This window comes from Callionymus lyra, chromosome 13, assembly GCF_982586985.1.
Source record: "Callionymus lyra chromosome 13, fCalLyr1.hap1.1, whole genome shotgun sequence".
Lineage (NCBI taxonomy): Eukaryota > Metazoa > Chordata > Actinopteri > Syngnathiformes > Callionymidae > Callionymus > Callionymus lyra.
Window position 1 is genome coordinate 10472224 of NC_141830.1, and position 287557 is coordinate 10759780.

The 287557-nt window shown below is 39.0% G+C and overlaps 17 protein-coding genes and 1 pseudogene across 28 annotated transcripts; 8 read left to right on the forward strand and 10 right to left on the reverse strand.

Moving 5' to 3' along the window:
- The first annotated feature begins 6507 nt into the window (after positions 1-6507).
- gphnb (gephyrin b) lies at positions 6508-91547 on the forward strand. 8 transcript variants are annotated; one of them, XM_087805073.1, is made up of 25 exons: positions 6508-6660; positions 42139-42217; positions 48638-48695; positions 48756-48848; positions 52064-52158; positions 52227-52293; positions 54828-55100; positions 55688-55822; positions 71071-71112; positions 72557-72631; positions 76035-76091; positions 77993-78035; positions 79544-79681; positions 82214-82306; positions 83775-83830; positions 83953-84072; positions 84203-84261; positions 85369-85522; positions 85610-85731; positions 85797-85884; positions 86881-86954; positions 87034-87101; positions 87209-87312; positions 87414-87510; positions 90284-91547. In XM_087805073.1, exons 1-25 carry the CDS (start codon positions 6597-6599, stop codon positions 90415-90417), a joined length of 2388 nt encoding a protein of 795 aa, XP_087661199.1. In that variant the 5' UTR covers positions 6508-6596; the 3' UTR covers positions 90418-91547. The 8 variants fall into 8 exon arrangements, with proteins under 8 accessions (XP_087661199.1, XP_087661200.1, XP_087661203.1 ...); XM_087805074.1 differs by having other exon boundaries at positions 87034-87098; XM_087805077.1 differs by lacking the exon at positions 76035-76091.
- A 3176-nt stretch (positions 91548-94723) lies between these two features.
- Positions 94724-109699, forward strand: pals1b (protein associated with LIN7 1, MAGUK p55 family member b). Its single transcript, XM_087805830.1, has 14 exons — positions 94724-94941; positions 96672-97093; positions 97769-97971; positions 100402-100479; positions 103118-103237; positions 104803-104964; positions 105846-105923; positions 105996-106179; positions 107370-107438; positions 107503-107565; positions 107729-107890; positions 107965-108167; positions 108888-108998; positions 109139-109699. The coding sequence occupies exons 2-14, from the start codon at positions 96808-96810 to the stop codon at positions 109313-109315; spliced, it is 1896 nt and encodes a 631-aa protein (XP_087661956.1). The 5' UTR covers positions 94724-94941; positions 96672-96807; the 3' UTR covers positions 109316-109699.
- Positions 109700-110773: 1074 nt separating this feature from the next.
- Positions 110774-113667, reverse strand: atp6v1d (ATPase H+ transporting V1 subunit D). The gene is made up of 9 exons (XM_087805426.1): positions 113467-113667; positions 112411-112528; positions 112066-112145; positions 111936-112003; positions 111835-111879; positions 111655-111758; positions 111369-111435; positions 111227-111305; positions 110774-111169 (listed from the first exon to the last, which is right to left on the reverse strand). Exons 1-9 carry the CDS (start codon positions 113505-113507, stop codon positions 111025-111027), a joined length of 747 nt encoding a protein of 248 aa, XP_087661552.1. The 5' UTR covers positions 113508-113667; the 3' UTR covers positions 110774-111024.
- A 585-nt stretch (positions 113668-114252) lies between these two features.
- eif2s1b (eukaryotic translation initiation factor 2, subunit 1 alpha b) lies at positions 114253-118695 on the forward strand. Its single transcript, XM_087805207.1, has 8 exons — positions 114253-114395; positions 115458-115700; positions 115765-115844; positions 117030-117181; positions 117264-117370; positions 117433-117530; positions 118273-118416; positions 118473-118695. Exons 2-8 carry the CDS (start codon positions 115460-115462, stop codon positions 118596-118598), a joined length of 948 nt encoding a protein of 315 aa, XP_087661333.1. The 5' UTR covers positions 114253-114395; positions 115458-115459; the 3' UTR covers positions 118599-118695.
- A 64-nt stretch (positions 118696-118759) lies between these two features.
- rbm25b (RNA binding motif protein 25b) lies at positions 118760-129771 on the reverse strand. Its single transcript, XM_087805205.1, has 17 exons — positions 129618-129771; positions 129091-129186; positions 127312-127526; positions 126849-126906; positions 126457-126617; positions 126149-126334; positions 125986-126069; positions 123396-123625; positions 122244-122355; positions 122085-122174; positions 121305-121378; positions 121013-121163; positions 120489-120888; positions 119575-119858; positions 119285-119383; positions 119163-119210; positions 118760-119020 (listed from the first exon to the last, which is right to left on the reverse strand). Exons 2-17 carry the CDS (start codon positions 129164-129166, stop codon positions 118928-118930), a joined length of 2361 nt encoding a protein of 786 aa, XP_087661331.1. The 5' UTR covers positions 129167-129186; positions 129618-129771; the 3' UTR covers positions 118760-118927.
- Positions 129772-131232: 1461 nt separating this feature from the next.
- On the forward strand, positions 131233-136624 carry hsp90ab1 (heat shock protein 90, alpha (cytosolic), class B member 1). The gene is made up of 12 exons (XM_087805206.1): positions 131233-131395; positions 132483-132626; positions 132707-132913; positions 133094-133256; positions 133862-133995; positions 134061-134366; positions 134437-134602; positions 134672-134862; positions 134935-135082; positions 135160-135428; positions 135731-136064; positions 136124-136624. Exons 2-12 carry the CDS (start codon positions 132483-132485, stop codon positions 136231-136233), a joined length of 2172 nt encoding a protein of 723 aa, XP_087661332.1. The 5' UTR covers positions 131233-131395; the 3' UTR covers positions 136234-136624.
- Positions 136625-137914: 1290 nt separating this feature from the next.
- Positions 137915-140369, reverse strand: LOC148067312 (radial spoke head protein 3 homolog B-like). The gene is made up of 2 exons (XM_087805801.1): positions 140326-140369; positions 137915-139034 (listed from the first exon to the last, which is right to left on the reverse strand). Exons 1-2 carry the CDS (start codon positions 140326-140328, stop codon positions 138087-138089), a joined length of 951 nt encoding a protein of 316 aa, XP_087661927.1. The 5' UTR covers positions 140329-140369; the 3' UTR covers positions 137915-138086.
- A 1299-nt stretch (positions 140370-141668) lies between these two features.
- slc35b2 (solute carrier family 35 member B2) lies at positions 141669-150323 on the reverse strand. Its single transcript, XM_087806227.1, has 4 exons — positions 150098-150323; positions 146250-146440; positions 145148-145308; positions 141669-143654 (listed from the first exon to the last, which is right to left on the reverse strand). Exons 1-4 carry the CDS (start codon positions 150115-150117, stop codon positions 142722-142724), a joined length of 1305 nt encoding a protein of 434 aa, XP_087662353.1. The 5' UTR covers positions 150118-150323; the 3' UTR covers positions 141669-142721.
- Positions 150324-151394: 1071 nt separating this feature from the next.
- nfkbie (nuclear factor of kappa light polypeptide gene enhancer in B-cells inhibitor, epsilon) lies at positions 151395-162088 on the reverse strand. Its single transcript, XM_087806190.1, has 6 exons — positions 161546-162088; positions 155696-155798; positions 154718-154928; positions 153531-153619; positions 152113-152361; positions 151395-152001 (listed from the first exon to the last, which is right to left on the reverse strand). Exons 1-6 carry the CDS (start codon positions 161848-161850, stop codon positions 151933-151935), a joined length of 1026 nt encoding a protein of 341 aa, XP_087662316.1. The 5' UTR covers positions 161851-162088; the 3' UTR covers positions 151395-151932.
- A 3499-nt stretch (positions 162089-165587) lies between these two features.
- On the forward strand, positions 165588-174046 carry tmem151ba (transmembrane protein 151Ba). The gene is made up of 2 exons (XM_087805576.1): positions 165588-165992; positions 172426-174046. The coding sequence occupies exons 1-2, from the start codon at positions 165858-165860 to the stop codon at positions 173845-173847; spliced, it is 1557 nt and encodes a 518-aa protein (XP_087661702.1). The 5' UTR covers positions 165588-165857; the 3' UTR covers positions 173848-174046.
- A 4343-nt stretch (positions 174047-178389) lies between these two features.
- On the reverse strand, positions 178390-184197 carry drc5 (dynein regulatory complex subunit 5). The gene is made up of 5 exons (XM_087805835.1): positions 184175-184197; positions 182506-182661; positions 181904-182439; positions 180315-180764; positions 178390-178573 (listed from the first exon to the last, which is right to left on the reverse strand). The coding sequence occupies exons 2-5, from the start codon at positions 182633-182635 to the stop codon at positions 178415-178417; spliced, it is 1275 nt and encodes a 424-aa protein (XP_087661961.1). The 5' UTR covers positions 182636-182661; positions 184175-184197; the 3' UTR covers positions 178390-178414.
- Positions 184198-185047: 850 nt separating this feature from the next.
- Positions 185048-191831, reverse strand: LOC148067317 (E3 ubiquitin-protein ligase rnf8-like). 2 transcript variants are annotated; one of them, XM_087805563.1, is made up of 9 exons: positions 191361-191831; positions 191101-191229; positions 187735-188168; positions 187392-187590; positions 186846-186908; positions 186691-186780; positions 186530-186628; positions 186265-186469; positions 185048-185604 (listed from the first exon to the last, which is right to left on the reverse strand). In XM_087805563.1, exons 1-9 carry the CDS (start codon positions 191457-191459, stop codon positions 185423-185425), a joined length of 1500 nt encoding a protein of 499 aa, XP_087661689.1. In that variant the 5' UTR covers positions 191460-191831; the 3' UTR covers positions 185048-185422. The 2 variants fall into 2 exon arrangements, with proteins under 2 accessions (XP_087661689.1, XP_087661688.1); XM_087805562.1 differs by having other exon boundaries at positions 185048-185607.
- Positions 191832-193024: 1193 nt separating this feature from the next.
- LOC148067318 (uncharacterized) lies at positions 193025-194260 on the reverse strand. The gene is made up of 4 exons (XM_087805941.1): positions 193757-194260; positions 193567-193663; positions 193339-193497; positions 193025-193272 (listed from the first exon to the last, which is right to left on the reverse strand). The coding sequence occupies exons 1-4, from the start codon at positions 194137-194139 to the stop codon at positions 193111-193113; spliced, it is 801 nt and encodes a 266-aa protein (XP_087662067.1). The 5' UTR covers positions 194140-194260; the 3' UTR covers positions 193025-193110.
- Positions 194261-196067: 1807 nt separating this feature from the next.
- aida (axin interactor, dorsalization associated) lies at positions 196068-201961 on the forward strand. Its single transcript, XM_087805475.1, has 10 exons — positions 196068-196337; positions 197557-197623; positions 197741-197794; positions 198731-198785; positions 199458-199521; positions 199581-199675; positions 199734-199856; positions 199924-200046; positions 200725-200842; positions 201558-201961. Exons 1-10 carry the CDS (start codon positions 196231-196233, stop codon positions 201655-201657), a joined length of 906 nt encoding a protein of 301 aa, XP_087661601.1. The 5' UTR covers positions 196068-196230; the 3' UTR covers positions 201658-201961.
- Positions 201962-206556: 4595 nt separating this feature from the next.
- On the reverse strand, positions 206557-221885 carry mia3 (MIA SH3 domain ER export factor 3). 3 transcript variants are annotated; one of them, XM_087805437.1, is made up of 28 exons: positions 221742-221885; positions 219299-219432; positions 218594-218680; positions 216664-218521; positions 216172-216321; positions 215612-215902; positions 215411-215541; positions 213347-213478; positions 213227-213248; positions 213071-213159; positions 212924-213001; positions 212595-212705; positions 212418-212489; positions 212241-212345; positions 212046-212168; positions 211888-211972; positions 210964-211016; positions 210804-210894; positions 210605-210743; positions 210334-210496; positions 210171-210274; positions 209395-209480; positions 209112-209225; positions 208854-208916; positions 208744-208790; positions 207720-207782; positions 207223-207556; positions 206557-207148 (listed from the first exon to the last, which is right to left on the reverse strand). In XM_087805437.1, the coding sequence occupies exons 1-28, from the start codon at positions 221860-221862 to the stop codon at positions 206934-206936; spliced, it is 5061 nt and encodes a 1686-aa protein (XP_087661563.1). In that variant the 5' UTR covers positions 221863-221885; the 3' UTR covers positions 206557-206933. The 3 variants fall into 3 exon arrangements, with proteins under 3 accessions (XP_087661563.1, XP_087661565.1, XP_087661564.1); XM_087805439.1 differs by lacking the exon at positions 207720-207782; XM_087805438.1 differs by lacking the exon at positions 207720-207782 and having other exon boundaries at positions 208744-208916.
- Positions 221886-224417: 2532 nt separating this feature from the next.
- taf1a (TATA box binding protein (TBP)-associated factor, RNA polymerase I, A) lies at positions 224418-235048 on the forward strand. 2 transcript variants are annotated; one of them, XM_087806225.1, is made up of 11 exons: positions 224418-224479; positions 224819-224945; positions 225021-225184; positions 232414-232527; positions 232603-232801; positions 232935-233059; positions 233204-233365; positions 233433-233499; positions 233561-233684; positions 233778-233932; positions 234745-235048. In XM_087806225.1, the coding sequence occupies exons 2-11, from the start codon at positions 224858-224860 to the stop codon at positions 234789-234791; spliced, it is 1245 nt and encodes a 414-aa protein (XP_087662351.1). In that variant the 5' UTR covers positions 224418-224479; positions 224819-224857; the 3' UTR covers positions 234792-235048. The 2 variants fall into 2 exon arrangements, with proteins under 2 accessions (XP_087662351.1, XP_087662352.1); XM_087806226.1 differs by having other exon boundaries at positions 232603-232795.
- LOC148067322 (uncharacterized) lies at positions 229485-231125 on the reverse strand (annotated as a pseudogene).
- Positions 235049-255062: 20014 nt separating the features above from the next.
- On the forward strand, positions 255063-267836 carry dusp10 (dual specificity phosphatase 10). Its single transcript, XM_087806170.1, has 4 exons — positions 255063-255211; positions 257514-258349; positions 265409-265768; positions 266912-267836. The coding sequence occupies exons 2-4, from the start codon at positions 257560-257562 to the stop codon at positions 267175-267177; spliced, it is 1416 nt and encodes a 471-aa protein (XP_087662296.1). The 5' UTR covers positions 255063-255211; positions 257514-257559; the 3' UTR covers positions 267178-267836.
- Positions 267837-287557: the final 19721 nt, after the last annotated feature.

Sequence of the window (287557 nt, forward strand, 5' to 3'; positions counted from 1 at the left end):
ACAAACATACATTTGCCTGATTTGCTCTGGAATCTTTATTTAAATCCATGATAAAGTGATAATTCTCCCAAAAGTCTTCTTTGTCTTTAACTCCAAAAAGTAGCGGATTACTCATAAAATAATCCCAACGTGTAATCGACAAGAGCTATCACTTGGTTTATATTATTTGTTCCAGTGCGCCCTCTGGTGGACAGAGATTTTAACACATATTGAAAGGTTTATAACACGATATTTGACTTGGTTACTCCTGAAAGTATTGAACACATCAGTTTCTTTGATCATAAAAGTCATCACAGGTTATTAGTTTCTTTGAAAAAAGACATGCGTTTGACAAGCACGTGCTGAAGCCACACGGAGCTGAGTTTACACCAGTGTTGCATCAGCGACTAAAAATAAAAAAAGCGACGATCTCGGCTCCCGTTGAATCATCGCACCGTCGTGTCAATCAAAAGTCGACTCCCCGGTCCGTCGCTGATGACCAGAGGTGCCGCTCCGTCTCCTCCCACCGCATTGTCGTCTAATTAGTGTCTCTAAACAAGCGTCCCCGCCAGCTCTGAACCGAGTGTCTGCTGCTCATTCACAGATGGATAATTGTCTTTTTCTTTTCTGCCCGCCGACTCCACTGACACTGATTTAGTCAGGTGTTCCGCTGAAGCATCATGGGATAATGTGGAGCGGGGCCTCGGGGCGACTTCCACTCTTTTTTATCTCTTCGCTCCGGTTTTAATTAAAGAGCATCTTGCGATCAGGTCATTGGTTTGATTCCCACTGACTTGCACGTAACGAGAGCCTCGACTATAAATGAAGTGTAAAAGTTAAATATTTCTGAAGTCGGTGGGAGTAAAGCCAGTGTGTTCGTCCGTCGACGACCTCTCTCTGTCACGTCCGTCACTCCTTATAAACCCATGAAGTGAAAAAGTCACAACAGTAAAACGCTGTTAACGTCCAGATGCAGAGTTTATTACGCATTTAACAACCGTGTCGGCCATGTTTATGAACGGCTGCTCATCCGCACGGAGGTAAATCTTTACGGGCCCCTGGAGACTCTGACCGGCTTCATCTACCCGCGGGCCATTTGTGGCCCGTGACATGATAATATGCGGTCCTCCATTTATTGATTGCCCCTTTTTTTGTTTACGGAATAAAGATCATCAGTTATCATTTATACAACTTTTATTATATAATATAACATATAAAAATGGCCCAAAAATACTGAAAAAAATCCATAAAACATTCAAACAACAAAAGCAAATTTGGATCAAACAGAAAAAGACTGAAAGACCCCCCAGTCTGTATTGATCTCAGGTGGCCCCCAGCTGGTTGATTTTAGGACCCACCCCCCCTGTCTTCTGTACTACACATATTAATGAATGTTCCAAAAATACACTCTAGAGAACGAGAGTTTATAATTGGAAAGAGATTTTGTAAACATTTTCCAGTTCAAATAAAGCATCTTTATTTGAGCTAAAAAAGATAAAAGGTCCCATTTTTTAAAACCAAGATCTTGTTTTATTTGTCGTGTATGAGTGTCACCTTCCTATTGTCCTAGATAGCTGGGATGAATGCATGAATAAATGGAAAAAGACAAGAGTTCCAGCTGTAACATACAGTACATTTTGTAATTTGAAAAGATAACAATGCTCTATTAGAAGAACTCACATTTCTCCGATCCTTAAAACTCTTCACTGGCTGCCAGTTTCTTTCAGGATCAACTTTAAAATTCTGGTTCTTACTTACAGATCTATTCATGGTCAGACTCCTCCTTAAATCACTGATCTGATCCAGCCTTACACCCCAGCTCGGGCTCTGAGGTCTGTGGATCAGAATCTACTGACTCCTTCCAGAAACAAAGACATTTTTGTATGAATAGTTATATTAGACAACAACATACAATTGTTTTAAATTCATATTTGTATTAATAAGGGATTCAAAACTGAAAAATGCATTTTTCACTAAACCTCACTAAATAACTGGTTGCGATAACTTGCAATGATTCTCTCACGGCTCCGTGGAGGAATTTTCGGTTCATTAATCTTTGCAGAAACATTGTTATTAAGGCATAATGCAGTGTTTTTGGGCATGAACTAATTTTCGTAGGTTATGCCTCAGCATGTCAATAAACACAAACATGTCATTAGAATCATAACATGGTTCTAGTCGCAACATGGAATCCTGACAAAGCACTAAAATTCAGCACTTTGTGTTACAAATAACAACGAATATTCATGGTTTTATGCCATAGTCTAAGTACGAACTGTGACCACTTTAATGAAACCTTACGTTACATTGTATATAGAGATACCATGGACCATAACCATACATGGCCTACTTCTATATGGACACCATATTATTGTGACGGATTGCGAGGAAGATGAAGGAAAGCGATTGCTCTTCATCATCCGTCCTCTGAGCTTCGGGCGTTGTAATTACACTGTCGTTATTACACAGACTCGTGCACAAGCATTCACTCCCCGACACAACATAAACACTCCCAGCACCAGATGGAATCCCACAAAAAACTCTCCAGCCGGATGATTCCCTGCCTCACTGGTTTCATACGTCTCCACACTGCCAACACCCCCCCTCCACCCACCAACACCCCCGCCCAACCGACTTCCCCGCTCAAAACCTACAAGGGAATTCCAGGAAAGCTTGCCAAGCCCAAGCAGCGTGGGGTGTGACGGTGTGTGTGGCTCATTTGTGAATCAGTAGGAAAATGACACTGATAGTAGAATTAAATAAAAATCTCTTTTTCATCCGAAAAAAGCCTGTTAATATTAATTTTTACCTAAAAGTTGTTTCTTTTTACATGACAGGTGGTCAGAAGGAGGTCATCTTGTAAACAATCAATAAAGTTATATCTATCTATCTTAACCACATTGGCAACAGGGCCGGGTCTAGACAGGCATGTATGAGGGGGCAGCCACAAATCTTGAGGGGGCATTGTGCTGTTACTTACTTACTTACATATAAGTTTGAGGGGGCACAACATTTATTTGAGGGGGCCAGGCCCCCTCTTGCCCCTGCCTAGACCCGGCCCTGATTGGCAACAGTTCAATTTGACCTTGAAATCCTGAATAAGATCCACTTCCTCCCCGTAGTTTAACTCACTTCCTGTTTCCCCCCTGAGTCTTGTGAGAAAGCTGAGGTACTTAAATAAATAAATCAATAACATCAAAGGTTCGAAGGGGAGTGATTCAGGACACACAAGCCTCCCCCCTGGTGGACACATGAGTCATAACATGCATGAAACCTTATCACAATGTTTGATCTCTCGTTGTATTGATTAGACGATAGAAAGTCAAATTAATGATGATTAATGAAAATGTTAAAGCAAAGATAATAAAAAATGTATTTTTGTATAGAATAAAAATGATATTTTATTGTAGAATAATAAGAAAAATAATAATTAAAATAAACAAAACCAAAAAAAAATCATTTGAACTCTCCCCTAATATAAACAACATCAGAAAAAGCAACAATCACGTCACAAATTAAGTCATTATTAGTTTAGATTTTTTCTTCAACAACAATGTTTCAGGAATTCATGATTTCAAACAACTGCATCATATGTTTTTAACTGGATACTCTTCCTCCGATTCTACTGTCACGATTCATTCTTATCTGAGGTTTAATTCTACTCGACCTGGCCTGAAGGTCCCGCGATTGACCCTGTGACCTTTGCTGATTAGTAAATGGGAGTGCGCGGAACAAGAGGGTGACATGACAGCGGGACGGCGGCCAGTCACCCCACTCCACATCCACCGCGACCACGTGTGCAATGATGAATTATGTACATCAATAGATTCCCAGCAGAAGCTGGAGGATGGGCATTTTATTCCGAGAGAATAAACAAGAGAAATTATACTCCGCAGGAGCAGCCGGACTATAAATAGCCACTCTGCTTTTTCTCTTTCGCCCGAGGATGGAGTTGCGTTTTTACAGGTCAGACTGATCTCGTTTAAAGCCGCTGCATTGAGACGGAGCAGATCTCTGGGGTGCTTCAGAGGAGACCCTTTAATATTGAAGAGCAGGGGGTGCAGCACATGGAGGGAGGCGGAATTCGATGTTGGCATGACACACGGTTTAATTTCCAACATATTTCCCATTGGAAAATAAACAGTGTAAAATATTGTATCTATGTATATAATAAGTAAAGCTCGACTCAGTCCTTCATTGTCAAAGAAATTTTGTCGTAACATTAAGTAGCGCCAGAACTGAGAAAATAAAGATACCGAACTTGACAAAAAACAAAAAACAAATTTAAGTAAGTAAGTAAGTAAGTAATATTTATTTATATAGCGCTTTTCCAGACCAGGGTCCTTCACATACACTTCAGGAATCACATATTGACCTCGTCACACTTCAAAAATAAAGTTAGTTTATGACTGAAAACTTCCCTGTGTTGTCTCTGGGTCAAGGTGACCCAAAGGCCTGCAAATAAATGTGTTGTGGTATCCCTTGGGTTGTCTCTGGGTCAAGGTGACCCAAAGGCCTGCAAATAAATGTGTTGTGGTATCCCTTGGGTTGTCTCTGGGTCAAGGTGACCCAAAGGCCTGCATATAAATGTGTTGTGGTATCCCTTGGGTTGTCTCTGGGTCAAGGTGACCCAAAGGCCTGCAAATAAATGTGTTGTGGTATCCCTTGGGTTGTCTCTGGGTCAAGGTGACCCAAAGGCCTGCAAATAAATGTGTTGTGGTATCCCTTGGGTTGTCTCTGGGTCAAGGTGACCCAAAGGCCTGCATATAAATGTGTTGTGGTATCCCTTGGGTTGTCTCTGGGTCAAGGTGACCCAAAGGCCTGCAAATAAATGTGTTGTGGTATCCCTTGGGTTGTCTCTGGGTCAAGGTGAACGACCTCCCTGGCTTCCAGAAATACATATGCAATCGTAGAGGTCGTTCACATTGACACAGAGGGAACACAAGGGATACCTCAAACACCTTTTTTCGGGCCTTTGGGTCACATTGACCCTGAGATAACTCAAGGGTTAAAATATCTTGTTATGATCCAACATTTGTACGAAACATGAACTTGCTTTTTTCAATTAAACTAGATTTTATTGAACTTATCGTTGAGTATTTCAGAGAACATATGATTCACAAAACAACTCATTATATCTTGATATTTGTATCCTTTAATACAAAAATAAAGGATACGTTTTGATGATTATGATGTTGTATTTTAAGATAATTGATGTACAACATGTTCACACCTCATACTAAAATACAAACTGTAGCGACAATACAGGAACTTTTTTATTTGATTTAGAAAGAAATTCCTCTGGTTCAGTGGTTACTAGTTCATTGGATAGCATCACACAATCTCGTCTCTGCAACACAGAAGAAGCAGGAAAAGAAAGATTTCCCAGCATGACCTGCATCAAACACAGCACACAGGAGTGACGTCTGCACATTCCTGAAAGCCTTCAGAGGAAATCAATACAGGCCTCCATAAGAATTAATCTGGATGCTTACTAGACCGACAGCGATGGGGGTCGAGCTATGAACACTCGCTCTTGTGGTCATGTTTCAACAAGGGAGTCTGTCTGTGTGAAGATCGGCCCGAAAATATGGCAGTGGGGGTTGAAGTTGCTGAGAGAAGTTGAAGGAATTGTTCACAATAAATATGTTAAGAATCTTATGTTTAACTGCAAATATACCTCCACCCTCATGTGCGGGGTCCAGATGTCACAGACGTCCACTGGGCTCTGTTTTATATATATATATATATATATATATATATATATATATATATATATATATATATATATATATTTATATATATATATATATAGAGGTGTTAAGTATTTGCAGTTAAAGACAAATATCTGTGTTAAATATATATTTATATCTATGTTTTATATATTTATATGTAAAATATATAAAATATATATATATATATATATATATATATATATATATATATATATATATATATATATATATACACATATATGTGTGTGTATGTACAAGATGGATGGATGGATGGATGAATAGATGGATAGATGGATAGATGGATAGATATTCTGCATGTATGTGTGTATATGTATATAAACGTGTGTGTGTTATCTAATAATTTTTACTTCTTATCATTATACTTTTCACGTTTAAGATTAAAAGAAAAATAAACCTATAAGGTGAATTAAATGAAAATATATATAAGTATAATATAAATAGGTATAATGTATGTATAAATATAATATAAGTATAATTATAATATAAGTATAATATAAATAGGTATCATATATGTATACATATAATATAAGTATAATTATAATATAAGTATAATATAAATAGGTATATTATACGTATACATATAGTATACGTATAATATAATATAAGTATAATATAAATATACATCTTTACAGCTTGAAGCGAGTTTTTTTCCCTCATCGACGGTGTCCCGATCCTCCGCTCGACGCTCGACTCATCTGGTCTGCCTGTTTTTTCCGAGCCTTTCTTTCTTTTCTTTTTTTTTTTTCCTCCTCCAGCGGAGCCCAGCCCTCCTCCATCTCCTCCCTCCTCTCTCCCAGTAAGTTGGATGTGATCGGCTCCGGGCCCTGCTGCCGTGAGTTGTCGGTGCGGGCGCTGCTGAACATGGCGTCGGACGGGATGATTTTAACGAACCACGACCACCAAATCCGAGTCGGCGTCCTGACAGGTAACGTGGCACGATCTTCCTCTTTATTTTATAAAAAAAAAAGGGGGGGGTGCTAGGGGGGAACGGGATGAGATTGAAAGAGGGTTTAAAGGGGGGGTAGAACAGCATCTCTCGTCAACGTGGATGCTGGAAAAGATGACGTCTGCTCGATGGATGAAGGTCCCCCCCCCCCCCCCTCTTCGGTTCTTCTTCTCGGCCCGGCGCGCTACATCAGATCCGTATGCGGTTCTGGCTAAAAATGTAGGGGTTCAGTTTATGTGCGCTGAATAATTCATGCGCGTCTGTCAGAGACGGGATTTACAGCTGAGGGTTGCGTGCGTGAGGATGCTCGGCAGGTATGGATCACACCAGCATCAGCATCAGCACCAGCAGCAGCAGCTGACCGCAGCGCTTTCCTCCAACTCTCGACGGCCTCATGCTCTCTCGCAAGATTCCTTTATGTCTGACACTTTCTTCTATATATATATATATGTGTGTGTGTGTGTGTGTGCGTGCGCTCACGACGGCGCGCGTGCGCGGACATACTGCTTTGTCATGTTTCTCTGCTGTGATCGGAATATTCGTGGAGGGTATGTGGAGGATCTAGCGAGGAGTTGTTGGTGCATGATGATAAAAAAAAAAAAAAGAAAAGCAGGAATACCCTCTTTCTCTCCTTCTCTCTCTCGCTCCCTCCATCCATCAATATTTCAGGAGCGGACTTTTCTCCGCATGTGAAAACCCAGGCAACATAGTATGTGCAGAGATTCTCTCCTAAAAATCTGCCAGGGAAACCCCCACCAACAGCAGCACTATGTCCTCCTCCTCCTCCTCCTTCTCCTCCTTCCCTGCTCCTCCTCCTCCTCTTCAGATCTCTGTCCGTGGTGCTGAGATCCAGCATCAGTCACAAATCAGTGCGGTACTGACCTGAGCACAGTAAACACTGCATCAAATAGATGGACGCGGCGAGGGAACAGGCGTCAGGTGGGGATGGATTGGGCTGAAGTTTGGTTTCCGAACCTGACGGAGAAACATGTTTCAAAGGTTCTTTAAGCTCCAGATGTAGACTCCAGATATTGTCGTTCTCTCCACGAATGCTCTTGATAATAACTCTCTCTTTATAGCTCGGAATAAATGAGTGCTTTTGTTGTGGTTAGCTTAAGTAGTTTTAAGTTGTGGACTATTTTTTTTGGGGGGGGGGGGCTTTTGGACAGAATTTTTAGGTTGTAAAGTGAGGGTGTGGTCCAGAGCTGCCTCACGAAAAAAAGTGCAGCGGCTCAAAGTTAGACACGACTGAGCATCCTTATGCTTTAAAAAACAAAAAACATCTGAAATATTGCAGTTATATTTTACAACTATTTGAAAGTCAAGTGAAAGTTAATTCTCCTCCAAAAATGTTTATATTTTTAAGTTAAAAATGGACTCTATTAAGAACTCATGTTTGATGTATGTTGCAGCAGTTTCAACCTGATTTTTAATCAGAATAAGTCATAAATGTATCAATAATGTGTAAAAAAAAAAAAATCTTGTGGGAAATTTAATTTGATTAAAACAAAAACTGGAGGCGCTAAGTAGGTTTCCCCTCAGTGGTCATAATGTTATGGTAAATTGTGGTGAAGATTGTACCTTCATATTCCTAATAAATATAATTAAGGTTCATCTTATTAAATCTTCAAATATTTGGGTTCAAGTTCGATGAAAGCCTCATTGCCAAGAGAGTCGCGGGATCCAAAAAGGTTCCGACCTTCGTCCTGTCACTCCTGGAGCCGATGATGTCAAAACTACACCGACCGTCAAAGTCAATATTGTGACAGCTTTATCTTCATGATCTCTCGCAGCTCCGCCCCTCCTTCTCCCCTAACTACGCCCGGGCCGCCGGTCACACTCTCACGCCCGCTTCATTTTGAAGTGCCGTCTAAAAAAACCCGCTACTGTATCCTTGTGGTGTTGACAGACAGTCAGTCAGTGTCATCTCCCGGAGCAGAGTTGACAATCCCTGCATATATATGTGGCTGTTGAGATGCAGAGTCACACACCGACAGGCTTATTTGTCTTCTCTGTCGTGTGCAGTAGGACGACGACGCTGTCGGTGAAAACAAAAGCTCTGCAGAAGTCAGGACGTGGCAATAAGCCGCCATGTTTTACATGACCCTCTACCTTTTTTTTTTTTTTTTTTTTTTTAAATAGTGCCGGGATTAATCCTGTTTACTGTCACTGAGAAGTTGTGGGTAGGTTGACTGGATCCACAATGTTCTTGCTGTAGCGGCGGCGTGAGCGGAATGCTAAAAGGCTCCGGAGCAGTGCTCAATCTCCTTTTCCTCGCGAGGGTTAAAGGCCAGTTGTCCACTCCTGTAGCCCTTCACGGGGGAGGAGATGAGACCTTGGCGCGCTCTCCTCCATCATTTAGCCTCCTCATCCCTTCAGACAGGTGACGGAGCCCAGGGGACATTCTCTGACATCTCGGGCCCCCGCGCGGGAGGAGGGTGGAGGTGTTGTGTATTTTGCGGTGAGGCTGCATAACGTGCTCGAGAGAAGTAACATGTTTTTTTGTGTTGATGATTCATCTTTAGTCATCTCCAGTCGGTTAAACATCACAAGACTTGAAACATCGCTTTTCAATTTTTAACCATTTACGGCCGGGTTGGTAGAGAGTCAAAGTTTATTGGTTCTAATGGCTGGAGTTTCTTCTCTATCTTGATGTTTTGGTGTCTGAGAGTCTTGAAGAATTTCTTTCACAACTCTGACAGAAGAGAACTCACAGTATGTAAGTAGTGACAAAACTTAGCCAAAAATTAAAGTAACAGAAGTAAACTTGCGTATGTTAGTATTGCTGCTCGTATTGCCAAAATTTTGCCCTAAAATTTTACTAACAGAAATAAACTCACAGTATGTAATTATTTACAAAACTTAGCCCTAAAATTATACTAACAGAAGTAAACTCACAGTAAGTATTGACAAAACTTAGCCCTGAAATTAAACTAACATAAGTAAACTTGCGTATGTTAGTATTGAAAAAATGTAGCCCTAAAATTAAACTGACAGAGGTAAACTCTCAGTATGTAAGAATTGAAAAAACTTAGCCCTAAAATTATACTAACAGAAGTAAACTCACAGTATGTTAGAAATGACCAAACTTAGCCCTAAAAGAATACTAACAGAATTAAACTCACAGTATGTTAGAAATGACAAAACTTAGCCCTAAAATTTTACTAACAGAAGTAAACTCACAGTATGTTAGTAATGACAAAACTTAGCCCTAAAATTAAACTGATAGAAGGAAACTCACATTACGTTTGTACTGTGCACATCTGCACGTAGATTTACTCATGTTTCATTAGTGAAACTCTTTCAATAATATGTTCTCTAGCGTTGCTACTGTGCGCACGATTCTCATGATAACACAACAACAGAGAATCAATCCGCTGCCTTAATCTGTGTAAAGCCTGCGCACACATGTGTGAGGCCATGTGGCACTTTTCACCACACGCTATTGTAACATGAAGTTAAATGAATTACTTTCCGTAGATGACATGTTATTCTGCAGATTAGGACTCGACCAGCGATGAGGACGTTGAGTTTTCATCTCTCACTTGTAACAGGGATTAGTGTGTAGCTCTCCAAACTTGTGTGTCAATCTGGTGAAAACATGACTCGGCATCCCAGCGACATTCACAGGGAAGTTGTTCTAGAGTAGAATTAATCCCGATTTTCATTCTGTTTTCATGTCAGCACTTGTTTCCTGAAAAGATTATTTTGTGTATTCTGAGTTTAGTTCATAGGTTCAGCTGATATGTCTCACTTACTGATCTTAGGCAAGTTCTAGTTTTAGTCTTAAATAAGTCAAGTTCTAGTCTTAGATCCAGTCAAGTTCTAGTTTTGGATCTATTCGAGTTCTAGTCTTAAATAAGTCAAGTTCTAGTCTTAAATAAGTCAAGTTCTAGTCTTAGATCTAGTCAAGTTCTAGTCTTAGATATTGTCAAGTTCTAGCTTTAGATCAAGTGAAGTTCAAGTCTAAGATCTAGTATTAGATCTAGTCAAGTTTTAGTCATAGATTCAGTCAAGTTCTATTCTTACATCAACTCAAGTTCTAGTCTTGGATCTAGTCAAGTTCTAGTCTTGGATCTAGTCAAGTTCTAGTCTTAGATCTAGTCAAGTTCTAGTCTTGGATTCAGTCAACTTCTAGTCTTATATCAACTCAAGTTCTAGCTTTAGATCTAGTCAAGTTCTGGTCTTAAATAAATCAAGTTCTGTGGTGTGTCCCAAATCGCGCACTTCTGCACTTGAGCAGTGAGCAGTGTGCGACAATATAGTGCGCTATACACACTTTATTGTCGCACTCAAACGGCCAGAAAATTGAGTGTGGATCGATGGACACTTTTCACCCTCAACAGCCGCCATCTTAGTGACGTAGATGATGCTAAACCGAAGCTACGTCACTGACTTAGGCGTCTTCGGAGCAGATAACTACGTAAATGTCTCGATAAAAAACACAAATTTTACCACGAAAAGTGATGTTAAGTGTCGACGCTAGAGTTCCAACTTCTGGTTGCAGTCAGCGTTAAAAAGTAGTAGAAGAAGAAGCTGTCGAGTCATTTCTGAGTTGTGTAGCGGCAGTGTTTGGTTTGAGACAGTACTACACTGTCGACATAAGTGCTCTTCATTACAGTGTACTGTAAAGCGGTGCACTTAGAGAAGTGCGTGATTTGATGTTTCGTTGTGAGTCAGATCAATACTTGTTGTCACCACTGGTGTACAGACATTGATGCTGATTTTTTAGCATTAAAAATCCGATAGAGTAACGAATCAGGCAGCAGGTGGCAGCAGCGTTACAAAACTTGCCAGAAAACGACATAAAAATGCACTTAACGTTCTTTCAGACATCGGAGGCGATGGGTTGAAAATCGTGGCTCTTTGCTGTGGAACATCTGAAACGTTTCCCTTGAATGTGTCTCATCGTCGGTGAGCGTCACTTCTCCTGCCTGGACTTGTCTGGCTGCAGATGGGATAATAACTATTTAATCTGCTTTTCCACATAATTTAATCTGGAACTTGTCCCGAGCTCACCTTAACAGCTCAGTCGCTAAAGAGGCTCGCCTCGGAGAAGTCGAGTCAGCGGCAGGCAGGCTTTCGTGTGCCAGAGCACCTTGACCGACAAAAAAAAAAGAAAAAAGAAAAGAGGCGCCGCTGTCATCTGTCACACGGATCCGTGGGCAGCGTCCAGGTTCCACACACGGCTCCTCTCAAAGCCTGCATGACTCAATCCCAGTCAATCACTGATTCCTTTCTCTCGCCACCAACATGCATCCAGAATTAAACATCCCAGAATAGCTGAAGGTTTTTCTGGTAACGTGTGAGACTTGTCGGCAAGATGTTGTGCCGTGACTGGATACTGTGAGGTTCATGATGACACGTTTGCTAAATTTGAACTACCGTTGAGTCATTTATAAATTATATTTCAATCTTTTTAATTTAGATTAGATTTAGATTTTCTTTTTTTGTTTGTTCATTTTGGTGTTGCAATTAAACCTCCGGTCACAAGATGGCAGCAGTTATTCGGTTCCGAGGAATAACATAGTCCTGCAAGATCCTGGCAATGACTGAGGACCAGAGGATACAGTCGACTCCAGCTGCGTTTAACTATAAATTAATCCAAAAGAGAACAATCACAAGATGTCACAAAATTTGGTGGCCACCAAAATCTTTCAGAAAATTATGTATCATGAAATACATTTGTGATATTTATTTATACTCACAGCCTTAATTATTGGTTTGACTCTAAAATTGTCATTATTACAATTTATATGAAATATTACAGTTCTTTGTTCAGACCTTTACTAATTTATTACTTATTACTTTTTCCCCCTTTTTTATTAACACTTTTCATCCATTTTTTGAACGATTTACATTTAAATAAACTATGTATTTAAATAAAGATTAAACAGTAAAATACAAATTATATTTTTTATTTGATTATTGGCTCTTTTAATCTTTCTTTTTTTTTATTATCTCTGTTTTCCTCTTTTTCTTCGGATTGGGTCAAAGTAAAAACACACACAGGAGAATATGTCAATACATAAGACCCACAACTGTTGGGATTACATGTATGTGTGTTTACAAACAAAGGTGACATACACAAAAGTGTGTAATTGTGAATCAATGTGTTACTTTTCCAGCTTGTCCTTCATCGACTGTTAGAGCGGACATGTCATTATACATTCTATACATCAATGCTGTTGAACATTAATCTAGAGAAGTGGGAGTGCTGCTTATGGAAGCGGCTGTATGTATGAAAGGGGGCGCTAGAGAGCTGTTTTACTCACTCAGTGAGATTTGATGTTCATTGTTGAGCATTAGAAGCTCTACTCCGAGTATCTAATGACTGAGCTCCTCGAAGTTTGAATGTACCTGCAATGACACACAATTGTGCTTCTTCAAAACATACTAACAAATACACAAATTAAATAATGTCTACAACACACAAGAGATTCACACAAAGTATCAAACTTGAACTTAAACAAATTCATTTTAATTTATATCATACAAGAGATACACAAAACATGATAATCATATACTCTACACACACTCTTGTTGATACACACCATTCACATAAATTGACATGTTTACGAGTGATACACAATCTCTTACAGACTCACTAACAGCATTTACACAACATAAACACAGTGACATACATGTGTGACACAAACCTTTCAATGCTTACAGGAATAGACTCTCAAAAGTGAACTTTCAACCTCCAACAGATGCAAACACACAAAAGTGTCTCACAAATACACAATGATAAACACACAATAAATGGATTGCGTGCAGCCTTTGCGAAAACAATTTACACTCTAATACACAATTTGTGACAGGAACAGATATAAATACATTCATGCATCACACACTACACACCTACACACACACACACAAACAGCACGAGAAGTGAATGGTCAGTCGCCCCTAAACCCTAACGATATTTTCTTTTTACACATATGGTTTGATATTATAATTCCAATAATTCATAAATAATTGTTTTTAATGTAAAAGAAAAATATTTGTAGCCTTATAAATTCAATATAAAAATGTTGGTATAATATTGCCTCCATGATTGACAGTTCGATCATGCAGCTCGGTGCTCTTTTGGTAATGTCTGGCGGCACTTTATTTTATATTGAATTAAATAAGGCTACGAATAAAACAAATATAAATTTAGAAAATGTATTTTTGAAATTTTGAAATTAGGATATCAAAATCTATGTGTAAAAAAATATTAATTCATTTTGATTATATTTAAATGTGTAAATGGGATGTTTTAAAAGCTGCGACAAATTATACAAAGTTATTTTTTAAATAATTCTACCTCCAACATCGTGTCACGGATTCATTAAGTCTTCACTGCAAAAGGTCTTTTTACATTCAGTGCTGAGTGGAAAGAAGTATACGTTGCTGTTTGTGAGGCTGGTACACACACACACACAAGCACACACACACACACGCACACACACACGCACACACACTCTCTCCATCTTCCTGAGCCCATTACGGAATAATCCTTCCGTACTGTAAATCGTCTTTAATTGGGATGAGAGTTGGACGAGGAAGCAGACGGACTTTGGCAGCCGAGCTGCCGAGTCTCCTGTGCTCTCATCAGCTCCGGTCGACTCACGAGACCGGCGTCTCTCAGACCCGCTGTGTAGGTGTCGGCGACGGAGACGCACTACCTGCTGGCTCGGCTTAATGGTCTGTCACTCACCGGAGGTGATAATCACACGCCAGTTAAAAAAAAAAATGGTAACACATGATATTTTCGGAGGCTACAGGCCGCCATCTTTGCTAGTAACACCTCGGCGCAGTCGTAGTGTAAGATATAAGTCAACATAATTTTATATTAAACTATGATGATATTAATTACATGTGGAAATCAACACTTTGACAGCGAATTATCAATAATAAATGTTTATTATGCTCCTTAGAGACAACATTTTAGTTATACTATAACATACATCATAGAGAATTAACCAAAATTATTTAAAAATTAAAGGAAAACTATTAACAACCTGACCTCTGTGCCAGGAAATAAGAGTAACATCTACACACGCATCTCAAATAGACACTGCAAATAACAATGAATATTCAAAAATATATATATTTAAATTAGAATGTCGAGAGCAGGGATCAAAACGGCGAAACCCGGCGACCTCGAAAAAAAACCAGAGTGTGCGTTACCATATGAGCTAGTGCCAAAGTTACCCTTATGTACTTCAACTACCAGGGTCAGAACGTGAATCAATGCAAATATAGTTTATCATTTAATTAAGTATAAAAAGATAAAGAAATATTTAAAACAAAAGGTGGGAGTGTGGCGCCCCAGCGCCCTCTATGGGCTGCCACTGTTGATTAGATTGTATGCAATTTTCAGTGAATTAAAATGTTGAGTGTCTAAAATTGAAACCTCTTTTCAACATCCCCTCTGGGGGTTTTCGACAAGACACTGTGGCTAATTTCCGATCTGTCCTTGAAGATTGAAGGGTTTTTTTTGTATCAAAGTCAAATATTTTTGTGAATGAGGTTAAAATTTTGAATTTCAAGGCTCTTCCTCTTTGCTTATTTCCCATCGAAGGTTGCTAAGACAAGTCTTCACAAGACTTTTCCACCATGCCTGCACTCTGTTCATCACCTCTGTCTATTATATCGGTTGTCTCCGATCCTCAGTCCCTGGGTCAAGACCGGTTCCTGAGGCACTAGTTTCGGCATCGGACAGAAAGCAAAAATAGTTGATATACTTTCTGTTCTAGTGATTATAACTGTCCAAAGGTTTTTTTAAATTAAAAAAAAAGATCGTAATTTCTCACTCACTTCAGTCCAGTTTACTTGACAAGTAAAGTAGTGAAACAGAAGCTCTATTTAAATGTATTTCCCATGGTACTTAAAAAAGGTCTGTGAATATAAAGACTACATTGCAAAAAAAATGTAGGGGAACCTTCTATTGTATACACCTCCAATGTAACAAACACAAATTAGAAATCAGAAAGAAGGCACATACTGCTGCCAAACTCATTTGTACTCATCAATACTTGTCTGTGTGTACAAAACTCTCTTTTCATTTAAATACTTACGTTAGAAAACTGGATTAAGCCCCGCCCACTGAAAACATCTGAACTCTTGTTTACCATAACCACACCCACTCTGCTGTGATTGGTCAAGCATCGAGGTTTGCCCACCTCCAAGGAACTCGTTGTATAAACAAAGCAGGCCGTGATTACAGCTGACTGGAGGAGGAGTGAAGCCATTATTACGTCATAATGTAATCCGCTCTCGTAACCTCTCGTTCGCCGACATTTAAAAAAGGGGGGAGAGCTTTGTAAAGTAGTAACTGTATGAAGTAATAATGAAACATTGTCATTTTAAGGGACTTACTTTAAAAGGTTAGTTGCCCTTCAAGAAAATCTCTTCACAACCTGAAAACACCTTCACACACGCAGTGACACACTTTAAATCACACAAATCTTAACGATACTGAAAAGTTAGCAGCGAGAAGCCATACATGAAAATAACAAAGATTCAAATGTTCTGTTCCATTTTAAAATCATTTGAATCTATATTTAAAAAATGCATTCTTTGCCTTAAATAAACCAAAAACATCCTGCAACCATTTTTAATTTTTTTTTGCAAAGAAGACCCACGACCCCGATGTTTTTCTTGGCTTCACAGACGATCACTCCCTCTCGTCCCCCGGTGATAACCTGTGCAGCGACAGCATGTCTGAGTGATGGCGATAGAGACGGAGATAAAAGATCCGGCAGCGGATCTGGATCTCGTGTCCCGGCTTGAGGTGTTAATTAGGGGCCGGTGTGGGTGTGTGTGTAGGGGGGTGAAGGAAGTATAGGGTTACGCATTGATTCATCGCTAGCCTTTGTGTTTACACGTCGTCATCAGGGGACAACTCATCCTGAAGTGACAACCCTGTACCACACTTTTTTAGATAGAAAATAAACTAAAAGTTTCCATTTTAGCTCTCAATGCTAGCATTAGCTTATAGCATCTGTGAGGCGAGTTAAACGTTCATAACACAGGACTCTTTAAGGCAAATATATCTACTTTCCAATCTTTCATCCAATTCCTCTTTCATTCTTAATTTCAAAACTTAAACACAGTAGTGTTCCCTGGTTATCAATATGCATTAGGATGAAATGGTTTTGGTTTAACTTTAAGTCAAAACTGAATTTGATTTGCAAACTCTTGCCTTAACTTAAAATTATTGATTTTTTTCCCCCAAGATATGTTTATTGGCTTGATGGATCTACTGACTCCTTATGACATCTTAAGACGTTTCTATTTGTTCAGGCTTTTCCTTGATTTTCTGGAACTCCTGTGTTGTTCTCAGTATTATCTTGATCTTTAAAGTATGTACTTTTTTGAGTATTGTTTTGATTGTTTGAGCGCTTTGTGACCCTGGTCTCGAAAAGCGCTGAATAAATAAATATTACTTACTTACTTACTTACATATTACTATTTTATTCTTTATAACAAACAAACGGCTATAATTAAATACACAAAAGTAGTTTTTGTCTCGGTAAAATAACAGAAATAGAGGGAAATCACTTCAAAGTAATCTTGAACCCAGTTAGCTAACTTTAATAGAAAATTATGTTGCCAAACTAAAGTGTACTTGTCTCTACATAGAACTTTAGTACTAATGGAAACTGTGATGTTTATTTGCAAGCCACATGTAAGACTGTTAGATAACCGTTTGTAGACTCACTCTGTGATCAACTTTTACATGTTTTACATGTGAGTGGTGAAAATACTGCTTCTGTGTAGGTTTCAGCGAAACAAAAAATCCATGGACGGCGAAATGTCAGTGGAAGTGATTCACACAGTTGTGCGTCTTTCTGGTGAATCTTAGATAAGTTAACCTTTAGTGCATTGATGGTTGATGGTTGATGTAAGCAAGGAAATGGAAAAATATTAGCTTTATATTGTCCATTGCATGTGTGTTGTGTAGTGCTGTGTCGTTTAAGTTTTTTTCTATTTTTGCAATTAAAGTTTAATAAATATATTTTATTCTAATCAATGTATGTATCAATACATCCATTTCATCATAGTACACACACCTGGCCTACATGGAAGGAGTTTTATATGTTGATTATATGTTGATATGTTGATTCTATCAAATGTTGTGTTGATCACACTACGCAATGTCTTGTATATAGTGCGAATCAAAAAAGCATAATGAATAGTAATCGCAACATTGGTGATAATAATAATAATTTCCCCTAAAATCTTTCAGGGCTGCTTTTGAAAACCTGCATATCTCCCAAAGTAAGTCAGCACATTGACGCTAAGCTAACGCTAAACTAACGCTAAACTAACGCTAAACTAACGCTAAACTAACGCTAGCATGTAGGTTGATAACTTCATAAAAGAACAAAAACTTTCTCCTCACTGACATGATACACTTGTTGTAATTCCGGTTCGTATCCCAAAGTAACTGAGAAACTTCAGAATGCTAACGTTAAGCTAACATGATCATTTAGCAGATTTGTTGCTACTTGTTGATACTTATCTTTTCAAAATAAAAGCACCATACATACAGTATGCCATTTGTTTAACATTCACCTTCACTTCTCTTTTTGTGGTATGTGGTATGTTATCTTAACTTTATAAACGTTCAACTTTCTCAAGGAGATGTTGTCGTTGGTCATCGCCTATAACTAACTAATCATCACTAACCTTGAACTACACCAGCACGGTGGAACTGGGAAATCTTTTAGGCAGACAAATGTTTACAACTGTCTTCAAATAGTTGTTGTACACACTTACCAGTCCACTTGGTTTTAAGGAACCATCGCCGTCTCACATGACATACACAATTACAGGAGTTAAATATGGTTGAATATGTTTCAGCAGGGCCCAACACGAATAGGCCCCGCCCCTTCACCGCCAAATCAAAGTTATCTCTTACAAGATTATTTCACCGTTTATTTTGGCAGAATATCAAAGTCAACTAAGAAGATTTAGCAGTAAGATTTTTCTTTTTACAAAAATGTAAGAATAATAAATAAAATAAATAAAAAAATCAAGAAAGTAAATTACTAACAGTTTGACAAATGCCTTCCGTCATTTTTAACTATTATAATAAATGGAGAATTAGGACAAAAATGAACTCTTATCAAGCGCAATATCAACATTTATAGCAGACCTTGGAAAAGTGTGGCCCAGGGGCCACATGCGGGCCTCTGATTCCATCTATGTGGCCCACATTATGTCAAAAATAATACTATTAAAACTGTAATAATGTTTTTGATGACTACCTAACAATTTATTTCAAGATCTGTGTTCAAATATGTTTTTCTCTTTTTGTCTTCCTTTATTCAAATCATTAAAGGTAATGTATTTTTATTTTTTTAATTATTTTTTAAATAAAGTGCTTTTATATAAATTTTAAAATCGAATTTCAATTTAATTGAACTTATTTTATGGCATATTCTTTGCATGGCCGTTCCACACAGTGGGGCTGTCCAGGAGCTACTGCAACTGCTCCTGCTAGTACTACTATTATTGTTAATTCATCTATTATTAGCTACTGCTACTGTTGCAACATATTCAATTAAATATTTAATTTTATACTACTATAACATGTACTGAATGTATGAAACTTTAACAACAATTAAATGTACTACTCCTACTAGTACTACTATTATTGTTAGTAATACTAATTAAATTTTTATTAGCTACTGCTACTGTGGCAACATAGTCAATTTAATATTCAATTTTATACTACTAAAACATGTACTGGTATTGCTGATAATGTTGCTACAAGTAGTGAAACTTTAACAACAATTAAATGTACTACTCCTACTAGTACTACTATTATTGTTAGTAATACTAATTTAATTATTATTAGCTACTGCGACTGTTGCAACATAGTCAATTCAATATTCAATTTTATACTACTAAAACATGTACTGGTATTGCTGATAATGTTGCTACAAGTAGTGGAACTTTAACAACAATTAAATGTAGTACTACTACTAGTACTACTACTTCTATTGCTTAACAGTGGCATAAATACTGATATTGTCTTTATGTTACGTATTTTATTTTCAATTTTAAAATATATCACACATGGATTCTATTTTCTCCTTTAGAATCTTTAAAGAAAAATTGAAATAATTGAACAGACTAGGACTTAAAGTTATGTATGAATGTCCTTTTATTATTATTATTATTATTTTAAGTTTTTGTCCCTTCTTCGTTCTCGCTTGACAGCCCCTAAAAGCATTCACAGTATATATCGTGGTCCCTGAGAGACTTTAATTGCCAGCCCTTGACTTTTTTTTAGGAGTTGTTCATGTTTGTACTATTTGGACGTGGATAGATATTATGAACAGTGTGCGCCTGTGAGCCCCGTGATTGGCTGCGACCCGAACAAGGGAATAAGTGATCAAAAAATGAATGAATGAAGGTTTACAATCGCGTTGAGGCCAAGAACAAGAGCACAGAGACGAGGTGGTACTTCTGGCTGTCTCCCCTGCCAACGGACTCCTTTTCCCGACACGCTGCCAGGGTCACCGTTGTGGGTAAGAGACTGGTCAAAACGACACACCCCCACAACCATAGACACACACACTTACACTCTTAAAGCGATAGTTCACATGAAACCGCTACAAACAAGCTTTTTTGTAACATTTCCAATGTCGATATTCAATACAAGAGGGGCATTACAATGGAGTAATATGGAGGTTTTTTTGAGGTTTTTAAGTCTCTTTTTTGACGAAGATGCAGACAAAGTAAACTGAGCTACATTAAAATCAACAAAACATTTTTGTCTATAACTCTAAAAAGTAACAGATTCATCTGAAAATAATCCCCAACCCTAGTCGACATGAGTGCAAGTAGAGAATTTGTGACATCAGAGTTTTCAACTCTCAAGTCCAGACGTGTGCAACGTGTTGATCGATGTCTGCGACACATGCTTCCGGCAAACCAGGATGGTCTGAATGGAGGATCAGTGTTTCTGTGAAAATGTCATACATCCTACAGGCGGAGATGAGGGAAAAGGACAGAAATAAACGTCCGAAATCAATTCTGAATCCGTGGAAATCGTTAGAAATCTGGAGAAAAATAACAGAGCGATATACATCAACTGACTTTTTAAACGAAGTATTCTATACTTATCACTTCCTTGGCGTGTTAAGACGACTGGAACATGTTCTCATGTTTCCGCACACCCTCTTTCTTCTCCTGGCTTGCTTTTTTACCTTCCATATTCCCTCACCTCGACTTCTCCGCCCACCAGTCTTACGTTTTAAGCTTCAGGTTCTCGACCTCACCTCGCCAACATGGCTCAGGAGGCGAGCGTACCTGTGAAGGATGGAGGCGAGCGAGCGCTCCTAACAAGGTGTGCTCGATGGCAGGTTGTGGTCGAGGTGTTTTTATTCTTACTCAATTATTCACAGCATTTTTCTTCCCCTTTTTACAAACCACAAAGCACTTTCACATTGTGGACTCAAATGTTGATAGACGTAAAGCTCTATGATTTGGGTAAATAATCCTATTACTATTAAAAAAAATTGATTGCCGATATTTTGATTTAGCAGAGAATTTGTTAGACCAACACAATATTGGATATAATCGACTTATAAATACCTTCTTCCTGTAGAGCAGTGGTTCCCAACTCTATATACTTTCTCTTCTATTATTATAACTGTCTGAAATATGTTTTTTTGGGGGAAAAAGAACACAATTATTATTAACCCCCGTGTTATTTCAGGGTCAATCCCCGAAAACAAATGGGTTTGTGGTATCCCTTGTGTTGTCTCTGGGTCAAGGTGAACAACCTCTACCACTGTATATTTATTTATGGAAAAGGTTGTTCACCTTTGACCCAGAGGCAACACAAAGGATACCACAAACACGTTTGTTTTTGGGCCTTTGGGTCACCTTGACCCTGAGATAACACAAGGGTTAAAGATGTATTTTATCTAAGGTAACATTAGCCTGTGACTCTTAAAGCATCAAGACACTTGTTTTAGTTACGTTAATCGGTAACTAAAGTCGCTACATTAAAATGAACAAACATTTTTGTCCATAACTCTAAAAAGGAACAGATTACTCTGAAAATAATCCCAACCCTTAGTAGACATGAGGGTGAGTAGAAAATGAGTTCCAATACAACTGCCCTTTTTCTGAAGTTAGGAGACCAGGACCAGCATCCACCTGGACTGCACCAACCTGCAGGGGAACTCTGATTTCTTCCCTTCAAATATAATATTACATACTATTTATATCATGTTGGATCAATAAACATTTGAATTAAAACATCATCATTGCACACATCGTCAGCTGGAAATAAAATACATCATATGAAATTATAAACTGACACTTAATATACACCCCCCTCGACCCCACCCCAGCGATGGTAGCGCCAAATGACCTCACCTAAGAGGTCATACATGTGTTAAAAGCAGGAACTAAACTTACCTTTAACCTTTTGCTCCTGGACCACATGGTGATTAAATGATCGTATTCAAAGTGATGAAGAATTGAAGGAACAAGTCACTTTGTCATAGGTTGTGCACTGGTTCTTGATTCACTGAACATACTTATGGTTGTTCCTCATATGTTCTTCTTTGGCATCAAATGAGCATTGTCTGTTTGGTCTTGTGGTTCTGCCGAGGTCATTTCCAAAAAAAAACAACCTCTCACTCGCCAAGTATCACATCATGATCCGTGTCTTCTTCTTTTTTGGCGGCTAAGAACCGTGACTTGGATGGTGCATATCGCCCCCTACTGCACCATTTTAACTGTTTAAATCGCAAATTTCAAAATCGCATTCTCTTACATTGCAATGTCTATTTGAATCGAACCACAAAAAAAACACAAAAGCAACACACACAGACGCACACACACAACCACAAAAGCGACACACACACACCCAGCAGACAGTTTGATTGACGTGAAAAGGCATGGCTCAATGGCTGTGTTGTCCTTTTGCATCATTTATGCTCGTACAACAGGCGTGACTGGTGGTTCTGCTGATGTCGGCGCGTGACTGTGTGTTTGAAAGATTGAGTCGGGGAGTTTCTCACTCAATTTCCTCCGTTCTGCCTCATTGCCCCACCTGTTCTCTTTTATTTTGGCTTGTCTCCGTGTGGCAGATTTATGAGCTTCGTGGAGCGAGATACATCTCAATGGCAGTGACCCGCTTGGAAATGACCCTTCAATTTGCTGCGCTGAGGTCAGCCGTGAACAGGTTTTGGTAAAAAATGACTTGATTAAAGCTTGATAGTGGCTACAGTTTTGTTCATTCCCAGCATGTCCTTGTTAGCGACCAAGGCTGTTATAGGGAGGTCTTTTAGTCTTAAACGACCGGAGAATATGAAAAGGTAAATGCGGTCCTTGGTAACCTTAGAGACAAAAGAGCCAAAGGCAGGATTTGACTTGAGTAATTCACAGTACCAACACTTCTCTGAGGGTTCTACTACCTTTAAAAAAACACCATCTAAAAGTGGAGAGTCTGGACTTTCAGTTTGCAGTAATGGCCAAATGCGAACGTTCATATCATACTTATTAATTTGTTCATTTTCTCTACCATTTAATCCCTTATGGCGATCGAAGGGGGAGCTGGATCCTATCCCAGTTTCATCAGGCAAGAGGCGGGGGACACCCTGGACAGGACGCGAGTCTGTTGCAGGGCACGCAAAGATACACAACCATTCACACACACACTCTTACCAATGGGCAATTTCGGACTGTAGGAGGAAACCAGAGTGCTTTAGTAAACCCATTTAAAATAAAAATGATTTATGAATGACATACCTATAAAAAGAAGTCACCGGTTGCATAAATTTTGCTAAACACCGCAAACTTTGGATATACCTTCTACTAGGGCTGTCACGATACCAAAATATCAGTAGTCGATACCAATTTGAGTAAAATAAATGTCATACTTCGATACTTTTCGATGCTGTAGCTTAAAAAAAGCCTTACTACTAAGTTCACAGCCTTTTTTAAATAAAGAAAACCAACAAATGAATGATTTTATATTTAAAGAGTGGTGATTGCAACATTTTTTTTTATATATATGCTATAGATAAACAAAACCAAAACTATTATACATTCAAACAGTGTGAAACAACCTACAATTACAAGTACAATAACAAACCGAATCGTTTGTCTTATTAATGTGCAAATAATCAAGAAAATCACCAAATATTACACATTCAAACAGTGGTGATGAGCAGAGATTCAAAAAAAAAGAAAATCTTTTTTTCTAAATGTAGGAATAGCAATAACAATAACAAAACCTTTAAGTATTATACATTTTAAAAAGGGGTAATAAAAAAATTTAAAAAAACTGTTTACATTTTCATTACTGTAGTTTCTTGTGCTTTTGATTATTGTAATCCAACTGATACTGTAAATGAAAAGTGAAAATAAAATTGATTTCAAATAACATGAGTTCAGCAACACTCAGAAAGCATCTCATAATGTCACATTAAATAACTGTATCGCCACATTGAGACTTAAGTACTTGTCAGTGTTGCTATAGCAAAGGGCTTCTCGATCTCAACGTGTATTCATTGTTAGTTTAACTCGACTTTAGTTATATTGAACTGAAATTGTGCATGTTTTTTAAGGATTAATATTTATCCCACATTGCCTCAAATTCAAAGTATTCCAAAATCTGACTCCGACTGGCAGGTCTATCAATAAGCAAGATGTTTTGTCACTCGTAATAGCAACCCAAAAAATACACTTAAAAAAAAAGCTGGTATTGTTGTATTTATTAGCGTGCTGGTACTGAATTGGTACCGAAGTTTCCGTTCCTAGCTGCTGTATGATCCAAGTCCTCGTCTAACATGTCTGTGTGGAGATTAACTTAACTCTGGGTCAAGGTGAACGACCTCCCTGTCTTCCATAAATACATATGCAGTGGTGGAGGTCGAAACAACACAAGGGATACCACAAACACATTTGTTTTTGGGCCACCTTGACCCTGAGACGACACAATTGTTAAAATCAAAAATACTTAAACGACGGTGGACCGACATTGCATAATTAATCATAGAACCTTTTAGGTTTGAAATGTTTATCAATCCAAAAACTTTAATACGGTGAAAATGTAATTTTCTAGTCGGCACATCACACGTTGTACTCCAAGGTTCACGACTAAATAGAATCCTAAAGAAATCAATTAGGAAACCTTCACATTCCTGGGCTTAAAAACAAAAAAAAAGGTCCCTAAATGCTTTTCTCACATGACTGCCCGGCGCTCTGACATGTACATGTATGTGTGCCTCGGCGGGATAAGTGATGAGATGTGTGAAGTATAGCAAGTGGATCGCTCTATTAGGCAGCTTCCCCGCTCGCCTGCAGGCTTCGTCTCCAACACACTGTGTCTGGCTGGTGGTGAGAGACGTCACCGCTGGTCGTCTGGTTGGCGAGTCGGTGTGTGTGTACGTGCAATGGGTTGACAACGCTATTAGCCTCACTAACTGCTAACCCTTATTAAGACCCTTTTTTATTTTTGTCTATCATAATCTACTGACTGGCCATTTCCACAGATTCAGTTCTACAATAGACAGATTGAACTAAATCATTTACTTTCTAATTCCAGGCGTGAACAACACTTTTTTGAATTTCTGGAAACCATTATTATATCTAATATATACAGCTTAGGGAGTTTCTGAGCCCTTTGAGGACCGGTTTGGAGACCCCAGGTCTAAAAGGTAGGTAGGTAAGTGTGCACCGCACAGATGGAATCCATTGTTAGGAGGTCTAAGTGGTCACTTCGGTTGCACCTTTTATTATACGAGAACATGTTGCAACCACTCTTTTGACAGGTATAATGAGATTCAAATCAATTAAATTTTATTTATAGTGCTAATTCATAGGAGAGTTATCTAAGGCCACTTTAAAGTTTGAATAACACTATAAGAGACGTAAAAAAACAGGTTCTGTAAGCCCGATACTCTTTGTTATGTACAGTAAAGCACATTCCAAGTTGTAGCTATTAGACCAACAATGCAATGTTGGGAATTCTTTGAGTTAAATGTGTGCTGTAAATACCCGTTTTTGGTGTGTTCAAATCTCTCCCAACACAGGCCTATGGCCTATCAAACGCTTTACCAGACCAGTGGTAATACATTCACTAAGATACCGGTTTCTGAATGATGCTTTTTTCTATATGAAATTAAGATATAGATTCTAACAATCCAAGATTTTAACAAAAAGAAAAATGACTTCACACAAAGTTTAAATTTGTCAACTTAGCCAAATGTGTGAGTTGTTATTAACAAATAATTTTCGTTGCTAAAGATGACTTGGTAACAAGAGACAAGTTAATCAGAGGTCCATTGCCTTTTTTTCCACTTTTTTTTCTTCAGAAAAATATCTTAACATGATGAAGTTTCGATCACACAGTGGCTCAAAACTCGGCCCATGTTTCTATACCTGGTACCACCGATGCTTTTACGTCAGAAGAACCAAAATTTGATACCAGACCTACAGAGGTCCTTTTAAGGTAAGGTAAGGTAAGGTAAGGTAAGGTAGAACTTTATTGATCCCTCAGGAGGTCTCCTTTGGGAAATTGTTTTTTTCCAATAGCCACAGAAAAATACAGCAATTTTTCATAAAAAATTATCAAAATAAAATAAGAACAAGAACAAAGAGAAACAAAGAAAAAGAACAAGACGATACAATCTAACTCTAAGTCTAAAGATAAAGAACATAGATCAAAGAAAAACAACAAAGACAAAGGATACAAAGACTAACATAGAACATAACATCCAGATACTTTTACTCCACTCCTGCCCCCAAACTCAGAATTGTACAATTTAATAGCCCGAGGAATGAATGAGTCCTTGAGTCTATTTGTTTTGCAACTTTGTTGGTGTGTTGTTACCATTTTGTAACGTCCAACATGCATCGCTAATGGAAACACATGTCAAACATCGTGTACACAACAGTGCTCCTGACCACCGTCGTGGTCATCCCATGAAAAAAATTGTGACTAAAATGGTTCTCATTGGGTTTCAAAGCGCTGCGTTCGATTCTGCTTACTTGTGATGTTCATGATTTAGAAGCATAAACATGTGTGCAAGCATTAGCTGCGGAAGTGGGAAGCGCCAATGTAATTGCCAGACGCCGTCCAGAGGATTGAATATAATGAAAGTAGCTGCTTACGGGCTGCTTCATTAGAGCGGGCGGGCTCGGGGCAACGCCTTGTGTGTCTGTGGCGTGTGTGCGAGCGTGTGGTGGGTAAGGGATGTGAAATTTTTGCATCCTGGGAAATAAAAAGGCAGTGGAACGGTTGGTGCGCGCACATTTAGCACACAAACACACTCTTGTATTACCACCCGCCCACGCACGTATTATCCAACACATCCACAAGCAAAGGCGGCGTGAGACTGTTGATTGTAACTGTGATCCGCACGAGTTCATTTCCTCTGTTTGTTGCCCTCTGCTCTCCCCAACATATGACTGATGTATGTCACAAAGTATTTTGAGGATACGACTTTGACAGTGCAGCCCTTTTTCTACAAGATTCAGAAAGTGTACTTTACCGACCCTTAAAAGTGTATTGATGAAGTAGTGTGTATCTGTCTTATGGTAGTTCAACTTGATAACCATTTATGGTTGGACGATAAATAAAATTAATCTTTTCGATAATTACGTGAACCGTTTTATATCACAATAACAAAATACCAAGAAATACCATCATACATTTCTCAGAGAATAGCTTGAAAACGTACTGTCCAACATACTACAGAAACTTCCTGTTTTTAATCTCACTTTATTTGGAAATATTTTGAAAATATCCCAAGTATTTGGTACTCACTTCAATACCACGATTGAAACTAATGAGAATCTTGTACTTTTAACTAAACCACTTTAACAAATAACAAAACCAAGAATCAATTATTTTAAGGTAAGGTAGGTGTTGTTTTTTTTTTCAATCAGCCACAGCAAATACAGCAATTTTAGATAAATAAGAACAAGAGCAAAGAGAAATAAAGAGAAAGAACAAGTCTAAAGATAAAGATAAAGAACATAGATCAAAGAAAAATAACAAAGACAAGGGATACAGAGACTAACATAGAAAAGAACATCATGATACTTTTACTCCACTCCTGCCCCCGAACACAGAATTGTACAATTTAATAGCCCGAGTAATGAATGAGTCCTTGAGTCTATTTGTTTTGCACCTGGGAAGGAGCATTCTTGCACTCGTCCGAATTGGAATAGTGGTCGGAGTTGTTTTCCTTGAATTAAAAACAAAACCAACAACTACTATACATTAAAAGTGGTGATGATAACAAACATTTTTCTTATTAATGTAAAAAAAATAAGTTATATTCTACTGTGTAGATGAGAACATGATTCATGCACAAAAACTGAGCAACTGCTCTATTAATCTTTTTGGCTTCATTAAAATAGGGGTCATATTTTCTCCGCCTTTCTAAGTCGGCTGTGACTCTGCTTCTGGACGGTGTAGTCCGATGAATGCTGGAAGAGAAAAAAAGAAAAAGGAAGTTTCATCTGAAGTAACATGAACTCAGCAGGGGGTGCACGGTGGCGCGGTGGTTAGCATTATCGCCTCACAGCGAGAAGGTTGCCGATTCGCTTCCAGGTCGGGAGGGAGCCGACTTGTGACCTTTCTGTGCGGAGTTTGTTTGTTCCCCCCTTGTTGCGTGGGTTTACTCCGGGCACAAAACATACAGAGGTGGATTTGGAACTTGGAGAAATTCTCAGTTTGTATGAGTGTGGGTGTGAATGGTTGTGTGTCTTTGTGTGCCCTGCAGCAGGCTGGTGTCCTTTCCAGGGTGTCCCCCTAGAAACTGGGATAAATCAATAAGGGAATAAGCAGCAAAGAAAATGAATGACTCAGCAACACACAGGAAGATTCTCATAGGTACATTTCCAGAAAATACATTTTGTTAACCATCAACGTAATGTACTCTGGGGTCAAGGTGACCCAATGGCCTTAAAACAAATGTGTTTGTGGTATCCTTGTGTTGTCTCTGGGTCAAGGTGACCCAACAACATGAAAACAAATGTGTTTGTGGTATCCCTTGTGTTGTCTCTGTGTCAAGGTGACCCAATGACATGAAAAAATGTGTTTGTGGTATCCCTTGTGTTGTCTCTGGATCAGTGTGAACAACCTCCTTGGCTTCCATAAATACATATGCAGTGGTTGAGGTTGTTCCCAAGGGATACCACAAACACATTCACCTTTGGGTCACCTTGACCCTGTGATTACACAAGGGAAATATTGATTAATAATAATATTAGTGTTAAACAAGATTTAAAGTGTTTCCTATTTTACTTCCAAAAGTTCGGAGACACCATTTGCAGGTTGATTTTCAAGGGTCAATAACTCGCCCGCCTTAAATCCAGTAAGTATTTCTAAATGCCAAGTCTTGTTTTGCCTCGAAATTTCAGAAGCAAGACTTCTTCGTCCACAGTTCAGTGCGCACAAGGTGTCAGTTCCAACAAGAATAGACTGGTGTATTCGGTCCTTTTTGGTATAAAAACAAGCTGGTATCCTTGTCTTTGTGTTGGTATGGAATTGGTAGCAACGTATCGTTCCCTGTGACAACCCTGTGTTACATTTGCTCATATTGATAAAATGGCCATGGATGCGAAAGACGAGAAATGACGCCATAGAAATGTTTCTATCAGCAACCACTGTATCCAGCATATTTGGATACTTTTGGACCGAGACAATCATAGATGGAGATGCCAGGAAAGAGAAGACCACCAATGAAGTTCATGGATATAAGAGAACAGATGAGACTAGGACGGATGTTTGGTTAAAGTGGAGGACTTGATGTGGAAACTTCCTAAAGGAAAAAAGAACCAACGATCAAACTACATTCTGAACATTTATGTAACACAGATCGCAGATGTCCGAGGCGGTGGATTCTCCTCATCAAACAAAAGTTTGATTACATTTCCATAATAACAAAAACAGATGCAGAGTGTGACAGGAACTTGAAGTGCAGACGCTGTATTCCCAGAGGTGATGAATCATTCCATGTTTCTGCTTTGAATCCCTTAATTTAATTTGGTGACATAGCACTGTAGCACATGGGATTGTGCCTGATTTAGAAATGTGCCAGAGAGTGTCCGCTGAATGTTTCCACGTCGTACAAGCAGGCTTTAATAAGATTCACATGTGGATTCCCGAGAAAACGGGTGAAGCATTAATTAAATAAACAAGGAAAGATTCATTAAGGGACAAGATAGTTTGTGGATAATTCAGCTCGTCTAATACATTTATCACAAACAGTACGAGCACAAAATACTTTTTTTAACTGTGCAAATGTACCATGTGTTGATTGATTACCTACCTTCCAGTTTTAAGAATCATTACATAGAGAATCTTTAAACAGTGATTCATTGTGGAGCTTTTATTTTGAAACTCCCACACTTTAAACTAAATCCATGAAGTAGTGGCTGTTTGATATTTCACCCGTTTAATTTAAAAATAAATTGAACAACTTTTATCTGAACTTGCAAACTCAACATTGAATATAAAAAGCTCCCATAATGCTTTGCCGCCCAGCCAACCAATCACATCACTTTTTGAAATGGCAACATAGACGTAGAATGTAAACGCAGCGTTCGTAGCCACCCATCAGTCATCACTAAAGAAAGGCATCATGGGTTTTCACCGTTATGTTGTTGGCCCCATAAGTAAGGTGGGTGTGGTAATGAGTGCCTCCCACTGTAGTTGTGAAGTTTATGGGATGTTTAAATAAATCTCCTGTTCGTAACAGTGTGAACAAGTATAATAGCTTTTCCTCTCCAGACTTCAACTTGCAACAATATATTTAAATATGTAATACAGTGTTCAAATAAATAAAATAAAATATATATATATGACCCTGATGACCCTTTTTTTTTACAGTTAAACAATGTTTTTTTAATCTTAGTTTGTTTTCTCCTTTTTTTTTTTTAAATCTGCTCCTCGAATAGGTTGAATTTATTTAATTAGTTCCGACACTTTAACAATATCTCCTGACTCGGATGCTTCAGTCGGATGTTTTTCTTCGCCGCACGTTCCGCTTTCGCATTGTTCCGCTGATTTCACGACGATTGTCGACACAATGCTCCAAAGCCTGAGCTGTGCTGATCGGGCTTTTGTTTCGCCTTTTTTCCGAGGAGCGGCGTGCATGAAATGGGATTTGTGGACAGCGAACAGGAAAAGTGGTCACGGGGAGGACGTCCACCCAACTGGTCGATGACGAGACCGTCGCCTCTGCCGCGCCGTTGAGATGGTGTTTGATTTGACTTTCCACTCGCTGAACAATGTGTCACTTGTAATGTGGCCCCGTCTCTTACGATCAGCGTGACAGCTGAGGTGTGCCTGTGCCCGTCGCAGCTGTTCATTTCCTCGCCCGTCAAACGGATGCTCAGTTTCAGGGTGAGTTTGACCCCGAGCTTTGATTCGGGGGGCCCCGCCATCGATTCTGCATAACCATCTGCCAGTCCAACCTTGACCTCATGCGCTCGACGAGGTCACGCCGTGTTCCCCAACGTTTGTCTCTGATCTTATTTGCCTCGAACGATGGATCGGAGAAGACGGAGATGAAGCTCCGGCGGAGCAGACGAGTTCCTTCACTCGCGCCTCAATTTTGTTTGCGTCCGGTCAATATTCTGAGCTTAAAATATAACCCGTGTGTGACGAGAAACATGTTTTTAAAGTCCGTATAAAACTATATTATGAGTCATTGCCAAGTCAGACACTATTTTACTTTTTTAAAGATATCATAACCTCCCATTCTGTGACACTTCTATTTGAGCTAAAAAAAAACAAAAGAACATCTCTCGATGGCACAACAAACGAAATAGTGACAGAAAAAGTGTGACGCAAGAACATAAAAATAAGGAATTGCAGAATCATCAAAAAAACAACTCTTGTCTGGGTTTTAACCTCCAGAACATATTTTCTTTTTTAAACTGCAGCAAAATGTTTTCTTACAAACTTTTCTACTTGGTGCGCGTTGGTATCATGACCTATAAAGACGCCAGTAAACATTAAAAGGAATTTGCTTGTTGAGTGTTTGATAGAGGACGATTAATGTACATTTCATTTTGGATGCTCAACGTAATAAAAATAAATTATAGTGTTTACTAGTGACCGTCTGATGAAGCTTCATGAAGCAGTGTCATTATTTTCAGAGTCCACTAGATGGCAGTCTTTCTGCACTATTTTCCTTTGTTTTGAACAACTGTTCTAATAAAACATCACATCACTTTTAAGGTGATGGCGCCGCCTACTGACCTCTAAACAACATGACTGTTTCATGAAGCTACTGACCTCTAAACAACATGACTGTTTCATGAAGCTACTGACCTCTAAACAACATGACTGTTTCATGAAGCTACTGACCTCTAAACAACATGACTGTTTCATGAAGCTACTGACCTCTAAACAACATGACTGTTTCATGAAGCTACTGACCTCTAAACAACACGACTCTGTTTCATGAAGCTTCATCAGCCCATCACTAGCTACTATCTGGTTAAAACTGTCTATTACGAGTTCATTACATTCTCCAAGTGTTGATGCCTTTTCCAGTTTATAATTGTAGCCATTTTGAGTTCATATATTTTGTCAAGAGCGTCAAATTGTGAATCCACATGGAATTTCTTTGCCTTCTCTCCACATCTAACCATTATTATCAGTCATTCTTGATATTAAACAAACAATCTCAGCTTTTTTTCTTTTTGTGGATTCACACTGCTCATCCGAGGAAACAAAGTGATTGCACTGGTGCATCCCTTTCGGTTTTCCCTGCATCAGCAGCTTGGAAGGATGAGGGGAAAGGTAGAGGGGTCGGGGGGGGGGGGGACCAGAGGTGGATGTGGAAGCAGAAAGGGGTGAGTGGAGGAGCTTCTAAAGGGAGGTATCAGATATGTGCGGCTTTATTGACGCCAGCGTGAGCACATTTCTATTGAAATCAATAGAGCTGCTCCTCACCTCATTTTGCCTTCTAATGAGAGAATGGTGCTGGATCGCTAATGGAGCTGCCACGGATCTCACACACTCACACACACACACACACACACACACACCCCTAAAGGAGGCTGCCCTGTCCATCTGCAACAACGTTGTTGGTTAACTGCTCTCTTTTTTGAACAGGGATATAGAATGCATCAAATCCGTCTTTTTTGACGTGTATACAGGAACCAAAGTAATTTTGGTTATACGATATACTATCAAGGAGTATTTTCCCAGTGGAATCATGTTTCATGTTGTCAGTCATTTGCAAATAACGCTAACACAGTAAAAAATATTATGGAGAATATTGGGAAACGCTCAACTTCTGCCTGGTTAAATACAGTACGGGGGATTTTTTTATGGTGTTTTTGGACTAATTTATGTGCCATGAAAATAATGAAAGGTTGGAATTCTTCGTGGGTATGAAATACTATCTTGAGATTTTTATAAGATACGAAACCCCGGCAGATTCCGAAAAAATATCCCAGAAGCTGCAAAATGCTAGAAGAAGAACATTGTTTTCAAGGAACCATGAAACCTTGAGTTCTCTTGATGATAAGATTACAGACATAGGGATAGTTCACCCAAAATTCACTCATTTTCTACTCACCCTCACGTCGACCAAAGGTTGGGATTATTTTCAAAGTCTCTTCTTGGAGTTATAGACAATAATTCATGTTCATTTAAATGTAGCAACTGGAGCTAAATTGTCTTTGTTTTAATCTTAATTTCTGTCCATAAAGACACTTAAAACATCCAAATACCTCAATTCAGCTCATCTGTAAAGTCCCTCTTGTATTGAAGCCGTGACATGAGAAATTGTCCAGAATTAACTTGAATAAATCTATATTTTAAGGTTGTTTTTAGCAGAAGCTACTAGGCTATCAGTGTAAATCTTGTGACACATTCTGTTTCAATGAGGATAAATTTGACTCAAGTGACTCCGACCAATATTCCAATGTACTGAGATATTTTGATGTTTTTAATTGTCTTTTTGGACGAAGAAGAAGATGAAGCCAAGTGAACTCCAGTCGTTACATTAAAATGAAAAATGAAAAAACATTTTTGCCTATAACTCTAAAAAGGTACAGATTACTCTAAAAATAATCCCAACCCTTAGTTGAGATGTGGGTGAGTAGAAAATTGGTGAATTAACACTTAAACACACATTTTTGTCATCTGTGATTAGTCACATGTTAAGTACGAAGTCAATTGCGTCGCTTCAATGAGCAGAAGCCTAGTTAGCAATTAGCAGGTTAGCATCGTGAAATATTTCCATTTTTCGTCTCATTGTTTGCATCAGTGCAGACGAACACACAAACCTCACATTCTAGAACAAACGAAGTGTCAACAGAAATGCCACAATAGTGCTTCAGGCCTGTTGCTATCAAAATGTCACGGCGAAATAGTTGTCTCACAGCTACACCCCCCCCCCCCAACACACACACACACCCCCCCCCACACACACACACACACACACACACAACGAACCACAGCCACATTCATCATATATGCTGTCATTAGAAACAAGGTTCATTATATTCCGAGCCGAAGATTTACGACTAATATCTGCGAGGGGTGTGCCATGTCGTCAAACCCCTGTGATTCAATAAAAGCCAGAGGTGTGTGTGGGAGTGGACGCTGGATGTTAACCGGCGGTCGTGGGAGATTAGTTTGAAGGAAACGTTGGAGCCAAGGTGCCAGGTTCAGCGTCCCTGTCTTCCCTCCGTGGAACTTTTCTTCCCTTTGCTTCATTAGAGAGTGCGCCTTTAATATTTATGGGCTGGTTAATAAAACATCAATACGAGGGGCCTTTGTGGATGCGAGCTGGCTGTAGGGTGCTGCAGTGTCGCCTTCACTCTGGTTCTTAGATGATAGAGCGAAGCGCAGGTGAGGCTCCAGCCCGGTGCGATGATTTATCAGACACCTGAAGATCACTAAAAGCTGCCTTCATCATTTTTTGGGAACACGCTGACTATGAATCATTGATGCCATCATGAGGAAGATTATGTTCACTCATTCGTGTCCTACAACTCCGCCAGGATGGATGTTGGGGTTTTTTTTTCTCGAGGCCATGACATGCGTGTCAAAGGTTTCTATTGTCACCGTCTTCTCCCGCTTTATCCGGGGTTCGTGGTCGAGGGGGCAGCATCCTGATCAGACGTCCAAGCCACCTTTAATAACTTCCTCCAACTCGGAGGAGAAGCGACCGAGCCTCTCACTGTAGGGTTGTGAGAAAATATAAATACACTGAAATATTGCGATATTTTTTAATGTCACGATACAGTATGGATATTCAACAACACTGTATCGTTTCTTTAATTTGTCATTTACATTCAAATATTAAATGCGTTTGTACATATTTGTGCTTTTGCAGCAGTCATTACGTCCTCCACAAACAAAGGAACAATGCAATGCAAGATCCTGGTGATGACTGAGGACAAGAGGATACAGTTGATTCCAGCAGCTTTTAAAGCTGATTTTTGGACATATTTTGGTTTCAAAACAAATGAAAGCAGTTACGACTTCGTCAAGAGTCATGTGGAAATTCTGCATCACCAGAGTCAAGTACTCCGACAATACTACAAATATATCCTTGTTACTACAGTATCGCAGTATATTCCAATATATCTCCTTGTTACTCTTGTATTCTGATATGTATCGTATCGCCAGATTGTTGCAAATACAAAGCCATATCTCATGATGTTCCTTTAACAAAAAAATATCAAAAACAATAAATAATAATAATCCTTTAGAAGTTTAGACCATTAGTTATGGCGCCAACACTCAGGATCTTGTCTCCGTTAGTGACTTTAACGCCATCACTTTTGCATGCAGATTTGATTTAGTCTAATCAAGACACTTTAAAAAAATTATTTAATTAAGTAATTTCTATATTAAGATGAAAATATTCCAATAATTAAAAAAAAACATTTCTGAATTCAATATTCTTTATATTCATAGCCTTTTGAAGTCAATATAAACATGTTAGTATAATAGTAGACATTTTTATATTGAATTTAATATGCAACTGATATTTTTAAATACATTTTTTTTGTTTTGATATCTCTCCAATAGCTTAACAGTATAATTTATAAATTAATTAAATAATGTTGGTATTATAAATTAATTTAAATGGCTGTGAATGAAAGAATATTGAATTTAGGTATTTTTTTAATTATTAGTATTGGAATTATAATATCAAACTCAATGTGTAAAAAAGTTTATAATTTAGAAAATATTCTATTTTTTATTTTTATTTTATTTTATTAAAAAAACAAACATATTTAACCATTCAATAAACAAGTTATAGAAAAAATATGGAAATAATGCTTAAAAAAACCTTTACATTTCAATAAAACCATTCTAAATGTCATTATTAAATAATCAGATGTACTTCAATGAAAGTAGTGCGTGGGCAAAGGTCGTCGTCTTCCATTCTCGTGAGGTTCAGAAGGAAGTGGAGCTTCATCGAGAAGCTGGATCAGCCTTGACAAGGGCACAGCTGGGTAGAGCCGAGCTGTCATTCCCTCTCTGAAGACGTCCACCTCTGGACATCTGCTGTGCGAGGAGGGATAGTCAAGCCACCCCGTCCCTGAATGGATCCTGGTATGTTGCTACCATAAAAATGGAGTCTGGCGTTGGAAGTCCACGGCTAACGAAGCGACATGACTGTCACATGGGTTTCCAGGGAAACTTCTGCCGTCAGTCAAACCTGCAGGCATTTGAAATAAACATGTTCATGTTAGCATATACTGATGTTAGCGTGCTACATAGCTAGCATCCAAAAGTGATTCTTCATGTCTTCTGGTTCAGCTCTTTTTCTCACACATACAATCTCTATATGATGAAGATCAAGGAACGCATAATATTTAACATAATAATAATATTAATATAACCAGATTTTTTGAGGAAAAGACAAAGTTTGCCTGGGAATAATCAGGAAATACTAAGGAAGTATATCAGTGCCAAAAGAATAATACATTTTTGAGTTAAAACTTTTTTAAATGCATTGAATTAATTTGTGTATTGTTTTATTTAAATCATTTAATTTAAACTAAATGAACACATAGTTCGATATTCTTATTCTTATAAGTGGAAAAAAAAAATTGTAGAGTAAACATCTTTTAATAAATAGCCTTTTAAATTGAGTAAACAATTGTTGGTATAATAAATATATAATAAAGTTTGATATCTTGATTAATATATTAAAAAGAAAATGTATCATTTAAATGAAATACTTTTTAATAAGAAGCATTTTAAATTATATATATATATATATATATATATATATATATATATATATATATATATATATATATATATATATATATATATATAGTATAACACTGGAAATATTCAATATTGAATTAAAAAGGGTACAAAATAAATATATTTAATTAAAAATATATATTTCATTATCTTATACAAATAAATGTTATCAATCTATTGAATTAAATTATTCAAAAAATAATTCCAGCTTTAAAAAAACGAGCATTTTAATAAAATACAAATATTTTAAGTTGATTTGTTATTCTAATATAGCAGGAAGCTAATATAATGTGATACACTTGAAGTACTTTTTTTTCAATTTGTGTTAGTGTGGTGAAAACAAGTTTTCTTGTCAAGGAATTGTTGGTGAGACAGGTTTGTTAACATCCTTGCTGCTGACTCAACAGGTAGAGTGTGCTACACACCACTGAACCTCCCCCACAGATATAAATAGTCCTTTTTTTTAATCTTATCTAGAAACCGTGTTTTTTGAGAGGAGATCCTTGATAAGAACCTCAACGATTACGGTGCTTCTGTAACATGTAGGCCAGCACATCTATACGTACATTTGATGTCAAGACTGCATGTGTGTTTGTGGATTTGTGGGTTATAGTTGTGTGTGTGTGTGTGTAGCTACTTGGTTTGTGTTTGATGGTGGATGCTATTGATGCTTACCTCACTGCTGCTCTTAGAGTTACCAAGGTTGCTAAGATACAGGAGGCTTATATTAGCAGCACCTCAAAGCTATGATGTTACAATTTAGCCCAGTTTTGGAATAAAGACGTCGCTAATGAGGAAGACGTACCACATATGATTCCCCTCGTGATGAAACATGTAAGAAAAATTGATTGTTTTTTGTTTGCTTTGGTGACGGACAGATGATGACAGGTGATCTCATCAGATTCTTATCATAGGGAGCGAAAGAGATGAGATCAGAGTTCATCTGAGGGACATGTTCTGGAGGACACACACACACACATATATATATAATTATAAATATACACACACAGTATATGCTGTGCCTTCTTTCTATTGCCATAGAGGGTTCTGTCTCCATTCAAATAACTCTGATTAAAACCCATCACACCAAAGCCCTTCCAGTAGTAAATCCAAATAGATACTAAATTATAGCCAAAATAACAGATCAAATCCTTTAATTTTCTTAAAATGTCTGCCTCATAAGCCTTACATACTTATTACTGTTTCACTAACTGAGCTCTAACTGGTTTTACGGAACATTGCGCTCAAAATGACGATATGTTTCTACAAAGCTTTGCTATGTTACAGCAGTGATAGTTGAATCCCATGTCTTGGATATGAATGATTGCTTTGTTTGATTCTGTTTTTCCCCTTTTGTCATATTGACACATTTTTCCGTCCTAATAAGTTTCTCTCGTTGTGTTCCCCGGTGAGCTGATCTCTCTGCTCGGCTGTGGCTCAGAGATTAACCCCTGGAGAGCCGGCGCGAGCCCAAGCTCGTGTTGATAGTGTTCTAGATCTGCTGTTTGATGGCGTCTGTGCGTGTAATGCTTCTGAAGCATCCGTCTCTCCTCCCACTGCTGCATGTCTGCTGCATCGCAGGTGGAGGCAAATATGTTGCTTCATGCGGGATCCGTTCGGAGATCGGATAGTTGGTTCCACCACATTTGGGTCACGGAAGGAATTCTGAAGCCGCAGGAGATGAAGTTGATTTCTTTCAGTTCTTGACGTGTGTTTGAGTTTTTTAACCCTTGAACTCTCTGATGAGCAGAAACACAAAGCTACGCTAGATAGTGTAGCTACGCACAAAAACCTTCTACAGAAAATAAATACTCTTATTAGTTAAGTTACTCAAAACAACTTTGGTCCTACTTCAAAGAAATAATTAATTTAATGTTCGTAGCCATTAGCAAAGAGATGCCACACTTAATGTACCTAAATTTAATACTAAAATGGATCTAAACGGGTCGAACGGATTGATTTCTAGTTTGTATGATAGAACTTAAATATATATATAATTTATTAGGTGAGATACTGCAACTTGTTCTATCTTTTAATTTATTTAGTGTGTAGCCATTAGCTGGACAATCAATTAATAGCAAAAGATAAAAATCTAAATATGACTGTTTATTATTTAATATTATATACTTTTTATCTTTAAAATGTAATTAAATGTGTCGTTTTTTTTTTCAGAATAAGAACATTTTCAGGCAAGATTTTCCTAAAATGAAGAACAAGATTTATTCAGTGTCAAAATAGTCATGATTCATAAAGTCAAGAAGAATAACATTATTCATCTGATGTAAACGATCGGTAACCAGCATTTCAAGGCATGAATATTCTCATAGATTCCCAAATCTGTCGCTTAAACCATCCACTAGTTTCGCCACTTTCTGATCTTGCGGGGAAACTCTCTTCATATCCGAGCCGCAGTGTCACCTGGTGGAGTGGGCGGGGCTTCTGCTGTGAACAAGTTGCGTCACTATTTCACTTCTGCCACATTAAAGAAAACCTCTTCTCCCCTGACACCCCCCCCAACATCCCCCCTTCATTTCCACGATCCTCTTTGTCCCCCCATCTTCACTCGCTCCTTGTATTCTCTCCATTGTTCCGCAGAAGGGATTGCCTTTTCTTTCTTTTTTTGTGTCTTCCTCTCCTCGCCCGCATCCCTACCTTCGCCCAGGAGTTTCCCTTTGTTGCACTCGTGAAGGGGTGGTGGGCACCGATGCCTTTGACAGAGCGTGTTGATTGGTCCAGAATGGTTGCTGCCTCTTGTTGGAGAAAGGGAAAGGGCTATTTTTAGATCAAGGGGTAGCTGAGAGAGAAAGACTGCGAGGTCTACTGCAGTGTTGTAGGAAGTTCCCTCCTCGCGCACACACATGCACTTATGCAGCAGTGCCCCGTCTAAAGCCTTGTGATGGCGAGCATCCCATGTGCTTTCCCTCCTCCCTCCAATCTTTTTTTTTTCCCTCTTTCATGCAGCTTTCCTCCCCAAGTCTCCCTGCGCTGGCCGGGTGTGCAAATGTCAGCACTCTCCCATTTATTTGCCAGAGCCCAGAGCCATGTTCTGCACCCTCTGTTTACCTCTGTCTCCACTTCGCTGCCCCGTCCTCTCGCCTCACTCTTTCATCTAATTCTCTTCATTTTGTCCCATCCTCGCCTTTTATCTTGTCGCCGCCCCGAAACAATTTCTGTACCGTCCCAGCCGTTATCCACTTTTTTTTTTAAAGCACTCAGCTCTGCCCCTCCTTTCATTTATGGATCATGGCCCTTCATTCAAGTACCAGCATGACATTTCCAGTCATGTCTGCATCAAGTCGCTGTCGGCGTCGCCGTCATTTCAGCCTGACGCTCTCATATGCTCGTCTAGTTATCGTGCCGCGTATTATCTTTTCTTTCCATCCTCCAGAATTTAGACTTCGTACTGTCACATACCTTATGGGAGCCTTAAATTCAAAATTCACTCATTTTCTACTCACGCTCGCTCCACTGGTAAATAAAGGGGCAATGTCGTGAAAACAGAAGTGTCTCCGGCCCTTCTGCCATAGTGGAACCTAAGAAAAGTACAATTGTCACAGAAAAAAAAAAGCTTAGTTGAAAACTGCACAGTGGACTTATTCCTCCTTAAATCTGAATATTAAAATTCTCAACTCATTTTCTACTCACCCTCGTATTGACTAAGAGTTGGGATTATTTTCAGATTAATCCGTAAGGAATGTATGTCCATATGGCGGTCGCGAACTGTGCCCATTTTCTTCATATAAAAAGGCTTAAAAACATCCAAACACCTCGTCATGAGGATGATTTGATCAAAAAAGCTTGTTTGTAGCAACATGCTAACATGCTACACAGACAAGAAACACTAAATATCGACAGAGTTTCCAAGGAGTAGAAAATGAGTTAAATGTGAGATTTGAGAATTTTAATATTCAGATTTAAGATATTTTCATCGAGGAATAAGTCCACTATGCAGTTTTAAAATAAGCTTTTTAGATTTTTTTTTCTGTGACAATTGTACTTTCTAAGGTTCCACTATGGCAGAAGGGCTGGAGACACTTCTGTTTTCACGACATTGCCCTTATTCTACCAGTGGAGCGAGCCACAGACAAATACAGTGTTCCCTGGATTATCGCAGGGTTATGTTCCAGGAGCACCTGCAATAAGAAAATATCTGCCTCACTATATTTATTTTTTTAATTTACGATCATTTTAAACTCTGTATAAGTAGACTGAACACAACAATTGTTGCACTTAACATTTAACCAATCGAAGAAACTATGATGAAATACCTGTGCTGCAATTATAGCCATGAAAATGATGATGATGATGATGTTTACTTTATTTCTTAGAAGCTTCACGGTTCTTATGACAGCGCCGTTTCATGAGGTGCTGCTTTTGGGCTGCATTCTAGGGCTTGAAATACTGGTAAAGCAAGTATTATTGTGTTCCAAAAAACTTTTGACAAACCTTCACAAGTGAAGCGAGAGGTCATATGTGGCTCCCTATGAGCCAATTAATTATATACACATGGCGCAACACACGAAATATAGCAGAAAATATCCATAATATTTGAACTTAAACTCCCAAAAAAACAACTGTGACGAGGGATCTGTATGTTCAAAATTCCTCTAAAATAGTTCCCAAACACTAGTGTCATTTATCTGTTTTATTGTCAAAAATTGTTGTCAAAAAAGGATGATCCAACTCATGACGAAATCTGGCTTATATCGCAGTAAAGGACATTTTCCCATGTTCTTTTTTTGCACGTTCACCATCCCTGTATTGGTCAGATGTTTCAGTTTCCAGAACCCCTTGGCCCCGTTTCCATGGTGACAGAAATGCCACAATAGGCCAGCAACTATGTGCGACGAGTGCTTCAAACCTACACCCACTCCTCTCACACTAAAATAACATTGTTGAAATATCTGCTTCTGTGACATTTACTAGGTATTTATAGTATTTAAGCGTCCTGTCTTAGAACTTGTCCCGGCGACCTTCCTCGTCTTTTTTCTTTCCCAGTCTTATCGATGGTGTCTCGATGTCAACGCAGCGTCGTATAGTTGGAATTGTTCTTGTGTTCTGTCATTTCCAGTAAACTAACTTCTGTGTTCATGTCAAAAGAAAAGAAAACCTTTTAGGACTTGACACTATTTCATATTTTGTACTGGTTTATTAGGTTAAAAAACATGCATTCATCAAACTCATGTTGTTTTTCTCTCTTGTGTCTTGCTCAGTGAGTGACAGCTGCTTTCGGAACCTGGCAGAAGACCGCAGTGGTGTCAACCTTAAAGATCTCGTCCACGACCCGTCCCTGTGAGTATCTTCCAGATATCTTCGAGCTCTGCCTTCATCTCTTAGATGAAATGAATGTTTGTCTGTTGAAAAGTGAGGAATCAAATCGTGGCATTGGTGTGTTGACAAAACATGTGTGGATCCAGAACTACAAAAGCAAATATATCATGTAATATTTAGAGCATTTCATGTGTAGAAGAATACAAGTATAGTACCTCAGAGGTACAAGGTTCTTGTATAATACAAAATTAAATGTAATATTGTATACAATACTTCGAGTACAAGCGTTTTTTTAATACGGAAAAATAGTGAAAGAGGTTCTATATTCTATTGTCGACTCTATTATTCTCAACAACATCGGTGAATAGTTGCAGCCCTTTCGACCGTAGGACTTAATGGCGTAAATCTCTATTGAGGGCTACATTTTCTGGTGTCTACTGCAAGTAACCAGCCTTACTCTCACCTGTTTCTAACTTAATAACATGGTTAGATCTCTGAAAGGATGAACAAACATAGGCAATAATGCTAAACTTTCCAGTTGTTCAGATGAACTTTAGAACCTCTTAATACAGGTGAATCAAGTCTGGGTTTGGACGGTCCATCTGCTTAAGTTCTGGATGATACCAGTAATTCAGAAGTTGCCATAACTGATTAACTTTTGTAGAGTTTAAGAAATGTGATGCGACAGGATGGTTAGCCAGGCTACTAGCCACATTAGAGGTTTACGCATGAAGTGATGACCTCCTACCAGTAGAGGTCAATGTTTTCCAACAAAGTTGATCCAAAATTGTCCAGGAAACGTTGAGGATGAAGGTGATGTACGTGCTCAAATCGCATACTAGTGTACTCAAAGTTAGTATTTTTAGTGCGTAAGTGCGTCTCAATTCTTAGTATGCGAAATGTAGTGTGCCATGCACACTAAATTGGCGTACTAAAACACCCACAAAACTAAGTATGGTTCGATGGACACTAACCACCCTAAACGGCCACCATCTTAGTGACGTTTTAAACAGAAGTTACGTCATATATATGCATATATATATATTCATATACTTACAGGTGCATTTTCAGCAGCAGTAGAAGGATGAGACGTCTTCGGTGCTGATACCAGCTTAAATATCTCGCGAATATTTAGATTCTGATATTTTTTCTTTATTTCTTTTTACAAACTTGCAAAACGTGCTGCCAGCAGGTGTCGATAGCGTTCAAACAGCTGGTTGCGACCATCGTTAAATAGAAGTAGAAGAAGAAGCTGTCGGGTCATTTCCTGTTAGTGTGTAGCAGCAGTGTTTGATTTGAGACGTACTATCTGTGGAGAATTTGCGTGCTAGTTAGTACGTACACTATCCTGATGCATACTAACTTCTAGTATACTAAGAGAAGTATGCGATTTGAGACACAGCAATGGTGTGTCTTGGAACTGACGCTGAAGGTGTAAACCTGACCTGGCACTGATTCCGGAATCCTTATGACTGACATGTGGAGTCTTCCAGGAGAAGCTGCTATTGAAACATCCACTTCATAAAAACCGTCTTGTTGTGAGATTAAACAAGAAGCTCTTGGATTTCGGGGACCAGAACCCACCGGTGTCACAGAACGTCCAGGGCCAGGGTCTCCACCTGCTCCGCTGCTGTCGCAGTGATGCAAGCGGACACGGACTGGTCGCCCGTGTCACACTAATCCCACACCATGAGTCAGCGTCTCCGTCGGCGCTGGCCAGTCAGAACGCGGCGAACCTCAATGCGCCGCCGACGCTGCTGTGACACACAGAGTCCCTTCGAGGGAGGAGATGGAGAAAGGGGCAGAGAGACTCCAAGTACCCGATGCCAGATGATACCGAATGCAAGGATGTGTCATTACCGCAATCGGCACCATACTGTCTTCGATCCCTGCGACCATCCCTAGTAACTCTACCGTGACTCTGTCCTCAAGCCTTCACACATCTGTACCGCATAGTACAGACAAGACCAGACCGGAACACCGGGTCTCCACCTGCTTTGTTCCTGTCACAGTGATTCACCCTGAAACTGTTTCCTTCAACTGAGAAAAATCTCTAAACTTATTAAAATGTTGTCACAGCATGATCTGCAACATGATCTTCTCGTCTGGACTATTGTAACAGTTTGTTTTAATGTCTTAACAAGAAGGATCTGCCTCGTCTGCAGTTGATTCAGAACTCTGCAGCGAGAATTCTGACCCGCTCTAGTAGAAGAACTTACATTTCCCACGATCCTTAAAACTCTTCACTGGTTGCCAGTTTCTTTCAGGATCAACTTTAAAATTCTGGTTCTTACTTTCAGATCTATTCATGGTCAGACTCCTCCTTACATCAGTGATCTGATCCAGACTTACACCCCAGCTCGGGCTCTGAGGTCAGTGGATCAGAATCTACTGATGGTTCCTGAACACGGTTCAGGACCAGAGGAGAGAAATCCTTCCAGGCTGTTGCTCCTAAGCTTTGGAACGATCTTCCTCTTCCTCTGTGTTTGATGATCTACTGACTCCTTCATGAAACATCTTAAGACACTTTTATTTATTTTCCTTGATTTTCTGGAACTCCTGTGTTTGTCTCGGTGTTATCTTGATCTTTTAAGTTTTTATTTTATTGAGTATCGTTTTGATTGTTTAAGCGCTTTGTGACCCTGGTCTAGAAAAGTGCTATATAAATATTACTTACTTACTTACTTGTGATATATATAGTTGTCTTCCCTCAGTGAGGCCCCCCCCCCCCCCCCACTTCTGTACTTTTGGACCAGCCCGAGGACGTGTCGAGGACGTGTCGAGGACGTGTCGAGGTCTCTCGGAGGCGACCGGTGTTGCCAGGTCGAGTTAAAAATAGCGGCGTGTCATCGCTCTGCGTCAGAAGCGTGGTTACGATTCTGTGATGTCGGCCCTGGCGAACGTGAGCGGCGGATACAAGCTTTTCCACTTTGTTTAAATAGGAGAAGTGATGTGTGGTGTGAAGGGAAGGGGAAACAAATGGGGGCAAAGAAGACAGTCTTGCAGCAGCAGCTCTGGACTCCGGTGACATTTATTCAGCAAAATAAATAGATTGCGAGCGGGGCGGAGTGCTCTGCAGATTATTCAACACTGCATTTCTGTTTGGCACTCACCTACCAGTGAAGTCATGCAAGTGGAACCTCTCGCTCAGCACTCAGAGCTCTTCTCACAGCAGGGGGAATTTGAGGAGGTGGGCTCGTCCGGCACTCCCTCCGTTCTCCCCCATGTTACATGTGGAGAGGGTGAACCCCCTGAGAGCTCATGCACGGGCGCACATCGGGGTCGTAATGGGCTGCGATTCTGTGCCAGTGGTGCAGACAGGGGTTTTTTTACCTCCATGGACGGAGGAAGAGTGTGATTGAGTGCTCTGCACAAAAGAGTGTATTTTATTTATGAATCCACGCTGGCAGATGGGTCTCATCTTGGAAGTGTCCCACAACCAGCTGAGATTTGCGAGTGGCCCATAGGCACGCACCCGCCTCCGGTCTCTCTTGATAAGTGTTCCCCTGACAGTCCAAACCCCTGCTTCTTCTCACTGCTTTTATCACCCATCTCTGGTTCTGTAGTTTGCTCTTTATACTCTTCTCCGCGCTCGTCTTTTATTCATAAAAACATTTGGCCGTGGCGTCCAGGCTTTCAGGCCAAAACCACTGCTCACACACTCGGCCCGTCCCTCCTGCTCTTATCCGCCGGGACGTCTTCCCGCATTAGGGTTTTTCTGGACCTTCGAGCAAAAAGTTACAAGGTTCTTCTGATTTTAAGATCCTTTACGAGTCCTGGTCACGCCACAGTCGTCCGTTCACCTAAAAAAAAAATGAGGGTCTGGCTGCTCTGAGAGGGTTCACCTAAAATCCATGCAAAAAAAAAGGTTTTGTATGATGAAATGCTTCTTTTCCAGAGGTTTGTTAGCGTCCACCAGGGGGCGCAGAAATGTATTGGGTCGTTATTATATATATTAAGTCATTTGTTGGGAATTTATTTCGGAAATTAATCAAGAATTGCCATCATTACAATATTTATTCAGTTTAATATTTCATACAGTTACTTCAGTTCACTCAAACGCATCTTTTTTTTTTTGATGATTTTATTTTACTTTTTAAAAAAAAAAAATGTATTAAACGTGTTCACACAATAACCATAATTATGATTTTCTTTCTCATCTCTTCCATGAATATATTGTTATTATTGTCATTATTATCATGTTTTTTCTCCTGTTTTCATTTTGATTTTTTTCGATTTTTTTATTAATGAACAGTTACTAACATTAACTAACATTAACTATTATTATTTCTACCTTTTTCTTTATTTTACGACAAACAAACTAATTCCTTCTGTTAATTAATTTAATAGATTTTTAATAACTTGACAAACATATCAATCTTTCATCCTAATCTTAACGCAGTGTCTCGCGTCATTTAATTCTTAACTTAAGTTGCACCTTTTTTTTTCTAGTTTAATTCTCACAGAAAACATCTCTAGCAAATATAGAATGATTCTTTTCAAGAAAACTCTGTAATCAGGTACAAGTACGACAAGTATGCGTGTTTTCTTGTCAACACACACTTCAGTCCACTGGTGTTTCATCCACTGTGAAGATTATCCCGCAGAGGAAAAAGATGTCGACACAAACGCAGAAATGGCATCCCCAGCTCGGCTACAAAAAAAATAAAAAAAAACCTCACTGGCTCACACAATCTCGATGAACAACACGGCGAGGGGATCCAGACAGGACGGGGTTGCCGTGGAAACGCTGGGAAAGGAATGCCGGCTAGTTGTATTGAGCATATTTTTTTTCATTTGGAAAAAAAAAACAGAAACAAAACAGAGGAGAGGCGGGTGAGGTGATTTGTCCTGACAGCGCCTTCACTCTCCCGAGGGGTAACACATACACCTCATCACACCACTGCACATGCATGAACACTAACTCACGCGGCGTCAGAAGCGTCTCTCCCTCCCTAACACTTGGAAATCACTCGTGCCATCAAAGGAAAAGTCAGCAGGGGAGTGTGTGCGTGTTTGTGTTAAAAGTCAGCAAACGCCCCAAGTATCCTAACACGGAAAAAACACACTCCTAGAATGTTCCTCCGTAAGACACAACCCCCTCAAACATGCCTGCCGCAGTATTTTGGGGTTTTTGTCATGCTGAACATGTCTGTCGGCTCCTGCGTCTCCACGAGGCGAAGCCGGTGTATTTTTTGGGGGGGAAGGACATTGTGAGGACCGTGAGGATTTATGGGGACTCGGTGTGTTCGATGGGCGTCTGAGGGGTGGTATCATGGCGCTCACGGAGGGGGAAACATGATGCAGTCGTCTCCCCGAAAATAGAGCTCCTTAAAGAAGGGGGGGAAGGAAAGACAGCGGTTACATAAGAGGTGTCTGCAGAATTCACCTTCAGCCGGAGGTTGAGGCTTGGTGGTGTAGTGTCATTCGTGATGTGGCCACAAGAGGGAGCCATCGCTCATAACATCGCCAGTCTCTTAGGTGAAATACTTTTGATCAGTTAAAAGTTCTTACGCGACTGTATTTGTCTGTTACTTCAATATATCAGTAGTTTCATGTCTTCAAGTCCTAATGGTAATGATATCTGGTTATTTTAAATAATAATATTTCAGGATGGTTATTAAGCATTTTCTGGATTGTTTTTAAAATACTTTGTTTTTACAATGTTTTAACTATTTTGATGCTAATATGCCAATGATGCTAAATCCTGATTATTTATTCTATTTTATTATTTTTTATCACAATGTTATTTCTATTTTTGTTTGAGATGTTTTACAAAATTTCAATTCATCTATCTATTTAAATAAATAAATAAAAAAAATCTATATCGTACTTCTTTATTTTTCTTAAAGTATTAACATTTTCAATATCATTCCTGGAAAAGTGCTTTAAAAATACAAATTACTTACTTACTTACTTTTTTGTATATACACTTGTTTATACTATTTCCTTCATGCATTTTTTTTTTCTCTTGAAAAAACATGCTTTTATTTCCTTTTTTTAAAGCACAAGGTTTTTTATCGCTTTTTTCTTTTTACCCCCCAACACTTTAAAATCTTTATAATCCAAACAGTTTTTATCATTTCTGTATATTCTTTTTGGTTCATATTTTTAATTGAATCATATCTTTCTGGATTATTGTTGCACTTTTGTCCAGTAAATGTTTCCTAAATCTAATAAATATATAAATAATAGCTTTCACGAGTTAAAGAGGAATAAACCTGAGATTGTAAGTGCAAATAAGAATTCAGATTAATTTTTTAAGTTAAGTTAAGTTTTCAAATATATTGATCTCTCTCTCATCTTTGTTCAAAGGTTTGCCTTCTTCTCCGACTGAGAACCATGGTGTCATGTCCAAAGAAACTCAGTTAAAAGACAATAAATGTTTTTTTTGGAGTATCAACTACACAACTCACAACGTCATGTGACTTGTCTCCGCAGGCTGGGCGGCATGATCGTGGCCTACAAGATCGTCCCGGATGAAATAGACGAGATAAAGGTCAGGAAGGTTCAACTCCAAAGGGTCACGTTCGTCTCTAACTTGTCGCTCCTTCAACAGGAGACTTTGGTCGACTGGTGCGATGAGAAGGAGCTCAACCTCATTTTGACCACCGGGGGCACCGGCTTCGCCCCGAGGGACGTCACACCAGAGGTGAGGGGTCGTCGCTGACATCGCCACATCTCAGACGTCGAGGTGGAAAAGTAGAAGCTTATTTTTATTTGTTGGTCTAATATCTCCAGCGAGGCTTCCAGCTCGACAATAAACAGCATAATCAGCGAGGAGGTCACATGGGAAATCAAGAACCCGATCTTTATTGAATCACATGTTTCTTTAAAGTCCCCGTGTGATTCCCGTGTATTTCCAACGATTCACAGTCAAATGTAAGGCCGTAACATTATGACCGCTGCCTCTTTTGATTCATTTTATTTGCTGGCGAAGTAAGCCAAACGTTAGCATGTTGTTCTTAAAATATCAATTTGAAAATTGTACTTTAGAGGCTCTTGTGAAGTAGATTTAAGGAAATATTCTGACTCAACTTAACCCATCATGTGTTGTGTGTTCTGTGTGGTGCAGTTGATGCAAAAACTGATTTAAGTTTCATCAAAATGTAGTCTTTTCTGGAGAAAATCAGGAATTTAAAAAACAATATATTTTATTCATGGGAAAAAAAAGAGTTGAATTTGCAAATATTGTATTTGTATTTTGGTCGTGCTAGCCAAACTATTTTAACAATTGATAAAAATTCAGTCTTAATGATCCCCTTATTTGAGACATGAAACACAAAGACATACATAAATTGTTCATTTAAAAAGTTTCATGTCCCTTTTTTTATCGTGAGAATTGTGGCAACTTACATGCATTTACTTTGAGTAAATAAAACCATGACATCTTACGTTAAACTATAATTTCTGCCACAATCTTTTGTTCGTGGTGTGAATTGCACAAGTTGATGAAAGCACAAGTGTTGGCTTGGGAAATTCAAGGACTCTTAATTCAAGAAATCAAAATGAGTTGGTGAAAAAATAATATGCTAGATGATGCTAAAAAAAAAAGAATGATAGGAAGTTTATATTTCTAAATATACTTTTATCAGAAAGGAATTTTTGAAGTCAATTCTCACTATTGTTCAGGAGGCATAATTTCCTGTGTTCAAATGTATATGTGATGTATTTGCTTTACTCAAATAACCATTTTTACTTAGCATGTTAGCCTCTTTGAATGTTATGGTAGAATTCTAACTCGGTAAACACATTTAAACTGCTTTGTAAAAATTAATAGTATTTTGGTCTTGCTAGCCGATTGAATTCAATAACGTTGATGACATTTTTTATTACTCTTAATGGTTACACAATGTGAGGATATGAAACACAAATACTTGCATACATTGTAAGTTTAAAAGGTTTCAAGGTTGTTTTTTTTATCATTAGAATTTTGGAAACTAACATTTATCTACTTTGGGTTTTTGTAAGAACGACATCTTAGGTTAAACTATAACCTCTGCCACCATCTTGCGTTTGTGTTGTGAACTACGACCAGTTGATGGAAGCACAAGTGTTGGCCTGACAAATTCAAAGACTGTTAATTCCAGGAATCAAAAAAAAGGAATTGGAGGGGGAAAAAGAGGGTTTGTCATTTAATAATATGCTAAATTTTGATTAAAAAAAATAGTATAATTGGAGGTTTACATTTATTTAGGTCGTTTCTCACTGTTATTGGGGATGCATTGTTATCAAATTTTATATTTTCAAGATGTTTTAATTACTGTTTACGTTTTTTTTTGTTGAATTCAGACGAGACTGACGCTTAACGAGTAAAACAGATTCACTTTAACACTTGAAAACTCCGTATTTGTGTTTATGTTTTCGCATAATTTAGTGGATCCTTTCACACACACTCCACACACACACACACAACACTCTTCAGAGGCTCTTTGGCAGAGTGGGATCTCTCTCCTCAGCAGTATCGCCAGCTGTCATCAATCACGCTCGACAGCGGCAACCTTCCTGGAAGAGCAGCGACGCCAACACTCTGCCAGTGATAATACCTGCTATCTGATGCAGCCCGCTGCTGAAAATTAAGATATCTGTCCAGAGCCGAGAGCGACACTCGGCCTGTCGTCTCCTCCGGCACGTTTAGCCAATATCGCTTTATCGTACGTCAGCAACGGTTGTTTCCGCCGACGTTAGCCTTTTTTCGCTAGCTAACTACGCCAACGTCTATGAAGACGTCGGACGCTCTTTTCAAATCCTGTCGGGCTCGTGAAGACGTGCAATTATCCCGAGCAGCTGAGAGGAAGACGTATTGATTTCAAAGATTCTATCAGACCTGATTGCTAACGGAGGCGGAGATAACAGGACGCTGGTCAGATATGGATTCTGGCCAAAGAGGGATCGAGAATCGATAATAACTGAAGAGGGGTCACTGGAGCGCTGTCAACGATTAGCAGCGTCCATGACTCCTTTTTTTTTTTTTAATCCTCACACCACCTTAGAACATTTATATTACTTGTTGTGTACTTGTATGAAATGGTGTATTTAAAGTAAAAATATCAAATCAAATTGAAGTTTCATCGTGGTATTGGCTGCAAACGTTGAAATATATTTCTTCCTTGAAACAACAATTTACAGAAAACAACCTAAACGAACATTGTAAAGACATTTGAGGAAAAATAATCCATTTTTTTTATTAGTAATTTGTATTTTTTAAAATAGATGAACCACTATATATTTTTTCACTTTATTGTATCAATATTTAACAGCACTTTACACACACACATATATATATATATACATATATATTTTGGTTTTGGTTTTTAATTATTTTGGGGTCCTTCAAATCATATTCTCTTTTTATATCTCTTTTTATATCTATAGTTATTTTATGTTTTTAATTTGAATAAAGTGTAGTATTAAAAATAATGTAAATAATTACATTTACGTTTGTTCATATTAAAATTCAGACATTACGCCCCCCGCAGCCATAGGAACAATGAAATCTGGGCGATGACTGAGGACGAGAGGATACAGTCGACTCCAGTCGCAGCATTTAAAGATGTTGTTTGGATTCATTTTGGCTTTCGGTTTTATTAATTCAACCAAAAGAGAGTGAAACCATCCAGAGATGTGGCTATAATTCAGTGTCTCCTAAAGTTATTTCCCAAAATGATGCAAGTGCGTCGAAGTATAGAATCGTATTGTGAAATCGGTAAAGGTCGTCAATATTTTTAATTTATTTTCTAAAATTAAGGACCCAGAAATAATTTCAAAAATGAAGATTAAGGAAGTTTTTACAATGTGTATTTCTGTCACGCTTCAACATTAATATCATTAACATCCACATCCTCCTCCTCCTTCCTCCTCCTCCAGGCCACCAAGGAGGTGATCGAGCGCGAGGCTCCCGGGATGTCGCTGGCCATGTTGATGGGATCGCTCAACGTCACGCCACTGGGAATGCTCTCCAGGTCAGACTCGCACGAGTCCCGTGCACTTCATCCAGTCATGAGCGACTGTTAACTCATTGGTGTTGCAGACCTGTGTGTGGAATCAGAGGGAAGACGCTCATCATTAACCTGCCTGGAAGCAAGAAAGGCTCGCAGGTGACCACTTCTCTCTCTTTTTTTCTTCACCTCCATCTTCTCTCTCACTTTGCTGATCGGCACATTAGTCTCTGTCTAATTCCTGGACGCTGTCTTTTGATTGATTTGAGTATTTGTCTTCATCAATAAGACCACGGCAGTGGTGCCATCAACCTCCAGCCATCGCTAATGACACGGTTGGAAGGTTTTTGTTGCGATCGTTATGTGTCGTAAGAAGGAAATCTGACTCGTAGTCATTACACATCGAGTACATTTTTTAAACGAACTGAAAATTAAAATTAATGGTGAGTTTAAAAAGACGATATATGGATGGATGGATGGATGGATGGATAGATTATATCGTAGCCTTTTGAATTCAATAGGAAGATGTTGCTATAATAGCACCATCCTGATTGGCTAAAAGTACAATCGAGTAACTTTGCATTACATTAAAATATAAATGCATGGAGCGTGTTAGAACATGGAAATTTTCGCAAATCAGGAGAAAAGAAAATCAATGAGTAACAACAATCAATCATTGAAAATCAATCATTTTTCGATCACACACGTGATCCAGGATTACATTAGGTCCTCAATTTCCGGCGTTCCATTCCTATGTCGTGGTGTGAGTTGAATTTACTTGTATGACACACATGAACAGCTGATTTAAGTACATTTAAGTATATCTTTTTTTCACTGAAATGTATAAAAATGAGTTTTTTTTTATGTATTCAATAATCTGTATATTTAAAGGTTGAATTTATTTTTATTGTAGTTTATAGTTTGAATTTTAAAACTTTTTTTTATTTATTTAAATTGAAGTTGGTTTTTTTACACAGTTTTAATTACAAATTACCGGAATTTGAATATTTGTAACTTCAATATTTTTTAATTCGTAGCCTTTTGCATTTAATACAAAAACGTTGGTATAAAAGAGTAGCTCAGTACTTTTTTTGGGAGGGAATTCTCTGTTCCAATATTTTAAATGTTGACTTTAACCATTTAATATTCTGATCGCACTGATATACCTCAATAAGCTAGCATCAAAAATAAGTTTTAGAAAAAAACATGGCTGGAATTGGAATTTCATCTGCCCTTAATTGATGCATTTTATTTTAAATATACAGTAACATTGTAGTAGGGATAGCAGTTGTTGAAGCAGCAGTAGAGAGGATTGAATATATTTGTCTCTGGCTCCCTTCGATGGTAAAACCGCGTTACAGTAAACTGCCATGACAACTGAAGGGTCTCCAGGTGTGAATTTATTGAAAATAAAACAAATCATTTCGTCTATGCTCTTGTCGGTTTCCTGTTATCTTTTCCTGAATGTTTCAGTAAATAATTATAAAACACTGTAAGATATTTTCTTAAATTTGATCAAGTGCTTCTTTAAGGCGTAATGCAGTTGTGTTTTAAAGTCCTACAGTACAAGTGGAGAACACGAAGTATGTCTTTAAAACTCTCGTTTGCAAACCGGGGTCACTGTGTCAAGTTCAACGACTCAATCTTGGACAGTTTACCCGATTCAATGGTCGGGCGTTGGAGCGAGACGCTCTCAAAGTCACCGTATAAGTGTCGAGCCGGTCAATAATAAATGTTTTCAGCGCGGAAAAATACGCAGGATGATAAATAATTTTGCAGATTAAGCATCGAGAGTGAGCAGAGTTTGACTCAAAGGAGCAGCTCAGAGGCACCGACTCACCGGAGGAAGCAGAGACGAGTAGCAACGAGCTTTAGACTCGCAGCTCGAAAACAATCTCTCCAATATGGATAAGAATATAAATATCAGTCAATAAAATATATTCTTATCGATCCCTAAATAGAAGCATATCCATATTCATCCTCAGGGTGTCAGCAGAGAGCACTAACTGCGAAGAAGAAGCTGGAATAGTATGACTTTTAGAAACTCGTCTTATTGTTAAAAAACAATGTATACAAAAAAAACCTTGAGTCATCTCAGGGTCAAGATGAACAATAGGCCCGAAAACAAATGTGTTTGTGGTTCACCTTGAGCCAGAGAAAGGGATGCCTCAAACACATTTGCTTTGTGTTACTTTTGTTTTGTTTTTTTAATTAATTAACGTTTTCTCAATTTATCTTTTGGTTTTATTTTTCATTTATTATTTTAGTATTTTATTATTTTCATTTTCATTTTCATTTTCATTTTCACTTTCACTTTCACTTTCACTTTTACTTTCACTGTTACTGTTACTGTTATTGTTATTGTTATTGTTATTGTTATTTTTATTTCATTTTATTTATTTTTATTTATTTATTATTATTATTATTATTATTGTTTTGTTTTCTTTGTTTTTTTATTTTTTATTAAAAAAGAATTTTAGTTAAAACTTTTGTTTCCCCTTTGATATATTTTATTTCTTCTGCATTTAAAATTTTTAATTTAAAGTTTGTTTTTAGTAAATAACTGATTTGATCTTTCTTTCATTTCTTTTCAGCAGACATTGTAATAAACAAATGATTTGTGTCAGTGAGACTTTAAACTAGTGAATGATTGTGTCAAATCAAGAACATTAAAGTGATCCTTCTTCTTCCAGGAATGTTTTCAGTTCATCCTTCCAGCGCTGCCTCACGCCATCGACCTGCTCCGGGACGCGGTGGTGAAGGTAAAAGAGGTGGCGGACGACCTGGAGGACCTGCCGTCGCCGCCGCCGCCTCTCTCGCCGCCGCCCAACAGCTCGCCGCGGCGGCAGACCGAGGACAAGGGCGTGCAGTGCGAGGACGAGGACGAGGAGAAGAAAGACAGCGGCGTGGCGTCCACCGAGGACAGCTCCTCGTCCCACATCACCGCCACGTCCATCGCCGCCAAGGTAGACGCGGCGTCAAACTAGCAACTGGTCCCATTTGTAGCGTTTTTTGTTAGCATTAGCCTGTGACCTTTGACTCTTATTATTATCATCACGTTCTTCATGTTCAAACACTCACAAAGGTGTGTTCGCCCGCCATGTTTGTCTCCCCGTCTCACCCGAAGCATCGAGCTCACCTCCATCCCATCAAACCGAGACCTCCTGTATGGTCTAGTTGTCATAGCAACCGTCATCTCTGTCCACTCACAAACCGACGACGGTAAGGTCCATTCAACTCACATTCAGGGCTTCAAGTGTGTCTGCTTCATATTGCGTTGTGGCTACTTTGCTAACGGTGGAGATAGCGTTAGCGTAGCTTAAGATTTCGTACATCTTCATCCTCATCATCATCATTTGTTAGGAAATATGTTCCAACAATTTACCCTCGACATCAATTCTCCACGACAACAAAGGCAGATTAACGGCAATTAATAATGGAAAATGTTGTTATTTTAAGCTAATGCTAACGCCTCGTTGCTAACCACGCTGGTACGCACACACACGCCACCCTTTGGTTTACAGTTGCATGAGGCTGTGTTCCCGTTTTCCAGATCCCAGACTCCATCATCTCGCGGGGCGTTCAGGTGTTGCCCCGGGATACAGCATCTCTCAGCACCACGCCCTCAGAATCGCCTCGCGCCCAGGCCACGTCGCGCCTCTCCACCGCGTCCTGCCCCACGCCAAAGGTGAGTCCCCGCCACGCGAAAAGAAGGCGTTGTCATGACAACCCGGGGGAAACACGGGTGGGGTTCACCTCCTCGCATGCAGACACATGACTATTTCCATCCACGATGTTGTGTCCCGGTTGTTTACGGAGGCTGGTGTCGGCCGCTGGACATGCTTGTGTTACTGCCCGCCTTGTTGTCTGCAGATCTGACCAGAAAAAAATGGTTTGAATTATTCCTGTTACTGTAACTGTTGGACTAGTCTGGAACAGGAAAGCAGCAATAAAAAAGTCAACTTCCTGGTCAATTCCAAAGTAAAAATATGATTTTGTTTGAAATTTTTATATATTTTTATATATATATTAATCGTTGGTCAGAGAGGACCACAATTTCATTTATGCTGTATGTCATGCATATTTGACAGTAAAAGAACTTGACTTGACTTGATAAATATGTATAAATGTTTTTATATATTATCAATATCTACCTGCCTACCTATTTGATCTTTTTTTTTTGTTTAAGGGATGACACACGTGGAGTCATAGTGTCATGTGACTTTCTTTTTTTGCAGTCGATCAGAGAATGTGTTTTCTTTCTGACATACTTTTTTGAAGAAAGACAAAAAAAAACTAAACAGGATACTGACGCAACCAAACCATTTATCCTCTTCTTTAAAGAAAAGGACTGTAATGTTATGACATTGCAGTTACACTGTTCTGACACAAGGCAACCTAGAATAATATTTTTTTATTCCTACCTGTTTTAATATTTCCTAAAATCTCTTTTAAAATCCGTTTATTGAGTGATTTTTTGCTAGAGGTAGAAAACGATTTGGCAGAAAGAGTTTCCTAAATATTTTTTCAAAGATTTGGTTAAATATAAAAGGAAAAAATATTATAAATTCTGAAGAATATATTGCCTTTTTAAAAAGTGGAAAAGTATATTAAGGTATTTATTAAGGTAAAAAACAATATAGCTTAAAGAAATACTGTAAAATTCCACTAATTGTTTGACAAAAATGCAACTATCTACAAGTAATAATTTGTGTCAATTTCGTATATAATAATACTACAAAAAATAATCATATTTGGAGGTGTAAACGTTAAAAAAAAAGGAAAACTAATAATAAAAAACTAATGCGAATGCATATTTAATTGAATATACAATACAAAAATAAGACTAAAATAAAACGGTGTTAAAGAAAGTATTATACGATAGTAACTATTTTACTGCCCCACATTCATTTTATCCTTAAAGGTAGATGTACTTTTAGAATTTTAAATAAATTCAATATCATTGTCAATCTTCAGCAGGTGACAGCAGCACTAGTGCAAAAAACGGTGTAGAAAATGGGAACATTTGCAGCACAGCTCTTCCTCAAAACTGTAACAAATCCTTCAAATTTTTTCTGAATCCAGATAGTATTCCGTTCCATCCCCCCTTTAATAGATGTTCCCTAAGAAATACCATTAGAATCAAACACACAAAAGTCATTCAAAGTCTAAATAAAGTAGCAAAATACTTAACATCTTTGAGTTTATTTATAAAAGGAGGGATCAATAAAATAATCAGGGACATGTTTTGTATCCGTAGTTTATCTGATTCATTCCTGAAGAGTCACGTGATCAACGTAACATCCCCTGAACCTGACCTTGATAGATTATTTTGAAGTATGAAGTCATTCATCAAAGTTTCTCGCCGTAGTTCCTGATGGAAGTACGAAGAGCAAATACATCACGTTTAGAAGCACCTGTCTGCGGTCTTTCACCTCATCCGTCTGTGTCACATTTCCATGTGTCGTCTGGACGGCGGTCGGGTGTCAAGGGAGTCGAGGAGGATGTCGCCATGGCAACCGAAAGAAAGATGTAGCAAGGCTGTCTTTTCTGTGAAGGGTTAAAGTTGAACGTTCTGCCGGTAATTGCAGCTGCAGTCGTGTTGTGTTGTGTTGATGCGACCCGTGTTGAGTGGGCTGTGTGACGGATTCAGCATGCATGTCTGGACATGCTAGTTTTCTTTAAGTATAGCTCCGAGTCTGTTTGGATTCGGTCACGGGCTGTTTCCCCGCGACAAGCTGCCATATGTTCTCCACGTCCCCACGTTTGGCTGTCAACGGTATGTACACGACGTCCCCGAGGCTAACATGGCCGTGGCTGCTGACGCGTGTCAGACGCCACCTCGGGCGGACCAGGGTTGTTAGCCAGGTTTCTGCCGGCAGGTTCTGAGAGGAGGTGGAGGAGCCGTCGACTTCTATAGTCGCCTTAAATTCTGCCTGAACAAACATTGTTTTGTTGTAAATGTATTCTTTATTTGAGGGACGTTAAATAGGCTTCATGATGTCAGAGTCGGAAAACGTTAAATGACAGTTTTGTAAAAACAAGACAGGATTTTGTTTTGGTCTGATACATAATTCATTTTGACTCAGGGACTCATTCATTCCTCGTGCTATGTTTATCTTTGTATCCCTTTTCCCTTCTTTCCTTTTCTTAACGTTTCTCCTATGATCTATGCTCTTTTTATTGGCACTTTTTCATCCCTTGCCCTTTGTTCTTTTTTTGCACTTTGTTCTCTTTCTTATTCTTATGAACTGTGCGGTGGAAACCCAATTTCCTGCAGGAGATTAAATAAAATAAAACTAAATTCAATTCAATTAAATTAAGCGTGTACCATGTATGAAAGTTAATTAAATTAAATAATTAAAATGAAAATAAATAATGAATAAAAATTCAATTGCACTTTGTTCTCTTTCCTGTTCTTATGAACTGTGAACTGGAAACCCAAATTCCCGCAGGAGTTTAAATTAAATTAAACTTAATTATTCGTGAACCATGTATGAAAGTTGATTAAATTAAATAATTAAAATGAAAATAAATAATGAATAAAAATTAAATTATTTTAATAAGTTAACAGTATTTTTTTTTTTTTATCACAAACGTTGGATCCAAGTGTAACACAACACCATTTCCAATGTGGAGTAACATTTTAAAATACATCACTGACAAGTGGTTTTACTTACGCAAAAATACAACACCTTTGCCGTTGTTTGGAAAACCATGACAAATACTCTCTGAAAATTATCAAAAGGAATTATAAATAATCTGAGGTGAAGAGTAAATATTTGCAGTAGATTCATACAGACATGACAGATTATTGCCGTCTACATGTGCAGCGTTTTGTTGACATAATTCAACACACTTCAAACTCATGGCTCACAGAGTCATTTTACCTGGCCCAGTGGATGTTTATTTTTAAAGCAGATTATTGTTCAAGATGATATGGTGACAACGAAGATGGCAGAGAATCTAAATCATTGAAAGTTGAATAATATTTTTAACGTTTGACTACATTAAACATTTGTCACATTAATGCCGTTAACGCTATTATGTCGAAAGTTAAACCGGGCTCTAGTAACTAAATATATCTTCAATTGTTTGTCATAATCTGTTCCACCTTGAATTACAGTGAAATCAAAATGACATAATCCCTGATAACACATGACTGTAGATTATTCTATGTATCACTTTAACCTACTTTCGACTAAAACGACTACAGTCGTGACAATATGCTAGCAAGTGATTCGGAAATTCTTTCTTTGTGGACCGAAAAATAAATGTCACAACACGATCTAGAGATTACAATCCATGCGTTTGTTTCTTCTCGTTTAGACTATAGTAACAGTTTATTTTCGTGTCGAGAATTCTGAGCCGCTCTAGTAGAAGAACTCACATTTTCCCAATCCTTAAAACTCTTCACTGGCTGCCAGTTTCTTTCAAGATCAATTTAAAAATTCTGGTTCTTACTTTCAGATCTATTCATGGTCAGACTCCTCCTTACATCAGTGATCTGATCCAGCCTTACACCCCAGCTCGGGCTCTGAGGTCTGTGGATCAGAATCTACTGATGGTTCCTGCACATGACCTTTTTATTTGTTCAGGTATGTCCCTGATTTTCTGGGACTCCTGTTTTTGTCTTGGCCTTTTAAAGTATGTTTTAAATGTGTATTGTTTTTGATTGCTTGTGACCCTGGTCTAGAAAGGCGCTTCACAAATAACCTTTACTTTACTTACAGTGTTAGCATTGTGTGGCTAACATTAATTAGCACACCACTTCTTTTAGCCGATGTTGACGACGGCTATGTCAACACAATTTTAAATTGTTCACATTATAATTACAGTATCACAGCTAAACACTCTCTTGAATCAGATTTTAAATCCATCTCCTTGTGTGTACTCTGGAGCTCTAATACAGATCAAACTGTTGCCATCTCTAATCCTCCCGAAATGCTAACAAAACCGGGCAGCTCGACGACCATTCATGGAGGACGTCCCCTCGCGTCTCCTGTTAGCTTCCACTCTTGTGAGCATGTAGCACACTTACGTAATGTCCAGCGTTTGAGTCGGGCATACAGGAGAGGAGGCTTTTGACCCAGAGGATGTTTGTCAATGAGATCAGTTTGTCGTTCATGTGGGGGACCAACAACGCTAGGCTAATAGTGAGACCCGGGTTAAAGGTCACTGAGAGGTTATGAAAGCAGCAGGAAGGCTGGCGTCTCTCGTGCCTCCATGGATTCACATCACAGTGGCCTCGTAATGCGAGAGTTAAATGTCAATGGCCTATTTTCTAAAAGTTACTTTCCAACACACAACCTTTAGCCATGTAACATTGACTTGCTAATGGCTACACTGCAAAAAAAAAGAAATTTTGACAAGCAAAATAATCATATAAGGCTAACACTTGACACGACGTTTGTAATTGTTAAAAAAATATATACATTTATTTGTTCAACATTTATGGAATATTTAGAGCTATTATTATAGTACATTTTTATCTGCAAATATATAATTGCGTTATTATAGTAAAAGAAAAAAATAATGAAAACATGAATTATTATAATGAAATTAAATAATAATAATATCAACCATTGTTTCAATTATATATTTTAGATTTTAATGATCATTATGATTTATTTTGTTGTTATGACTAAATCATTTGTGTTAAAGTTAAGGTTAATTCCAAAAGGTGTAGGGTTAAAAATAAAGGTATGAATTTGTCTTTAAATAATTTATCCTAATTTTATACATATATGTACTGTATATACACATACTAATAATACTTTTAATAATGATAATATTTGCTATTATTACAATTTTCTCTTTTTCTCTGTGTTGCCATTAATAGTTATTTCTGTATAGTTAAATATGTAGGGTATTGTAAGTATGAACATGTATTAAAAATAATTAATTATATATTTTTTAAGCAAGCATTTTACCTTCTTTATATCTACCTCTGTCTGGGTTGTAATGTTTATTTTGGAAGCTTAAAGGAGGTTATATCTTCAGACACACACACTGGAGGCTCCATCACACTTATCATCCAGCACCTGGAATAATTCCGCAAACAGCCATTAAGTCCATTGAGACATAATCTGACAGTTAAGGCTGATAAAGTCATAAATGTGTCCAAGAATAGCTCCTTCGGGATCCATGGGCTGGAATAAAACGTGATTAGGATGTTGCTATGGTAGCTGGCAATAACCATGGCAGCAGATGCCTTCATAACTTTATTGGTTTCACCATGCTGTTTTTAATTTAAGCCTTTTTTATATATACTTACATCCATAACCTAATTCAGAGCGGCTCACTCCTGCACTTTCATGCTCTTCTTGGTTTGTTTTTTTTAAAAACTGGCTGAAACTGTTTGTTCCACGCTGGTTTCATCCTGACTCGAGTCGCTTGATAATGAGACGGTGACGCGTGTCTCGGTTTCGCAGGAACACGCTGGCGTTTGTCAAGTCTGTCTGCTGTTGAATTCTGTCAGCAGTCGGCGTGATGAGGTTTGAAAGGAACTCTCGAGTGTTCCGTCCTCAGCAAACGTGTCCTGACAGAAGATCGTTGATGAGGTGGAAGGATCAACCAGAGGACGATGAATAGTTCGCGTCTCCGATATCGAGGCGGCGCCGCTGTAGTTTGACTCTTATCGATCCTTCTCCCATTAACCCGGGGAGGAAAACCAGGATGGGGATCGCAGTGCTTGTCCTTTTAGTTTTTGCTCAAGCATGTTTTTGAACCAAAGCAGATCTCGCAGCCTCACACATCTGCTGGTGTTTGTGTCGACCTTTCATCGATTTCATCCATCAAACTATCTTTCGCTGACAACGAAAAATGACATAGTGACACGATATTAAAAGCACTATTTCACAGAGTAGTAGTTTCTGACTGGGAACACACTGGTCAGCTGACCGAGGAGAGTATTTTGGGATGGATTCATGCAGTTTAGGGAAATGGTCCAAAACTACTATACCACTACAATAACAATTGGGGTGATTCTTCCATTCTAGTTCCTTTGGTTCTGGTCCATTTCATGAGGTATAGAAAATGGATCCTAAATGTTAGTTTAATTTTAAGCATAAATCTAAAATATTTATTTAAATATATTTTTTGATCACATGCCTTTGACACTTTACTATAAATTACACAAATCAATCGTTTCTCTAACCCATCCTACTATATAACCATTTTAGGAGCCAAGGTCTTAAGTAGACAAATGTGGTTTGTTTATTCTTTTTGGTTTTATATCTGAAGCTAAGCTCCCCTGCTAACACATGAGCTTAAGATACACACTTTAATGTAGAGTTGATTTTAAAAATGCTAATGCTAATCTGGCTAGTTAACTGGCTAATGACAGTGCTAGCTGCAGTTATTCTGAGGAGAAATTAAACGAATCCATCGTATCCTTTCGATTTAATATTATTGCAACAATTTCTCATATCAAATTGTGGACATTTCTTTTTAAAATAAATGTATTTAATACGTCTTAAATGAGCCTCCTGTCATTACAAGGTAACGAAAAGATGCATGTCAATTTCTTAAAGATTTCTTAAAGATGAAATAAACTGAGTATAAGAGAATTAAAAACACTGTTAAAGCTTCGTGAATCAAAGACGTTTTTTTTGTTGAAATTCATTTCTTTTTATTCCATAATAAACACAGATGTTTGGCAGCTCAACTTCCATATCTGCAGGAGTTTATTTCTTAAAAAAAAAATATATATAGAATCTTTTGAATTGTTCCTCTAGTGAGTGTGTGTATGTGTGTGTGGGTGTGTGTGTGTGGGTGCGTGTGTGCGTGCGCATGCGTGCGTGTGTGTGTGCATGTGTGTGTGCGTGTGTGTGTGTGTGTGTGTGTGTTTGTGTGTGTGTGACATTAGGGCTTATTGTCCTCCTTCATTGCAGTGGGGCTCGTAAAAATGACTCTTGGTGGGGGAGATTTATGAGAGAGTGAGGGAGGAAGGATGAGAAACGGAGAGTGGGAGGGAAAGAGGGAAGTCGAGTTAATGAGTTGAGAGGACAAGACACTGAAAGAGAGTGGGAGGTGGTGATGAGGCGCTCAGGATGAGACAAGGTAGGACAGTTTGGCAGATAAGACCATGTTTCTTGCACAGCTGGGCGGACAGAATCCCAGCATTGACTGGATGTGTTTGGAATGCTATGGATTGTTAGCACAACAGAGACGGGTTTTCTCACCAGTGCAATACATGTTATGCACATATAACACACATATATAGCACTGTTAATATCAGTTTGCATCTGTGTGTCTTTAAACTCGGGTCTTTTTCCTGTTATTTATCAGCTACAGGTGAGTTAGAAAGCGAGTCAGAAAGTTATTACCAAGGTCAAGGCAAACTTTCCCAGTGCATGGCGCTGCAAAAAAAACCAACAAAAACAAAACCAATAAATGAAATAAACAAATACATTCTAGACAACAATGGTGTGTATTACAACATATTACAATTAAACAGTGTGTAATAATGGAAAAAATAAAGGTTTTTATAGGATGATGGAGAAAATATCAGAGGCCAGTGAGACATAGTGTGAAGTAAAATGACATTTAATGTAAATAATAAATATAACAAATAGTGTATATACACCAGATATGTCCAAAGTCAGGCCATTCGTGGCCCTAGGGACGATTTTATACGGCCCCGACAGTGTAATTACAAACTGTATAATTCAAAAATGTATCAAAATAAACCTTTTAAATGGCACACAAGTCAAATGGATAAATAAAACACAAAGCCACGCTTTGTGTCCCGTCCTTGAAGAAGTTACAAATAGAGGAGCTTTTATTTTTAACTTCTCAGCGAGATAACTCTTGTTAAGATGGTTCTGGACACCCCTGATGCGTACAAATGATAAACAACAAAAACAAGTTAAGACAACAGATAGCTTTACTACCCTCTATAATGTCGTAACATGTAAGTGTGATGGAGGGTCCTTGCTGGATGCATGACCTCAGTCATGCACGTGTGACTTAGCGCAGCCTCATATGTGCCGCTATACTCTCCTCCTCCTCCGCCTCCTCCTCCTCCTCCTCCTCCCTCCTTCCTTCTCCTCCTCCGTATTGTGTCTTTGGCTGATGCGTTTTCCGCTCTGCACTCTCCGTCCCTTTTCTTATCTCTTCCCCTTCTCCCTTACCCGGTTAGTCATAGTGTAAAGTGTGTGTGTGCTGGGAGCTCACTCTGTTGCGACTCCGGGCTGAAGATGGTAAGTAACGCAGTGTTTCGAGCGGATGTTTACAAGTGTGTCTCATTTCATCGTTAGCCACGAACGCCGAGCGGAGAGTTTGCTAACGTTTTATTTCAAAAAAGTTGTCGGTAGAAATGTAAGCGAAAAGGGATTGTGTACTGACTGGTTCAAAGGCTGCGAGAGGAAAGACGGAAGGATGAGTGAGGCGAGGACCGGACGTAAAGTCAGATCTGCGATCAGCCGTTCACCTTCGCCACGCTGCCTCTCGCCGCCGATGCTGATCCCCCACCCCTCGGCAGTTAAGCCTCGTCCCTGCAGTTATCGCCCCGCTCTCCTCCAGGCACCCTCGTGGCCAGCTTAGCCGCAGCGCCACTGTAAATGGAAATGAGGGTGATATATACACGGGGGAAGTGTGGCAGCGGCACCTTCAAATCCATGACGGCTTCAAACAGCTGACAAGGGGAAGCAGCAGGATATTGATGTCGCGGCGGAGGGACAAACGCTTATTTAGAAACGACTGAGCCCTTCGTTCATCCGGCGTTCGTGCTCGTTGATGCTGTTGAAGACTGTTCCAAGGTTTCAGTTAAAGTGAAGACCCAAAGTTATAATTTCACTTGTTTTCTACTCGCCCTCGACTGAGGGTTTGACTTCAGAGTAATAAAGCGGTCAAAACAGGAGTCCGTTCCAGTCGCTCCAACACGCCGTCACTTCCGGTTCTTATACTTCGCTTTGTGGAGAGAAATGGTCAATGCAGAGTGTCACGTGTTGTTTATTTGCCGCTTTAAGAAAAAAAAAATACAAGCTTTACGATCGATCGTGCGCACTTTCTTCCGGCAACACTACAGTTCAATAGCCCCGGGAGAAACGGTCTCGAGTTGTAGAAACATAGCGATATTTAAGGCAAATTTCCCGCCCCGGGAAACTTGCCTGTGTCTCGATCACCCCCAGAGCAAACTTCCTAACTTCTTGCAATCTGTCATTCAAATGTGCCCGGGTGGGGGCCTTCGTCATCCAGCCCCCCCCCCCCCCTCCTGGATGTGTCCCGCTTCGTTCCACGACCCAAGGTGTGAAAAGGCAGACAAACAGACGTTTTAAATAACCGGTGTCATGTCTCTAATTCTGTTCCAAGCTTGTCTTGAAACAGTGTAAATCACTCTGAGTGAAATGTTGATTTTGAATGTGTATTCAAACGTTTAAGCTCTTAGATGAAGCTAGTAATTTATTCTTTATATTTTGATTATCTTTTAGCGTTAATTTAAGTATGGCGTATACGTATAGTGTATAATGATTTTTAATCTAACAGTAATCTGTTCCTTTTTAGAGTTATAGGTTTAGGTTTAATGTAGCCACAGGCGCTCAGTTGTCTTCGTCCAGAATTACAAACTTAAAACCATCCAAATACCTCCATACCGCTCTTCTGTAACGTCCCGCTTGTATTGAAGCCTCGACATGAGAAACTATTCCAAAAAAGTCTATTTTTTAATGCTCGTTTGTAACAGATGCTAAAAGGCTAACATGCTACACAGACAGGAAACACTGTCGCGCAAGCTCCGATTCGCTACTGTCTACAAACAACTTATAATAAGAAGCGAAAGATCATACAATTGATTTAGAACAAGGTTTTTTGAATCCAGATACAATATTGCCGACCAAGAGTATCACTAAAGTACTTTTTTAGATTGTCGACTTATCTCATAATACAGGGTGACAAAGCTTAAAAGTATTAATATATAAATAAATATTTTTAACTTAATAGATGCTCTATTATTTCTGCAGACGACATCAACCATCGCTTTTTACAATAATTTTCGCCCTAAGCTTTTTTTGGCTGATTTAGAAGACGAGTTTTCCAATATGAATCACAAAGGTATGAGCTAAGTCTGTTTTTAGATTCACTTCTGGAAGATTCATTGTTCATTGCACTTGTTGTTTTGGAGCAATAAGAACTATTCAGGACTATCGCCAGGACCGCTGTACATGACGTGCATTTTTAAACAAAACCAAGCAATCGCTTCTGTCTACTTTGACGGTTAGGAATGTCTCTTCCTTTAAAGTTTAGATTTGAGTCTAGAAAAGTTTCTGACCAATCAAACTGGTATGGTCTCCTATTAGTCGGTCCTGGTTTGACCCGCCGCCTATTTTTTCAATACTTCAAGTAAGAGATGGAGGATCAGAATGTAGCTGTAAGCTAATGCTAGTAAACTACATTACAACACTCACCCCAATGAACTTCATTTTTTACTCACCCTCATGTCGACTAAGGGTTTTGGATTATTAAAAGCGACGTAAACCGAAGGTACTTCGGAAGTAACATCACATACTGTCTACATTCATTTTCATGATCCGTCATAGACCAGAGGTTCTCAACTGACTGGTCGAGATTTCTAGTGGAAAGAAAATATACTGTATTTTAGAGTAGGTCCTACAGTAGGTTTGCATGGGCAAGAAGCTTATTTAGGTTCGGTTAGGTTAGGTAGAACTTTATTGATCCCTCAGGAGGTCTCCTTCGGGAAATTGTTGTTTTTTTTCAAATTATCCACAGCAAATACAGCAATTTTTCATAAAAAAGAAATACAAATAATATAAGAACAAGAACAAAGAGAAATAAAGAGAAAGAACAAGATGATACAATTTAAGTCTAAAGATAAAGATAAAGAACATAGATCAAAGAAAAATAACAAAGACAAAGGATACAAAGACTAACATAGAATAGAACATCATTATACGTTTACCCCACTCCTGCCCCAGAAGATATTGTACAATTTAATAGCCCGAGGAATGTTTTGCACCTGGGAAGGAGCAAAATATAGCATTATATTGCATTATAGCATTATTTGCTTTCATTTTAAGCAGAATGCACTTTTTTCATGCAGTTAAACAGTCATTATAATTTGATCATAAAGATGATAAACTTACCAACGTATTGAATATTTAGTACCGTACCTAAAATCCTCCAAAAATCAACAGCACGCCTTATACTCCGGTGCACCTTATTTTTTAATTCTGGTTGTTCTTACTGACCTAGAACTGATTTCTTTGTTGAACACGGCACTGTCGAGATGTTTTAGTACATCTTTGGTTAGCATAGAAGTCGCACCGTGAGGCTCCGTAGTATTATTACTCCTGGACGGCAGCTATCATTCACTCAGTAAAAAAAAGATATGGTACTTTTCGCTGCAAACCAGAACCATAGAACCTTGTTTACCGGAAAAAAAAAATGATTTGATTGTACCCAACTCGGTTTAGAAACCCAGTTAACTCTTCCCTAAATCCTTACCTTCTGATATGTTGCTTATAATAAAACTTTGAACATGATTTCATAGTCATAGACTTTTTTCTCAGTTATGGTCTATCAGTTATATCTCTTCCTGTCTGTTAAATCTAATAAAAACTGAGGTGGTACATTCTTTAGAAGCAACGCTCTGGTGTCACTCATGTAAGAATTATGTCTCTTAATCTGGATAATGCGAAAAATATAAACAATGCCTTGACATAAAGAGAAAAAAGAGGTAGATTATGGTTTATTACACTAAGGCAGCAGGAACACAATAAGGCCTATGTAATAATAAATCCACGTGCCCGGGTTGAACCTTGAGATCTAGAGTGATGTGCTCTTCAAGTTGAGCTATCCAGGCTAGTGAGGGATACATTGAAGATGGATACCTGAATTTACCGTAAATACAATGGTCTGTAATGAAGGACGCACTCGCTTCACAAACTAAAAACCCTGGAAATTTCAAGGATTTTATGAATTAAATAACAAAATTAAAAGGATTACGTCAATTCAATTTAGAAAAAGAGGAAAAATAAGGCACACTACCATGTTTGTGAGGCCAGTTGCCATCGTGGTACCGAGTGTTTGTACGCATCCCTGAAGGCAAATGGGTTTTGTTGTACTCTGGACAAAAAACAAATGATGTACAGTCAAAGTGACCAGATGGAAGTAGCTCTCGCCAGAGGGAAAAGCACTCTTTAGTCTTGGATTATTTCACACACAGCGCCGCTCTCCCGCCTCTTTATTTGGCTCCGCTCACCGAAAGACCGTCTGGGTCAAGTCGCTTTTGGGTCCACGTCACAATCGCTCTATTGTGCTTGTGCACGTGGGCGGGTGTACGTGCCCGTCTAAATAAAGTTTAAAGTAAATTTAGTAAGTTTGAACACAGATGTCGGATATTCTCCCGTCATCGCTAACGCGCATGTGGTGGCGTGAAGATGGTTGTTTTATTAACACTCGCCCACTGACGCTCGCGTTTTCGCCGGCGGGAGGATGGATATAGAACGCAAAGACTTCGAGTACAGAGAGCAGGAGCATCGGGGGGGAAACAGAGCGGATGCAGGAGGACAGACAGGAAATGAAAGAGTGCTGGAGGATGAGCGCGTCTGACCGGCTGCACCGAGCGTGCTCATTGACCATGTGGCTTCGCTGATGTGAAGCGAAGGAGACTAGTGAGCAGCCGGGTTTGTCAAATTAGCTATGTTAGCTTTTTCCCTCTGTTGCCACGGCGACTCACGGGGCCGCTCATTAACGTCTTATGCGTGCAGATGTGGAGACGGTCGTGGAAGGAAGGGGTGAATAACCATCGCCGGACCGTCGAGGACGCAACATGTCATCTTACGAAAACTAGCTACGAATCCGGAGAACAATTCCTGAACATTCAAAATGCTGTTGTTTTTTTTATCTGACTTTAATCCTTTAGCCAAGTCTTGACCCTAAACATTTTTTCATTTTTGATTCTTCCTTTGAGTAGTTTCGGCCTTTGAGTGGATATAATACGGCCCACATTCTCCCTGATAAACTGTTATATTCAACCAGAGAATGTTAAATACACAAAATTAAAAAAAAATAGTCAAAAATAATTTTAAGAGTCAATTCAAAACACTAGTGTCAAAGATAACTCAATATCTTAATATTTAAAATGTTTTTTTACCTCTCTGTCTGTGACACTTACTATTTTGAACTTCGGGATATGATTACTTTAAAACTTTGAAAACGAGTTACTTAGCTTGTTTCTCTTCATATTTATAATAATATAATATGATATAATAATATATTTAATTAGAATAAGTGTTTTTACAAAACTGCATTGTCTGTGAGTCTGCAATATTATTATTTTTTTAATTATTGTGAAAGTCTTGACTTTGTCTCGCTTCAATTCAATTCAATTTTATTTAAAGTGTCTTATCAAAACAAGGTTATCTCAAGACACTTTACAGTTGAAGTAGGACTGTAGTGGAGAAAGTAAAAACAGATCCAGCAACTCAATAATGAGTAAAGCACAGTGCGGATTTGGCGAGGAAAAACGGAAAGAAGGCAGAAACCTCGAGCAGGACTAGACCCATTGTTGACGGCCTCCTGCTGTGACCGGTTGGGAGGAAGGACGGGGGGGGGGGGGTACACAGATGGACGTAGAGAAAAGCGAGGAAGGATACAGTGAGAGAAAAGAGGAGAGTATAGAAAAGTCCATGAAGGTGCTGGAGAGAACTCTGGATCATTGACGTGACTTCTCCATTGAAATCTTGTCTGAGCCTGTATGTCTTCATATGTCTCTAGTTATTCAGACTAAAATGTTGGACACCCTGAAAACGTCTTTCGATTTGGACCCGTTTACTATTGGTTCGTCTTGGTCTTGAACACAGTTATTAAGTGTAGCAATCTTTATTCCATCTGTTGTTTTAAACACCTGTTTACAGAACCTAAAAGTAACATTTCTACACCCTGCACTCTTGAGTTTATGTAGTTATTAAACTGAAAAACAGACGTGTATAAACACCAACGTTTTAATTTTGAGTTCTCAGCCTTCACATTTTGGTTGTCAAGGAATACTGGTAGCTTAATTCCCACTAACTCTCACTCTCGTGAGTGAAAAAAAAGGCTGCACTTACGATCCACTCGCCAAAAGCCTTGTAGAATTAACGTTTTCCCTCCGTCTTGACCCTACAATTATCGACCCTTCAAATCTTCATCTCTACTGAAAAACAAACGCTTGGACTAGTAAGTGTTTGATTCGTCTAATACTTGAGCCTGTGTGTTTATATTTTCTGATGTTGTTGAGACTTTATAGATAAAGATTTTTTTTTATTTTATTTCCAGTGTCTCTTGAATTTGCTTCTCCTAAAAGTGTCCCAGTTGCTGCACCTTTTCTTGAGACTTGAGACTCAGTTGTGGTCCCAAAAGAATGTGAATTTAAAAGCTCCTTAACAGGAAGTACCAGTCTTTTCGATATATTGTTTTATCAAAACTCAATATGTCTAAATAACTGTGTTCGTTCTCCTTCACCAAACACTTCTATCAAACTCATCAGTTTCACTATTATCTTAGTCAATGATTGTCGACGTTGTCAAGTTAAGATTCTAAACTGAGGTCTTTAACACACTCTGAGAATGTGACTCTGAATAGAACAGCAGGATATTTTGGGTGATAATTCATTCGGGGTGATGTTACATTTTTCTTCACCGAGAGCATCAGAACTTGTGACTCGACCCGCTGACGAGTGCGTCGCGTGGACAGAATCGCGTCATGTTGTCAGACACGATCCTCGTCGTCCCTCCCTCTCCTGTCCCGTCCGGCTCCCCGTCCTGTCTGTCTTGGCTGCTTCCGTCTGAGACGCTCACCCAGAGAGATCGGTGACGCTCCTGCTCAAAAATAAAAAGGGGGCGCCGTCGAGTCCGTTGGCTGCCGGTCTCTGTGTCCCACCAGCTTCTGGCTCTGTTAACCCTCTTCTCCTCTCTCTCTCTCTGGTGACACCAGGCGCGGCTCCCCTCCTGTTCATCCACCTTAAGCATTGCTGAGGTACTCCTGCATGTGTTCTACAGCATCCTCGTCACCATGACGACACCTCACCCATCCCACCCCCCCAGCATAGCCTCCCGCCTGGCATGACCCCCCCGACCCCCCAAACCCATGAATGTGTCTTTGCCTGTCTCTCTGTGTCCTTTAATGAACCTTTCGTGTGATGATTGTCTTCCACTCACACTTTTCCTCATGACATCATCAGCCCTTGGTTTCTTTTACTCTGACCTCTGACCTTTAGTGGAAACTATGCCTGACTTGTGTGTTCCTAAAGTGTGTCTGCTGCTGCTGCTGCTGCTGCTTCTGCTCTGGTTGCATTTTAACAAACATCCGTTCGGATGAATCAGTTTTGCTGTTGAATGTTAAATATTCATGAATATATATAAAGTTAAATTAATACTATTTAATTTGTGGTGAAAATATATTTATGTATATAGTCATTCTTAATTGATTTTCTTTTTGTTATTGAGCTAAATAGTCAAAGTTTCCTATCGTACGAATTAAACTTCTTTTTTTTTACATTAATCACACATATTGACCTTTAAAGTATATATTTTATTGAATATTGTTTTGTGACCCTGGTCTGGAAAAGCGCTATATAAATAAAAATGACTTAATTACTTATTAAGTGCCATGCAACAATTCAACCTTTATATATTTCCTTTGCTTTTCATTTTCATTTTATTATTTTATTTCATTCATTTTAATTTTTCTTTTATAGTATTTTATTTCAACTAAATTCTTACCATTAAAATCTTCTTTTGCTATAGACGACCTCCTACTAACAATAAAAACATCAAGTAAAAGAGTGTAAAAAAACTTATACTGTGAATAAAAATGCAATCGTTACAATTTCTGTGTTAAAGTTTGCTGTAGAAGAAATACAAAATAAAATGTATTAAAACCCCATATTGTAGTTAGTATTCAAATGAATAATCTTGGACTTATTATATCTAGCGACTTTTTTTTTTTTTAATCAAATGCAATTTAAATACTAAAAATAATATTGAAAATTAAGAAGAAACTTCATTTTTCCGGCTCTTATTGTATTAATTTTACCTGAGATATTGTTTTTTTAAATTAATGATTTAATAAACGTCATTCTATTGTCATTAATTATATTTTTAAACACGTTTATGAATTATTTTTATTTAACTTTTAATTCTGCAAACTCATACATTTCAACCATGATATTAGAATGATTCAGTAAAACTGTGGAATCTCGATGTCTAAATATAATAATGCAGATCACGTAACAGAAGTTGTTCACGGAGGAGACAGAGAGTCGACATCTTTGTCGTTCAGATGATCCAGTTGTGTGTAGCGGCTCCTCCCGGCGCGAGCTCTGAGCTCGACTAACCATGTCTGGACGTGCACGCCTGTTGCCTGCTGTTCCTGCGTGTGTGCTGCATGAGTTGAGTGACTGTCCTGTGGCTCCCCTCAGGCCTCAAGGAGAGAATTCAGGGCTCACCTGGATGAGGTCATCACGCTCAAGTCAAGGTACTCTACCTTGGACCAGGTAAACCCGCTCAAACTTCTACCAAATCTACTCGCATGCAGGTCATCGGCATTTTCCACAACGCACCTGAACACCACACACTCACGTCATCAGCAGATACACTTTTTCTCCCCTTAGATCCAGTTTTCTTCTCATGCTGAATAATCTGTACTAATCTAGCTATAAACTATGAACTAATCATCTAGAAAAGTATTTAAAAATAACCTTATTATTATAATCTTATGTAATTAGATGCTTTGTTTTTTTAGCATTTGAAAACAAAGTTGATAGCAGTGAGCTAAATGGGACAGATGGTGGCGCTCCCGAACTCATTTAAACAAACACAGGGCAGTTAGTGCTCATTCTGCGGCACGAAGAGTGACTCACCCTCAAGTGATTCCTGGATCCAGATGGTCATCCGGAGAATGAAATCCTTCACTATAAGATGTAGTGATGGTTACATTGAAAAAGATTTTCTTAGTTTTTGTCACGTCGCTAACAGACAGACAGATGTCAAAGTAAATGATTTACATTAGATAATTGTGTCTATGAGACGATTAGAAAATAATTTAAATAATATAATTTAATAATAATTTGAATTAAAATAGTTGTTTTCACTACTTGTATTGAAGTTAATCAGTGCCATCAAAACACCATTTACAATTGTACAAATGTTGTAGTTTTTAATATTAGATTAATATTAATATTATTATAATTAAAATTACATACAAATTAGAATTATGAATAGTAATTATTATTATTTTTATATATTATTGAATTCAGTCATTTCAATGATTAAAGGTTGAGTTGATTTCATTGAATAGTCGATTTATTCTTCATGTGAAAAATCGAAAAAAATAAAATAATTTAAATGATGATATTTTCATTTTTTTACACATAGAATTTTCCTTTTTTATTCCAAAAATTCTAAAATATGTTTCCTAAAAATAACCTTTAATTCTTAGCCTTTTAAATTCAATAAATAACTGTTACATTTCAATTTATAAGGCTTCGATTTAAATACTATTGAATTTATTTGATTTGTTTTTTTTAACTTTTGGAATGAGGAAACCAAACTCTATGTGTAAAAAAAAAAATGTTAATAATAATTCAATAAATTAATTCAACGCTTTAAAATTCAACATTTGAAAAGTTCAATCCAACAATACTCTGATGGCACTGATGTTCTTCTGTAGTCTCGTAGCATTACGTTCTTAGGCTGGAGTAAAAGCAGCTGCAGACACTGGTTGTTTGCAACTCTTGCCCTCTTCGTCCTTCGCTTCGTTCCTCTCTGTGTTTAAAGCTCAAACTCCTCGCCGTCGCCTCCTCCTCCTCCTCCTCCTCCTCCTCCTCCTCCTCCTCCCGGCGATACATCTTCCACCCTTTTTGCATAATTTCCCTGACAGCTTCTCCTTTGTTTTGTGCTGAGCTCAGCGCTCCCGCGGTTCCATCCCATCATTTCCTCCGGCATCTGGTTATTGGCGCCATTGATTTCTCTCCACCCGAGAGACTCCCCCCCCTCCCTGCCCCCCTCGACCACGTGTCTCGTTGACCCCCATGATGCCGTGCGTGTACGCGCCGCCGCCGCCATTGATCCCACTGGCGTAGACGACCTATTAGGTTTTAAATCATTCCTTCTATCCACCACTTCAACACTCAACATGTTTGTGTGAATATTTTCTCTTCTCCATGAAATATTCCTCATTTTCTCCACGTGTTTGCATGAACTCCATCACCTGCTCCCTCACCAGTGCAGAGTAGACTTAGAAGGTGTGTGTGCTTGTTCGCTTCCTCATGGCCACCATGCTCTCCTCACGCGCTGACCATCGACCTTCACGCGGTCATCACTTTGACTCTTGACCTGATGGTTCCAGCTGGTTTTGTGATGCGTTGGTTGTCGTCATCTCCTCCACTCTGTCGTACGTTGACGGTGTTTTTTTTTTTTTTAATGAATGAACTTCAGGACTTGTGGCCTTTAAATACCTCAAAACTTCAATTGTGGTGTTTTTTTTTATTTATGCTGATGACTTGTGACTGTTGTCGTCTGAAGTTGACATATGTGCTTTTATATGTCTTTCGCTAGTTTTCGATTTGTGTCTCTCGCTTAAGCTGCATCTAGCTTCCCAACCCCCGCTCTGTAATAATATTTTCTACCGTATCTTTAAAAAATTAAAACGGTCCCTAAAATGGTTTATATTTTTTTATGTTAATTTGAATCCAACATGTGTAAAACTTTTTGTTTTCTCTTCATTTTGGGTTCATTCTTCAATGTTTTAACATTGAACTGTGTTGAAACTGAGTTTTAATTAAAGACCAAATCCATAGGATTTAAAATAATGCTTTTGGTTCCCCCTAGTGTCAGAATAGATTAACTTTAATGTTGTTTTCCTCAGTTTCAACCATTATTAATGTTAATAATATGTTTGCTTCTTTATTATTTCAAATATATTTATGTAATTCTCCATTCTATATTTCGTCAAAAGATCTTTTTTAATATTTATTAAAAAAAAGTTTCCAATCTGGAAAGAAATGTGCATCATTTTTATTTAACTTTATTTAAAAAATATTTAAGTTCTTTTTGAGAAAATAAATAATTAAAATAAAGTTGTTTTTGTTATTTTGGAGGATTCTATATAATAATCCCAAATATTACATGTCAATATTTAAAAAAAATATATGACACATTTAATTGTAAACTTTTGAATTAAAAAAATATCAGAACAAGTTATTTTTAGGTTTTGTCTCTTTCTTTACGGGACAGTAATTACAGTAATTTTTCGACGGATAACTGTTGACCTTGCAAATCCTGAATGTACCTCATATATATTTGTTTGAAAAAAAATATTTAACTAGACTGACTAATGACTTTCAAAGTATAATAACACGTAAATAAAAATACATAAATAACTTGTTTGCACTGGTTTAATGTCGACCTTCATTTAGAAACAGTAAAAAAATAAATCATGTAGTTTGTGTTTCACTCATTTTCAATAGTTAATATATTTATTTTTGGAGTAAACTTGACTTAAAACAATGTCTTGACATGTCACAAGCTAATTTTGCTTTGGAGAGAATCTTATTTTCATGAAAAAACACTTCTTTTAGACAGTAATAATCAATTTGTAGCACACAGTATGCTATAATAGTACATGATGTGCTTTATATCTCAAGTTATTACGACCAAATAAATGTACAGTTGCAGCTGTAAGTTCGAATCCAGAGATTTAATTCCCCAAAAACACAAATAAATGTGTCCTAAATCTCCTTGGATCCCGCCGTGCTGACCCTCCCGCTGACCTTTCCCGCTGCTCCCTCGCTAGGGTGGTCTGTGTGTCCGTCCATCCGTCTGTCTGTCCTGTCTGTCTGTGCTGTTTGCCGGGACAGATGCACTGATGCCTGTGATTCCATGCTTTATCTCCACTAGCTCCAGTGTAGGTTGGAGGGGCTTAAAGATGATCGCAGGAGGACCTTCAGCTCTCGAGTAACTATCCCGTCCCCCCCCTTCCCTCCCTAAAAAAAAGCCCCCCCCCTGCTCTGTGTCTCCCCCGTCCTCCTCCTCTTCCTCGCTTGCCTCTCTAGACTTTCTGTCCAGTCTTAGTCTCTGTCTCTTAGGACTCTCTGTGTCCCATGTCTCTCTCTTTCTTTTTCCATCCGTCTGTCTCTGCGGGGGAACATGCTCGGCTTACAGTAGCTGTGTCTGGCCTGGATGTTGAGTCTATGATGGGTCGCTCTGGTGGTCTCTGTTGTCCTTCTCTGCTGTAGTCGAGTCCAGTCTGTGTCCGGTCTGTGCTTCCTGTCCTTGGTTTTTTTTCTTTTTCGTTTTTTTTTTTGCGGGCTGTGTGGACACGTCACCCCTCCTCACACTCTTGTCCGTCTGCCCATCGCTTCACCCCCTCATCCTCCAACACACTCACTCTGGCTGTTTGATGCTCAGTGGTGTCGCAGTAGTGACGGTGAGGGAGGGGAGGATGGGGGGAGTCGGGTGAGTGTGCAGAGAGACGATCAGCGAGGGACGAGAAGAGAGAGTTGTTTTTTTTCTCATTGTTTTTTATCAAGTAAGATGAGTTTTGCTCTGGAGTGATTGTCAATACTATATTGTGGGGTTGAAATGCACTTTTGTTTTTATTAATTACAGTTTTTATTGAATTATTTATAAAATATCATTGCAAAAAAAAGAAACATTTGGACCTTGTTAAAAATCAATTATAAACATTTTTTTAAATAGAAAAGTTCAATAGTTTTACCATATAAATATATAATTTTTAAATAGAACAAAAAGGTAGTTTTACAAAAGTATTTTAATTCAATTTTTTTTATGTTATATTTTTATAACCTTTCACTGGTTCTAAAGATTTTTTTTTACATTGGTGACAAATTAAGAGTGACTATGACTATGAAGCGTATTTTATATTTATCTGAAATTGCTTTTAAACTGTTATTAATTATTATGTGTTTATAATTAGTTTTTTGTTGTTTATTTTAATAGAATTTTTCTTTATTTTTTAAGAGAGACCTTCTCCACTTGTTTTCGCTACTCTACAACGCAATAGTTTTTTAATTACAATTTTTTTAATAGTTTTACATTTACTTGATAATTTAAAACCAAATTTATATAAATGTGTATATATGTATTTATTAATATGTGGTTTTATTTCTTATTTCGTTTTTGTTTTCATTTTATTTATTTTGTGAAAATGAAAGGTTAATGATTTATAATATATTTTACATATTATTAATAATTTATAATTGATTTTAATCTAAAAGTAGTCCATAGTTTTCTTTTTTTTCTGTTTTCTTGTTTATGATCTAAGATAGTGTTCTTTAAAAAAAATATAATATAAAAAGTTTTAACTTGCCTAAAGTTTGATTAGACTTTAATTTTAAATGTGTTCATGATTTATTTATTTTTATTCCTCAGTTCATTTAGGAATTCTGTTTTCATTATTCTTTGTAATTACCTTTATTTTAATTTAAATTGTACCTTAATGAAAAAATATGTTCATGTTAAACAAATAATTGAATAATTGATTCTATAAACGCTTTTCTAGATTTACATTTTTTTTCTTTAAGTAGTTTTTTTTTCTAGTTGAGTTCCCCTCACTCCCTCCATGGACTCCTAGGGAACCTGTGCCCCCCCCTGGCTCTCCCCCCGACCTCCTCTCCTTCACGTCGGCAGAAGTTTATCTCTAGCGTAGCAACGAGGCAGCATTAGTATCATCTGCTCATCTGATCTTTCCATGTCCACAGTTCTCTTCTGACTGTTGTTGTTTCAGTTCTCAGTGTCACCTCTGATGTGTTTGACAAAAAGCGCACACTGGCCACAAAACCACACCAATATTTGACCTCCGGTGACCTCTGCTCCCTCTCTCTCGCCCCCCCCAGGTGCAGTCGAGATGCAGCAGCAAAGAGAACATCCTAAGAGCAAGTGAGTTCCCAAACCGTACTTCACGTGGAAAGAGATTGAAAAGATGCCGCATCCATGATTCATGCGTTTGTCGGTGCGTGGCTGTTGTTTACATGTCTGTGCGCTGGTGTGATGTTTTGCCAGAGGTTGTTAAGCCTCGTGTCGAGCATGGGGATATGTGCGAGCGAGAAAGTGGGTCAGTGGAAATCAAAGCACAGCGGCACCTATTCTTTCGCTGGGAGGCAGCGAGAGCAGATTACGCATTAGTTACACCTTTGTTTTGTTCCTGTTAGCTCTGGAATTATTAGAGAGGTATTATTAGACAAGCAACGCTGCTATCCAGCTTTAAAGAACGTTCATCTTTCAACTGCTAATCTCATTACAAATATCTCTTACTGTACACATCTGTAATGGTTTGATTTGGAAATGACAATTTTTACAGTTTTTTCCCCAGATTCAAATTTCACATGTTACCAACTTGTACACTGGAAAATAATAATAATAAAAATAAAACTAATGCAAAAACATTTTCGCTAGTGTAAGGATAATGTGGGTTTTTTAAATTAAAGACCCAATCAATAGGATTAAAAATAGAGTTTTTGGTTCCCCCTAGTGTCAGAATAGATGAACTGCGAAGTGTTTTTTCTTAGTTTCAACCATTAATACTAATATTTTGCTTCTTTATTATCTAAATATATTTATGTAATTCTCCGTTCTTTTTTTATTTCATTATTTACTTAATTTAGTCAAAGATTTATTTTAAATATTTTTTCAATAATTTACAATCTGGAAGTAAATGTGCATCATATGTATTTAACTTTATTTATAAAATATTTAAGTACTTTTAGATGCAATAATTTGAGAAAATAAATACTTAAAGCCAAACCTAGTGTCAGGATAGATGAACTGCAATTTTGTTTTTCTCATTTTCAGCAATTTTATGCATTAATTTACAAAACTAGATAAATACTTTTAATTTAACATTCCTGGTAACTTGGAAAAGTATCTGAGTACTCAATATGAAAATGATAATTTCAACCAATAGTATTTTCTCCTTTTTTGGCACCTATTTCGTGTCAAGTGTACTTAACTCATTTTAACTTTTAATTTTATAGTTGTGTCAAGTTCTAGATGTAAATCTTTCGCCTGCTTGACTATAGAGTAACATTCTGACACCAAATGATTTCAAGCTAGCATTCCGCTAATGCTAGCGTTAGACTTTTCTACCGCAAAAGCTGTAGTTTTTGTCATCATCTCATGTGTTTTTTTTTGTTAGCGGAATGGTATACTTGCTAGCCTAGTGCTAGCTTCAATCAGTGGCCGAGCGACCTGTCGTGTTCACCTCAGTCAGCTCAGATTATTGACAACCTTGTGCATGTGTGTGTCTGTGTGTGTGTTCAAAACCGTCAACAGTCATTTGAGTGTATGTGTACATAATTGTACGTCAAGTTGTGCTCTTGTAATACCTCACAAAATACTTGACTTGGGTCAGCTGACCTTTGCGATGTCACGATTTCCGTAAAAAAAAGGTCACAGTGCAGTGGACATCACCAAGGTGGCCCGGAGGCACCGCATGTCCCCATTCCCCCTCACGTCCATGGACAAGGCCTTCGTCACTGTGCTGGAGATGACCGCCGTCCTGGGCACCGAGATCATCGACTACAGAGGTGAGGCGAGCAAAGATAACCCTCCGCGTTCTTTGGCTTTAATCTAGATCCACTTCCTTATCATTATCAATTGCATGTTAAAAGCAGATTTTTACTATGTAAACACGCTAAGGAATGTTAAATGATAATAGTAAGGTAAGATAAAGTTTTACCTTACCTTACCTTACCATTATCATTTAACATTCCTTAGCGTGTTTACATAGTAAAAATCTGCTTTTTAAATTTTCTTTAACCTACTTACAAAGTGAAAAATCAATAGAAAGTGAAAAGATACTTTCTTGTTATTTCTACTGTTTGATTGTTGGTTAGATTTTTTTATCTATATTTAACTTTAGGAAAGATTCATTTTTATCCTAAATTTTTTTAATCACATTTATATTTTGACTTAACATGGCTGTTTATTTATCGGCGGATTTTAAGAACAATTTATCAACGTTTTGGGATTAAATACTTGTTTAGTTGTTTCTTAAACTAATTTAGATTAGATTAGATGAGATTGACTTTATTAATCCCTCTGGAGATCTTCAGGAAATTGGGTTTCCATTTCTCATCAAATGATAGTTTCATAAAAACAAGAACAAAGTTCAAATAAAACGAACAAAGAGCAAATATAAAGAACGTTTTTTTGTTAGAAAATATGTTTTTTTCTTGTTTTACTTGTTTACTCGTTTATCTATTTGTTTTGAATGTTTCTTGGGGTGTGGATTCATGTCTATATACTATACACTCCAAAAAAACATTCTTAAAATAATTCTATGTAAGAACACAGATTAGTATTCACCTTTTATTGACTTTTTACTCCTTCATAATCATTCAATAAATCCTAAACTAAATAATATGTAACTGCTGTGTATGAGTTCCAATGTTCTTTCATCTCTTCGCATGTTGCACTTCCCTTTGATTTCTGGAGTGTGTTGTGCGCACGTGTTTCTCCGTGTCTTCACATGCACATTTCTTTTTTTGCACTGATGGGTATCAAAGCTTATATCTCCATATTAACACCCACATGATCACATCTAAAGGCTCAGAGAGGAGCTATATTTAGCTTCACAGCAGCTTAAGGTATTTTAGTTGCTGGATTTTTCTCATCCGCCCACTTCTCCGTTCGCTTCTCTCTTTCTCTGCTGCTTTCTTGCATCTTTGTGTTTTAATGGTCCGCATGTGATGGTCCGGTCCACCTTGAGCCTTGATCTTTTTTTTACAAAACGATTAGATTCTGAACCATGTAAGAGTCTAGTTCATAAGAATTGTGTTGGATGGAACTTAACCATTAACCTCATATGTTCTGTTAATTTTTCGCCAAAGTCTTCACTAATGAACAAAAAAAAAGTTGCAGGTCGATTAAAAAAGAACTTCTAAATTGTTCAAAATTGTATTTTACATACTACTACTACTACTACATCACTTCATTCTGATTCTAATTTAATTGAGCAGACAAGGAAATGTTTGTAAGACCACCCTCTAGTGGTCGTCTTGTGTAAGGTGATCTTCTGTACGCTAGTTCTGGTTGAATCTGTATTAATTTGCGATTATATCAAATAATTTCTGCTTCATTAAGAGGTTTTTAGTTGATATATTGTTTATTAGTTGTTTTTTTAGTTTATTATTTAAGTATTTTTGATTATTTGTTTCATTTTGTTAATTATTTATTTTTCGTTTATTATTTATTTTTAATGTCCTTTCATTGTCTACTTCATGTTTTGCATCGTGGGTCTGAGAGGACTACAGTTTCATCTATTCTGTATGTCTTGCTAAATGTATATTTGACAAATAAAATGACTTGAACTTGAACCGGAGGGTTCTACCATCAACACTTGTTCTAGATGATGAAAGAAAGAGCTAGATTTAAGACAACAAAATTAGTATTTTTTAGTATATTTGTACTTTCATAAAGTTCTCCAAGAGGCTTACAACAAATCCACTGGCCGAGGAGGCCTCGGGACAGACCCGTGACTTGATGGAGCGGTTAGACACTGGAAAAGATTGAATATTATGCATTTTTAACAGTGGTTAGAACCTGTTTGATGGACGGTTAAGGTTAATAGTTGCGTTAAGAATTTTTGAAAAACCATTAACATTGGAGTCTTGACACTAGTGATGGTGAAGTCTTAAGAAATAGCAGCGTTTTTGATAAATCAATTCATTATTTTTGTTTTATTTCTAGAGCGGTCCGTGAATATAATTCTTTCATTAAACGGTGCAAAAAAGGTTGGCGATCGCTGAAAAAATTAATAGTTTGAGGGAGTTGGGTATAAATTAATTTATTATGGTATTTATTTGAAAAGCATTGTATTAGGTTAGTTGAGTGAAATAAAATTAATTAAAAAAAACGAGTTATTATTGTTACACTAATTAGGTTTACATAACATTTGCATTCAAGTTTAATTAGTTTAAATTCAATTAATCCCAACTTTTCAGTGTAGAATGTTTCATCCTGGGAGACTTTCAAATAATCAACCAACAAATGCTTCCATCACGTCCAAGCCCGGTCTGTTCTTACTGGGTTCTGTTCTTTGATTTCTGGTCCCACAGATGGAATGGGTCGAGTCCTGGCTCAGGACGTTTATGCCAAAGACAACCTGCCACCTTTCCCTGCGTCCGTCAAGGACGGCTATGCTGTGAGAGGTGAGTGATGCAGGTTTATTTTCAAGATCTTTTCGGGCGTGAAAACCCAAAAATCCAAAGATATTTCGGCGAAGACTGAAGCGCCACAGGCTTCCTAGGGTTAAGCAGGAGAGCAGGGCGACAGCTTTGACGCCCGCGGGCGAGTCTGAAAACTCTCTCGTAGCATCTGTTGTTGGTACTTTCCCGGAGAGGAGACGAGCTCGGCAGACGTGTCTGGAGATTGGACAGATCTGTCCCCGAGGGTCGCCACGGACCCCAGTCTGTGGATCTGCTCGTAGAACGGATTAGCTCGTGTGTTCTGAGTCATCTGGTCAAGATGACGCTTGAGAGGGACTTGCTGTACTTTAAATATTCTTTTCTGAGTCATGATCTTGTAACTTCATTCTTCTCACATGAGATCATTAATCTTACCTGCTTTGATGTAACAATAAGTAAAACAACATGTGTTTTCAACATTTGTAAAATAAAATAACGTTACATTTTTTTTTTATTAATTTAATCAAAATAAATTGTATATTCCAAAAAAAATTGTAGTCATTTTTGTTTATAATTTATTGAACTTAAAATGAGAAAAAAGGATTACAAATGACATAGAAAGAGATGTACAAACTTTTGAACAAAGTTAATTTATAAAAAAAGAAGAAAAAAAAAGGTTTTACCTTCTCCAAGACTAACTGAAGAAGTTTTTTTTATATATAAATTTAATCAAAGAATAAATTGTTGATTAAAATATAATTTGTAGTGATTTTTCTTTTTGTAATTTCTTGAACTTTAAAAGATTAAAAAAAAGTTTTGTCCAAACTTTTTTTAGAGAAGTTAAAATTAAAAAAAAAAGGTTTTGACTTCTCCAAGACAAACTGGAAAATTATATTTATAAATTTAAAATATATTATTTAGTAGCGTGTGTTTGTAATTTCTTGAACTTTAAATGAAAAAAAAGGACATCAAATAAAAAAGTCCAGACGTTTCAAGTCCACCAGGAAAAAAAAAGTTTTAACTTCTCCTTGACAAACTGAACAAGTATTTTTTATTAATTTAATAAATGAATAAATTGTTGATTAAATTATAATTTGAAGTGACTGTAATTTCTTGAACTTTAAATGACAAAAAAATGATATAAAATAGAAGAGTGGTGTCCAAACTTTTTCAGAAGAAGTCCATGTTTAAAAGAAAAGAGGCTTGAACTACTATTTTCTTATTAATTTAAAATATATTATGTAGTAGCTTGTGTTTGTAACTTGTGTTTTAAACTCCAAATGACGAAATAAGGATATTAAATGTATCACAGATAAAAACAGAACTTACACAGTCCCACCGGAAGAATTTTTTAACATTAATTACATCAATGTTTTAATATTTCCAAATAAGCATCGATAGTATTAACACTTTTATTATCGGTTGAATGTTAAATTACTAAACGCTCATCTTTTGTTGGACGAATTCAAACGTGTCCCGTTTGTTTCTCCAGCTGCTGACGGCCCGGGAGATCGCTTCATCATCGGGGAGTCCCAAGCCGGAGAACAGGTCTGAACTTCACACCTCCGTCCTCCCAGCGACACAATTCCTCCTCGCTTTTGAGAAGATTTAACGTCCGCTTTAATTTCCACGTATTAATCATTCCATGGTTCGTTTCCTCCTCCGTGCAGCCCACCCACACAGTGATGCCTGGTCAGGTGATGCGGGTCACGACGGGCGCCCCCATCCCCTGCGGCGCCGACGCCGTCGTCCAGGTGGAAGACACCGAGCTGCTGCGGGAGTCGGAAGACGTAGGTTTTTTTTTGACGTCTGCCGATATATTTACTTTTTATTTAGTATTGTCAGTCGTCACAGATCGATCAGCGAGTTTAGCGTTGGTGGTTAGTTTTGTATTAAGACTGAGACTAGTGTGTCTTTCAGGGCACAGAGGAGTTGGAGGTTCGGATCCTGGTACAGGCCCGTCCAGGACAGGACATCAGGTGAGTCGTTTTAACCCGTTTCCACCCCGCCTGCACTCTCTTCTTCGCCTCCCACTCAACTTCTCTACCTACACTTCTTGTTTCCATTAATAAGAATTGCAAATCAGCAGTTTTGTGAACATGATAGAAGTACAGAATATGTTTAACGTGAGCAAAGTCTACAGTGGCCAAAAAGAAAAAGTTGAACCGGACTGTGTTCGGTGAACTGGGCGGCAAAGCACTAGAAGCTGCTGGTCAAGTTACTGAGAGGGTTATTGAAAGGGAAGGAACCTAGTATGCAATTAAATTGGCAAGTCCATGTTCAAGTTAATCTAAAATGAGATTTAAATGGTAATTTCTTCTATGTATTTGTTTAATTCCATGGTTTTGTAAGGTTACTCTCTTAAAAAACAAGAGACTAAAGTACTAAGAGTGTGTATTGAGTTCTCTCTCTTATATGTACTTATTAATGGATGTTTTTTAAAGATGGATGTGTTTATTGCTGCTGGACAAAAATAATTTCTCCTCCGGGGATCAATAAAGTATCTTTATATTTATTCTATCGGCAAGAATCTGGCGATATCTTGCAATAACACAATATATTCAGATACTAGAACAAGGATAAATTTGTAGTATTGTCGAGTACTTGACTGTGGTGTTGCAGAATTTACAGACCACATGACTCTTGATGAAGTCGTAACTTATATCATTTGTTTCGAAACCTAAATATGTCCAAACATCAGATTTAAAAGCTTCTGGAGTCGACTGTATCCTCTCGTCCTCAGTCATTGCCTGGATCTCTTGGGATTTTATTGTTTCTTTAGCTTTGGAGATAGTAATGACTGCTGCCATCTAGTGGCCTGAAGTTTAATTGGATTAGATACAATGCGTTTTTTTTAAAAATAAATATCCCAATAGATATCGAGGTATTGATGTTTTCTTACGACCCTACACTGAACCCAGTTGATCCCAGTCACCATCTTTCCTATGAGTCCTGCCCGGGACCACATCACTAGGGAGGAACCGGGGGGACATTCAGTCACTTCCTCTGGCTTCTCCTTGGAGAAGCAGTGGTTCTAGTCCGAGTCTCTTCCAGATCCCCCTTTCAACTGAGTCTTCTTCTCACAGGCCTATAGGTCACGACATCAAGCGCGGCGAGTGCGTCCTGGCTAAGGGAACTCACATGGGCCCGTCTGAGATCGGCCTCCTTGCCACCGTTGGGGTCACAGAAGTGGAGGTGCAGAAGTTCCCCGTGGTGGCCGTCATGTCAACAGGAAATGAGGTGAAAACACACGACAGTATCTGTGTGATAAATCAAAAATATATTCAATCTCATCAACCTTTATTTACAAATGATCTGTTTCCGTAGCTGCTGAACCCGGAGGACGACCTCCATCCCGGGAAGATCCGAGACAGTAACCGGTCTACGCTGCTAGCCACAATCCAGGAACACGGCTATCCGACCATCAACCTGGGCATCGTGGGAGACAAGTATGGCGTCCGTTCTATAGATTCGGGTCGACTGCGAGTGTGTAATGTGTCACTTCATATCTCAGCCCCGATGACCTTCTCAACGCCCTGAATGAAGGCATCAGCCGGGCCGACGTCATCATCACCTCAGGAGGCGTTTCTATGGGAGAGAAGGTGACGTAAAACGGCCGTAGTGCTGCGCAGTACTGACATCTAGCGGTGGTGATCTGAAACGGCATGCTGAAGATCGTTGACGAATTCTCTCCTTAAACTATTCACCTAAAATACATTTTAAAATAAGTTAGTGTTATAATAAACACAACCTTTTTACTTCACGTAAGTGATAGAATTAGTGACTGTATTGTTAATTTAAAAGTAAATTAATTTAAGAAAAGAGTATTTAATCTACAGAATCTTCATCTTAACATTTAACACCTTCCTATTATAGAAAATATATGTTTCATTGTAATTATTTTCATAACTATTTTTCTTTTAATTTGTACATAAATTCGAGACTAAATTTGTTATGTCACACCTTAGTTTTCCTTTTTTATTCCATTTTAAAAAGTAACTTCTGCCAGTTTTATGAAAATCGTGTATTTGACAGGATTATTTGGTATTTTTGTTTTAAATCGTTGGACTGTATTTGAGGATTGTATTTGTCATAACATTGTATTTTTTTTCATTTGACTCTTGTTTAGGTTTACTGTAAGCAAAGGCTGTGTGTGTGTAAACTAAACAATATCTATTTATTGTACGAAAACAGAATCGCATTAATACATATTTATTCAATTCATATTCAACCCATATATGCATATATAGAAAAACATATTAGCAGAAGTAATAGAATACATGTCTTAATTGTTCATTTAAAAGTAGAATTAACTTATTTAAATAAAGTGTTGTCATCTATAGATCTTTCATTTAGAATTCAACTCATTAAAAACAAAAAAAATTAACTCATATCAATTTGTATTAATAATTTGATGTTTATTTTTATTTATATTAATGAATAATTTTGTCATTTAACAAGTTAAAGTTTTAAAAGTAACTTCAGCCTGGTGTTGTACATTGTATTTTTATTTCAAACCGTTTGACTGTATTTGAGGATAGTTATGTCATCATAAAAGATGTATTTAATTAATTGCATTTGTATTTTATTTTTTTTAGGATTACCTTAAGCAGGTGCTGGATATAGATCTTCACGCTCAGATCCATTTTGGTCGTGTTTTTATGAAACCAGGGTGAGTACTGTGAAATAAATCGATATATCGAGCCTTGTTAAAATCAATCGGATCTTTTTTTTTTCTTTCCCGTCTCCAGTTTACCAACGACATTCGCAACCCTGGACATCGACGGTGCTCGCAAACTAATCTTTGCCCTCCCAGGTAGTGTGTGAAGTTGAGAGCTGGATAAGAAATCATGCTTCAATTGCCACGTCGTGAACTCATACGTTTTTCTCTGGGCCGTCCCTTCTGTGCCCATCCGTCTGTGCCAGGAAACCCCGTGTCTGCTGTGGTCACCTGTAATCTTTTTGTCATCCCCGCCTTGAGGAAGATGCAGGGGATCCTGGACCCGAGACCTACGATCATCAAGGCGCGGGTGAGACGCCGTCGCTCTTAAACCTCTTGTTTTGTGTGTGAATCTCTCGACGGGTTTCAACCCCTTCTTGCCGTGGTTTACTTCCTGTGTTTGTACCTCAGTTGTCCTGTGATGTGAAGTTAGACCCTCGACCTGAATACCACCGCTGCATCCTGACGTGGCATCACCAGGAACCTCTGCCGTGGGCACAGAGCACAGGTACCTCCTGCATGTTGCCATGAGCCTTGATTCAGCTGCATTATCAGTCATTGTTTAAGATCCCGCTGCTGACTTCCTTATAGTTCTCTTCTGAATTACTCTAAACCACACGTGTCGAAATGGGCCAGATCTTGCTGGATGAAGGCTCCAGAAGTATTTTACTGTCCTTTTTGGAATTATAAGGTGACTTTAGAAAATATCCGGCTCGCTTTAATTCTGGTCGTTCTTAGTGACGTTCAAACTCATATTATGTGGTTCTCTGAAATCTGTCAAATTTTTACTAGTTGTAAGCGACGATGCCAAACCACAAGGCTCCAAAATATAACTTCTCCAGGCTCTGTAGTATTACCCTGTGAGGCTCCTTAGTATTAACCTCTGAGGCTCTGTAGTATTACCCTCTGAGGCTCAGTATTATTACCCTGTGAATCTCCTTAGTATTAACCTCTGAGCCTCCGTAGTATAACCCTCTAAGGCTCTGCAGTATTACCCTCTAAGGCTCAGTAGTATTACCCTCTAAGGCTCAGTAGTATTACCCTCTGAGGCTCCGTAGTATTAACCTCTGAGGCTCTGTAGTATTACCCTCTAAGGCTCCGTAGTATTACCCTCTGAGGCTCTGTAGTATTACCCTCTGAGGCTCTGTAGTATTACCCTCTAAGGCTCCGTAGTATTACCCTCTGAGGCTCTGTAGTATTACCCTCTGAGGCTCTGTAGTATTACCCTCTGAGGCTCTTTAGTTTTACCCTCTGAGGCTCTTTAGTTTTACCCTCTGAGGCTCTTTAGTTCTACTCTCTGAGGCTCCGTAGTATTAACCTCTGAGGCTCTATAGTATTACCCTCTAATGCTCCGTAGTATTACCCTCTGAGGCTCTGTAGTATTACCCTCTGAATCTCCTTAGTATTACTCTGTGAGGCTCCGGAGTATTACCCTCTGAGGCTCTTTAGTTTTACCCTCTGAGGCTCCGTAGTATTAACCTCTGAGGCTCTATAGTATTACCCTCTAAGGCTCCGTAGTATTACCCTCTGAGGCTCTGTAGTATTACCCTCTGAGGCTCTGTAATATTACCATCTCAGCTCTGTAGTATTACCCTCTGAGGCTCTTTAGTATTACCCTCTGAGGCTCCGTAGTCATACCCTCTGAGGCTCAGTAGTATTACCCTCTGAGGCTCCATAGTAATACTCAGTGAGACTCCGTAGTACTACCCTCTGAGGCTACGTAGTATTACCCTCTGAGGACTGTAGTATTACCCTATGAGGCACCGTCGTATTACCCTCTGAGGCTCCGTAGTATTACTCTCTGAGGCTCCGTAGTATTACTCTCTGAGGCTCCGTAGTATTACCCTCTGAGGCTCCGTAGTATTATCCTCTGAGGCTCCGTAGTATTACTCCCTGAGGCTCCGTAGTATTACACTCTGAGGACTGTAGTATTACCCTCTGAGGTTCCATAGTATTACCCTCTGAGGCTCCGTAGTATTACCCTCTGAGGCTCCATAGTATTACCCTCTGAGGCTCCGTAGTATTACTCTCTGAGGCTCCGTAGTATTACTCTCTGAGGCTCCGTAGTGTTACCCTCTGAGGCTCCGTAGTATTATCCTCTGAGGCTCCGTAGTATTACTCTCTGAGGCTCTGTAGTATTACCCTCTGAGGACTGTAGTATTACCCTCTGAGGTTCCGTAGTATTACCCTAAGAGGCTCCGTAGTATTACCCTCTGAGGCTCCGTAGTATTACTCTCTGAGGCTCCGCAGTATTACTCTCTGAGGCTCCGTAGTATTACTCTTTGGGGCTCCGTAGTATTACCCTCTGAGGCTCTGTAGTATTACCCTCTGAGGCTCTGTAGTATTACCCTCTGAGGCTCTGTAGTATTACTCTCTGAGGCTCTGTAGTATTACCATCTGAGCTCTGTAGTATTACCCTCTGAGGCTCTGTAGTATTACTCTCTGAGGCTCTGTAGTATTACCCTCTGAGGCTCTGTAGTATTACCCTCTGAGGCTCTGTAGTATTACCATCTGAGCTCTGTAGTATAACCCTCTGAGGCTCCGTGGTATTACCCTCTGAGGCTCTGTAGTATTACCCTCTGAGGCTCTGTAGTATTACCCTCTGAGGCTCTGTAGTATTACCATCTGAGCTCTGTAGTATTACCCTCTGAGGCTCTGTAGTATTACTCTCTGAGGCTCTGTAGTATTACCCTCTGAGGCTCTGTAGTATTACCCTCTGAGGCTCTGTAGTATTACCATCTGAGCTCTGTAGTATAACCCGCTGAGGCTCCGTGGTATAACCCTCTGAGGCTCTTTAGTATTACCATCTGAGGCTCCGTAATATTACCCTCTGAGGCTCCGTAGTATTACCCTCTGAGGCTCCGTAGTATTACTCTCTGAGGCTCCGTAGTATTACTCTCTGAGTCTCCGTAGTATTACTCTCTGAGGCTCCGTAGTATTACTCTCTGGGGCTCCGTAGTATTACCCATAGAGGCTCCATCCACGAAGGACTGTACTATTACTCTTCAAGGATCTGTGGTCTCACTATGAGGCCCGCTGCTGTCAGTCGAAGCGCTCAGTCACAGAGTTGAACAAAATGCACCTTATAGTCTGAAGAATACGGTAATATTCAAACACAGATCAAAGGTCAAGCCAACAAGAAAATACATTATCACAGTCTTACTTTCTTTTGAAGACGGTCACAGGTGACATGATGTCTGACCTGCAACTTTTGGCACGATTGAGTTTGACTTGTTCTAAAGTGAATTGGCACTTTCAAAATAAAAGCTCTTCTCTTCCAGGGAACCAGGTGAGCAGCAGACTGATGAGCATGCGCAGTGCTAACGGGCTGCTGATGCTACCTCCCAAAACAGAGCAATACGTGGAGCTGCACAAGGGCGAGGTGGTTGATGTCATGGTCATCGGCCGGCTATGATGTCATCAATGAGGGACGCGAGAGTTGGCGTTGTTTAGCGCGGATGGGAATGGGTGGTTCACGGTGCATGTCCACATATCATTGACTATTCTGTAATATGCAACGGCACAGCTAGTTTTTATTGATTTGGATAACGTTGAGGTCAAGTCAACATCTCGATCACGACCTCGGTACATATGGAGAAAAAAAAATATGAAAATAAAAAGATTATAGTATTTCAAATACAAGATATAACTTTTAATGAAAAAATCTAATTATAAAAAAGAAATTTATTCTGTAATATATTATTATGATTATTCCTATTATTATCATCATTATTATTCTTATTATTCTCATCATTATTCTATTAAGGCAACTTTGTTCCTTTCATTGCAATTGCTTTGTGTGTTCAATGCTAGACCTTATCTATAGCAGTAGCATTTTAATAGACAGCTGTAGGTGCCTGCCAGGACGGAAAAAAAAAAGAAATTATTTTCTCATCTTAAGTGGAAAAAAAAAATAATAATCTGTTTTTTAAAATATATGAAGAGGAAGACTCCAGATTTCCCACGGTGCTCGGCTAAGAGGAAGAGGGGGGCACTTCTTCTTCTGAGAGCCCATCAAGGTGACACTTTGGTTTTTCTCTCATTAGTATGCATCATAATGGCTTCACAAAGAGCTTTGCTTGTTGTTTATCTTGTGAGTCTTGTTTATGTGCGCAGTGCCAAAATGCCTGGGCAGGTGAGAGCCGGTGGTGGGAGGGGGAGGTACAGGGGCGAACCCCAGAATCTGACCCTGACGCTTACTTATATTCAAGGTGACCAGGTAAACCGCCCTCCCTCCCCTTTTGCTCTCCGCCCTCGAGGGGCGAGCAGAACCTGGGAAAACACTCTTTTATTTGGTCAAATATTCACCAGGGGGAATATAAGAAACAGCTTCTTTAAGTGCTGACAGCCTTTTTAACCACAAAAAATGTACAGAGAAAAAAGAAGAACCCTATTGTACAGATCTATGTGACCAGCACTCCTGAGGAAATTATTAAGCAACGAGGAGACATTGAACTACGCTGTACTATAACATTTTCTGTAATGATATGAAACTGATGAAAGAGACTACAATAATAAAAATCCTTGATCATTATGTACAAAAAAGTTCTTGTTGGGTTTCCTTTTTAATAAAATATATACAAACTAATCAAAGTGTTCTGATTTTTTGGGGGTTCATTTGCAGGTTTTTTTTTTACATGTTCCTCAACTATCAATGTGGCTTTTTAAATTTAATCCATTCTAAGTGTTCAACTACTCCTCAAGTACTGGCCGTGACTCAATCCATAAATAGATATATCAATAGGAAGTTAAACACATTTATTAAACTCCATTTCATTTTTACTTTTTTCTATTTGAACATTGGTCTGTGAATATAATCCTGACATTTAACCGGTCCAAGGTACAAAAAAGGTTGGGGACCCTTGATTTAAATTATTAAATTCAATTCTCGTCCTCAAATATAAGGCTTTGATATACATCAAAAATATTGTGGATCAATTCTGAGTTTATACTCGTTCAAAAAATGTATTTATATTTGAATCATGGATGTGATCCACAAGGGAATTCATTATCCTTTAAGGATTAACTGTTGTAAAACCTACTTAAATTAAATTAATTAATTTCAATATTTCTACATCCACATTTAGGTTTTTCTTCCCAAATGAATATGTCCAGAATCAGGAAACTTTTATTGAAACACAACACAGGAATTTGTTTTGGTGTCAGTACAGAAAATAAATAAAAAGTGTTTAATTTAATAAGAAACATAAAATAGACACAACTGTAGAATGGCATTAAAATTAAAATTAAAAAACATTTGATTAAATGATATTTATGATCAGACAGCAGACGGGTATAAAGAGAACACAATACATTAGTTATTAGTTCATAATTTAACTACATTTCCTTGATCCACACATGTATATACTCTGATCTTTGATTCTCTGTTAAGGCGTTGAAAGTATTTTTAAAATTATTTATAAATGCTTCTAGTCCTGCAATCTTTCAAAAATAATTTGGCAGAAATTCATGTGGTACAGTGGGGAAATAACCAATTTAATATCTACTTGAAGGTGAAAACTGGCAATCATTTAATTGACCCTCTGACTAAGTTGTCAAAGCATTTACTACCACGATCCTTTAAATAAAGAAGCCATGACTCACCAGCTCCTTCAACTGCCTCGGCTTTCCCTCCTTCGAGGAACATTTCGGAGCGTTTGGAACATCAGGAAAGATCCCAGTGAGGGAAAAGAGGTTGCGTGCAGAGGTGTCAGGAAGGATTAACCTAATAGAAAATACAGCAGCTTCAGGCGGTTGGTGCAGATATTTCTGCAGCAGCGTGAGATTAGAGCGTTTCTGTTCTGCTCTGCGAGGTGAAATGACAGTAGATCCCATTAGCTGGTGATGATTAATCGTGCTCTGACAAGAACTTTGTTCAATTAAATCTCGCACAGTGTGTGTGCACGCAGCCATGAAAGTAAGAGGATTTGTGTGGAGATGAATGAATAATTGAACATCACTGTCTTTAAATCCCTGTGAAGCATTTTTGTCTTTCTTTTTTTTTTTTTGTTGGAGAAATTTGATTTGGAAAAGAATCTTAATTACTTTCAGTCACACTTCAGTGCTGATGTCATAACTTCTGTTGGCAAATCCTGTTAGCACATTTCAGCCGTTACCACGAGCAAAGTAGAAACTGTAGAGACGCCAATAATAAGACTTGACAATGAATAAACAGATAAATAAGCAGGAAATTGAATCATAATAAAAAGAAAATAGTAAAAGATGCAGTTATTTTAACATTAAGATTTACTTCAGACACTAATATGACAAAAGCGTATCACATAAATAAATATCAAAGCACTGAGACATTATATACCTCAGCCAAGGAGGTCACTTCACAGGGTAATGTTCTATTACCTAGTAAGGATTAAATGTCAAACAAATAACAAATAATTTTGTCACCAAATTCCCGCGGAAGGTGATTTATGTTTGATAGAATGATGTTTTCTGTTTTTTAGGGCACTTTGTTAATCCTAAACACCTCAAGAAACTCCATAAACAACTTTATGATCATGTTTTGTTGACAAACAAACAAACTTATTTGACAGAGGTAACAATTACTGGATGTGCTGTTGTTGGTTTGTGTGAGCACATGATTTTTTTTATTGCTGCTGTCTTGCTTGAACGTTATCAAATAAAACCACTGACATTTATTTTAACTACTAAATGATGAAGGCTCTTATGCAGGACATCCAGAGTAACCCTCTGCATGACACTATGGCCGCTCAGAAGAGTAACCACGGCAACAGACTCCTCTCCATGCACTGCAGAATGGAGCGCTTTAAGACATCCTTGTTCCTTCTGCTATTAGATGTTACAACATAACTTCCTCAAGCTTGACATGCACTTTTTACTTCTGTTGGCAACTTTTGAGTTATTTATTTACGTCTTTTTATATGTTTTGTATGTATTTATGTTTATCTATCTATCTATCTATCTATCTATCTATCTATCTATCTATCTATCTATCTATCTATCTATCTATCTATCTATCTATCTATCTATCTATCTATCTATCTATCTATCTATCTATCTATCTATCTATCTATCTATCTATCTATCTATCTATCTATCTATCTATCTATCTATCTATCTATCTATCTATCTATCTATCTATCTATCTATCTATCTATCTATCTATCCATCCATCCATCCATCCATCCATCCATCCATCCATCCATCCATCCATCCATCCATCCATCCATCCATCCATCCATCCATCCATCCATCCATCCATCCATCCATCCATCCATCTATCTATCTATCTATCTATCTATCTATCTATCTATCTATCTATCTATCTATCTATCTATCTATCTATCTATCTATCTATCTATCTATCTATCTATCTATCTATCTATCTATCTATCTATCTATCTATCTATCTATCTATCTATCTATCCATCCATCCATCCATCCATCCATCCATCCATCCATCCGTCCGTCCGTCCGTCCGTCCGTCCGTCCGTCCGTCCATCCATCCATCCATCCATCCATCCATCCATCCATCCGTCCGTCTATCCATCTGTCTACATTAAATATCATGAAATAGTTTGTGTATTTAGTGAAAATGCTATACATTTGAAAGGTTCGTCTGAACATGTTTTACTTTAAATAAAAAAAAGGTTAATTTCATTCAGTGAGTTAATGAACCTCTTAAAAATGTTCAGATTAATATCCGGTTAATATGCGGGTAAAGTGTAATGACTCCGTCTGGCGGTGTGGTGTCGCTGTGGAGCCGCGCTGTTGCCAGGGTGACGGCTCACAACAGCCGGCGAAGCTGCGATGGCTTCAAGTGTCCCGTCTGAGCTCGACCCGCTGAGACGGTCTGCGAAAAGCTCCGAGGAAACACCGTCTTCTCCTCTAACCTCTCTCCGGACTTCATGTCCCGAACCCGAAGGATTTTAAAAAGCGAGTTCGAGGCAAAGTTGGTGAAGTGGTGAGTTCTCTCGTTACCGTTACTCAGGTCCGGTTAGAGCTAACAAGCTAATTAGCTAACTGTGTTCGAGCAAAACACAAACATTCGAACAACTCTGGCGCTCTGAACTTTCCTGGTTTGTTTATCACTTTATAAACTCCTTTTATCAGCAACCCTTTTGCGTCAGTCTTAGGCCCAGACGTTGCATCACTAACTAGGCTAATTTAACTAATCTCTGAGCACTTAACCACTCAGCCATGTAAACATATTTATGACAAATGAACAATAACCTCATGGTTTACACTGTGTGGAAGTTTAGTTGAACTGTTTTTAAACATACATTTTCTTGTTTTAAACTCCTGCGATTAGTTTTGACTTTTTATGGAACTTAAAAATGTCCTCAAACAACATTTAGTACGTCGCAGATTTTGGCTTTTTACTACTAATATTTATGTTGTGAGGGGTTTGAAAAACTGAAAGACAGCAAAGCAAAGAGACATGCATAATATAAAGGCATTTTAAAAATATTTTCATAATATTACAATTTTATATAGGTGAAAAAACAGTGGAGATAATTCCGAGGAAGATAAACAAAGTTTTCCAAACAATATCAGTAACATGCTTTTATACTTTCCTAATGTTCATTCCAAATAAACACCTTTGATACCAGTAATAGAACCTGGGATTTAAATCCTAATAGTTTTAAAGTGGCCTATAAATTCAGTTGTAGAATCTGGAGTCGTGCTTTGCTGCCTGTTTAGTGTTTAACAAGCGACTTTTAAGTACAATTACGTTTCAATTAAGTAATACTGAACCATAAAAAGAACACACCGCAGTACTTTTTATTTGCTTTCAAGCGTTTCTGTGATTTACTTTGTAGTTTTTTTATAGGCTGTGTTTAAAAACTGGAAAAAGTGCCCAGGGACCGATTTTGTCTAAGTCTGATCTAAGGTCAAGGTAACACACATACAACGTTGTACTTTTGTGTTTTTTATTTACCTGTAAGATACAGACTCAAAGATGCTTGATCCATTCTGATAGTGTTAAAAAAAGTCATCATTACTTGAATTTGAAATTTAAAGACTTTGAGCAACACAAATGTATCAAACAATCAACAACATTAAAAGTTAAATTAAACATTTCATCCTTACAACAATCGACGATCCATATGTTGCTTGATAAAGCAAGGAGGAAATCCTAATGCTGTTCATCGATAAATGATTAATTCAATCCTTTTTTTAAAAGTCTGTAAATGATCCCAAGAAAGCAAAATAGTGAGGCTACGCTAATGTAAAGAGTCTTTTTAACGTAATGACCTCTCACTGGTTATTGGTGACTGGTCTCCAGGTATCTCTGTCCTTCCTCAGAGCAGTTAAATGTCCACTGATCCTGGACTTGATTAAGCCCAAAAGGGAACAGATGGCCCTCAGCAAGTCTCCACTGTTTGTCAGCCGCCACTCTAAACCGAGCTAAACGCCTCGGCCAGGGAGGGGTATCCGAGGCTGGACCGAGACCAACTTTGATCAGCTTTTGGAAGTCGCCAGAGTAGGGGGGAGGAGGTCAGACATTGGCATGCCATCGGAAACTCTAAGATGGTTTTAACGATAAGGCTGAAGCCTAAAGTAAAAGTAGTCCTGTTCTTTCTTCCACATCTTTTTTTCATGCTGACTTTATGTCTTCATGTTTTCTTTGTATGCATCCCTGATCCTCCTCTAGAGAGTTATATGATGTTTATTTTAATTGTTTTCCAGAGTGACGGACGAGATAAAAAAGCCTCCAGGATCGTCTCCTCTATGTGCAGGATTATGGCCCCTGATTTGAGTGACTCCTCATAAACAGATCTGGTTGGACCTCCGGGTTGTTAAAGTATATGCTGCCGCTGTGGCCATGATCACGTCCCACATGAACGGCTTCGCACAAGAGGCCCCGGGTCAGGCCAAAAGCCACCGGGAGAGAGCGGTGGACTGTCCGGGCGAGGACGGGGGTGTGCTCCACATCGAGAGGATCCAGCACTACCAGGAGGAGCTGAGGAAGAGGAGGGAGGAGGACAACAGGGGCAGACACGACATCGACCCCAACGCCTCCCTGAGGCTCAAGAAGCTGTCGCAGAACCCCAAAGTGGGCATCGACAATCCCACCTTCGAGGGCAAAGACATCCAGAGTTCTGTCGTCGGTGAGTAGATGAGAACAAAAGGCGGGAGAACAATGACCACTGAGGGGGCAGGGCAGCAGTCGGCTGAGGGAAGGAGTCGTCTACCAGCCTCATCCCTAACTTAAACAGATCTTTACTGTCCTGACTTTAATGATGGTGCTCATAAAGAACCCTCTAGAAACAGATCATCTTATCAACTTCCAGCACAGTGGTTAGAGCGATCGCCTCACATGTGCGTTTACTCCGGGCACTCTGGTTTCCTCCCACAGTCCAAAAACATACTGAAGTTGATTGATTGTTAACTTGGGGAAATTGTCCGTAGGTACGAGTGTGTCTAAGTATCAATGGTTGTATGTCACACACACACACAGGTCCTGTCCAGGGTGTCCCCTGCCTTGTGCCCGAAGAAACTGGGATATTCTTCAGTTTTAAATGGTGTGGGCAGAGCCTTTTTTTTGGTCAGATAGTTAAGGAATGAATCAAATTTGAACTTTTTTTATATTAGACATTTTTTTCAGTAGACAAAAAAATCAAAGTGAAACCACACGAAAATCCTCAAAAAACATGAAACGACAAAATATGAATAAAAAGTTGAATATGTTCAGAAAAAAAGAGCCCCCGTCTCCGCAAGAAAGGACTTCTGGTGGCCCCCCGTTGGGCCAGTTGAGTTCATGTGTGTACCCTACATCTGTGCAGAAGTGGACGACCTGCTGGTGGCGCTGAAGGGCGTTCAGCACAGTCTGGACGATGCTCAGAGTCAACAGGACGCGGAGCTTCTGCTACAGCTCTGCGCTAAAGAGGAGTTCCGGTTTGCCTACATCATCTTCGGCGCCGTGTCCCAGCAGATGGAGCAAGCCACTTCCCCTCTCACTTTACAAGCTCAGGACCTTTGCCTGGAGGTAAGCTATCGCTCTCACGGTGAACTTTTTGTGTATGTTGATAAAACGGCAGCATCAGGGTTTTTAAGGACCATTGTTACTTATTCAACAAGGAAGAATCTGTATCTCAACCAGATCCTGGTACATTGCAGATCATTTCAAACTAGTGTAGCTTCCCTCTGAACATGCCAGTAGTAAAAACATGGTTCTCTTGTTCTCTGCCATCCCTCTCAGTAAATGTTACCTGAAAAGCTCCCATAATGCTTTGCCGCCCAGCCAGAGTTTGAATACAGTATTGTAGTGACCGATAAGGTTGTGTTGAAGTTTATGTTCTGTTCAAATAAATCACCTGTTTGTAACAAAGTTACGACGACTGCTTATTATAACTATATAACTAAATGTTCAGTGAGATCACTGAAAGTTAACCACAGTACGGTTGGTGAGAAAACTTGATTAGTTTCAGTTGCTGCCGAATCTGTAAGCAGTGAGATGCTGTTAGTGTTAGACCGATTGTTTTAAACTCAAGACCCAGGGGCCCAATCACGCCAACTGACTCATTTCATGTGGCCCCTGTGGGAGATGAATAGCAGATGCAGTTGGATTTAGAATTAAATCCTGTTGTTTTAATGAATTTCAAGCATTTGCTGGAGGACTTCTGTGTAATCGAGTTGGCATATCAGATGTTTCTCGACCATTTGAAGCTGAATGAAGCTATTGTATTTCAATCAAGAGATACTTTTGAATATGCTGCTGTTCAAACTCCTGTTTATTAGGGCTGGTGTTGGAGGCTTTTTTAACTCCTTAATCCTTGTGACAAAATGGTTTTATTTCAATTTAATGCAATTTAAAATCCAGTAAGTTAATAATAAGTAAGTAATTAAGTAAAGGTTATTTGTAAAGCCCCTATTCTAGACCAGTGTCTCAAAGCGCTTTAACAATCAAAAACAATACAAAGTTAAAATATATACTATAAAAGGCCAAGACACATAAGACAAACACAGGAGTCCCAGAAAATCAGGGAACATTCAATCTGACTCCAATGTTTTTGGGTCCCCTTGTTAGTCTTTAGAAATCTGAAATTAGCTGTGTTTTGGACCTGATGCCTCTTTTGCTGTAGATTAATAGAAACATTTTAACTCATTGTTGAAAAATCAATACAAAAACGGTACAGACAGGGTGGAGAAAAGCCCCTTAGTGTAGTTGAAAATTCTGTGAAAGCTACGGCAAAGAGTCACCATGAGTTCATTGAAAGTTCACCGCTGCACCACAATCACTACTCCAGTCTCGACAAGACGACGGAGAGAAAGCCGGTCGCCGCGATCGGCCTCCATCTCAGTCAAAACAACATGCACGATAACCGGACGTGAAGATCCCACCTACCGGGCACCGTGCCCGGGGCGCTTAACAACACCTAATGGTTTGAGCTGCAGAAGTCTAAACTAAGTGGCTGTGCAGTGTTACTCTGACCTAATCTCCCAGCAGCCTCTGGTGCAGCCTGAGCGTCCGCTGTGCTCTACAGGAGGAAAGACAGAAAAAGAAACTGCAGCAGATTACAGTTGGGTGAGGAGCAGAGATGATTGGAGGGTTGGTGGAGTGTTTGCTCGCCTCAGAAAGGACTTCTCAATCTTGCATCAATTAGCTCAGCTCTTATGAGACTCGTTCCAGTCCGTAATGGTCCCCGCTCCAGAACACATTTGTCACATGAAAAAGAAAATTCCCTCGCAGAGGAATGGGAATCTGGTTAATCTGCCTGCAGAGAAACACATTTCTGTGGTTTGTTTCCCACTTGTTCAATTGAAACTTTGCATCCACATTCATCTTCACCACCACATAACAAACAAGACATTTACACATATTGCAGAAATTCATTTAAAAACATTTGAGGCTTCCTTTTATAAAAAACTATAAAAATTATTTTATAAATCATACCCTTTTTATTTAATTGCAGATTTACAGAATTTAGATGATCATCTTCACCGGTGGTAAATAACACCTTAAAATTATTGCAGTTAGTATCATTTTTGACCAGCTTTGCTAATGTCTTTATTTTCAAACATCAGTTTAAAGATTTAACCTGATTTTCAGAGATTGTAACTTGAATAAGGTACCACTCTCTATTTCTGGTGGAGCCTGTCCAGCTACCAAAAAGAGCAAAAAAATTATGTGAAATTGTGTGAGGACTCACTGGAGACCTTGGCTCCTACAACATTTTTCAGTGACGTCATCTGCCACTAAAGAAACGGTATAAGCCATAGAAGGTGAAGGTGCAGTACAGAAATGTATGTTTTTTTCTTATTATAATACCCATTTTGTAATGAAAAATGTGTCATTACTAACACTTTAATTAATTAAATTGACCTGACACAAAGGAAATAAACGAGTCCATCTGATTGAAATATCTCACCAGCTCAGTGTGGACAAAGCCTTTTGATTTTGTGGGGTTTTTTTCAGGTTCAAAAGATCCTTCAGTCAAGCAAGAATAAGGAAGGCCTCGACCTCCGGTCGCTGCTCACCAATCCTCATCTCCAGGTCAGATGACTCACCGTAACCAAACTGAACAGTAACAAAGACCGTCAGGTTAGATAGGAGGTCAAAGGGTATTTCTGTGTCTTAAAATAAGTGGAAAAGTGGGATTTAACTGTAGATTATCTACTCAAAGACAGAGGGGTTAAGGTCTTAAGCCTGCTCAGTTTACACACAACAATTGTTGTTCATATGGTGGTGTTTCGTTTCATGAAAGACTTTCCTAAAACCTTTACTTGTTTCATGAGTAACAATTGTCGCCTTCTTTGGATGTATGGACATGCGGATGTCAAGCAAATATACTCGATCAATATATACATAGTAGACAATTCCCTGCCAGGAAATGGCGAGAGTGGACTGTGTACTTTGCCTTGTGACGGATAAACTATTAAAGCTACAAAAGAGTCAAATCCCACGTTGATAATTTGGACTTTTATCTACATTTTAAAGTTGGAATGGTGGGTCTCGGTCAAAGTATGCCAGAGAGGTCGACCTTTGAAAAACAACGATTATTTTATTTTTCCCCAAGCACCATTCATTGTCAAAGGGAAATGAGTATAACCGTTACAACTCTGGAAAGTATCACTGTTTTTGGTCTTAATTTGTGGATTTGTATGAATTGAATTTTAATATTACTCAAGGTCAGTTGGCCCCCTCCACCCCACTGCGCAAATATTCCGTAAAACACAATCATTAAAAACCATGAATTTTTCTCGCATCACTCACCGTCATTCATGGGTCACAGTTAAAAAACTACACCTCGTAGGATAAAAGTTCAACTCAAACTAAAGTACGCAGGACGTGTGCCTACATTTTAAAGCTGGAATGGTGTTTCTACGTGAACGTTTTTAAGAGCAGATGTTTGAAATACGCCTTTTTTTTCCTTATGGGAAATTTATCGCAGTTTATATTTATATGTAGTTTATTTTATTTATTTTATATATTCTGGTGAGAACACTTATAGTGCTACTCCGATCGAGCCGCACATTTTGATCTTTTGTCTGCAACAGTGCAGGGCATAAAAAAGTGCCAAAAAAGGGAAGGAGGACGAATAATAAGAAGCATAGCTCACTAATTGTTTTACCAACTCATACTCCTGTGCAAGTACATTCCCAAAATAAGAAAGGTTTCGACAAGAGAAGGGACAAGCCGCGATCTCAGGTGTAAAAGATTCTGAGGCGCAGCAGGAGGTGTGATATTTTGCCCGAGACAACTGGCAGGAGATTGGAGAACTGATGGAAAGGATAAGCGGCGCAGAAAGAATTCATCAGTATGTGAGAAAACGACTTGAATGAACGAGTGGTTGGTGAAATTGTCTTGGTATGACGCTCATTCATCCAGAAGGGACTTGGAGTAGAGCCTTTTTGCTACCGACTTGAGTCGGATTGATTGGTTAAACACCCAAAAAATGTTGATGATGGAGCCTTTAGTTCATTTATTTCTATAGTTTGTTGCTGTACTAGTGAGAGGTGTTTCAGTTTCACACGTTTAAATGAGAAAATATATTCACATCAATTGTCTATTAACTAAAATGAAAACCTGGAGATTTGTATCAGGATTCTTTTAGCTCCACAAAGATCTGTATGTGTGTGTAGAAACCCTGGCGGCCTTTTCACCTCTCCTCTGAGATCCATGTTGGCAAGAGGGGGGCAGGGTGTGAGTCCGACTTTTGGCATCAAAACTGGAGCAGATTAAAGTCTCCACCTTTGCCGGAATCAAATAAGTGGCCTTGTTCCTCTCAGACTCCTCAAGCTCACACTTCCAAGAGCGTCTCCTCCGGTCCACCTTACCGTCGCTCCTGTTTTCTCCTCGGTGCTCCTCCATTAGCAGTCGCCCCGAGATGTTTGATGGCGAAAGATCCCGCCTTCGGAGATTAAAAGGGATTGTGTGCGAGGAGCAAAGCTTACCCTTCCTCTGCTCGCTCAGCTTTCGTGGGATGGAAAGACTAACTTGAGCAATTATTGAACGCAGCGCTCAGAGAAAGTGTCATATTAGTTGGGATTATGGGGTAACTTGCATATAATGTAGAACCAGGGTGTCGAACTCAGTCAGAGAAGGAGCCAAAATGATTTTGTCAGTCGAACAAAATGTATATTTACTGAACTGAAGGAGTCTGATTGTGGTATTGTCTCTTTATAATTTGAGGTTCAATACAAGTCTATGTTTGTCCTCCTTTATCAAACACTATCTAAAAGAAATGATCTCTGTTCCTTATCTTATCCTAAACCCTGGCATCTAGGTCACCACATCAACATGAGCTTTAGGCTACTTTTATTCAAGCCAACTGTCTGACCGTCTCTATAAAACACCTCTGAGTTTAACAGAGAACTGTTGAACTGTTAAAGGGATTCTCACACTGTACTTCTATTCTAACAAGGACAACATGTTCTGCATCTCGTTTCTTAATGTCCTATCTTAAAGAATCTATGTTGGGTGATTTAATGTTCGAGAACTGTGGAATATTTTGATAAATACATTGTGGCAGATGCACCATTAGTAAGTGGGCTGAAGCAGTTTTTTTCTACTGATCCTTCTCTACATTTATCCTTGTATTTGATGTCTACGACACCTGCTGAATAGCTAGTACAACTTGGGTGGAAAAACTTTATGTAGTTCTTGTAATGTAATACTGTATTTGCTGCAGGCGCTGATTCAGGCTCACGACGGCGTCGCGCTGCCGGAAAACACAGAGGACAGTGTCGCCCAGTATCTCGGAGAAACCGTTAAACTTGTTCGACTGGAGAAGACCCGGGACACTCCACTGGTAAGATGGTCTTCAGCGTTGACTCTGTCGTGACTGCTTTGTTTGTACCGCTGTCTTGTTGTGGTAGAAGTTAGCAGGTTCTGACATTTTGAACAATGTCAACTAATGCCCAAGTTTAGTCAGTGACTCACAAGGTCAGAGTTATTCCAATACAAATTCAGTTCAGCTAGGTTTAAAACTAGGAAACTTACCCGGGCCAGACTTTCACAGTGGCCAGTAATCGGCAGTTAATGACAAAACATATTTGTAATGAAAAGAAAAACAAAGTTTATTCATGGCTTTGGATATTAAAAATAGTCTAAAAGGAAAAGCTCATAAAATGTTGTTGCTAAGCTACACAGAAATGATGGATGGATGGATGGATGGATACCTTATTTCTCTCCCAAAGGAGAAATTAATTTGTCCATCTAATCCATACTTACAAACATCCACAAAAAAATACATAAAAACTTACAAAAATACCTAAATGTTCTATTCCAGGATATTGTCCTTCTCTTCTACTTTTTTCTTAATTATTAATATTTCCTTTTACTGTCTGGTTTTACTCATCCTTACCTGAAAATATTATATATATATATTTATTATTATTATTATTATTATTATCAATTATTTTTTTTCAGTTTGGAGTTGGAGTTTCCAACAACACATAATCTCTTTAATTAACTAATTACATATTGGTTTAATATGAAAGTATATCAGTGGCATTAGAATTTTAATGGTTAAATTCAACATTTTAAATCTTGAGACTTTGATTTATTTTAATTGAAAAGTTTTTTTTATTTTTTTTAAATAATTTAATTCAATAATTTGTATATTGAAAGGTTGAATTTTGTTTTTAATACATAAAAAGTTAAATGAATAATTGAATTGATTTACAATTAAGTTTAAAAAATGTAATATTACCCAAATGAATCCTTGGAGTTGACATTGAGTTTGATACCCTAATTCTAACAATTCAATTATGCATCTTTTTTTAAATATTCTTATCTTGTTCAAAATTCTATTTAAAGCTGTATTTTTTATTCTATTGCTAAAAAGAAAAACTTCAATATATAAATGATTGAATTATACTAATCAAATAAATAATAAAATGTTAAAGAAATAACATTTCAATACAATAAAACAAAGTGTAAACATTTCAATGCCACTGATGCCTTTTCCGTAGTTTGAAGTAGGTTTAAGTAGTTTTTGTGTGAATAAAGTTTTATTGAAAAATGCAACTGTATGTGTTTGGCTTCAGCACCAGCAACTCTGGTGTGTTTAGTTAAAAAGTCTAATCTTGAAGTTACTGATAGAGAGCTGACCCTCGACCATAAGAGGATGATGGGAAAACATCACAGAAGTCAACAGACCTTGATTTTCTGGATGTTTGTCTGTATGAGTTGAGGTCATCCTGACATGTGAGGGTCTCACTTGAATCATTTCAATACAATAGACATGTTAGTTCTTCACACACGCTCTGGTGCATTTTTTTTTAGCATGTGGTTTTCATTTTGATTCTATCGGGATCCGTGTTACTCTAGTTTTTCATGGATTGATGCAAACTTCCTGATTGTGACCCTCAGGGGGCGACGGTTCGCAATGACGTGGACAGCGTGGTGGTCAGCCGCGTGGTGAAAGGAGGCGTGGCCGAGCGCAGCGGCCTGCTGAGCGAGGGCGACGAGATCCTGGAGATCAACGGCATCTCTGTCCGAGGGAAGCACGTCAACGAGGTCCACGACTTACTGGTGAGACTGGAAGACATTTGCAGAGACACGTACAACAATACGACATATTGCAATACTGTGGGAACAAGGATATATTTGTAGTATTGTTGAGTACCTGACTCTGGTGTTGCAGAATTTACAGACCACATGACTCTTGACAAAATCGTGACTGCTTTCATTTGTTTTGAAACCAAAATATGTTCAAGCATCAGCTTTAAAAACTGCTGCAGTCGACTGTATCTTCTCATCCTCAGTCATAGCCGGGATCTCTTGGGATTTCACTGCTCCTTTAGGTGTGGAGGACGTAATAGCTGCTGCCATCTAGCGGTCGCAAAGTTAATTACGAGACAAAAATGAACAAACATCAGCTTTAAAAGTAGCTGGAGTCGACTGTATCCTCTCGTCCTCGGTCATTAGCAGGATATTAATGGTTCCTTTAGCTGCGGAGGACATAATAACTTCTGCCATCTAGCGGCTGGACGTTAAATTGCAACACAAAAATGAACAAACGCTTTGAATATTTGCACGTAAGACGTTTTTCTTTTCCCTTGTGTTATCTAAGGGTCAAGGTGACCCCGAATGGGTTTGTGGTATCCTTTGGATACGAGGGGAATGACCTCTCTGTCTTCCATAAACACGTATGCAGTGGTGAAGGTCGTTGACTTTGACCCAGAGATAACACAAGGGATACCACAAATACATTTGTATTCAGGCCTTCAGGTCACTTTGACCCTGAGATAACAGGAGATAACTAGTTTGGTGAAATATCAACCATAAAAGAACTATGCTAGAAAATCCCGAAATTTAAAGAAAGTTAAAGTTTCAAATTAATACAAGTTGAATATCTCGACGGTTTGGATGTTTTAAATGGATGGATCTTTCTCACACCCTTTGTCTCACAGGCACAAATGCAAGGAACTCTGACCTTCCTCCTCATCCCGAGCACCCAGATTAAACCGGCCATCCACAGACAGACGGTGGTAAGTCCCCATAGCGTGTAAAAGTGCGACAAGCCCGTCTACATGCCAGTGACCTCACTCCACCGCCCTCAGATGCACGTGCGAGCCTACTTCGACTACGACCCCTCCGACGACCTGTTCGTGCCGTGCAGGGAGCTCGGCCTGTCCTTCCAGAAGGGGGACCTGCTCCACGTCATCAGCCAGGACGACCCCAACTGGTGGCAGGCGTACAGGGACGGTGACGAGGAGAACCAGCTGCTGGCCGGACTGATTCCAGGTGAGAAGGGTTTTGATATCGTTCATCGCTATGAAGGTAAAATGAGAAAATTCATAAAAATGTGATCAAATCATAGAGAGTGAATCACACGTTTTCAATCTCAGGGGTTCTATTGAAAAAATTAAAAAAGTTACAGTAAGTGCATACGAGTTTGTCTTGTCCAGCCTTTATATGGAGTGGTTAACTTTCCAGGGTGTCCCCAACCCCTGACCCCAGATAGCTGGGTTAGTGTTACCTGATTAAAGGTGTAGTTGAGTCTTCTATATAGAAGCATATCATGGTTGAATTTAACTTTTCAAACGTAAGCATTTGATTTTTTTGATTTATTTAAAAGTGTAATTGTTTTTTGTTAAATCATTGTATTCAATATTTTTTATATTGAAAGGTGAATTCTTTTTTATAATTAATAATTTATCTTTAAAAGTGAATATTTTCAAAATATATATTTATATATTTTTTACACAGTCTAATATTCTGATTCCAATAATAAATGTTTATAAATTCAATTATTTTTTTGTTATCGTCCCTTTTAAGTCAATATTGTCTGGTGGCCCAATTATACCAACTTTTCTATATTCATAAAAATATATTAAACTATTCAATATACAAATTATATTGTTAAGTTATTGCAAAAAAAAGGAAATTCAGTGCTTACATTTTTTTTAAAGATTCTATTTAAAATGCTAAAAATGAATATTTATTGAATTTAGATAATGTACTATAAATGTATTGATTTTTTTTTTTGTTCACTTTGAATTCAACTTGTTCATAAAAAAAATCAATGTTTCAATAAATAAATAATTGAATTAAATAATTTAACAATATAATTAGATGCTTAAAAAGGTATTCAAAGTTTTCTACACGTAAAATTAAAACAATATTCTGACGTCACTGCTATACTCTCATACTTCTCCGGCAGTATTTCAGCAGTTGTGTATTCATTGTTCTGGTTGTCTGGCGTGCGGTGCCAGAGCCGAGGTGTTATCCTGACGCCACCCCACAGACAGCAGCTCCATCTGTTCCTCGCACCAGATTAAACCAATCACCTGAGAGTTAGTCCAGATTACTCTTTAACCTGCACCTGCAGCTCCGTGAGCGGCAGAAGGCGAAGCGTTGGAAATGGAAAGTGGTCCAGAGAGAAGAAAAAAAAGACTGATTTGGTTTGAAAATAAAGAGTTCTGTGGTTTCAGGGAAGAACTTCCAGCAGCAGCGAGAGACGCTGAAGAAAACGGTGACGGACCGGAGTCGAGAGCAGCAGGGTAAGAGGATAAACGCCTGAAGTCCCTTATTTATAGAAATCACTCTCTGAATTCTGACGTTCAGGGAAGCCGTGGTACGGAAAGAAGAACAAGAAACAACGGAAGAAGATTGTGTCCAAGAGCCCCGGTGAGTCTCTGAGAAGTGACCTGTGAGCGACTCAATGAACCTGAACAGCGGGTGTCCAGACTCGGGTCAGATTAGTGGCCTCTGTGTACGTCACAGGAGTCCCAGTGCTTTGATTCAAGTCATAAAAGGTATAGAGGATTTAAACGCATGTCTTGGTCCTCAGAGTACGAGGAGGTCCTGACCTACGAGGAGATGTCCCTCTACCATCAGCCCGCCAACCGCAAGAGACCCATCGCCCTCATCGGCCCGACCAACAGCGGCCACGACGAGCTGCGGCGTCGACTTCTGTCCATCGAGCCCGAGAAGTTCGCCGTCGCCGTCCCCCGTGAGACCCAACCCTCAACCCAGCTTTATACCGGACCTTCTCATTCCTCTCCCCCCGTCTTCTTCTTCTTCCAGACACGACCCGGAGCCCGAGGATACACGAGCGGAACGGCCGCGAGTACCACTTCGTGAGTCGCCCCGTGTTCGAGAACGAGCTGGCGGCGGGCAAGTTCATCGAGTCGGGCGAGTACGAGAAGAACATGTACGGCACCAGCATCGACTCGGTGCGACACGTCGTCAACGGCGGACGGATCTGTCTGCTCAGCCTGCACACGAGGGTGAGCCGAGGGTGACGTTGCCGTGGAGACGGCGGGCGGCAACACGTTGACGATGCATGAAAATGAAGATTTTACATCTAGAAATATTCAAAACTATAATCGGTTATTATGAGAAGTAATTAATTCATCACATATAGTTTCATAATCTGGTTATAGAAAAAAATACATTTATATGCGCTCGGGGACCTTTGATTGTATTTCTGCGGCCCTCGGGATGTAAAACTGAACACATAGAAAAGGTTTCTGACTGTGACGGCTAATCATTTTATTTTGTATTTATTGTTTTGTTAACTCAGAACACGACTAAATACAAGTTCATACTTAAGAAATTTTTTTCCGTTTTAGTAAATATTTTTAGCCCTCAAAAATATTTTAAGTGAATATTGGGATCATATTTAAGAAAAGAAAAATCCACCTTTTAATTTATACTTTCAATCAAAGGTTTATCCATATTTTATTAGGACAATTATTTAAGTTTTTATTGTTTTATTGTTATTTCTTTTAAGTTGTTGTTTTTTTTTCTTCTCTTTTGGCTCGATGTCCCCTTACAACAGTCACAGTATATAATGTGGCCCCCGAGTAAAAAGGGGGAAAAAGCTTGAGGTTTCTATGGCAACAGTTCAACTGTTTTATTACACTTTGAATGTTAAAAAATAAACATCTTACGGAGGTTTTTTCTTTTTTAAATGAGTGGATGAAATAGTGTTTTCCTTTCCACAGTCGCTGCTTGTGCTCCGGAGCTCCAACCTCAAGCCCTTCGTCATCTTCATCGCTCCACCTTCTCAGGAACGACTGCGCACTCTGCTGGCCAAAGAGGGGAAAACTCCAAAGGTAGAAACCGATTGTGTCGATTTTGATTTGATTTCTTTTGAGCTATTTTCAACACGTATCTGTAATTATTTACTGTCGTCAGGTCTGCTGGTTATTTCATGTGTAGTTATACGTGTGTTTAATGCTGTCTGCGTCCGCAGCCGGAGGAGCTGAAGGAGATCATCGAGAGGGCCCGAGAGATGGAGCAGAGCTTCGGCCACTTCTTCGACTCCACCCTGGTGAACTCTGACCCCGACCAGGCGTTCCACGAGCTGCGGCGGCTGATCGAGAAGCTGGACACGGAGCCTCAGTGGGTTCCCACGTCCTGGCTCTGCTAGAACTCAGGGAACTTCCTCGTTTTGTAGAGGAGGTGAACTTTGACCCAGGGACTTTCTACTCCTCCTTCTGTGTTGTCGTTTTTTTCTTCGGTCACTCCGACCTAGAGGAATCGTCTGCGTGGTTTATTTATGATTGTAAATATATATTTTCTAGACCAAAAACATCACCGGCGGCGACGGAAACTGCTCCTGCCGTCGTCGTGGGCGACAGTATTACATGTGAGGCTGTGAAGAATCAGGCGTGTGGAGCCGCAGGAAACACGGTAGCGAAGATGATGTTCTTCAAAGGTATTATTTAGACTTTCCATTGTGTTGTCAGTCTTCCAGACAGAGAAGCAGGTGAACCTCACGTCAGGGTGAGAATGTTTCTCTGTCCTTTCTATTCTCTTCATCTCTTCACTCACTTCTGCTTCTATTAAAAACATCACTGGCAGCACCACACGTCACCGCCTTCCTTCCACAGCAGCCAAAACATTATGACCACAAACAAGGTTCAACACGTCATTTTTTTTTTCTTCACCTTTCTGGTTTTTATTAGTAAGTTCTTGGTGACCTTTGACCCTGTCAGGTTGACCCCTGTTCTTTCATTTTTTGCAATCCATATAATTCAATCATTTAATCTTGGATAATGAAAAATACATTTGAAAAGCAAGTTTATGAAAAAAACCTGTGACTTTTAAATATTATTACTTCTTTTTTTTTAAAATAAATATAAACATCATTAAAATTAATGTTCAAGATAAATTTAAAATAATTAAGAAGGTTAATTTAATGTGAGTATATAAATTATACAATACCAGTTGTTGAGGAATAAATGAAGATTAATATTATTTTAAAAAGTTATGTATTTGTAAAGTTACATGTAAATATGTTTTTAAAATGGGCACAGGAAGTATATCAGTACCATCAGAATATTGAATTAATTATATTGATTTTTTTTTAAATCCACAATTTGTGTATTAAAATGTGTTAAATAAAATCCATATTTTAGTATATTGAAAGGTTGGATTTGGTTTGTTTTTCAAACAAATTAAAAATGGAATATAAAAAAGTTATATATTATAATTACAATACCTAAAAATTAGTGATGGTCTTCATGAAGCAGTCATTATTTTCAGAGCCCACTAGATGGCGGTCTCTGCACCATTTTCCTTTTTGTTTTGAACAAATGTTTTAATGAAACATTACCTTTTTTAAACCGATGGCGCCACCTACTGAACTCTAAACCACATGACACTGTTTCATGAAGCTTCATCAGACCATCACTACTAAAAAATAGTTCTCAATTTAATTTTTTTTTTTAGCATTTTAAAGTCAACATAAAAAGTACATAGAACCACCGGACAATAACGAGCATAAAATTACTTGAGCTTCCATTATACCAACATTTTTATATTGAATTTAAATGGATATGAATGGAATTTTTTTGCTAAATAGAGGAAGAAATAATCTCACAACTGTTGGACAATAGATTTATTTATACGTCATCTTTGTTAGTCACACTCAAGTAAAGGGGGCGGGGCTACAGTTTTTACCAGACGTGATGAGCAGCAGACGTCCACGACACAGACTCTCACACACACACTCTGCGTGCAAACACAACATGGAGAGGGGGCCACGGAATGTGTTGACAAACATCACAGTTGTTCACGACCACCGACGAGGCCCCGACACGACCAGAATAAATACGAGGACGGTGGCGGCGCCGCTCACTCGAACAGCAGGTCCTCGTCCCTCTCCTCCGTCAGCATGTTGGCCGGCTCCGCGATCGGGCCCAGCTTGGCCAGGCGGGCCGCGATCTCCTTCTCCGTCCGTTCTCGCAGCTGCTTCTTCTTCTCCTGGATCTTCTTGAGCCTGGAGGGGAGATGCTGGAGTCAGTCCTGTAACATGACCTGGTGATGATCTCCTCACCTGTAGAACTCCTCTCGCTCTCGCTCGTCCAGCTCCGTGATGATGTAGGTGAGCGTGCGGTCGATGCGAGGGATGATCACTGAAGGAGGAGGAGCCCAAGGTCAACTTAATCCCTCCCACAAAATGTTTCAGTTCAACTCACCGTGCTCGATGGCGTTGACGCGGCGGTTGGTGATCTTTATCGCTTCATCCAGAGTGACGAACGAGGTCTGAGAAGAGATTGAGTTCAGACCTGAATAATCAAAGTTGAAGCTTATCATGCATTTTTCTATCATTTGTGCCGAACTTAATGATGTAATTTCCTCCCAGCAATATGGACATGGTCGTATCAGAACAGACAGTTGTTGGACAGGTTGGAAAATGTCATGACAAAGCTTTTAATTTAAAACTTAAAGGGGACTTAAATGAGGTCCAACAGTGCCCCTTACCTGCAGGGAGGCCAACTCCACCAGCAGCTCCACTGCCCGGGCGTAGTTCCTCTTCAACCTGGACAGCTGTTCTCCTCCTCGGGCCAGACCAGTCAGCTCATAACCTACAAACAAGTTACACATCATCACCCACGGTTTCCCCTCATAAAACGTGTGGCACAAGAACGAGTGTTGACTCACTGTCGCTGCCTTCTTGGTAGTGCTCGAACACGGGGAGAGTCACACCTGAAGGTGGAGAACGTTGGTGTCGCAGTCGCTTCTACACGGAATTATAATCTCACCTGCTACGTTTTCCTTCTTGGCTCGGACCTTGACCTGAGCCTTGTTGACGTTCTGGATCACTGTGGTGCTGCAGACGGAGGAGGAGTGTCATCGAGCGTGAACGTTCACTCAACAGTACTGTGACGTTACCTGAAGTCTCCGGCGGCGAATTTGGCTTCAGCGAGAGAGAACGCCGCCTCCCTCATCACATCCCCCATCTTGGTTTTAGTCTAGAGAAGAGACGTTATAATGAAGGTATTAAAACATCGATAAATACTATAAATACTGAAGGACATAAATAACTATTTAAGTATGTTCAAAATAGACTTTAAATGGTATTTTTTAAACATTTTATAATGTATCCACACCACAAAAATTCCTTTCATTTTCAAATACTTCCAATTAACATTTTCTGATTCTAATAACTTTATTATCTATCCGGTGGCACATGATGAACGAGTTGTCATAATAACTCCAGACTCGAGTGATTCTGACCTCGATAATCTTGCGCAGGATTTGGCGGAACCTCATGGACAAAGCGTCGGATTTCTTCTTGAGCAGGTTGCGGCCGGTCTGGGCCCCCTTCAACCGAGCCTTCATGATGGTCTGAGCCCTGCACACAGGAACATGCAGTGTTACTACACACACTAGCTCGGTGCACAAATAGATCCACAGGTAAAAATTCATGATAATAATTCGTAACCTTGTTTGAAAAAAAAAAAACACCATCTTGGACACAAGTGGCTGAAGTTTTGCAGCACAGAATAATAATAAGTAAGTAAGTCATTTTTATTTGTATAGCGCTTTTCCAGACCAGGGTCACAAAGCGCTTAAACAATCAAAACAATATTCAATAAAGTATATATATAAAGTATATATTTTAAAGATCAAGATAAAACTGATAACACAATAAATATTTGTTTAACACTTTATATGGAGAAAATAAAAAACATTTGTTTTGCTCTAGTCGTACATCATTTTAACACAACCACAGGGTCAAAGGTGCATTTTATTAAATAATAGTAAGACAGTTACGTATTATTTTGAAAGTAAACAGCAGCCTTTATAGAGACATACGTTTGTGTTTGTCAGCAAACATCAACTCTGAGAGGTCTGTTTGCACTGAGATTATACTTGTTTCGTTCTTAAGAGTGAACCAAGATGGCAGGAGATCTGATCGCATCAACCGAAATAAAGAAGATCAAAAAATCAATAACTTGTGAGATAACATGAGTCACATGACACTGTAACTACTCTCTAAAAGAGTACATGGGGTTTGCGTGTCGAAAAAAATTATATATACATTTTAAATGAATTAAAAAGGCGTATGTGTTGAAGACGTTTATATTAGTCATTCCTGCTGCAAATAAACACGTGACATCAAAGACTCTTCCTCTTTTTAAACGTTCACGCTGCATTGAAAAACTAATATACACGTTTACACTTAAATGTCAATCAAATTAACCAAAATAAAACCCCAAAAAAAGAAATTGAGGATTTAAACACAGCGATGGATGACGTTAGCATCGCGCTAGCAAACAACAGTCTTACATTCTGGAGGGGAAAATGTCGATCCGTTCTTTCCCTGACATCTCTGCGGCTGGACGAGGACTGTGGGCTCCCGGACGATGAGTCTTGACTTGAACTGGTCTAGGATGTTGCTCTGCGGCGGGTCGTCCTTCGTGCGGGATTACAGTTCATTTATTGAAACGATGGTCGTGATCTTGTCTCGCTCTGCGTCCGCGGTGACGATCAGCTGATCTCTTGTCATGTGATCTGTGTGCGCATGCGCGTTTTGCTTTTCTGTTTACACTATTAGGGGTAAATTATTTGGTTTTAATTCAACCATTGAGTAATAAATTATTTTTAATTCTTACAATTTTGTCATCCAATTAACCTAAAGCGATTTTTGTAAATAGAATTATTTTTGGACGCAGTTTTCCCCAAATCCTATTTACAGAAAGATAACTTCTAAGTATAAAGTTGTTAAAGACTCGTTATTCATTGAAAAGCAAATTTATGACTAGTTAAACATGTGACTTTTAAATAATATTATTTTTTTTATAAATATAAACATCATTAAAATTAATGTTCAAGATAAAATTAAAATAATTAAGAAGGTTAATTTAATGTGAGTAAATAAATTATACAATACCGGTTGTTGAGGAATAAATGAAGATTAATATTATTTAAAAGTTATGTATTTGAACTTTTTGAATTTGTTGCTTTTTATTTTTAATCTTCTTAAACTCCCCACCAGCAGATGGCGACACAGCGCCATTTGTTATTTACAATCCGCCGCACGAACTGGTAGAAGAAGAATGTTTGACGAGCTCTTCCGGGTCGAAGCGTTAGCACACCTAATGAAGTAACGCTAGCCGGGCCAGGGTTTCTTCATCCCCCAAAAGCTGGAAAATTGGACATTTGAAAAGTCTCCCACGGATCCATTCACACTATCGTTTTGTAACCTTATGACACAGGTGAGATGAAGCTCGGTCCAGAGCTGTTTGACGCGGGGATGATGCGCCTGCAGCTCGACTAGCTAACCGCTATGTAGCATGTGCCGCATGTGATGTTGGACTGGCCGGTAGCATCGAAGCTAACAAAGCTAATCTCATCAAATATCCTTGAATTTGTAATAAAACGGTATATTTTTAAAGATGTTTACCCGCATTTGAATCTAGTATTTATAGTCATTACAGTTGTTGTGGATGCAATGGCTGCTTTTTCGTTCTTTCGCATCACATCTGTGTTGCATCATCTTCTCTTCGACAAACCGGGAAAAAGTCAAAATTAATACAATATTAAATTCTTGTGATAAATCTGGTTCACGATTGAGAGATTCTTGCTCAATCTAAACGAATGTAAAAGTAACTCCAGTTCTCGTTCTGTGGTGCCATTATTTCCATTGTGTGTTGTTGCTCATTCATTGTCTGGATCTCTGTCACACCAGCAAATATGTTACTATTGTCGTTACTATTAAAACATTCCTTTTTTTAACCTAAGTGACAAAACCTATAAGCTGTGTTAAGCTAAAGTGATGACGATCTGCAGCTTTAAATCTGAAGCCATGGTTCTTATCAGCATATGCCAGGTGTTTTTTACAATGATGTTTTTATCATCTTCCGCATCCATAAGCCTCACTGCTCTTCTCTTTTTAAACCTGTTTCTGTCTTTTGCATCAATAGCAAAAAAAAACCTTTCTGTAAAACCTTTACTGTGTTAGAGTTCATCTATTTGTTATCTTAAAACACCTTTTCTATCTAATTTATGTGATATTTATTGTCTTCAAAACAAGCATCATTGAAGTCGCTTTCATGAAACTACTTTCATTTTCTTTTACTTTCTTCGCTGCTCTGTGACAGTATTCATTCTGGTTCCATCGTCTTGCTTCCAAAACTAACAAAAGCGATCATTTTTAAAACAAGTCTCTATATTTTGGCATTCAAAAGTGACTGAATTTAAATAACTGTCTGCGAAACTTCCGCTCGCATGTGAAACCTGTTTTTCTCACTGGCTTGTCTCCTGTCTTGTTGCCATAGCGATGCCGGGTCTCAGCTGTCGGTTCTACCAGCACCGGTTCCCCGAGGTGGAGGACGTGGTGATGGTCAACGTGCGCTCCATCGCGGAGATGGGCGCCTACGTCAGCCTGCTGGAGTACAACAACATCGAGGGCATGATCCTGCTGAGCGAGCTTTCTCGCCGGCGAATCCGCTCCATCAACAAACTCATCCGCATCGGACGCAACGAGTGCGTGGTGGTGATCCGGGTCGACAAAGAGAAAGGTGAGTCGCCGGCGTTTGCATCACGAGACTCTAGGATTCTCTGACGGGTCTTAAAAATGTGCAGGTTACATCGATTTATCGAAGAGAAGAGTGTCGCCAGAGGAGGCCATCAAGTGTGAGGACAAATTCACCAAATCTAAAACTGTGAGTTTGTCGTCCTTTGATTGTTGTTGTTGTTGTTGTTGGAGCAGGTGTTCAACAAACCTTTTTTTTTTTTTTAAATGTCAGAGAAAAACATCTGTGCTGCGTTCAAAGACGCTTTAAAAAATAAGGAATACATTGTTTTTCATGCTGCATTCACATTGTAAAGGTAGTTGATTGTTTTCTTTATCAAAAAAACTAATCTTTTGATCTTTTGTTTAATTGATTTTATTTTGTCCTTTCTTTATATACAAGTATATTATTATACAAGTGCTTCCCTTATTAGGTTTGTCATATTTTGTTCTTCTGTAAAGTTCATTATTTGTAAATAAAAATCTGTAATTTGATTTTAATAATACATTTTATAGTTTATTCTATTTTTCTCATTAATAGATTTATTTTAAGAAATAAATGTTAATTTATTTTCTTTTTTTATTTCACCTATATATACATTTAAATGTGCCCCTTGCAGAGCTTTAATTTCGTTTAAAAGGGTCAGTGTTCCTGTTTATATTTTATTATTTTAACTTTAGCTTTTTTAATGAACAAATCAAGGATTTTTTTAAATTTATTATCATTCATTTGTTTTTCTTCTGTTGAGTTAAAATAGTTTGAATAAAACTGCTTGTAAAATGCTATAATTTGGCTTTGACCGAATATTTGCTCTCACTTCGCAAAAAACGTATTAAATTAATATATTGGTGACTATGACTTTGAGTCCATATCGCCCTAATATCGGTGACATCAGAATATTGAACGGTTGGATTCTTCTTTTTGCATTTCATTATATATTTTAAATAATTTAATTCAATAAATTGAATGTTTATAGGTTGAATTCATTGAATAATAGAATATTAAACTGTCAAAATTCAGATTCAATTCTAATTCTGATGTTTATTTTTTTATTTGTTTTTTTCAACCTTTACAGTTCAATTCAAACTGTTGCTATATGTTGCCAATCTTGCTGTACCACCAAGATTGGCTGAAAGTTTGATCTGTACCTTGTTAATATAATTTAATGCTTAAACTATTCCTATTAGGAAAAAAATGTTTTTACATTATTATTTCAGTAACGTCAGAATAATCAATGGTTTAATATAAAAACGGTTTAATCTGGTTGAAATGTTAGCAACAACGTTAGCATCATCAGCTAACGAGCCGTGAGTCCTGACGCTGGTCTCCATGCAGGTCTACAGCATCCTGAGGCACGTGGCCGAGGTCCTGGAGTACAGCAAAGACGAGCAGCTGGAGAGTCTGTACCAGCGCACGGCCTGGGTCTTCGACGAGAAGTACAAGCGGCCCGGATACGGCGCCTACGACGTCTTCAAGCAAGCCGTGTCGTGAGTGGAACTCTCGCTCAGCCGGTCGTGATCCGAGGCCACGGGAGTCGTGACCGTGTTCTCCTCGTCTCTTCCCTCACAGAGATCCTGCCATCCTGGACTGCCTGGACCTGACGGAGGAAGAGCGAGCCGTGCTCATCGACAACATCAACAGAAGACTGACCCCGCAGGCCGTCAAGATCCGAGCAGGTGAGACGGCGTTTGTGTTGCGAGGCCGCGGACGTCGTCTGACTCGTGTGCGCCCCCTGCAGACATCGAGGTGGCGTGTTACGGCTATGAGGGCATCGACGCCGTGAAGGAGGCGCTGAGGGCCGGACTGGGCTGCTCCACGGAAGTCATGCCCATCAAGGTAACGCTGTAGACGACATATGACATGTTATGTCATGTGTAGGATATAATTCATGTCTTTTATTATCATGGTGTGTCTGTGATCTTTGAACCAGTTCTTCTGAAATGTTGTTTTATTGAGAAAATAAAACCATATGCACAATAAAAGCAAACCTTTAGTCTTCCCTGCTTCCACATAAATAATGGTTTGCAATTAAATAAAAAATATCATTTAAAGCAACATGATACAGAATAATTTAACATTTAAAATAAACATATTTGTCAAAAAACTGTTTCATATAATGAGCGACTGCTGAGTTTATTTTCTGCACTTTAAATTAAAAAAAGCTGCTCGACTGAGTTCTGGTTCATGAGCCCGTTTTCTAATATATTTTTAATACACGAATCACTTAATAATTACCTTTGTATCGTCAGAGACTGATCTAGCTGAAGTTTTCAGTCTGTATCCTCTCGTCCTCAGTCATCTCTGGGGTCTTGCGAGTTAAATTGTGGAGGATGTATTGACTGCTGCTATCTAAACATGTATATATAAATAATTTCCAGACGGATCAATAAAGTTGTCCATCTAGTGGTCGCAAGTTTTATTGCAACACAAATGAACAAACAGTATATTTTATTCTGAATAAAAACTATTAAATAACAGATGCAAACAAATGTCTTGATCAACACTGGATACAGTAGTTCAGGGACATGGATGAAGAAACCATGGACGTTCTCACGTTGACGCCCGATCTCTTCTCCAGATCAACCTGATCGCTCCTCCTCGCTACGTGATGACCACGACCACCCTGGAGCGAACCGAGGGTCTCTCCGTGCTCAACCAGGCCATGGCGGCCATCAAGGAGAAGATCGACGAGAAGAGGGGCTTCTTCAACATCCAGATGGAGGTGAGTCTTGAGATGACGCCGCGGTCACATGATCATCTAACGACCTCGTCCTCCAGCCGAAGGTGGTGACGGACACGGACGAGACGGAGCTCGCGCGGCAGCTGGAGAGGTTAGAGCGCGAGAACGCCGAGGTGGACGGAGACGACGACGCCGAGGAGATGGAGGCCAAGACGGAAGACTAGACTCTGACTCGCATAAACATTACGACCGGAGGATCCCGCCATCGTTTCATCTTCTGGATTTGCTTTATTAAAAAGAGTCGAGCGAGGCAGTTCCATTCCAACGACTCTTTGCTCTCGTGACTTCGTGAAAAAAAAAAGGTGTCGGAAATGACGAGTCTGCGTTTATTAAAAATCATTTATTCCTCAATGATACAAAAAACAAATGAGCGTTTTTACAGCAGCAACATCTTTAGTGGCATCTTGTCTTCGGACGAGCCGAGGTTCAGACGACCTCGTAATAAATATTGTTGACATTTTCTAACATTTAGCTCGTCGACGTTACACCCGAGTTACTTCACCAGTCCGATCTTCTTGGCCTCGGTCTCGTAGATGAGCAGACGCCACATCTTCACGATGAAAACTTCCGCTTCTTCGTCCAGAACCTGAGAAAAAAAAAGTGTTAAATATAATTGCAGTAAACATTTCTTTCATCCACTAACAGACTCCAAACTTTAACTTTTCTACATAAACGTGTCAATCATTATCCAGATTTAAAAAATAAATAAATCTTTGTAACAAACTCACCATGGCAACGTCGTCCAGGATCTGCTGTGGAGTACCGTGGGCCATCACCTGGGGGCGACAGAGGACAATCAAGACACGTGCAAATCAAAGATCACGTGATCCTGAACTATCGCTCTGGATACCTTGGAGCAGACAAAGTCCACCAGCGTGGCCTCCTCCTCGCCGATGTACTCGATGATCTTCTTGTTGATCCACGGACGGACGCGTCGCTCCATCAGAGTCTGACGGACACACGAGATAGTTTTAACATTTAACTGCTCAATAGAATTTTAATTAAAGTTTTAATTAATCTTTAAGAAATAATGCTTTTATTTTCTACAATTAAATACATTCACTTTCAGTCAAGACGGGTCGCTTTTTAACTCATGTTGCGTTGTACCGGTCCTCTCCACCGGGGGGGGGCGCCACTCACCGAGTCCACCATGGTCCAGTCCAGCGGGTAGGAGAAGAGGTCCGGCTTGGCCGTGGGGATCTTCTCGATCAGGCTCTTGATGTGCTTCTGCTTCTCCTCCGAGTTGACGCCCTTGACGGCGGCGTCGGCGATCAGACTCTTGTCGTCGTCGTAGTCCAGCGGCACCAGCTTCCTCTTGCGCGGCTGCTCGTCCGCCTCCTCCTCGTCGAACTTGTTGAAGACGCTGTCGACCGGAAGCTTCTTCCTCTTGCCTGCGTGCGGCTGACTGGGACTTCCTGTGGAGGCTGGAGAGACGCGTGTCCGTCGGTAAATCTGGGTTTTTACTTATTATACAACATAGTCGCTTTTTTTTTTGTTGCAATATTGAATAATATTTTATTTCTATTATCTTTAAATTATACCATAAAATAACTATAAAGATTTTATAATCATAGTACAACTATTCACAGCGTTTGCTCATTTTTGTGTTGCAATTAAACTTTTAGCCGCTAGATGGCAGCAGTCATTTACAATTTCTCGAAGGAGCCCTCCAGAGGGATCGATAAAGTTTCATCTATCTATCATTACATCCTCCGCAGCTAAAGGGCCCATGAAATCGGGCAAGATCTCAGGGATGACTGAGGACGAGAGGATACAGTCGACTCCAGCAGCTTTTAAAGCATTGTTGGAAATATTTTGGTTTGAAAACAAATGAAAGCAGTTACAACTTCATCAAGAGTCATGTGGTCTGTAAATACTGAACACCAGAGTCAAGTACTCGGCAATACTTCAAATATATCCTCATTACTACAATATCAATTGTGATATTGTTGTGTATAATGATACGTATCGTATCGTCACCGTCTTGTTAATACACAGCGCTAGTCAAAGGTCAACAGTCTGGTCCACGGAAGGAACCCCGACTCTCTGCTCACCCAGCTTGAGGCTCAGTCCGATCTTGGGCCGGTTCTCGTCCTGAGGGAGGGCGTCTCGCGGCGAGTTCTCGTGCGGGATGATGATGCCGCACGGCGAGCTGTTGCCGGGCGTGTTCGGGGAGGCGCCGCCGCTGCCGGACGACACGGAGGGGGCGGCGTTGATGGGACGCATGGTGGGCTTCAGGCACGGCTTCTCCTCGTCAAAGTCCTCCTCGCCATCCTCGGCGTGCTCCGGGGGGGTGTGTCTGGACGGAGGCTCGGGTCGGACCTGCTCCGGCCGGTGGTCCCGTGGAGCTCTGTGGTGCTGGTGGTGGTGCTGCTGCTGCTGCTGCTCCCTCGGAGGCTGCGGCTCCTGCACGACAGGAGGTTGTCTGAGACGCTCCTCCTCCTCCTCCTCCATCTGGAGCAGAGAAGACGGTGTCACTGACCAGACATCTGGATGACCTTCAAACCGACGACACACACTTCAACGCACACACACCCACACATCCACACACACACACACGTCTGTGAGACAAACCCACCCTGCGTAGCTCTGCGTCTGGATCTGGATGTCCCTCTTCCAGCAACCTCCGTCTGATCTCCTCCAGCTCCTCCTTCTCCCTCTTCCTGTCTCGCTCGTCCACCTCCGTCTCCTTCTCGCGGTCTCTGAGCCGTCTCTGCAGAGCACTGCCCCTAGAGGCCACACGAGGCATTGCAGCCGTTAGAACAAAGGCAGAGGCAGCAGCGAAAAAGGAAAATCTAGGTCAGGCGGCGTGTCGGCTCCGACCGACGAGGTTTACTTCACAAGCTAAACGGTGAGGACGAGGGGTTCACCTGTAATATTTGGGGTCGTCCCTGTCGTCGTCGTAGTCCTCCAGGAACTCTTTCAGCCGCTTCCCCTCCTTCATCTGCAGAGCAGGGTTTGGAAGAACGTCAGAGACATCGCAACATTTAAAATTAAGCTTTGTTTCAAATTTAAGCATTTAATTATATATTTTAAAATTATTTATTTAATTATTTATTGAAAGGTAGAATTTTGGTATATATAAATGCATACAAAACATTTTGAAAATATTAATATTTTCATTTTAATTATATATATATATATATATATATATATATATATATATGGAAAATAAATAACACAAAGCAAACAATCCACTTTTTAACACAGAAATGACTGAATTCAACTTTCAATAAAATACAAATGAATCATTTGAATATAAAAATGAAGATTTTTTTATTGAGATATTTCTTTTTTCTATTATTGAATTATATATTTTTTTATTGGATTACAAAAATGTAAATACTACATTCAACTCTTATAATAATCTTATACATTTACTAAGTTCATATAGTCTTAATGTTAATATTTTAAAAATTCTATTTTATTATGTAAATTGATTTAATCTTGTTTTTGATATTGGTTTGTGACACTGACAACTGAAAGACACTAAATAAAGTATCACTTTTATTATCATTATTATTATAAATCATTAGATACCAAGAGGTCAAACTAGTCATATTTTGCTTTGTTTCTGTTATAAAAAAAACTCACAGGTTTCAGTAACTACTTTAGAAAAACTAAATTGTAAAACTAAATCAAATTCTCACGATATCTCTCCGTCGCTCGTCCTCTCTCTCGGAATCTTTGGCGTTGTCTCGGGCCTTCTTTCTCTCGCGCAGCTCCCAGTTTTTCAAACGCTGCAGGAGAAGAAAAGTTTAGAGACTCGAACCAACGTTCTGATCCGAGCGCCTCCCTGAGCGTCTCACCTCCTGATAAGCTGCTTCCTTGTCGCGCAGCTTCCTCTCCAGCTTCCTGCGCTCGTACGCGTCCTCCACGTCGTCCAGTTCGCGCTTCTTCTCTCGGTCTCGGCTCGCCTCCCTGTAGCAGGACGTCAAGTAAAACCACTATAATGACTTCAAAAAAACTTAAAATGTCATTTACATGTTTGATTGACAGGAAAGAACAGCCCAATGTAACCAGAGAATGTTTTTATGGAATAACTACTTAACCCTAGTGTCGTCTCTGGCTCGAGGTGAACGACCTCCACCACTGAATATGCATTTCTGGAAGCCAGGGACAACACAAGGGATACCACAAACGCATTCGGACCTTTGGGTCACCTTGACCCTGAGATAACAAGGGTTATAATGGCAACATAAGCTGTCAAAACTATTATGCATGATGCATTCAGGTTTCATTATGTTGTCCAAACAGTTCTGAGCCAGGAAGGAAGCTGAACTGAGCAGTTTATTCGTGTTTTAAATGATGTAGAATCAAGTCCAGGCCCGTACTGACGGGTCATGTTTCACCAAGGGCCAGAACATTTGAACACCATCTTCAACTCCGTGCATGTTGGAATGATGTTTTTATTTCGTTTTAATAAGCGCAAAATTAAGGCTCCTTCTATAAATATAAACCTTGATAAACTTTCAGGTTCTGCCAACCAATTACAGGTGACCATCATTTTGACAGTGCAACATAGACGTAGAATTCTAATACAGCACTGTAGCGACCACCAGCCGCCACTAAATAGAGCAGTGAGGCATCATGGGAGTTCACGTATTTGTTGGCACCATTAGTACGGTGGTACGGGTAATATTGTCTCCCACTACGGTCTGTGCTTGTGTCGGAGTTTATCTGATGTTCCAGTAAATCACCTGTTTGTAACAGAATAAATAAAGACGAGAGGTTTTGCTGAAGCTGACCCAAGCGTCCTACAATATATTCAAACATGTCGTTTCCACTGTGTGTAAAAAAATTAATAAATAAATCAGGGAAACAGCAAGACTGCGTCAAGTGGATCATGATATGAGGGGGGACCACTGTATACATCCTCTTCTGACTGACTGGATGAATTAATCATTCCTTCTCCGAGCAAAATCAACGACGTCCACAACTACTCCAACGGTTCCCAGTACCTGGACCTGCTGCGGTTGATGCTCCTAGGGGGCTCCCTCTCCCTCTCTCTGGTCCTCCGATCCCGGTCTCGGTCTTTGTCCCGCTTGTCTTGGTCTCGCTTGTCTTGGTCGCGCTCCTTCTCGCGATCCCAGCGCTCCCTCTCCTTCTCGCGCTCCTTCTCCCGATCCTTTCGTTCCTTGTCAAACTCCGCCCTCTCCTTCTCCCGCTTGTCCTTCTCCTCCTCTAGTTTCTGCGGGGGGTGGGGGGGGAGAAACAAGACGATGGGTTCAGCGGGTGCGAGAGGAGACTCGGGTCACACACGGCACAGGACCAGTGGTCTCCGGGGGTTAAGTTAACAGGTATCTCTAAACTGAGGATTAGTGAACGTCTCTCTTCCTCCTCCGCACTACTGAGCTCAAGCATGAAGATTACAGTTAGGAAGTCGAGGAGACCACGGTCGTGGAGCAAACGATTGAGGAGGGTTTGATCTCCTTAGAACAAGTAAAACAGAACAACAACAACAGAGCAGGCGTCAGTCTTGTGTTGAACTAGTTGTGACTTACAGGTGTCGAACTATGGACTCAGGCCTTTCGATGCCTCTACAAGCCTTTTAAAGTTAGGCCTGGGAGGAAAGCAGGTCACACGATATACAAGGGAAAAACGTTATGGGAGGTTTTCGTCGTCTCGCTTCAACATCATCAACAACAAAACATCAGTGAAACATGAGAAACATTTTCTGAACAGGTAGAGGAAGGAGAAGCGTTCTTACCCCTGCAGGACTCCTCGACAACACCGGCCCAAACAACACATCTCACACACACACACACACACACACAGCAGTCTTGGTGTCAAGCAGCTGCAACATCCATGAAAGCCTCAAACACGTCAAGGTGAAATGTGATCGTGTGACGATGAGCCTCGCAGCTAAAACACAAATCATGGCTATGAAGGACTTGACCGTCTCCTCGACAGCTCAGTGGACTCATAAAAGATTTGTTTTGCGGTTCATTACTTACCTCCGCATCAAAACTCCCACGGGTCATTATCAAGCTTGTAGTTTAGAGAGGTTTTGATCTGGTCGGTCAAGACTATTACGATTTATTCACAGGAAATTTCTCTTCATACGTTTATAGAATAAATGTTTAGACAACTTAAATAAACTGATAGTATTTAAGTATTAAGCAGTTTTAGTTTTAAAAAATGAAATGCGTTTAAAAATAAATAATAAATAACAGGTTAATTTAACGGATAATTATTTAGGTATCAGAAATGATGTTTTCCTTTAAAGCTACAACAAGTGCTTGTGAATCGTACATTTGTAAAAATACTTTATTTTTATTTTCTTTCTCACCGTACTTTTAGTTATACATGAACAAATGTTTGATCGTAGCTTCACGACAACTCTAGTAGGCTCCTGATGTTGAGGAATTATTTACTACACAAGTCACATTTTATTCATGCAATTGCTTCAAAGTAATTAGTATCCGTGCTAATACATCTTGTTACTACTATTAAAATGGTGCAATCTGTCCATCAAGAGATATTTTAGGACTTAATTTCATTTTCTAAACCCCCATAAAGCAATAAAATAGCTTTTTCTACAATATTTGAAAATATTTTATATTAATGTTTTAAATAAGCAAGAATTATTTCACAGTATTATCCACTGATGTTGCTCATTAATGTTACGAGACATACTGTTTGAGTAGGATAATGGAAGTAAAATTAATAAAAATTCAAATAACAACTAATCAAAAATCATAGCGTATCCTCCCCTACAAAGATAACGAAAAAAGTTTCTCTACAAGTGTCCTTTCTTACGTTTCATCATCTCAAATTTCTGACCTTCACATTATTTAATGGTGGTCTGGACTGTAGAAAAGACCTCTCGCTGAGTTAAACACACACTGCTGATGAGTTAGATGAAGATGGAGAGGAGAGCGCTCACACAACCACATCCAGAGATCACGTACCTCATCAAGTCTTCAGAGCCTCGTGCTGCTGTGGAGAGGGCACCCCCCCAAAATTGTTTGACAAAGAACTACAGCCTCAAAAGACTGCAGCGGTTAAGAGTCTGTGTGCTTCAACATCATCATAAACATCATCAAGATGAGAGAACTCGCACCGGTTCACTTCTCGCAGGACAAGCACGAGTGTATTTAAAGCGTCAGGCAGTGTCAGATTAACGTCCTAGAGAACACTTAAGGTGTTGCACAGTTGCCCCAATGCAAGTCCTCTTCAAACGGGGGGTGCCCACATTCCGTAGGAAGTAAATAAAGGCTGATACTTACATCCTATCCTCGCAACTTTTTCCAAAGCTCTGAGATTCATCTCGCTTTAGTCACCATATGATCACTATCATAATGGTGGGGTTTAATGAATAGATTAGCTTTTTAAGTATTGTCACATCGTCTCCATGCATTTTTGTGTGAAGAATGAAGAAACACGCTACAGTGGCTGAGATAAAGAGTGTGTGGATGTGATATTGGGAGCCGATTTGTCTTTTAACTGAATGTCGATGAAGCTAAAATGTGCTTAAGAGGTAAACTATGTGAGCAGCTGCTGTCCAAACCTGTAATGTCAACTACTTGATCAATGAAGAAACTTTACCTTGTGGGTGTCTCGGAATTTACTAATCTCTCTGGAGATCAGATCGCGCTTGTCTTCTTCGACATCCATGGTGTTGATGTCATCCTGAGGAAAAAAAAAACACAAGTGAATTTACGACGAGAAGAGAAAGTATCGGAGATAAAGCCTGTTTATGAAGGTGTACCTCTTCTTTCTTCCTATCCTTTCGTTTACGCCGCTGAGCGTCCTCGTCCGGGGACGGCGCGTTGAGATCACCGGAGTACTCATCCAGTAGACCGTCAATAAAGGCCTTTGCGAGCCGGTCCTTGTTCATCGTCTCTTCATCGAGAACCTCTACTTCCTCCTTGCCGCCATCCTCCACTTTGGGTTTCTGTCACGATTACAAGTGGATGTCAGATTTTAAATTTCCGAGTAGAAGCTCATTTAGAATGTTTTGATGCATACACAACATAAAATGTATATTAATATACATAGAGAGGATTAAGTGCTTACTCCATTAGCGCCCTTCTTCTTTGCCTTCCACTCGTCCAGTTGGTCTTTGGTCTTTGCGTCCACCTTCACCAGGAGGTTCTTCTCTCCAACCTTGAGATCATGAAGCAACCGCAGAGCTCGCAGAGTGGATTCTGGCTCCTTGTACTCACAGAAACCAAAAGCTGCAAACAAAAGGTGCAATAAAAAAAAAATTGACGCGAGTGAACAAATTCAGATTCACTCAAATCTGGATAAAAATACATCCTTAAATATTAAATGCAACATAGTTTTCCTAGAAATTCATATTGAAAGTACTATAAAAATGGACAAATCTGTTGAAACTCACTGCACGCACAAGTATTTATTTTTGACAAAACATATCAGTCTATTTCAGTCACTCTCTTTGGACCCACCTTGAAGTTTTCCAGAGGCTCCCTGGACTCTTTTCCAGCTCAGGACGATGCCACACTTCTGAAGAAATCAAAAAGCAAACAATAAAAAATAATTAGTTTTTAAAAACATTTGTACTGGATGCACGTCAGTATGGAGGTATCTGGATGTTCTTTTGTGTCTGTGTGTTCTAGGAAGAATCACTGATTGCGACCATTATTTAAAAATATATTTATGTCTACAACTCTAAAAAGGAAGTTATTACTCAAAAAGTATTCCGACCCTCAGTCGACATGAGGGTGAGAAGCATCACCATCACCTTCAGTATGTCTAGTGAATCATTCAACTGAATCAATAGTGTTGACGTGTATTCTTTTGCAATACAAACAATAAATATGCATGTTGCAAGGAAAATTTTCCCAACGTACACACCGGAAAACCAACGTGATATTCGAAAATAAACGTTTAAATCAAACAACGTCTCACCGCCAGCAGCTGCCTGATCAACATGTCGGATGCTTTCTCCGATATGTTTCCCACAAAAACTGTGGTGGTGGGTCCGCTGTCCTCGCTTTCTCTGGCACGTAAAGCAACAAGATCCTGCCTGACGATAGGGGGTTTACTGACCACCGGCATGGATGAGATCATCACGGGAGGAGCCGGAGCCATGAGACCCATATGGATCGGTATCATCTGGGTTCCTGCAGAACCAAACAAAGACCTCAGGAAACATCTCCATAAATATGTGAGATCTTCAAGGCTGTGAAATGGAACCAACAAATATCTTTAATATCGAGTTGAATCTTTAAGACAGAATGCAATAACTGCGCAATTATTTTTTTCTTGACGCATGTCCTGTAACTGAAGTGTTTGAATGATAAAAAACCATTATATTCCAATAATAAAACTTTTATGCTTCTTATATCTGTATCTTACGATGGTGAAAAGGACAGAACATATTTTAAAAGACTCAATTTAGTCAATACAATTTATTCTGATTGTATTAAAAACTTTAATAGGATTACAACACCAAAGTTGAGTGAGAAGTAGAATACACATCATTTTTGATATATCTTTACAATGTATCAAAACAAGTCTTTAAAAAATAACAATTAAGGTAAGGTAAGAAAAAAGGTAAGGTAAAACTTTATTGATCGAAATTGAAATTGTTTTTTTCCAGTAGCCAGCAATTTTTCATAAACAATAAAGAATAATACATAAAAAATAAAATAAGAAGAACATAGAGAGGAAGAACAAGATGACACAATCCAAGTCTAAAGACAAAGGATACAAAGACTAACATAGAACAGAACATCCAGATACTCTCACTCCACTCCTGCCCCCGAACTCAGAATTGTACAATTTAATAGCCCGAGGAATGAATGAGTCCCTGAGTCTATTTGTTTTGCACCTGGGTAGGAGCATTCGTGCACTCATTCAGCTTCTCTGCTCACTGATGACAGTGTTCAGAGGATGACTGTCATCATCCATGATGGACAGTAGTTTGTTCAATGAAATTAAATTAAAGTGATTTCAAAGTTGTTGTGTCACTGAAGAGGATTCATTTTTTTGATGATGACAAATGGATAAAAATGCAGAAAAAGTAAGTGATGATATCACAATAAACCCAAAATGAAAATTAAAGACAACCGCATATTGACTGGATGACCACAGAGCACTTAAACAATGATAATGTGATGGAATAAAGCTTCTGCAAAAAGAAAGTGTACAAACGGAACAGAGGAAAACCTAAAAATAAAAGGCAGGAATCTTTAAACAAAGTGTTTAAGGGGGCAATAAATATAGAATACATGAAAAATAGTCAAGTCATTTAGAGAAAGCCCATCAACCAGACAGTTGAGTTGTTGAAGAATCATTGACAAATTGTTTCAAGCTTTTAGCGATCGAACTTGAGGAAACTCGCCAAGGAACGTAAAGAAAAGTAAGACCATTTCCAACAGTTATATTCTCATTTGACACAGATCAACTAAAGATGGTATTTATGGTGACACGGATTAGGTTGACCTTTGTTGAATATGATAGCTAAACCAATAAGACTACCTTTTAGACCATTGAATGCTAACATTAGATGAATTCCTGTAAAAACAAAAAATATCTTATGAAGGTTTTTTTTTTTTTTTAATGGAAACTGTCTCGAGTTACTTCCTATTTTACACCTTTAATACAATTGAATACACCTATAATATAAGGCAACATCATATATATAATGTATAGTTTAGAAACACTATAATAACATCATCTTACCTGTGGGGAAAGCATATTGAGGAGGGATCCCCGGATGGGGCAACAATGGCCGGTTTAAATGAGGAGGGAACGACATTCTGGTGCCAGAAGTTCGACCTGAAGAAAACGTAGAATGTAGTTAATAAAAGAACAACAAAAGTAGCATATGCACCGCCACAAGTGCTCACGTAATATAATCATTTAAAGGAATGAGTGTAGTTTCTCATTTTAAGACGTCATAGTTTGACTTTTTTTTTTTGGTAAACGTCAGCACACTCGTCATCGTTTCTTACATAAAGTTTAAATCATTAACATCGGTTATCAACTGGATAACTTTGGCTTTAAACTATCCGTGTTCGTGTTCATATCAAAACGATATTTTTGAGCAGTAAGTGTGAATACTTGGCGGTTTTACGACCGTTAAAAACTACTCATGATACTAATGCTACACAAACATCGTGTGACCAGACGTGGCTAACTCGTAAACCGAAACAAAATGCGAGGATTTAAGCGCAAAAAGGGGAACAAAGGTGTGTTCGGATACATACCCGCTGGCGGTAAAAGTGTAGGCAAGTAGAAAAAGAAACAATTCAAATAAGGTTTTAAATTAAAAAATATCCTTTGAAAATGTTCGAATGGTACGCTAGCTCAACAGCTAGCTCTAGGCCTTCCAAATCTCGAACGCATGCGTGTTAGGGTCAGCGAGTCGAGCGCCTTTCTTTTTGTATCGGGATGTCCCGGGTGAGCGGAGACTATCTTCAAATCGCTCGCACATGTTTTAAAAGGCGTTTAAATTTGAAGTTGTTTGGTATTATTAAAAAACAGAAGGGAGTGTATTAGCAGTTATTAAAAACATAAGGAATAATATTTCCAATAGATATATAGATACCCGAATTTTTAATATAATGGATATACCTTTATTTGAATAATAATCTATAAGAAAATCTATAATATTACATTTAAAATGTAATTGGGAAGCTTTAGCTTTAGTCACCCACATAGAGAAGAGACTCATTTTAAATTAAAATCAAAATCAGGCCAATTATTCAATAAATACTTGTTTCATTATATAATGTTGAATTATTTCTATAAAAGTCTTCATTCTCATTACGGTTAATGTGTTTATAAGTTAAAAAAGAACCATTCAACTTTGTTTTCTTTTTTTAAGTAAAGTAAACGTTAATCTGACTCACACAATTCTTAACAATGTTATTCGATCAAAAAAATAATTAGTTTGGGTCGTTTTATTTATTTTTAATCTTTCATAACACGTGTTTGCCAATTTCGTAAAGGCAATAATAAGAATTAAATAATTAAATGAAATAAACATTAGATCGTTAAAGTACAACATTAAATACGTTACGTTAAAGTGTTATATACAATTAAATAATTAACACAATTAAAATAAATATACATTTACATTGATATGCATGACTGTTGACTTTTAACAGCGTAGCAACAATCACCATGACAAAGATAAGAGTCAGCGGGGGGTCTGTTGTATTCAGATCTCCTATTTACCCCCAAAAGCCACCTTCGTATACACTCCTGGTTGTCATGGTGACGCCATTGCAGCATCTGTTCACCGTGGTCTGTGCCTGACAAGCATGTGACGTCACTCGAGGCGGTTCTTTTTTCTTTTTCTTTTCCTTTTTTTTCCTCATAGAATGTGCTAGAAGAGCCGCAGCACCCCCCCACGCTTTGTGAATATCCTTCCACGGAGCAAGTTTATCTAAACGTATAGAATGAGTATTTTAACTAAAATTAATCAATTAAAGGGCTAGAAGGTTTTATCCATAAATACTGATTTGTTAATGTAGGAATTTAACAAGTGGTTACATTTATTCAATCGCTGCTTTAAAGTAGACCCGGAAGTCGCTACTCGCAATATAGTAGTAAAGCGATAAAGTGTTTATTATTGTTTCTGAATAAAAAACTATTTTTTTACTTTTGCAAATTATTAAAACAACGAGTTAAAATCAATTTATGAAAAAATATACACCATTATCGTATTAACGTTTACTTGGTGTTATTAAAATTCTGAGGGATTTAATTAGAAAATAAAATAAAAATAATAATAAATGTGTTATTTATTAATCTTACTCTGACGATGTGCAGCAAAAAATATATATAATTTGACGTCAATAAAGATGTGTTTTGTTTGTACATAAAGTACCGCGGAGGGATACGCCTGCTCGCAAAGACCAATGCGTATAAAGATCTCCGTCTAATAAAAGGAAGTCCCTTTCAGTTTGTCTGCGTCAGTGTGCGGAGGGGACGCTTGTCTGGACGCATTTATTCAAGAATTGTCAACGTAATTACCAAGGTAAGTACGTGGAATGATGCTTTATCTCCGATAGTGAATAAATAAGATGCGTTTTGACGCTTCGAGGCTTTTGAAACGTTGACTATTTAGAGGATGCGCTGCGACTGCTGCGTCCATGATGGCAGCATCATGACTCGACTGCAATGTCACCAATAATTCTGAATGAATGTTTGAAATTCTGATTTATATTCCAAACTATCCGAAAGATCCTTTAAGAACAATATTTGTTATGTTTATGCGGCACTGCGGATGTAGCTCCGTTTGCATAAAGGCAGGTGTGGTGCAGAAGACGACGAATAATTGAATAATACTTGTGTATTAACTCTGATCAGTATTCATTTTGTTATATCTAATGTAAACGTGGTTAAATAATCCTAATTTATCGTAGTATTAACCGTTTAAAACAAGTAAATGAACGAAACACTATGGCACGAATCCATTCGTGTTTAACGGTAAGTTATTGTAAAAATATGTTCACATATTAACGTTAGTAAAGGGATTCGGTTCCGTGTCTCAAGAGTCGTCCTGGTACCGCTTTGCGTTCGGATGGAAGGTTCTCGTCCTTCAACACGTGTTTGCGGGGGCCATTGTCTGTCTTGTCGGTCGCCGCCATGTTGGATAACGGCCACTTCCGCCAAAGCCGTAGCAACATGAGCTCAGCAGAATATTGAGTCATCGAGCGTAAAACGAAACATTAAAGGGTAATATAACGAGTCAAAGGGTGTTGGGCGGTGTAATCCACGTGCTGGTCAGCTTCCGGGTGTGACTCCTGGCCACGAGTATATTCGATTTTTTTTTATTATTTACTTGATTCTCAGGGTTTTTGGCTGACATTAGTGCTTGATGTTTACCTTGTGAACTCTATTTATGATCTACAATAACACTAAACAATATTGGGTCTTTACTGCAAAATAGTTTCCCTTGCTTTGTTTTTGTCATTTAAATTCGTTCAAACCCTTTATTGTGTTAAAAGATTTAAGTGCTCCAGTACAAACATTCCTTCAAGTGCCCCCCCTGGCTCTTCCAACTGCCCAATGTAACTGCCATTATTGTTCCACTCTAATAACAACACTGACCTCTTGTTTAGATGCCTGAAGAAATGCTCCAAGAGGAAGAGGTTGAGACCTTTGCCTTCCAGGCAGAGATCGCTCAACTGATGTCCCTGATCATCAACACCTTCTACTCCAACAAGGAAATCTTCCTCAGGGAATTGATCTCCAACGCCTCCGATGTAAGCGGCCCCTCTTCTCCCCCCTTTCTCCCATTTGTCTCTCGTTCAAGGCTGACTCGAAACGTTTTTGTTCTCGACAGGCTTTGGACAAGATCCGTTACGAGAGCCTGACTGATCCCACCAAGCTCGACAGTGGCAAGGAACTGAAGATTGAAATCACTCCCACCCAAGACAACCGAACCCTCACCCTCATCGACACCGGGATCGGCATGACCAAGGCCGACCTGATCAACAACCTGGGTACCATCGCCAAGTCTGGCACCAAAGCCTTCATGGAGGCGCTGCAGGTAATTGACCGTTTGGAGTTGGAATGATGGACCTTCATTGAGTGGAACAGAAATTATTAATTAAAGACATGCTTTATAGTCGATGCATTTTTAATTCAGGCATTACTTCATAGTATCAATGACTTCTGATCATTACAGATGTAGTGCCAGAGTTAATTTTGATTTATTTTTGTGTTCCAGGCCGGAGCTGACATTTCCATGATCGGTCAGTTCGGTGTGGGTTTCTACTCCGCCTACCTGGTTGCCGAGAAGGTTGTCGTCACCACCAAACACAACGACGACGAGCAGTACATCTGGGAGTCTTCTGCCGGCGGCTCCTTCACAGTCCGGGTGGACAAAGACGGTGCGTCTCTCTTTATGGCGTTCAGTCGGTTGCATAGGGGTGTTATTTGATCAGATCGAAGGAGAGTTAACGGTGCAGATTTTAAACGTCGTCAATGGAATTCTGGGTAACACTGACTTGTTTAAAATGTAAAAACATGCACCCCAATCAATAATTGCATTTGTAGTGAATCTTGGTTGCCATGCTAGGGTACACTAGTCTTGTATAAAGATCAATATCTGGCTCATTTGCTGTTCATGCACAAAGTAGTACTTTGTTAATAGAGTCACTACATTTTTACAAGATGAGAAGAAAAAAAGCATCAAACATTTTAAAGATGCAATCGAGGCTTGTTTAGCAAAGGCTTCAAAAATGTCATCTTGTCTCAATGGAATTCAGAGAATAGGATGACAATGTCTTCCTTACCTAATCAAATGTCAAAATATGCAGCCCTTGATCTTATCTTAGAACTTAACTAACTTAAATAATTTACTGTTAAATATACATTAGTTCAAATTTATTTTCAACTAAGCAAAACCCTTTGAGGGAAGGAATAAAAGGTCAAGGTCTTGATGTTGTACTCAACATGTCAAACGCGTCATCTAAATGTTCTGGTCATGTGACAGGTGAGCCCATGGGTCGTGGTACCAAGATCGTCCTTCACCTGAAGGAAGACCAGACCGAGTACGTCGAGGAGAAGAGAGTGAAGGAGATCGTCAAGAAGCATTCTCAGTTCATCGGCTACCCGATCACCCTCTTCGTAAGTTACCGCGTCTCCTCAGACTTTGACGGTTCAGAGCTTGAAGGCGGACTTGTCTCGTGAAGGTGGAGAAGGAGCGCGACAAGGAGATCAGCGACGACGAGGCTGAGGAGGAGAAGGCCGAGAAGGAGGAGAAGGAAGAGGCTGAAGACAAACCCAAGATCGAGGATGTCGGCTCGGACGAGGACGAAGACGCTAAAGACAAGGACAAGAAGAAAAAGAAGAAGATCAAGGAGAAGTACATCGACCAGGAGGAGCTGAACAAGACCAAACCCATCTGGACCAGGAACCCAGACGACATCACAAACGAGGAGTACGGAGAGTTCTACAAGAGCTTGACCAACGACTGGGAGGACCACCTGGCTGTCAAGGTAGAGAAATGGCATTTAAAAAAATTAATCTTTTGAGTTCTTCTCTTAAACTCTGATGTTCTCTCCTCAGCACTTCTCAGTTGAGGGTCAGCTGGAGTTCCGCGCTCTGCTCTTCATTCCCCGCCGCGCACCCTTCGACCTCTTTGAGAACAAGAAAAAGAAGAACAACATCAAGCTGTACGTGAGGAGGGTCTTCATCATGGACAACTGTGAAGAGCTCATCCCAGAATACCTCAGTGAGTCACCCATACTCTTTGACCTTCTCGAATGACCTGATGCTGACCAGCTTCTGTCATTGTCTCCAGACTTCGTTCGCGGCGTTGTCGACTCCGAGGATCTGCCCCTCAACATCTCCCGAGAAATGCTGCAGCAGAGCAAGATCCTCAAGGTCATCCGCAAGAACATCGTCAAGAAGTGTCTGGAGCTCTTCGGCGAGCTGGCCGAGGACAAGGAGAACTACAAGAAGTTCTACGAGGGCTTCTCCAAGAACATCAAGGTGGCTTTTGTTCCACACCTGCAGTGAATCCCAACTTTTGCCTTTTTTAACACGTCTGGTTCTTCTCTACAGCTGGGCATCCACGAAGACTCTCAGAACCGCAAGAAGCTGTCAGAGCTGCTGCGTTACCACAGTTCCCAGTCCGGAGATGAGACCACCTCCCTCACAGAGTACCTCACCCGCATGAAGGACAGCCAGAAGTCCATCTACTACATCACTGGTGAGCAGAGGAGGCGGTGGCGGCATATGTTTAGAAGAGGCAACAGTTTCTAACCAGTGACCTTGACTGACCTCCAGGTGAGAGCAAAGACCAGGTGGCCAACTCCGCCTTCGTGGAGCGCGTCCGCAAGCGTGGCTTCGAGGTCCTGTACATGACGGAGCCCATCGACGAGTACTGCGTCCAGCAGCTGAAGGAGTTCGACGGCAAGACTCTGGTGTCCGTGACCAAAGAGGGTCTGGAGCTGCCAGAGGATGAGGAGGAGAAGAAGAAGATGGAGGAAGACAAGGCTAAGTTTGACAACCTGTGCAAGCTGATGAAGGAGATCCTGGACAAGAAAGTGGAGAAGGTCAGTGAAGGATCATCTCGTCTCTTACCGTCTCTTGTCGGGTCTTCAGATGTTTGACGTTCTTCTGTTTGGAAACAGGTTCCCTAATGATCCTTTTTTTAGTATCCTGGTGAGTTGTAGTCTCGGACGGACGTGTTTTCTGCGTGACTTTCTCAACGAGAATGATTTGAACTTAACTTTTGAATACGTTTGATTCTAACACGCCTGACGTTTGGAGATATTCTAACATGGAGATTTCCCTGCATGATGTTCACGTGAGGTCGCTCTGCTCGTTCCTGACGCTCCCGACTCTCGCCCCTCAGGTCACCGTGTCCAACAGGCTGGTGTCGTCGCCGTGCTGCATCGTCACCAGCACCTACGGCTGGACGGCCAACATGGAGAGGATCATGAAGGCCCAGGCTCTGAGGGACAACTCCACCATGGGCTACATGATGGCCAAGAAGCACCTGGAGGTCAACCCGGACCACCCCATCGTGGAGACCCTCAGGCAGAAGGCCGAGGCCGACAAGAACGACAAGGCCGTGAAGGACCTGGTCATCCTGCTCTTCGAGACCGCCCTGCTGTCCTCCGGCTTCTCCCTGGACGACCCCCAGACCCACTCCAACCGCATCTACAGGATGATCAAGCTGGGCCTGGGTAAGGACTTGAACCTCCTGACGTGGTCAGACCTGAGCTAATCATCTGCTTCATTACAGGCATCGACGACGACGAGGCAGTAGAAGAGCCCACGACGGCAGCCGCCCCCGACGAGATCCCACCACTAGAGGGCGAGGATGACGCCTCCCGCATGGAAGAAGTTGATTAAATGGTTCGACCCTCACTCGCCCCCCCCTCCTTCTCCCTACAGATTTCTATCTCACCTTCCAAATGTCGATCCTTTAAAAGTGCAGTAACTGAAACAAACTAGTTGTTGTTGTTGGATTTAAAAGGATTTAAAAAGTAAACTTTTGCTGTAAGTTCAAGGTGACAGCACATTTGTTTTATGAGTACCCTGTTGCACTGAGTTTTAAATGTCGGCGAGGATAACGTGTGAACATGGGAATGGTACATTCCACTGTCGGGTCTGGCGACCGGTCCCCGGGGGTCTGCTTGTGTGCAACTCTGCATGGAGAGACTGTAAGATTCCTTTGCCTGTGTTCAGGCTCCTCTGTAATCCAAGTCTTGTTTTGCAAAAAATTAAAGATGTAAGACCCAAACCTGTCTTTCTGGTATTTATAACAAAACTACCAAGCTTGTTCAGTGACTCGTCAAACTGGTCCAGACCAGTCAATCAACTCTACTGTATGATCGGTTTGAAGGGAAAGTATAACTAGCCTCAGATAAGGATCGACTTGGGTTGATCATAATCTGGAAATTGGGGTGTAAGTGGAAATATCTATCATTTACTCATGTTTTATAAAAGGGTTCAGAAAAGTCACTAGTTTAATATGACCACTAGAGGGCGTATTATACGTTGGTTTGAAAGGGGGAGTTTCTTTTTGAGTAACCTTTAAAAGTTTAATAGTCTTCATTCTTAATCTTCGTCCATATAAACCTCCAACTACTCTGTAATTTCTATCTTGTACTGAGAAATATTGTTCCGAAAAATGTATATTAAGTTTGTTTTCCGGGAAACTAGGATATCAGTGTAAATCTTGCCCACTTATGTCAGTCATAAGCCAAGACTGACTTCTGCTCCAACAACTACTCAAGTTTGTCTGGAAAATTCCTCTTGCCGAGGCTTCAATAGAAGTGAGTGGAGCAGTTTGGAGGTATTTAGACTTGAGTGTCTTTTTGGACAAAAGTAACCCATTACAATCCCAACTCTTAGTTGACATGAGGATGACTATAAAAGGAAGTTTACATTCTTTAAGTGAACCATCACTTTAGTGTGCTGTAATATGGAAGTATATCGAGAAATCGGAATATAGAACGATTGACGTTGATTTAAAGATTGTAACTTTGTTTATATTCTAAGGTAAGGTAAGGTAAAACTTTATTGATCCCTCAGGAGGTCTCCTTTGGGAAATTGTTTTTTACCAATAGCCAGCAATTTTTCATAAACAATAAAAAATAATACATAAAAAAATATATATATATATATATATATAAATGATTGAACTATTATACCAACATCTTTATATTTAATTCATAAATATACATGTTATATAACATTTACAAATGTGTAAATTGTAATAAGATTATGAACTTTTGTGTAAAAAAAAAAAGCATTTATTTTATAACTTAATTTAATATATTTTTAATTCAACCTTTCAATATAAAGATTATTTAAAAAAAAGATTGAAATGCTTAAAATAAATTTAAATAAAATACATTTCAACATTTAAATTGTTCACTTAAACCATTCAATATTCTGATGGCTCTGACATACTTCCATACTTTTTAATTTATCAGGTCATCTCTAAGTGCTTTTGGGGCAGCTGGAGGTCAAAGGTCAGCATCTCTCTTTTCTGATCTCCATGTAAAAATGGATGAGATTTATTTACAGATCATTCATGTTTATCTCATACATCTTATATAAAAAAAATATTTCTTCATATATTTATAGCAAAAACATGTCTTTGGTCTGGAGAGTCTCACACTTGATCCAGACATTTGGAGGTAAACCACAAAAAAAAAGCTTCAGACTGAACAGTTCCGAGGCCCTCGGTGACCTTTTTAGTTGACCTGGTCCTCCCGCCACTGGGTCACCTCGTAGATGATGGAGTCCAGGAGCTGCCGGGCGACCTCCTTCTGCTCCCGCCTCTGGTTCACCTCGGTCATCAGCAGCGGCAGGAAGTTGCTCTCGATGTCCTTCTTCACCGGGTCGTAGATGTATCCGTCCACCTTCAGCGAGCTGAAGACGGACGGGATCACGTTCTCCAGGTACCGGTGCGTGAAGGCCCGCCCGGCGATCATGGCCGCCACCTCCTTCTCCTTCCTCTGCACCTCCTTCTGCTGGGCGATGCGGTGCTCCTTCTCCTGCGTGTGGCGCCGCTCCTGCTCCTGCAGCCGCTGCACCTCCGCCAGCTCGGCGTTCCTGCACTCCTCGAAGTGCTTCTGCTGGGCCTTGAGGGCGGCCAGCTCCTCCTCCTCCATCACCTCCAGCAGGGACTGCTCGATGGTCTTGCCCGTCAGCACCTCCAGCAGCGGCTGCACCTCCCGGTCGAAGTCAAACAGCTCCCCGTCCTCGATCTGGGTCTCCACGTCCTTGCCGGTCTTGGCCGGGATGAAGAGCGGACTCGGCGGCTTGTCCACGAAGGCGTCCGTCTGGCAGTCCATCTCCGTGGTCACGATGATGTCGCTGAGCTCCTCCAGGTAGAGTTCCGTCTGCACGTCCATGTTCTGCCTGCCCTCCATGGGGTCGGGCGTGAAGGGCCGGAAGTCCCGCGCCCTGGTGGGTTTCTTGCCCGAACTCTGCGCGTCTGCGGGGTTTCTCTGCGAGGAGCCCGACGGTGTTTTCTGGGCGCCTCCCTTCAGGGCCTGTCGGTCGTATTTGCCGTCTCCGTATTTGGTTTGTATCTGAGCCGAGAGACGCTGGCGGTACTTGGTTCGGTTCTCGATGGACCTGGAGCTGATGGAGACCAGGCGAAAGCCTTCGGGGCACTTCTGGTTCTGTGAGTCCACCTTTTTTTTTATAGAGAGAACAGAAGAAGACACATGGTTAGAAACTGCTCTTTTAACTTTCTTTACCACGGTCGGTCTGACTAGGGTCGTGAGAAAATATCGATATCTTGATATATCGTGATATTTCACGATACTGTATTATTTTCAACATCAATGTATCGTTTATTTTCCATCAAATCCTAGTTTTATATTAGTTGTTATTGTAGTTAAATTGTGTTCAATTAAACCAATGGTCTCTCTCTTCATTCAGTCATCTCCTCCGCAGCTAAAGGAAAAAGATAACTGAGGACAAGAGGATACAGTGACTCCAGCAGCTTTTAAAGCAGATGTTTGGACATATTTTGGTTTTAAAACAAATGAAATCAGTTACGACTTTGTCAAGTCACGTGGTCTGTAAATGCTGCAAAACCAGAGTCAAGTACTCGACAATACTACAAATATAGCCTTGTTACTACACTAACACTACACGCCTTTGGCACCCGTAGCATGATATATATAGTTTTGCCAGATTCTTGCCAATACGCACCTTTTTAACGCCACCATTCTATATTAAAATGCATTTTATCAAGAACATTTTTAGTTTTATTCACAAATGCGTCACAGGTAGGATTAAATGAGATCTAACACTAAATTTAAAGAACTCAAAGATCAAGCAGGTCACTTTTAATTTATTCCAGATACACGCCTGAATATATATATTTTTAAATATGAAAGTGTCTCATCTCATATATTTATGGTTGAATTTGTTTCATTTATTTATTTAATTCCACAATTTGGATATTAAAAGGTGGATTATTTTTAATTGTTAAATTAAAAAAATAAATATATTCAAAATAATAATTTCTTTTTAAAGATATATAGTTTGATATTCTCGTTCCAATAATTCATATACAATTTTTAAATACACTTGTATTGTTTTTTAATCAATATAAAAATATTGGTTTTAATATATATAAATAATGCTGGCAATATAAATTAAACCTTTAAATATGAGAAATATCAAATTAAATTGAGAAATAAAATGCTTTAAAAGATTTTTCAATTTGAAAAGAAAAGAATCAAATTTTCAGCATTTAATTGCTAAAGTCAATATTCTGACAAATATACTTCTTACAAATCACGAGGTTGCACATTTTGACCCCCTAAACTCTCCTCATGGTGGCGCTGAAGAGAACCCATTGCAGCCAGCTTCAGCAAATTTATTTATGCAAGTTCCGGGGATTTTGGTTAATAACCGTCTTTATGACAAAGTGACACGAGGGGGGCTTCAACCGGGGGTTCAAGGACTCACCATATTACAATGTGAACGTGCTCTCGGCCACAGCAGTGGGAGGCTGTGACTCTATGGCTTCATCTGTCAGTGCAACACTCTGGACTCACCTGTGGAAGCGCATTTATACCTGTCGTCCAGCTCGGGATCAAAGAGAAGCGATGACGTCCTGTGTTGTTGTTCAAAGGCGACGGCGAACCGACAGAATACATAAACACTGACGAGTAAACAAAGACAGAAAGATAAGGATCTCCTCACCTGTCGACGCTGTACTATCACATTAACTATTAACCAGGAGAGAAATCTAAATAGAAAATGTTTTAGTAAATTAAGTAAAAAGTAAAACTGAAGTCAAAATAGAACATTTGTTAGTTATAAACACACATATACAAAAACATAAGTAAAATGATTTAGTTTGAGATATGCAGGGTTATTAATTTAATTATCTTTCATAAAATAAAAAATACTTAATGATTAAAACAAACAAAAAAAAACTACCGAATCAACTTGAAATTATTAGAATTTAAATTGTGATATAATGTGTCTTTAAAAAACTAAAAGACACAGAAAACAAAAAATAATGTAAAAAAAATAAAAAAAATCCTTATAACTTCCTAATTCATTATTAGCAAGAATGAACCAGCTGTTAATATGTTAATATATTTATGTTTTGTTTGTTTTTTTTACATATATTCTTGTCCCTTTCAAATTCAATATTTATTCCAGAGACTTAATAATATGGATTTATTAATAATGCTGTCTTAAATTGGGATTGAAGAAAATAATATTGGCTTTATATATGTATATATATATATATATATATATATACACACACATACATACACATACACACACACACATGTGTTGGCTGAAATAGTATATATATGATATAACATTTTGGTAATAAAGTAGGAAAAACACAGTCCAAAATAAAGTTCAAGAAATATATTAGATTGATTATTACATTATATATACACATATATATTTTTTAACAATATCTTAATTTGTGCATTTACAATATTCTTCTCTTTTGCTAATTTTTTTTCAGTTCCAATGAATCATAGTATGAAAGCACATTTGAAGCTACAATAGCTCCCTCTGGTGGAACCTTATGACCCCAACAATAGTAATTGGTCTGATGAAGCTTCATGAAACAGTGTCTTGTTGTTTAAAGGTCAGTAGGTGGCGCCATCGGTTTAAAAATGATGTGATGCAGCATTAGAACAGTGGTTCAAAACAAAGGAAAATAGTGCAGAGACCGCCATCTAGTGGACTCTGAAAATAATGACACAGCTTCATGAAGCTTCAGACCATCAGTACCAAAAAACAAACGCAGTATTTGTGAAGTAACAACATGAAATTCATAAAGTTAATTTGTGTTTTTATTATTAATTCAGCGATCTGAAGTAACAGAGCAATAATAAAAAGTACCAGTAACGTCTTTCTTTTAAAAACCATCCGAACATTCACGTGAAGACACAAAGCTTGTTTGTACAAAAACACACTTCATAATAAATGGACGCGTATTTATTTACATGAAATATATCTTTTTTTTTCTTTTTTTTTAAAACATCACGGTGCAGAACCTCGAGCTGGTCGTGTGATTTAAATACTTGTGGAAAAGGTTAATATATTAACTCTATATCACCTTTTCACGGACAAAAGGTTCTTTTAAGACTTTCAAACGTGTAACGTGGATATTGACCTATTGAGCCTGCAGGCGGCGATATTGCACCGATACTCGGAATATTCGTAAGCGATACACGATTCAATATTAGGATTGAGTTGACCGTCAGACCGTGAGAACATTATAACTCTAGTCTGGTGCTGGGAATGTCTCGACAACCTACGGATGAAGCCAAAAGAATTGACCTGAAATGTTTAAAAGAGTCAAAAGGACAAGATCTACTTCATGAGAAACATTTCTTAATAAAAGATGCAGGGGTTCCAACTGGTGACCATCAGTGGCGGGTGACATGGGCGAGTCTGCACATGCACTGCTGACATCTATATGTTCAAAGTGACATACAGAAAATAACAAAAATATGTTTTAAATTGAGACAAAAGCAGGTTTATCTTGAGGCCAATCGTACAAGAATACTAGCTTTGAGTTCAGGTTATTTCCGGGGTTTGATCCGAGGTCGCTCGAACATTTTACACACGATGACGTAAATAAAAACATTTTAAAAGTGACCTTTTGGTTTGACGTCGGCTTGAGACTCTCGTTGAAACGCGGTCGTCTGGATAAATAAGCCACATGTGGTGGTTTTGCCGCCCAATCTTTTCGGAGAAGTGTCGCAGTGTGTGAACATCGGTAAACGTCGTGTGTTTTTGACAAATCTTTCAGGCACTCCCGGCGAGGACCCCCCGGTGGAGGAACACACTCGACTAGACCCCCACCACGGACTCCTGCTCGCTCAGACCTTCTGAGTCAGTGGCGGCGCCGCCCGCCGCCCCGACTTCATGCGGCTGCGAGCGTACACCCGCAGGAAGAGCGCCAGGAACACGATGGAGATGCCGAAGCCTCCGACGACGGTGGTGGCGTGGTGGTACAGGAAGCAGGACAGGAGGATGGCGAAGGCCTGCCGCAGGGTCATGATGATGGTGAACACGGCGGCGCCGAACTGGTTGATGGTGTAGAAGATGAAGAGCTGCCCGCAGGCCGAGCACACCGACAGCAGGACGGCGTGGACGGCGAACTCCGAGTGGCGGGTCATGAAGGAGACGGACTCGAAGAGCGCCCCCTGCTCCAGCAGCGAGCCCACGGTGAAGAGGCAGGAGAACAGGTTGACGCCGAACATCATCTGCACCGACGACATCTTGTGCTTGAACAGGTTGTCCTGCCAGTTGGAGGTGAAGCTGTCGAAGACGATGTAGCCCGCCAGGATGACCACGCCGCTGAAGGTGGTCACCGTGGACAGGTGCTTGCTGGGCGAGCTGGTCAGCAGGAACATGCTGACGCCCACCGAGATCAGCACGGCGGTCAGGTACTCCCAGTACTCGTAGCTCTTGCGCGACACAAACTTGCCCATCACCATGACCGGGATGACCTTGGAGGCCTTGGCCAGGACCTGCGTGGGGAAGCTGATGTACTTGAGCGCCTCGTACTGGCACCAGCTGCTCATGATGTTGGACAGCGAGGCGAAGGAGTACTTGTACATGGGCGCGCCGTGGCGCGGCTGCTTGAACAGGAGGCACCACAGACCGGACACGGTCAGAGCCAGGATCCGGTTCATGAAGACCAGGAATTGAGAGTCCTTGAACTTCTCGCCTTCGCCGTCCGTCGCCGAGGCGCCGTACGAGCGCGTCATGACTCGCTCCTGCAGGACGCCCCACGTCAGGTACGAGACCTGAGGGCAGAGGCCGGTCAGACATCGTCACCAACACCATCATACTTTGATTTATTAGAGCGGTATCACTGCTGTTACTATAGAAACCTCTTCATCTTAACTATAGAATCAATTCTATATAAAGAACACATCTATCTATTTGCTCTCCCTGGACTGGAGAAATGCATTTAAAATATTTACTTCATTCATGTGGATTCATGTCAGAATAAAGTAGATGAGTAGAGAAAAAAACAAAAACTAAAGGGCTTAGTGATAGAAAGAAGACGGCATAAAACCATTTCAACCCTTGTGTTGTCGTTCACCTTGACCCAGAGACAACACAAAGGTTAAAAAGATACCAAATTAAAGTTTCCAAATAAAGGGCGGACAGTTTTAAAATAAAAAGATACAAAGAAACCTGTAAAAAAAATGCTGTTTTATAATGAATTATTATTTTAACCAAATATATTGATGAACAAAAGAATCAGTATACCGTATTTTCCGGAGTATAAGTCGCAGTTTTTTTTTCAGTTTGTCCGGGGGTGCGACTTATACTCTGGAGCGATTTATGTGTGAAATGATTAACACATTATTACCAGTATATAATTTCACATGTTATTTTCACACTAAACCGCAAGAGGGCGCTCTAGGCCTGTGTTGATAATTTCGACGTAGAAGAGGAAGCGCCGCATCTTCTACCTCCGGAGTTAGTTAGTTGTTTAAAAGTGACACCGAGGATGAAGATTTTATTGGATTTTAGTTATTTGGAGTTACACGGATGGTTTGGTAAACTTCTTAGTTATTTATGCTATAGTTCTCTGAATAACTATTAATTTGTTATGTTAACATACCAGGTTCTCAGTTGTGTCATGTAATGTAAGCATACCGTACAATTATTCAGTCTGTTGTTGCCTCCATTCCATTTTTATTTTAAATTGCCTTTCAAGATGACATGTCTGTTCTTGGTGTTGGAATTTATAAAAAATAAAAAAACGACTTATATACCTTTTTTTCCTTCTTGATTATGCATTTTATGGCTGGTGCGACTTGTACTCCGGAGTGACTTATAGTCCGGAAAATACAGTAAATGGAAAATAGCAGAGAGCTCTTCGAATGTAAGGTGTGCTAAACAAAAAAACCTTTTATGTTTATAAATAATACAAATATAAGTTCTAAAAAAGGGATAAAAAGATGCAAATGGAAGGAACAAATAAATAAGCCATCTTAGCAAACAAAGGAAAGAACTAAAACACGTAGTTGGAAAATAAAGATCCTGTTGAGTTGATTACACAGTCGTTTGAAAAGACTCTAAATGCTCCTCTCAAGGTTTGTTTACAGTTATCCACCGTATTCAAAGGCGCTGACTTGAGACGAGACGCTCGAGTTAAACAAACACACCTCGCCCACTCAGACTGGCGCACGGAGGTGAATCAGTGACTGTGATGGACGACATGTTGCACGTGTGTCCGTGTACGTGTTCACTGAGTCACCGTCATGTCTGGGATGTTCCTCACCTGAAGTCCAGCGGCACAAAATATCAGCTTCACCGTCTGCCGGAGCGTCGTCGAACCCGAGTCTTCGTTCCTGGCTGCGGCCGGTGCCTCGTCCAACAGGCCCGACTTGGCTTCGCTTCCGAACACGCATGTCTTGATGAGCGGGAAGCAGATCCCCGAACCTACAGAGAGCAGACGAACTTTAGTCTCACCGCTGCTCACCACCGTATATTGGCACGAATCTGGTGATACGATACGCATCACGATACAGGGGCCGATATATTGCGATACTGTAGGAACAAGTATATATTTTTTGTATTGTCGAGTACTTGACTCTGGTGTTGCAGTATTTACAGACCACATGACTGTTGACGAAGTCATAACTGCTTTCATTTGTTTTGAAACCAAAATATGTCCGAACATCAGCTTTAAAAGCTGCTGGAGTCCACTGTATCCTCTCGTCCTCAGTCATCATAGGAATTTCCCGGGATTTTATTGTCACTTTAGATTTGTAGGATGTAATGACCGCTGCCATCAATTAATTGTAAATGAAAAAAAAAAATGGTATAATAATTTTATTGTACACACACTTTTAATTGAACCATAAGTAAGTAAGTAGTTAAACCACCTCAACAGTTAAACCACATCTACCTCATGCAGTACTTGTACTTTTGTCGCTCTTTTTTTAGATTTAATTCTTTCAAATGTGTATATATATATATATATATATATATATATATATATATATATATATACATGTTTATTTTTTACTGTACACTTTTGTTGGGGGTACAAAGTAAGAATTTCATGGTACATAGTACCCATGACAATAAACACTTTGAATTGAATTGTAAACTAGATAAAAACCTGATTTGGAAGCCAAAAAGAACAACAATAATAATAAATACAATTAATCGATACAGTGCTTTTGAATATCAATATGGTATTGTGAAAAAGAAAATAGCAATATTTAAATCTATTGATACTTTCTTACACCCCTGCTGCTCAAACTTGGAAACATTCACCTTTAGCTTTTTCTCATGATGACACAAGGTATTAGTTTTGTGAACACACACAAAAAAAGTTTTGTGTAAAAACATGTACAGTTGTACGGAACCCTCACCTGTGTCCAAGTAGTTGATGCGCTTGAAGTAGCTAATGAGCAGGTACCCGGGGATGATGATGGTGGAGTAGCCCAGCACGTTGACCAGGAAGCGGAAGAACCAGACATCTCGCCAGCCTTCCAGGAGCGACGCGTCTTCTTCCGCGGCCGCGCTGGAGGGCAGGAGGAGCAGCAGCAGTGCGGGCCAAACCCTGGGACAACGACACCAGATAAGAGTCGACTTAAATAGCCAAACACACGTCAGATTATATCCATATAGTTGATTAGACATGTGAGAAATATAGTATAATAGAATCATTACAGATAAGAAATACAATAAAACATTATTTTTATTACGATAATATCCAAAATCTTAAATGCCATTCAAAGGTGAACATTGTACATAAGAGCGGCAGATCTTGCTCAAGCATTTGTGGCTGTGGAAATTAAAATCTAGATTCATTTCAAAAGTCACTTTGACTAGTCAAATTGATGTGAACGAATGTGCCGAGCAAGGCCTTCGCGGTTATGAGCCACAGGATTTGATCTTCATCACACACGTCTACAGCTGCCTTGTTTGAACTCTGATTAAGATATATCTGTTTTAGTCATTTCCCCACTATCTTTTCAAGTGTTATTTAATCTTTAAATAAAACTTTTTTTGATCGGCTATACCTTTACAAGCCAACAACAGACAAAGATGTGAAAGTTCTACAGTCATTTTCCTTGAATTAAATCAATTCGAAGCTTCTTAAAATAGCTTTCAACCATTGCTGTTGAAATACTCGTTGGTCAAGTATTTCAACAGCACCCACAAGTATTTGCCGAGATATTAACAAGATGGAGAATCAGTTGAAGCTTTATCATTATTGTTTGTTGTATGGAATACATACAAACAACTGAGGGAAAATGGCAATTACATATTTTAGACGTTAATTGACGAGTGAGCTCATCTAAGCTAACTAAGCTTAGCAATGTAGATAAACGCTCGAACAAATGGTATTACGATATGATTGTTGATGCCAAAACCTAAAACTTCCAACTTCTATAATCAACAAACCTCAAAATAATCATCTGTAGGTCAGCTCATCGCACTCAAACCAGAACAGACAACTACAAAGACCAGAAAACCAACACGAAGTATAGTTACACATACTGTACACACAACTTCTATATTATATACAAAGTAGGGCTGCATGGTTGGAAAAAAGTGGGATTTACAAAATTGGTGTCTTAAATTGCGATATCGATGTAATTGCGATATTTTTTTTTAACCTAAAAATGTAGCCACGCGTACTGTAGGTGAGGTCCGGCGGTGTAGATGAGGAAAACGATGCGATATTTCCCTTATTGCCACGCTTCTGTGCTGAAAAATGTCACTTATAACAGTAACTCAATTTCTCGGGACTTGCGTCGGTTTCCCGAGAAACCGAGCGACATCAGAGAGGAGCCGCCGGCGGGTCGCGATATCACCAAATCGATAATAAATTCCACCTCCTTGTACACGCACACATAACGGTTTATAAATGACCTGACGCTACTTAGTTCATTATCATACGGAGAAGACAGACAGGTTTACAGTTGTTTGGAAGTTCAGCAATCTTATAAAAACACAAGCTGAAAACAACTGAGAAAAGATAAAAAGAGGGGTTAAAAGAGATGAGTGACTAGATCACTTGTGTTTAAGTAACGCTCATAGGTTGTATATACTGAGCCGCGCTAAGCCAGTCTGTCGGCAAGACGCGTCGCCATAGCAACCGAGCATGCTGTGCCGCACAGCTGACAGACAGACGGAGACGTAAACGACAATGAGACATAGAAGTACAAATTGACAACTTGACAGTACGTGACACTGATTGATCGAAGTGTGCATTTAAGAAATGCTTGATTTATACAATAAAAAATTATAAATGATCACACATGTTTTCGATAAACATATCGCACGTGCCAATATCCCAATATCAATATTTTTTCGATATATCGTGCAGCCCTAATACAAATGTATTATTGGATCTTTGATTCCAATGCCATGTAGCTGCTAAAGCAACCATAAATATAATAGAGTCACAGTTTAAGATATAACCTGGATCATCCAGTTAGTTTAGTCCGTTCATAGTTTGTCTCAGGTGTCATTTTTAAAATTGTTTCTTATTCATGTGACTGTTCCAGTGTGTAGGAGCTGGCAACGTACAAGTCTAAATCAGATCAGCTCTTTATCTTTACATAAACCCTCAGCAAAACTCCCAGCGGAGAAGTAGGTGTGGTTCATTGGCAGAGGGAGTGGAGCCGGGCCACCTCCCGAAGGGCCCGACTCACATAGACCCCCCTTTGTCTGGGACATGGCTGTGGTGTAACTTTCCAGTAGCACGCTGCAGCGAGACCTGGATTCTGAATAAGCAGTTTATTACATGCAGGAATGTTCTGGTCAAGATGGGCAGCGAAAAACATGTTGAGATAAAAGGCTGGACCTGAATTTAAATTTCCAAAGGGGAAAACATCTCTAATGTAAGGTTTGGATACATTATCAGCAACATGACGGGACAGAGAAACAGAGAAAACTTCCCGTTGTCTCAATACTGCCGGAAACTAGAGCATTACTTTTGTTTCCCCCCCCCCCCCCCATGTCCTCTTCACATTGAGCAGCAGGACTGACTTGATTCCATCAGTGTTTTCTAAGCAGGTTATTCAAGGCGGTGACCACGGAGGTTCCCAGGTAACGACACCACTATTGTGCAGCGTTTTAACTTTTCGTAACTACATAATAAATACTTACACAACATCATGAAACATGCAGAGTAAAGTGATCTTTCTAGTAGGACTCGAGTTACTGTATCTTAAATGGCGCCTGAAGTTTCGCAATAGAAAAAAAACAACGTTTCCAAAATTTGGACAATTGAGTGTTTCAATTGTGAATTACTTTGTGTCAATAATAGTTGTAGGCTGTTTTTTCCCTTGTGTGCCGGTTTGGGTTACGCTATATCAGCATTATTTTGGGGTTTAACTGCGTGTTCTTGAGACAGCGTAGGTTTGAGTGGGTGTCGCAGAACACAGATGGATAAGCGATGACAATGAGCGATGATATCCCAGCATTCCACATCAACAACTTCCCTCAGGCCTTGCTCGTACTGTGGAGTCGGGTTGAACTCCTTTATATGTTAAAGGAAGAGAGACTTGGGAGACATGTTTACAGAAACATTTGGGGATTTCCTATAACTTGGAATTGATACAAATACATGTTTGGTGTGGCAGGTTCTGAAACACCAACGACACTAAAAGACTATGACGGGTTAATTTTTTAAAGTTAACACACTTTTTTTCCTGCCTTTCTTACAACTGGTGAAAGGCACTGAACGCTGCAGCATAGAAAACACGATCAATTGAGATTTAATGTATAAAATATACTATATACAGGGCCAACAGTGTTACTAGACGACAGACTACTAATATATAATATAATAATAATTATTGGCACTAATGTCAGCCACAAGTCAACATTAGGCCAAGAAATAGAAGCTCTTCTCCGAGTCTAAACAGGTTTACTGAACTCCTTTGTGACCTCTCAGAGTACAACAGGTAAATGTCAAAACCTAATAACAGAAGTAGAAATGTCAATTATTATCTTTTGGAGTTGAACCGTTTCATTTCCCCTGAGCAGTTTTCACAATAAAAACATTGATAAAAAATAGTATCAGAAGAACACAAATAACCAACAAGTGAAGACAAAACAACGAATGTTTCGATTAGAAACTAGTGGTTAATGAAAATAATGTCAATGTTAAGTTAACGTTTGTCTACGAAAAGAGGGATTCGAGAGCATTAAGATGTGTGACGGCGGGTGAGCTACTGTTAGCTTCGGTCTCCAGCGTTACCTCCATGAAAGAGATGGCATTTTCTGTGGCCCGTCACCTGGCGTTAGCAGACCCGCCGACAGTCTCAGGCGTCCCCGCCGAACCGGAGCATGAAGTCTCACTGACACGCCTGGTCCCGAAAACTTTAGCGAGCGATGAGTCGAGACGTTCAACGAAGCGTGTTTGTTTTTTGTTTTTTTCTGTCCTAAACTTGTCTTCTGATGCGTTCACCGAAGAAACGGACACCCTTCTTCTTCTGGGGCACGAAAGGATGCCGAAGATGGAGCGGTACTGCCGTCGAACCAAACACTGACCTCTACTGGTACGGAGGAGCTATTGCATCGTTATTACGAAAAACGTTTTGATAAAGAGGGGATTGTTGCCACAGGGGAGGGGGGTGAAGTCTAGAGCACAGAGTCTACTGAATCCTTGAAGAGACATCTTAAGACCTTTTTATTTGTTCAGGCTTTTCCTTGATTTTCTGGAACTCCTGTTGTGTTATCAGTTTTATCTTGATCTTTAAAGTTTTTACTTTATTGAATATTGTTTTGATTGTTTAAGCGCTTTGTGACCCTGGTCTGGAAAAGTGCTATTCAAATAAAAAATACTTACTTACTTACAACCATTCACACACACACACACCCACTCATACCTACGAAAAAGTTCTCAATCAACCTCTGTATGTTTTTTTTGGCCTGTGGGAGGAAACCGGAGTGGTCGGAGTAAACCCACGCAACACGTGGAGAACAAACAAACTCCACACAGAAAGGTCAATTAATTTGCTGAACAAAATGTCAAGAAAGTATTGACTACAATTTTGAATCCAATATTTAATGTCAAAGAGAAAAAAAGTACCTTTCTATACCACTTTGAGTATAGTTATAATAATATTTATAGTAATACAAAAATGATATGGCATATCATCTCTATTTATATATTATATCTTATGGTACAATATACTGTATATTTTCTGTGTAATAAACAAACTAAAAGGCTAAGATTTGGCCACATAAGTATCCACAGTTATATACTTATACTATGAAAATCATCCTCATTAAATGTGTAGCTTATATTTCTATTAAGGAAATCTCACATAGTATAGTAACACATAGTTTATATTTCATCAAAACTACAAACATCTAATCAACAAATGCAGCAGTAATCCTGCTAAAATGTATTATGTATATATATATATGGTTTAATAAATGTGTTTACTCAAGGTACATCACATACTTTTACTAAGAGGTAACCTGCCAGAAATACAACCAAATAAGGTTTTTAAAAAAAAAAATTCAGTTCAGCCAGTGAAGACAACAACTCAGTTTCTTTCCATTTTATTACAAAATAAATGGGGTTATTGTTTAATTTAAGTCGGCCAGTGTAAATTACGCCAAACAGCTCTCTTGTGAATGGCAGATGAAACATAAATACAGAAAACATGGAGCTATAATAAAATGCGATATAGTAATCAGTTAAGAAAATAGGGAAACCTTGTTTTCGGTTCATGTGATACAAATATATTTCCAGGTTTAAAACCGTGTTCTACCCGATACAGATGTAATCCTTGTTTAAAATTGAATTTAAACTGATTTGAAGTTAGGAAGAGGTAGGTTTGCACCAAAGAAACAATTAAGAAGTGAATTTTTCATGCAATAAAAAAGCAGAATATCAGAGAAGAATCATACAGTGTTCAGAAGGATCATGAAGCAGGAAGACTCCATCACGGGGGGGCATGTTAGGTGTGCTGCCACAGTTCTGGCTAATATATAAATAGAAAACACTACAAACTTCAGCTGAAAATCAATATTGCAACCAAAAAAAAAAGAGGTTCTAGCGAATGTTGAAGCTGAAGCCGCTTAAAAATTCAGTCCAACCACCGATCGGCCTGAGATCTGGATGTCATCGAAGGGAAATATAGCCAAGATCTGCAAAAGATAACATTTCAGATTTACTATTGTAGTACGTGATGAAAAAACAAAAAAACATTTTGTATTTACACTAAGCCCCTTCATTTTAACCCTTGTAGCCGAGCTTACGTCGTCGTTGCCCTCGGCTAGATCCAGCGCCGTCTCGTCCTCCATGTTCCGCAGCATCATGTCGGCGCCCGACTGACACAGCAGCGTGGCGATGACGGCGTCCTGCCTCCCCACCGCCAGGTGCAGCGCCGTGCATCCGTTGAACATGGCCGCGTCTACGTTAGCTCCTTTGCTGAGCAGCATCCTCGCGGTGGCCACGTCGTGCAACTCCACTGCCAGATGGAGAGCAGTTTTACCGCTGGTTCCCTCCTGAAGAAGAGATGATGGAGTCAGAGACATGATGTCAAGTTCCACACGGGAAACAAGAATGTTTGGTCTATTATCAGTGCATGTTTTTACTTTTCAGAACTTGAGCATTCTAATTTATTTTATAATAAATTAATGTTTACATTGAAAGCTTGAATGCATTTGTAAGTGTCACTTACAGTACTTGATAAAACTTTATGCCAATCACGCTAGAAATATTATTTTAATATTGAATTTATAAGGCTTCAAATGAAAAAGTAATGAATTTAAAAATTGCATTTTCGAATTATTTGAATAAGAATATCAAACTCTATGTGTAAAATACAATTCATTTTGAAAATAATCACATTTAAGAAATTAAAATGATTCCAAAGGTATTTGATTGAATTCAATTGATTTATAAAAAAAACAATTGAACTGTTCAATAAACAAATTATTGATTTAATTATAAATTTAAATACTTTGTTGAGGTTTAGAAAAACATTTTGATGAAAAAAAGTAAAATCCAACATTGAATATTTTGATGACACTGATTTACTTCTATAGGAATAGACCATAACTGATCTAAAAAAGCAAATGACAAATGGCTTTTAATCTTCTACTCAAATCATTTCATGTTTGTGTGCACAGAGATTCAGCTAAGAAAAAAAAAAACATTCAACATACACGCATACCTGCCAAGAATCAAATTTCACATCCGTTTTTAAAACAAAGCATGTCGACAGCAATTACTTTTGAAACATACATCTATAACCGTGTTGGCACACGATAAAAGAAAAGGAACCCGAGACACCAGTGATGCTATCTTAGCCAATTTCCTCAGTAGTTAACCTTGTTAGCAAGCTAACCAAACTACTTAAACATGATTATTAATGATCTTTAAAAAGACATTTTGTTCCCAAATCCTTTATAAAAGTTGAGTTATTTTAGTGATTCACCCAGACGAAGTTATAATCAACACCCAATCTGGACTGACCCAATTTGTGCTGGTGATGTAACCTACAGGAATGGTTTGGTGGGGGGGGGGTTGTCTGGGGGGTCGCTGTCAGACTTCAGCAGGTGCAGCAGATTCACCAAACTTAATAATTGCAAAGACCAGCGGCGCTCGTTCAAGGGACGAAGTCAGCAAAAGTGACTTAAAAACGGAGAGATTTTCCGTTGGTTAAACTGACCTTGATGTTCAGATCCGCACATTTTCTCACCAGGAGGTTAATGATGTCATGTTGTCCGTTCAGAGCTGCCAGGTGGAGACACGCGTAACCTGCAACAGGAGGATCGGCTGCAGGTTAGAGACGCGGTAATGAATCTAATAACTATATCTTAGAGGCTCGAACGACTTTGAAGGTCAGTTGAATATTTTGTCGTCTGTGGTTTCGTGTCCCTTTGTTCTGGCGTAGTTGACGATGAACCAAGCCGGCATTTTACCCATCAACCACCACAGGAAGGGACATATCATATACTGTATTTTCTTTGACTACAAGCAGCATTAAGGGTTCGTAGAAGGAGCCTCAGGGTCAGGGTCCGTAGCTTACGAAAGTCATGCTGAAACATTTTAGTGCCGTGTACTAGTTGGTGCCAGAAACAAAAGATAAACTTCAACTTCTACGTCGCGATATTTGTTTTTACGACGCTATATGAATTTGTTAACAACACTGTATCAATACTTTTCTTCCAAATCATTATTTTATTTGATTATAGCTCTAATGGTTTGTTCAAATATTCACTGCACAGTCATTACGTTCCTCCGCAGATAAAGGAACCAAGAAATCCTGCGAGTTGCAAACAATGGCTGAGGACGGGAGGATACAGTGGACTCCTGCAGCTTTTAAAGCTGACGTTTGGACACATTTTAGTTTCAAAACAAATGAAAGCAGTTACGACTTCATCGAGAGTCATGTGGTCTGTAAATTCTGCAACACCAGAGTCAAGTACTGGACAATACTACGAATTTATATTCTTGTTACTACAGTATCACAGTATATGGTGACATTGACTCTGTATCATGATGAGTATTGTATCGCTACATTCTTGCCAATACACACCTCTACTATGTACCACGTAAAATCTTAGGGTTAATACATATGGCACACTGGATTATGAATAAATAAATAAATAAAAACTCTTATTCTTCTTTCTAAAGATGACTTGGTTAAAAATCATTCCACAGACCCGAGTATTAAGTATGTATTTGGCCAAGGGATTAAGGCATACCCCCCTTTTTTACCGTGTACTCTTTCTGCAAACCGAAACTTTATGAGCAAAAATAATCTCTACAAAATTAAACATATCACAAGAGTATGATGTCAACAGTCTACAGACGGCTCAGGGGTGTTGGGCAGATATAACGCAGAGAACCCACCTCTCCAGTTTTGTGTTTCCAGCACCGGTGCCAGCTGGCCGGGCGACAGCAGGCTGGTCATCTCAGCGGCACACACGGTCTGACCGTGCTGACAGGCCACGTGAAGAGCCGTGTTGCCATCCTGGTCCTGCAGATGGAGGCTGACCCCCTTCTCCACAAGACCCCTCACTACATTCGGGAGGTTCAGGTACGTGGCCAAGTGCAGGGGACTCTTGTAGGGACAAAAAAACAAAACATAATGTATATTGTAGTTGCAGATAACAGGAGGAATCAACATGTACTAGTTTCAAGAACATTTGTATAGTGTTATATCGCTGCATTATTTTACATGGATTTTCAAGAGTCAACTGATACACATTCAAGTTCATTTTAACTTTCCACCTCAAAAACAATGGGTCCTCTTTTCTAAACCAATAACTTCAAATCAAAATATCAATTACAAAATTGTAAATTATTGCTTGCCAAGGAGCTTGATCGCAACAAATGTAAAATATGTGCTTTTTAGGGTTCAAATATATGAAAACCTAAAGCCAAACTATACTGTTTTTCCGCTTCATTCGTGCATTTTAAGTTTTAATTTCCCATCTTGTCCTTCATAAGTCACCATTTCAACAAGTTTTCCTCGATGTTCACTCAAATGTCAAGTGGGAGGAAATTGGGTAATCATCATGAGTGTGAAACGTTGAGTCATCAGTTTGACAGAAACGTATGAGGAAGTTGTTTTATTCATATGAAATTCAAATGGAAGATCTTAACCACTTATTTTTTAATAAATTCTCTGGATTCCCTGCATGCCTGTGAAATACTTCGACATAGGAGTTAGAAAAATCCGGAAATTTCCCCCACTTCGTGGTCCCCGAAGAATGGAACCACCGACAGTGACCAGACTGACCGTAAAGAGGAAATGTGCTTCTCTGGAAATACATTTATACACGATCCAACCGCGAATGACAACACAAGTTTGTCGAGGACTCTCACCTGGTACAAGTTGTTTTGTATGTCCAGAACGTCATTCGGGAACATCTGTATCAACTGCTGAGCGATTAACTCGTCTTCATGGATGATGGCCAAGTGCAGGATTCTGAAGAGATGGAAAAATGAATAAATCAAAAGGCACAGATGAGACAGATTTGTCAAGTGTATCTAAAGGAGGATTTTTTGTAAAGATGCTGCAATTGTGACTCATTTTTGCACATCAACAGAGATTACATGGAAGAAAGGATTCAGTTGAACAAAGTTCTCGTCAGTCCCTTCTGCAGATTTCGTAACTATGTTAGCAAATACTTGGGAAGTTTCATTTCTGAGTGGAGAAGGATCCATTTTAAAAATCTGAAGGCTCCGATAACTTGTGATTCCCGGTATAATTTCCAAAGTGCAAATGCAGCAACAGAACACTAGCATGTACAAATTATTTTTGGTTGATCTTGATCTGGTTACCGGAGGTAATAGTAGACCACACGTCAACTTCCTGTGTCCTGGTCTAAGCCAGACACACTATTTCTTATCACATTCTTTACCGTCCACTTGCTCAGACAACATCAAAAAAACTTGACTGAAGTGATAGAACAAAATGATAAGTAGGGTAAAGTTGTGGATCTTTTTTCGATCCAATATGCTCTGGACGGACTCAGCAGTATTTCGAGTGGAATCGAGAGGTAATTGCACATCCATAAGAAAACCAAGATGCCCGGAAGTTGCAAAAGTCCTGTGTCTTATTTCCAAAACGTTTAAACTTTTGGCAAACAGATACCAGAGCGATACGATTTTTAACGGCCATTTTACATCGTCATGTGCGTGAGCAAACCACAACAGTGATGTCATCTGGCTGCATTCACGATAGTCATCACTTTAAGACTAAATAATTTGTATGATTGAATTGATTAGAAATATTAACACTAAATCTTGAACACACTTTTCATTACGTTTGTCTTGTTCTTCTTCGATTTATATACAACACACACTCATTTTCTTCATCTTTTATATAGAGCCTGTTGTAGAAAAAGATAGGATTGGGTAGAAAATGGTGTGTTTCTGTGTATAATTGTACAGCACCTTTAAACACTGAAATGTTTATCTTTTAGTTCCGCTGGTATCTATAATCCACAGTTGAAAATGAAACCATGTGTGAATAATGACCAAATGGAAATTCAAGAAGGCCAGAGGAGGCAGCGAGGAAGTTTTACTTTGTCATGGTTGTTCTCAGGTGTTTGCGATCTTTCCCACGCAAGTTAAAGCGATGACACAGAAACACAGAAATAGTGAGTGTGTGTTTTCACATTGAGGTGTCAGAGCGGTCGGTTAAGATTTCGCATTTCCCCCCTGAGTAAAACAGAGAAGTGGTCGGCAGCCAGGGACTGGCCGAGTGCGACGCTTAGACAGACAGATGCGAGAAGCTCGGCGGGCAAAGTGGATAAACCAAGTTTTACGGGACGACAAAGTGTGTCCGACACAGAGGAACAAGTTCTTTTGGATGAGAAACAAGCTGAACAGCTTGGGCTTTGTCTAAATTGCACGGGGAAGTCCGGGGTTCTTTCACTTCCCTGCTCAGCTAGGAATCTGTGAACATGTGTTACAAAGTTAAGTTTAGCAAGAAAACCCCAGACCAGAACTAATGGGACATTTAGAACAAAACAAAAAAGCCACACAACAAATTCTGCATCAAGCTGAAGACACTAAGAAAAAGCTAATAAAAAAAATAAAAAAATGTTGTATATCATCTTTATCTTATTATCCTCATGACAGATTGTGGTAAAAAAAGAGAGATCCATTTAAGTCTTAAATATACAGTATATTTAGACCAGAAGCAAAAAACATATTATTACTACTCAAGTTTTGGATAGTCATTTGCACCCATCGGTTTCCACTATACTTCAAAAATATTAATATATAATTATATTTAAATAATTATACAACAATTAGCTGTAGTGAAACAAAGTAATTGGCTAACTCCAATGTAGCATCCATGATACAGCTATTGTTTTAGGAAGCATATTTGAATCCTTATATTTTTATGGAATGCAAAAAACAACTTATTTAGCTTTATTAAATTTAATAAATTGTACATTTATTCTGTCAAATCAAAGTCTGTGTAGCCTCCTTGATACATGCCTCTTGTTTAAACACGATTTTATACATCAGTGTGCTGAATAGCATCGTGGCTAATAGCATAGTCAAGGCTAGTATTCTAAAAAACTCATGTTTTTTTGATAAATTTACCCGAATCAATCGAATAAGTTGCACCGCAGTGCCTCCTGAATAACGCAACAACCTTTTGCAAAAGCCAAGAAAGCGTGGACACCTTCGCTCACAGTCACATTTCAAAGCCTTGGGGCCAAATCCGACCTGCCCCGGCATTTTATGTAATAATTTGAATACACATCAGATTTAAGCTAAATCAAGTTCAACAATTTTGCAACAACCAACAATGCATGTGAACTTCTAGGTTTTATCTAGTTGCCATGTCAGCTCTTCATCTGGGAACATTTCCTTAAAAAAAAAGAAGCAACAATCCATGCCAGATGATTTAAAGATAAGGTTGTGCTTCAGGAAGTAAACCAGGAAGAAAAACTCAAATATTCTTATCTTGTGATTTATCGGTACAATTTCTCATGTCGAGGAATCGATACAAAATTACAGACGAGCAGTATGGAGGATTTGTTTTTAAGTATGGCTTTTTTTTGGAGAAAGAAGAGACAATTCAGCTAAAGTAAGTAAGTAAGTAATTTTTATTTGTATAGCGCTTTTCCAGACCAGGGTCACAAAGCGCTTAAACAATCAAAACAATATTCAATAAAGTATATACTTTAAAGGTCAAGATAAAACTGATAACACAACAGGAGTTCCAGAAAATCAAGGAAAAGCCTGAACAAATAAAAACGTCTTAAGATGTTTGTGGCTACATTAAAATGAACAAACATTTTTGTCTGTAAATCTAAAAAGGAACAGATTACTCTGAAAATAATCCCAACCCTTACTCGACATGATGGAGAGTATAAAATGAGTGAATGAATGAGTAAATTGTGTGTAAACTATCACTTTAATTTATGTATTCTGTTGCCATTCAGTCATAATGTTGTGTTCAGGGTAAGTAAGTAAGAAGTATTTATAGAGCGCTTTTCTAGGGTAATACTAAGTATGTTGATAAAATAAAGTAGTTAAAAGAAGTAACCATGCACCTGATGAAGTAGTTAAAGTAGTAACCATGCACCTGATGAAGTAGTTAAAGTAGTAACCATGCACCTGATGAAGTAGTTAAAGTAGTAACCATGCACCTGATGAAGTAGTTAAAGAAGTAACCATGCACCTGATAAAGTAGTTAAAGTAGTAACCATGCACCTGATGAAGTAGTTAAAGTAGTAACCATGCACCTGATGAAGTAGTTAAAGTAGTAACCATGCACCTGATGAAGTAGTTAAAGTAGTAACCATGCACCTGATGAAGTAGTTAAAGAAGTAACCATGCACCTGATAAAGTAGTTAAAGTAGTAACCATGCACCTGATGAAGTAGTTAAAGTAGTAACCATGCACCTGATGAAGTAGTTAAAGTAGTAACCATGCACCTGATGAAGTAGTTAAAGTAGTAACCATGCACCTGATGAAGTACTTAAAGTAGTAACCATGCACCTGATGAAGTACTAAAAAGTAGTAACCATGCACCTGATGAAGTAGTTAAAGTAGTAACCATGCACCTGATGAAGTAGTTAAAGTAGTAACCATGCACCTGATGAAGTAGTTAAAGAAGTAACCATGCACCTGATAAAGTAGTTAAAGTAGTAACCATGCACCTGATGAAGTAGTTAAAGTAGTAACCATGCACCTGATGAAGTAGTTAAAGTAGTAACCATGCACCTGATGAAGTAGTTAAAGTAGTAACCATGCACCTGATGAAGTACTTAAAGTAGTAACCATGCACCTGATGAAGTACTAAAAAGTAGTAACCATGCACCTGATGAAGTAGTTAAAGTAGTAACCATGCACCTGATGAAGTAGTTAAAGTAGTAACCATGCACCTGATGAAGTAGTTAAAGTAGTAACCATGCAGCTGATGAAGTAGTTAAAGTAGTAACCATGCACCTGATGAAGAAGTTTAAAGTAGTAACAATGCACCTGATGAAGTAGTTTAAAGTAGTAACCATGCACCTGATGAAGTAGTTTAAAGTAGTAACAATGCACCTGATGAAGTAGTTTAAAGTAGTAACAATGCACCTGATGAAGTAGTTTAAAGTAGTAACCATGCACCTGATGAAGTAGTTTAAAGTAGTAACAATGCACCTGATGAAGTAGTTTAAAGTAGTAACAATGCACCTGATGAAGTAGTTTAAAGTAGTAACCATGCACCTGATGAAGTAGTTTAAAGTAGTAACAATGCACCTGATGAAGTAGTTTAAAGTAGTAACCATGCACCTGATGAAGTAGTTAAAGTAGTAACCATGCACCTGATGAAGTAGTTAAAGTAGTAACCATGCACCTGATGAAGTAGTTAAAGTAGTAACCATGCACCTGATGAAGTAGTTAAAGTAGTAACCATGCACCTGATGAAGTAGTTAAAGTAGTAATCATGCACCTGATGAAGTAGTTAAAGTAGTAACCATGCACCTGATGAAGTAGTTAAAGTAGTAACCATGCACCTGATGAAGTAGTTAAAGTAGTAATCATGCACCTGATGAAGTAGTTAAAGTAGTAACCATGCACCTGATGAAGTAGTTAAAGTAGTAATCATGCACCTGATGAAGTAGTTAAAGTAGTAACCATGCACCTGATGAAGTAGTTAAAGTAGTAATCATGCACCTGATGAAGTAGTTAAAGTAGTAACCATGCACCTGATGAAGTAGTTAAAGTAGTAACCATGCACCTGATGAAGTAGTTAAAGTAGTAATCATGCACCTGATGAAGTAGTTAAAGTAGTAACCATGCACCTGATGAAGTAGTTAAAGTAGTAACCATGCACCTGATGAAGTAGTTAAAGTAGTAACCATGCACCTGATGAAGTAGTTAAAGTAGTAACCATGCACCTGATGAAGTAGTTAAAGTAGTAACCATGCACCTGATGAAGTAGTTAAAGTAGTAACAATGCACCTGATGAAGTAGTTAAAGTAGTAACCATGCACCTGATGAAGTAGTTAAAGTAGTAACCATGCACCTGATGAAGTAGTTAAAGTAGTAACAATGCACCTGATGAAGTAGTTAAAGTAGTAACCATGCACCTGATGAAGTAGTTAAAGTAGTAACAATGCACCTGATGAAGTAGGTAAAGTAGTAACCATGCACCTGATAAAGTAGTTAAAGTAGTAACAATGCACCTGATGAAGTAGGTAAAGTAGTAACCATGCACCTGATGAAGTAGTTAAAGTAGTAACAATGCACCTGATGAAGTAGTTAAAGTAGTAACCATGCACCTGATGAAGTAGTTAAAGTAGTAACAATGCACCTGATGAAGTAGTTAAAGTAGTAACCATGCACCTGATGAAGTAGTTAAAGTAGTAACCATGCACCTGATGAAGTAGTTAAAGTAGTAACAATGCACCTGATGAAGTAGTTAAAGTAGTAACCATGCACCTGATGAAGTAGTTAAAGTAGTAACAATGCACCTGATGAAGTAGGTAAAGTAGTAACCATGCACCTGATGAAGTAGTTAAAGTAGTAACAATGCACCTGATGAAGTAGTTAAAGTAGTAACAATGCACCTGATGAAGTAGGTAAAGTAGTAACCATGCACCTGATGAAGTAGTTAAAGTAGTAACAATGCACCTGATGAAGTAGTTAAAGTAGTAACCATGCACCTGACCCTAAACTTGTTGTTTTATTTTAATTCTAGGATTGGAAACGTACGTGTCTCCTTCCTCGGTGATGCTGGTGATCAGGTTCTCCTCCTGCTCCTCCTCGCTGGGGGAGATCTCGCAGTCCTCCACCATCTCCGACAGACTGTCCACCGTGAGCGACGAGGAGCCGTAGGCCGAATCCAGACGCTCCTCCGCGGCGGAGAACTTGTCCCGCGGCCCGCCGGAATCCTCGACGCCGCCGCGGTGCTCGGGCTCCTGGTCCTCGGACTTCAGCAGCGAGCGATACGAGTCGATGCCCGAGTCGACGCGGTTCTCCTCCTGCGGGTCTTCTTTCGTGAAAGCGCGGCTCGCCATGGTGGCTCCCTCTCCTCTCCTCTCCTCTCCTCTCCCCCCGAGGGTCTCTACCGACGAGGCGCGGCGGGTGTTGCCACTATGGAAGCGGGAAGTCGTGGACGAACCGCCGCCGCTCCGTCGCTCATAACACTTCGGAACTCACGAACTTTCAGGCACTTTTTGTGAGCGTCATCTCTGTCGGCGGGGGAGAGAGGGTGAGGAGGGTGAGGAGGGGGTGGGGGGGGCGAGAAGGAGGAAGACATGTGAAAGATGAAGCTGTTTTTGTCACGCGGGGGAATCCCCGGTGCGCGCGCACAAAAGAATAGCAACAGGCGCAACCCCGACATGGCGGAAGAAGCTTCACAATAAAACGGAAAGTGGAAAAAAACAACATTAAAAACACAAATAAAATAACACAAGAGTTAGTTGTTTGATGATCTGTTATTATTAAAAAAAAAAGAATGTTCAGTTAATCTTTGTATAGAAAAATATATATACACATTAAGGTAAGGTAAGTATGTAAGTAAGTGAGTAATATTTGTATAGTGCTTTTCCAGACCAGGGTCACAAAGCGCTTAAACAATCAAAACAATATTCAATAAAGTATATACTTTAAAGGTCAAGATAAAACTGATAATACAACAGGAGTTCCAGAAAAATCTGGGAAAAGCCTGAACAAATAAAAAGGTCTTAAGATGTTTCTTAAAGGAGTCAGTAGATCCATCAATCGCAAAGAGAGAGGAAGATCGTTCCAAAGCTTAGGAGCAACAGTCTGGAAGGATTTCTCTCCTCTGGTCCTGAAGCGTGTTCAGGAACCATCAGTAGATTCTGATCCACAGACCTCAGAGCCCGAGCTGGGGTGTAAGGCTGGATCAGATCAGTGATGTAAGGAGGAGCCTGACCATGAATAGATCTGAAAGTAAGAACCAGAATTTTAAAGTTGATCCTGAAAGAAACTGGAAGTCAGTGAAGAGTTTTAAGGATCTGAGAAATGTGAGTTCTTCTACCTTAGCGGGTCAGAATTCTCGCTGCAGAGTTCTGAATCAACTGCAGGCGAGACAGATACTTCTTGTTTAGACATGAAAATAAACTATTGATCCCTCAGGAGGTCTCCTTCGGGAAATTGTTTTTTCCCAATTATACACAGCAAATACAGCAATTTTTCATAAAAAAATAAATCAAAATAAAATAAGATCAAGAACAAAGAGAAATAAAGAGAAATAACAAGATGATACAATCTAAGTCTTAAGATAAAGATAAAGAACATAGATCAAAGAAAAAGACAAAAGGATACAGAGAAAAGACAAAAGGATAAAAGATTAACATAGAACAGAACATCATGATACTTTTACTCCACTACATTACATTACATACATTCTGGCCAATACACACCTCTACTATGTACCACGTAAAATCTTAGGGTTAATACACATGGCACACTGGATTATGAATTAATAAATAAATAAAAACTCTTATTCTTCTTTCTAAAGATGACTTGGTTAAAAATCATTCCACAGACCTGAGTATTATTCATGTATTTGGCCAAGGGATTAAGGCCTACCCCCTTTTTTACCGTGTACTCTTTCTGCAAACCAAATCTTTATGAGCAAAAATAATCTCTACAAAATTAAATATATCACAAGAGTATGATGTCCATTTTAATGTAGTGACACTCACTCACTTCTATCTTTTTTAGATTGTACTGTGTTTTTGTATTATATTGTGTTTTTGCTTTATTTGTATGCGATGTATTATGTAAACTGTCTGCATCTTTGTTGAGGACTACAGATGGAAAGTAGCATTGTGCTAAATCTGGTGCAGCCATCTTTTTAATGTAACTGCACATTGTCCTTTTCAATAAACTGAAAAAAAAACTTTGTCTTCGTCTTCATCTTCGTCCAAAAAAAACCTCTTAAAAACATCCAAATACCTCCATACTGCTCCTCTGTTACATCGATAAGAGGAATTTTTCAGAAAAATATAAATAAGTCTATATTTTAAGTTTGTTTGTAACGGAAGCTCTTAAACTACAACTGTATCCTCATTCAAACACATTACAAGTGTCACCTCGTAGATTACGCTAATAACAAGTTTAAAATAAAGACTTGTTTCATTTTTATTCATGCAGTATGGATGTTTTTAAGTTTGTCTTTTTGGACAAATATAAAGTAAACTGAGCTCCAGTCACTACATTAAATTGAACATACATTGTTGTCTATAACTCTCAAAAGGAACACATTACTTTGAAAATAATCCCAACCCTTATTTGACATGAGAGTGAGTAGAAAATGAGTGAATGTTCAATTTTGGTTGAACTGTCCCTTTAAAAAAGTTAATTTTATTTTGAAAACTTGTTCAACTTCTTGGTATTTCTCAGCATTTTCTTGCGCTAGAATGACCTTAAATGACTTTTAATTGAAGCATGTCTGCAGTGGAGAGTTTGCAGAAATGAACTTTAGTCAGACATGTACCACAAGATAGCATGTTCTAGATGAGAGATATGTAATACAAGGCTCTGTTAGTTCTAATGCTGAGAACAGATCTTTCACTGTATTGAAACTAAGCACATGAATGATTATTGTCATGCAAGACGTTTTAAAAATATTTATTCTTTACGTTCTTAATAGAAGTCTTGAGGCCACATGTCCGTTTCGAGTATCATGGTTGATCGGTAACAGTTTTTTTCATTTGATTCTTGCAGGGAAACTGAGTCAAGCACTGACTCTAATCTGACCTCGTCTTTTTTTGTCATCCATTTGTTCCTTTTATCAACGTGGAGCATTACAAAATAATTTTATGTGGCCTGATCTAAATAGAAAATAGCCTTGTGGGGAACGTTGATATTACTGAAGCCTTGAAGGTTGCCGTTTGAGAACAATCTCAACCTAAAGATCTCAACCTACAGTCCCTTGAAATGGAAACATTGATGAATTAATTGAAAAAACATCAGTTCCATTTTGTATTTTTTTTTCTAATGTTATCATCTTTACAGGAATTCCACTTAAATGTTGTTGACTTGATGCTTATAACTTTAAGGGCAACTTATGTGTTGATTTAAGTGTGTCTTAAATGCATCTTGGACTTCTATTGTATCATCAGTATGTGTCTGTTTGTACAAAACTCTCTTTTCATTGAAATATTTACATTAGAAAATGTGATTAAGCCCCGCCCACTGAAAACAAGTTTTTCCGAAGATTAAATCTTGTTCACCCTAATCCCAAACATCTCCACCTCCAAGGGACTTGTTGAATAAACAAAGCGGGGGTGTGACTACAGCCGGCTGGAGGAGGAGTGAAGCCATTGATAGGTCCTAATGGCTCTCGTAACCTCTCGTTCGCTGAGATTTCAGACGAGGGAGAACTTTATAAAGTATTAACTTCAAAACATGGTCATGATGAGGTACTCACTGCATTTTGGAGAAGAAGACTTCAACATTTGACAAATGTGAGTGAGTCAGGAGAGTTTGATATCAGTTAACCGAATTAACTAAGTTGCACAAGCTAGTTAACCAAACTAGCAAGAGACAAGGGGGCGTGTCATGAAACGATAATACGTGTATTTTCTCCCCTTTTCCTTTAATTTTTTTTGGTTTGTTTAAATGTGACTTATAAATGTATTATGTATGTATTATATATAGTTTAAAAAATCTAACCAACGGTGTAGTTCACTAGGAAACGAGACGTTCCTGAGTTGAGATGAAGTGTATACTTCACGGCGCTCACACGTGTCCATTCTTTGTCCTGCTCCTCCACTCCTCCGTCAGCCTCCCACCATCACCGACTCTCTTCTTTGTTGTCTCTTCCCACCCTTCTCTCTCCATCGCATCCTTGCGTCTCCATCGCTACATTTTTTTTTCTTTCTGCATCTGTTCTTTTTCCTTCGTCTGTGCCTCGATCGGCTTCAGCGGCGAGACGCGTCCACACCTGGAGGATGAAGACGGGACGCTGAAGGAGGATGAACCGGTGGAGGAGGATGGAGGACTCTTGGAAGAGAGGTTTCCAGTCCGTTCATGTCTCGACATATCTCGGATGCAAGGCAGCAGCCGGACTGGAGATCCATGCTTCACGTTCAGCCGCGCTTTAAACATGTCCCCAGCCTCGGCTCCGTCGGTCCTTGAAGGCACCATCGTCCCCGAACAGGAGCCGGACAGCCCCCGAGCAGAGGTGGGTACTATTGTTCCCTTATGTCTTAAATAACCCTGTTATTCACGGTCATATAATTTTAAATCTAAGCTAAACTTAAATACGATTATTTAAAAAACATACGGATTTATGTTATTCATCATCGTCACAATAAATGTTTTTTTAAATCACGCAGATATATTTGATTTAAAGCCATTTAAATTATTGATAAAACCCGGATCCCCCTGTGAGTTCTCAGTTTTCTTTGCTACGCCATCATTCACTGACCTGCAGGGAGTTGTCATGTATTCAACAATTCAAAGTTTGATGCTCCAAAAAAAATCTAAAAAGGAATTTTAGTGCTTCAAAAGTGTTCAGTGATGTGAGGTGAGGCACAGATTTGTATGAACCCAAAAGGGTAAATTATTTAAATGACTACTGGTTATTTCCTATCTCACCAGCATTCTTCACAAACACACGAAGTTTAAAAAATGTATGATTTAATTAATAATTTATCAACAAGTCGATATTGAATTGTTGTTGATATTTTGTGGGGCATTAGTCTACATCCTCTACATCTATGGCAGTCATCGATTGTGGATAAATTATTTGATTTATAGCTTCATAAACCTGTCATCTCTGACATTGAGATAAAAGGCATGGCTGAAATATAACGTTTTAATTATCATTAAAAGTTATGTATTCCAAATCTTTAACCTGCCATATTAAATGATCTGAGACCTTTCAATTGGCTGAAAATCTAAATTAGTTTCAAGCAATCAATAGATATAGAAAAAGATGAATTAACTTATAAATCATTTTAAAAGGATTAGCAAACATGGATTTAAACAGTATAGAGTATGACCGTGATAGTAAAGGATTACAAGGAAGACGCAGCTGATTCAATGCTCTTAATTTGAAAGCTGGACGTTTATTTCCTCCTATTAAATGGTGTAAAGTTTAGCGAGAACTCTCCAGGTTTAAGTTTGGATCAAGAGTGAAGAATCCCGAGCGATGGCGTTAGACAAGTGGTGCTGTAACGACAGATAGACCCGCCTTTAGTTGCTTCTGATTGGTTAATATTGCGTCAGGCCTTCCGTGATTGGCTAGATTTTACGCAAATCGGAACAATGTTTATTATGGTGCAAAGATAAATATTGAATGTTAAATGAGTGAATACAAGCGTGAGAAAAACAAATAATATTTTATTTGAAGCCAAAATGTAGTTTTAAAATATTCTATTGTATTTTCCTTAGTCTTATCCCTTTTTTTATATGGTTGAAATAAAAACTGTTTCTGGTCTTAATTTTATCTGTAGATAAAGTCCATGAATCTTTCCTTCACCGAACAAACCTCCATTACTTTGTTGTAAAAGTTCACCTTATTCCCTTTAAAAGTCTCTCGACCTCTATAGAGATGTGACGTAGATTGTTGAGGCTCAGTAATGTGTGCCTCCAACTTTGCATTTCACTGTTGTTGTATTTCCGATCAGCGAAACTAATTAAGACCCTTACAAACATTAAACTTTAATGGACATCAGCCAGACTGTGGAAAATCAAGGCAAATAAAAGTAACTGTGAGCATAATATTGGCGAAATTCAAAGATACAGCAATCGGCGCTTCAATTGCATGTATCTTATATATAATCTATAATCTTCTATAATCTTTTATTTAAATATAAGTGTGTTATATTATCTTAAATACAATAGCCCTGGTTTTCTTTCTTAAAATGCGACAACATTAAACCAAAGGGAAAAATCTTATTTTTAACTTTCCACATTTGACTCTTGAAAATGATCAACATTTTTAGATTCACAGTATATTCAAATGATTATGTTAGCTAATGTAAATGCATAATCACATACAATTAAACCAAAAAATACACACTGATCTGCAAACTCTATTACAAATATGAATTAAAAAGAAGCTTAATTGCCAACTAAATGAATACATTTTATTATTGAGTGGCAAGGTTATAACTTACGACAAATGCCTACTTTTTAATAGGTATTTTACTGTGTTTGCTAAAAGTTGAAGAAACAAATCATTCAGAATCAAGTAAAGAAAAGATTTAAATACTATGAATGTAGAGGCTTGTTTTCTTTTATCTTTAAATGATGGTCAATGTTTTTGTGAAAATTAAAAAGACTTAATAATGAACACACCACCATGACGTTGCCAAGCTACTACCACTACTACCAAGTTATTTAACAGTAAATAAACACAAATATATAGTTTCTAAAGTGACCTGTGTCTTTTCCAGGAATTAAAACCTTTGTTAAACATTGAGTTTTTGTGATAGAGCATCATCTTAAAATGTCTAGAACTTGCATAAACAGCATGTCCTGTTGTAAAAATATGGACTGCACCTTTATTTAAAATCCAGACATCACTTGACCAGCACGTTCAACTGTCCAGACTTTAGTCGTTACACAAGAGGGTTTTTTACATAACCTGGCAGCTCTCATCATGTCAAGTGTCCCTGAGAGTGAGATCCACTTAGTTAAAGGCGCCATGCTGAAATATGATGACTTGCAAGTCTGGGAAGATTTTATACCTCTTTTTTTTTTTAAAGATGATTTACTACTCCTCACTGGTCGTAAACTCACTGCAGGTGGGAGAGTTTTTATGAAACACACTTGAAGGAAGTCGTTTATATGGGCGTGATTTACTGAGAAGGAAGAGGTTTTTTTTTCAATCTTATGTTTTGAAACTAGTCCCAGAAAATGAGGAAAACACCCCCACCAATAAAAAGATAAAGTGTAGTTCATTAAAACATGATATAAAATCAACCATTGAAGACAACAACAAACATAGATTTGTGGTAAACACGTGATACATACCTTATACCTTGAATAAATTGAAAGGTTTGTCTCAGAAGTGAGTCAAATTCACAGTCAATAACAACATAAGCAACGACCATAAGGACATTAAAAACATTTACAGTAGCTAATCGAACATGTATCTAAAACAAAATTCAGACAAAGTACACACTTCTTTAAAGATGTGGAAAACTAGACGATTTTATAGTATTACAGTTGTCAAAGCGTTGGTGTATTTTCTGTACAAAGGACTGTGACATAAGTCAGAAATCTGTTCGAACTGTAACACAAATAGTGTGAAACAAGTTTATTAAAGTGGTAACAAGACTTATTCCTACGACAAAATTCCTACTTTCAGTCATTGGCAAAATGTTGCTGTAATTGTAACAGAATGGTTCAAATATTCATATTCTACATACATCAGGGATTGAGCTGTGAAAAAACATACCTGGTTAAAGAAGGTCCATGTGTTGTTTTAGCTAATAATCTGTCTGATAATTCCAAGACCTTTGAAAGTTATTCGACACAGATCTAAAGTTGTGTATTACCATACATATCATGATACAGAGTCAACTATACAGTATACAGTATTACGATGTATTTTGATACTATAGGAACACCCTGGTCTAGAAAGGCGCTATATAAATAGAGATTATTATTATTATTATTATTATTATCTATCTCTCTCCCTCTATCTATCTATCTATCTATCTATCTATCTATCTATCTATCTATCTATCTATCTATCTATCTATCTATCTATCTATCTATCTATCTATCTATCTATCTATCTATCTATCTATCTATCTATCTATCTATCTATCTATCTATCTATCTATCTATCTATCTATCTATCTATCTATCTATCTATCTATCTATCTATCTATCTATCTATCTATCTATCTATCTTCCATCTATCTCCCTCTCTCTCTCTATCTATCTAGCTATCTTTCTATCTTCTATCTATCTTCCATCTATCTCCCTCTCTCTCTTTTTCTCTCTCTCTCTCTCTCTCTCTCTCTCTATCTAGCTATCATCCACCCATCCATTTAAGTACAATCCACAAATATATATGGTCATAAACTAGACAAATAATTGGTTACATGTACAGACTTCATAAACCTTAGTATGAATATGGATGATGTCCACATATAACAACACTGAAATGAAACAATATGGAATGTACTTCAGTTTGCTGGCAGTGTGTGGTTTATAGTTAAATAATTGAGTTTCTATCTCCAACATTATCTGTAGATGTTTTAAACCTGAAACATCATTTCTCTGAGTGACACCATAAATGTCACAGTACATCGATCGGTGGTTGAACAGCAGAGAGAACCGGCTGCTGCTGGAGGAGTTGAAAAATCAACTGGGAATCTGGCTGTTAATCTCTATTCCTAGTGGGCCGCTGCCTCAGGTGGGTCACGTCTCTGGGGGGAAACCATGTGACCAAGGTGTGGATGACAATTATAGAGAAAGGTCATGCATAATACACACTCATCCGTCAGGGGAGCATCACCCAAGCGACGCGACGGGTTCATGACGTCGACGTGGAAACGCAGGTGGCTGGAAATTTAACAATCATTTCACAATCATTTCACAATCAAATGTCATATCCTTGAAGAGGGAAGTGGCTTCAGCTTTTCCTTGGAACTGGAATCACAAAGAAAAAAACATGGCAAGGACATGGACGTGTTTGAATATTTGATTGCAATTATTAGTAAAGTTTATAGTAAGTATTTAGTATTTATCAATAGTATTTTAATCAATGATCTGAACTACTGATGAGCAGGGGTAAGTATAAGATAATTGATAACGATACAGGGCCAACGATACGACATATTATACATTTGTAGTATTGTCGAGTACTTGACTCTGGTGTTGCAGAATTTACAGACCACATGACTCTTGACGAAGTCGTAACTGCTTTCATTTGTTTTCAAACCAAAATATGTCCAAAAATCAGCTTTAAAAGCTGCTGGAGTCGACTGTATCCTCTCGTCCTCAGTCATCACCAGGATATTTTGCTTTAGAGACAGACAAATATTCCCCAAATATATATTTAAAGAGAACAATCGATACAGTAAGTATCGCTAAGTTATTTTCTCAAAACCCCTAATCAAGGGCCGGGTCTAGGCAGGGGCAAGAGGGGGCCTGGCCCCCTCAAATAAATGTTGTGCCCCCTCAAACTTACATGTAAGTAAGTAAGTAACAGCACAATGCCCCCTCAAGATTTGTGGCTGCCCCCTCATACATGCCTGTCTAGACCCGGCCCTGAGTATGGAATATCAAAACATCAACAGGTGTAAAATGTTAACTAAGTGTTGTTGTTAGCAAACAACCTCAACGCATGTTTCACAACCGTATCAATAACAATTAGTACAAGGAGCCATTTTAAATGTGTTAGCACCCACCAGTATATTCACGTCCCCTCTACACCCCCGCACTTTTATGATACGATTTTCGGTAAAATCTTGGGATTTAAACAAAAAAGCAGCTTCAGAAAGGTTTGATGCGATTAGCAATTACATTTCATTGCTGACGTAACTGCTAGCAACCAACAAAAAGTATTACCGTAGTTATTATCATAAGATAAATAAAATAAAATCCTAACAAAAATAATGCAAACCAATCAACATAAAGAATTGTTCAGCAAATCATATCATACATGTAAGTAAGTAAGTACTGTAAGTAATTTTTATTTGTATAGCGCTTTTCCAGACCAGGGTCACAAAGCGCTTAAACAATCAAAACAATATTCAATAAAGTATATACTTTAAAGGTCAAGATAAAACTGATAACACAACAGGAGTTCCAGAAAATCAAGGAAAAGCCTGAACAAATAAAAACGTCTTAAGATGTTTCTTAAAGGAGTCAGTAGATCATCAAACACAGAGATCGTTCCAAAGCTTAGGAGCAACAGCCTGAAAAGATTTCTCTCCTCTGGTCCAGAACCGTGTTCAGGAACCATCAGTAGATTCTGATCCACAGACCTCAGAGCCCGAGCTCGGGTGTACGTCTGGATCAGATCAGTGATGTAAGGAGGAGTCTGACCATGAATAGATCTGAAAGTAAGAACCAGAATTTTAAAGTTGATCCTGAAAGAAACTGGAAGCCAGTGAAGAGTTTTAAGGATCGGAGAGATGTGAGTTCTTCTACTAGAGCAGGTCAGAATTCTCGCTGCAGAGTTCTGAATAAACTGCAATCAAAGTTTAATTTACCTCATATTAAAGTTTCTTCTTTTTTTTTAAACATCTTTTTTATTGATTTTTCAGATATTAAGACATACACACAAAAATTAAAATAAAAATAAATAAAAAGTAGAATACAAAAACAAAGATGGTTCCAACCCTCCACTCCAGTAGAAAACCTCCTCGTGGTCTTAAAGTTTATTTTCAGGTAAATGGAAAGGAACCTGATTAAAAGAGTCTTGATCATGACTCGTGGTTCAGACATTTGTGCAATTGGCTCACAGCTCATGCATAAACGATGCAGAAGCACTTACAGAGCAGAATATTCTCCTAAATATTTCATACAAGATTTTTTTTTAAGCTATTTATAACCTTACAAGGCCAGACATTTAAAAGCCACTGTGTGAAAAAAGGTTTTTAATTCAGTGTTAACTCGTTGTCTCTTCTCTTGTCTCGGCGTAGCAACGGCCTCAGCAACAGTCGCTCGTCAAGTCCCTGTGTCAAGACACACACTGGAAATGTCTGCTGCTGTCGCTGCTGATGTACGGGTGCGTCGGGACCGTGGTCTGGTGCCAGCTGGCCACGGTCACGCGGCTCTCCTTCGACGGCGCCTACAAAGGGAAGTCCCTGCTCTACCACGACAGCCCCTGTTCCAACAACTACATCTACATCCCGCTGGCCTTCCTGGTCATGCTCTACGTGGTCCACCTGGTGGAGTGCTGGCACTGCCACGCCCGCAACGGGCTCCAGTACAAGGTGGAGGCGGGCGGCGTGACGGACCGCATCCAGAGGATGACGCAGGCGACGCCGTGCATCTGGTGGAAGGCCATCAGCTACCACTACATCCGCAGGACGAGGCAGGTGACGCGCTACAGGAACGGGGACGCCTACACCAGCACGCAGGTCTACCACGAGAGGGTCAACACGCACGTGGCTGAGGCGGATTTCGACTACGGGAACTGCGGGGTGAAGGACATCTCAAAAGTCCTGTTGGGCCTGGAGAGCTTCCCCGTAACCCGGCTCAGGTTCACCAAGTGTTTCAGCTTCGCCAACGTGGAGTCGGAGAACTCGTACCTGACGCAGCGGGCCAGGTTCTTCACGGAGAACGAGGGGCAGGACGACTACATGGAGGCCCGGGAGGGGATGCATCTGAAGAACGTGGACTTCAAGGAGTACATGATCGCACTGACGCGACCCCACAACCTTCCCTGGTACGCCCGGGACTCCGCCTTCTGGGCGGCGGCGGCGCTCACGCTATCCTGGCCGTTGCGCGTTCTGAGGGAGAGCCGCACGGCGTGCGTCCACTTCCACGTGGAGAAGCTGTTCGGCTTCGACTTCGTGCCGACGACGCCCTCCGAGGAGCGGCCGTTCTGCCGACGCATCCCCCGGGTCAACACCGTCGACAGCACCGAGCTGGAGTGGCACATCCGGTCCAACCAGCAGCTGGTTCCCAGCTACTCGGAGGCGGTCCTGATGGACCTGAGCCGGCTGTCCGGGAGCGGCAACAACTTCAACGGCGGCTACCGGCAGAACTGCGAGCGCTGCCAGCGGGCCATCAGCAGCTCCTCCATCTTCTCCCGCAGCGCCCTCAGCATCTGCAACACGCCTCGCATCCCCTTCAGCGCCAGCCGCTTCTCGCTGAGTCGGCTGTACGGGTCGGGGCGCAGCTTCCCGTGGCGGAGCAGCGGCAGCCTGAGCGAGACCCACCGTCCCACCGAGAGCACCGGGTGTCTGTCGGGCCAGCAGGACGGCCAGGAGAACCCGCCGGACTACCAGGACGCGCTCTATTTCCCCGTGCTCATCGTGCACAACAACGAGGGCTGCCTGAACCACGACCACCGCTCGCTGCACAGACACGGCTCCTGCGTGGAAACTTCTTTATGAGACGTTTTTAAGCATCAAATCTTTCACTTATTTCCACTCAGGCAGACTTTTCACTCTCAGGTATTTGGAACTATCTGGGTTTTTTTGGGAATCAGATTCTTCACCTTATATCTTTTCCTTTTTTAAATTTAAATGAGACGCTGAAAGAAACATCTGAGGCGGAGGCAAAAATCTGACAAGAAAGGAGACGATGATGAGATAGAACAGGATCACAGGGAGTGTATTAGTGACACGAAGGTAGTGAATGGTTAAATTGAACATTTAAAATGTTGAAATGTTATATATATATTTTTAATTTTAATGTTCTCTGTTTAAACATTTGATTAATTTTTAGAAAACTTGAATTAACAATTTCTCTATTGAAAGGTTGAATTAATTTTAATCAAATTATTGAATTTAACACATTCATTTAACACATATTATCTCTTTATTTGTCTTTCTTATTTTATTTTTATGAAAAATTGCTGTATTTGCTGTGGATTATTGGAAAAAAAAAACGATTTCCCGAATGAGACCTCCTGAGGGATCAATAAAGATGTACCTAACCTAACCTAACTTAGAGTTTCATTTCTAATTCATATAATTTAAAAACTTTTTCCTTAATTTTTTTTTTTTAAATTCATAGCTTTTTATATTCTATATAAATGAGGGGCCACTAGTAAAACCAATAGGCTATGAATCAAAACCAAATTGAATTTATAAAACATATTTTTTAATTATTGGAATCAAAATACCAACTTAATTAAAAAAAAAGTTTCATTCATTTTGAAAATACTGAAATATTTAATTCAGATGTAGAAAGATATATACATTCAACCTTTTAAAAATCATATTATGTTATGTTTATTATTTAATAAAAACACACTTAATTGGAGTTTCAACATTTGAAATGTTAAATTCAACCATTCAATATTCTGACAGTACTGGTATAATAACATTTATTTTCTTTTTAAAAACCTTTCATCTTCTTTTCATAAAACTGGAAAAGCTTATAAATTTGTCAAAATGGATTGAAAATAAAAGCGTTTAATTGTGATAGCAATACCTGTGTCAGTCATTTTATATGAAACTTTTAAAAGTCTCTCAGCGCTAATCACTTTTTTTAACCAAGTTTCATGTCTTATATCAAATTCACGATTTATGCCAACACTGTGGTTCTACAAACCGCCCGATGAAGCTTGTTCTGGCAATTATAAATACAGTTTTTTACATCAGATGAAACATGAAACCCTTGCAGGAGCCAAGGTCTCAAGTGGGCAAGCTATAGCAGAATTTAATCATATTTTCTTTCCATTTTAATGGTTAGAAAGCGTCAGTTAACCTTAACCTATACCTACAGTTACACATAATTGATAGATTCAACTGTAATGTAGCGTAAATAAGTGTGATCTCGAACTAAAATAGATTTTGGAAGTACTTATTTAACCCCATGTAACACGTTCTATCATTAGATATGTATTGTCTTACATCTGCCACGTATTGAATAAATAAAACATCTATAATTTTTTAACATCATATTTACAAAAAAAAGCAAACTTAAAAAATTCTAGTCCTATTGAGAATTACACCTGGGTCACAAGTAAAATATTAAATACTAAAAAGGTTAAAAATATTTATTTGATGCTCATGTGTTTTTGGCATAATTTAAAAATATCTTAAAATTCATGAACTTTTTAACTAAATGTCGGACCTTGTCATGGACAATAATTGTCCCGGAAAAACCACATAAAAGTCTGATCAAACACACTTTTTATTTCTCGTGTTCACATTTCATTCTGTTTTCTCTCCCTCTGTTATGGCGAATACAGCCAATTTAATTTCATCTTTTTTCTCCATCATCTAATTCAGATCTTAAATCGCTGGTTTCCGCCGTCACCGCGGCTACTGATGCTTATCGGGGAGACAGCCAGATAGCTGGCCACTGGGAACAGGCCTGGACTCACTGCTGATACTGTCAGATCCAATTACGTGGCAGGAACACTTCTGAACTTTGCTGAAATATATATATAAAAAACATTTTCCCTTCCTTTTATCAAACTTAACTTAGACGAGTTCTGTGCTGCCTTATGATTATGACCTTATGACATTAACAATCTCAATTTTGCTCTTTTTTTTCCCCCAGACGAACTGAACAGAAAGTAAATAAATAAAAGTCAGGGATCTTATTTCAAAGTCTGGAACAGATCAGTCAGATGAGAGACTTCTGGTAAAGGATGACCACAAACCATCCTCCAATCTCTTGGAAAATCATTACGAAGTAAATGGTCACGTCTCTGTCATTAACACTCCAGAACCACAGGACTTCCCAGATTGAACAATAGTAGAACGCCGCCTGTGGTCGGACGCGTCCTGTTTTGATGAGGATGTTGATCAGAGATGATGGAACATTTAAATGACGTGTTTTCAGACGAATATCAGTAGTGCTGACGACACTTCATTACGTCACAAGTTGAAGTTTTTGTGTTCATTTTAATTTTTGATTGGGTTCTAGGTTCCGTTAACCCTTGTGTTATCTCAGGGTCAAGATGACCCGAAGGCAAAACAAAAAACAAATGTGTTTGTGGGAGGGTTAAGAATAAAAAAAACGTACAATCCGATGACTAAAATCCACTTCCATGTGTTTGAGGTGAAAAACAAATGAATTATGGTTTAGGACAAGTTGTATTCCGAGTCAGAGGACGTCATTGCAGCCTTGAGCAGAAAAACATTTCTTTTTGGGTGACTGCGAACCCAGCTACTCGGGGCAAGGAGCACCCTCACATCTATCAACCATTTAGGACAAAGGAGTAAAACTCAATCAACTCAACCAAAGTGTTTTTTCATAGGAAGTCGGGTTGTTGTGTTGTCTTTTCATTCTCATCATCAGACTTGTTCTTTCTACATGATCTGTTTTCTTTGTCAATGGTAATTGCTGCTCCTTAGCTTCAACACTGTATAAGTCACTATATCATTACCGTATTTCTCTAACTATAAGGAGCACTTAAAATCCTTTAGTTTTTTTTACAAATGCATTAAAATCTGATGCATCTTATGTAAGGATTCTGGTTGTACTCACAGACATGGAACCAGTTCTATTTGTTAAAAGACAAAAAAAACAAGCTACGAAGGTTACGTAGCTGTACCACGAGTCTAGGTAGTATTACTACGTGTGGCTCTGTAGTATTACCCTTCAAGGCACCGACGCACTTCTTGGCGAGGTCTGAAGTATTACTCAGTGAGGCTCCATTTAAAAAAATATGCAAACACTGTAAAGTGTTTGCATATTTTTTTTATTAAAAAAAGTAATATTTTTCCGCAAGGCTTGTTAGTATTACTCCGGGTACTCAATAGTATTACTCCGAGGGGCTTTGCCTAAAACCACGGGGCTCCGTAGTATTACTACACGAGGCACTGTAGTATTATTCAACAAGACCTGGCGGTATTACTCCGGTACTTCACAGAATTACTCAGCTGAAAACTGTGAGGTACTACTACGCGAGCCACTGTAGTATTATTCCACAAGGCTCTGTAGTATTACCCTGCAAGGTGCTGTCGTACTTCTCCGAAAGAGTCTGTAGAATTACTCTGCGAGGCTCTGTTAAGCTAGGTACTGTAGTATTACTACATGAGGCTCCACAGTACTATGCTGAAAAATGCAAGGTACTGTAGTACGAAGTATTATTCCGCTTTGTGGCATTACTTAGGGAGGCTCTGCCGCAAGAGCCTCTGGAACAAATGCTACGTAGTACTACTATCAGTCACGCATTAGAACAAAATGCACCTCATTATCCAGTGCGCCTTATAGTCCAAAAAATACGGTAATTTAATTCTTAAATTTTGAACCAACGGGCTAATTCAAACTACTTGACAGGCTGGATTTGTAGGGAAGTCGTGTTATTGGCTGCTGTGATTACTAAAATGTAGAATGAGCTCCTTGGCAGTGGTATGTGTTCTCTCTGCGCTTCACTGGGTCAAAACTGTGCCATTGGTAGAAGTTTAAAAGCTAAACCAAGCAGCACTGAACCCTTGACTGTGTCCAGAGAAGACCAGATGTTTGACCGAATCTTCTTTGTCTTTTCCACGTGTGTTTTACACACTGACAGACGGCAGGACGCCCATAAAATTGAAATGAAAAGGTTGAGCGCGGAGCTTAAGACGAACGCGTCACTGGCAGTTAAAGGTCACTGAAGACGAGATTGTTCGGGTCCAGTAATAACTGACAGTATCTTGTTTTTGTCCCGCTTATTAACTGTTATAGACACAACAATTCACTTGTTTTTAACTTGAAAAAATCCAACCTGAGATGTGTCGGATCCTCTCAAACAAGCTCTTAATGTGTTGATATGTTTGGGGGAAACATATCAACAGATATCAGCGTTAGACTCAGCGAAGCGTGGCTTTATCAGACGGGTTGAGTCACACGCCTTAAATAGCGACGAGCTCGTCACTTTATTAGCTGCTCGGCAGAGACGTCACGAGGCGCCGCTAATAAAAACAGTATTAAACAATTCAATTTTAACATTTTTTTAAAACTTTAATATTGTTAAAATATGAAAAGATGAATTACAGTTTTATGTTTGTTGTCTTTCTAACTTGGTCTTCTTTTGGATTTGTCCGCGAGGCGATTTGTCGAAAGCACCTGCTCGATGAAGTCGGCGCTCTCCTGATCGATGTCCGTCAGGCTGAGGTCGAACTCGGTGATGTCGGTGTTTTCGGCGATGCCCTCCTGCAGTGCTTGACCCCCCTCCTGCAAACAAACACACACACACACACACAAGTTACCACTGATGCGGCCGTCAGTGAAGATCGCCCCTGAAAAGGTCAAAGGACAGTCCGGTCCACTGTGTGTCACAAGTGTTTTGGCTGCGAGTGAACTTTTCTAACGTAGTATAAGATCAGAGCGAGGGCGGCAGGAAGTCGCCTTTTCCAGAACGTGGGAGATTTTCTTGACAGCTTTCGTCTCAGGGGTTTATATCTCTGACATCAGTATATTTAATTTAACATTTTCAAATGTTAAAACTTTGAATTTATAACTGAAATGTTATTTTTTTAAAAGCATTACATTATTTATTGTGAATAATTTAAGTCAACATTTTCTGTATTGAAAGGGTGAATTACTTTTAATTAAATTATTTAAATGAATAAAGCTTTTCCTAAATCATTTAATTCAATAATGTGTGTATTCAAATGTTTTTAATAGTAGAATTAAAAAATGTAAATATTTCTAAACAAGTATTTTAATAACATTTTTTTCATTTTAAATGATAGAATATTATTTTGGATTAATTAAAATGTGAAACTCTATGAAAGAACAATATATTTATTTGGAAGTTATGTGTAGCCTTTTCAGTTTAATATAAAAAGCCCTGTTAGACCAGCATTTTTATATTAAATTCAAAAGACTACACACTTACAAAATATGGAATTTAAACCATTATTTTTTAATCATTGTAGTTACAATAGTTACAATATGAAACGATATATATAAAAACAATATATTCACTTTGAAAATAGTTTTAACCTTTTCAATTCAATATAGACATTTTACAAATAAAAAAACAGAATTTGATTTAGAAAACATATGTTTGAATTATTGAATTACAATATCATTAATTTTGAAAAAACATTTGTATAGCCTTTTTAATTCAATATAAACACTTTGGACCTGTTATAGCCTCATCTTTATATTTAACAACAATTTAAAAAGCAACATTTGTATTTCGAAAATGTATTTTTGAATTATTGAATTAGAACATTTTTATTCGTGCAGGCTTTACCTTGATTTTCTGGAACTTCTGTGTTGTTCTCAGTATTATCTTGACCTTTAGAATATATATATATATTATTGAGTATTGTTTTGATTGTTTAAGCGCTTTGTGACCCTGGTCTGGAAAAGCGCTCTATAAATAAAAATTACTTAGTTACTTATTATATATGTTGTCCCTATTACACTAAGATTTTTATGTGCAATTTAAAAGTCTACAAATTAAAAAATATTCAATTTATTGTCATTTGAATATAAAAACATGTGTAAAAAAATGTCATCACTTTAGAAACTCTTTTTATTGAAAAATATTAAATTGAATTATTTAATATAAAATATTAAAATATAATATTATAATATAACTATTAATTCAAAAGATTAAATATGAAATATTATGTAAAATATAAATATTATAAATAATATAAAATAATTAGATTATTATAAAATATAAAAAAAATCAACCTCAGTATACAAGTTAATGAATTTCATTTAAAAAAAAATTAACAGTCAATATTCTGACGCCAGTGATGAATTTATATTAATCCCACATACACGACTGTACGAGCAATGAATCATTGAAAATACTGAATGCGTGTACCTTCGGTGTCAGAGCGGATAAAAAAAACACTTCTGGAGGATGTTGAAACAACAAGAGTGTTCGCACCAGCAAATTCTTTTCAACACTTTGCGCCTCGTCACGTGACCCACTTGTGTCAAAACTCACCGAGCCCAGCTTGTTGCAGGAGATGTTGATTCTTTTCAGGCTTTTATTGTGCGCCAGCACTTTGGCCAGAGCCGCCGCCGTCTTCCCCGTCAGCTCGTTGGCTCCCAGGTGGAGGTGCAGCAGCGTGTCGTTCCTCAGCAGGGCCTCGCAGATGGCCTGACCCCCAACGTCCTTGATCTGGTTCAGGCGCAGGTTGAGCGACAACAGCGTGGAGTTCTTGGTCAGAGCGGTGGCGATGACCTCGGCTCCCTGACCGCCGATGTTGTTGTAGATGAGGGAGACCGTCTCCAGCTTGCACCTGGTCAGCAGCTTGCCGACCGCTTTGCCGCCGGCGTTGGCGATGAGGTTGTAGGACAGGTCCAGGTGCGTCAGGCTGGGATGGTTGAAGAGGCGTTTGGTGAGCGTGCGACAGTGTTCGTCGCGCAGGTGACTGTTGCTGAGGCGCAGCATCTGCAGAGGACACGCATCATTTGACAGTTTTTGTAGGTGATCATTTTATGCTTTCAATAAAGCGAGGATGAAATAATATGTTTTTTTATTTGCAATTATCATGCAAATATTCACAGCGTTTGTTCATTTTTGTGTGGCAATTAAACTTCTTTCATAGGTTTAATGTATTTTACTTTTGATGTCTTTCTTAGGTAAAATTCAGGACTTGTAAAGGTTTGTTAAGAATTTGTTGATACAAACGTCACGATACAAAGCGCAGATAGGATATATTACTACACTGTAGTAACAAGGATATATGAGTATTATTGCCTGAGTACTTGTGTTTGGTCTTGCATAATTTACAGACCCACTGCAAAAACATCAGCTTTAAAGGCCGCTGGAGTCGGCTGTATCCTCTTGTCCTCAGTCATAGTCGGGATCTTGAAGGATTTCATTGTTCCCTTGTCAGCGGAGTAAGAAATGACTGCTGCCATCTAGCGGCAGGAAGTTTAATTGCAACACAAAAATGAACAAAACGGATGGATATTTAATTTGCATGTTACTTACTTTAGTTTATTTTATACACAACTTGTTAAAAGTAAAACTATGAAAGAACCATAATAAAAAATCAAATATGATTTTAAAGCCAAAAATATTTATATTACATTTTTTAAATATTGATACAGTATTGTGGGGGAAAAAATGGGGATATTTAATGTTATCTTAGGGTCAAGGTGACCCGAGGGCCGAAAACAAATGTGTCCATCAATACATATGCAGTGGTGTTGGTTGTTGTTAACCTTGACCCGGAGACAATGCAAATGATAAAACAAACACATTTGAGTTCGGGTCACCCTGACCCTAAGATAACACAAGGGTTAAGTTAATAGGTTGTTTCTCACAGTTTCTTAGTACACGGCGCTCAATAGTCTTAAAATGTTTTAGTACTTTTGTAAGCTAAGGAGTCGCACCTCGACCTTCAGGTGTCATTAAAAAAACATTTTATATATGTATTTATATATATATTGATCTAGTTATGTTGAATATCAATACAGTACTAGGAAAAAATCCTGTGATAGTTAAGTGTATTTGCTTTGACACTGACTATTCACAGCTCTATACAAGGATTTAAACCCCTGACGTTCATGGTTAGAATTTACCTTCAAGGTCTTGCTGGACTCGACCGCCTGAGCCAGGAACTCACAGTCCCTGTTGGTCACCTCGAACATGCTCCACTCGAAGTTCATGCCACACTGTTTGACCCTGTAGGTGATGTCCAGCTCCAGCAGACAGGTGAGCTTGTCCAGCAGAATCCTGAAGTCGAAGTGGTCGATCTGCGGGGGCGGCTGACCCCTTTTCCTCAGGTGCTCCTTGACCGGCGGCAGCAGCTGAGTGACCTCCAGCCTCTTGATGTAGCTGTCGCACAGAGGGACCAGGCTCACGATGGTCTGGGGCTCCGTGATGCCCGGGAGGAAGAGCTCGATCATGTGCTCCAGGTGCTTCTCCAGGTACATGCGCTTCCAGCTGTGGCCGTAGACGGCCAGGTCGCAGACCCCCCAGCGGAGCTGGCAGCATCTCTTCCAGAAGGCTCCGTCGGCGATGAAGTTGGCCGTGACCGTCAGAGGCAGAGACGGAGACAGTTGCTCCAGAACAATGTCTCTCTGGTTCACTGGAATTTCGGCTAAAACCGGGTTTCCTGGAACAGTATCACAGTTTGTTTGTATATTCTTCATTAAAAACTGAGGAAAATGGTGTAGCATACTTTCAAAGTTCTTCACGATACTTTGCAGACAGAGGGTTGAGAGAGCAGGGATGAGATCGAGGGACCAGTTTGGATCTTCTGCGATGATCCTCCTCATCCTCATGCGGTCCATCACGGAGTTTGTGGACATTGTCGCTGCGAGTCCAGCAGCTCAAACTAGATCCGGTGTCAAAAGAACAAGTTGAGAATCCAAAACAGTCCAGTATCTTTCAGTCGAAGGTTAAAGCTCGTTGGAATATCGGTTGGATTTCACAATTCAAAGATTTAAACTGTGACTTTTCTTTATTTAAATGAAATGCTGTCAAAAAAAGCTGTCAAATGAAAGTATTTTTTTTTATTTTTTTTACAATTTAATTAAACATCTTGTTGAATGTTGAAAGATTGAATTCGTTTTTTACTGAATAATAAAATTCAATAATTTCTTTACAGTGTTTACATTTTTTTTTTTAAAGAATTTAACAAAAAGGAAATCGATTTTTTTTATTGTGTAAACTATTGTTAAAAAACGTTATATAGTCTAATAAAAAAAACACATTTTGGGGGGATTTTCTTAATTGAAATGTTTTTTTAAGCGTTTAATTATTTTTTAATAATTTAATTAAATATTAAAATTGTTTTTAATAAATAAAAATAACATCACATTTTTTTAAATTGTAAAGATATTGTAAACATCGTAAAAGTTTTATAGTCTAATTAACAATTAAAATGTTTCAACTTTGGATTTTCTTTATTGAGATTGTTTTTTAAAGCATTTAATTTAATTGTTTTTATAATTTAATTAAATAATGTTTGATGTTGAAAGGTTGAATAATTAAATTCAATGATGTGTTCAATTATTCTTAAATAATTTGATTTAAAAAATGAACAAATCAAAATTGTAAAAACAATTTTTAAAAATCGTTTGATAATGTAATTCCAATAATTCAATAATTCAAAATACATTTTCTGAATTTAATGTTTTATTCGTAGCCTTTTAAATTCAATATACAAATGTAAATACAATAATACCACCAGATAATATGGAATTGTAATGGCTACAAATGATTGAATAATGCAAATTGAAAATGTCAGCATTGAAAGTTTCAACATTTAAAATGTTTAACATTTGTACTTAAAGATTTAAATGTATTGAGGGAAATAATAAACAGTCTGACCTGGAGAAGATTATGTTTGCTATCACCAACAAGCTGAGCCAGATGCTCAAATTGTGATCACAACAAAGGTGTAAACATTTACAAAATAAAGCCAAAACTATCAAAGTAAACAAAGGTGTGAGTGACAAACATTCGTCAGAGCAGAAGACTTTAGCTCAGTTAGCTTGAGGCTAAGTAGGAACGTTGAATGATGCTAATACTGTGTTCATACTGTACGAAGACGATGTCTCTATTACAGAAATATCAGTAATACTCAACTCAAACTTTCAAAAGTTTAATAAGGTCTGAATAAACTAGCTTCTATTTTTAATAATAGACAAGTAAACTAGTCATAAACACAAACATGCTAACATGTAGCATTGTGACTTGGCTTTTCCTAAAGTAACATTCGTTTCCACGACAAGTTGATGTTTCCATCCGGTTGTCAAAAAAATGAAGGAATTTTCCTAGATTATTATAAATTTCAAAATAGTTTATCACCAGTTTCGAGTGGAAATTCAACTTTCACTACATACCTTAAAAGCCTGTGTTGAGGTCGCCATTGGTCTCCATGGAAACCACGCAAGTCTCTTCACTGACAGTAGGTCGACGGGAATTGTTCTCCGATCATCTACAACTTGAATCGTGTAACAATTCAAGGACAAGCCCAAGTATGTGAAAAAAAGTAGTTCCAAGTGTAATAATAGAATACAATTAAAATAACAATCCAAAAATTAGTGAATTTAGGATGAAGGGCAAGAAACGCCTGATGACATTTAAACGCATCCAAGAAGCTTCTGTTTACCAACCACGTGTTGCTCGATAACATCCGATGGAATGCAAACTAAAGTAATGAATATATCAGATATATCGCAGATCAGATGTAACGCGTGAGGTTGATGACTCAAACTCGTGTAACAGTGCAGAAGATTTTGATAATAAATGACTCCATCCCAGTTACCTAGGGTGATACACACCTTGGAAGCACCAAACGTAGTAATACGCTTCGCATTCCTTAATATTCATCAAATACTCTGATCATATTCAGGTTATTTAAAAAAAAGAAAATTGTAAAGATGAATATAAAATCCTGTGGGTTACTCTTGTGGTCCCTCAGGGCACCATGTTGTCGGGTCATCAATTAATCACACAGAACATTCTGAGGTTCTGGATTTAAACCTGGCTGATGAGAGAACACCACACACAAAAGCATGTAGGAGACTAATATAGCAACATTACAGAGGCGGTGTGTTCATTTGTTGTTGGATCCGGTGCCGTTGATCCTGCTGGTCGGAGAACTTGGACTGAACCGAACTGGCAGATGGAGACACGGATGTTCTTTGTGGCGCCTTTGGAGCGAGTCCATCTCTGTCACCAACCCACGATTAAAGGTGAATCGAACAACAATGCTGTAGAAAATAATCTTTTATTTGTACAACAGTTACATTTTTTTTAACAAAGTAGACCATCAGCGGCCATATTAACTTGGCCTCGACGTTCCGATAACTAAGACGACAAAGAAGCGGATCATCATCGCTCTATATTCACAACTCATCCGATGCATCATTACTTCTTCGTACCATCAGCTCTCAAGTTGGTTCAAGATCAGTAAATCAGATACAGTATGATAGGAGAAGACGTTGGATATGAAAACAAACTTTATTTTTTCAAGTGAACAAAACAGACAAACAGAATCCCCACCTCCCAAAAGATTAATTTAAGAGAAAACAAACAAGTCCATAAGAGTGAAGAGAATCTGACAAGTGTTCAACCTCACAGTCAGACTAGTCCGTGTAGCTGCTGTCTTTGATGCTGAAGCTGCTGTCCAAATCTCGAGAAAGAAAAGCGTCGTTCAGGCTGCTCTCCGTTGACAACAAGCCGCTACTGCTGCTGCTGCTGTCGTCAAGGATCACGGTGGGCACCGTCACCCCCAGCTTTGCTGCCCCCAGCTCTGCTGCCCCCAGCTCTGCTGACAAACAAACTTGGATCAGTGGCTAGAGACTTAGTAAATTATTAAAATAAACCTGTCCTTCTTAACCAGCCATTCATAACAACTGCACGGTTTTTCATTTTGATAGTGTCAAAATACGTTTCTGATCTATGATTCAACAGTTGTGAACCATCTGGCCAATAATGTTGTCGACCAAGGTCACAAAGCACTTAATCAAAACTCAATAAAATATATACTTAAAAGGTCAAGATACCACAAGACAAACACAGGGGTCTCAGAAAATCAGGGAAAAGCCTGCAGAAATAAAGTGTCTTATGATGTTTCTTGAAGGAGTTGAAAGACTCCATCAAACACAGAGGGAGAGGAACCGTCTGCGAGGAAACATCCTCCGATTCTGAAATCAACACTTCTTTGCTTCAGCAGCTTGTTGTGAAGATTTAAAAAGATGAACAAATTGAATGTCTAAGTTTGTACTCGTTTGGCGTAAGCTTTATAGAACGCTCGCAAGGCACAATGATGAAAACAAAACGGAAAAACATGGTATTGGTTTTAGATCAGTGGATCATTTTCAGTATGCGATCACAAGAGACTGAAAGGTAGATGTATTATGAGGACCTTTGCCGCCCTCTGGTGGTTGAAGTGCGGTTATGAAAACACAAGTGATGGACCTCTCACCTTTCCTCTCGGCGATGAGGGTTTGCCGCCGGGACTTCATCCCCGGACTGAGATTTTCCACAATTCCGTCGATGCAGTTGTCCAGCGCCAGACAGCGAGACTGCGACAAGATGGGCCGTCTGCACATGGGACAATCCTCTTTCTTCATCTGCCACTGATTGATGCAGTAGGAGCAGAAACAGTGGGCGCAGTTCAGCGTGACGGCCTGTGGAGGAAGACGGGCGAGTTAAATCTTCTTCGCCTCTGGGAATACTCCGCCTCTTACCTCGATGAAGAACTCTGAGCAGATGATGCACTGGAGCTCGTTTTCCAGCACGTCATTCATCTGGTTTAAGACTTCTTCTTTCTGTGCTCTGGCTTTTTCCTGAACAATAAAAAACGTTGCTGCTGATTCTCCACTGTTCACTGGATCAATATAAACCGCACCTCTTTCATCTCCAACTCTTTGTTTATAGCCCAAAGAATCTCCTCGAAGCCTTGTCGAGAATGAGCCAGTTCCTCCATCAGCTTCCTTTGCTAGATGTTGAACAACAGAATCAATTGATCAGACACACACGGAATATAGTTATTAGCTTCTGTACCTCCTGTAGAGCTTCCTCCAGCTGCTTTTTCAAAAGTTCTTCCTGCTGCTGCGTCTTCTGCTCCTTAAAAGGCACACAACCACATCGCACTCAGCAACGAATGCATGGCAAGAATCAAATTTAGGAGCAATGCTTAAATTTATTGCAATACTACAAGGATACCCTTGTAGTATTGTTCGAGTTCTTGCAGAATGTACAGACCACATGACTTTTGACAAAGCCGGAAATTACTTTAATTTGTTTTAAAACCGAAATATGTCAAAACAGCAGAGTCGACTGTATCCTCTTGTCCTCAGTCACAAAAACACTGCGATGGTTAATTGTATAAATAAAATACTAAAATATGATTTGAAATCTAAATATACTTGTTAAGATTTTTTTAAAATATATATATATATATATATATATATATATATATCTCAACATGATGGAAAAACACTTTAAGCTATTCAAGTGTATCGATACTTTCCGAATTCAGGAATATTCACTTTGAATGCAATTTCTTTCTCCCCCTGAACTACATTTAAAAGAAAATTACTGTGTCACCTCTTGCTGTCTTTTCATGTTAGCGAAGTATTTCTCCAGCGCCTCCATCTTCGCTTGTAGAATCGCCAGCTGCTTCTGCAGCTCCGTCACCTGCTTCTCCCGCACTGGGTTGTCCTGTTGGGGCCCCTTCTTCATGGAGGCCACCATCTTCTGAGTGCTGCTGACCTGCTGCTTCAGCAGCACAATGTTCTGACTGAAGCTGTTGAAGAATGTAAAGTAATAATTTATGCATTGACGTTCGACTTCATAAGTTTAAACCAAAACATACGAGTCTGAAGCAATTAAGACAACTTATTCTTCTACACGACTGTTAAATTGAAACATAGGTAGGTGACACACGTACATCTGCAAGTTGTCCAGGGCTTCAGACCCGCCGGCCCTGTCCGCTTCCAGGACTTCCCTCCTGGTGTCGGTTTCCTCCCGCGGTGCGTCACTCAGCTCGTGATGCTCCACCGTCAAAGGGCAGGGCTGTGCGAGGGTCTTGTCGGCGGAGGAGGAGGTGCGGTACAGTTTGGGCATGGACGTCGATGCCTCCACTTCCATCAGAGGCAACATCCTCTTGTTCGCCTTGACGGCTTGTGGCACTCTGACGAACCCCATGGGTTCCTTTGCCAGGTTGTGCTTGATGTCGGCGAGCGGCCGTCTGATAAGTTCGTACGCAAATTCCACCCCAGATTCTTTCAATGGTACCCCGAGTTTCAGAGAGTCCCCGATCTGAAGCGCGTGGGGTTCTGCTGCTTGCAGGCGGACTCCGTTTACCCAGACGCCGTTTAGACTCTGCAACATAAACACACTCGTCTTTAAACTTTCCTCAGCCATGACCTGCATTGAGGAGTGGCTCAGTACGGCTTTTAATAAATATATTAAATTAAAAAAAAAAAACGGTTTGCAAGATATTCTACAAATGTCCAACATATTTTTAAAAAGCTACAAATCGTAGATTAATCTAAATCCCCGGGTGTTCCTCAAATCTGTTCCTCACTGCCAGGATATGTCTCTTCATTGTAGGATTTTTACATTTTAATTTTAGTGGGGAATACTGTCACTAAGCAGTACAGCTACTTTAAAACAAAAAAAGTCATGCAAATATTCAATAGAAAACCATTCTCCTTCCATCATCCCCTTATACTTCAGAAACATTGGCACTTATTTCGCAGAAAAATATAACTATCATGTTCAATTTTTAAAGATAAAAGATCATCTACAACAGAGATAATCAACCTTTCTGCCCGGCGAGCTACTCAAGGAGGCGATCAGTTGGTTATACTATCGAAATTACTTAATATACATTATTGATGGTAAATGACATTCCTCTAAAATACACTAATCACATTTTGGATTCTTCAATAACAAACAATGGGGATAAAGCACAAAATCATTTATAAGATGTATGAAAAAATGCTGAACAGGCTCAAACATCCCTGGAAGAAGGTATTAGGTTTAAATCCGGCACCAGCGATAAAGCAACTAAAGCCTGTACTAAAGGTAATCATTTGAAAGAACTGAAGTCTAGAAGAGCATCCCAGCTGATATTAGAGACGCATGTGACGCCATTTCATGTTCTTTAGCATTTTAGTTAATGTTTGTGGACGATCGTTATTCTTCATTGTTCTTATAAACCCGTCAGTATACTGTCTGTAAACTAGCCATTCACTAAATCTGCTAATATTTACATGTTTATTTTGATCAATATGCATTGTCCTTTTAAATAAATAAATGGGGAAATATTAATATGTGCCATGGGGATGTCACAAAAAGATGTAGAACCAGTTTGACCTTGTTTGTCTTTCTTCATGTTAATCCAAACGTCTCACGTCAACATACAGAACTTTTGCATCACAAGAATTTTATTTTCCTTCTTTTAACTGAATACTGGACGACGGTAAGCATCTTTAATTTGAAATTAAGATCAATGTGTTTTTTTGGCTCTTTTCCTTTTAATTTTGGAAAACTATCAAAATAATAATTATTATTCTAAGTGTTCCTGAACACATTGCAGAACATCAAATCAAGCAAGAAAGCCCACATGCGCGTCGAAAAACCGATTAAAATAATATTGAAGAAGAAATGTTTAGAGGTAAAACACTAAAGACTTAACAATCATAAAACACTAAATGCATCAAGTTCAGATAAGATAACAGAGAAAACAATATACATTTAGATAGTAAAGGAAACAGTTAAAACGATGAGGCAACATGTGACCTTTCTGCGTTTGTATTTTCTCCCCGTGTTGTGCGAGTTTACCCCGGGAACTCCGATTCCCTCCCACAGTCCAAACAGAGGTGGATTGAGGATTAGGGGAAATTGTCTGTGACCCTCATAAGGGAATGATCGTTAGAAAATGAGTTCAAACAATGTGGACTCAGATAGATGTGGTTCAACTCTTCAACCCAAGAAACTGACACACATCTGAAAGGTGCTACATAAATAAAAGTAATAACTCTTTCACCACTAGGTTGATTCAGAACCCTGCAGCGAGAATTCTGACCCACTCTAGTAGAAGAACTCACATTTCTCCGATCCTTAAAACTCTTCACTGGCTGCCAGTTTCTTTCAGGATCAACTTTAAAATTCTGGTTCTTACTTTCAGATCTATTCATGGTCAGGCTCCTCCTTACATCACTGATCTGATCCAGTCTTACACCCCAGCTCGGGCTCTGAGGTCTGTGGATCAGAATCTACTGATGGTTCCTTTCACAGTGTAGAGGACCAGAGGAGAGAAATCCTTCCAGGCCGTTTCTCCTAAGCTTGATATAAATTACTAACTTACTGTTATAGTCTTGCACAAATGCATTACGTTCAATTAATTATAAGAATGTGTTTCATAGAATTACACTTTTATCAGTATTTTCCCCAAACAATGACCCGATATTCCCTATTATTGTTTTTCCTTTAAACCGACTCAATTCCAGCCTCCCTTTGCTCCTAATGCAGCGACACATTTATGACAAATGAACTCCACTTAATGTAAGTAAGTAAGTAATTTTTATTTGTATAGCACTTTCCAGACCAGGGTCACAAAGCGCTTAAACAATCAAAACAATATTCAATAAAGTATATACTTTAAAAGGTGACGATAAAACTGAGAACACAACAGGAGTTCCAGAGAATCAAGGAAAAGCCTGAACAAATAAAAAAGTCTTAAGATGTTTCTTAAAGGAGTCAGTAGATCCATCAAGCGCAAAGAGAGAGGAAGATCGTTCCAAAGCTTAGGAGCAACAGTCTGGAAGGATTTCTCTCCTCTCCTCTTAAGTGTGCGTGGAACCATCAGTAGATTCTGATCCACAGACCTCAGAGACCGAGCTGGGGTGTAAGGCTTTATCAGATCAGTGATGTAAGGAGGAGTCTGACCATGAATAGATCTGAAAGTAAGAACCAGAATTTTAAAGTTGATCCTGAAAGAAACTGGCAACCAGTGAAGAGTTTGAGGATCGGAGAAATGTGAGTTCTTCTACTTTAGCGGGTCAGAATTCTCGCTGCAGAGTTCTGGATCAACTGCAGGCGAGACAGATCCTTCTTGTTAAGACATGAAAAAAAACTGTTACAATAGTCCAGACGAGAAGAAACAAACGCATGGATTATAAGCTCCAGATCATGTTGTGACAACATTTTCCTAAGTTTACAGATTTTTCTCAGTTGAAGGAAACAGTTTCTGGTCAGTTTTGTCCGCAGTGTTGAACAAGAGACATGTCTTTATCAAATACAACACCTTCTGGTCGGTGACGGTCAGACGTCCATCCTCACTTTGCTTCAGCGTGCAGTGGAGCCTGGAGATCATGAGCGGAAACGTCGGGGACAAGAGCTGGTAGCTGTTGTCCTCCCCGCGTCCAAGCGTCACCTGCAGCCCACGACAAACACGGTTAGAAAGCTAGGACTTCACGAGTCAGACATGCTGAAGGTGTTTTGGGAAACAAGTTGCAAACAAACGACGTGTTTATTAAAAGCTAGCAAAGTGAAAGCTAAGCGCACCTCTGTGTTTTCGTACAGGCGGAGCCAGTCGTAGTTGGTACCGACCCGCATTAAACACAACACCAAACCGTCGTCCATCGGTCCAGAGAGCTTCTCCATTCTTCAGGTTCTCTTAATAAAAAAAACCTACGTGACGGGGGGTTTGTTCCCAGAGTTTATATACCAGCAGGAAACACGGTGGGGCGGCTACCGGAAGAAGAGATATGAGCAGGTCGTGAAAATAAAACTCGCACACGTCACAATAACGTTACAACGATTGATAGGCTTTTTTTTTACTTTTTCTGTACGCCTTTGGTGTTGACGTGGGATTAGAGTCGTTAGATATGTAGTGAGGTTTTGGTTTTGGTTCTTCTTTACTCATTCAGAGTATTTTAGTTTTTTATTTTGAAACGAATCCTTTATTTGCCAAGACTTCCGCCAAAACACGTTCCGCCCTTCTCCGGTTTTTTTTAATTAATTGATTACTGTCTTCAGGCGCCTGATTGGTTCAACTCATGTGTGCTTGACTGGTTGGAACAAAAACCTATACCACCCTGGCCCTTTACTGGACCGGTTTGACATCTGTGATTTAGTTGATGAAACTGCTGCCATTATATCTTGTTTATTTATGATTTTAGATTAAGTTGTATACTTATATAGTAAAAAAAAAAAATTTTTTTATTTTGAATCTATTTTTATTTTATAATTAAAACTATATCACAATAATGTATCATTTATAATGTTAATTGTATCATCTTGTTCTTTCTCTTTATTTCTCTTTGTTCTTGTTCTTATTGTATTATTTCATTTTATTTTGATTATTTTTTATGAAAAATTGCTGTATTTGCTTTGGATAATTTGGGAAAAAAAACAATTTCCAGAAGGAGACCTCCTGAGGGATCAATAAAGTTCTACCTTAACCTTAAACTTAATAACAAAAATGGTAAAAACATCTATTAAAAAAACAACAACCATGACTTTAGTCATATTAAGAGACTTGAATGGAATTTCTTTATTATTAGTCAATGAAAAAAAAGGTTGTTCCAATAAAAAAAATACCTTAAGCAAAAAAAGTCTATACAATTACAAAATATATTTTCAATAAAACAAAGAGTTGTTTCAATCAGAAAACGTTAAGCTTTTTTATTGAATCTAATCTGTTTTGTGATACCAATAAAAAGTGAGAATGAAAAGTTGACAAATGAAAACATTATTGAAGTGAAATATTTTGAGAAATGTTCATTTATAATTGAACAATAAAGAAACAAATCCACCTTCTTAAAAAAGGGCGGTCAATGATGTAGAAAACTCATCCAGGTTCTAAGAATAGTTCAGGATCTGGGTCGAGACTTTTGTTCGCCCAGGTCTTTACGGGGCAGGGTGGGCTGAACCCGGCTGAGTGGCGAGTCCATTGAGTTTTGAATTGTTTTCACTGTGTTTGAAAAGTAATTCAATAGAATGTAACTCCTGATATCGAAGCGTACATCGCTTTCCACCTCCCACAGTGGATGTTGGTGCAGTTTTAGATCGTCCATCATCACCTCCTCCATCACTGTAGGGTACTCTTTCTACCCATCTGCTGTTGGATCATCAATATTGTTTAATTTAATGTATTTGATTATTTAATGTATTACTGGTAATAGCAAAAGAAAACCCGTTAAAGAACAATATCAAAAAACTCAATGAAAGGGGAAAAAAAAGTTTATTTCTTCTTGAAAATTACAAACTGAAGGGTGATAGAAAAGAAATGGAACAAAAGAAAGAGAAAACCTTAAGGAAAATGAATATTCAGCCAGTTGACGCAGTTGTCCAGCGCCAGACAGCGGGTCTTGGTAATTGAGAGCTGTTTGCAGATGGGACACTGGAAGGTCTTCTTAAACCACTCACTGATGCAAGAGGAGCAGAAACTGTGGCCGCAGCTCAGGGCGACGGCCTGTAGAGGGGGGCAGTGAGCAAAGCTTTAACTTCTTCTTCCCCTCTGGAATCATTACTCCCTTACCTCGGTGAAAAGGTCGCAGCAGATGGTACACTGGAGCTCCATTGCCAATTTCTCCAGAGAGTCCTCTTTGTATGCACTGGCATTTTCCTGACATTGCTTCTCGGTAATCTCCAGCTCTTTGTTCTTAGTGCAAAGACTCTGATCCGTGGCCTTCCTTTGCTGGATGTTTAACACAAACTCCATTGATCAGACCAATAATCTCAATGATAATGTCAGTTTGTTCCATACCTCTGGATGGATTTTCCTCTCGGTGAAGGATTTTTCCGGCACCTCCATCTTCTGCGTCCTTGTCTGTTGCCCCAGCGACGCATTGACCATGATCCACCTGTTGAAACATTATAAGTAAACTCCACTTAAATATCCCTTTGTTTTTGTTTTTCTCTGAGTTTTAACTTCAATGTAATCACTTGACACATGCCTTTCTGAGCGGCCCGGGTTTTCGGATACCCTGGGCCCGTCCTCCACCACGACCGGCCTGATGTGATGAGAGGTTATGCTGCGGTTCAGTTTTACCTCGGACATCGACGGTGGCGTTTTTAACAGAGGAGACTTCCATTTGACCTCGACAGCTTTGGGTTCCTTTACAAGGTCACCGTTATCTGGCCGGAGTGGCCATCGGCTTTTATGGTCAGACTTAACCCAATTATCCGGAACTTCAGGTTGAGGACGGTCCTCGCTTCTCTGCCAAATCGAGCGTGGCTCGTTCATCATGAGGGAAAATGGTGAGTTGAAGAGCTCGAAGCTGGGACGGTCGTTTTGCACCCAGTTAGAAACACTACCAAATACTCGTGGGTCGTCCATGTGTGAGCCGTGGATGGTGGAAACGTTCAATTCGTCTAAGTTCTAATTCAAACTCAAGAATGAAGGCACATCAATGTCTCCACGTTATTTAAAGGTTTCTTTAAAGTCTCCTTTAAAGGAGGTTGTACGTACAGTAACAAAGATTAGTCACCAAAGCTAAAGCCTCAACTATCATAGAAGTCTTTCTTTTCTTTTGCCTCAAGTGCCTTTGATGCTTATTTAGGAATAATAAAGAAGAAAAAAAAAAGGTTATCTTTACTCATCGTAAGAACCTAACCAGACTTTAATAGCTGATCGGTGACTTTAATAATAGTAAATAAGTAAGTAAGTCATTTGTATAGCGCTTTTCCAGACCAGGGTCACAAAGCGCTTAAACAATCAAAACAATATTCAATAAAGTATATACTTTAAAGGTCAAGATAAAACTGATAACACAACAGGAGTTCCAGAAAATCAAGGAAAAGCCTGAACAAATAAAAACATTTGATGAATTCATTAGTAATTTATTTTCAATTTTGTATGTATCGTTCAATGTCATGTTTGTAGCACCATACGTTTGTGCTTATACAACAAATAATTATTTAATGTTTGGCACTTAGATGTTATAAGTAATAGAAGCAGGTGTTGATAGCAGTGTTGACAAATACACAAAGCCTTGACGTTCCTGAAATAAAAAGTATTCTCAGAAATGGTAGATTTATGATAATGACATAGTAACATTGATTTGATCAATGATGCTTCAATGGACTTGTGTGGTCCTTACACAAAAATGGAAGCACATTTCTAGAGGTCAAGAACTGTAGTTTAGTAGAATTAAAATGTTGCTATGATTAGTTTCGCTGTTAATTTGTTTTTATTTTTATCGTATTTCAGACAATTTCAAAGTATGGAGAAAAGTGACGGAAGGTCAACAAAATATGTTGTCATATTATTGTTGCGGTCACAGCAGTCTGCTGTGTTTTCCTCCCCCTGGTCTGCCACTCCTCCTGTCGTCTCACCTCACACCTGGTCCTCATCTTCAATCATGCTCACCTGGTCTTGATCCCCAATCAACCCCCTTCATCAACTATTATAGAAGAAGATCAGTTGCTTCAGAATATTGAATGGTTGAATTCAACATTACAAATACTAAAAATCTTAAAAAGCATTTATTTATATATATTTTATATTATTGAATTAAATAGTTTTTACATTAAAATGACTGTTTTTGTTGAATAATCAAATACAATAATTTCTCTATAGAAAGGTAAAAATAATTGAATTAAAACAACTTAAATATCTTTTATTTTTTAATTTTTAGAAATATAATTGTATGTTCTAATTCCAATAAGTTCAATATATTTTAATTCGTAGCCTTTTAAATTGAATATAATATGTCAGCAAGTAATGGCACTATTATACCAACATTTTTCTATCGAATTAAAATAATATTGAATTTAGAAAATGTATTTTTGAGTTATTAGAATTACAAACTGTGTACCAAAAAAAAAAAAATGCATATTCGATTTTTTAAATTCAATTATTTGAAAAAGCCCTTTTGTTTTCAATTCAACATTCCATTTAATTTATTTAATAAAAAACAACAACAATCCAACCTTTTGATAAACACGTTTTATTTTAAATCGTACAACAAAACAATTCAAACTTTCAAAATAGAAATGATGGAATTCAGGTTTAAAAAATATAAACCAAAGCATAAAAACAAGAACATTTAAATAAAATAATGAAAAAAATGTTCAATATTCTGATGTCACTAATATTCTTCATACTCTAGTTTATCGACTTATTCTGGGTCAAAACGTGAATTTATAAAAATAACATTCCAGTTGTTTGGTTTGACATCCGGTGTCCGCCCATTTGGGACACGCCGCGCCTCGAATCTGTCACCCGTACAGCTGCGGGCGGGACTTCCTGTCTCGGGCGGAAGTGAGCTTGTCTCACCGCCGCACCAGAACCGCAGGGCTCGGTCCTGTCAGGGGTTGGGGAGGGAGAGACCAGGGTACCAGAAGACCGTCGACGCCGCGACAGGGATCCCCAGCGGATGAAGCTCCTCGCCGGCGATGCTGCCCTGACAGACTCCGCCCCTCCGCCATGTCCGAGGTGCACAAGACTGTGCAGAAGTGGCACGCGAGCTTCAGGCGGGGGACAGACTTCGACTCGTGGGGTCAACTGGTGGAGGCCATAGACGAGTACCAGATGTGAGTCTCACCCCCGCACCCCCATCCTCGCTGACCCCCCTCTAAACTCGTGACGTCATGTCCAACTGTGACGTCATGTTGCTGTTCGGGTACCAGATAAGTTCCGAGTCTGATTGAGAAAAACATCATTATAGAAGTATATCAGTGCCATTAAATATAATTTTACATTTATTTTTAAAAATATATATATATATATTTAAATGAATTAAGTTTGATATAATAATTCCAATAGTTAAAAAATGTCTTAGCCTTTTTAAATCTAATATATAAATGTTGGTGTAATTGTGCTAAACTTTTAGCATTGATTATGAAAACGAAAGAAGTTATTTTATTTTTGAATTATTGGAACAAAAGTATCAAAAACTCTTGTGTTTAGAAAATGAAAAATCATTATGGAAAATTTTCGAGTTTAAATAATTGTATTTTTTTAATTTATTTAATTTAATTGAGTTTAAACCCGATTTAATGTAGGAACCATTCACTCAAATTATCCAACCATTTATTATTCTTATGACACTGTTATACTTCAATAACTAAAATTAAAAAATGTTAATTAAAGTTTAAATAAATCGTTCAATATTCCGATGACACTGATGTGCTTCAATAACTTTAATTAAAAAATGTTTATTAAAGTTTAAATAAATTGTTCAATATTCCAGTGACACTGTTATACTTCAATAACTTTACTTAAAAAATGTTTATTAGAGTTTAAACAAATCGTTCAATATTCCGATGACACTGTTATACTTAAATAACTTTAATTTTAAAATGTTTATTAAAGTTTAAATAAATCGTTCAATATTCTGATGACACTGATGTACTTCTATGTATAATAATGTGCATTAAATACATTTATAAACGGCACTGCAGGCGTTTTTCAATATACTTTAACCACATTTTGTTTTTTTTATTATTTATTAAAAAAAATAGTTGCTCAAATGTATATAATAACGTGATTATATGCACTTTCCCCCAAATATATTTCAGCCTAAAGTATAAATGTTTGTTCTTTTAAATAAAGATTTTTTTTCCCAATAACCAAGAGGAATATATTTGTAACATGTGTGTCATTAACACTTTTAACTACTTGGTTTTATATTCCTTCAATATTTTTGATATATGATGCTATGTTGTGCACCTGCAGTGGTCAGCACCCGGTGGTCACATGTCAGCTGCAGGTGAGAACTGTAATAACCAGACCTGATTGTTTTGGTTCCAGACTGGCCCGGCAGCTGCAGAAGGAGGTCCAGACCACGACGTCCTCAGAACTCACCGACGAGCAGAAGGTAAAACCATGAAACGATTCCTGACTTTGTAGAAAAAAGAGTCATTATTTATTTTTTTCAAAAACAATGTGTTCGGTTTGATGTTGACAACGATGAAGATCTTGTTTGTTGTTGTAGAAAACATTGGGAAAGATCGCGGCATGTCTGGAAATGAGAAGCTCCAGTTTACAGGTGTGTTGACGAAGTTTTTTTTTCTAAATGAAGTAAATGTTTGTATAATAGTGAAATCTGATCCAATCGAGCACCGAGCCCCTCGCTCTTAACTTTTAAAATTCAAAACAAGCTGGTAAACTTTTTGTAAACGGCTGAAATCTTTCCGTTGCTTTTAGAATCTAGAATCTAAGTCGTCATGTGACCTTCTGCTCGTCGCACGATTGGCTGAGAGTTTGATCGAGTAGCTCGGTAATCTTTTAGTAATGTCTGGTGTCACATTACGCCAACATTTTTAGATTGAATTTACAAGACCTTGGATTTTAAAATGTTGAATTAAGAAAATGTATTTTTTAATAATTACAATTGGAATATCAATGTGTATTAAATTGTAAATATTAGTACTTTTACAAACACGACCTTTCAATATAAACATTTTTTAATTAAAGTTATTGAAGTATATCAATGTCATCAGTATAGATTCCCAAATCAGTTTTTTTGAATAATGGAATTTAATTTATTTATTTCTAGATTGAAAGGTTGAATTTGTTTTTTTTTATGGAAATTTTAATACTTTTCTAAATACAATTTATTTATTATAAAATGTTGGTATAATAGTGAGACCAGACATAACCAATAGAATACCGAACTACTTGATCAAACATGGTGACACTATTCTAGCAACATTTCTAGATTAAATTTTAGAATAAAAAGTACATTGAATTCTTGGATTATTGGAATAAGAAAAGCAAAAATCCATTATTTAAAGAAAAACAAATTTAACCTTTCAATTTAGAAATTGTTGAATGAAATGATCCAAACGGATAATCATTCATGCGACGTTTCATTAACGGTATTAAAATTTTGAATTGTTAAATTTAAATCATTCAATGATGGCATTGATGCAGTTTTATTATCGCACACTAAAAGTAAAAAAAATGATGTTTGTCTCCATAGAACTCTCAGGAGAAAGAAGAGTTCAAGTTGGAAGAGCTGAAGAAACTTGAGAGCAGTGAGTGAGACGTTTCCTCTCGTCGTCGTTCACTCTCCAGTGCTGTGTCTCAAATCGCATACTAATCTTAGTATACTAGAAGTTAGTATGCATCAGGATAGTGTACGTACTAACTAGTACGCAAATTCTCAACAGATATTACGTCTCAAATCAAACTCTGCTGCTACACACTAACAGGAAATAACGCGACAGCTTCTTCTTCTACTACTATTTAACTATGTTTCAACCAGCTGTAGGAACACTATCGCCACCTGCTGGCAGCACGTTCTGCAAGTTTGGAAAAATAAAGAAAGAAAAAATATGAGAATTTAAATATCCGCGAGATATTTAAGCTGGTATCAGCACCGAAGACGTCTCATCCTTCTACTGCTGCTTAAAATATACACGGAAGTATATGAATATATATGCATTTATATATGCATTTATATATGACGTAACTTCCGTTTAAAACGTCACTAAGATGGCGGCTGTTTAGGGTGGTTAGTGTCCATCGAACCATACTTAATAAGTTTTGTGGGCGTGTTAGTACGCCAATTTAGTGTGCATGGCGCACTAAATTTCGCATACTACGAATTGAGACACACTTGCGCACTAAAAGTACTAACTTTGAGTACGCTAGTATGCGATTTGAGTCACAGCACTGTAGATCTTTCCAACTCTTGTCGTTTGTAGTTCTTCAGAATCTCCAGACGAACAACGAGGAGTTTCCCTTCGACGTCCAGCCCGTGCCCTGCAGGTGACCCCCCGTCCTGACCTCATGTGACCCCCTGATGTTTTGAACTCTGAACTGATCAGGAAACTGTTGGCGCCGGGCGAGGAGGAGAACCTGGAGCTGGAGGAGGAGGACGCGGCAGCAGTCGTTGGAGCGACGGGCGCCCCTCGACCCACCGGTACCACCCGTCACCCCCCCTGATCATATCCCAACGTTTGAACCCCTGTATCCTCCAGGTACCTTGTTGCCACGGTTACCGTCCGAGCCTGGGATGTCGCTGCTGACCTTGAGGATCGAGAAGATCGGCTTGAAGGACGCCGGCCAGTGCATCGACCCGTACATGACCGTCAGCGTCAAAGGTTTGGTTTTTCTCGAGTGAGTCTTCTGTCTGGGTTTCGGTTCTAAAAGTCCGTCCCGTGATCCAAGACTGCAATGGTCTGGACCTGGACCAGGTGCAGGACACGCCGGTGGCGACCAAGAAGGAGGACACCTACATTCACTTCGGCGTGGACGTGGAGATCCAGAGACACGTGGAGAAGCTGCCGAAAGGTTCGTTGATCGTGTCGGTGTTTTCATTGGTTTAATTGAAATTTGTTAATAGTCGAAACTTCTTCTATTTTCATTTCAATATTGAATTCGTTTTTGGAAATTAATTTAAAAAAAATTAAAAAATGAATAAAAAATTTTTTTTACACAAAGCGTTTACTATTCCAATTCCAAAAATTAAAAAATTAACTTTTTAAATCAAATATTTCTGAATCTGTAGCCTTTTAAATACAATATAAAAATGTTCCAATAGAAGTGATTCTGAGCTTTCAGCCAATCATGCGACACGCAGATGATCACATGACTGAGGCGTCAATATTATATTGTATAGTATGTATAGTATAGATTTTTAGAGGCTACATGTAAAAAATATTGAATTTGTGAAATTAAAAAAATTAAATAAACCCACAAGTCGAAATATGTATTCAATTAAATTGAAAAAAAAAAAAAACTTTTTTTAATTATTCAAAAAACAAACAATTGAAACCTTTTATAAATAAATGTTTTAACTAAATTCTTCCAAAATCCATAATCCAAAGATAATGAAATGCTTAAAAAACACAAATATTCAAATGAAAGTTTCAACATTTTAAATGTTAAATTTGTTGTCAATATCGTGATAAACTTGGAAATTGTTATTACGATCTTACGGGAATCATGTGGTTGATCTTCACCTTCCAGGCGCCGCCATCTTCTTCGAGTTCAAGCACTACAAGCCCAAGAAGAGGTTCACCAGCACCAAGTGTTTCGCCTTCATGGAGATGGACGAGATCAGAGCGGGAGCCGTCGTCATCGAACTGTGAGTCCAGCTGAGGATGAAGCTCTCGGGGCAGGAAGTGAGACCTGAGTCTCGGGTTCATTTAGCGTTAAAGTCAAATGTGAAAAGAATCTGAACTTTAAAGTCTTCGGAAATTGACATTTGCCGAGAATAAAGTTGACGGAATCAAAAGAACAAAAAAAAAGCCTCTCAAATAAAAAGTTTTAAATAATATACTTAACAAAACAAAAATATTTTTTAAATGGGGAAAGAAAAGTTGATCAATTGAACAGTGAGTTAATACATGTATTTATAAGACATTAAAAAGGTCTAATGAAAATGTAAACTTGTCATACAAAAAAGAAAAAAACTTTTGTCCAAACATCAGCTTTAAACGCTGCTGGAGTTGACTGTATCCTCTCGTCCTCAGTCATTGATTTCATTGTTAAGCTGTGGAGGATGTAATGACTTCAGTAGTGAGAATTTAAAATTCTAAACAGGAGAAATGTTGTGAAAATATTTTCTTTCACACATATATTATTAAATAATAAACCACTACATAACTACGATAAAATGTTAAATTAAAACTTTAACATTTAAATTTAAAACATCACGCAATATTTAATTGTTTAGATATTTTCGTATAAAGTGCGTTTGTGTTTCTCCAGTATATGACCTGTAGTTCCAGTCTTCACGCCCCCGTGTGGCCCAAAGTAGAACTGTCATTATCAAAGCAATAAACGTTTTTTCCTCGCAGGTACAAAAAGCCGACGGACTTCAAGAGGAAGAAACTGCAGCTTCTGACCAAGAAGCCACTTTTCCTTCACCTTCATCAAACTTTGCACAAGGACACCTGAGCTCGGCACCACACCTGTCAATCATCGTTCTACACTCGAGGTCCGGCTCCAGAAACCACAGATTCCGTAACGTAGCCACTAACGCCACAATTAATGCAGCAAGTACATAAAAGCAGCTCTAAGAAAACTCATCAGCTCTTGTTTTTTAAAATCCTGGCGCCTAAAGCTTTTATTTTGTAATAAGACGCCTTCAGTAAAACATGTTGAATGTAAGTTTTTATACCACAGTTGTATGAAGAGTGAAAACTGACTTGTCATCAATGTTTCCTCTCTTGTCGTTTAACCATTAAAAAGATGGAATGATGTGCTTCACTCTTTCTTGTCACTTCAACGTTTGCTCCAAAATAAATGGAAGCTTTAATATGGTTAAGGGTTTGAATCCGTCTAAAGTTTGAGAAGAAAAGAACATTATTGTTCATGATTTAACACCTTTGAAAGAAGAAGCACATTTGTTTTTTGATTGAAAGTCTTTTTTTAAATGTTAATCTTGTTTTTATTTCCTTTTTTTATTTAATCAATTGTCCTTAATTCATTTTTTACTGAAGCAACGTTTCTTTGAATTGAAAATATTTTAACTTTTTTAAAACCTTTATTACTATTTTATTGAAACCCTTTTTATTTTTTTTTCTATATTAATTAATTTGATGCAACCTTTATTTTAAATGAACCACCGATTAACATATTGAAAATACTTTTTTGATTAAAACCGCTTTTATTTACATTTTTTTCTGGATGAAGCAACTTTTTTCTTAAATGAATAAAAAACAAATAAAGAGAGTGAGGGTGGGGAAGAAGAGAGTGAGGGTGCTGAAGAAGAGAGTGAGGGTGCTGAAGAAGAGAGTGAGGGTGGTGAAGAAGCGAGTGAGGGTGGTGAAGAAGAGAGTGAGGGTGGTGAAGAAGAGAGTGAGGGTGGTGAAGAAGAGAGTGAGGGTGCTGAAGAAGAGAGTGAGGGTGGTGAAGAAGAGAGTGAGGGTGCTGAAGAGGAGAGTGAGGGTGGTGAAGAGGAGAGTGAGGGTGGTGAAGAGGAGAGTGAGGGTGCTGAAGAGAGAGTGAGGGTGGTGAAGAGAGAGTGAGGGTGGTGAAGAGGAGAGTGAGGGTGGGGAAGAAGAGAGTGAGGGTGGTGAAGAGGAGAGTGAGGGTGCTGAAGAAGAGAGTGAGGGTGGTGAAGAAGAGAGTGAGGGTGGTGAAGAGGAGAGTGAGGGTTGTGAAGAAGAGAGTGAGGGTGGTGAAGAAGCGAGTGAGGGTGGTGAAGAAGAGAGTGAGGGTGGTGAAGAAGAGTGAGAGTGGTGAAGAAGAGAGTGAGGGTGCTGAAGAAGAGAGTGAGGGTGGTGAAGAAGAGAGTGAGGGTGCTGAAGAAGAGAGTGAGGGTGGTGAAGAAGAGAGTGAGGGTGGTGAAGAAGAGAGTGAGGGTGCTGAAGAAGAGAGTGAGGGTGGTGAAGAAGCGAGTGAGGGTGGTGAAGAAGAGAGTGAGGGTGGTGAAGAAGAGAGTGAGGGTGGTGAAGAAGAGTGATAGTGGTGAAGAAGAGAGTGAGGGTGCTGAAGAAGAGAGTGAGGGTGGTGAAGAAGAGAGTGAGGGTGCTGAAGAAGAGAGTGAGGGTGGTGAAGAAGAGAGTGAGGGTGGTGAAGAGGAGAGTGAGGGTGGTGAAGAAGAGAGTGAGGGTGGTGAAGAGGAGAGTGAGGGTGGTGAAGAAGAGAGTGAGGGTGCTGAAGAAGAGAGTGAGGGTGGTGAAGAGGAGAGTGAGGGTGGTGAAGAAGAGAGTGAGGGTGGTGAAGAGGAGAGTGAGGGTGGTGAAGAAGAGAGTGAGGGTGCTGAAGAAGAGAGTGCGGGTGGTGAAGAAGAGTGAGAGTGGTGAAGAAGAGAGTGAGGGTGCTGAAGAAGAGAGTGAGGGTGGTGAAGAAGAGAGTGAGGGTGCTGAAGAAGAGAGTGATTGTGGTGAAGAAGAGAGTGAGGGTGGTGAAGAGGAGAGTGAGGGTGGTGAAGAAGAGAGTGAGGGTGGTGAAGAAGAGAGTGAGGGTGGTGAAGAGGAGAGTGAGGGTGGTGAAGAAGAGAGTGAGGGTGCTGAAGAAGAGAGTGAGGGTGGTGAAGAAGCGAGTGAGGGTGGTGAAGAGGAGAGTGAGGGTGGGGAAGAAGAGAGTGAGGGTGCTGAAGAAGAGAGTGAGGGTGGTGAAGAAGAGAGTGAGGGTGGTGAAGAAGAGAGTGAGGGTGCTGAAGAAGAGAGTGAGGGTGGTGAAGAAGCGAGTGAGGGTGGTGAAGAAGCGAGTGAGGGTGGTGAAGAAGCGAGTGAGGGTGGTGAAGAAGCGAGTGAGGGTGGTGAAGAGGAGAGTGAGGGTGCTGAAGAAGCGAGTGAGGGTGCTGAAGAAGAGAGTGAGGGTGGTGAAGAAGCAAGTGAGGGTGGTGAAGAGGAGAGTGAGGGTGCTGAAGAAGAGAGTGAGGGTGGTGAAGAAGCGAGTGAGGGTGGTGAAGAGGAGAGTGAGGGTGCTGAAGAAGCGAGTGAGGGTGCTGAAGAAGAGAGTGAGGGTGGTGAAGAGGAGAGTGAGGGTGGTGAAGAAGCGAGTGAGGGTGGTGAAGAGGAGAGTGAGGGTGCTGAAGAAGAGAGTGAGGGTGGTGAAGAAGCGAGTGAGGGTGGTGAAGAGGAGAGTGAGGGTGCTGAAGAAGCGAGTGAGGGTGCTGAAGAAGAGAGTGAGGGTGGTGAAGAAGCAAGTGAGGGTGGTGAAGAGGAGAGTGAGGGTGCTGAAGAAGCGAGTGAGGGTGCTGAAGAAGCGAGTGAGGGTGGTGAAGAAGAGAGTGAGGGTGGTGAAGAGGAGAGTGAGGGTGCTGAAGAAGCGAGTGAGGGTGGTGAAGAAGAGAGTGAGGGTGGTGAAGAGGAGACTGAGGGTGCTGAAGAAGCGAGTGAGGGTGGTGAAGAAGAGAGTGAGGGTGGTGAAGAAGCGAGTGAGGGTGGTGAAGAAGAGAGTGAGGGTGGTGAAGAGGAGAGTGAGGGTGCTGAAGAAGCGAGTGAGGGTGGTGAAGAAGCGAGTGAGGGTGGTGAAGAGGAGAGTGAGGGTGGTGAAGAAGAGAGTGAGGGTGCTGAAGAAGAGAGTGAGGGTGGTGAAGAAGAGAGTGAGGGTGCTGAAGAAGAGAGTGAGGGTGGTGAAGAAGAGAGTGAGGGTGGTGAAGAAGAGAGTGAGGGTGCTGAAGAAGAGAGTGAGGGTGGTGAAGAAGAGAGTGAGGGTGCTGAAGAAGAGAGTGAGGGTGGTGAAGAAGAGAGTGAGGGTGGTGAAGAAGAGAGTGAGGGTGGTGAAGAAGAGAGTGAGGGTGGTGAAGAAGAGAGTGAGGGTGGTGAAGAAGAGAGTGAGGGTGGTGAAGAGGAGAGTGAGGGTGCTGAAGAAGCGAGTGAGGGTGGTGAAGAAGAGAGTGAGGGTGGTGAAGAGGAGACTGAGGGTGCTGAAGAAGCGAGTGAGGGTGGTGAAGAAGAGAGTGAGGGTGGTGAAGAAGCGAGTGAGGGTGGTGAAGAAGAGAGTGAGGGTGGTGAAGAAGAGAGTGAGGGTGCTGAAGAAGCGAGTGAGGGTGGTGAAGAAGCGAGTGAGGGTGGTGAAGAGGAGAGTGAGGGTGGTGAAGAAGAGAGTGAGGGTGCTGAAGAAGAGAGTGAGGGTGGTGAAGAAGAGAGTGAGGGTGGTGAAGAGGAGAGTGAGGGTGCTGAAGAAGCGAGTGAGGGTGGTGAAGAAGAGAGTGAGGGTGCTGAAGAAGAGAGTGAGGGTGGTGAAGAAGAGAGTGAGGGTGCTGAAGAAGAGAGTGAGGGTGGTGAAGAAGAGAGTGAGGGTGGTGAAGAAGAGAGTGAGGGTGGTGAAGAAGAGAGTGAGGGTGGTGAAGAAGAGAGTGAGGGTGGTGAAGAAGAGAGTGAGGGTGGTGAAGAGGAGAGTGAGGGTGCTGAAGAAGCGAGTGAGGGTGGTGAAGAAGAGAGTGAGGGTGGTGAAGAGGAGACTGAGGGTGCTGAAGAAGCGAGTGAGGGTGGTGAAGAAGAGAGTGAGGGTGGTGAAGAAGCGAGTGAGGGTGGTGAAGAAGAGAGTGAGGGTGGTGAAGAGGAGAGTGAGGGTGCTGAAGAAGCGAGTGAGGGTGGTGAAGAAGCGAGTGAGGGTGGTGAAGAGGAGAGTGAGGGTGGTGAAGAAGAGAGTGAGGGTGCTGAAGAAGAGAGTGAGGGTGGTGAAGAAGAGAGTGAGGGTGGTGAAGAAGAGAGTGAGGGTGGTGAAGAAGAGAGTGAGGGTGGTGAAGAAGAGAGTGAGGGTGCTGAAGAAGAGAGTGAGGGTGGTGAAGAAGAGAGTGAGGGTGCTGAAGAAGAGAGTGAGGGTGGTGAAGAAGAGAGTGAGGGTGGTGAAGAAGAGAGTGAGGGTGGTGAAGAAGAGAGTGAGGGTGGTGAAGAAGAGAGTGAGGGTGCTGAAGAAGAGAGTGAGGGTGGTGAAGAAGAGAGTGAGGGTGGTGAAGAAGAGAGTGAGGGTGGTGAAGAAGAGAGTGAGGGTGGTGAAGAAGAGAGTGAGGGTGGTGAAGAAGAGAGTGAGGGTGGTGAAGAAGAGAGTGAGGGTGGGGAAGAAGAGAGTGAGGGTGGAGACGACTAGCAGCAAATAGTGACAGCAAAGCTTCAGACGCTGTGGTCCTGAAGTTAGAAGAGCCAGAGTTAAAGATAACAGATGTGATTTAGCAAATATAAATTAAAATGTCAGAGAAGATAAAGTTTATCATGAAAAAGAAAAGTTCAAAAATGGGAAGAAATAAAACCCCTTTTTTCCATCATTTCACTGAAGCAAACACGAGTTCATGTACATCAACAACGTGATTATTAGTTCCAGACATTTTATTGTGGCGGGAGAACTGGACGATGAAACAGGAAGTGACAGAAGTCTGGTGCAGAGAAGCGTCGACTCGAGTCGTCTTTACATTCTTTATTGTTCAAGGTTGGAGCATCATAGTAAAATAAGTTACACGTCGTCTTGTAACGCTGAAATTCTCGACCTCCCTTTTGTGTGTGTAAAATAATTTCCACAGGAAATGACATCATCATCATCATCATCATCATCATCATCATCATCATCATCAAACACGTTTTCCCTCCAATTCAATGTCATTTTTCTTAAACCAATACATTTCTTCGATTATTGCACGATTCAGAGTCACATGATCACGTCAATCATCTGAAGGACCAGTTGCAGCTTTTATTTCGTGACACAATCGCCCTCTAGGGTAAGTGACGGGCGAGGGGGGGGGCGCGGGGTGAGGGGTCAAGTCTGAGTCAGGGGTTTTAAGGCTAGACTGGCGCCGGCCGCGCCGAGTCCTGAGAAGAGTCCTGCCTCAGGGGCCGGTCCTGACCGGGACCCGCAGAGGGCGGAGCCGCACCGGGGGGGACGTGGCCGTACATGTGTGCAGGGTGGGGCGGGGGGCCGGGGGGTAAGTCCATCGGGGGTCCGGAGAAGCGCATGTCCGGAGGGAAGGGGCCCCGGGGACCCATCGGACCTCGGACACCTGAGAGAGAAAGTAGTGTATTTAATGTCCAGGACTGTTGGCCAGCAGAGGGCGCTGCAGACTGTCAAACCTACCGTGCACAGGGGGTCCGTAGAAGTGCGGGGGGGCCGGACGGAAATGTGGCGGGGGTGGACCTCGGAGATCCATGTAGGGACCCGGACCTGGCCTGGGGGCGTACGTGTGTCCGTTTGCGGGACGAGGGCCGACCTCTGACCCCATGGGTGCCGGCAGGGGCATCCCCGGGTGTCCGTTAGGAGGGAGAGGCGGTCCATGGAGCCCCGGGTGGTACTGGCCCGGGCGAGGAGGTCTGTACGCCCCAGGAGGAGGAACCCCGGGACCGGGCGGAGGTCCGTGCAGCAGAGGCCCAGGGGAGTCCCTGATGGGGGAGGCCAGGAAAGAGCCGGGACCCTGGAAGACACGACCCACGCCATGAGAAAAAGTCGCCTCAAGAGTTTCAGATCCCGAACCACACCCGGTGCTTTAATCACACGACCCAAGCCTGGATTAGTGTCCGTGCACGAGAGCAGTGAAGCCACCACAGGAAACACCTGCACACGCCTGCTGTACTCACAGGCTCGGGACCGTCAGCCGCAGCGTCGGCCTGAGACTCAGCGTTTATCTGAGGCTCGACTGCCTGAACACACATGAACACACTCAGTGTTCGAGGATCGTTTATCGTCATCATCCTTCTCAGCTGAACGCGTCAATCAAACACATCCTGCTTTTGGAGTTGCGGGAATCGTAGCTGTAATTTCCTGCTTTTGGGACGGAACCTGAACGCACCATCAGATCCCGAGACTATTTTTTTAATTATTACATTCAACTCGTTCGAAAAAAAATGGACTTTAAAGCAACTTTAGTTAATTTTCTTGGAGCAAATTCATGGATGTACATCTGTGTCATGAGCATATTCTTCTGTACATTATTCTTTTTATTCATTAATTCAATAATTTGTATATTAAAATGCATTTCTTTAAATAATTGATTTACATTTTTTCCAAATACATTTTTAACACAGCCTTTGATCGGTGTTAAAAATCATAATAACTAAAAAATAAAATAAATAAATTGTCGCATTTTAAATTCCACACATTAGTTTTTACTAATTTAATTTAAAATGGGATAATTTTTTTCATTTTATTTTTAAGCACTGCCATGATAGAAAAAAGGTTTGATCAAGTATAAGTTACATTTTGTCTAGTGACATAATTATACCATTATAACATTTATACAGCATATTGAATTTGAAAACATCGATTCCATCCAATTTTCCTTCATTATTGGAATTTAAATATCGAAACCATAAATGTATAAAATGCATTTATTTGATTGAGAAATATCTCAATTTTAAAGATCAATTGCTAAAGAAAAACAACTTCTACCTTTCAATATACAAACATATTGAATACATTATTCAAAATATGTATTAATTGCTAAAGAAGACACAAAAATCAAGAACATTTTATTTAGAAATAAGAAGACATTTGATCGACTTTAACCTCTGATTAATATGATGAGCTATTTTTCTTTGGCGAGTTGATAAACATTTGAAGGGTTAAATAATTATTCTGATGTTGAAAAAGTGTTAAACTTACAGGTGTGTCCATGTGGGTCGGGGACGAGCTTCTGGGTCCTGACATGTCTACAAACAAAAGAGTGGGTTTGAGCTTTAAAAACAAGAAGAGAGAAGAAGATGTCGACTCACCCATCCCGGACATGAGCTTGGCGTCGGGGTAACGCCCGTGAGGGTCCGACGGGGGTCGTGGACCTGAAGTGAACAAGACGCGGGTTCAATGAAGGGAACATTTAACAAGTCAGGTGGGAAGACGAGTGAAGAAGTCGGGGATGCTGGATGAAAAAAGAAAGTTCTGCAGGAGAAGAGGGTCCCGGAGGAGGATAAAGAATAAAAAAAAGAAGGTGGAAGGAGAGTGTTCAGGCGGAGCTGGTCGGGTCCTGGACTCACCATACGGGTCAACTCTTCGCCCTAGAGGGGCCGATGGAGGTCTCCTGGGGCCCTCGATCATGATGGGAGGGGACGGAGCTCCCCCACTCACAGGTGAGGGTCCGTACGAGTCACCTGTCGAGGTTGACCATGGAAAAAAAGGAAGTTGGAAGAAACGCTGTGATCAGACGGTGAGTTAGGATCGTGAGTCCAGGAGGGAAAATCTAACACTTCTTCTCCTCCGTCCGTGACTTCGAACCCTGGAAATGGCAACAAGAGCTCGGAGGCGAGCGAGCGGCTTTACCTTGACGCTGGCCGGCAGCTTGTCCCGAGCTGGGTCTGAAGAGAGGAGCTCGTCGCTCGTTCAGCTGGGAGGACGCGATGGCGAGTCTGTGGGACGAGAGGAAACACATCAGTGACATCACAATATTGAAGGTTGAATTTGACATTTTTTTATTGAAAGAATCACATTTAAAAAAATATATATTCCCAAAAAGAAATTAACTTTTTTTTTCTCAATTCAAAAGCAACCATTTTCAAACGTTGACAAAGTAAAAATGTATAAAATAAATCAATAATAATTGTATTTAATCCGTTTTTAAAGGCTGCTTTAATGTACAAGTCTTTTGTTATATTGCATTTTATATACATTTATTTCATTCACTCTACTGTATCCTGTTGACGCCACAAAGAAATTCCTGAGTTTGATTGTCGTTCCGTTGTAACAAACTGTAAATAAAGTTTTGATCAATATTTCAAACGTCTGAATTTAAATGAGACACAAAATAAAGCACTGAGTCTTGTGTCTCAGGGAATGAAATAAATAAGAAAAAATATGTGATACATAATAATTAAAATATTAAAGACTAGTGAGTTTTTTTTTTACAAGGCAGGGGGAGTATAGCTATGATTAGCTACATTTCTTTCAGATATTTGAGCTGAAAATATCATTGATAGCCACCATGTTCGTGGGTTGCGAGCTCAGCACTCGTGTCACAAGGGCATCAGGACTTCCTGTGGATCTTAACGCGAGGACCAGCACATCTCTAACGCTCATCTCCAGGTCCTGCAGACACTCACTTCTCTCGCAGCTTCGACAACTCGATCTTCTCCTTGTTCAGAGCTTGCTCTGCGCTGCGAGCCTTCAGCCAGTTCGAGTGAGTCTTGTTCTCCAGATCTTTAATCTGAAACAAAAACATTAGGATCAGAGGAAACAACTAATGATCCTTCACTCCAGACGGACCTGTTCTTTGTAGACCTCCTCGGTCTTCTTCAGCTGCTCCTCCATTTCACTGATGCGCTGCCTGAAGACCTTCACCTGCTCCTCGGCTTCCACGGCTTTCCCTCCCACCTCCGTCAACAAGCTCTCTTTGCTCTGGCGCTCCAGCTCCTCCTTGGTTAACCTCCTGCACCGCAGCAGAAACACCTTCGATCAACTGCGTTCGCAGCCTCTTTCTTTCCTACATGTTGCCCTTAAGTCAAACATCTGGATCACTGGTCGAGGCTTCACTCACTGCTGCAGAGCACTTTCTTTCTGCTGGTACATCTCCACCATGATCTCGTTCTTCTGCTGGAGAATCTTGAACTGGTTCTCGATGTGGCTCTTCTTGCTCTTGAGGGTTCCGATCTCCTGCTCCAGCTCCTGGTGTTGCTCTGCAGCACAACACAAAAGTCGTGAAAGCCACCGTACTACAAGAAGCAAAACGTTTCTACCTTCCAGTGCTTTTCTAGCCTTCTCTTCGTTCAGCAGTTTGGTCATGAAGCGATCCCTCTCCTCTTCGATCACCGCCAGGGTCGTCTGCACCTGAGAGGGAACAAACATCTTAAGATCTCTACTTGAGGAAGAAATCGTGCGGGAATGTTGTCGTCCTACCCGGGAGACGTCCATCATCTGCTTGATCCTGCTCTGCAAGACCGCCTTCTTCTCTGCGCGACAGTAAAATACAGAAACAGTCATGAGTTGATGCTGCAGATGAGCAGGAATAAAATAAATATAAGCAGAACAACACAAAATGTGCTCAAGTCTTTAGAAAAAAGTTAATAAAACTTCCACAGGATATAAGAGCCAACACTTGTACGTTCATCAACTACACTTCTTTCCAATAATTAAAAAAGGTAATGTAATATTTTTAATTAGTAGCCTTTTAAATTCAATAAAAAATGTGGGTATAATACTGCAAACATTTATTTAATACCCTTTTTTAAAGTTATTGAAATAACGCCAAAATCTGTGTTAAAATAAAATGTATTCCTTTTGAAAATTTAATATATTTCATATTCAATTATCAAGATGAAAATCCCATTCAACCTTTAAATATAAACAAGTATTGAATTTAAATATTAAAAAAAACAAAACATGTTAAATAAAAAAAAACATTTGACATTTAAAATAATAAATTCAACTACACAATATTCTGATGGCAGTCTGATCTATTATCTATTGATGATGCAGTAGATAAAACTCAATAAGTTAATCATTATTATTTAATCAAGTTGAAAATATATATTATTTTTGCATATATATGGCTTTTCACAAAAAAATTACGTGTGAATATAAAAAGACTTTTAGGAATCTTGATCCACAAGTTGCACAGTAATGAAGTAATAAAGTCTTATTAACTCGTTCTTATTTCAGAATAAATAAACTTAAAAACAATATTCACATTTTTGCAGAGTTCAGTTTTTGTACTTCATTTATTAAAGAAAATAATAGTAAAACACATTAGATGTAAAAGAGCCGTCGACACCTTCACGACCATCAAGAGCAAGTGGACAAGTGTGGAGAAAAGGTTCTCACCTGGCGCGGCATCACCGTTGGCCAACATATTGTCTCCTTTCTGAAGGTCGCATGCTTCAATGGTCGCTAGCAGGTCTGACAAAACCTGAAAGCAACGGTCACGTGATCAGTTTCTTAAATGATGATGAGAAATCATGAAGATGGCGGTGAAGACTGACCTCCAGGCTGTGATCCTTCTGCGCCAGAGTGTCTTCCAGCTCCTTCTGAGACTTCTGGTAGACCCTGATCTGTTCACTCAGCTGCGTGTGTTTGTCCTCCCAGTCTTTAATTGTGGATTTTAACTGGTGAAAATTGTCAAACAATAGGTTTTTAAGAGCAAGTTGTGACGAATTATTATAAAGTCTTTCGCCTACCGTTTTGTTTTCTTCTTTGAGGATTGTGTAATCTTTCTGGAGATCTTTCTGCTGAGCGCTTCGGGCATCTTCGCGAATCTTGGCCTCGTCGAGGAGAACGTTGGTCTATGAGACAACATGTACGATTTAAACGACCGGCAGAAGCAAACGATCAAAGGGTGAAGCAACCATCTGTACCTTGGCCAACGCTTCCTGGATCTTTTTCCTGCTGAGCTGCAGTTTTTCGTTTGACTTTTCCAGTTTCTGGATCTGTTAGAGAAACAACGTCATGATGATGACAAACGCGGACATTTGGACATTGTAAGAACCGCAGTTATTGTTCTGTTTACATGAAAGAACAGAATAAAAACAAACCCTGGTTTCGTTCTGCTGCGTGCTCTCTCGCTCCTCTTCCAGTAGTTTTGTATATTCCATCTTCTCCAGGTGCATTCTGTTATTTTGAGTTTCAGATTCCAAAATCTGACCCTGTAAATACACAATCTCAGAGTGAGACGAGCAAAGAAGGTTTATGTTGACAGTTAATAATCTGCTGCTGACATCTTGCATTTTGAACAACAACTTTAACGATCATAACGTGAAATGCAAAGACAAGTGACTCATAATTTAACATCTTAAATAATCTACCCAGATTTGTCACATCTTTTTAAATCCATAAGAAAACATTTAGGGAATAAGAACTTTACCTCCAATGCTTCAATCTTTTTCACTGTGCAATTGATATTCTCTGCAGACAATTTTTGATCTTCCTTCAGTTCTTCGGTCTAGAATAAAATCGAACATGTCATGAGAACATTCTTAAATTATGATTTCACTTTGTAGACGCTTCTTACGCATTTCTGGAGTTCAGTTATTTTCTGCAAAGCGTCATTCTTTTCTTTTTTCAGAGCCTGTATCTGCTCTGCTATTTTCTTCTCATCAACTATGGAGAAGAAAAAAAAAAAGTGTCAACGTTGTGTCATACAAGTGTTAGAATATGTTTAACTTACCAAGATATTCTTTTCTCTTAACCTGCATGGGGGAAAAATGGAAAGAAGAAATATGTAACGGGTTAATCCCCAGCTTTGTGTTTAAACTCAACTAGATTTAGAACTTGTGGCCAAACTTACCGACAACACAGTTCTCCAAAAAAACACAACAAAAGTCATGACGCCGACTGAGGCTGTGACGACAACAGCCTGCCAAGGAAGACCGAAAAACGTTTCAGCGGGTTTCCAGTCCTCAGGCAAGAGTGAAATCATCTGGAAGCATGAATGGAAATGATTTACTTATATTTTCAAGAATACACAGATCATTGCTCAGATTAAAGGGTTAGTTGAGTAAAGATTGAATTATGGGTGAACTATCACTTTAAACTTGAACATTGGTCCTCAGGTCAAACGGTTAACTAAATTAAGCCTGTTTAGTTTTTTTTTAATGTTGCCATATTTGGATAAGAGGCAACAAATCAATAATAAAACCTGCACACGTTCAAACGGTTACGTAAATGACGGAACATTACACCACTAACAAAGCTCATGTATAAACAACCTGCAAAATATTCGAATGAAACCAAAAACACAAATAAAATACCTTTAAAGAACCATAGCTTTGCTGCTACTAAAATAAATGTGTATGTAACTACTGTATTTAAACAACTAGATTTAAGATACATTAAGATTTAGTAGTAACAATGTTTTAATATTAAGTATACAGTATTTGCCTACTTAAAATGAAGAAGAAAAAAATGATTATATCTATTCATTTATAAGCTATAGATAAAAGGTACCATTGTTTTGTGTAATTCCTTTTTTTTGTTTTCAAGTCTTTAAAGTTTCCTCACCAAATACACAACCGCTCCTTCTTCTCTTACTCAAATAAGTACTTGGTAAACAGAAAAATGTTTCTTTCTAATGAATACAATTAAACAATAGTTATTTGACAGGAAAGAAGATTTAATCAGATTAACGATCAACAATGAACGTGGCCTTCATAAACTAATCCAACACAAACGCTTGAACCAGACACTTTTCCCCCTCAACAAACAGACCACACACAACAATGATCACAACAATGATCCTCACAAATAAAGTCTGAACAGTCAGACAATAGATGAGAACTTTTGAGCAACACAAACATCAATGAAGCTCGTGTTCAACTGGACTCGTTGGCTCATATCAACAAGGTTGTAGTAACACGTCAGCAGCCACCACAGCAGAATAAACACAACAATATGCTGCTACTAAACTGCACTTACGTGTTGAAGATGGTTGAGGAAAAACACGTACATGTGTTCCGGGTCCATCACATGTCGTGTGAGACTCTCCATGTTTCAATGTTTGTTTGTTTTTTAGCCAAATTATTCTACTTGCTAGTTTGACAGATGTAAATCTTGCTAGCTCGTTAGCTTGTCCTGACGTCAATAACGTCTGAGAGCATGCAGACAGAAGCAGGACACTATATAAAAATGTATATTTCTGACGAAATATATATATTCAATTTACAATTTTAAAGTTTACAGAGTCGGTGGTTAGAACGCGTTAATCGTCGTGGTGCGTTCACTAAATAAATGAGAAAAATAGAAATCCCCGCTTTACAAAATCCATTGTCCCTAAAAAATTAAAACGTGTATATGTATATTTCCTAGTTTGTATTATCGAATGAAAAAACGTTGAGAAAATCTACGTCTTAAAACGAGCGGCTTCCGGCTGAGAAATAAGCAGCAGCAGCTCAACCCCGGCTGACGTGAACTTCAGCCTGCAGGGGGCGGGGCGAGAGGCGTTCAGGTGCTGTCGGAAATCTTACAACAACAAAGAGTTCCTTCTTGACAAGAAAGTACGCTCGCGATAAACAAAACAATGACAAAAGATGGAAATACATATAACAATGCAAACATAGAAACATGTCCGATTGAGACGTTGATATTTTCTGAGAGTTACAAAGCTTTGGCCAAGATAAGCTGCTTTACTAGGATCGACTGTTGGCCAAGATGCTAAAGGAAAGTTACAGCCAATTTAATATTTTACAAATTAAATAAAGTAGATCCTTTTAAGTTGGAAAACACTCTCAAAATAAATAAAGGAAAGATGTTTAGAGAGAAACTAAAACTCATTTACCTTACCTTAGAGCTAAGAAACTCTAATACAGAAAACTAAAATAATAAAATTACTGAAATAATCTGCGCTTCTACTCACCTCAATGGCCGTCTCCATTACTTTTGCCATCATCATGTTAAAGAGGCATCCAGTGTAAACAAATCCAGTTGACCATATTCCAACTTCCTCCTCGTGAATATCAGACACAGGATCAATGAGGTCCAAGTGTTCTGTCGGCAGAAACACAGCAATTGCATTAAACCAAAAGTTTAGCCACCGACGTCATACCTGTAAACTCACCTGTGGGAGAACTCTCGACTTCCACACTCAGGCCCATGTCCAGTGGATTCTCCAGAGTATCTTGTGGCACTTTCTGAGGCTCTTTAGTCTCAAAACGTTGCTCATCCTTCTTGTTGACATTAAAGTGAGCACTTTCCTCTTTCATGCTCACGTCAGCAGTGGGGTACACTTCTTCGATGACAGGCTCCTCTGGGGTCTCAGCTGGCTTTTCCCCAGCATCTGTATGGTTGTCAAAACTGTCTTCTGCTGCAATGTCATGGTGGCTTTCTTCCACTGAGGCACCGGAGTCTGCTGCAATGATAAGAAAACACTGGAGATATAAAGGTGGCCAATTCTTGAAAAACATTCATCATGGCACTGATGACAGTCTTCTATACATCTTATGTTCTCCTACTACTCTGTAACAGTTTTCTCCACCTTTTCCACCATGCCTTCACTCTCTTCTTCACCTACATTTATTTTCTTAACTTCCTTATGATTGACCCCAAATACATATTGGCGTCTCCTTTTTTTATTTGAACAAATACTAATTCATTATAATTAATAAAGCTCCACACTACCTTCTGTGACGAGGTTCTCCTCCAAACTGTCATTGATCATTTCCTTGTGATCCACAGCTATAAGGACGTCAACAAAGTCCATTTGCGGAACGCTTGGTTTGTCCTCAACAACCGTGACATTGGAGCCATCAACATCCAGGTCGTGTTCATCTATAGAAAGTAGAAATATTAGTGTTATCGGAGTCAGCAGGAACAGAACTGACATCAAACTGCAGATAAACTCACGCTCTACATTTTATATTACGGACGCATCTTAATGTCTAACCGAGGACTTGTTTTATGACTCACTTAACATTATTTTTTATATACATTTTAATTCCCAATTACATTTGAAAAAGAAAAAAACTCAAGGTTTCAGCATATTTAATCGTATTTACATTCATATTGAACATTCTGTTTTGACCCAACTTTAATTGATGTCAACTGTTTTATCATTCTGTCATATTATGGTAGAAATGTGCTCAAATACACTTTTTAAACCAATCAACCCACCTTGAATGACTTCTTCTTCCTTTTCCTGAGCTAAAGGTGTGCTGTCTCTGGCTGTCGAATATTTCTGACGGAGTTTAAATCCCAACTCCTGAAACTCGTCTAGTACCTCCGTCTCCTCGTCGACCAAGTCTTGCTCAACTTGATCGTCTTTCATTTTAATCCGCTCATCCAGCATGATCTCAACCTCATCCAAAATCATGTTTTCCGAGGCTTCGAGAATTCGCTCCAGAGTGTTTTCAATGTCCTGCACCGTGTCTGACTGCGTCTGTCGAGCGGCTTGCAGCTCCAGGTCCAAGTCGGTGTACAAAGACTCAATTTTGTAGAGATTTTTGAGGCTGAGGAACCTCCGGAAGCGAGTCATGCTCTCCTCAGAGAAGTAAGTCCAGAGAAGAGTCAGTCTCCTGATGCTCTCGCTGTACTCGGGTTGCCGAGGAGGATCGACACTTACTGGTGAACGATCTTTGGTATTTGTAATATCTGGTTGTTCATCGTGGGTCGGTTCTTGTGACTCAAAAATAGCATTTTCATCCTCTAGTAGCTCTTCAACTGTTTCATGTTCAGAGACCACATCTTCAGCCTTTGTTTGCTCTGTTGATTCAAACAAGTTATTTTCAGGTTCCATATCTTCTTCCACTCGGTCGACTTTTATCAAACTATCATCAGCGATTTCTGGCGAATGCAATTGCTCCTCTTCTTCTGGTTCTTTGACAGTCTTATCTTCAGTTGCTTCAATTTCAGAGTCCAGAAGAGCCTCCTGACTAGGTGCATCGGTCGCTTCAACATCTGCATTTTTTAAATCCTCTTGTTCTAGAGAATCAGCAACATCTGTTTCCACTTCAAGAGTTGTGTTGTCTTCTGCAGGCTGCGACTCTTGATCCAGAGGTTCGTTATAAACCTGAGGTTCTTCATAAACTTCTCCAAAAGGTGGAGTTTTAGGGTCACTGTCCAATTCCTCCATTTCCACAGCGTTTGAGTCTTGGTTGTCTTCAACTGGATCTGGACCTTGTGGAAATCCTGTTATTGGTTCTTTGTCCTTCTTCAATTCATCAAAACTAAGTGGTGTTTGAGTTTCATCGAGATCATCGTCGTCGTCATCGCTTTCGTCATCTAAATCAGAGCCACCTGTCTCAGGCCGTTCTCCACCCATCACAACCGAAAAGACTGAATCTCCAAGTTTGGTCCACATGCCTTTTTCTTCGCTTGTTTTGAGATCATGTTCTTCTCTTGGAGGATCTTCGCCATCTGATGTAGCAGTCGGCTCCTCGGAGAAGGACAACAGCAGAGGTTCAGAACCTGCTTCAGTGTCTTCACTCAGATATTTGGGTTGTTCTTCGATCTCATCCTCCTCTTCATTTGGAGAGGTTCTTTTGGTTGTGTCTGCATCCGTGGCAACAGCATCGAACGTTGACCCGAATGTGGTTTGAAGTTTTGGGATTTGCAATCCGTCAGATATAGTCACAGGGTCGTTCTTTTCCTCCTGTGGTGGTTCCTCTATTTCATGTTTAATTTTTGCTTCTTTGGCTTCACTGTTGGCTATATCTTGTGACCCATCATTCTCTTCTCTCTCTGGTTCAACAGGTAGAACCTCCTCCTCTACATCCTCTGTTGAAGGCGGTTCATCCGACATGGAGGCACTTGGATCATCAGCGACAACATCCTGCTCCTCAGCGCTATAAGGCTCGAACAGCAGTTTCCCGTCATCCTCTACCTCGTCTTCAGACGGTTTTGTATCAGCCTCGACTTCTTCAGGCACTTCTGTTTCTTCAATTTCGTCTCCTTTTGAAGAGCCCAGCAAATAATCCACATCATAATTATCGAATCTATCGAAACCAGTGTCAAAACAGACAAAATCGGTTTCCTGTGAAGAAGAAGTGGAATCAGAATAGATCTCTTAACACGTATTAATTCAATAAGCTCATTTTATACAAACCTCTGCTGAAACTTCATGTTCTTTTTCCGTGTAAACATGGTTTACTTCAATAAGATCCTTTGGAAAGTAGCCAAAGCTGTTCCCAATCTGCCGATAAAACATAAACAAAAACATAAACAATATTAGATATGGAGAAGAGCTTATGATTTTCATAGTCAAACAAACAAAAGGACAAATATGTAGTGAAACAACATGTTTCGTGAAGTTCGTAAGATGCATAGGGGTCGTAAAAGCTGATTTGTTTGCTCGGATTTCAACTTAAGCACAAGCTGGACCTGATAACCAGTTGAAAAGCACAGTGTAGCTCAGTTTTCATGACCTAGATCCACTTGTCCAGAGCAATGTCAGCTAGCATCATGAGTGACTGGACCATGAAAGAGAAAATTTGCTGGTACACTCATGTCTGTACCGCAAGATAGCGGTTTAATTAAAATACTATAATTTAATAAAATAAACAGAAGTGGCTATAACAACACAAAGCAGCTAAATAATTGTCACAGATGTCAAACTCAATCTTAAGGGCACAAAACTAAAAATAGACTCTGCAATCTGATATAATACCTTTGGCTCTTTTAGCTGTAATAAGAGCTTTACATGTCACGGTGCATTATGGGACACAGTGCCACACACCATGTATATAATAGGCCTTTCACATATATCAATAAACCCGTATGATGATTCACATTATTTAAAATCTACACTTACACTTCCTGCCCACATGTCAGTCCTCCTGCCTGACAGTTTGTAGTAAACGTAGACCATTTCTGACTCCTTGAATGACAAGAAGCGGCAGTCAGGTCCTGAGAAGTCTTGCACTGCTTTTCCACGACAGAGAAGCACTGAAAAAGAACAGAAAGGGGGGAAATGTTTGATTAGATCCGTTTTCCTTGTATCATGCTAATTTATGTATTCTTCAAATCTATTATGGTATAATAAATACAGTTTTATCTTTCTTCTTAACAGTTTTACGACCTTCTTATCTTCCTCCGTCATTGTAAAATGTCTCCAACAACAGACATAGTTTGACAGTGCCAGACAAGCATTATTTTTAAATACACCTGAACAGTGAAGTTTTGGTTTTATACGTGTGATTTTTTTTTCCTTCTTGGCTTACGCACACTGAACATACAGACTTATTTTTGGAATAATATACAATTAAAATATATTTTATAGATGGAAGACATTATTGCTTTGTTTTAACCGAACTATCTCCAACTTATATGTTGTAAATGTAACATAGATAAGATCAATTGGAATGTAAGAGAGAAAGAGATTCTTTTATATTACGATAAGCATGTTTTTCAACTCCATTAAAAATCCTGATGATTTAGGCTCTAGAATTTGTTGTGCCAATTACCTTTTGGAAACATCTTTAGTGGGAGTGCAACTGTTAGGGTTTCACATTGAATGTTGACCATGATCAGTTCAATTAATCTCCTCCAATCGTTACAACAATACTGTTGAAAATATGAAGATCTAAACTATCAAATGGGATGTTTTTGCTTTGGATCTTTCTGTACTTAATGTGAAAAATAGATAACACAAGAGGGAATACACAAAGTGGAAACAAATAAAACTATATATATATATATATATATATATATGGGGCTTTCTATTTAACTTATATTTTCCAAGGATTTGTATATATTTTACTCTTATTTGTTTTCAGGATTATTCCCTATATTAGGGAAGTTGTACATGAACATCCAGCATCTCCAAGTATAAATTGTTACAAATCGAAATTGTTCCAAGATGGCGACGCACAAATGTGCAGCAGCTTCTTGAGCTACTGGCTTGACAGCAAATAAAACTGCGATGATGGATTACTTTTATAAGAATATTTCACACCATAGAAAAACACCGCTCAGCTGAACTGATCAAATCAGTTTAGACATAATAACTGAAATACACAGACGGAATCTTCTAGGCCTGGTAGTTCAGCATTGAGATTAAGGAAAACATCATAAACACATTTGGAAAAAGAAAATATTACACAAGAAAGAAAAGAGGGCTTGCTTGCTAGTGAAGCTAATGTCTAAAAGAACACCAAACTCTCTTCTGGCAAACATCTGAAAATAAAACCAAGGTTAACAACAAGTCGGATTAAGTGTTCAACATCTACAGATCATGCTGTGAATGATGCCTTCAGGACTTCTTCCATCCTGATCCAACATGTTTTGCTCGATGTGCTGTCAGGCCTCAGGAACTTATGTTTTCTCCATTCATCATGAACGAAATGACAGTTAAACTCATTGAATCAAGTTACATTGATCACATATGTAATGTGTATTAAGCAAAAAAATGCTTTAGGTTTTAAGGTAATTTCCAGAAGTAGTAAGTAAGTAAGTAATTGTTTATTTGTATAGCGCTTTTCTAGACCAGGGTCACAAAGCGCTTAAACAATCAAAACAATATTCAATAAAGTATATACTTTAAAGATCAAGATAATACTGATAACACAACAGGAGTTCCAGAAAATCAAGGAAAAGCCTGAACAAATAAAAATGTCTTAAGATGTTTCTTAAAGGAGTCATTAAGTTAGCTAAATCTACCTAAATATCATGGATAGTGTCATCAGAATGTACTTTTAAATATAAAGTCGAGTTGGTTATGAACCTTGAATTGCTAAACAAAATACTTAAGTTAAATGGCGTTTTTTAAAACGTTATCTTTCCCAGGGTAACCCAAAACACATCTTTTAAATCCTCCATCTTTTTTTTTATATAAATAAGGAACAATCTCAAATTATTTAATTATAAATCATTTCCAGTGATGGCAAACAAATCCTGAAACGTTTTTCAACTGTGTTTTAATTTTATTTGCTCTAGAACCAGCTGGTGTCTAAAAAAGCTAACAAGCCGGCGGCTAGTTTAGCTGCTAACGTTAGCATAGTACGGCAGGCCGGAGCTGCCAGGCAACCGGCCAACTCTCGCTGCTACTGGGCATAAAAATCGGTTCGCGGGTCACGAACAGCGAGTGCGCCGAAGCAAATTCGGGTGTGTTGAGCAAACGTGGAAACACCAGCTCCAGCGATAAGACAAACAAACGCAGAAGGGAAAGCGGTGGTAAATATCAACAGGTCACAGGAGATAAGATGCTAGCCCCGGATGTGGGGGACAAGCATCCTGGAAGATGACAACAAACTTACTGCTGCACTCCTCGTCCGCGCATCTTTTCAAGTCCGAAAAGCGCCTCTCCAGCGCTGCCGTGGAAATAAAATTGAATAAAAGTAATAAAATGCCCTGTCGGTAGAAGTGTTTTGCTGCCATGTTTGCAAAACTGGTGGTGGTGGTGGGTGGGGGGGGGCTGAGAGCTGGAGCAGCTGGAGCGCGAGCTCTGGGGCCGACACGTCAGCAGAGGGGCCGTGGCCACCAGCGCCGCTCCTGTGATGGACACATTTCTGGGATGGATTTCAGTGAAACTGTGAATGAAAACCAACCAAAGTATACGAATAAAAAAACAACACACTTTTATTGAAACGTATTTTGGAAGTTGGAAAAAGTCCAAAACACACATTCAAATATAATCCCCCTCTGAGTCACTATAGAAACTTGTACTGCTAGTGTTTTAAACACAACATTTCTTGAACTAAATTCAATTCAATTCAATTTTATTTAAAGTGTCTTATCATAACAAAGTAATGTGAAGACACTATACAGTTGAAGTAACTATAGTTGATTAATGAAAAACAGATCCCAGCAATTCAACAAAGACCAAGAAGTGAAACACTGTGCAGTGAGCTATAGCGAGGAAAAACTTCCTTTTAGAAGGAAAAAACCTCGAGCAGAACCTGACTCATTGTTGACGGCCTCCTGCTTTGACCGGCCGGGAGGAAAGACAGATAGATAAGGAGAAGAGTGAGGGAGGATATAGTGAGAAGAAAAAAAAAGAGGAGAGTGTAGGAGAGTCCATGGAGGTGCTGGAGAGAACTCGGGATCTGATGACGTGGTGAAGATCCTGGATCCGCAGCAGCTCTGGAGGTAGGAAGGGAGAGAAATAAAAAGGTGTGGGTTTAAACTGCACAGGTGATGAATGTAATGCAGAAAAGAAGGATATACAGAGCTCAGTGTCTAAAACTCCTCCAGCATTCTCAGCCTATAGCAGCTAAGATAAACAGTTAAGTTGGTTATAGCAGCTAAAGATAAACAGTTAAGTTAGTTATAGGATTTATCGAAAAGTAAGGTTTTAAGATTGTTTTTAAACATAGAGAGGGTGTCTGTCCTCCGGACTGAAGCCGGTAGTTGGTTCCACAGCAGAGGGTCTTGAAAACTGAAGGCCCTGGCTCCAAATCTACATTTAGAGATTTGTGGTATAACTAATAGATAAGAGTTTAAGGATTGTAAGGTCCTAGAGGGTTGGTAAGTTTGGATAAAATACTTAATGTATGTTGGTGCTAGACCATGTAAGGCTTTATTAGAAGCCAATGTAGGGAAGACAGCACAGGGGAAATGTGTTCGCGCCTCTTAGTCTTAGTCAGGACAGGAACTAAACAAATATTCAACACATAAAGGAGACGTTTTTATTTGTTCAGGCTTTTCCTTGATTTTCTGGAACTCCTGTTGTGTTATCAGTTTTATCTTGACCTTTAAAGTATCTACTTTATTGAATATTGTTTTGATTGTTAAAGCGCTTTGTGACCCTGGTCTGGAAAAGCGCTACACAAATAAAAATTACTTACTTAGACAACAAGGACCAACAATGCTGCTCCTTTTTGTGTTCAACTTTTTTTGTTAAATGTTGTGAGTTACATACTTATAAAGGGTTGGGTCAAACTAACCAACAAAGATCAAATGTTAAAGTCTTCCTCTCCAAGAAGCATTAATTCCCTCATCATGACCATGTTTTGAACTTGTTACTTTATAAAGTTCCCGCCCGTCTGAAATTTTGGCGAAAAAAAGGTTACGAGAGCGGAGCCCATTATGATGTAATAATGGCTTCCCCAGCCAGCTCACGCCCCACTTTATTTTTTCGAGTCAGTTATTAGAGGTGGAGACTTCCGGGTTTGATGACGTTGCGTGACAGACCTTGATGCCTGACCAATCACGGTAGATGGTTATGGTAAACAAGATTTTGGCCTAGAGAAAAAGGTTTTTAAGTGCATTTTCATGTATATTTTAATGTAAAGTAAGTTTTGTACAAACAGACAGATACTGATGAGTACAATAGAGTCAAATATCTATTTAAGAAACACTTAAAACAACACATTAGTTGAACTTAAACAAATTGAGGACATCTTGTCAAGGGTGCCTCTTGTCTGTTTCGGGGGTGGCTACGATAAGATACTATTCTCTATTCAAATTAACAATATAAATTTGAATTTGTGCCTGGAATACGAAATCAAAGTTGGTCCAGTTATTGTTGCTCACAGCTTTTCATTATAACCCTCTAGGTTGAGTCATTTAATCAAAGTTGAAAATCATTTCTACCAATGTTTTGAAAAGCGAGATGTGGAAACAGGTCGAGACAGGCTATGGAACTTTTAAAGAATGCAGTGTTTTAGTGGGATGGAAGTAAATAAAGGCAGGATCTTGCCTGCTTTTTTTTAGAGGTTGAGAAATATTTTATGTACTCTTTGAATCTGTCATTTATATATATATATATCATATATATTCATGTATCAAAATGTATCAAATAATTGACCACAGTCAAGAAAAAGAAAAGTTCACAATGAGTAATGGCAACATATCATGTTAAAATAAATAATGAATAAAATCAAACGGTTCGAGTCTTGAAGAAATTGATGGTGAAAGTTTCCGGATGTTACAGCATTTGCAATCGCGAAACATCCTCCTCGGCCACCGTAGGTACGTCATACGGAAAACATGGCGATTTGAAAAACAAACGCATGTGGACACGGATCCTTATCCACGCCAGTGACACGAAAAGGTAATATTCATCTTTACTTTTTAAAAACAATTCTTCAAAGGAAGTTATTTATCAAACATTATATCTTCTTTGAATACGAATATGTTCATGAAAACAATTTAATTCGGCCTTTGTTTCGAACGTGTACTTTAATGTAATGTGTTGTTGACATCGACATGTTGCTTAAAAATGTAATACATTTAAAATGGATTTAAATGTAATACCTTTAAAATACATATACACTTTCATTCTCTCACTGAAGTATCTTTAACTAAATAATGTTCTTGCAACAAAAAGCCAGTCAACGGTACATTTCATCAGATTATTTGTGTATAATTTAGTTGCTTGACTTCTTTTTAGAACAATTCGAGAAGTTTTCCATAAAACTGAGCTGGAAAAATGGAAGTGGAAGAAAGAGACCTCAGTCATGCAGAGGACGAAGATATGGAAGAACCAAATCTTCCTTTAGCAATACCTCTCTACAAAGGTGAGTAATAATAATAGTCATGAAATGTTGATTATCATTTTTTTTTTTACTCACTGGGCTTTTTTGAATCTGCAGAGACACCATCTGAAACTGGATTCCATCGAACGACAAGATTGTGTCTGGAGAAAATAAGAGAAGCCATGCTGCACAACAGATGGCAGGAGGCTGCGGAGTATATCTCGTATTACACCCAATCGCTAGACAACAGAACAAAATTAAAGTTTTCAACAGTCCCGGAGGTAAATATGCTTTTCTTTTTTTAAATGTTGTTCTTGCCAACCCCCACCCCAACCTCCTAATTTATAGTTTGAATCTCTTTAATTAAAATGCTTTTGAACTATTTAAATTCCCCTTTACTCACTTTTTAATCTTTAATAAAAATGTTGGTCATAATTTAACCTTGTTATTATTATTACCAGAATAATTATTGATGTTTTTCTTTTACCATTTTCTCTACCCTTCTAATTTAATGAATTTCTTTAACATTGTATATGTTTAGGTTTTTTCCATATCCCTCCCTGCAACCGTTTTCTTTATTTTACGCACTTCTATGCATATGTTCTCCCTCAAATGTATTGTTTTTGCCTGATATTTAATGTGAGGTAATTGTCAGAGGCACGGGCCAGACCGAAGTCCAGATCCCTCAAAAATAAGAATAATTATTTGGAATCATTGGGGGAATAAAAGTGAGGGAGCCGGGTCTGTGAAGCAGTTAATAAACCATCTGAAAGGGGTAATGGAGAGAAGGGAATGGACGGGAGGGAAAAAATAATTAAAAGAATGTTTTGTGGAGAAAAAAAGTGGTGTACGGGAATTGAACCCGCGTCCTTGGCGGTGAGAGGCAGTGGGGGTAGAAAAACAGTAGGGTAAGGGGTAGGAGGGTTGAGGGGTTGGGTTAAGGGAAGAGGTTAGGTTTAGGTTAAGGGTTAAGGGTTAAGGTAAGGAGTAAGGTAAGGTAAGGTAAGGTAAAACTTTATTGATCTTGTTTGTTGAAATTGTTTTTTACCAATAGCCAGCAATTTTTCATAAACAATAAAATAAAAAATAATACATAAAAAATAAAATAAGAAGAACAAAAAGAGGAAGAACAAGATGACACAATCTAAGTCTAAAGATAAAGACAAAGAACATAGATCAAAGAAAAACAACAAAGACAAAGGATACAAAGACTAACATAGAACAGAACATCCAGATACTCTCACTCCACTCCTGCCCCCGAACTCAGAATTGTACAATTTAATAGCCCGAGGAATGAATGAGTCCCTGAGTCTATTTGTTTTGCACCTGGGTAGGAGCATTCGTGCACTCATTCTGCTTCTCTGCTCACTGATGACAGTGTTCAGAGGATGACTGTCATCGTCCATGATGGACAGTAGTTTGTTCAATGATCTCCTCTCAGCAACTGTCACCAGTGAGTCCAGCTTCATTCCAACCACAGAACCAGCCCTCCTGATCAACCTGTCCAACCTGTTGACACTCCTCTTGGACAAATTTCCACCCCAACACACCACAGCATAGAACAGGACACTGGCCACCACAGACTGGTAGAACATGCAGAGGAGCTTCTTGCAGATGTTAAATGATCGGAGCCTCCTCAGAAAGTACAGTCTACTCTGAACCTTCTTATATACATGGTCTGTGTTGCAGGACCAGTCCAGTTTACTGTCCATCCACACACCGAGGTACTTATAGTTGTCCACTATCTCCACCTCGTCGCCTCTGATGGACACTGGACGTGGCTTTGTCCTTGACCTCCCGAAGTCCAAGACCAGCTCCTTGGTCTTTGAGATGTTCAGCTGCAAGTGGTTCCTCTCACTCCCGTCCACAAGGTCACTTATCAGACTCCTATACTCGTCTTCGCTGTTGTCCCTGATGCATCCAACACTAGCAGTGTCGTCAGCATACTTCTGGACGAGACTCAGCTCTGAGTTGTAGCAGAAGTCCGAAGTGTAGATGGTGAAGAGGAGAGGGGCCAGTACTGTCCCCTGAGGTGCTCCTGTACTGCACACCACAGTGTCAGACTTGATGTCCTTCAGCCTGACATACTGTGGTCGATCAGTAATATAGTCCGTAATCCAGGAGACCAGACCAGGGTCCACATGCATCTTAGTCAGTTTGTCCTGCAGCAGAGTGGGTTGGATAGTGTTGAAGGCACTAGAAAAGTCCAGGAACAGGATTCTCACTGAAACGCTTCCTTTATCCAAGTGGGAGTAGGTCCGATGCAGGAGGTAAAGGATGGCATCTTCCACACCAACTGCTGGCTGGTAGGCAAACTGCAGGGGGTCTTGCGCGTGCTGGACTTGTGGCCTGAGATGTTTGAGGACCAGCCGCTCCAGTGTCTTCATCAGCTGCGAAGTCAGTGCCACCGGTCTGTAATCGTTCAGCTCGCTCGGTCGGATCTTTTTAGGGACTGGAACGATAGAGGAAGTCTTCCACAGAGTTGGTACTTTCCCCAGCCGTAGACTGAGGTTGAAGACATGCTGGAGCGGCTCAGCTAGTTCAGCAGCGCAGGTCTTTAGCAGTCGAGCAGACACCTTATCAGGACCAGCAGCCTTCCCTGGACGAATCCTCCGAAGTACATCCTGTACCTGGAGTGAGGTGAAGCTGGGAAGTGGTTGTGTGGAGCTGGGGGGGGCACAAGAAGGTGGGGCAGGTCCTGAGGCGGGCAGCAGTGAGGGTGAGGTGACCTGCTCAAACCTGTTGAAAAAGTTGTTCAGTCCATTTGCCTCCTCCACCGTGTCCACTGCAGTCAGAGAGGCCTTGGTCTTGTGTCCAGTGATGGTTTTAACACCATCCCAGACCTCTCTTATTTCTTCTCGGCTCAGCTTCTCCTCCAACCTCCTCCTGCAGTTGTCCTTTGCCTCCCTCAAGCATCGCTTCACCTCCTGCTGAGCTGACCTCTTGGCGTCCCTGTCCCTGCTCCTGAATGCCACTTTCTTCCTGTTAAGGACATCCTTGACCTCCTATGTTACCCACGGTTTATTATTAGGGTAACAGTGGACAGTCTTAGTAGGGGCGACAACGTCCAAGCAGAAATTTAAATAATCTGTTAGACAATGTGTCTGACCCTCGATGTCCTCACCATGAGACCTCAGCAGCACATCCCAGTCTGTTGTTTCAAAGCAGTCTCTGATGGCGTCCTCCACAGCTGGTGTCCCCTTTCTGATTGTCTTAGTGGTCACAGTCTGTCTCTGCACCAGAGGAATGTACTGTGACTGAAGGTGGACCAGGTTGTGATCGGACCTTCCAAGTGGAGGAAGAGGTTTGGCTCTGTAGGCGTCCTTCAAGTTGGAATAAAGAAGGTCAATTGTCCTGTTATTCCTGGTGGGACAATCCACAGCCTGATGGAAAGTAGGCAGAGTAGAGTCCAGGTTGGCATGATTAAAGTCTCCAGAGATGATGATAAACGCGCCAGGATGTTGATTCTGAAGTCGAGCTGTCATTGTGTGGATCTTCTCACAGCCAGATGCAGCCGCAGCGCTCGGAGGAATGTAGACACACAGCGCGATCACGTGACTGAACTCACGCGGTGGATAATATGGACGCATGCTGACAGCCAACAGTTCTAAATCTTGACAACACGAGACTTTCTTCTCAGTAACATGTCCCGGGCTACACCAGCGCTTATTCACGTACATGATCAGTCCTCCTCCTCTGCGCTTCCCACAGGCATGCGTGTCTCTGTCCGCTCTGACGGTGCTGAAACCAGGCAGCTCCACGAGTGAGTCCGGAGTCAGTTGAGTGAGCCACGTCTCCGTGAAGATCAACAAGCTGCTCTCTCTGTAGATCCGCTGGTTGTTGAGGGCAGACAGCTCGTCCATCTTATTCACCGAATTGACGTTCCTCATCGTGATCGTTGGGATCGTTGGTCTGTGACGTCTCCAATTGTCCGTTAGCTTAGCCTTTAGTCTCTTCCCTGCCCGACAGCCTCTGTTCAGCGACAGTAGATCCTCTCTTGAGTAAACAAGACGATTCTCCCCATGTTCAAAAGTATCCATTTAAAAAATTATAGTAAAAAAAATAATAAAAAAAGAAAAATTATAGAAATTGCTGCTGAGCTATTCGAGAGGCAGCCATCCTCGTCGGCGCCACTTTAACGCACCTCATCGAGTAGGGTTAGGGTTAGGTTAAGGGTTGGAGGGTAAAAGGTTAGGGTTAGGGTTGGGAAGGTTGAGGGTTAGGTTTGGTTAGGAGGTATAAAGGGTTAGGGTAAGGGGTAGGAGGGTTTGAGGGGTTAGGTTAAGGGTTAGGTGAAGATTACGGGGTTAGGTAAGAGTTTAAGGGTTAAGATAAGGTTGAGGTTGGGAGAGTAGGTAAAAAAAAAGGAGGTGAGAGGTAAAGGTGGAAAATTAAAAAGTAGCTGAGTGGGTTTTGAACTGGGTTTGTTTGTTTAGGGAGGTAGTGGTTTAGATAGTGAGGCCATTGCAGATCGCTGTGAGAGGGGGAGGAAAGGTTAGAGTTCAGATTATTTTGGTTAGTAAAAAAAAAAAAAAAAGTTGAGTCGTGAGGGTTTCAAACCTGGTCTGTCAGTTTCGGTAGTTGAATGGTGAAAAAGAAAGTAAAGTTAATTATCTCTTTTATTTAATTTTTTTTATGAAAGTGAAGGCAGGTGGGTGCGTGGATGTGGAGGAAGTTAAGAAAAGGAAAGGAGATAAGTCTGAAGTTGTAGGAAGGGGATGAGGAACAAACAAATTCGAGGAGGCGGAATAAGAAAATATAAGACAATAACAACGGTATGAGAGATGTGAAACAAAAAAGGGGAAATACAATAATACAAAAAAAGGGAAAAAGGAGGAAGTTCAATTGAGTCCTTTGGTTGAGCGTGAGTCCAGCATTGTAATCCATTTGGTGGTGTTTGTCTCCCTCTGGTGGCGGTTCTATGAAGAGCATTGTTCCAGCAGATTAATTTGAAGGTGGAGGAGTTTGTTTGAGATTAAATGGTTGATAAGTGGGTTATTTTTGGATAGTTGTTTGAATAAATGTTGTATTTTGTAAAGACTGTAAGTTGGTTTGTGTTGCGGAAAAGGTGTTTTTTGGTTGTGAAAAAAGTAGGTGAGAGGATCTGGTGTATGTGGAGATAAATGGAATAATTGTATTGTTGTTAAGTGGGTGAGTGGAGAGAAAAAGCTTTATAACAATGTCTGAGGAATGACCGGGAGTAACCTCTGTTGCAGAGAGACTTGAAAAGTGTAGGTGATGCTGATTTGAAATCAGTTGCGATGGAAGCGGAGAATTTGAGATTTGATGAGGCCAGAGAAAGTGTGCCGGGGGTGAAAAATGGTTTTATGAAGTAGTGCGCGTGTGTCTGTTTCTTTAAAAAACACTTTGATGTCCAGATGTTGTGTGTCAGTAAAAGTGGGTCCTTTTAAAAACAGTCGTGTCAAGGAAGTCGATAGAATGAAAGTCGATGGTGGATTTAAGTGTAATGGAGTCGTCAAGTGAGTTAAGTGAAAGTATCTATTAAAGTCATTAAATTGCGTCATATTCCCGGGCCAAATTTCAAAAATGTTGTCTAGGTAGCGTAGGTATGTGGTCGGTTAAATGTGATAATGATGCATTCAGCCATAAAAATGTTGGCATAAGCGGGAGCAAAACGTTTTCCCATAGCTGTACCTTTGATTCGTAGATAAGTTATTGTTGAACATAAAGTCGTTACGGAGTAAGTTCATTTGTAAAAGTTGTAGAAGTTCCGTGTCAGGTCTGTTGGGGTCTGGGTATTTGTCAAAAATGTTGCAGACGGAGAGAAGTCCTGCGTCTGTGTAAGAAAAGAATTAGGGGGGATAGTGGTGTTTTTAATTTTATTGATAAAATCATAAGTGTCCTTAATGTAGCTGGGGTGAGGGGTGGAAAGAGGGGTCAAGAAGTAGTCCAAGTATTGTGATGTATTGTACGTGTTGCTGGAGCAGTCAAACGATGGGTCGGCCGGGGGGGAATTTTAAAAGGTATAGTCCAGGTCTCTGGTTTTTTATGAATTTTTGGTAAAAAAGTCTAGGTCTGGGGGACGTTGGTGGGGTGAGGAAAAGTTTTGTGCTAGGTTGAGATGCCCCTGGTGTAGTAGTTTGGTCAAGTATGGGTTCAATTAGTTAGTGTGTCAGTAAAAATGGGTTCAGTCAATTGTGTGTAGTATTTTGAGTCGGATAGTTGTCGCAGTGCTTCGTGTTGGTATCGAGTCTTGTCCATTATGACTGTTGTGTTTCCTTTGTCGGCCGGTTTGATTATGATGTTGTCGTCGTCTAGTAATTGTTTTTGTCAAAGAAGTCTTTGTCCGAGAGAAGTTCCTTGATTTAATATGGGTGGAAAGTAGTCGTCAGAAGGTGTCCAGGTCGATTGTGATGTGAATAGTGTTGTATGTCTGTTTGGGGTGTGTTGAAAGAAAAGAGAGAGTTTAATTTTACAGTGAAATTGCTGTATGTCATAGAATGTTTGTTGTTTGTGGCGTGTATTTATGTTAGGTTTATTGTTGAGGTGGGTTGGAATGAAGGAAAGTGTTCTGAAAGATTGAGTATGGATGTTGCTCTGTGATTATGTATGTTTGTTGTGTTAAAGAGTGGTTGTGAAGGTGTACCAGTGGTGGAGTATGTGTGTGGCAGTGTTCCTGGACCAGTGTATGTTGTCGGTTTCTGTTTTAAACTGTGCTTCGGGTAATTTTGGAATGTATTTGAAAGATTTTTGGATATGTTTGTTAAGAAGAGGTTTTCCTGTTGTTTATATGGTAAAGCTTGGGAGTAATTGATCAGTGGAATGTAGATTCTGGCGGATGGAAACTTTGTTTGTGCCTGGAAGGCCATTTGTTGCAGATTTTTTAAGAAAAGGTCGGGTTTTGAGTTTCTATCATTGATGCCGAAAGAGAGAATTAGTGTTTTGACCTGGGTATTGCAGGTGATTGTATTCAGAACATGAGTGCCGTGATTGAATTTAGTTTGTACAGTTTGTACATCAGAAAAATCGTGGATAGGTGGGATTCTAGATATGTTTGAGTCTCCTAAGACAGTGTATTTTTTTCGTTATGGTTAAAGACCAGTCGCAGAGTTGCGGTGGATGGTCCTGGTGCCGGGTCCGTGATGATGTGAGAGGCTTGGTCGGGTGGTGGGGTCTCTTTGATGGTGAGGGAGTCTCTGTAGACCTCGTGCAGTGGCGTCAGGCATCCGTTGGCGGAAGACGGTCTGGGCAGCGATCTTGTCGGGGTGGATCTGAGGGGTTGATCTCACTAATAAGCTTTTTTTTGTAAAATATTTAGAATATTTACTTTCAAATAAGTCAATATAACTTCCTTTTTTGTGTATTCCTTTGGATTTAATTGTTAAAATATTCCAGAATGGAAATAAGATATCTATTTAAAATATTTTTTTTCCATTTCATTTACCAGTAAGTCTATTCTGCTACAATAGTTTTCTGAATATGAGTATATTTTACTCCTGGCAAGTTTGAACATTACTTTAAATGACATTAATACGTTTGAACTTCTCAGATGATTTGGAGAATCAGCATCGAAGTCCTCCACCACCTCCCCGGTTCAAAGCTGGAACACTACGTCACCATCTATGACCGACTCAAACATCTGGGAGTGAAACTGTACCTGACGGTATTCACAAGACGACACTTATAAATCACGTTGAGGTCGCCTGATGCTAACGTCAAACATGTCCTGTGTGTCCAGGTGTCTCTGGAGCACGCCTTCCACCTGCTGCTACACGACCAGTTAAAGGAGGCCAAGAGGCAGCTCACAGTGGCTGAAAGTTGGCGATACGGAAAAATATCAGCAGCTCAGCGTCAGAAGAGTTTGCTAATCCAAGCCTACAGGAGTCTCCTGGACTACATCATCTGGTGCGACAAGAAGTCTGCCCTCGCCGGTAGCAGTAAGCACACTCACTGTTATTGATTTAATGATCTAACCTGATGCATTCTTTTTGTGATAAAAACACGTTTATTTTAAAATCTTTACTTTAGGAGAAAGTAATAGCTGAATTAATAATTGAATAATTCTTTCAGATGACGATGATGATGTTGGCGAAGAACAGAACCTTCACAACTCCTTCCGACAAGCTAGTGTCAACCTGGACGGGATTCTGAGGCAGCCGGGTGTTTGGGATCCTTTTGTACTCAGTTATGTCGGGGTAACATTTGATTTAAACCTCTAACTCATCTCAGTCACACCTATGCTCTTCATAGCCTCATGTTTTTTTTTGTTTCATCGGAAGGCTCTCTTCACTCAACATGTCAAAACAAATAAAAACCGTTTTCTTGTGCCGCCGCTTCAGATGCTGCAGTTCTATGACGACCACGAGGGGGCGGCAAACGTCCTGGAAAATTACGCCTATGACAGCAGTTTTCCTCCGAACCCCAACGCTAAAGTCTACCTTTACCAGTTCCTGTTGACGCAAAAGAGCACCAACAGGAAAAAAAGAATCAAAGTCTTGAAGGTTTCAAACAGAAACTCATTTCTCAGCACTTTTTTTTAAAGAGTTTCATCAATGATTTTGTTTTTAGGATCTTCACTCCCTCGTGCCGAGTCACGAGCTGATGTTGGATTACAGTCGCCTTCTGCAGGACTCTGGTAAAGTCTGAGACTCAAGAATGTCAAATAATGATTTTTCTAAATGTTGTCCGTTTCCCAGAGGAAGCTGACGACCTCTCGCAGGCTCTGGGAGTAATCCTGGACATGTTGGACTTCGCCTGCTGGAGCAAGAACCTGGAAGTGTGGACGCGTTTACGTGTCATTATTGATGAATTACGTCAGAGGTACTTGTGCTGCCTGAGATCTGCTCAAGATATCTAGTCATCATTAATACTGGTATTTAAAACAAACCAGTGACACGATGAATGTTTTCTCAGTAAGGGCTGGAAGAAGGTCGTCGCTGATAAAATGGCCGCCAGAGCCGACTGGTGGCCGATGCTGCACTTCACGCGCATCCACGCCAGCCAGGACGCCACCGAGTCGCCCGGGTTGAAGGAGGTGAAAGCCGGGTTGTTGCCGATCCTCTTCCGAGGTGAGCCGAGATTCATAAATAATGTTATCACTTCTTTAATGACTAAAGTTATCTTGAATTAATGTAAGTAACATTTATTCAACATTTATTCAACATTTATTCAACATTTATTCAACATAACTGTGTCTGTTTTTGTATGAATGTGACAGAAAAATGGATTCTTCAAATTCACAAAATGGTCAAAACTTTATGAATTTAAACATCATATATATTTACACCTCGACTTCTATTATTCAGTTTTACTGCCAGTTGAAAAGTCCTGTTTTCTTTGCTGCTGTGGTGGGACATTAAACATCACTGACCTGGATCCACCTAATCTGACCAGGGGTCGGCAACCTTTAGTGTATAAAGAGCCATTAAGGAAACGATCACCACATTTAAAACTAATCAGAGAGATGAAGTGTGTCAAAAAATGCATGTTGTTCTCATAGAAACTATTGTACAAAAACAGAAAAAGAGTTTGATGTAGAAAGATCAACACTTAAAAAAAAAAGGCACTTATAATTCATGGGGAGAACAAATAAACTCCACACAGAAAGGTCAGAAGTTTCTTCTTCTTCCCCAGAAACATTTTACCCCAAAAAGTAAATGAATAAAATATAAAATCCTTTAAATTTAGCTTTAATTTAAATTTCATAATCAACTCGACCAATAAAGTTCTTATTCAAAAAGTAAAATTAATGTCAATTAGATGCGTTTTATTTGTTCACATATTAATATTTTCTCTTCAAGTTTGTCCTCTCTAAACTGTTATAGTCGCCCAGAGGATTGTGTTAAACATTACTAATACATTTTCTATTTTTCTCTTACAGGTCAAAAGTTTAAATATTCTTCTGGACTCACGGACGACTGTACATGAAGCCTGTAATGACAGTCTTTGCACACCAGATGGCGCACCTCCACTATTCCAGAGTTAATGCAGGACCAGAGCTGGTGTTTTAACTCACTGTCCTCACTGTCCCCCCTCGACCCAGGATCAGCCCACACGAGGTCACTAGTAAGTGGACCCGCCCGCGGCCTGCGACGAGTCTCAGGACAGACTCCTCGAGTGCAGCAACAGATTTTCTCCCACCATTTAAAGACACATTCAGTTTTTAAATAAAAATATAAAAATCACTTCCAATGGTTTTTCTTTTAGTATCCATGGCAATTCCTGGGTCACCATGGCAACACCAACAACTCACAGTAAAGCTGGAGTTTGACATTGTGATCTAGAAACGTCTCCAGATCAGTTAACAAGAGCTGAAGCAGCTGCAGGACTGATCGGGGAACGTAAAGGAGGCGTCGAACATGTTTTCAAAGAAACTACTGCGACATCCTGACGATGTAGGAGCTGCTGTCACTCAATATCACCACTAACTTTTAAGTATTCTATGAAATAATGATTTAAAAAGACAATCTTAACAATCGATAAAAATAAAATATATCGTTTTTTTCAAATGAAATGAAAATAAAATAACAATGAATATTCAGGAAATGTAATAATGTCTAAATAAATATTTAATTGTTGTATTTTTTTCCCCAAAAGTTGCTTTTATCGTCTATGGCTTCTCATCCATGTGGTTAATGAACCCTGAACTCAAATAGATTATTTACTTATTCAACTTTCAAGTGGTTGTGTTGATGCTAGAGCTAAATAAAAGTTGTGGTGATTCTAGATAACATGGCTCTAGTTTGATAAAAATAACAAAAATAACCATATTTCCACTGGTAGTTTAGTTGAAAGCGCTCGTTGAATTCATCTTTGCATTTCAACATTTTCTTTAATCATGTTTTAAAATGTTTTTGTTTGTAAGATTAGCTCCTTGGCAGAGGACTTCACCTTTCAGTGCTTGACCAAATACTTTTTTTTGTCATTAATTCTGACTTTATTTTATTCCTTTCTTAGAGCGACCGTGTTCCTATAAATGAAGTGTTTCGACTGATGAAAGTCCTGCTACAAACATTTGTGAGATGCTTTCCTCACTCGACCTCGTTCCTCCTGCAGCCTCATCCTTGCCTCCTTACAATCCCCGTTTTCCATCCTCCTGCCCGTCGAACGCATCAGTATGTTAAATCCAAATTACACAGCAGGAAATATCCCACAATCCTCTGCTCCGTATCTCTCCCTGACCCTGCAGACTTCACAGGTCTCTGCAATCACAGGGATGTTCTGCCGTCGCCGTGTAAATCTGGGAAAAATTCCCGGGAGCGAATCAAACGCATCCTCTCTGCAGAATGTCACTACATATATACCCCTTTGACAGGCAGGCCGCCTTTCCAGGGTGTCCCCCGCCTCTTGCCCCAAGCAGCTGGGATGAGCTCTCCAGCCCCTGCGTACCTGGATAAGAGATAGAAAATGAATGAATAATTACCAATATTACTTGTATTTTAATCATGAAGGGAGAAATCATTGCCTCTGCGACTGGACCTCAGATTAATAAGTGAATAATAATTATGCATGTAAATGACAAGAATCACAGAAAATGTTTATTGCCAGTATTGTAAAATAAACTGACTACAATTAGTATATAAATAGTATATAAAAATATATATATAATGAAAAAAAATGTAATCTTAATCATACATTAACTTCTAATGTCTAAAAAAACGTTTGGATTTTATTTATATCTAAATAATGTTTTATTTGAATCTCATAAAAAAGGCATAAAATGTTAAATCAAACGCCCTAAAACATTTTTTTTAAGATATATGTGAGAGATTAAGCAGCACTGAGAGTCCACGTGTGTTTCAAACTATTTAATACAAACCTAAAACAGCTACAACCGTTTTTTTTTAATCAAAATACTAGGTTTATTGACTGCGTCCCTCCATGTAACCCAAACCCAACGTCACCATGGCAACCAAAACAATGAAGAGAAAGCTTGAAATGATATTTGACTCGTACACAGCCAGGAGCGAATATAAAGTAAGAACTAAGTATATTTGTTGTGAGTGTCCCGCGTGACGAATGTAGGACCCGAGGCGACAAACTGCTGCGGCGCGAGAGCTCACCACTAGATGGCGCTGTTTCCCTCTGAGCTGAGAACATCTCTCCTGACAAACGCAGCAGCTTTTGTTTCTCTGAGACTGAAACAACCTTCAATAATGCATCCCAGTGAACAAGTCCTTGAGAGACGCAGGATCTTCTCAGCTCTGGTCCGTCTCTCCAGCAGACAACACTGTTCCACGGCGATAAGTTGCTAATCCCAAAAATGTGCTTCTGCTCGTGGGTTGAAGGGAAGAAAAAAAACATGAATTATTCAGAGACGATGCGAACCTCGGAGTGACTTTGGCTCCTGGAGTCTGGATTCATCCAAACAAACAACAACAGTTTGAAGGTGTCGCACGTTTCAGGTCAAATGATTTTACAGGCTTAGAATCCAGTGAGAATAAAAGACTCGAAAAACATGGTTCAATATCCCTGTGTTGACTTTTATTAGAAAACATGTCCACATATTCAGAATGTTTCATATTCTTTGGCTCATTTTCTGTTCCGTTGTTTAAATAATAATTTCGACACAAACATGTTGATTGGATACAAAATAAGAAAACATTTTTTAGTAAAAAAGAAAATCTTGAGAAATCAAAATCCAATAGTAAAAACAAAATAATACGAGAAAATATATTCTTTAAATTCTTCCCACGTTGGGATATTTGAATTGTCAGAGCAGTTCACAAAAAAATCAAACACACGGTACAAATATTAAAAATATACATTAAAATACAGTAAAAATAGTACAGAAGTACAAATGTGGGGGAGTAGTTATAAAAAACTATTCAGAAAGTTGCATTTTTTTTATTATATCTTTTTATTTAGATACCACAGAGGGAAGGAAGGACCACCTGAGAACTCTATAATGAAATATTAAATTATTAAAAATAATTTTGCTGATGAAGAAATAAATACAAACCAATATTATAGTATAAAGAAGATACATCACTGCATCTGTGGCTGGACCTCTGATTGACAAGTAAATTATTATAACTATGAAAATAAATTATGATATATGGACCAGAATCAGCAAACAAGGTTGTTTTTTTTTGTGGTGTGGATACATAATAAAATGAGAGACATAAAATGCCGCTAAAATAAATATAAATAAAACATATAATATATTAAATAATATAAGAAATTAAATAATTCCATAAACAAAGTGTTCGAATGATTCATTATTATTATAGTTTTTTTTTAAATCATAATATTCTTTTGTTTTAAGTTTACAAAAGAAAATGTTTTACAAAAAAAAAAAATCTATAATTATTTACACAAAAATGTATAAATAAATAAAAACTTTAAATCAAATGCCCTGAAACAATAATTTCTTTGTTTTTTTTTAGATGGAAGGAGCGGCGGAATCTCTCCTTCCTGCAGCACGGGTGAAGGTGTTCAAAACTAGGTGAGTGGCTTTAGATCCAGAAGAACATAAATGAGGAAAAAATATCAAATAAAATGAAATGACTGAAGGAAGACGAAACGCAAATAAAAACGTAAAAGGTTACAACAAAAAAAATAGAAAAGAGAACCAATAATGAAACTCTGGAGTAAAGCGAAATACAAAATTGAAAACCAAAAGAAAAACAAGTTAGAAAAAATGATATATTGAATATATTTAAAGAAAATCGACAGGCAATGAAAAAGAACAAGAAAGTTTATTCATATATAAAATATAAATGCTCATATAATGAAAGTAGATCATTGATGAAACTTGTATAAAGAAAAAAAGCAAATCAACAGGAAATTAAATAATAATAAAAAAAACTTAACATTAATTTTATATTATATTATAGTATTATTCTTCGGAGTTTAGTTGTCACTATTAACAAGGTCATTTGTATTTGACCTCTGTGGTCAAAGGTCATTTCCGGTTAATGTGATCCCATCATCGTCTTTTCTTCAGCGGTATCTTTATTGTTGTAACTTCCTGTACATGGTCCAGTTAAACAAGCCTTCTTTTGTCCGGACACACTTTTGTTCAGTGGTCTGTTTGTGCGTCTTTGTGCGGCGGCGGTTGTGCGACCGAACGGCAGCGTTCACTCTGGGATAATGAGACAGTGAGACAGTGAGCAAGTGAGACAGTGAGACAGTGAGACAGTGAGCAAGTGAGACAGTGAGACAGTGAGACAGTGAGACAATGAGACAGAGAGACAATGAGACAGTGAGCAAGTGAGACAGTGAGACAGTGAGACAGTGAGCAAGTGAGACAGTGAGACAGTGAGACAGTGAGCAAGTGAGACAGTGAGACAATGAGACAGTGAGACAGTGAGCCAGTGAGACAGTGAGCAAGTGAGACAGTGAGACAGTGAGACAGTGAGCAAGTGAGCAAGTGAGCCAGTGAGACAGTGAGCCAGTGAGACAGTGAGACAGTGAGACAATGAGACAATGAGACAGAGAGACAATGAGACAGTGAGCAAGTGAGACAGTGAGACAGTGAGACAGTGAGACAATGAGACAGTGAGGCAGTGAGACAGTGAGACAGTGAGACAGTGAGCCAGTGAGACAGTGAGACAGTGAGACAATGAGACAGTGAGGCAGTGAGACAGTGAGACAGTGAGACAGTGAGACAGTGAGACAGTGAGACAGTGAGGCAGTGAGACAGTGAGACAGTGAGCAAGTGAGACAGTGAGACAGTGAGACAGTGAGACAGTGAGCAAGTGAGCCAGTGAGCCAGTGAGACAGTGAGACAGTGAGACAGTGAGACAATGAGACAGAGAGACAATGAGACAGTGAGCAAGTGAGACAGTGAGACAGTGAGACAGTGAGACAATGAGACAGTGAGGCAGTGAGACAGTGAGACAGTGAGACAGTGAGCCAGTGAGACAGTGAGACAGTGAGCCAGTGAGCCAGTGAGACAGTGAGCCAGTGAGACAGTGAGACAGTGAGCCAGTGAGCCAGTGAGACAGTGAAAAAGTGAGCCAGTGAGCCAGTGAGCCAGTGAGCCAGTGAGCCAGTGAGCCAGTGAGACAGTGAAAAAGTGAGACAGTGAGCCAGTGAGCCAGTGAGACAGTGTAAAAGTGAGCCAGTGAGCCAGTGAGCCAGTGAGACAGTGAGACAGTGAAAAAGAGAGACAGTGAGCCAGTGAGACAGTGAGCCAGTGAGACAGTGAGACAGTGAAAAAGTGAGACAGTGAGACAGTGAGACAGTGAGCCAGTGAGACAGTGAGACAATGAGACAGTGAGACAGTGAGACAGTGAGACAGTGAGACAGTGAGACAATGAGACAGTGAGACAGTGAGACAGTGAGACAGTGAGACAGTGAAAAAGTGAGACAGTGAGACAGTGAGACAGTGAGACAATGAGACAGTGAGACAGTGAGACAGTGAGACAGTGAGACAGTGAGCCAGTGAGACAGTGAGACAGTGAGCCAGTGAGCCAGTGAGACAGTGAAAAAGTGAGCCAGTGAGCCAGTGAGCCAGTGAGCCAGTGAGACAGTGAGACAGTGAAAAAGTGAGACAGTGAGCCAGTGAGCCAGTTAGACAGTGTAAAAGTGAGCCAGTGAGCCAGTGAGCCAGTGAGACAGTGAGACAGTGAAAAGGAGAGACAGTGAGCCAGTGAGACAGTGAGCCAGTGAGACAGTGAGACAGTGAAAAAGTGAGACAGTGAGACAGTGAGACAGTGAGCCAGTGAGACAGTGAGACAATGAGACAGTGAGACAGTGAGACAGTGAGACAGTGAGACAGTGAGACAATGAGACAGTGAGACAGTGAGACAGTGAGACAGTGAAAAAGTGAGACAGTGAGACAGTGAGACAGTGAGACAGTGAGACAATGAGACAGTGAGACAGTGAGACAGTGAGACAGTGAGACAGTGAGACAGTGAGCCAGTGAGCCAGTGAGACAGTGAAAAAGTGAGCCAGTGAGCCAGTGAGCCAGTGAGCCAGTGAGACAGTGAGACAGTGAAAAAGTGAGACAGTGAGCCAGTGAGCCAGTGAGACAGTGAGACAGTGAAAAAGTGAGACAGTGAGCCAGTGAGCCAGTGAGACAGTGTAAAAGTGAGCCAGTGAGCCAGTGAGCCAGTGAGACAGTGAGACAGTGAAAAAGAGAGACAGTGAGCCAGTGAGACAGTGAGCCAGTGAGACAGTGAGACAGTGAAAAAGTGAGACAGTGAGACAGTGAGACAGTGAGCCAGTGAGACAGTGAGACAATGAGACAGTGAGACAGTGAGACAGTGAGACAGTGAGACAGTGAGACAATGAGACAGTGAGACAGTGAGACAGTGAGACAGTGAGACAGTGAAAAAGTGAGACAGTGAGACAGTGAGACAGTGAGACAGTGAGACAATGAGACAGTGAGACAGTGAGACAGTGAGACAGTGAGACAGTGAGACAGTGAGGCAGTGAGAACTCCCACAACCTGTGGAGCAGCTCGTCTCGTTGATGTCATCGTGTGACTCACGCCGACACTCTTGTCGTCCAGAACACGATGACGTCACCGAGCGACACAAGTCACTGTTTTAACTCCGTGTCACTCGCCGGGCTCTCTCGGGTCGACCTTTATTTTATCACCGTCGGTGGTGTTCGGTGACGCTGTTGAGACGAGACGCTCCAGCCGTGTCGTGTCAGGGAAGATTTCCACTCCCTCCTCGAATCCACTGGTAATCACATGTGGTTTTAAGTCTAGTTGTTTCACCTTTGTCTACTTTCTCAGTTGACTTTTTACTCAACTTTTCATCACCTTCAGCCTATTTATTGTAGTCTTCGACGCCAACTAGTGGAGCTATAGTTAGAAACATGACTGGAAAAATACTTGTTTTGGTGAACATGACTCAGTAGACCAAGTAATGGCTGATGAAGGAATATCATATAATGGAGAATATCAGTGGCCCGGTTAATGGTGAACTGGTGCGTCAGAACAACGCAGGATGTGTTTATCTTAAGATATGAATGTCAAAAATGGTCTTATGCCGAGATATGATTATCACAAGGTATGAACATCAAAAATGGTCTTATGTTGAGATATGATTATCACAAGGTATGAATATCAAAAATCGTCTTATGTTGAGATATGATTATCACAAGGTATGAATATCAAAAATGGTCTTATGTTGAGATATGATTATCACAAGGTATGAATATCAAAAATCGTCTCATGTTGAGATATGATTATCACAAGGTATGAATATCAAAAATGGTCTTATGTTGAGATATGATTATCACAAGGTATGAATATCAAAAATGGTCTTATGTTGAGATATGATTATCACAAGGTATGAATATCAAAAATGGTCTTATGTTGAGATATGATTATCACAAGGTATGAATATCAAAAATGGTCTTATGTTGAGATATGATTATCACAAGGTATGAATATCAAAAATGGTCTTATGTTGAGATATGATTATCACAAGGTATGAATATCAAAAATTGTCTTATGTTGAGATATGATTATCACAAGGTATGAATATCAAAAATCGTCTTATGCCGAGATATGATTATCACAAGGTATGAATATCAAAAATCGTCTTATGTTGAGATATGATTATCACAAGGTATGAATATCAAAAATCGTCTTATGCCGAGATATGATTATCACAAGGTATGAATATCAAAAATCGTCTTATGTTGAGATATGATTATCACAAGGTATGAATATCAAAAATTGTCTTATGTTGAGATATGATTATCACAAGGTATGAATATCAAAAATCGTCTTATGCCGAGATATGATTATCACAAGGTATGAACATCAAAAATCGTCTTATGCCGAGATATGATTATCACAAGGTATGAATATCAAAAATCGTCTTATGCCGAGATATGATTATCACAAGGTATGAATATCAAAAATCGTCTTATGTTGAGATATGATTATCACAAGGTATGAATATCAAAAATTGTCTTATGTTGAGATATGATTATCACAAGGTATGAATATCAAAAATGGTCTTATGCCGAGATATGATTATCACAAGGTATGAACATCAAAAATCGTCTTATGCCGAGATATGATTATCACAAGGTATGAATATCAAAAATCGTCTTATGCCGAGATATGATTATCACAAGGTATGAATATCAAAAATCGTCTTATGTTGAGATATGATTATCACAAGGTATGAATATCAAAAATCGTCTTATGTTGAGATATGATTATCACAAGGTATGAATATCAAAAATTGTCTTATGTTGAGATATGATTATCACAAGGTATGAATATCAAAAATCGTCTTATGTTGAGATATGATTATCACAAGGTATGAATATCAAAAATCGTCTTATGTTGAGATATGATTATCACAAGGTATGAATATCAAAAATTGTCTTATGTTGAGATATGATTATCACAAGGTATGAATATCAAAAATCGTCTTATGTTGAGATATGATTATCACAAGGTATGAATATCAAAAATCGTCTTATGTTGAGATATGATTATCACAAGGTATGAATATCAAAAATCGTCTTATGCCGAGATATGATTATCACAAGGTATGAATATCAAAAATCGTCTTATGTTGAGATATGATTATCACAAGGTATGAATATCAAAAATCGTCTTATGTTGAGATATGATTATCACAAGGTATGAATATCAAAAATCGTCTTATGCCGAGATATGATTATCACAAGGTATGAATATCAAAAATCGTCTTATGTTGAGATATGATTATCACAAGATATGAATATCAAAAATGGTCTTATGTTGAGATATGATTATCACAAGGTATGAATATCAAAATATACGAATATCTCAAGATACGACTATCATTAGATACAAAATAAAATCACTATATTTAAAAACTTCAGAAAATTTAGAAAAAAAATGCATCTAAAAAGAAATTGGACATAAAATAATATTAGCTAAAGAAAATAATTTAATAATAAGATTTAAAATGACAGATACAACTGTGAAAAGCATTTAAAAATAACTTCATATTAAATCTAAAATATTAATTGATAAATGAATACAATAAGAAACGCGAGTGTAAAAAAAGAGGAATAATCAATGTTGATGAACGAGTTTAAACGTTATCAACAACTAAATATTGTTATTTTTCCTAGTAAAACATAAAAGAAACAAACGGATTTAAAGAACACTTTTTGAAACTGGATCCAGCAGAAGACAATCTTCAGCTGAAGGTCTGTATTGATTATTGATCCATTCAGAAACTTGATCAACTGACCTTCAGACCTCAGAGGGACAAAAACAACTTTTCTTCTTTCCTTAAATCTCTTCTTCCTGATGAAACTGTTAGTAAAGGTCAGAGAGGTCGTCGTCTGGTCAGTACGTTAAGCATCTCATCAGTATTCGTGCGGCGGCGTCGCAACATCTGCTGCTCATGGCAACTTCTGTCGTCTCTTCTCGGAGCGTCTTACATTCTGACAGCAACAGATGTACTACGGGGGAAAAAAACCTGAAGAGCGGAAGAAGATTCAATCGATTCTATACACGGATTTTACTCCTCCATACAAAATTACAATTTCCTGAAACTAATGTACAGACAGTGAAACTAAATAAAAATGTCAGAGTTTGTTTTACTCTAAAACTATTTCCTGAAACAAAAGTACAAGTTTTGAAACGAAATGACATTTTCTAGAAACAAAAAAAAAGATTTCCTGAAACAAAACTAAAGTTTCCTGAAACAAAAGCAAAATTTCCTTAAGATTTAAGATTTCATTTTACTCTGAAACTATTTCCTGAAACAAAAGCAAAATTTCCTTAAGATTTAAGATTTCATTTTACTCTGAAACTATTTCCTGAAACAAAAGTACAATTTTTGAAGCAAAATACAAAAATTTCCAGAAACAAAAACAAGATTTCCTGAAACAAAATTACAGTTTCTTGAAACAAATGTACAAACTGTGAAACAAAACTAAAGTTTCCTGAAACAAAAGCAACATTTCCTTAAGATTTAAGATTTCAATTTACTCTGAAACTATTTCCTGAAACAAAACAAACATTTCCAGAAACAAAAACAAGATTTCCTGAAACAAAATAAAAATATCCAGAAACAAAACAAGATTTTCGGAAACAGAATTACAATTTCCTGAAATAAATATACAAATTCACAAGCGAAACAACAATTTCCTGAAACAAAAGTACAAGTTGAGAAACAAAATGACATTTTCTAGAAACAAAATGACATTTTCTAGAAACAAACAAAAAAAGATTTCCTGAAACAAAATTACAGTTTCTTGAAACAAATGTACAAATTGTGAAACAAAACTAAAGTTTAAGATTTAAGATTTTATTTTACTATGAAACTATTTCCTGAAGCAAAACAAAAATTTCCTGAGTTGTTTTTTTTTTTTTTAACTCTGAATCAAATATATAAATGTTAAAATAAAAAAAATCCTGAAAAAGACAAGATTTCCTGAAACAAAGGTACAAATTGTGAAACAAAACCACAATTTCCTAAATTATTTTTTACTGTGAACAAATTCCTTAAACAATATTTCAAAAGCTGAAACACATTTTTTCAATTCTCAAACAAAATCTAAATTTCCCTAAACAAAATGACAAAATCCGGCAAAAAAATGTAGAAATTCTGAAAGAAAATATAAAAGTTTTTTTTCACTCTGAAACAAAATGAACATTTCCTGAAACACATTTACAAAAAGAAAGTGTTTTTTTTATTTTTTTTAAGCACATTGTTCTCCATGAGTTTTTCAGACTCACAAACTTTGTCATAATAAAACTCTCTTCCATAAACTTGATCAGCCTCTGCTGGAAAGAACCCCCTCAGGGACCACCATGCTGGGCTCAGCCTGCACGTCGAAGGTGACCCCCGCCTCCACTGGGATCCAGAGACAGTTGCCGCGTCGACACCATTATTTATAACTTATAAATAATATCTTATCTCTGCGTTCGAGTCGCAGCAAGACTTTCTGCTAATTCGCCCTCGAATGTTCAACCTCGGCTTCGGGTCCCGTGGGTGAAAAATCTCAGACATGGCTTCACGTGTCCGTGATCAGCTTCTGGATAAAAAGGTCAGAACACAAATTTTTTTGGGGGGTCTCCACTCCGGGCGCAGTTCTCGGTGCGGTCAAAAGATCGTAAAAAATCCGACGGCGAGTCGGCGACGCCTGGTTTCTGATTAGAAGTGCAAGTCAGCGGTTTGCTTACATATTTCTCATCGTTAGTTGAACAATATTGTGGTGGTTGCTAAGTGACCGTGAGGGTGAATCAACCCTCCTCGGGGCGGCAGGGATGTGCCAGCGTGACTGACTAACACTCTGGAGCGACTTGGAGAAATTAGGACTGTGAGTTCAAAGACGCTTTTTTTTCGCTGGAACATGAACCGACTGCTGGCGGTGATCGGCTGCAGAGGCGAAGCTTCATAGAGATGGAAAAAAACAAAAAAACAGTGCAGAACTTAATTGGAAACGATGCTGGATTCGCTAAAAATATGGACCTCAGAATTCTTTCCATGAAGGATGGAGATGGACTGACGGAAGAAAGAGCTGAGCCAAAACACAAAATATCTATTGACAAACTTGTAGTCATCAGCTAAGTTGAGAAATCACATGATCACAGGATTTTTTGGTTCGTCCGCAAGTCACGACGTCTCTGGAGAGAGTACAAAAGTACCATTTTTTAAAAACAAAATGAAAAAAATTCCTGAAACAAAATTACAGTTTCTTGAAACAAATGTACAAACTGGGAAACAAAATGACAATTTCCTGAAATAAATGTACAAATTCTCAAAACAAAAACAATTTACTAAAGTTTTTTTTTAACTTTGAACAAATTCCTTAAACAATATTTAAAAAACTGAAACTAATTTTCCAATTCTAAAACAAAATCCAAATTTCCCTAAACAAAATGCCAAACTCCGGCAAAAAAATGTAGAAATTCTGCAAAAAAACAAGTTTTTTTCCACTCTGAAACAAAATTAACAACATTTCCTGAAACACATTTACAAACTTTAACGAAATGTTAAAAATATGAACCTCATAATTCTTTCCAGGAAGGATGGAGATGGACTGACGGAAGAAAGAGCTGAGCCAAAACACAAAAGATCTATTGACAAACTTGTAGTCATCAGCTAAATTGAGAAATTGCATGATCACAGATTTTTTGGTTCGTCCGCAAGTCACGATGTCTCTGGAGAGAGTATAAGTCTGGCCATCTTCACTTCAGCTGCTGCCCCTTCGACTCAAACGTGGAGCCTCTTCATCAAGGGCTTCTCGTTACGATGGTGTTCAACTAGGAGGAGGCCCAGGGCAGACCCGGGACAACTAATTATTCCCCCAGAAGAGCTTGAGAAGATTTAAGTTTAGCGTAAAGTCCTTGTTTCTTCACTTTTCTAAACAATTTCCGTCATCCATCGAAGCTGCCCGTGCGACCTGAACAGAATACTGAATAAAGTATAACTAATAGAGTAAAAATAAGGACTTGAGTTTCATAGATAAAAGGGGTAAAAACTTAATATTATATTCAAAGAATTCTTGGTGAGAAGGTTGGCCGAGTCTCATCAAACATTTACTCCAGTAAATGAGCCAAATTCCGAGAAACTGACTCTTTAATATTTTTTTTAAATGACTAAGAAGCACAAACTTGAGCTCACGCAGCAAAACAAACAGTGACAGTGTTTCAACTGCAAAATGCTACGTAATCATTGAACTAAATAAACAAAGTCACATGGTTTGATGAATTCATGATCTGGTTCATCCTCTACAATAGATGCTTCATTTATATTAAATTATAAATAAATCCAATTAAAGATATTATTTGGCAGTAAAACTGGATGAATAGTTGACTTGAATTTTCTTTTTAATTAAAATAAACTGGGTTTGAATGACTTCTTTAGTTTAAAAGATACGTTCTTGAGTAAACTTGACCAAAACAAAGTAATAATGAAAGTATTAATTGTAAAATAAAACAGGAAACTAAATAAAAATAACATTTCCTGAAACAAAAAGTACAATTTCCTTAAGTTTTTCTTTTAACTCTGAAACTATTTCCTGAAACAAATGTACAAATTCTGAAACAAAATGAATATTCCCCAAAACATAATAGAAATTTATTGAAACAAATATACACATTCAGAAAGAAAATTAAAATTTCCTAAAACCAAAGTACAAATTGTGAAACTAAATAACAATTTACAGTGTGACTGTGGAGCACTGCTTCATACCAATATTGTTACCCAACAGCAATTCACTCGTCATCATTAAAAAACTTTTTGAGCTCTATAAATATCATTGATAACAATGAGCCAATAGAAGAGTTTTAAAACACAGTAGCAGCAAAGAAAAATATTCTAATCTATGAACATATTCTCGTCACCAAACATTGTCATTTTTTAACAGAATCTTTGGGTCTAAAATGAAAACTCAAAACCTTGAATTACCTTAAAAATCGACAGTACACCTTGTAATCTGGTGAACTTTATGTGTTAATTCTGGTTGTACTAACTGAAGTATTTAATCCGCGAGCTTCAGTCTTCAATGTACTATATAATTTGGTACCTCTTATTCATGACAAAAGACATTGATAATGTGACTTAAAATCAGATTTTACACCATTAATAAAGTATCTTGCTGAAAGACGTACAAACAAACTCAAACGATCAAATAAAGAAAATATTGTTTTTAGAAATGTATTGTTCCGAGAAAAAAAACCTCATTAATAGAATGGATTTTATTCGTGCGTAATGAAATATCAATTAAAACGATACTAGTACATCACAAGGTTTTTATTCCCGATACCATTTAACTGCATACGGTCTCGATATTTAAAAAATATATATATATTTTGTAAACTTTTGAAATTAAAATTAATCTAACGTTATTTTATGGTTTATATTTCAATAGTATGTGAATAAAATAAAATAATTAAATGTTTTATTTTTTACAATTAACTCTCAAATCGTGTTTATCAATTGTGGTGTGGTGCAATTAAACCTCCGGCCACTAGTTGGCAACAAATAGTCATTTCCTCCGTGACAAACTCACAACAAAACCGGCTAAATGGAAGCCATGAGTGAAAAAGAAAGGATACACCAACTCCAGCTGCTTCTAAAGCTGATGTTTGGACTCCTTTTGGCTTTAAAACGAAGTTTAAAGTAAATAAATGAAACAATAACAGATACTGGATATTACATGTTGCTCCAGGTTGTTTAAGACTGTTAATGCACTTCACTGTGTATTGTTAATATAAGCTTAAACATATTTAATATTTTGAGAAGCACTTTAATACAAGCACTTTCACATTTGATTATAGAAAGTATTTTCACATTTCTTTGTTGTAAACGGCAGAAAAAGTGTCGTTACTTTAAAAGAAACAATATATTGTCATAACTACAGTATCACAATATATAGCAAGAAATTGTATCGTCACACATGTATCGTGATACGCATCGTATCGCCAGAGATTTGCCAATACACAGCCCTGGTATTTGACACATCAGTCAGTTGTAGTGCGGTCTACATTGCTATAATGGCTGCGATGCTAGCGTTGCATTAGTCAACTTTTTAGAATTTAAAACAAATGTACAGCAATGTCAGATGCAATTGAAAATATTGTTGATACATCTGAAATCAGAATAGTATTTTAAATGACTGGACTAACCAGAAAGCTGTGTTTCCAGGCTCATTTACGTTATTTAATTCACTATTTTTATCATCATTATAACAATAAACCAATCAAATACTCATATTCTATTGCTTTTACGTTAAATTGAAAATAAATGATAATAATAAATGCCACTAATACATCACATCATTGAATTACATGTGAAATGGGTTTAAAAGTATTAATGTTTATTTAAAAAACTTTGAAAAATGTCAGTGGAGGTTATTCCGAGCCAGACAAGCAAATAAAGATACCAGTGTTGACCCCTTTGGTCGGGTCAACGAGGTCAAACTCTTAAGATGAGTTAAAAAGGCAGAAATACTTGTAGAAGTTTACTAAATAAATACATAATGATTCCAGTCATGAATAAAGCCTGACATGAAGACGGTTGAATCTCTGACAGCAGGAACAGACAGAGTCTCAGATGGAGGCATCGAGATGACTGATTCTTTTTTGGATGGACTGTTCGTTCCAGTCGAAGGACGGCGAACGCGACGGTACAGTTGCCAGAAGATGCTCCCGATACATTCTCGCCGTTCAACAGGAACGTCTTGAGCTGCGCTAGGAACACGAGAGGTCGGAGGTCAAGCGTTTTTCTTTTTTTGTTTTTCTTTTTTCTCCGCAGCTTCTGGCCGAGTCTTTTGCCGGACATGTTGCTTTTCAAGCTGTTGACTTGCAGTCGTCCCATCTGTGCTGCTCCCTCCTAATTTCTGCGCCTTGAAAGAGAATTCTATTTCCAAGTTAAATAATTAAGGGGCAAATGGGACGAAGAGCAGGAGAAGCAGGGGCGTACTTTTCCATACGAGGGAAACATCAATTAATAAACAGGCTCTTTTGTAATTCAAACAGCGCCTCGTGGGTCTTTAGCCGCATGAATAAATGCATGACAGCCGGTTTCCACGGTTGCATAATATTGAGCTCTTCCTCTGCTGCTGGAGATGTGACATTAAACGTGAAGAAAGGAAGTGGTTCAGGTTCTTTTCTCTCGCTGCTCTCACAGTTTTTTTTTCCATTATGAGCGAAGGTGAAACTGTGTCACATCAAGGTTTGACATTATCTCATCCGCCCGAGACAAGAAAAAAACCGCGAGTCGGTTCTTCCGAGTCTGGAGAGTCAGAATCACCATGAGAATCTGAGGTAGAACGTTGTGCTTTACATTCACCGCAGAATAACAGATGTGACTGTCATGGACCTCATTTGTCGCAGGCGGCGGTGTTCAGACAATAAGTGGTCGAATGAAATAGTTCCTTCTCTAATGTTTCTTCTTCTAATACTTGTCGACTCAAGCCAGAAACAAACACATATATGTGGATTTTATCCTCTGCCTCACAAAGTAATCGGAAGACATTTATTGTAAACATAACACAGGAATATAAAAATAAATCAACAAGATACATTAACATAAAATGGCATATAAATAAATAATAAAATGGCCTTAAGTTTCCCATTTTATTTTTTTTTGTATAGTTTTGGTTATATTTCAATACATTTTGTGGTAAATGAAATGTGATTTTTACATTTTCAATAATGGCTGCCTTGATGCATTGTTCTGTTTTTCTATTGCTTATTTTGTGTTTTATCTTATTTCATGTTTTATTCTGTACTGGCCCCACAAATAATTCCTATTTTGTTGGTTAACAACACTGGCAATAAAAGTTTCTGATTCTGAAATAATTATGCTGTTTGTTCACGTTTGTGTTGCAATTCAACTTTTGGCCGCCAGATGGCAGCAGCCATTACGTCCTCCGCAGCTAAAGTATCAACGAAACCCTGCGAGGCTCCGGCAATTACTGAGGACAAGAGGATACAGTCGACTCCAGCAGCTTTTAAAGCTGATGTTTGGACATATTGGTTTCAAAACAAAGGACTTCTTAAACTTCCTATGACACGTTCGGAACATTCTTTCTATTGCGTTCTAGGAACGTACAAAAGTAACTGGACCCAAGTGCGTGTCTTGACAATGATAAAATGAGATTAAGGGTGTGTCCCATATCACGCACCTATGCACTTACACTTAGTATTTTGACACATTTATCCCAATGAGCAGTGTGCGAAAATCCACCCTCAACGACCGCCATCTTAGTGACGTAGATGACGCTAAAAGGAAGCTACGTCACTGACGATGCGTCTTCGGTGCAAATACATACAACATATATATATATATATATATATATATATATACACACACAACACTCATTTCAATTGGCGAAAAGTGCTGCCAAGTATCGGAGTGTTTCAGCAGCTGGTTGCGACCAGTGTTAAAAAGTAGTAGAAGAAGAAGCTGTCGAGGCAGCGCGGTAAGTGTGTAGCGGCAGTCTTTCATTTGAGACAGTACTACCCTGTTGACATTTTGTGTTGACGTTTCTGGAAATTCAGAATCAGAATCAGAATCCTTTATTTGTCCCGCGAGGGGAAATTCGGTTTAAACAGCAGAGCAATATACAAACAAATAAAAACACCCAGAAATAAAATAATAAAATGAAAAAAAATCTAAATAGAATAAAATAGAAATCTGCACCATATTATATATACAACATATTTACAAAAATAACAAGAAGAGGTGCTGTTAAATATTTATCTTGCTGTGTTCTTGTTGTGGAGTCTGATGGCAGTTCAGATTCTACATGTTTACACAAGTCATCAAAAAGACAGGAAGTGAGAAAGAAAAACCCCTGTGTTAAAATGAAATCACGGGACCGTAAGTGTAAAAACCCCCTAAAAAGCACTGAGGTTCATCTATTAATAAACTTTTGTTTCTCAAAAGAGGTACATCAACCTTTGGATTCCAGTGACATCGCCAGGTTATATTTGAAAATGTCTATTCATGAACCGTAGGTGGAATATGCTACTATAAACAGGTCTATGGGAATTTCCTATTATAAAAATAACCTCCAGGCTTGACATTTTGTGGAAGAAAAAGTACTTTATTTAAACTCATAAGCATCCCTTATAGCAGGGGTGGGCAATTATAATTCTTCAAGGGACACATTAAATTCTGTGAATGTTGTTAGGGGCCGTCAAGCGAAAAGAAAGATGAGAAAATCCCTCAAAAAAGGGACACTTGTCAATAGGTTGTGATATTTATTAAGCTAAATAAGCGTCAATTGTATTCTTGTATATATGATTTGTTTTCTAAACATGTCTTCAACTAACTTTAAAAAAAAATGTTTTGAGGGATTAATATATACTCGAAAAAAATTACACACAAGAAAGGAGGGATAAAGTAAATATGTGTGAAAATGTAAATGAATAATAAATACAAAATACATTTGTGAATGCATTAGAACCATTTATACATGATCATACTTTGACATTACGAGGCCTTATAGAGTCTTATAGGATTACACATATTTTCAGCAGTATGCTCTGAAACTGAAGCAAACTTTGGTAACCTTATACTTAAATAATAAAATATGCGAGGGAAGGAATTTGTAGTGTTTCGAAAAGCTGGATTAAATACAAACAAGATGTCTTTCTACAACATGACCGTGAGTAAAGGTCGGGTACTGGAATGATGAGGCTAAGAGCCGTCGCGATATTTGAAACGCAAAGCGAAACCTTTTTACCGCGACTGTGCTTTTTTAATTTGACTCAACTTAACCGACATGTGGCGATTGTGGTCCGAACACTCAGTCTTCCTCGGAAACAACGTGACATTAAGCAAACTGGATTCAGCTGAGCGTGACAATGACAATGTAGGCGACAAACCGTGACATCACTTCGACAAACATTTGTCTAAACTAAACCAGTCAGAACTAGTAGATCTTTTTTGCTAGATGGCAACTTCTCAGGTAGTCGTTGCCAGCGATCGAAGCTGTCAATTACTTACTAATGTATCGTATAAACCACTACAATTTTCTACTTTTACGGACATTTTTCAAAGTTTTTGAATAAACATTAATACTTTTAAACCCATTTCACATGTAATTCAATGATGTGATGTATTAAAAATGTAATCATTTTTTTCAATTTAACATTAAAGCTATAACAATAGAATATGAGTATTTAATTGGTTTATTCTGTTGGTACAGTTATGATACTTATTGTTATAATGATGATAAAAGTAGTGAATTAAGTAACGTTAATGATCAAATCTCAATGTTTAAAATTCTAATTAAATTTAAGTAAAGTTATATAAGTGCTGTATAAGTTTTCTTTTAATTGAAGTGGGGGAAACCACGTGATCAACTATTTCAAAAACGTTATTTCTTGAATGAAAAGATAGTAATCCATTCATTACAAAACAACAACAACAGGATCTAAATGTTGTTATTAACATTATTAATACAATAAATGACTTTTGAATTATGAAACACAATTCATATATATACATAGTTTTATGACTCAATTATAAGTCATATCAAAATAAATATGGTCAACAAATAAAATTAGTCAAAACCTATTTGCGAACACAAACAAAATGAAAACATGACATTGAGATCTACAATTCCTAACATGAGCTCGGATCTGTCGTGTCCATTTATAAACATCAGCTCTAATAATAGAAACAACTATCAACACTCTTCATTGTTTCAGCGGCAGGACGGACCGGCACAAGGACTCGGGTTATATTTGGAGACACGGAGGTCAATGTGGACTCGGGACGGAACAGTCGCTCTATGATGGTTTGCAATGACAAATACTTTCTAATCCATTTCCATATAAAGGTAAGTCAAGAACCTAAAGATCAAGTAAGAAGAGGACGTGATGAAAAAGAACAATAGTAATAAAAATAAGGGTTTGAGCAGCAAAAAAAGTGTTTGCTTCCATATTCATATGTGCTTTTTGTTTTGAAATAAAAATGAATAATGAGGGGAAACTTCACTTTAACTTTACCCATTCGATTTTGTTTCTATGTGTATTCTTATTGTCATCAAGTTGTCTTGGATTTATCAGGGAACTTCTTTTTTATAACTTATATTTTTTCATTTGTCTGTTCATCATGATCCTAAAACTTTCATTGGGAAGAACAGTATCAGTTAACAAATAGCTAAGCTAGCAGGAATACTATTGAGTTTCAAATGTTCTTAACTTCACGTTACAGAAGTAAAGAAACCTCTACATAGAGCTAATTCTATGATAGATGTAGACACCGGGACTAGGTGAAATGACTATAAAGAACTGAGTTTTTATATTTTAAATTTAATTTAACATGAATAATGTTCCTCAAAACACTGTATACAGTTTTACTTTTTTTAAATACATTTTGAAATTTTTCATAAAATAAAGTTACGGGCAAAAAGGCAAATACAATAAAAATGTAAATACCAACGTTCAGGTTATTTTTTATATATTTTTTAAACAAATTTTGTCTCATTTTTTACAACAAACTTCTGTGACAAACCAGCAGAACTTGAACGCACCGCGGTGACTTCCGCGAGCCCTCGGGAGCGCCTCGTGATTGGCTCCCAGTGACATCATCCGACCACGTACGCGACGCCCTCTTAAAGGTACAGCGACCTCTTTTTCTGGCATCGAGACCTCACTCTCCACAAGCAGCGCGCAATAGTCCGGCCGGTTCCTCCCTCTCCGCTTGGGCCGGACCCCGAGCGTACAAACCTCGATCGGATTCGTCGCGAACGACGCCTCGGCATTGGCTAAACCGTGCGTCAGTTGTTCTGTGGCGACTTCTGGAGGGCTGGCTGGACTTCCTTCAATATTATTTCTAGCAGCAAAAAAGTACTAAATAAATGTTGCCCAAATGCTCCGGAGCAGCAGGACGTGAGTGGATGGAGGCTGCGCAGTCAGCGAGCGGAGAGACACGTCCGTCTGCGACCAACCGGTGAGCACAGACCCAAAAAGCAAGTTTCACAATTTTTATTTTAAGCTCTTATTTAAAATGCAGTCATAGACATCTGTATAATTAATGAAAGCATCCTGCTGCAACCATTTTGAAGATGATGCATGTTTCATAAGACCTGCGATATTTTTATTTCTAAAACCTTTTTTGAACTCACACGTGCAAAGAAAATCGTTTTTATTATTTTTATTTAAAAAAAAAAAAGATGATTTATTTTCAATTTATTTTTTGCTGATATTGTCAGCTCCAGGTCTCATCACATTCCCATCACGTCCCCATGCCGGTTTCTTCAATGAATGTAGTGATGAATGATGCTGTGCTCGGCGGGGGGTCTTTACATAAGAAAAGCCAGGGGGTGACATGCTCCGAACATGCTTTCATTGTTGATCAAATAGGATTTCGCCTCCCCCTTTTGGATCCATGTGGGGGAGATGAAACTGCGGCGCTGATGCAGTATTTTATCTTATTTGGCAGCCTCTCGTTGTGGTCAGACTTGGCACAGAGTTGGTCACAATCTAAAAAAAAACAAAAAAACATATCTAGAGGCTGAAACCTCTGTAATAATGATTCACATCCACAGTGTCACACTTTCATTCTCCCTCTTAAGTTGGGTGTAACCAGAGCTAATATTGAACCACAGCAGTCGTTTTGTAGTTTTGTAGATCAGACGCTGATATCAGCCTTGATCTCATCCTGCGATCTCTCTCTTCATGTCCTACATCTACAGAGCAAGTTCTCTCTGAACCAAGATCAACATATGAAACGAAGGCACATCATAGCAAAGATTCCAATTTTGATGTATAATTGAGAAAAGCATGTTCAGTGGTCGCCTTTAAGGCTCAGTAAATCAAATTATGTAACGTAGTCGTCGACGTGTCGACACCTTCATGGACCTTTTACTCTTCGACTTCTCTCTGAAGAGCCGTTGTTGACATAAATAACCCGTCGACGGTTCTGCACAGGACGTGTCCGCAGACCGCCGCCAAGCAGCTCGCTTCACACGACTTTATAAAACGTAGACAAACAACTCATCGACACATTTTGTCGCCACTGTCACGCTAACATTGTGAGTTGATTTTTGCTAGTTTAGGGCAGAACTTAGAAGGCATTCAAGCACCTTCTTGGATCCTAGAAAATAAATAAAATATAATCACCTGGTCCTCGACACATTGTAAGATAAATTAAGATAAAAACATGACCTAGCGGTGGAGATAATGGCCGACTATTCGTAGATGGCTACTTCAAAAGATACTCTTTGCATCTAAAGGTAAAGAACCCACTTTCTATTTTGATGACATCATCATCTTGGATAAAAGTTTAAACACAAAATACCACCTGGAGGAGGCAAGTGAAGAGACAGTTTCATTTAGCTTAACGGAATTTTGTGCTCATTTTTGTGGTTAAACATTTCTCTCAGTTCCTTCAATGGTGGTAATTCCCCTAACCCCGCCCACTTCTGTTGTGTCTGGACGAAGACAAAGCCTTCTTAAATCTATTTTTAAAATTATTTGCATACATAACCGGAGCGATAACAGGTTTTTTAATTTACATTTTTGATTTAAAAAAAAAATATATATATTTTCCATAATTTGTGAAAATATTCCTACTCAGTACAGTAGGATTTTAAGCTAACTATTGTCATCATCATTATTAAATATTTAATTATATTATTAAATATTTAAACTTCAGTGTGTTTCAATCCTATTTTAATGGATGACAAAAAATAGAACCATGTCAAGAAATAGATTGCTGTATATAATTGAATAGTGTGTCAACCGTTTGATCCATATGTTTCTTACATTCTGAGGCACAAAAGACCCCAAATCTCAACCAAAAAAGTCAGTTTACCAAATGCACCCAAGGCGGTGTCTTGGCGAGGGTCTGTTGATGATCATGGTACAGGGTCAACGATACGATAAATTGTGTTACTGTATTGTCGAGTACTTGACTCTGGTGTTGTAGTATTTACAGATCACATGACTCTTGACGAAGTCGTAACTGCTTTCATTTGTTTTGAAACCAAATTATGTCCAAACATCAGCTTTAAAAGCTGCTGGAGTCGACTGTATCCTCTCGTCCTTAGTCCTTGAAATAAAAAACAAAAAAACTATGATAAGAAAAAAAATATTGGTGTATTGATAAATTCTCACAGCTCTATATGCGTCTCTAGTCGTTTTCAATCAGATAGCATGTAGTTTTACTGGCAATCAAATCCACAACACTGTGCACCGTAGTCTACCTAGAGAGGTATCTTGATCTGAATCTCTTCCTGTGGTCTCCACAGAGCGGGGTGCTGAGTTCTCCAAAGACGTCCACCCCTCAGTCTCCCCATGCCTCCAACTCCCCTTGACGACAGAATTGTGGTGGCGTTGCCAAGGCCGATTCGACCTCAGGAACTGCAACTGCGCCTGGACACCAGCTACCTGGACGCCATCACCACCAGCGGCAGCAGCGGCGACGAGTCCGTCATCAGCACGACCGTGGTGAAGATCCGGGCGACGGCCAATCTTGTGACGTATATGCCCTCATCCAAGGGCTCCACGCGCTCCTTGTCGTGTGGATGCAGCAGTGCCAGCTGCTGTTCGGTGACCACCTACGAGAAGGACAGCCCGAGCCTCAACCACAGCCCGGTGAGCGCCAGCAGCCCCAACCTCAGCTATGGCGGCCCGCCCGCCCCCATGGTCGGCAACCATGAAGCGTACAGCGCCGCCACGCTCGCCTCAGGCACGCCCAAGGTCCTCGCCTCCGTCAGACTCATCCATCCAAACGAGCTGGCCAAGCGGATGACCTGCTGCCCCGTGGGCCACCCCCTGGGTCCCCTGCCGGTCATCATCGACTGCCGGCCCTTCACGGAGTACAACAAGAGCCACATCCGGGGTGCCGTGCACATCAACTGCTCGGACAAGATCAGCCGGCGGCGGCTGCATCAGGGCAAGATCACCGTGCTGGACCTCATTTCCTGCCGCCAGGCCAAGGACTCCTTCAAAGGCATTTTCTCCAAAGAAATTGTGGTTTACGACGAGAGCACGGCGGAGCCCAACCGGCTGACCACTTCACAGCCGCTTCAAGTGGTGCTGGACTCTCTAAGGAGGGAGGGCAGGGACCCCATCATCCTCAAAGGTAAGAGCCCCCCGTGAGTGTTGTTGATGCTCAAGATGGCTCGTGAGTGTGAAGTCCAGGGTTTGAAACAAGTTCATTTTCAGTTGAAGGACATGAAGAGAGAGTCGGGCTCAACCATTTTAATCGCTTGTTTGTTCCCACAACTTACTGGCTTTATAACAAGTACGCTCTCTGAGTACATCTTAAACTGATGTATCTGTACTTTTGTTAGTTTTTCATATGAAGCCCGCCTGCATTGATTGTATTAAAGTAATGATTTAAACATATGTTAGTACAATTAGTGCTAATACTTAACGTCCTAATATCTTACGTTTAAAATCAATACATTTGTGTTATCCTTTGATATAACTTATTAATTATTACATTTAATACTCTGGGTCAAGGTGACTCAAAGGCCCAAAAAACAAAAGTGTTTGTAGTATCCCTTTGTTTTTTTCTCTGGGTCACCTTTTCAGGCCTTCGGGTCACCTTGACCCCGAGCTTACACAAGGGTTAATACTTTTAATAAAACAGCTGGCTTATTCTGAATATTATTTTTCCTCAATTAAAATGTAATCATACTTAAAAGTTCGTCTTAAAATATCAGATTATTTTAACACAAAATTTTGATTCAAAATAATAATTTGTGTGTTTTGAGATCAATCTTCAACTTTTTTAAAATAAATATGATAAGCAAACAAGAGATCACAATAAGGGATTGACGTTCGAGTCTAGTTGTGTCGTTCCGACAGTTTGTGTTGTTATTGTGGTCAGCTGCTGGAGTTTGTTTGTGTCAACTGGAAAGTTGTAGCGAGGCGTCAGACGTAAACACACAAACACTTGTGCGAGGCAGCAGCTGTTCGGTCCGACCGCCGAGTTCCCCGAGTCGCTGCCATGTTTTCTATCTTTGGTGTTGAGAGCTTTTTGATTTTCTCATCCAAGTTTCAGATGAGAGCCGTGAGATCACTGCGTCTGAATCATTGTAGCCTCTTATTTTTAGACTCTAGGAAAGCCAGGAAGTGGAGTCTTCTAATGTTACAAGTTCATCTAAATATGACTAGGATTCACAGGCTCTTGCTAAATCCACGCTAGCTGTCATACTTTGTGACACTTGGAGATGGATCTTAACATTTAAGTTATTTTTTTAAGATCGAACAAGCAAGAATTATTTTAATGTACCTGACACTACTGCCAAGAAATAATTTTTGCTTAAGAATTAAACTTCTACTGGGATTAGTTGCCGATTTAGCAAAACAAAAAAAGAGAGTTTACAATGCAGCCATTAGTGGTGTGATAGCATCCACAGATCGCGAACTTTAGCCAACAACAAGATGGCCACAGGTTTTGAAAAACCAGCGTGAAGAACATTCCAATATGAAAAATGACTTTAGTAGAATTTGCCTTAAGTATATCCAGTGACTTGTCTTTATTTATTGAAGGGTTCCAGTGGTTTAAATTCAACGTACATTCCAAATAGACCAAAATGTCTTAAGGGACAAGATGTTCAACACATGAGCCGATCACTCCGCGACCATTCTCTGTCGAGGGTTAGAATAGATGGAAACAAGAGTGTTATAAATCATTTAGAAACTCATGTATTGAAATAGCAACAGCTAAGTGTCTCTTTGTGTCGTACTCTTCGTCGACGGCACATCGTGACACAAAAGGAATATGGTAAACGCTTCTCGGCATTCGCTTTGCGTAGATATCATCTGACCATTCGTCGCTACATTTTCCGTTTCCGTGTCAACTTTATGTCTAAACCTTTACAAAAAAGCAATCCAAAGTGTTTCAAAGTGTCGCCGAAAACTACTGATTTACCTGCTTTGTGATAACCCGTCTGATATTTGCGGTGGGTATACGTTTTATCGGATACTGGCGCCAAACCGGGTACTACTGAAACATGCTGTACGTTTCCTGCCTAAAGAATGCAGGAATATTTTATCCAGAAAATGTGTTACTGTACTTCTACAATTGTGAACAACAAAGTAACTTTGAACATAGTAATACACTTAGTTCTGTCAGTATTACTTTAGGGTAATACTGTATTTTTTAGGTGATACACTGAGTGTGATTTTAAATACATCTTTTTGTCATAAAATACTGGCACCAAACCCTGTCATTACTTGTATATTGTTGTATCCGTCCATAGTTTTGACACAAAACCGAATAATTTCCGGTTGATCTTAAAGAAAATCCGACATATTGAACTTTTAACTATTAACAGAAACGCAGGGTTGTGTTTGGCAAAACTCAGCATTAATAGTTTAAATCTTGAAGATCGTTTTGAAGGTCAACCGCCTTCACCTGCAAAGTGATGTTTCCTTTTCAGCTATGTTTCGAGAATATCATCCGCACAGTCTGACCTTTTATGTTCTCACGGTTTGACTGGTCAAATAATGGAACCTCACATCAGAATCTCCTTCCAATCCCTGCGACCGCCGTTGACTTCGGCAGCGCGAAGGTCGCCATCAATAAAAAAGTGACAAACGCTTTCTAAAACCCCCCCACCCCCCTGCCCCCCAGTGCTGAATTCTTCATGTCAAAAGTGAACGTCACATGTTGTGAGTCCCGCTCAATAATTCACCACTACTCCATTACTTGCTCGGTTACTACGCCCTGTCAGTCATGATTTAGTGTAACATCTGCGTCATGTGAGAGTCGTCTCGAGGGGAAACAGAACTCTGCTGTCACTTCTGCACACGAGGGAGACCTTATAGACCGTTTCATCTGACAGAAGTCACCACCAAAACCTGTTCCCGAGGTTTAAGGTTGCTCGTTCCTCTTCACGCTTGGATGGTTTGAGGTACGGCGGGAGGCGACCGAGTGTGACAACTTGGTTTGGGATTGAAAGGCGTCGACGAATGGTCGCACGAAACAAAGCTGCTTCAGTGGTCCCTGGATTATCGCGGGAGTTGCCTTCGGATGAAAAAACCTGCCTGAGATGTAGTGAAAATTCAATGTTTCACTTGTATATATTAACAATGAGGTGACATCAACAACCCTCTCAGTGATGGGGACATGAAAAGCTCCTGTAACGCTTTGCCGCCCAGCCAACCAATCACATAGGAACATTGAATTTAAACAGTATTTTAGGGATAAATCTGCTGCTGCTGAATAAAGTAATGTGTAGAAAATAGGGCTGCACGATATATCGAAAAAACATCGATACTGCGATATTGGCCCGTGCGATATGCATATTGACAATTCGTGGGATCATTTATAATTTTGTATTGTATAAAACAAGCATTTCTTAAAAGCGCACTTTGACCAATCAGTGTCACGTTTTGTAAAGTTGTCAATTTGTACTTCTATGTCTCGTTGTCTTTAACGTCTCCGTCCGTCTATCAGCTGTGCGGCGCAGCTTGCTAGGCTCGGTTGCTGTGGCGACGCATCTTGCCGGCGCACTGACTTAGCGTGGCTCAGTAGATCCAGGCAGGCGCTCATCTCTTTCAACTCCCTTTGCTAAAGCAACCTATTGTAAGTACTTTTCATCTCGTCTCAGTTGTATTCAGCGTTTTTATAAGATTGCGGAACTTTAAAAAAAATGTAAACCTGTTTGTCTCTGCCGCATGCTAATGAGCTAAGTTGTTAGCGTCAGGTCATTTATAAACCATTATGTGTGCGTGTACAAGTAGGTGGGATTTATATATATATATTTTATATCGCGATGCGCTGGCGGCTCCTCTCTGATGTCGCTCAGTTTCCCGGGAAACCGACGCAAGGCCCTCACGACTGAGCGTTATAAGTGATATTTTTCTCCGATCATGTCGGCACCGTAGCGCGGAAATAAACCCCCTGACCTCCCCTACAGTACTCACGTCTGCCCGTGTACGCAGCAAAATCTTTAGGTGAAAGAAAGAAATATTGCATTAATATCCATGTAGCAATTCAAGAAGCCTATATCGAATATCGCACTTATTTCCAATATCCTGCAGCCCTAGTAGAAAGTAATTGCTTATTGTAAGGTCCAACATTTTTTTTTTTGCAAGAATATTGCTTTAGAAGTTTAACCTTTCACAACGTTGTGTCCAGTTTCCTCTTCAGCATATGTTGAATTTTGTCTTCCACGAGGTCAAGACCACCCCACTGCCGCGGGAACCCGACCCGGCGACGTTGTGCGACGATTTAACTTCATGTTTTCATCTGAGAGATAATTAAACACGGTCGCACTCGGCTGATTCCATCTCACGCAAATGTGCCGCTTCTGAGGATTCTCAGTTTTTTCCTGCCGAGAGTCGACTGATAACGCCGCCGCTTCATTGTGCTCGCGCACCAAACACGGCGACTCATTTAAAAAATACCAGCCATCATCAGAAACTCTTTCAGTTTCGCTGTACGGAAGATTTGTATCTCTTCCTGCCAGGTGAAGGATGTGATTCAGAAGTGTTTTTTAGTGGTGAAACGTCTATGCTAACTGCTAAATGTTATGCTAGTATTAGCATCTTTGACGGTAATCTTTGACAACCGTTCGCCAATTACTTCGTTTTAGAGTTTTATGAATTTAGTCTTTGACTTGAAGGTCTGGATGGGTTCTCAAACTTTTAATAGATAATAAATGTACAATAATCTACAAAACCTGCAGATGGAAACACATATATAACTTAACATCTTAAGACGTTTCTATTTGTTCAGGCTTTTCCTTGATTTTCTGGAACTCCTGTGTTGTTCTCAGTATTATCGTGATCTTTAAAATATATACTTTATTGAATATTGTTTTGATTGTTTAAGCGCTTTGTGATCCTGGTCTGGAAAAGCGCTATATAAATAAATATTACTTACTTACTTACTTACTTACAGTACATATGGTTGTGGGAAGTAGGGGATATAAAAATATTGATACACTTAAATAATGTAGTACTTCTTTTTCATGTTTCAATATGGATATTGAACAGTTCTGTGTTGATTCTTTTTTTTTAAATAAAAAAATACAAACAAAAGTTTATTTGCTTTCAAATCACATTTACATTTTTTTCATCATAATTATTTTATGGTTTATATTTCAAAAAATTATTTAGGGAATTCTCTAATTCTCTAATTTAAAAATGTATAATTCACATGCCAATATTTGCAGCCTTTGTTTACGTTTGCGTTGCAATTAAACCCCGGACCTCTAGATGGCAGCAATAATTACATCTTTGAAGCTAAAGGAACAACGAAATCCAGCGATATCCTGCTGATGACTGAGTACGAGAGGATACAGTCGGCTTTTAAAGCTGATGTTTGGACATATTTTGGTTTCAAAACAAATGAAAGCGGTTACGACTTCAGTCAAGAGTCATGTGGTCTGTAAATTCTACAACACCAGAGTCAAGTACTCGAAAATACTAGCAGCTGCTTCTATGAAGACTCAATAGTAGCAACTGTTACTATTCATTTGACGGTGAAGGTTTGACGAGGGGTCGATGAGATGGTGAGAATAAAGCGAGGATTAAAAGGTTTGGCTTCTGGCGCTTTCCGTTCGCTCGGCCACTGCAGGCGGACGCAGAAGTGTGTGACTCCATGGCGCTCTGCAGGGAGGTCGATTCAACAGTGACGACCTCCGATCAAACCGTGTCAGGCGTTATTACTCGTGTCGGCACCTTTAAAAGCTGCTAAAAGCCAAAGCTCAAAAGTCAGTGTCCCAAATCAGCTGTGACTGGTGACATAATAAACCGGGAGGATGTCAGGAGAGGCCTGTGCCGGGTCTACGTGGAACGAATAGTTTAGTTAAGGTGACCATATTCTCAATTCCTAAAAAGAGGACACGACTACGTGGAGAGGAGTTGGCAAAACATTTTGTTGAGTTTTTTTTCACGCTTCTTACTAGGGTTGTTATATAAATATTGATATGTCCATATGTTGTAGCAATATTCCACACCACTGTATCGATTTTCTTAATAAAGAAATTAATTGAATTTTTTTTTATCATTTTACCTTATTTTATGGGTTACAGTTCAATTACACAAAATAATTTGAATTTGAATTACAATTATCATGCAAATAGTCACAGCATTTTTTTCGTTTACGTGTTGCAATTAGACTTCCAGCCACTAGATGGCAGCAGTCATTACTCCAAAAGGAACAATGAAATCCTGCGAGATACTGGTGATGACTGAGGACAAGAGGATACAGTCGACTACAGCAGGTTTTAAAGTTGATGTTTGGAAATATTTTAGTTTCAAAACAAATGAAAGCAGTTACGACTTTGTCAAGAGTCATGTGGTCTGTAAATTCTGCAAACACCAGAGTCAAGTACTCAACAATACTACTAATATATCCTTCTTACAGTATCGCGATATAGCAGGATATCATGTATCGAGATACGATCATATCAACAGATTCTCGCCAGTACAAACCTCTAATTCTTTCTCAGTGAAATGCATATTCTGAATTCCTAAAATACACTTAACCAGTCCTCATATTCATTTATTTATATATTAAAAAAGCATCAAAGATTGCTCTTCCAGTCTAACAGATCTTAGAAATATTGAGGTAATAGATTATTTAGAATAAACTATCTGGTGTCAATTATATAAGAATATAAATAATCTCCAAGTATTTTGGAAAGTTTGTGCCTCAAAATAATCTTTTTTCTTATGGCTGATGCTAAAACAGTTTTAACAATTCCTCAAAACTATACAAAATAAAAAAATAAGCTTTATTTTTCCAAAGTCTTCTTTTTGTTGAAGAGTTCCTTCCCAGCTGTTGAGTACTTTGAAGTGATGATATAGTCTGTCAGTGACTATAGAATCTATCCTAGGATGCATAATGCAGTATAAGAAGCCATTACATGGTAGGTACATGAGTCGTGTACCCAGAGTAAGTGCCTGCTAAATATAGAAAGCAGGCAGTAGAACGCAGGTCTTCTACTGCAGCTGCAGCACAAAAAGATCTATATAATAAGTACATCAAATTACAACGCAGAGTGTGCGGTTCGGACCCCTGTCGTTGAGATCAAGAATGAGCTAGCTAGGCTAGCGAGGCAATGGAAGTAGAAGAATTAAATGATTAATGGGTAGAAACATGCACAAAAAGAGGACAAGTCTGGGTCAAAGAGGATGTGGTTTAATGGTTCTTGTTTGTCTGGGGTGTTCACAGGGGGTCTGAGCTTCTTCAGGCAGAACCACGAGAACCTGTGCGAGCACTCGCTGCATCTCCACGAAGGCGTGGACTACGGCGCCGCCGCTGGACCGCTACCTCAGGCCTTACCTTCCACGCCGGACATCGAGAACACGGAGCTGACGCCCATCCTGCCGGCGCTCTACCTGGGCAACGAGCACGACGCCGAGGACCTGCACCTGCTGCGGCGCTACAACATCGGCTACATCCTGAACGTGACCACCCACCTGCCGCTGTTCCACTACGACACGGGCTACTTCGTCTACAAGAGGCTGCCGGCCACGGACAGCAACAAGCAGAACCTGCGGCAGTACTTTGAGGAGGCGTTTGAGTTCATCGGTACGACAAGCGCAGAGTGACCCAAATAATGTTGCGATTGTTCGGGAAAATATAAAACACAAATCAACAGCTGGCGTTTTAGAGATAATGGAGATAGTTCAGCTGCTCACAAGGTCATGATGTATAGAAGTTAATCAGTGTATTCAATGGTTGAATTTAACATGTCAAAGGTTGACACTTTGACTTTGAAATGTTGTTTTTTTAAGCATTTTTTTTCTTCTAAATAATTGAATTTAATACTTCCTATATTGAAATGTCAAATGATTTATTCTAAAGATAGCGTTTTCTATTTTTATTTGATGGTGATATCAAACAATATTGAATTTAAAAGGCTACTTAGTAAAACTTTGGATTTATAAAAAATATTGGAATACAAACATCAAACTCTATGAAAAATACTAATTCATAATAATTTATTTTGAAAATATGAATCTTATATCCTAATTATAAAAAATATACAAACCATTGTATTACGAAAAATTATTCAGTGTTCAAAAATATATAATACTTATATATATTAAACATACTTATATGAAAATAGAATGAGTAAAATATGAATAAAACAGAAACAAAATAACTTGATACACTTAAACAACAATATTATTTATCACGTTTCATATCAATATTTAGCACTGTATATATATATATATATTTATAAATTAAAATTAAATAAAAATAAAAATACATACTTTACTTAAAAAAATAATAAAAACCATAATAAAACTATGATAAATATATTAACAAAAATAACTGTTACACAGTCAAAAACAAATAAACTTTATCCATAAAAGGCTCAACCAAACCCAAAAATATAAGTAATAAATTAATAAAAATGTAATATAATTGCAATGATAAATTAATAAACAACAACAACAAGAATAACCTGAACACATTGCAATACTTTTATTTTTTCGGTTTTTAGTTGATATTATTCAATAAAAGAAAATCAGAAATAAAAGAATAATACAATTAATAAAATAATAATAAACATATTAACAATGTTTTATGTTCCATTTAAACTGTTAAAAAAACAGTAAAGAATAATAGTCATTAAAGGCTCAGTCAAACCCCTGATCGTCGGGTCATATTGTAACAGAGATCATTTGGATGTCAGGAAGTCTAACATGCATCTGCTCCCTGCAGAGGAAGCACATCAAGCAGGTATGGGGCTCCTGATCCACTGCCAGGCCGGCGTCTCCCGCTCCGCCACCATCGTCATCGCCTACCTGATGAAGCACACGTGGATGACCATGACGGACGCCTACAAGTTCGTGAAGACCCGCCGGCCCATCATCTCCCCCAACCTCAACTTCATGGGCCAACTGTTGGAGTTCGAGGAGGACCTCAACAACGGCGTCACGCCTCGGATCCTCACGCCAAAGCTGAGCGGCGTGGAGACCCTGGTGTGACCCACATAAAGGGCACTTTCTGATTCACCACATGCTTTGTGTGGTGCCAACGCGGTCAGGTCAGTGGTCGCCAAAAAAATGTCCCCTCTTGTTTGGACGGGACCGCCAGGAGACGAGGACGCGTTTTTACTCGGGAAAGCTCCAGAGAAGATGGTGTGTTCTCTGAGGGGGAAACTGTCCAGCTCTCACTGTGGCACTCGGGCTGGGAAGATGAAAAAAAAAAAAAAAAAGACACTCTCGTGTGTAAATGTTCTATTTTTATACATGTGACCATGACAAGCCTGCGGAGGCTTACTGTGCAATAATCGCAGAGTGGAATGCAAATGTTTATCTGTATATATTGAGAACAAATAGTGAAACAGTTCCACCTCTTCGCCCCAAATGTTGATGTATTTTACTGTTTATTTTCATGCTGGAGGCTTTTCCATGTTTTATGTTTTCCAACCCGTCACTTGTTTTTTTTTTATTAGAGCTGTCGGTTAAATAGGTGTCAAGGTAGAGCAGTGACATGATTTTGCTCACCGTGACGCTGCAAATTAAATTTTAAAAAAAGATTGTTTGTAACTAAGAGCTTGGTTTCAGGAAGCTTTTAAAATCTCAGATGATTTATATGGAAATATATCAGAGACATCACAATATTTACAATATTAAGTGTTCAAAATTGTTTTTAATTGAATTGTTTTTTTTAATATTCAAATACATTTTCTTTTAATATTTTCAATTTTTAAACATTTATTTTTCACATAGAGTTTAATATTCTAATTCGAATATTTCAAAAATTGATTCATATTTTTAATTAGTAGTTTTTATAAATTCTGTATAATTTTCTTTTATAAAAGTGCCAACATTAGTTGTATTATTTGAATAAGAATAACAAACTATGTGTGAAATTTCTTTTTGAAAAGATATAGAATTTAGAAATAAAATAAAATAAAAACTGCATTTTAATAAATAAAAGCAACTTTTCAACAATTGTAATCTTAAATTCTACCAATTTGTTTGATGGCCATTATATACTATATATGTATTTTCATTTAATTTTTACTGATGCTATTTAACAACGACTTCAAATCTATTACTCGCTTTACAACTTTTAAATATATTTTCCAAATTGTTTGCATTATTCGTGATAAGGAAGTTACTACATGCCAGTCAAATGATTCTTATACATAAAAATAAATAGATTCAATCATAAACTAAATCAATTGGTTTCTATGATGCTAACTAGCTATGCTAAAATTGTCGCTAGTAAAGTAAACGACAAGATAATACAACATATCCGTTACAACTTTTTTAAATCAAGTACTAATGTACTAATGCTTACATTTTGACAAGAACACACACATTAAAGTCCATCTTAAAAGAATATGTAGTAAAGAAATGAATCATTTAGCGTTACCAACCATGCTAATATATACTCGGCTACTTTCTGGTTCAATTATTTTATTTTATTTTTTTCTCTAGGTTTCTTTTCACTAATCTTGCCCAACAATGTGAACAAACAATTTGAGCCATTTGACTTATCCTGGATTAACGGACAGCCCTAATATAAAGACGAGTAGAAATACATGTACTTGCTGCAGACACGAACGTTTTCAAACAGGGCTTCTCCTCGCTTTTTCCTGTCGATGTCATTTTGCCGGATGTTTTCCATCTCTAGCTTCCCTTCTACCGTAGCAGGTTTTCTAACCGACACACTGAGCTGGCCGCTGTCACGTGCTGTTTTAGTGCCTCGATCAAAGCCTTAATTCAAGTGTCACCTCCGGGCCTGAGCATTGTTCATCACGTGCAGCCGCCCAGGTTCAATTCCCTGCCTGGACTCCTGAGCACACACAGAACAAGTTTTCCTATCTGGGTTTAAAAGAACAAGAGAAAACTATTTATTCAGTCGACTATGACGACGTTAGCTTTTTATCGTCGCCCTTTAGCCTATTACGATCCTTGATAACCCTTAGCTATGGACTATTTTTGGTCAGGAATCTTAAGCAAAACAGTTAATCTAACATTTTATTAGCTTAAAGCTAACTGCTAGCTTAGCATCGCGTATATTTGTCTGGACGACTCAAAAGGCGTTTCTGACCCAGAGTAAACAAAGCCATAAACAAAATTTATGAACAAGTATTTTCCTATTTGCATTATACACAATTTTAGTGTGTACTCGGGAAAAAAAAACTTCTACTCATCCATGTAGCTTCAGATAATTATGAAAAAAAAATCCAATCCAATTTTAAAATGTTAGCTTTAAGTTCTTAGTCGTAATCAGGGCCATTATAAAAACAAAACATTTTTTTCCTTAAAAAAGAAATAAATCAGCGAGATTTATAAAAATTAGCTTTACAAAAATTAGTTTTGAAATAATTGCATGTAAACACATGTGTGCTATACTTAGGTATTCCACTAGAGGGCAGTCGAACAAAAGTTTGTAGCATCAAACTCGATGAGTCAGCATCAAAAGCTAAAACATCAAAGTCCCAGAAAATAAATTAAAAACTATTTTCTTCCATTCAAACATTAAATATCCTAACTTTGTCTCGTTTAAAAGTCGATTTTTAGCTTGAAATCATCAAGAGCTAGTTACGAATTTTCGCTATGATTTACGCATCTTAAATGTGGATATCAGGTGAAAGTGAAGAATCCAGACTGAAGGTATAAAAAAAAGCCACAAGGCATAAATACTACTAATACAACTAATAATAAAACATTTTATGACGGAGAGACAATTAAATAATGACCCAAGTTACTTGAGTGAAAGACAGAAGAGAAAATAAAGACCCAATTCCGATATTTTACATAATTTTATGTACATTTTGATCATTTAAGTGTTTTATATTTAAATATGATTATTTTTATTTTAAACAATATTTACAAAATAAATTACGAGAGTCAAGAAACATCTACAAATTGTTAAAATAAAAGCTTTAAAATGACTAAAACACGTAAAGAAAAGAGACTTTTAACAAATGCCATGATGCGATAAAACTTAGCAAAAATGTTATTTAATCATATATCTTTTGTTTAAAGATTGTAAAATGTGCTTTAAACAACACATTCATAGCTTTGGGAAAGAAAACATTCATTTATTCATTTTTTAGTGTCACAAAAGTAAAAGTTGACGTGCTAATGGTTAGCATTACCAGCTCGCCAACATTTGTAACTCAATCCCATCTCCAAATAAAAAAACAAGTCCATCATCAAAACAAGTCACGTCGAGCGGACGAACGCTTCGGTAAATCCGACCCGACGTGGCGTCTCTTGCCGAGTGAACCCACCTCCTTCCAGAACATGGGGCTAAAAAGAATGACCGTGCTATGCAACCGTCACATGTTTGTTCATTTCCACTGCATGTTTGCAGCCTCAGAGCTTTGATATGTCGTTTCCTTTCACTTCTGTCGCGTCCATTCGGTGCTTCGAAACATCTGATATCAGAACCTGAGCCGATGTATAAATATGAGACGATGTTGGACCTGGATCTGCCGGTTCTGTTCGGTGACTGTACACGACTCTCTGGTGGGGAGTCCAAGCATGTGTCGGGGGTGAAGGTGGGACGGGACCCCGCGGTCGTCATGGTGCTGTCAATGTCTCCCGTAGAATCAACCGAGGCATCCGTTCTTTTCATGGATATCGGACGACGTGCACTCTTTACCTGTCGGCCTCTGCGTTGGGCTCGGAGGCTCCAGTCTGTGTGTCCAAGTATAAACAGTATGAAAAAAAAATATATATATATCTATTTTCTTTGAATGCATATATTCATGACTATTTTTGCACTGACCTACGGACAAAGGGATTTATTTTTTTTCTCCCCCCCCCCCCCACAAAAGGTGCTACTCTTGACGGAGGCCTTCTGCTCCCTCACCGTGTTGCATGACGCGAGGAACTTACCACAGGTTTTTGTCATCCCTCCGATCGAAGCACTGTCATTTTTGTAAAACCCCCGACTCGTGAGCTTTGAAATAAACAAGAAGGCTTCGACGACATTTGTGTTCATTCAGCCGCGCCGTCGTGTCGACACGTTTGAGATCAGGCACTGAATTATTAGTTCTGTTGATTATTATTGTCTGGAAGATCTTTTATTTTGAAAAAAAACCCTGTTTTTCTTTTAAATAACATTAGCATGTGACTCTTGAATAGTGAAAAATCCGTAAAACAAACTCACACATTGGTCTCCAAAAACCACACATAGACACAGACACACACGTACAGAACACCATCGTCAGCATACAATCAAACGTACACAGACATCTTGTCGTAACCAGTCCAGAGCTCTCGCCGAGTCAGCGTTACGTCGAGATGTATTTGTCATGCACTTTGTCGTTTTTTTTTTAAGGTCATGCTTATTGTTTTCTGTCCATGTTAACGTCGGACCCTGAATATCATTGTTGCATTGAACCGGCCCCCGGTACAAGAAGAGGTCGGGGGCCCTTGATCTAAGCTGCTTTAATGTCATTTATTTGTCCCTGTTTTTGTGTTTAAACCTGTCAAGACCCTTAAAAGTTGAGACTATTTTGGAGAAAAATAAATGGAAGCAACTTAATGAGTGAATCACAGCGAGACAGTGGCGACGAAAAACTTCCTTTTAAAGGCAGAAACCTCGAGCAGAACCGGTTTGTTCTGATGGGTTTTTTTTTTTATACCTATCCCCTCCTTTATTTTCCACATACTTATCTTTCCTCAGTTCATCTTTTTCTCAGTCCCTTTTATGTTTATATCTCTGTCTAATCTTGAACTGGTTTCACTGATATCATCTGGCTGCACTGCCACGCTCAATGACATCATAGCCAAATATATACCTTTACGCTCTTTATCTTTCTCCTACAAACTTTTGCCTTTATTTTAATACATAAGGAAAAGTAAAAATAAGTTGCAAAACAAAGTTCAATAACTTCCTAGTGTGTAGAACATTTCATATAATCTGAAAAAATACATTTAATCATCATAGAAAACTCAACCATAGGAGGCATTACATACCACACCCACCTTACTCATGGTGCCAACAAAATAGACTTCCCATGATGCCTTTCTTTCTACACACTTTCTAGTGACAGCCAATTCTTCTTCTTTTTTTATTTTCATTTTTATTGTTAGACTTGACACGATACCTAAACATCTTTGGAGAAAAACACAGAAATATATGACCTACAAGGAAACAAGTAAATTATTGACATGATGCAGTTCAAACTTTTTTCAATTAATAAATACACACAAAAATAACAAAATAAAAAATAATGCTAATGCCTTAATATACAAATAAAACTAAATTAAATTAAAATAAAAAAAAGTAAAAAGCTAAAAGATAAGGTGGGTGGAGAGAGATCAGACACAGTTATATAATGCTTGAGAAAAATTAAATAAAAACAAGATACATGCTGCGACAATATTATTCTGAGAGAGTGTCCAGAGATTCAAAACAAGTAATAAAAAAACACTTTATTTTAATTCTATGTCTATGTTGCTATGCCAACGTGATCGACAGCTTCGATTGGTTGGCTGGGCGGCAAAGCACTATGGGAGAGGGAGAGCGGTGTTGAGAAGGATGGCACCTCATATGTTGGGTTTGTTGATGTACATGTTGTTCATTTAAAGAATTTTTTTTTTTTCATGGGAGTGTTTTCTAAACGTAAGCCTGCAATAAACGAGCGAGCGCCCCTACTGTATCTCGATGACCTCGCCGGGGTCAGACGCGTCCTCGAGGTTCGCGTCGATCACGTCGACTTCATCTCACGCCCCTCGTTCTCTCCGATCTGGGCGTCCGTGGCCGCGATGACCCGCCTCAGCAGAAGCTTAAACAAGTGTCTATTAAAAAAAAAACCCACAGTGACATTTAAAGCCGCTCTTGAGCACAGAATCGTCTGGTTCCACTGAACCGTGTGTGACATCGCTGCCGGACCCGTGAGGCCTAAATTTACTCCCTCTGCGCAGGCGGCTGCTTTTTGTGAGTGTGTGTGGGGGTGTGTGTGTGTGTGTGTGGATGTGCTCCAGGGTCAAGATCCTTCCACGGAGACCGAAATAGTGGCGAGCGTTGTTTCTAATTACGAGTGGTGAGCGCCTCATTAATCCTCTGCTATCAGCGGCACCAGAATAGCGAGGACGTATCGGGTCGAGCTGACCAAGAGGAGGGTCCACCTGCTTCTCCACGGCTGTCAGGTCGATTCTTCTTCCACATTTGTTTCTCGCTTTTCGCCCCTCGGTTTCTCACATCCCTCGCTCTTCTCCCATCTTTCATTCATGCTCCTGTGCTCAGATGAGAGATGATGCGTTTAAGGAACTCCTACTTGTGTAGGACAGTGCGGCTCGTGGTTATGCTGTGATTGTAACAGTCACGTGATGGGGACGAATAATCACTGTTTCTATGCAACAAACTGCGTCAGACTTAGGATGACTATTTACTTGGTAAAAAATAGGTATAAATAATGATTGAGTCTGGATGTAAATATAGCATCAGGAATATGGAAAGCCAGGAGTTCCACAATTAGGATAAAATTGAAGAAATGAACGGCAAAAGAAGTAACAAAATATATCATAATATGCTTAAATGGATATAAATACACGTATCTAAATGAGTATAGGGAATCAAATACACACATAAATGTGTATAAAGAAAAGGAAATCAAATATATTCAAATTATATCTTCGCATTTATGAAAAGAAAGATAAAGCATTGACTGACAAATTGAAATTATTAGTTATAATAAGTTATTATTCTATGAAACTACACACAATTTTAATTGTTGAAATGATTTAATTGCATATATTTCATTTAAAGATTCTCAATATAAATCTTAAAGTAACTATGGAAAAACTAGTCAAGTATTTTAATTGTTTTTTTTTTGAGCCAAGAAACGAAAAAAAAAAAAAACAAGCCACAAGGTAGTTCTACTGCATCAGCAAAGGTTTCTCCCAGACAAAGATTTCAAAGCAGACTGGGGTTTCAAGATGTTCAAGATCTTTTGAAGAAACGTTGAGGACCGTAGACAATGGTTGGCCAAGTGAACTTGCAGATGAAACATCAAGCTTATTTCCCTTCGAAATCAGAAAGATGTCCAGCCCTGCCATCACCTTAGAACCGGCAGAAACCAGTGGGACCAGGTTCACCATCTACTGTCCAGAGAAGTCTGTCCAGAAGTGTCTTCATGGAAGACTTGCAGCCAAAAAGCCATTCCTCAGACATGGAAACAAGGCCAAGCGACTCAAGAAGAATAGGAACTGAGGTGCAGAAAAATGGCAGCAGATGCTCTGGACTGATGAATCAAAATTTGAAATATTTAGCGGCAGCAGAGGTTCCTTGCAAGTTTTGGGGCTACATTTCTGCAAATGGAGTTGAAGCTTTGGTCAGGATTAATGGTTTCAAGCTGAGAAATAAAGGCAGATACTTATCCATCAAGCAATACCATCAGGGAGCAAATGATTGGCCCAAAATCTATTCTGCAGCAGGTCATACAGCCAATGTGATATAGAAATATCTTCAGCGTAAAAAAGGAAAAGTCATCCTGGAAGTGATGGTGTGGCCCCCACAGAGCCCTGATCTCAACATCATGGAGTCTGTCTGGGATTACATTGAGAGACAGAAGGATTTGAGAAACATCTACAGAAGATCTGTGGTTAGTTCTCCAAGATGTTTGGAACAACCTTCCAGCCGAGGTCCTTCAACAACTGTGTGCAAGTGTATCTGGAAGAATTGATGCTGTTTTGAAGGCAAAGGGTGGTCACAACAAATATTGACTTGATTGACATTTCTCTTCTGTTCATTCACCGCATCCTGTCAATTGACGAAAATAAACTATTGACACTTCCATTTTTGAAAGAATTCTTAGTTTAGAGCATTTTTTTAACACCTGCCTAAAACTTTTGCACAGGACTGTGTGTCATGTGGCACCTGGACCAGGTGTTGTTAATCCTTGACCTGACGCCTACCGACCTGTCAATCATGCGTGCACGCAGCAACAACCAGACGTGCGTGTTGAAGTCTGAGTTCATTAACCTTCAGGAAGTCCGAGCCTCGGCCGCTCACAGTCTGGACGAACATCTGTCGGGTCGACGACCTTCACATGACATTTCTTCCTCCGCATCCTCCGTGACTTCTGCTGTCTTCTGCAAACGTTTGGGCGCCTGGTGTTTTTAATTCAGTGGAATGATGTAACGTCAACCTCCAGCCTCGCTGTGTTCGCACGCACGTGTGAGTCAAACAAGGCCAGTTATCAAACCAGCGTATCTGGAGCAGAAGAAAAGAAGAGACGCCGACTGACTCTGGGTCTGTTTGCAGCGTCTCTGCAGGTCAGACCAACAGACGTGTTCGTCCCTGAGCGGCAGCTTTGAATCAAACCTTTGTGTGACCATGAAGTAAATAACAATATAATTCATTTATCTTTAATCATGTGTTTAAAATCTTTACCTTTTTTTTTTAAATTTTAAATCGAATAACTTCAAATTTAAACCATTTTTAACGTGTTTAATTGTTTATAATATTTATCTTTATTTTATTTTTAAATCTAATTAACTTTACATACAAACCATTTTTTAATGTAAGTAAGTAATATTTATTTATATAGCGCTTTTCGAGACCAGGGTCACAAAGCGCTTAGACAATCAAAACAATACTCAAAAAAGTACATACTTTAAAGATCAAGATAATACTGAGAACAACACAGGAGTTTGAGAAATTCAAGGAAAAGCCTGAACAAATAGAAACGTCTTAAGATGTTTCTTAAAGGAGTCAGTAGATCATCAAGCGCAAAGAGGGAGGAAGATCGTTCCAAAGCTTAGGAGCAACAGCCTGAAAAGATTTCTCTCCTCTGGTCCTGAGCCGTGTGCGAGGAACCATAAGTTGATTCTGATCCACAGACCTCAGAGCCCGAGCTGGGGTGTAAGGCTGGATCAGATCAGTGATGTAAGGAGGAGCCTGACCATGAATAGATCTGAAAGTAAGAACCAGAATTTTAAAGTTGATCCTGAAAGAAACTGGAAGCCAGTGAAGAGTTTTAAGGACCGGAGAGATGTGAGTTCTTCTACTAGAGCGGGTCAGAATTCTCGCTGCAGAGTTCTGAATCAACTGCAGGCGAGACAGATCCTTCTTGTTAAGACATGAAAACAAACTGTTACAATAGTCCAGACGAGAAGAAACAAACGCATGGATTACAAGCTCCAGATCATGTTCCGACAACATTTTCCTAAGTTTAGAGATTTTTCTCAGTTGAAGGAAACAGTTTCTGGTCAGTTTTCTGCAGTGTTGAACTAGAGACATGTCTTTATCAAATACAACACCCAGGTTTCTCAGGCTCAGTTTGACAGACTGACCTAAGTCACCCAAGTACTGACTCAACCCTGGAATCTTATCATCAGGAGCAATCACCAGTGTTTTAGTTTTGTCCACATTTAGCTGTAGAGTGTTTTCACTCAGCCATTGTTTGATTTCTAGCAAACAATTGACTAAGCTGTTCAGCCTCTGGGGCTCAGTTGGATCAAAAGAGCAGTAGAGCTGGATGTCATCAGTAAAAATGTGATAAGAAACATCTGGAAATCTCTGAATGATTTTACCGAGGGGAATCAAGTACAGCAAAAACAATAAAGGACCCAGAACAGAACCTTGAGGGACTCCACACAACAGATCTGCCGATTCAGACCTCATTTGATTGGCAGATACACTAAAACTGCGCACAGAAAGGTAAGATGAGAACCATTCTAACACAGACCCAGACAGTCCCACTTCATCCCTCAGTCTTCTCAGCAGGATCTGGTGATCAACTGTGTCAAAGGCTGAGGACAAATGAGGATAAATGTGTACAATTATTTACAATATTTATCTTTATTTTATTTTTAACTCTAATTAACTTTACATTCAAACCATTTTTTAATGTGTTAAATTCATTATAATATTTATCGTTATTTTATTTTAAATGTTATTAACTTTACATTCAAACCATTTTTAATTTCTTTAAATGTTTATAATAATAATCTATATTTTTTATTTTAAATGTAATTAACTTTACATTTACACCATTTTTTATCTGTTTAATTGTTTATATTATTTATCTTTATTTTAAATCTAATTAACTTTACATTTAAACCATTTTTTACGTGTTAAATTATTTATAATATTTATCTTTATTTTATTTTAAAATGTAATTAACTTCACATTCAAACTGTTTTGTTTTAGGCATTTTCTTAATCATATTTGTTTTTCTTTTCATTTTAAATTTAATTAAGTTTACATTTAAATACTTTCCTTTAATGTGTTTTATTGCTCATAATATTTGTCTTTCTTTTATTTTTAAATGTTTTAACGTGATTATTTCCTATTTTATTTTTATTTGTAGATATATATGTATGTTCTTATTTTTTATCTTTCTTTTGGTGTTTAGTCCTGTCCTCTTTTTTTGTTTTTATCTTCCTTCAATTTATCAATTTTTGCCTTTTGTTGTAATGTATTTAGTTTAATGAATAATCTTTTGTTTAATTTTATATAATAACGTTCTACAATGTTTTTCTAGATTTGTCATTCATAATTATTATGAAGCTGTACTGTCCTAATTGTATTATGATTAAAACAACACAAATGGTTCAAATATTGACTTCTGACCAACATACATTAACATGTAAACACTGGTCACATGACCTTGTACTGTAGCAGTTTGAGTCATGGATGTTTAAATACCATATACTTCTGTTCATGTGGCCTCAGAGCAACATATGGCCGACTGTCTTCACACTGTGCTCGCAGCTTCGACTCGACCGGACCTCCAAACCTGTGCGGCGAGAAGCTCCTCTTCTTCCTCATCCACGTCTTTTATTTTCCCATCGCTTGTTTCTCTGCTGCCGTGCTCCGGCGTGTGAAGCCGACCATGACCTCATTTTTCTTACTCCGTCTTCACGGCTTCTCTCCATCTTCCCCGCGTGTCACGCTCTCACGTGCAGGACGACAAAGAGAAGACAAGAAGAAGAATTCCTGTTTGAAAAGATCACACGTGTGAGCAGTAAAAACATTCTTGTGGAGTCTGTGAGGAAGATCTGAGATCCATGCGCAGATGGAACACCTGGAGATAACAGTGTGTGACGGACTGTTTCTCTTCGACCTACACTTTGTACTTCAAATTTGAACCATTCAAACTTGTAACAAACCGTTCCCTAAATGCTGGCTATATTCTAGTTTTCTTTTATCTCTTCAACTCTTTCTTCTATTCCTCTTTTTCTACCCTTCTTTTCCTCGTTTACTTGAATGATCAAACTCTTCAACTCGTGTTTAATCTCCTTCCCCTTGACCTTCAGGTTCATTCATCTACTTTTTTGTCTACTTCTACTTCACTACTACTTTTACTACAAATTCTACTTCTACTACTAATTCTACTACCTATACTTCTACTACTACGGTTACTATTACTTCTATTTCTACGATTAATTCTACTTCTTCTAATAATACTAATTCTTCTTCTTGTACTAATTTTACTACTTATACTAGCACTTTTACTATTATACTTCTACCATTTATTCTACTACAAATTCGACTACTGCTTCTACTTCTGTTACTTCTACTGCTACTACTACTTTTCTATTACGTCTACTACTACATCTAATTCTACTACTTCTACTCCTACTACTGCTTTTACTACAAATTCCACTTATACTACTACTACTTCTACTACAAATTCTTCTTCTACTTCTACTTCTTTTACTAGTACTTCTTCTTCTAATACCTATTCTACTACTTATACTTCTACTACTACATTTACTATGACTTATACTTCTACTACTACATTTACTATGACTTATACTTATACTACTAATTCTACTACTTATTCTACTCCTACTACTACTTCTACTACTTCTTCTACTTTTACTTCTACTACAAACTAATTTACAGATTCTCAATATAAATCTTAAAGTAACTATGCAAAAACTAGTCATGATGTCATTTTTAATTGTCTTCTATGCCTACTACTATCTCTACTACAAATTCTACTTCTACTACTACTTCAACTACTTATACTCCTTCTACTTCTATGTTTTCAAGTGTCTTTTTGGATGAAGATGAAAACAACTGAGCTTCAGTCACTACTGAAAAATTAACAAACATTTTTGTCGCTTACTCTAAAAAAAGAACAGATTGTTATTGTAGCATCACCGTTGCTAAGTCAAGTTAGCACGACCAACAGATCCCCATTGTTAAGCCCAACAAAGGAGCTTTTTTTTCACTAGATCAAATGTTTCTCGGGGTCCACTGAAACAACAGTTCACGTTTCAGGACGATCAGATTATCGTCCTCTGCTCTCCTTCACGACTTGGTGTGAAAAGTTCAGAGCCCTCAATAACAAGTCTGGGTTATAATTATCTTCTGGCCTTTCAGTCAGGCATGCAGGAGCGTTCGTGGAGCTTCACGCTCGCCTCATAATAACTCCTGCTAAATTAGCTTGTCAGGACAGAGCGTTGCGGTGTAAACTTCTGCTGCCAGAGCAGGTGAAACAGGATCTCCAGGTCAATTACCTTCACAAACAACAGCTGAGGACTTTAATAAAAGCTGGGATCACGGTGCCCCCGATTTTCTCGCTCGCCGTCGTTCCGGCTCGTCGACCGAAAAACTCATCAGCCGCTGAAATCTGGTTATTTTGTCGACGCGAACACGCGCTCAAGGACGGGCGGGAGGGACAAAAGGGAGATGTTCTCCATGGTAACTCAAGACCTTGTCCTTGAAGCGCCTGAGAGTACTTTGGTTTAGTTCACTGCAGGTAGATTTCTACTCGCGCCGAGCGAGAGAAAAAGAAAAAGCTGGTCGAAAATGCAACATTTGTTTGGGAGCTTCTCGTGTGGCGTTCCTCAAGGCTCTATCCTGGGCACTAGAGAACTTTAAGGTCAAGCTTATGGCTCCCCAATGCCAAACTGTTCCAAGTCTTCGTTCTGGACCCTCAGCAGCCACTTCACGATGAAGGCCACACAATGGCTCGACGTGACTCACAAATTAAGTGACTGAACCTGAAATGAAAAAACGTTATCTGATCAGAATCTGCCTATCAAGGTAATTCTCGATGAGGTTCTGAAATTTGTTTTAAAAGTGACTTTGAGCTTCTGTCGTCACTTCAGGCTTTCCCCCCTTTTTTCCTCTCGGAATGAAAAAAAAAAAAAACTGGAGCTGAATCAGGACTTTTATAAATAGACTGAGATAACAAGACTGTTCTGCTCAGTGAAGCTGCTGAAGTTCCCTCCAGCCACACATCCACTCGCACACACACTTGTACACACACGCACACACACACACTTGTACACACAGGAACACAGTAGCCGTGTGAAAAATCTCTGCTGCACCCTTGTGGCCAATGTGCGTATTGCAATGACTTTACAGGAACAGCCGGCTACATCAGATCAGCATTTGTCCCAGCTAGCCAGGGTGACATGTGGGAATAATTATTTGGAGTACTAAGAAAAAAACTTTTTACACATATTTTCACTGTAAAAAAATAAGATTAATATAAAATGAATTGATCAAGTGTTTTAAAGCTGTCTTAAACATATCATACTGAACAGTTTAATTGAGATACATTTTTATTGGATTAATAATTCCCGAGTTAAAAAAACTGACCTTATTCTAAAAAATATAATCACTTTAAAAATGACTTACTTAGATGATTAAAAATAGCAAAATAGCAGCAAAACGATGCTTCGATTAATTTCGATTAATCAAACGAGAGTTACTCTAATTTAATTCCCGATCATTCAGATTAATTGATAAATTGTCAATATGAGAAATCAAATGCACATTGGAAAAATAATACTCCTTATTCAGCTTTTCGTAAAGCTATACTATCAAGAACAAATAGATTGTATTTGTTCATTTATTTAATCTCAGAGTTAATTAATTTCATGTTCGATATATTAGATGTTTGACACATACGTGATAAATTGAATAGAATCAGTGAACATTCTATTCTCTCTATTCTCATCTGACAAACTTTGCTAAACCTGCGAGGAAAACCTTTACAATATTAACTTTGATTAATTAATCGATATGAACGATTAATTATATTTTTACAAACCGTATTTTCTTTAAAGCATAAACACGTACATTAGTTGATCATAGGACATATTTATTGGTTTATTGACATCCTGGACAGAAAGTCCAGTGTGAAACTGTTTAATCACGATTAATTCTGACAGATTAATCTCTGATTTAGCCACCGCGGCGATCTTCTAGCTTCACTGTGGCGCTCTGTGTGCGTTTATCTGGGTCTTAATCCGTGGATCTCAGGATGATCTTGGCGTCTAAACTCGATGACTTTAAGCAGAAGTTTGCATCAGCAGCGGTCACTCCTGTGGCCTTCTGCTGTGAGTAATGTATGTTTATGAGATTCTGCTCTAAAGCTGTCACTGTCCAGATAACCTCTTCCCTCCTCTCCCTCTGTGTGTTATTGTAGAGTGTGTATTATTGTAGAGTGTGTATTATTGTAGAGTGTGTATTATTGTAGAGTGTGTGTGTTGATGCGAGAGGCAGGACAGGGCGACTCTGCAGGACGCTGCGATGCGCAATAAAAGTGTCATTTTTCACCTCCTTTATAAACAGGCTGTAATGTTGAGATGAGCCATTGCCTATTATGGGATGGGGCCCAGCCTGACATATCAATAAACAGAGCGGGCCGACCCTGGAGCAGCCAATGGAGAGCGTGTTTTAACAAGGGGTTGTTGGGGGTCTGGAGAAGCTCGGCCCGTGGAAACGCAGGTAGATGATGTTGGTGTTATGGTTGAGCCTGGGAACAGACTCGCTCCGACACTTATCAAACCGTCTGCTGGAGCACAAACTCTGCGTCCGGGCAGAGGTTTGGATCATGAATACTACGCAGGTTATGGTGTGATGGGACAGCTTTATTGCCCTGACAAACTCCATATCTCAGGAGGACGAGGGAGACTTTCTCCGCCTCGGAGAAGAAACTTTCCCCTCGTTGTTTGACTTTTGATTTTTACCAGGAGAGAAACTTTAAATTGAATAACTTGCCTGTCCCATGAAAAATTAATCTAAATTAACAGGAATATTAACTTTTATCAAACACAAACTTGAAAAAACCCAACATATATATATATATCTATATATATATATACAGTAATATAAGTATCAACTGATTCAATTTATTTTATATGTTTATTTTAACAAATACCATTCTGTTCGTTAGAAAGTTTAAATATGAACCAGTATGAATAACCGCTTTAAGTTGAGATGTACGCATCTAATTATTATCAAAAGAATAGTGTTTTTATAAATGGTTCATTCATCTTAAAGTTTTATGTTATGCAATTTTTCCATCCGTCAAATTTAATAGTTTTTTAATTAAAGAGCAACACACGCGACTTTACCTTTTTTTCCAAAAAACTTTGTGGGTTTAAATTTAAATATGTAAATAAATAGTGGAACATTTTCTTTCTTCAGGTTAAATAGTTAAATATGACTTATTCACTGTGTGTGGCCAGACAATGATGATTTGGTCCCAATAAAGTAATTTCAAAGCAGCCAGAGAAACAGCGTCAATAGAAAGATAAGCATAATACATTTTTTTAAAGAAAAAACTCAGGTTCTCTGCTGAGATTCTGCTGCTACAAAAGATAAACTCTAGGTCAGGTTAAAAAAGTTAAAAAGTGCGCCCTCCTGTGTACAATATGAGAAATGCAGCAGCTGTTGAGTGACGATCACATTAAATCCCGTTTCAAAATCATTACTACTACTATAAAAAAAGTACTATAAAAGTAGATTTCTAGGTTGTCGTTGCAGTATTTCATGCTTAGTACAAACCTTCAACCCCAACTAGTGCAACAACTTCGTGCTTCAATCACCAATTATTGATCATATTAACCTTTTCTTTTTTTTTAATATGCATTTATTTTCTTCCATATGTTCACTAACAATAAGTTTAATTTTAATCAGTTATTTTAATGATGCTCTTTACTTAACAAACTACTCTGCAGCTACCAAACAGGCAGGGACAATTATCCGACACTAGGTGGAGCCAGAAACACCATTTTAAATTCTACTGATTAGGATTTTAAAGTGATACATCACTAATTTCTCTCATTTTCTACTCACCCTTGTGTCAACTAAGCGTTAGAATTATTTTCAGAGTAAACTGTACTAAACTACTTATTTTTAGAGTTAAAGGCAAAAATGTATGTTCATTTTAATGTAATCTCCGTCCAAAAAGACACTTGAAAACCTCGTAATACCTCCACACAGTGCGTCTCTCGGCTCCTCCGGGGACAAAAGACCACTAACATTAGCTTCATGAAACACTATCGTTGTTATCTGAGCCCCTTAGATCAATTTTTTGAAGCGACATGCTCATGTTTAAATAGGGTTACCTTCTGAGCTACCCTTTACTAACGGTGCTCCTACCCTTCAAACACAACTCGTGGTGATGGAAACGGAAACAAGGAGCTGGATCGTCGGCCAGACACTTGGTAACCAAACTCGATAAGGTCGACTTCTCTTGGAGGTTTTTTTTGTCGACAAGTTAGGCCCGGCTCGCTGCTGGGACCGACTTTAGGATTGTAAAAAATCCAACAGAGCAGCAGAACACGTGTGTTTTTTACTATGTTGACACTGTTGCTCTCTGGTTTGTGTTAAAGGTGACGCACACCCCGGCCCACTGTAAACTCAGGTTTAATCCGATGGACGCCCCGGGGTTCACGTCGACGGAGCGGCAGCGGTCGTGTCGAAGGAGTGACACTGTGGCACATCTGCTTCTCTCGCTCTTATTAAACTCGTCTTTGTTCCTTATGCGTTTCCCACTCCGCCTCTGCTTGCTGCTCCACATCCCCGGGACCCTCGCCGGGCTTGTAAAGTAGCTTTAATAGAGAGGAGGATAAATCTTCCGCTGACACACTCCAGTCGAGGCCGGTGTGTGTTCACAAGTGAACCTCTGGGCTGTAAAACCAGGACCTCCGAGGCCTCGCTGCCCTCGCCGAGTCCCGCTGGCATTACTGCGAGACCCCACACCCGAAATACACACCGCGCTGACCACCAAACACGGGCATGGCTGAACCCTCACGCTGGCGGGGGCTGTTTAAAAGACCATCACAGGCAGCTTTTTATTACATTATGACCTCTTTTTCCAGCCGAAATTTAATTTTAGACAGGAATTTAATTTTCTTTTTACTGTGATTTTATTCTACGAAAGCGGCGCGAAAGTGAGACTAGAGGAGTCTCCATGCCAAACTTCCTCCTCACTCCTCGTTTTACTTCACTAACACTTTATAATAGACGTGCCCAAAAGCCAAAGCACTTCCAAAAAAGTCAATTAAAGTAGAGAATTCGGCTCTTCAGTGTTGAGAAACAAAGACTTCATCATCTGGCACTGAAGCTTCTCTTCTAATGGTCGCTTTTTGCTTGATTAAAAATCCCTTTTTGCAATTATATAGTTCGAGCTCTTAAATCACTAAAATGGTTCCAATTACTGTTAACTTTTTAAACAACTTTCAACTGCTTTAAATGTTGTTTAAAATCACTATTAACCAGACGAGGGCAAGTCAAGTTTAAAAGGGACAAAGAAAATTTTATATAATGAGAAAATGACCAAGAAAGTAAAAGAAAATGAAGATTATTTTATTGTATATAGTTTCATTTTATTTAAAACAAATAAATAAAATAATGTAAATATGATAATTAAAAAAAAATAATTAAAAAAAATAAAATAAAAAATAAATAAAACTTAGTCTTAAAAATGGATTACTTATATTTAGAGTTGAACTTGTAACAAATAATATAATAAAAAAAATAGCTTCAGAAACATTTTGTTGTGATTTATACTGTACTATTTTTTTTTAACTCTTCATGAGGGCCACATAAATGCAACGAAAAGAGCCGCATGTGGCCCCCGGGCCGCACTTTACCCAGGTCTGGTCTAAATAGATTTAATTTACTTTAATACAGAAAGTAACACAATGAAAGCGAAAATAAAATGTATTGCATAGACCTTAAACATTTTTAAAAAAATAAGGTATTTGTAATTATTAAAATTGGAATTATTGTTTATGGTTTTGTGACGTAATTTATACAGATTGAATTTGGAAATTGTAAAAAAAAAAAATTTTGATTCATGTTTATAACATTATTTAAATATATTATATATAAAATGCAACTAAGTTTAAGTCATGGCGCCACAATATGAACTAAATAAAGTTTGGGAAACAACTTAGCGACTTTAATAATAATTTTAAAAAGCAATATAATCTAACGTTTTATGAGCAAGATTCCCAGAATCCTTTGCACCTATACCCATGACAGAGATGGTTTCTCCTCTCGCTTACCAGGGATGTGAAAGAATAAATCATTATTTCTCGGTGTCAAAACCCATCAGCACCACGAGCCTCCATGTGGTGGCGCTGCGGAGTCTCCGGCCGCTCTGCTAGAGTTACACTTTAATGGCAAGATAAATGGTTTTCAACTGTTAAAACAACAGCTCAGGCTGACTGGCGGCTGAACTGCAGGCTGCAAACGTCTCTTGGACGGCGGCTAGAATAATGGAATGATAGATTTAACAGGCCCGGCTCCCAAATTAATAATTCTGTTCCACCTCGGAGCTCGTATCGGATCTGTCAAATAGTTTTAACAGCTCCTCCAACGCCACCTCTTTTTTCCATTTTTTTTGCTCCACGTGAAGTTTCCACGGCAGCTGCAGTCGTTTACGTCCGCGCTGACACGGCGGCTGCAGCAGCGGATCAGACACGATGAAGTCGTTTCTCCGGGATAAACCTCGGATTCCGTACAATAGCTGATAAAACGCTTTCTGACTTTATATCGAGTGGAAAATCCTGATGCCGAGCGATGGATCACGGGCTTGATGTTAACACAAATGTCTGTGTGTTCTGGTGATTTGTGGAGCGTTTCAGCAGAAGATCGTGAAGAAATAAAACATGATACAAAGAAGTGTGTCGGGGAGAGATTTGCTAACACGCCGCCGCCACCGGGGCCTAGCTTAGCTTAGCTTAGATTAGAGCGCGTTCAGGGGACACCCTGGACAGCACTTCCGGACATACATTGACTGTATGTTTTTTGAAATGTGGGAGGAAACCAGAAGAAAACTTTTGACAAACTTAAAACCGAAAGTAAAAAAAAAGTATGTTAATGATTAGCTTCTTTAGCAGTTAGCATAGCTATGATTCAAAATGTCTGGCCCTTGTGCGAATGTAGGCGAGGATACCTGGTCAAAAGTTCTTAAAATAAAATAATTAATCAAAAAGAACAACATGTCGTTCCTAATTACGACATATTTAATTGAAATTGGATCCAAAATGTCTCGTAACAAAACATCTACCTGCCATAATAGCATCGTAGCTTAGCTTAACATAGCCAGTTAGCAAAAGTTCTCATGATATCCATATATAAATCAAATTAAATTCATATATTTATATATTTAATAGGGATGTCACTTTCATTAAATGAATAGTAATAATAATAAATAAAAATGCGACAGTCAGAGAACATGATCATTTGTACGTTTTGTAAAAAAGATTTATCTAAACAACAAAACTGCTCCGGCTTGACATGTAATTTAAACGCCAAACTCTTCAGGAAAAGTTTCTCTGTTATTGTTGCGAGTTCGTCTGCACAGAACTTGAGAAACTCAACTTAATTGCTGGCGATTGCAAGGGTTTGAAACAGCATCGGATGCAACTTTAAAGCTACCTTTGCGAACTAGAGTTTATATTGTAGCTCAAGATCCTGTAGCTTTTGATTTCAACCACCAATAAACACTTGTATTTCAAATCTTCTCTTTTAGTGTATTTATTTGATCAAACACGCACTAAAGTTTTTTAACATGCTCGATTTAAAATTCATTTTTTGGGGACCTTGAGTCCATCTGCGATTAAAATAAAATAAAAACAAAGCTTCAGAAACACCCGTGAGATTAAAATGCGAATCCTGAAATTAATACGATTTTTTAATCATATGGTAGCGATTAATTTAAGTCTTAAAAATGAAATTGTTATATTTAGAGTTGAACTTGTAATGAATAACAAAATAAAAACAGCTGCAGAAAAGCATGAGACTAAAATGTGATTAATTAGACTAAATAATTGCGAATCCTGAATTTAATTAAATTAATTAATCGCTTGAAAGCGTTTAGAAACACATTAAAATGCGATTAATTAGATTAATAAATTAAGAATCCTGAAATAAACAAGTTTACATTTTTGTATCCGCTTGACAGTGATTTATTGTCGATTATTCTGCAGAATAATTTAAGGAAAAGAAAGAAAAGCTTTTGCTAATTTAAACTGTGGATCTCTCAGGCATCGCTAGTCGATCGACGCACGATAGAGAGCCTGGCGTCTGATTGGCTGTTACAAACTGTACCAGGTTTATTATCTGACGTCGGCCTCACATAGTTACAGTCGAATATCATCCTGGAGGTGATTCTGG

Coding starts and splice junctions, on each gene's coding strand:
- gphnb (XM_087805073.1), top strand. CDS start 6,597: ATGGCGTCGGACGGGATGATTTTAACGAACCACGACCACCAAATCCGA. Junction 55,101..55,687: donor CCACGTCCATCGCCGCCAAG/GTAGACGCGGCG, acceptor CCCGTTTTCCAG/ATCCCAGACTCCATCATCTC. Junction 72,632..76,034: donor GGTACTCTACCTTGGACCAG/GTAAACCCGCTC, acceptor TATCTCCACTAG/CTCCAGTGTAGGTTGGAGGG.
- pals1b (XM_087805830.1), top strand. CDS start 96,808: ATGATCACGTCCCACATGAACGGCTTCGCACAAGAGGCCCCGGGTCAG. Junction 106,180..107,369: donor GCTGGCCGGACTGATTCCAG/GTGAGAAGGGTT, acceptor CTGTGGTTTCAG/GGAAGAACTTCCAGCAGCAG. Junction 107,891..107,964: donor GTTCGCCGTCGCCGTCCCCC/GTGAGACCCAAC, acceptor TTCTTCTTCCAG/ACACGACCCGGAGCCCGAGG.
- atp6v1d (XM_087805426.1), bottom strand. CDS start 113,507: ATGTCAGGGAAAGAACGGATCGACATTTTCCCCTCCAGAAT. Junction 111,759..111,834: donor CTACCAAGAAGGCAGCGACA/GTGAGTCAACAC, acceptor ACTTGTTTGTAG/GTTATGAGCTGACTGGTCTG. Junction 111,306..111,368: donor CGTCAACGCCATCGAGCACG/GTGAGTTGAACT, acceptor CTCCTCCTTCAG/TGATCATCCCTCGCATCGAC.
- eif2s1b (XM_087805207.1), top strand. CDS start 115,460: ATGCCGGGTCTCAGCTGTCGGTTCTACCAGCACCGGTTCCCCGAGGTG. Junction 117,371..117,432: donor GGCCGTCAAGATCCGAGCAG/GTGAGACGGCGT, acceptor CGCCCCCTGCAG/ACATCGAGGTGGCGTGTTAC. Junction 117,531..118,272: donor CGGAAGTCATGCCCATCAAG/GTAACGCTGTAG, acceptor TCTCTTCTCCAG/ATCAACCTGATCGCTCCTCC.
- rbm25b (XM_087805205.1), bottom strand. CDS start 129,166: ATGTCGTTCCCTCCTCATTTAAACCGGCCATTGTTGCCCCATCCGGGG. Junction 126,618..126,848: donor AGCCTCTGGAAAACTTCAAG/GTGGGTCCAAAG, acceptor TTTTGTTTGCAG/CTTTTGGTTTCTGTGAGTAC. Junction 123,626..125,985: donor AATTCCGAGACACCCACAAG/GTAAAGTTTCTT, acceptor CACCCCCCGCAG/AAACTAGAGGAGGAGAAGGA.
- hsp90ab1 (XM_087805206.1), top strand. CDS start 132,483: ATGCCTGAAGAAATGCTCCAAGAGGAAGAGGTTGAGACCTTTGCCTTC. Junction 132,914..133,093: donor CCTTCATGGAGGCGCTGCAG/GTAATTGACCGT, acceptor TTTGTGTTCCAG/GCCGGAGCTGACATTTCCAT. Junction 133,257..133,861: donor AGTCCGGGTGGACAAAGACG/GTGCGTCTCTCT, acceptor GTCATGTGACAG/GTGAGCCCATGGGTCGTGGT.
- slc35b2 (XM_087806227.1), bottom strand. CDS start 150,117: ATGCCATCTCTTTCATGGAG. Junction 145,309..146,249: donor CATCAACTACTTGGACACAG/GTGAGGGTTCCG, acceptor TGCTCTCTGTAG/GTTCGGGGATCTGCTTCCCG. Junction 143,655..145,147: donor TTTGTGCCGCTGGACTTCAG/GTGAGGAACATC, acceptor CTCTGCCCTCAG/GTCTCGTACCTGACGTGGGG.
- nfkbie (XM_087806190.1), bottom strand. CDS start 161,850: ATGGCGAGCCGCGCTTTCACGAAAGAAGACCCGCAGGAGGAGAACCGC. Junction 153,620..154,717: donor GGAAACACAAAACTGGAGAG/GTGGGTTCTCTG, acceptor CTCCTGTTGCAG/GTTACGCGTGTCTCCACCTG. Junction 152,362..153,530: donor GTGCGGATCTGAACATCAAG/GTCAGTTTAACC, acceptor TCTCTTCTTCAG/GAGGGAACCAGCGGTAAAAC.
- tmem151ba (XM_087805576.1), top strand. CDS start 165,858: ATGCAAGGCAGCAGCCGGACTGGAGATCCATGCTTCACGTTCAGCCGC. Junction 165,993..172,425: donor CGGACAGCCCCCGAGCAGAG/GTGGGTACTATT, acceptor GTCTCGGCGTAG/CAACGGCCTCAGCAACAGTC.
- drc5 (XM_087805835.1), bottom strand. CDS start 182,635: ATGTCCACAAACTCCGTGATGGACCGCATGAGGATGAGGAGGATCATC. Junction 182,440..182,505: donor TATCGTGAAGAACTTTGAAA/GTATGCTACACC, acceptor ATACTGTTCCAG/GAAACCCGGTTTTAGCCGAA. Junction 178,574..180,314: donor CCTGCAACAAGCTGGGCTCG/GTGAGTTTTGAC, acceptor GTTTGTTTGCAG/GAGGGGGGTCAAGCACTGCA.
- LOC148067317 (XM_087805562.1), bottom strand. CDS start 191,459: ATGGAGAAGCTCTCTGGACCGATGGACGACGGTTTGGTGTTGTGTTTA. Junction 186,470..186,529: donor GCTCAGAGTTCTTCATCGAG/GTAAGAGGCGGA, acceptor CTTCCTCCACAG/GCCGTCACGCTGAACTGCGC. Junction 185,608..186,264: donor CCTCATCGCCGAGAGGAAAG/GTGAGAGGTCCA, acceptor TTTGTTTGTCAG/CAGAGCTGGGGGCAGCAGAG.
- LOC148067318 (XM_087805941.1), bottom strand. CDS start 194,139: ATGGACGACCCACGAGTATTTGGTAGTGTTTCTAACTGGGTGCAAAAC. Junction 193,664..193,756: donor AACCCGGGCCGCTCAGAAAG/GCATGTGTCAAG, acceptor ATGTTTCAACAG/GTGGATCATGGTCAATGCGT. Junction 193,498..193,566: donor AGAGGAAAATCCATCCAGAG/GTATGGAACAAA, acceptor TTAAACATCCAG/CAAAGGAAGGCCACGGATCA.
- aida (XM_087805475.1), top strand. CDS start 196,231: ATGTCCGAGGTGCACAAGACTGTGCAGAAGTGGCACGCGAGCTTCAGG. Junction 196,338..197,556: donor GCCATAGACGAGTACCAGAT/GTGAGTCTCACC, acceptor TTTTGGTTCCAG/ACTGGCCCGGCAGCTGCAGA. Junction 200,047..200,724: donor CGTGGAGAAGCTGCCGAAAG/GTTCGTTGATCG, acceptor TTCACCTTCCAG/GCGCCGCCATCTTCTTCGAG.
- mia3 (XM_087805437.1), bottom strand. CDS start 221,862: ATGGCAGCAAAACACTTCTACCGACAGGGCATTTTATTACTTTTATTC. Junction 218,681..219,298: donor CTGACATGTGGGCAGGAAGT/GTAAGTGTAGAT, acceptor TTTTATCGGCAG/ATTGGGAACAGCTTTGGCTA. Junction 208,791..208,853: donor CAAGCTCATGTCCGGGATGG/GTGAGTCGACAT, acceptor TTTTGTTTGTAG/ACATGTCAGGACCCAGAAGC.
- taf1a (XM_087806225.1), top strand. CDS start 224,858: ATGGAAGTGGAAGAAAGAGACCTCAGTCATGCAGAGGACGAAGATATG. Junction 224,946..225,020: donor AGCAATACCTCTCTACAAAG/GTGAGTAATAAT, acceptor TTGAATCTGCAG/AGACACCATCTGAAACTGGA. Junction 233,685..233,777: donor ATTGATGAATTACGTCAGAG/GTACTTGTGCTG, acceptor ATGTTTTCTCAG/TAAGGGCTGGAAGAAGGTCG.
- dusp10 (XM_087806170.1), top strand. CDS start 257,560: ATGCCTCCAACTCCCCTTGACGACAGAATTGTGGTGGCGTTGCCAAGG. Junction 258,350..265,408: donor GGACCCCATCATCCTCAAAG/GTAAGAGCCCCC, acceptor GGGTGTTCACAG/GGGGTCTGAGCTTCTTCAGG. Junction 265,769..266,911: donor GGAGGCGTTTGAGTTCATCG/GTACGACAAGCG, acceptor TGCTCCCTGCAG/AGGAAGCACATCAAGCAGGT.